General features: G+C 39.9%; 7 protein-coding genes across 18 annotated transcripts; 3 read left to right on the top strand and 4 right to left on the bottom strand.

The window, feature by feature from the left end:
• Positions 1-5911: 5911 nt before the first annotated feature.
• LOC133132361 (phosphatidylinositol-binding clathrin assembly protein-like) lies at positions 5912-54499 on the bottom strand. Of its 7 annotated transcripts, none has more exons than XM_061247746.1 (20): positions 53236-54499; positions 38421-38563; positions 34518-34593; positions 34290-34392; positions 34025-34118; positions 33113-33224; positions 32348-32454; positions 28464-28505; positions 24789-24874; positions 24326-24449; positions 21717-21850; positions 19851-19951; positions 19117-19227; positions 17744-17875; positions 15337-15367; positions 14928-15090; positions 14202-14225; positions 11396-11452; positions 10873-10989; positions 5912-8214 (listed from the first exon to the last, which is right to left on the bottom strand). In XM_061247746.1, the coding sequence occupies exons 1-20, from the start codon at positions 53363-53365 to the stop codon at positions 8200-8202; spliced, it is 1902 nt and encodes a 633-aa protein (XP_061103730.1). In that variant the 5' UTR covers positions 53366-54499; the 3' UTR covers positions 5912-8199. The 7 variants fall into 7 exon arrangements, with proteins under 7 accessions (XP_061103730.1, XP_061103734.1, XP_061103732.1 ...); XM_061247750.1 differs by having other exon boundaries at positions 14928-15063; XM_061247748.1 differs by having other exon boundaries at positions 17744-17860.
• Positions 54500-60135: 5636 nt separating this feature from the next.
• On the bottom strand, positions 60136-64991 carry LOC133132944 (ras-related protein Rab-38-like). Its single transcript, XM_061248788.1, has 3 exons — positions 64256-64991; positions 62961-63241; positions 60136-61504 (listed from the first exon to the last, which is right to left on the bottom strand). The coding sequence occupies exons 1-3, from the start codon at positions 64446-64448 to the stop codon at positions 61337-61339; spliced, it is 642 nt and encodes a 213-aa protein (XP_061104772.1). The 5' UTR covers positions 64449-64991; the 3' UTR covers positions 60136-61336.
• A 637-nt stretch (positions 64992-65628) lies between these two features.
• On the top strand, positions 65629-73478 carry LOC133133995 (ras-related protein Rab-39B-like). The gene is made up of 3 exons (XM_061250342.1): positions 65629-65935; positions 67103-67329; positions 68720-73478. Exons 2-3 carry the CDS (start codon positions 67115-67117, stop codon positions 69144-69146), a joined length of 642 nt encoding a protein of 213 aa, XP_061106326.1. The 5' UTR covers positions 65629-65935; positions 67103-67114; the 3' UTR covers positions 69147-73478.
• Positions 73479-81824: 8346 nt separating this feature from the next.
• eda2r (ectodysplasin A2 receptor) lies at positions 81825-113711 on the bottom strand. Of its 3 annotated transcripts, XM_061250122.1 has the most exons (10): positions 113397-113711; positions 101740-101817; positions 96657-96756; positions 95645-95823; positions 94503-94591; positions 94028-94192; positions 93775-93879; positions 93187-93695; positions 90836-90884; positions 81825-83093 (listed from the first exon to the last, which is right to left on the bottom strand). In XM_061250122.1, the coding sequence occupies exons 1-10, from the start codon at positions 113423-113425 to the stop codon at positions 82801-82803; spliced, it is 1596 nt and encodes a 531-aa protein (XP_061106106.1). In that variant the 5' UTR covers positions 113426-113711; the 3' UTR covers positions 81825-82800. The 3 variants fall into 3 exon arrangements, with proteins under 3 accessions (XP_061106106.1, XP_061106108.1, XP_061106107.1); XM_061250124.1 differs by lacking the exons at positions 101740-101817; positions 113397-113711 and adding an exon at positions 99670-99806; XM_061250123.1 differs by lacking the exons at positions 101740-101817; positions 113397-113711 and adding an exon at positions 99306-99434.
• On the top strand, positions 112215-158207 carry ar (androgen receptor). 2 transcript variants are annotated; one of them, XM_061250121.1, is made up of 8 exons: positions 112215-113628; positions 134186-134337; positions 134836-134952; positions 149873-150148; positions 150796-150940; positions 151978-152108; positions 152700-152851; positions 153196-158207. In XM_061250121.1, the coding sequence occupies exons 1-8, from the start codon at positions 112364-112366 to the stop codon at positions 153352-153354; spliced, it is 2397 nt and encodes a 798-aa protein (XP_061106105.1). In that variant the 5' UTR covers positions 112215-112363; the 3' UTR covers positions 153355-158207. The 2 variants fall into 2 exon arrangements, with proteins under 2 accessions (XP_061106105.1, XP_061106103.1); XM_061250119.1 differs by having other exon boundaries at positions 134186-134343.
• Positions 158208-166486: 8279 nt separating this feature from the next.
• Positions 166487-215845, bottom strand: ophn1 (oligophrenin 1). The gene is made up of 24 exons (XM_061248707.1): positions 215277-215845; positions 207436-207531; positions 205765-205826; positions 203268-203339; positions 198766-198867; positions 198125-198235; positions 197650-197754; positions 197433-197565; positions 197144-197244; positions 196578-196669; positions 195267-195345; positions 193508-193541; positions 193254-193316; positions 191296-191370; positions 190539-190623; positions 189826-189884; positions 187786-187891; positions 185949-186108; positions 183916-184063; positions 181282-181629; positions 180092-180242; positions 175595-175645; positions 168391-168439; positions 166487-168055 (listed from the first exon to the last, which is right to left on the bottom strand). The coding sequence occupies exons 1-22, from the start codon at positions 215428-215430 to the stop codon at positions 175603-175605; spliced, it is 2379 nt and encodes a 792-aa protein (XP_061104691.1). The 5' UTR covers positions 215431-215845; the 3' UTR covers positions 166487-168055; positions 168391-168439; positions 175595-175602.
• An 18348-nt stretch (positions 215846-234193) lies between these two features.
• On the top strand, positions 234194-287374 carry LOC133132811 (stAR-related lipid transfer protein 13-like). Of its 3 annotated transcripts, none has more exons than XM_061248563.1 (15): positions 234194-234293; positions 243111-243144; positions 270523-270594; positions 272142-272223; positions 273715-273778; positions 274352-275601; positions 276152-276325; positions 278248-278407; positions 278908-279106; positions 279647-279857; positions 280451-280565; positions 280932-281153; positions 281748-281965; positions 283045-283221; positions 283776-287374. In XM_061248563.1, exons 5-15 carry the CDS (start codon positions 273746-273748, stop codon positions 283891-283893), a joined length of 2877 nt encoding a protein of 958 aa, XP_061104547.1. In that variant the 5' UTR covers positions 234194-234293; positions 243111-243144; positions 270523-270594; positions 272142-272223; positions 273715-273745; the 3' UTR covers positions 283894-287374. The 3 variants fall into 3 exon arrangements, with proteins under 3 accessions (XP_061104547.1, XP_061104546.1, XP_061104545.1); XM_061248562.1 differs by lacking the exon at positions 234194-234293 and adding an exon at positions 241874-241962; XM_061248561.1 differs by lacking the exons at positions 234194-234293; positions 243111-243144 and adding an exon at positions 247411-247885.
• Positions 287375-288237: the final 863 nt, after the last annotated feature.

Raw genomic sequence — 288237 nt, 5'->3', positions numbered from 1 at the left:
ATTCTTGATCTGTTACCAAACAATTCAAATGTGGTTAAAGTGTCAATTGTCAGCTTTTATAAAATGGTATTTTTTATACATTTTGGTTTCAGAGTGTAGAAATTACAGCACATTTAGTCTATAGTCTCCAACCATTTTCAGGGAGCCCTCAATCGTTTGTGACATTTTAACATTATGTAATTGAACGTAGTCATGTTTTGTACTTTGTTGCGTATCTGTTGCATGCAATGACTGCTTGAAGTCTGACCCAGACATCAGGTGCTGAGTATCTTGTCTGGTAATGCAGTGTGGCCATCTTTAGCCCCTGCTTGTTTTAGGGTTTAGTTGCCTTATGCTGACATTTTATGTCAAGAAATTATTGTACACCTTAAATGTATCCCTTAGAAATTTAGTTAATCTCTTATTTAAAATCATTGGGAAGATTTGTAATCCTGGAGACATGGTCCAGTTTAAGTTGGGGAGTGTGACAAGATGCATTAGTCAATTGCTATTTATAAACAGTAATATGAAGTGCTGTCCTGTTTTTACCTACTTCCACCACATCTCCCAGGCCCCATCTTTGAATATCCATGTAAGAAGATGGGGGTGCAGAGCCTAGCACACCTTCTTACACTTTTCTAGAATTTTCTACAGTCACGATGCAGGTCAGTAGGCTACTGCCGTGATGGAACCAACTTCCCATGGTGATAAGGACACCAGAATCAGTGACTATCTTTCAATAAAATGAAAACCCACCTGCTTCTTGGTTCCCCTCCTATTCAAAGCCCCAAGTATGCCCTGCTTTTGCACAACCTTTTTCAATATTTCAGCCTCTTAATATATTTTGAATGCATTTTAAAGTCATCATAAGCATAATTGCATACACATGAGTGGCACAGATGTACATGTGTATGTATACTCTGAGACATACTCTGGAGCATGTACACACAGATACTCAAAATGCTCTTTCTCATTTCACACTGCTTTGTACAGGCAGACTTCATGGTACATGCTCATTATCAGCATTATAGAAACCGAATCACACTCTGCCCAGCGTGTTTTACACAGCTATAGCCGCTGAGACCTGAGTCAATATATCTCACCACTCCCAGCCTAATGAGGTCCTTAATGAAGCCTGGAGTTACTGCATCGTTCAGTTCTCTCATGAAGCAGTTCAACGCCGAGTTCCTGCAGGCTCCTAATTCAGGCTAGGTATCTGATTTATGGATAAATTATGAAGAGATATACTGTATGTATGTAAGTGAATTAGTACGTCTACTCCACCTCTCTCTCTTTTACACACTATAATCCATATGAACATCACACTCTCAGTCTTGCTGGCATTTAAACAGCCTATAAATGTCATATTGGCCAGAGAGGAATTCTAATCCGTTTGCTTTTTTTATCCTCACTCTTTCTCTTTTGCACTCTGGAACCTCATTAATGACAAACCTACGTACTCTCTTCTCTAAATGTATTTCTTCATATCATTTGCTGGGATTTGCTGAGTTGCTCATTTCTTATACCAGAACTACGTCCAATGTTAAAAGAAACCTGATTACAAGTGAAAAAAAATTTTTTTTGGCTATACATTTTAGGTTATATGTAAGTAATTTACCTTGAAAGATTTGTCACTCATGGAAATAAGCTAGACTGTATTTGTGACTATTGGCTATATGTCACTTCTGGTTTTAGAAAACACGTCACTTCCGGTTTACGAAGATACACCACTTCCTGTTTCCAGAAATACATCACTTCTGGTTTTTATTTTTTTATTTTGTTTATTAAATTTTATTTTTTTGCGTTAAAAAAAAAACATTTGGGGTTTTTTCAAATATAAAAATATGCTGCTGGTCATGGGCGGTTCTAATGAATCTAATCTAATGAATTGGCCACCCCAGTGCCACCCCACAGGTTGTCAGTCTGCTTTTACAAAGAGTCTTTTCCGTTTTGCTGCCACTGTATAAAAGCTTCCAAATGTGCATCAAAAGCCCGCCTGTCAGAAGCGCCAATCTGATTGGCCACCCCATTGGCATGTCATTGGCTGTTTTGCCAGTCAATCTGTTTTTATAAAGGCACAGTTTTTCCCCTTTGCAAGGCTGGAAAAGGTGCTTGTATGGTGATTTAACTTCAAACTTTTATGACTTTCAATGTTTGAATACTTTACCTTGAAAGACTCATGGAAATAAGCTAGACTGTGACTATACATCACTTCCAGTTTCAGAAAAGACGTCACTTCCGATTTTCAGAAACAGGCCACTTACGGAAAAAGGAAAAAAATCACTTCCGGTTAAAGGAAATACGTCACTTCCAGTTTTCTGGAAACACGTCATATCCGGTTTCGGGGAACACGTCACTTCCGGTTTATTAATTTATTTGCTTACTTAATTTTCAACATTTTTTCTTACATTAAAAAAACAAACATAACAATATGCTGCATGGGCGGTTCTAAATCTGATTGGCCAGCCCAGTGCTACCCCACAGGTTGTCAGTCTGCTTTTACAAAGAGTCTTTTCTGTTTTGCTACCACTTTGCTTCCAAATGTACATCAAAAGCCCGCCTGTCAGAAGTGCCAATCTGATTGGCCACCCCATTGGCATGTCATTGGCTGTTTTGCCAGTCAATCTGTTTTTATAAAGGCACCGTTTTTCCCATTTGCAAGGCTGAAAAATGTGCTGCAAAAATTCTGAGAGGACAGCTTGTATGGTGAATTTACTTCTAAGTGAAACTAGCTAAAAGCTAAAGTGAAATTTAGCTTTATCTAAGCTTTTAAGAAGTGTAAATAAAGACAGTGAACAAAAAAGGACCACACTGTCATTTCAGAGTACTCACTTAAAGCTCTTTCGTCGTGTCAAATGTAATATCCTGTGTAGTGGATAGGAAGTGCCTTCTCGGGATCCCATTACAATAGTCTCTCTACATCACCATTATATTAGGTAAGAAAAGTTATTATAATAATAATAATTATTAGTAGTAGTAGTAGGAGTATTTTTAATACTTCGGCAATTTGAAGCCACAGGACAAAGTACTGATATGGTCCACTAGGTGGAACTACAGCAAATATTTTCAAAACATTTCAGCGAAAGCATTTGGCATTTGGATGGACAGATACTACTGCAGGCAATTGGAGTAGTATCTGTGTTAGGCCAAACTGCTTCAAGTGCCACTACAAATCAGAAGGTGTAATGAGAACTGGAAGAAAAGCAGGTGAGGGTCAGGTTAGAGTAAATTGTCAGAGAGAAGTGTCCTTTTATCACACACAGGAGTTGGCACAGGAAACAGGAAGGAGAAGAGTAGTGTACCAGTACACATATATCTAAATTAGAGCAAAGCTCATGGCCAGCCTTTAGCCCAAGTCTAACACTTGAAATTTAAAGAAAGCTTGATGGATCTTCCCGTATGAATCCAGTCGATTGTACTAGGTAGCAGTTAGCTGTTCTACTGACCGACACCAGCATTCCTCCTTTTATTGACTGGAATGGATAGAATACTGTGAATTCCCCAAGAAACAGATGTCATGGCAAACAAAACTAAAGGAATCTTTCAAGCCTAGATATTTAGAAAGTACAGTACTGCTTTAAAGTGTTTAGAAAAGAAAAGTATGCATTGACAACCCATGGTCTGCATAGTAAGGTAGAGGTATGAATGTGCAATTTCAAATGTGCCAAGTCATTCATTACGTAGGAGGAGAGGAGACTTGAACACCAGTGATTACCTTGCCATACCAAAAAAATGTCCCTGCTGCTTTGATTTCAGAAGCTACAAAGGCATAATTCAGCAATGGACAAAAGCAGCGCTGCTGTAGCCAAATAAATATGGACAACATACAGTCTAAGAATGACAAATGACCTTTTTATTCATTTTCCTTAAAAAAAAAAAAACAACCATATGTAACCCAGTATGAAATTATGCATAAAAATAAAAACTTATGTTTATTTCCCAATGCCTTTAATCGCTTTTGTAAGTCTTGGAATCCAGATATTACAAATGATGTTATAAATAAGAAAAGAAAAAGTAACAGGTGTGGGTACTCCCATAGTATTGAGTATCATTTGGCATTTAAACATGACCTGGACAAAGTTGCAGCGTTTCTTTCCCTGGTGTCAAAAACAAATGGATTAAGTGTTTCAATTGTCTCCCTTAAAGAGTATATAAAGCAAATATATATTATATATATCATGTTCAGAAAATTAAAAATGCAAAAAAATAATACATTGCAGAGTATGAATATACAGAGTATTGAGGCAGCAGTTGAAAGTACATATTGAAAAATGTGCATGTTTGGCAATGACAAAAAAAAAAAGTATAATCATCATTTCTACTTGTAGTATTCCCTGATGGTGCCAAGGTAAGGAGGACCCCTGTTTCACTGTGCATTCCAGTGCAGGAGTTGAGATCCAGGCACCACCTGCTCAGAACAACCTAGCTGTACAATACATCAAAGGAAGCTGACAGATGAGCCAGGCAGGCTCTTGCAGTGGATGCTGAGTGTCAACAGAAAGGATCGGAACACCAAGACGTTACAACAGGGGATGGGGACGGTGTAGGAAACTCAGTCACCAACAGAGGGCACTGCAGATGCAAATATAGAGATCCCATATGGATATTTAAAAAATCCATAACGTGACTAGGAACTGCACATCAGCCCAGGTGGAGCAGCAGATGTATATGGCCGATAAATGGGGTGACCTGAATGACGTTGATGTGTACGGTCAGGCTGGCTGAAACCGGCTGGTTCTTTGACGGATATTGACTAGACTGGGCCCTTGTCATTCTTAACTCTCGGACCGGAAAAGGCCTGAGGCTCCAGCCCCCTCCCTCCCACCCCTCCCCCAACTCTTTTCCAAAAGCAGTCATCTGAAAGCCTGATGACAACACCCGCACTTCACAAATTAACCTGACTACATACAATAACATGCACCCCCGGATTAAAAAAATAATACAAATACAACACTAACCATGCACTCAAAGACGGAGGTTTCCTACAGTCTCCATGGCCCTGGTAGCTTTGTGCTTTCTCATCTCCGCCAGCGCTATATACAACCTCCACAACACAGACAGTAGGGAATCCATGCAAAAAAAAAAAGGTGAGAAACTCGTCAAATACCTAAAAGTCAAAAGCTCCCAGATTGACTGACGTGTCGGTTTCCTCCCAAGGGCCTCAAACGTTCTACCTGCTGCCACCAAATCGTTTCTCTGCACGAAAATCTATCGCCTACCCAAGACATTAACATAAGAGGTGGTGTGGTGGCCATGAGGATGAGATGGAACTGGTCGACTTCCTGTCAAGAACAAAGGTCCCAGGAATGGACGCGGGTACAGTTACTGCACCAATGTAAAAAAAAATGGAGGAAAGGACTTGGCTCACAGATTGATGGAACGGGATGGTCCAAAGGCAGACAAGAGACGGCTTGAACATATCGAGAACTACCTACCGGACAGAGGACAGTTCAGACACATAAACAGCACAGTACTACTCACCATTTACTACAACTGGTCATGTGCACACAAGCCAATGACTGACATCTGGCCCTGTGGGACACCGACGCCTCACTGGGGAGGATTACCCTGTTTAAATCTGATTTAAGTTTAAATTCATCGCTTCTTGGCTTTCAATTATCCTTAACTGCATTCAAAAACAGCACAGAATATGCAATTCTGTACTGTGTTTGTGTTTCCCTAAAAATAATCCCCAAGGTGGGGGCAATTCCCCTCACAACATCGCAGCAGCTAGAATTCAGTTTTGTGCAGTTCTGTTCATCTCTCCATTTCTTACTTTCTCTTTTTGTGCTAAACTCTGTACAACAGTGACGCTGGCACATAACGGATCTAGGTTCGACTGACACACATCAACAGCGACAATGACATAAGCACACCCAGCCCTCCCTTACAAGTCTCTCCCCCCACCCCCCCCCCCCCCCCCCACCCTTACTCTCACTAACCCTCCAACTTTATAAGTTGGAAAAATCCACCCGAGTCTGCTCTGACAGACGGTTCATTGAAGGGTACTAATCGGTCTAGACCCAGCGCGAATCCAAACCGGGAGCTCACGTCCGACTCGCATCCGTTTTGGCAGCACAATACGTTGGCCAAGTCTGGTTCAGGTAAACAAGGAAGCGTGCACACCCACTTATTACCCAGAAGCCCCTGCTTTGACCTTACGGCTGTGACTGCAGCGCTCACCGCGGCCGAACTCATGCTTTCTGCCGAGAGCCGAGCGGGGGGGGGGGGGGGGGGGGGTGTTTGCCGACTCGGTGAACTTCTCACAGTGAAACTCCCTCAAATGCTCCCCAAGTCATGGTGGAGCCTTGAGAGGAGATGGCCGCTGCACTGCAGTGGGCCCGCAGACTGAGCAGCTGCCACAGAGACGTGGGGTGTGGTTGTAGTGCCGCTGGACCCGGGGCGACCGGGAAGAAGACATGCGGTTCTGCTACTGCTAACAGCAGGCGGACCCTTCCAGGGCCCGGAAACAAATAAAGCACATTTCGCATCTCAGCTGGGCTTTACCTGAACTTCCAGAATAGCAAAGGGACAAAGTTCAAAAATCTAATCACAACTGGCACCTTCTCCCCCTACCCCTTATACTCACCAATATGGCAGCTTTTTAATGACTCAAAATTGAAGTTAGATTTAACTTTTAGTCATTTCATGAAGTCAGGTGAGCATTTGTACACAAAAATGCACGCAATATTATAATAATAATAATAATAACCGTAGCAAATTATATGAATATTTTATCGTCATCGTATGACTGATGTGGCAAGACCATCCACAGGCTCCACTCCACCAATGCACCATTAGACAGGAGCAGCAGGGCACGTCTCCACACTACAAACACAGGAAAATCATTATTTACAAATTCAAATGGGAAAATACTTTCTCTAACTGAATGATTCAGTTAATAAATGGTCATATTTCAGTACTGGCGTTTGGAGAAACGGAGACATTCTGTGGCGACTGAAAGTGAGGTTTCAGCCAGGTTTCAGCTCACGCACATCGCCCATCTACCATACCGGTAAACACCCCCACGACGCTGACGATAGCTGGCGAGAAACAGCGACAAACTTCAACTCCACTCTGGACACATAAAAATTGACAGCGCAGCGTTGGTAAACTAGTAAACTAGGAGAGCCATCTCAGACAATATCTCAGGCTGATAATTCAATATGGGGGGGGGGGGGGGGCAGTGGGAAATGTAACTGGAATTTGGCAGGCACACTCACATGCATGCACACACAGGGACTAACTGATCAAGGCTGATTCACCACCATGCAGACCACAGCTCCCATTCTGACCAGGCTGAGGGTCAGGACAAGATTCCTTCACTTACACACTAGCATGCGCACGCGCACACAGACTTACTAATAAAGTGCTCAAAGGTACAAAGCACCGATTCAGATAGCAAAACCTTTTCCCTACCTGAATTAAAAAAACAAAAAACAAATGCTTATCTCATCAACACACATGTAATGTGCACAGTAAACTGAAATGTTTGGATTTGAGGCGAGAGGTGTTGGACGAAAACGCTTGGGAGAAAAGTGGCGTGGACGGATCGATTCAAAAGCTCAAGGACAGACGAGACCGACCGGCTGAGAGGCGCAAGATGAACCTCACGGGCCTCGTATGTGGCCAGACCCATCTGTACGATGAACAGAGTCCTTAGCTAGGTTAAATCTTCTTGACAGTGACCAAAAGTGCTCACGAACAATCACAGTAACAGACGCATCCATAGAAACAAGACGGCGTGGAAACGACATTGGGGCCCGAACCTCCGCAACTTCTCAAAAACAGGGGAGGGCGGAGGAAGATAGACTAGAAAAAGTAAAATGCAAAAGAAAAGCTTCAACCAAGTTCTTCAGTGCGTTTTTGCGATGGACCCTCTCTAAATCTCAAGACAACAGCGTACCCATGCAGAGCCCCCCCACGCTAGCCCGAAACGGAGGAAATGTAAATCCAGTTTAGCTGGTGTGAGGGGGGCAGTTGGCCAGCCGTGTCACGGGCAGGGCAGGGGCGCCGTGTTTCACGCATGGATGACAAGCGCTGGAACGGTAATGACACAAACGTATCTTCAGTCCGTGCGCACTTTTCTTTTCCGGTCTCCGTCTCTCTTCTCTCTCCCTGTATTTGGCGTTGGTTTGCTTTGTCTTCTTTGCTCGCTCGTTTTGTTGAGGGGAGGGGGGTGATTTGCCATGACCTTTGGCGCGACGCCCTTCGCCGGTACTACATGAACTGCATCTGTAATGAGAGAGCAAACATGGCCGTTCGTTTAATGGGAGGCTTACAAAGAGGGACGGGCATGTAAAACCCTGACAACAGGTACGGCTGTTGGGATAAAATGAGGGTTCTGAAATGCCACCTGCTGATTTATGGTTTAACTTTCAGACCAAATTCAGACACAAGAAATCACACAAGGCGAATCAAGCTAGGAGTTACGAGCTGATAGACAATGAAGACCACTGAAGCCATTGCCCTCCAGGACCAGGGCTGGGGACCCCTGCCCGAGATGAAAGGAAATTTAAAAGCATGTGCACACCAGCCCTCATAAGTGAAAAAGCACAGCGATTACAAGAGAGCAATTCGACAATAGCGATCTTTACATGTTCTTTAAAAAAATGGTCCAAAATTGGTCCGTGGTTCTGAATGTGTCAATCAGCCCTTGTTGTGGCACACACTGCCCCTTCGCTAACAGCATGAGCAACACTGAGCATTTAAAGGCTAGGTCGACCTGCTAGATTCTGCTGAACAAGTACAGGACCGGCAGAAACATTAAAGTAATAAGTTTTACTTATTAGCACCTGTGAAACTGTTAACCTGGGTCAAATATACCCAGGACGTTAGGTTGAGGTTTTCAGAATCATTGCTATCCTTGGGTTTATGGACCCCCCTCTTCAGTTCAGAAGGCAGGTTTTTGACGGGATTTAAGTAGGAGAAATGGCAAAGGTGCCAATAATTCTGGAACCCACTCTAGACACATGATAATTAAGGCATGAGGGGAACAAATAAAGTGAATATTTTTTTAATACAGTAGATTGATATTCATTGTTTTGAACTGACTATTAGTATGAATCTTTCTTACTATTCAAAGAAACCAAATGGACAATAACACAAAGCAAATACAGAAGACAAACAAAACAAGAACCCATTTTACATTGGGGCTAGTCACTAGTTATGAAATACATTTCGTAACAGTGTCATTCCTCTTCCGTAAGTTTAATGCAAGTTAATGTGACTCAAACCGAACACAAGGGTTAAAAATCTGATTGATTCAGGTAGCTTTGTAACGTAAACTCTACAGTGCATCTGAAAAGTATTCACAGCGCTTCACTTTTCCCACATTTTGTTATGTTACAGCCTTATTCCAAAATGGAATAAATTCATTTTTTTCCTCAAAATTCTACACACAACACCCCATAATGACAACATGAAAGAAGTTTTTTTGAAATTTTTGCAAATTTATTTAAAATAAAAAACTAAGAAATCACATGTACATAAGTATTCACAGACTTTGCCATGAAGCTCAAAATTGAGCTCAGGTGCATCCTGTTTCCACTGATCAACCTTGAGATGTTTCTACAGCTTAATTGGAGTCCACCTGTGGTAAATTCAGTTGATTGGACAAAGGCACACACCTGTCTATATAAGGTCCCACAGTTGACAGTGCATGTCGGAGCACAAACCAAGCATGAAGTCAAAGGAATTGTCTGTAGACCTCCGAGACAGGGTTGTCTCGAGGCACAAATCTGGGGAAGGGTACAGAAAAAGTTCGGAACCACCAGGACTCTTCCTAGAGCTGGCCGCCCGTCTAAACTGAGCAATCGGGGGAGAAGGGCCTTAGTCAGGGAGGTGACCAAGAACCCGATGGTCACTCTGTCAGAGCTCCAGCGTTCCTCTGTGCAGAGAAGAGAACCTTCCAGAAGGACAACCATCTCTGCAGCAATCCACCAATCAGGCCTGCATGGTAGAGTGGCCAGACGGAAGCCACTCCTTAGTAAAAGGCACATGGCAGCCCGCCTGGAGTTTGCCAAAAGGCACCTGAAGGACTCTCAGACCATGAGAAACAAAATTCTCTGGTCTGATGAGACAAAGATTGAACTCTTTGGCGTGAATGCCAGGCGTCAATGTTTGGAGGAAACCAGGCACCGCTCATCACCTGGCCAATACCATCCCTACAGTGAAGCATGGTGGTGGCAGCATCATGCTGTGGGGATGTTTTTCAGCGGCAGGAACTGGGAGACTAGTCAGGATTGAGGGAAAGATGAATGCAGCAATGTACAGAGACATCCTGGATGAAAACCTGCTCCAGAGCGCTCTTGACCTCAGACTGGGGCGATGGTTCATCTTTCAGCAGGACAACGACCCTAAGCACACAGCCAAGATATCAAAGGAGTGACTTCAGGACAACTCTGCGAATGTCCTTGAGTGGCCCAGCCAGAGCCCAGACTTGAATCCGATTGAACATCTCTGGAGAGATCTGAAAATGGCTGTGCACCGACGCTCCCCATCCAACCTGATGGAGCTTGAGAGGTGCAGCAAAGAGGAATGGGCGAAACTGCCCAAAGATAGGTGTGCCAAGCTTGTGGCATCATATACAAAAAGACTTGAGGCTGTAATTGCTGCCAAAGGTGCATCAACAAAGTATTGAGCAAAGGCTGTGAATACTTATGTACATGTGATTTCTTAGTTTTTTATTTTTAATAAATTTACAAAAAAAAAAAAAAAACTTCTTTCCTGTTGTCATTATGGGGTGTTGTGTGTAGAATTCTGAGGAAAAAAATGAAACATAACAAAATGTGGGAAAAGTGAAGCGCTGTGAATACTTTCCGGATGCACTGTATATTCTATTTTTCGGCTTCTTGGGTGTGTGATACCATGGTCACGGGCAGCTGGACTAACCTGGGCTCCAGGAATGGGGGCAAAGGGATTGGTGGGTCTAAGAACAGGCTGGTTGTACATCATGGGCTGAGGCGCCATCACTGGGACTCCGCCCAACTGCCCCATCTGTGGTGGGAGCTGAGAGAGGGAGACAGGGTCAGCTGGGAAGACACCGGGGAGAGATGTCTGATCAAGCGATCGCTCATTTGTCTGGGCCGTCTGGGCCGTTCCAATGTGCAGATTCTCAAGCTGATTAAAGCACCTTTTCCCATCAACATGAAATCTAACAGACAAAAGTCCCGGGTTGTGTCTACAGGCTAGATGGCGGCCGTTACGATCTAATAAATCAGATTTGTTTATTTATTTATTTTAAATCGGCAGGAAAATACAGGTTTTATTTGTTTGCAAATCGGGCAAGCCACTTAGGGAAATTGAGCCAGCGGGTTGAGAACACACACTGGGCAAGGCATCTGAGGGGCTGCTAACACGGACGGGTGAACGGAAGGTAGAGACGGTGTGATAGGGGGGCAGAGTTTAAGCTCACCATTCCATACACAGGCACTTGAGGTGTCGTCATGGGAAAAGCCATCGGAGCCGGGGCCTGGGGTGATGGGGAGGACACTGTTAATACAGCTGCTTTCCAAAAGACCGGCACAATCCTGTACATTACTGTATGCAAAACATATCAAAACAATTCAGAAGCTATTTGGCTCCATCCACGTAGACAAAGGATAGAGCTGAAAACAGCAGAGCTAGGTAGGCCCCATGCTGATACTAGTCTGTGTGACAACTGGTTCACTTCAGGTTGGGTTTTTTACACCAAGGTTATACTTCCAGAGGTTGTACATACACTGCATATCAAAAGTTTTAGTACACCCACAATCTTCAGGTTCTTACTGATATTTAAACAGTTAAATGACCGCAAATCCAAATGCAAATCTAAAATCCAAACCTTTCCAGCAATACCTGCTGAGCATGTCCGTGCCATTCTTTCCACAAAGGAAGTCGAATGTGGTTGTGAAAAGCTAACACTGCTGTACAAGTCATAGATGTGTTGCACTTGTGGGTTGCTTCTCCTTGACCTTTCATTACAATCTGTCCCAAACTAGCTCAACGAGGTTTAAATCTGGAGACCGGGAGGCCATTCCATCCTGTTCTTTTCCCCTTAAGTCACTCTGACACAGCTTCAATGTTATTTTGGGTCATTATCGTGCTGTATGATGAATGGCTGACCAGTTAGTCATAGACCAGATGGCACCGCTTTGTGCCAAAGAATGTAATAGTAATACTGAAGGTTCAGTCACTGTGCAGGTTGCTGACTTTAGCACCAGCAAAACCCCCACACCATTACAGTCCCTCCTCCATGTTTGACCGGCGGTGTGACCCACTAAGAACCAGCTTTAGCAACAGTTCTCTTAATGATACTCGACCTTTCAAAGGCACATCAGGAAGTCTCTTCTTCACAGTTGATACTGGGACTTGTTTACATTGGTTAGAGTTCAGCTGTGCTTGAACTTCAGAAGCCCCTGTGAGAGAAGCTCCAGTCCCTCAGAAACTTGCCCCTGGACTACACTGAGTTTTATATGGAGAATCTCCCTCTATCTGTCTCTATGAAACGGTCCTATTAAACAATTAAACAAACAAAATAACAAACCTGTCTTTTCCATATGTTTTGGAAAATTATTAAACACTTAAAACCACTAAACTTTACTGGACAAATTAAACAATTAAACAAAATGGCACCACAAGCCACAATATCCCAAAATGAGCCACGCAACTTCAATTTCACAACTTCCCCACAGGATTTTCGGTCAGCTTCGGTCTAGGTGTTGACAAACCTTTGCACCCGACAGTATGGAACTGTGTTAGCCAACACCTTGACCAACATTTAGGTCGCTATCCTGTGAAGTAAAAGCTTATTTTGTGCCATGTGGTTATTCACAGAAGTTAAACTGCTGAAAATTTCACGAAAAACACAAATTTGGGAGGTAGTGTATAAACAGATAGCATTTGTTCACAATATTAGTTTTCATAATCTTAAAATACCCCTTACATTGCTCTTTTGTGTTAATGCGCATGTTGCTTGCATACAGTATGTAAAATGCTTTAATCATTAAAAATTATTCACACAACTTACAGTAACACGTTAACAGTTCTCATAAGACAAAACTTCATGCACATGGGAGAATTACTAGGATGCCTTCGTTTAGCACTGACCAAATAATGTAAATGCAATATTCAAGTAACCATGTACAGTATATGGTAATAAGGTTTTGGTTCATCCTTTCATGAATCATGCCATAATCAGAATATGATCATAACCGGGAAATGGATTGTTATTCGGAATATGGTGTTCATGTAAATGTGGTCATTGTAAAGTTGGAAGATCATCAGGAACCCCTAATATCTAACATTCATTGCACCGCACACAAATGTCTGGGCCACTTGAAAACACATAAAAAATTATTTAAAAAATAATTTCATCAAATTCATAAAAAAAAGAAAAGAAAAAGTAATTGATGGGAACTATCCATTCAAGGTATATATTGCGGGTTACTTCAATGTTGCAAGTATTTATACAGTGTGCTGAAGTATAGCCATTAATACTTTTACAATAACAATACAATGTCACTGTTAAAAGCCCTCTTGCATGCAATAAAGTGTAGTACTAACTTCCCCATTTCCAGTTTTAGAAAATGGCTGCTCTGTTACATATAGTAAGCCATTGTGAGATAAGCCATTGGAATGTGTCAGTTTTGTGTGTTATTTAATACCCAATAAGCTTTTATGAATGTGAATATAAAATGTAATAAATAGTTTCATGGCGTTAAAGTGCCACTTCCTCCATTTACTGAAAAATAGCTCCTTTTTTATTCCTGTTGCTAAATACTGCTTTCGCTACGCTATTGCTCCCTAGTGGCCAAAGAACCCGGCTGCCTGTTTCATATCATGAATACAAAAATCCTCTGGAGCTTCCTTTCGTCTCTGTGAATTTCCTGTCGCTTCCTTTTCCCAACCACTTCCCATGAACACACAGCTAAACGATTGACCAAATCCACAGCACTGCACTGGCGGTTTTCGAGTTTGGTGTTATGCTGCTTTGACTTTCATTTAGGACCGTGCTCACACGCTACAAGTCATGCCATTTTGAATTGCAATAATGACGACAGCAGTAACACTATGGAAATAGGGGGCCGGTGTCAAGTGCTCATTGTGAGTTGTGAAACGTTAGTAAAAGCACCAAGCATTTCACCCAATCGACCAAGCAGACTATACTGTGCATCTTTAAAGTGAATTTAAAGTTTTACCACATTACACATACAGGCAGAGGAAATGTTTGGAGTACTTACATAACCAGTATAGATCATTCCATTCTGCCATGTTACAAAAACAAGGAGGAAAAGAGAAGGGGGAGAGATGGAGACAAAGATATAAAGGGAGTGAGTCAGCGAACGCAAGGGAAATGGCAAGAAAAAAATTAAACAGAAGATTTGTGCCAAAATCAAATGGGTAACAAGCAGGTAGAAGCAGTCAGGCATGCACTGATAAGGGCAAAGTCACACTGAGAATAGGTAGTCACAGCACGTCGCTGTTAGGAAGAAATGTAAGAAAAGGTTCTGAAGTGCATCCCATTCCCACTGGTTATAGCAAGAGCAAGAGTTTCAGTTCATTACAGGGAGCGCAAAGACAATGAGGTAAGGGAACAAGCCCCTTCTAGTCAATGTGAATACTAAATAACATTGTTTTTTCAAGACTAGAAACCCTTAGAACCTTAGACATACAGTATTAATGGGCCGTTCTGATAAGACTTCACTAAACTACGGTTTTTATTGGACGCTTACAACCATTAGTTTTTATGTCCAATAAAACCAAAATTTCGTATTTATTACGTAGCTGGAATTCTCAACTCTTTTACATTACAATAATCTTACACGAATGAATAACTGAACTAAAGCAGCAGCATTATATGCCAGAACCATTTCCTGAAACGTGAGAGAACTGAGGGGACCAGTGAAGGTCGCGCAACGGGTGACCGGACGGTTCCGCAGAAGGAAGGCGGCGCGTCTGAACCTCACCATCTGCGGCATGGGCATGGGGGCGGGGCCCATGGGGGCGGGGTTCCAAGCTGTGGTGGTGCTCATGGTTTTTGTCTGCCAGTTCGTGCCGCCAGTCAGCTTCTTCTCTCCCGGCTGCGTCCACTGCATGTCCGGCCTGAACGCAGGCACGCAGAACGGCAAAATGCACCGCGCAAATCCAGAGACCAATTAATTAACGAACCTCAGAGGGTGCAGCTGAGCACCGTTTCACATGAAGGTCTGTGTACTCGGCTGATATATACACGTATACATCCTCAAAACAAATGGTTAATTTATAATAATAATCGATGTAAAAGCACCATTCACACAAAGATAATGTATGGCTTTGTTTTGAGGATGCTTCAGTGGAATATAAAGGCAATACATAAAGATGGAGTCAAATACTTACTTTTTAGCTGGTGTGCCTCCAAACTGCAGGTCTGAGTGGAGAAAAATAAATAAATAAATTCAGCATGACACTTAATGGAGCCTGTCTGAGTTCGTCGTCTTCCTCCTCCTCCTCCTCCTCCTCCTCCTAGTGCTGGCAGGTGTTTGATTAAGCTTTGTGGTCCACCTGTATTCATCTAGACTGAGTGGGCTGTGGGAGGGGTGTGTGGCAGGAGGATGATGATGATGATGATGGTGATGATGGCTGCTATAATCACGCACCTTTTTCCATTTAAGTTTAACAGACACCCTTCTCAAGATAAACCCAAACAGAGGATCTATTTTAGCATGCAATTCAATCTTGCTCCATGAAAGATTCCAATCACTTATTTTTTTCAGAAAGCCTGACGTTATGATCGACAAGAAGCGAGGACATTTAATTTGCCTAATTCATGTTTTTTAGATTTCCCCCGTCTTCCCTTCTTTTTCTTGCCATTTTTCCTAACCTCTCCTGATGGGTGGAGCGAGGAGTAGATAAGAGCAAGAAGGAGAAAAGAGATTAGAAGCATAAGCGATTGGAATGAGCCCACAGCCATCAATTCCTTCAGCAAAAATAAATTGCCCGGTCCAGATGGCTACACAGCTGATTTGTATCAGACATTACAAGAAATAATCGCGCCACAATCACTAGAAGCCTATAAGAATATGGTCAATTGGACAATCATCAACAGCTAATAATCTTTAATATCAATCATAATACAGTGGATAGAAAATGAATACACTCGCCATCAAAGTTTTTACAAGTTGTTGCGTCATGGCCTGTATATTTCATGGATTAAAATGGGACTTAATTTGCACTGACCCAAAATATACAACATATTTAAGCATACACCGCCCGAGTCAATACTTGGTGAAAGCACCTTTGGCAGCAACTCCAGTTACCAGTCTTTTTGGGTAGCTCTGCACAAGGTTAAGCACACCAGGATTTGAAGATCTTACTCCTTTTTGCACAACTGTTCAAGCTGGGAGAGGTTTGCTGGTTTTTGCTGAGGGAGAGCAACCTTCAAATCATTCCACAGATTTTCAACTGGGTTAAAGTCGGGGCTTTAACTTGGCCACTCCAGCACATCTGCCTTGTTCTTTGCAAGCCACTCCATGGCAGCTTTGGCCTTGTGCTTTGGGTCATTGTCCTGCTGGAATATAGCCCCGTATTTGGCTTCATCCATCCTCCCTTCAATTTTGACAAATTCCCCAGTCCCTTTAGATTATATTTTGGTTTCATCTGGCCACAAAACCTTCTGCCAGTTTGTTGCAGGTTCCTCAAGGTGTTTTTTTCCACAAATTTTGGGCCTCCAGATGGATCTTTTTGAGAAACAGCCTGCTACCCTTCCATACAGGCTAGATGTGTGCAATATTTTTGATACAGTGTATTGTGTCCCTCTGTTGGTCATGAAACCCTGTTGATCTTTCAAGGTTGCCATTGGATTTTTTCATAATTCCCTTTTCACTTTGAAATGGCTAGGTATTGTGTGTAAAATATATAGAGTGATTGCATTTAATTCAAATAATCCAAATTTTTTTTATGGGGGGAGTATTCCTTTTCTATCCACTGTATACTGCTCAAAAAAGGCCAATCACACTCATGACCCACCAACCAACTATAAAGTATTAAGATACTTACCCTCCCTCTACCGCAAATATCAAAATGTATACACCAAACAAAACAGGCCTTATGAAAAATTGATTCTCCTCAGGAACAACACCAGGAAACTGTTCATCCATATTCATTTAGCAAAACAGTCACACCTTAATGCAGCAGTAGACTGTACCCTAGACACTGAAAAAGCATTTCTAATGGAATATACCTACTAACAATACTTGCTTCACATGGAATAAGGAACATATGAACAAGAACATTTTATTCTTCATGGCATGTGTAGCTATGCCTGACATAATGAGTGTAAATAATCCCATCAATAGCACATAATTAAGAAAATTTAGCAGCTTGTTAATGTTCTGGGATTGCAGTTGCGGTTGGAACGAAAACCAGCATACACAGTGGGGCCCCAGGACTGAGTGTGAGAACCACTGCTCTAAGAAAATCCAGCAGTCGCATATGGAGAAAACAACGATCAACAGTGGTGTCGGACTGTAACATATCAAACATAATTTTAAAGACAAAGTGTGAACAGATGTGAATTTTTTACTGCTGGTGATATCAACTTCAAAAAATAAAGGGAGCCAAGGTAAGGTAACGATGTGAGTGTGTAAGTGCGAGGCAAGTAGAGAAACATTGTAGAGAAACATTAACAAATGTATAACATTTATACATTTTTATCCACAAAAATAATCCTAAAAAGGAGGAGGTTCGCTGCTGTCTTGATTAGCGTAATATTTTGGCAGACACTTCCACATTCGACGGTACTCACTGCCCACAAGGCTGGCCAGGGAGGAGTCCAGGTCGCTGGCCAGCAGCTTGCCCCCAGGGTGCAGTGACATGGGTGGGGCCTGGTTCTGCATGGGCACTGAGGGCTTCAGGAGGTCCCCTGCCAGGTCCGAACCTGAGCGGGGAGGAAGAGCGCCAGGGTCACACACCCAGACAAGGCAGGGCACTGTACAGCCATGCCTGATGAGCAGGACAGTCAAAAGTACCGTCTAATGCTCTCCAAAGTGAATTGATTAGCCGCAGCAAGAAGATGACTTTTCAACCAGGCAGGTCTTCATCAGGTCTATGTGCGTTTCTGTCTCGGTGAATAAATCGAACTGTGTTTGGGATATTTTTCCTCGTTACAATTTACTTTGGACCTATTTACTTAGCACATATTATGTAGCTTGATAAACCTGCACGCTTAACAGGAAGGGAGAGGAAAAGTCATACTAACAGAGAAGAGTTTCTAAACTCAAAGCCCAGGGCAGCATGAGCGCTGACATGAGGGATTAGCGCCATGCAGTCGGAGGGCTGATCGAATGCACTCACGGGCCTGCCACTTACGGTCAGCGGCCTGATTGCTCTCCTTATAAACCGTAACAGGCAATTGTGCAGAGTAATGCTCTCTGAAAACAGCCCCTGTCAAGATTGATTCGGATAATGATGCACCTTACTATGGTGAGCAGTGTGGTAGCTGTGGTGAAAACCCACCTCTCTCACACACACACAACAAAAAAGTATATAAACTATATTTTCACAAATGGCAGTCTGCTTCAGGGTAGTTTTCTGACGGACTGTATTCACAAACTCTGCCTTCCTTCTCAACAAGCAAAAAACAATGAAAATAAAGAAAACAGGCCCACTCACCAGTTAAGGAGAAACACCAGCAGGAAGTACAGATAACCAAACCAGGGAAAAGGAGAGAGAGAGCGAAAGAGAGAGAGAAATGTATTAGTAAAAGTGTGGCTCATTGGGTCTAGTCCTTGGGGGCTTTAAGGGAAGCCAGTGTCATTGTGAAACAGCAGGAAAGTGTGACACTCTGGTTGGGGAAGCACCGCAATCAACACACCGCAATCAAGGTCTGATTGTGTCACAACAGGCTATTTTTGCAAAAAAAAAAAAAAACATGCTGGATTGTTAACCTGAGAAAATAATGCTTTTTCACTGCGCTCCTGAAAAGCTCTTCAGGATAAAAGCCCACATCAACTGCATCATTAGTGCAGGCAACAACAGCTGCAGTCACGCCAGTGAGAAAAGAGTTAGCAACGGCAGAAGAACATTCTCCAGTTAGAAAAGGGCAAGGCCATTGGAGGTATATTATTTTTTTAACAGAGCGCTTGGTTAAGAGCGGTAGAGTTCTTTGACTCCTTTTACCAGATGTGGGTGCCGCATCGGTATTGGCGACTTTACTCCCAAACACGGCATCAAAATCTACACCCATTGAGGGCGGGGGAGCAGTGGGTGGGACGGGATGGATTTCCAGACCTGGTGGAGGGGGGGAGAGAGCAGTCACGACCAGGGCTCCCCCAAATCCACTTCATTCTGCTTACACCTGGCAACCATCTTCTCTACACACAAGCTGCAAAACTCATTCTCTCCCACAGGGATTCTGTCCACTCTTCCCCTCTGCCTGACCTACAGGGCCAAGGGTTCGAGTAGTACTTTTGGCTAATGAGCCGACATAAAGCCATATAAACATTCAGAAATGCTTGTGTAATTAAACCGATTACAGTTCCTGGGTTCTCCGCGTCTGACTCATCGTTCGTTCTGCCGTTCTCCACAGGAAGCACATCCGCTCAGTGTGTAGTGTTAGATACGGAGCTCTTCTGAAGTGTGACAACAGCGAGCAGCTGTGTTCAGCACAAGTGTTCCTGCACTAACAAGGACGCACAAAGACCCTGACACTACAACATCCCCTCCTAATGAACACAGGTACACAACACAAGTACTTTAGCCACACTAAAGTAAATTACCGATGACAAAAAAGACGTAGCCACACAGACAGACGCAAACACACGGACACAGACAGGCACACGAGCAGACACAAACGGGGAGACATGTAGACAGCCCGTCCATGTGAGGGGGTCCGTCAGGTGGGCAGAACTCACCTCCCCAGGCACTGTTAACGGTGGAGATGGTGGGTGTGCTCTGTACGGTGGGGACGAAGGCAGGCTGGAGGTCAAACAGGTCGCTGGTGAGGTTTGGCATGCTGTGGAGGGAAACACAGTGAGGGCTGTTAGACACGGCAACCTCCATTAGCTATGAAACACCAGCCAATGTGCAGAATGGGCCCTCTCTAGTAGAACACAAGCATTACAATGGGGAGGTAAAGCTAAATTCCTGCTGAATTGCATTTCCCCTACTGCTAAATGCTATGCTTGCGCATTTCAGCACCGACAGCAGCAGTGACAATTTCATATAAGCAAATTAAGCATTAAATTGTTCTGCAATCACAAAATGACAAGGCTCCATATCATTAGAGACCAAGAGCACGGTCAGATTTGTGTACCAAAGGCAACAACAAAGATGATGTTATGTATCCTGGGCAGGCCAGTCTCATGGGACATACCAAAACATTCGTACCCAAGGGTTTTTTTCACCCCAATTGCACTTGACATCAGTTGCAGGTTGCCATCAATAGCCTACTGATTACATGAATGTATCATATTTGTAATCAAGTTTAGAAGTTAAAATCATGTCAAGTAGGAGTTTTAAATCACACAAGTTGGGGTGCTAAATGAATGCATACACCACTGCCAGTGGCATTAGGACAATCACTATGAAAGGGAAAGCATCATGGAGATTGCCTATCTTAGCGATCTAAAAACACTAAACAGGACTTGTACAAATTGAAATACATAGCTATATGCTGAATTTGACGGTATTTAAACCATGAAACACATAGTTTGAACCAAGTCTTCAACGCTATGTAGATCGTTACATATGTAGATCGCTCTTGCCGCTCTATTTCATAGGGAGCAGTATACTGGAGGTATCGTTCCTGAAACATCTGCTTTACCTCCATATACTTCAAACAGGAGATTGCGCTAATGCGAAAAGTGGAGATGCCGCCGGCTGACTGGAGTTCTGTCCAGGGACTGGGTGAAAGGAGAGACTGTGCGGAGAGCTTACTCGACCCGCTGGCGATTCCATCTGGGCCAGAAATGGAGGCCAGGCAAAAAAAAATTTTATCTGCTGAGAGGAACTGGGGAGGCAAAAAAGTTGTTCAGTTTTGCTGAAAGGCAAATACAACAGGTGGAGGATGACCCGGAAATTATTCTCCCAGGAAATATTTTATATTCATGAAATCCGCCTGCTCACCTCTCAAAGTAAGCTAGATATGCTATCCTTTTCAGAAACTTGACTTGATAGTTATGTGACAAATTCAAAAATAGAATTTGGAAACCACAGTTATAAGGAAAGACGAGAATCGGTGTGTTCGTAAGCTTGGAAAATTATATTCCAATCAATCCATTTATGGAAACATGTTGCAGATTCTTCCTTTTTCTCAGCCTCAAAGGCTTCATTGACTGCCATTTGCACAACTCTGGTCCTCAAATGCCAATAACAGACTCCAAAGGCAATCAAAAGCCTAGAATCAAGACTAGATACTTTAAAGCTTTCTTATACTTGCACTACGGAAGCAACTGAATACACCAGACTAATCAGCTGAGAAGCCAACTGTCCAATTACTTTTGGTCCCCTAAAATGAAAGGGCTATGTATAAAAAGGGATGCAATTCATACATGGATCAGCCTATGCGGCTATAAATACCCTCAAATTAAAGGTGTGTCTGCAATTTAACCTTATATTCATCGTTTCATAGAGCCAAAAGAGCAGAAATGATCTCACTGTCCAAATACTTAGACTGCAGTGTATTTTACACTGATCAGAGTGATGTACATTCTCTCTCACTCAAATAGACTCTGACAGACAGACAGACACACAGAGACACACACACACGCTCAGTGTACCTGTTGGTAGAGGGGGGAGGGGCAGGGCTGGTGAAGAGGTCCATGCCAGCAGTGGTACCGTTGGCACTGCCCATTGACTGAGTGCTTGGGGACACCGTGGGTGTTTGCAGGCCAATCTCCTTTAGCCGCTGATCCTGCAGGACAAACACAAACACTTACGTCATTCTTAATGACAACAATGTAATGACAACCGGGAATATTCTAATCCCATAGTTTACGCTAAAATTCAAAACAGTCATTTTGTATATTCCAACAATTATAGTCCCAACAATTGGTTGTATGTTGCCTGGATTTTAATTAAGCTTGGCATTGCATCATTTTGAATAATAGTAATGCTATTTTCTGAGTGGAACTGGCTACAGTGCTAGCATTCATTTTTTTCCACGGCAACACACACGTACCCGTATTTCATACAGATTTTATAAAACATTTCCAAAGGTTAAAAATTGGAATTAATGGTGCATTATGGTGTTGATTTAAGCACAAGGGAGGATTTTGGGCAAACCGAGAATAAATGGCAAGCAAGCCATCAACTGCTGTCAGTCAGGTGTGGCTCCTGCACTAGCAGCTTTAGCCTGTGGAGGGAGTCTGTGAGCATTAGAGCAGCAGGACAGAGGGTCTGCAAAGATCATTTTGCTGGGGTCCAGGACTTTAGAATACAGGAGCCACATAATTTCTCTGCACCCAGTTGAGTATGCAGCTCACCTCACATTTCTGGACTGGTTGATAACACTTGGTAAAATGACTCTATTTCATTTGCTTTTTGCCTTGGATAAGATATGGCCCGGCATTCAAATCTGAAATTGACCTGTACTTGCAAGAAAATGTAACTAAAGTTTCCTTTATTTGTCGTGAATAGCACAAGAGTGCAGCCATCTTGGAACAAGCTAGGTTGTGTTCACTGCTCAATGTATTCCTGTTACTAGCCGACTGACCTTCAATGAGCTCAACAATGAATCTTGAGGGAAAAAAACTAAACTGAGTACCCAAGTAATACCCTTTCTCTATTGCCCCCCGGATGCTCAGAGTGTATTACTGAAATGTTCTTTCTTAATTTTTAAAAACCAGCAAATACAGGCCAATCTCAGACTTGAATGCAGGGCCATGTCTTATATCGGGTAAAAAAAACACAGAAGTGAAACAGAATCATTTTACTGCACGTCCCCTTTAATGCAGATTCTGACGCGGGAGCACGCTGCTCTAATTTACACGGTGGAGCCTGTGGTGTCCTGGGCGGCCGGCAGCGTTGGCACAGATGGGAGTGACGCTTGCGATGGCCCCGCTGCAGGAACCAAACATCGCCCGCTCCTCTCCGTGCCCTCAGGGTCTCGCTGACGGGACAGGGGGAAGGCATGCTTCACTAGCTCCTCTGGGGCACGAGACACGATGTTCCCGTTGCTCAGCGACGCTCTTCTCCGCCATTCTTTTTAAGCACTTTACAAACGCTGGCTCTTTTTCCGCATTACGAACAGCGAGGAGGAAAACTAAATATTCAAATAAGCTTTCAACAACAATGGGAAGGATAAACTGATTGAAATCATATTAAGAGAGAAAACACCCCATGGCATTTATTGCTCTCTGGCCTCTCTCCCTCTCTGCAGTTTACAATTGGACTACTGCCAAGTGTGTGTGTGTGTGTGTGTGTGTGTGTGTGTGTGTGTGTGTGTGTGTGTGCATGCGTGCGTGTGTGCCTGGGCGTTTTCTTTACCAGGAACGTCATGGGGGCCAGATATGAGTTAGAGGGTGGTGTCATTGGGGGGAGTGTGGTCTGGGATGAGGATATGCATCACTGCCAGCAGATCATTGCTCTGTGTACGCGTGTGAACTGGTCCATATGGTTTATGAGGCCAATTTACCAGAATACAGCACCAACACTATGGGGACATAATTCCTCAATTCCGACAGTGTAAAATCACTCATGAATGAAGGAATGAACAAGCGAACGAGACCCAAAACTTTATTGTGCCAAAGGAACACGAACCTGAGCATAAACTCAAAAACAATACAGAAAAACATAAAACAAGACAAAAGTGAAAATTTGTTAAAAAAGAGTATTAAAAAAGAGAGATAAACCGATGATGAGAAGCAAATAATCAACACCATCATAATATATTGAATTCAACAATGCCTCAATCATACCATTTGTTGACGGGTTGTATGGTCTTAGGTAGAAGAGGTCTCTCCTTGAGCTTATTCAGGGCATTTGATAGCTATGACCAGATGGGTGTGTTTGTACTACAAACGCAATTGATGGGAAGGGTCAATATCTGGCCAGTGAGACTCAGAGCACACTGTTCAGATAAGAATTTGATGTGCTGAATTGGGACACCAGAACTCTTGCTACCTACTTTTCTGTCAAGGTTGTTCTTACTTTGTTCCCAGCACTGTATGCGCAAAGTCAGCACGGTATAAGACACGCTTTATCACCTTCAGTTTCTCCATTTTTGCCAAATAGTAAGTGGGGTTTTTTGGGTGTCCTTATGCACCATGAAACCCTGCTTTTGGGTGCATGTACCTATGTGAGTGCATGTGAGGTATGTCTGTGTCGGTGTGTGTGCACGCACATGTGTATGTGTATGTGTGTGTGTGTGTCTACACACACTTCCCACCTTGAGGGACTGCAGCCTGCTCTGCTCCTCCTCCAGGGCCAGGTGCTTCTCCTTCTCGTCCATGCGGCTGAAGGACATGCCGGTGTTGGTGAGGGAAGACACGGCGCTCGACAGGGTGCTGGCTCTGCGGGGCAGACACACACACACACACACACACACACACACAAGCTGAGCCCAGTGTTTTCCCACAGGACCCAATCCCAACTGACAGTCACGACAGAGCAGGGAGTAGTTCACAACCTTCAAAATGGCCGTTCTCACACGTAGGCGCTTTGCCAGGTACATAAAATTCTCAAACCGCCAAATGAGAGGGTTGACTCCACATCTTACAAGCACAGACACCAGCTTGCTATCCAGAGCATTGGAATCTCCAGTGTACAGCGCAATGGCAATTCTGACAGGGCTTCTGAAATACTGTATCGGCCCTGTCTTGCAGGTGGCACCACTTCGGAGTCAACTCTACCTGCTGGCTGCAGAGAACTCCTTGGTTTTCTTCCCCTCCAGAGAAGCCAGGTGCTGCTCCAGCGCTTCCAGCAGACTGCTGGGGGCCTGTGGGGGAAGCAGAGCCCAGGTGAGACAGGTCACAGCCCATGCATATGAAAGGTGTGAGGCATGCATGCCTCAAACAAAGCACTACTCTCTCTATAACCATGGTCACATGCCCTTTGCATTAGCTTATCAAGCTTCCAGGGAAAATGTATAAAGAAAAAGGAAAAGTGGTTTGAGCCCAACATGCACACTTCTCTTCTCATACAAGCATACACACAGGCATGTGAAGTCAAGTTATGCTGCTCTGCTTCCAGCAAATGGGACACTCCCACCTGTACTGTTGACATAATAGGAAGGGCTATTACGCTCAGTACACAGGCCTGTGTATATGCTTTCTTACACAACAAAAGCACATCCACAATATGTTTACATACGATTAGCGTTTGGCTTCCATTTTCTTCCTGGTCTCTTTTCTTCCATTTTCCCCTCGGCGAAAATTACATGACTTGTTTTTGCATTAGGATAAGCATGCCCAGTTGGATGTCTAATTTACGTCACACGTAATTCTTTTGCCACAAAGACTCTGGAGGCCAAACAGCAGAAAGGACAGATTTCTCAGGTACTGGGAAAGAGGAAAGATAACAGATGTCCTCCTACTGAGAAATCTAATGAGCACAGGAAAAACAAATGCTACATGGGAAAACGTCTGCGCTCAAGCAACCGAACTGAGGTGCTATCTTCAAAATTATACTGCGTGTAGATAAAAAGAAAGGCATGGCACTCGCTCACAAGAAAATACAGTGGGCTCCAGAATTATAGGCACAATACTGTAAACTGAAAAATAATACCATTATTGAAATAAACCGAATTTTCCAACAGTGTGTGCTTTATTAATGATACATTGTTTAAACCTCTAAAACTGATTATGATTACTGTGCTTTTCCCCGTATTAGCACGTAATAGTGGGCAACTCCGCCGACAGTTAGCCTATGATTTTCCGTGCCTTTCCTCAGGTAGTGTAGCCTATTGCTGAATGCCTTGTTATTGATGTTTAGAGTTGCCATTTTCATGCAATCACCCTTTGTCAGTGTCAAGCCTTCGAAATTTGGAAATATCACCAGTGATACACTGCTGTAGACATTGCTGTCTTTTGTGCAACAAAGCCAAGTTTTTTCCTGAAAAGATGCTCCTGTTTTGCAGTAACATATCTAATTAATGTGCTTATACTGACTTGTATTGTTTTGGCTGTGATCTAGCCTATTAGAACATGCTTGTACAGCCTATTACAGGAGTTCTAAACATGGATTTTTAATTGGTTAAAATCCTTGCGGTTTAATACTTTGTGCAAACACTCCTGGCAGCCAAGAGTCTTTTTCTATAATTTGTAATAAGGATAAAGAACAGGGCTGCGTTTCCCAAAGCCTTCTTAACGTTACATCATTTGTAAGTTGTACCTGGTTGGAGTCAGCAGATCCCTAGCAGAGACGACCAGATTTTCTGCCAAAATTCCCTAGTACTAGTAAAACGTCTCTAACATCAATGACTTCCTTGTCATCCATGGGGACAATTTGCACTTGCGTCCTCTTCCGGGCAAGTTGCAACCCATTACCAGACTTGTGATGGCCACTTACCATCAGTCTCTCCTGAGCTGACAGTTTTAGGCTTTTGAATGACAAGGGGATTTAGCATGCTTGCTACCGCATTCTTATACTCTAGTGAAACAGGAAGTGATGGAATGACACAATATGGTTCCTTTAGACTGAGATTAACTAAATTAAGTAAAATTGTAATTAACAATTTCAAGTTGTTTGATTTTATTTACAGTAATTGTTGACACCTATATGGTATTCAGAAAAAATTAGATTACTTCATTAAAAATAATTATAAACTTCAGTAAATGTATTGTATATAGACTATTTGCGATGTTAATTGCAGTATATGCAGCCATTTTTCTTAATCTTATCAAGGGTGTCAATAATTCGAGCCCATGGTACGTCTTAAAAGTGTGATGTCTCAGCCAATCAAGACTTCATCGGATCTGATGCCGAAACATCACATTTCCAAAAAGTTTGTATTTTCCTTTGAGGGAATGCCGTAACTTTCTTTTAACCTATAGAGTAAGAAAGTCATTTTTTATTTAAAAAAAAAAAAAACCAAAAAAACAGATAATAAACTAACAAAAGAACAGAAGGGAGAAATGCTGCTCAGAAAGAGAAGTGCTGATCTACCCACAGCTTGGCAGACAAGATTTTGGTAGAATACGATACTAAGATACTAAGATGTGTTTCTGTTTTGTGTGCGAGGTGGTGTGCCTGTACATGTGTGGTTGTGTCAATTTCAGAGAGATAAGAAACTTTAAATAAATAAATTTCCACAACCCTGTAATGTTACATTTACCTGGGACAGTTAATCTGTCAGGAAACAAATACACACAATGGCTCTCATTTATCAAACGTGAGCCAAACAGAATTCACCATAAATCATTTGGAAATGCATTTACACAAAAACATTCATCAAAGTTTTAAGATTTCAGTTTTTTAGTACAATCTGAATGGACTTTGCAAGTGCTGTCAGCTTTTTTATGGTTGTAAAGCTATTTTAATTTTTTATTATTTTACTAAGCCAATTGAATATAATTATTCGTATCATATAAAACACACAACTGGGTAATAGTAATTCATGAATCATTAAGTTGAATATAAATTCCATAAAACACATCTGACAGTGACGATGACGACACTGCAAATAGCATAGTTTTCAATGATGTCTTTATACAGCCGGTTCTGTGGGTCATAGCTACAGCTCTTTATGTTTCTCCACCAGGACCATCAGTTTTTCCTCATCCATTTGTGAACTGAAGAAGCAGCGAATAATAAAGCCAAACAGCTGTTAACTCCTAAATACATATCATGTGTACAATGGATTTTAAAGCAAAGTTCTCAGCCATCTCTTTAAATTGTCTGAAATTGAATTCTGTGCTGCATATAAAGTATTTTAGGGGTGTCAATTTATGCTAATCATATTCCTGTGCACACGCTTTTTCTTAACAATTGATTGATATTTATCAGCATACACATTCGTGAATATGAAAAAAAGCTGTGTCTATGCGTTTAATAAATTTGGCGGAATTTGTTAGTTTGCTTCCAATCACATATACATTTATACAGGGATTTCCAAAAATATTGATAAATGAGGCCCATTGTGCATGTGCAAAGCGTCAGGAAGACACATCCTCAAGAAATCTTACACAAGGTGTGATTGCAGTTTAGTTGGATAAATAAAATTACCCCAAAAGTCTACAGTTGATGTCAACAGAACTGCATCTTTCAATACAGCTACATGTATTTTCCCTGTCGTAGACTACCAAATATTTGCACACGCCTAAATTGCTTTTAAACATTAATCTTATATTGCGGAACAAATGTTGTTTGTTTTTTGGAAAGGACTACAAATCGCATCTCATGAGACACAATGCTGCAGTCTGGAGGGGGGAGGCCCTGACCTGTAGCAAACAGAGAAAGAACCAGAGGAAAGTGTGTGTAAGAAAGGGGGGGGGGGGGGGGAGAGGAAGAAATCTGTAGGGTGAATAGGGAATGGCAGCGTTTTGAATGGATCAACATGGAGAAATTGAGATGAAATGTACACTGACCTGCGTTAGATCTGGGATGTCACCCTGATCAATCCCAACTTGCTGTGTCACAAAAAAGGGAAAAACGAAGAAAAAAACAAAAAAACAACAGAATAAAGGAAGGGGGGAAGTGGGGGAGAAAAGAATATAACAAAAGGATCCATTACTCCATGCAGTGACTGTAAACGAAACAACAGAAAAAAAGGGTCTTTGCATGCTCACACACACAGACACACACACAGACACACAGACAGACACACAGACAGACACACAGACACACACATCTGGAATGAGGTTTTGCACACAGAAATGCCTTGGACTGTTGCAGAACTATGGGCCGGGCACAGACAGATGTGAGATGTGACTGTGGCTTGAGAAACATCCAAAAATAAACATGGAAATAATGGTGACTTGGGGGGGGGGGCACAAGACACACGATGATAGACATTTTTTGAATGTATGAACCCTAAAAGCTAACTCATCTTTGGATTGATCCCGCTGCCCAACAAAGGAAGCAAGCTGGTACAAACAACAGCGTCCAAATGAACATACAAAAAACCAGGGTATAAACAATATTATGTATAGATTCGTCATCTCTTCACTGAGAGAGAAAGAGAGAGCGAGAGAGGGGCGGAGAGACGGAGAGAGAGAGCACGGCAGCGAGTGTGCTCGATTGTCTTTAATTTTGGAGAGGTGGGGGTTGCAGCTGTCAGACGTTTTGAGCATTCTGACGATATGAATATGGCATGGGAGGAGTGGTCCTTGTTCCCGGGAGATAACAAAATCAAGCTAGGTCAGCCCACTATCAAAAATATTAATATTAAATAAACAAATAAAAAGGACAAAAAGATTAAGACGACTGTGCCCACTCAGTCAGTTTACAGCAGTATACTTACAGACATGAAAGCCCTGCCAACCACACCCACACACAGCCAGTCAGGGGATGGTTTCCCTGTCTAATACTGTTGATTCGTGTAAAGAACAATATTTCAAAATATGTTCGGCAGCAAAACCAGTCTAACTATTTTAAAGCTAGCCAACAGAAAATATTGGCTATATGTCCGCTGTCACCCTATGACCAAGACAACACAGCCATAGAAACAGTTGGATCAGTTCAGGGGGGATCAGTTCAGCCAATATGCAAAAAATAAATTCTCATGAAACATTTTACATTTTTCAGTTGAAATCGAATTAATTTTGTAAGTTCACTGAATTGAAAAGGGTAATTGGTCCCAACCCTGTCTACCGTAACCTCACACAACTAGCAAGGGGTTCCAGTACAGTGGGATGGGAGCATTTTCCATTGCATGTAATGGGAGGTTGTCGGGCACCTAACAGTCAATATGAGAACAAGCTTAAGGAAAGGACCCGCTGCGCTCAACAACACTGGTACTCCTGTTTCCCAGCAACCAAGGACTATTATGCATGGGGACAGCAATGCATGTCCCAGGATTCTGGATTTTCCATGACTTTCAAGGATAAATGTATGATTGAATGCAAGGTCAAATGGCGCGTGTGAGAAAAAAATCTTTTTTTTTTTTGTATTTGGGAAATTTCCCATGATTCAAGGACAGCATAATATTTGAGTGCTTCAAAGACTTTCCAAGACTTACAAGGAATTTCAAGGCTGATGTCATATGCAGAATACTCTATACTCACAACTGTCTTGAAATGACTTGAAGTCATACAGGGAGAATGGCTTATTGGTAAGTGACTTGTGAACTATTCATTGTAGCCATGCAAAACATTTTCAGTGAACAGAAATTCACAATTTCCTACGTGATCGAGGTTATGCTTTAACTCTCTCGCTTATGGCACCTATCGCCAATCCAGAGAGGAGGCAAGATCGCGTGTATAATCAGTGTCAGACACGGATCAGTGCAGTGTCTCTTATGATGGCACTGATTCTGTCGTCCGTGACCGTGACGGAGATTCCCCCTTGACCCCCCTCCCGTTGCAATCACGAGCCTCAGGTGACACTAGATTAACAGCATTAGTCATTTTTTTTCCAGTTCCAGTTTTGCATTTCCCTTAATTCCACTGTTGGCACTAAAAATAATAGGCTTTCATTTATCGAGCAGGACTTTAAAGGAGTAACATGGTGGTTGGTCACACTTTCTAGGTTTTTATATGCAATTCACACAAGAGGGCATTGAAGAAACACAATGAAGGTATTAAATATGCTCGTTCTACTTTCGTAAAAGTAAGAGTTTAAAATGTATCATCCTATTTTCAACTTGTTGAGAATGTTCTCCTCATAGTGTCACATGAGGATAACCACTCCCCTTATCCATCCCCTATAACCAGTGACCCATAATTTCAAATATTCACTTAATGCCTTAGTGCCTTTTAAGGTCTATTAGACTATTTCTGGTTATATTCATTTAGTTAGCTAACTAACATTAGCTAGCTAGCTAATTAGTTTGCTTTCATAAGGTGACGTTATCGATAATGTTAGCTAGCTAGTTTTCTTTCATAAGGATGTTATAGTTGTGCTTTTATCTTAACTTGGCTAGCTAGTTAGCAAAAATTATTATTGCATAAGTTAGCATCCTTACCTTAGATATATATTGTTGATAATAAGTCAGCTAGCTCATGAAATTCAGTCTCAGAAGATGAGTGCATATCATAGGAGGTAGCTATGGTAACAAACAACAATGTGTGGAAAGTGGTAGCATAGTCTGTCAATCATAGCTAATTGACAGTTCTCACCTTTATAGTGGGGAATTTAGGCTTAGAAAAATAGTTTTAAAATACATTTTAAATGACTAAATAATGAAAAAATTATCCACATTTGATTTATTGTTGCCTAAAGACAACTGGCAAGTGTCACATTCAACCACCATGTTATTCCTTTAATCTCCAAACTCGTAAAGTTATTTTCCTTACTCTTAAATGGCATTTTTATGAATGACTCTTCCAGAGACGCCGAGCCTTTATACAGTATTGTATTTTTGGGGTGTCAATTGTGATAATCCATCATTTTCACGAATGCGCACTCATTTACAAACGGGTGGGATCAGTTACAGGACTTTGTTGAATCTGACGTGGCACACTTGTACAAGCCCATCATAAAAAAAAAGGTAAGAGAAAGTTAAAGGTACAATAGGTAAGATTTTTATGTTAAAACATTGTTACAAGACCAGTCTAAATCCATTCCTGTCATTGAAAAAGGTTTACTGACATGCTGACTCGCCTTTGTTTATAGTCCTTAAATTCGGGTTTCAAAATATGCAGTTGACAGGCCGGCACTCTGTAGCAAAACATTGTATAGCTGTACAATAACTCAAGCTCATTGGTTGAAAATTGGCTCTAACAGCCAATGGCATTTCAACGTCAGTGCATTCACAGAGACTGGGTGGGATAAACAGTGTTGTGGTTTGAGCATGTTTGTTGCTGCAATTCCTCTCTTGACTGTTAGAAGTCGGAAATTAGGTATTGTACCTTTAAGATAAGAAAAGGAAAATGTCCGTTGTCTTCCTATTAATAAGAACAAGCATGACAGGGACAGACGCATTGTGCCCCGAGGGATATACCCTTTCATATACCCCATCTCAATCTCGACGAGGTGAACGGAGATAAAATATGGGCTATGGACCAGGTTTGTTCAAGGCGTAGGAGAGGCAGCTCATGGAGAATTTGAGAAAAGGTGGATATGTGACCTACTCTAAGCTGTGTGGTTACAGAACCAATTGCAGCTGCCGCTATTGAGGATGTTGGTTTTAGGGGCAAAAATGTGGGCTTAAATAAACCCCCCAAAAAAGAAGAAAGAAAAAAAAGGGGGGGGGGGCCTAAAAAGATAGTGCTGCACCAGCCCGTTCTCACGCTTTACTGTAACAATTTATCCGTCCTTTAAGATGTTATCCATCCTTCCACCTGAACCGAAAAAAGGAATGTCAAATTACCTCAGCAACTTTGAGAAACTCGGACAGCTTTGTCATCCTGTAGAGAAACTTCTTATAGATGTCCAGAGCATCTTTGCATTGGCTCTTCTTCATATCAAAATATTTCTCTTGAAGGTGAAAAGGGAAAGAGATATAGCCATTAAGAATGCAATGAAAGCAAATATGTTCAATACACATTTCCAATGTGCAATTACCTGAAAGCTCCTTCAGATAGAAGAGTACCATAATTACATTCAGCAACATAAGAATACCTTCCATTTCCAAGAAGCCAGTGTTCGGATAATGACAGTCTAAAATACATGTCTGAATCTGAAAGCACTCAACTCATTTGTAATATACAGCTCAGATAGGCATCATTATGTGCTCAGCCACCACACATAATATGTGAATAAAACCTATACATGCTTATTATACATTGACCCTGAGCCTCATTTACTTTAGGCCTTCTGTTGGCATTTAGATTTAAAAGTCATGAGAAAGTAATGTAACCATCCTCTATCACCAGCAGAGTTTCATATACAAAAAGATACATCTTTTTTTAATGCATTGGAATCAAAAACTTATATGCCCGTTTTTATCATATTTTAAGCCATCGTGTTCCATTGAAACCGCTAAGATTCCTCAGTCTTCAGTTTTGCAAATACACTTCATACCAAGCTTTTTAGAATGTCTTAATGTGTAATAATTAAACATTAATTGCACTGCATGGGCCAGGAGCTGTCAAGCACAATGAAAGGTGTAAGGCTGTCCAACTAGGCTCCTTACCCAAGAGGTTGATGACGCCCTCATTGTAGGCCGCAAAGAGGCGGATGGAGTCTTTGAACAGAAGCATGAAGGCAGCATTGATGACCCCGTTGGTCAGCTCATTGGGGTTGGCCTGGGAAAAGTTTAGTTCAGAAATTTGGCACCACAGATAATGGATTCTTACAAGACGAGACAGACAATCTGTGACCGGGCTTCCAGTATAACACAGTCAAATTATTATCAAAGGGTTCACTCAAATGTAATATGTAATATTTTTTTAAATATATTTTTATTTAATATTTATTCGTCTTTATTCTCAGTTTCTTCCTTCTGTCAGTTACTTGATTTTCATACCAAAATAATTTGCCAAACCACACTTGTGTAGAAATGTGTAACAGTATCGCAGTTGCATTCATTTGTACATCCAAAGTTAAGGACACAAGTTGGCTGAACCCAGGCCTTCTTAAAGCAGAAGAGCCGATAGTCTATCTGCTGGCTGAGGCTGAAAGAACAGAAATGTTTTTGTGCGGAGGAAAAATGGCCGCTTTGCGAGGACTACTAAAGCAGTTAAGAAAAGTATTTTGAAGAAGGAAAAAAATAAAACTTTCTACCATTCTTCCTTCAAGGATTTATTTTACCACAGTATTGCAGCAGCTTTGGTCAAAAATTCAGATTTTCTTCTACTTTCAATCCGTCTTCAAAAGAAAAAACTAATCAATAAAGTAATAACAATAAAATCAATTTATATTGCATAACTGTTCTTGCTCTTTTGACAATGTGAAAGATATACTTCCTGCAATCAGCATTTTTGAGAGTTTTAGAGAAACACTAAAACACAAAAAAAAATGCGGGCATCTGTTCCCCTGAAATTTGCAAACTCTCTCAGGCTTGAAACACTCCCATCCATAAATCTCTGACTTCAACGCTTGGTACCTCAAAGTCCAGCAAGGCGTCCAACTGGTTCTGGATGATGGGGAGGGTCTTGATCAGCTTCTCCGTGTTCATAGTGCGCATCACTCCATCAATCCTGACAGACATAAGCAGCTTTTAGAAAGTCTATACATTCTGGAACATTCTCCACAAGATCCAAAAGGAGGGGATCAGGCTCAAATACACTTTGATGCAATGCTGATCAGAACAAAGCTTGCAGGTCTTTCTGTACAGAAACCTGAGAAAACTGAGAATAAGTGACGGTTACCCTCTCTTCATCTTGGTAAAGTCAACCGCCACCAGCCTGTAGGAAAGCGCCTTTTCGTTCAGATATCGGCTGTAACGCCTGATGAAGGTTGACATGTCATATCCTGGAAGAGACAACACATCTTTTCTTGAACCTTATGTAAATCTGGCTTTACACATATTCACTGCATAATGCTAGGCTAGTGCTAGTTCTTCAGTACACTGGCATATTAAAGACACTTTAGCCTACCTTGCAATGCGCCTTTGTCCAAGAAGTTGTTGAGGTTAAAAAGTGTGTTTCTGGAGGCCAGGTACTGGATAAACCGCTGTGAGGCAAGAGCCGAGGAAGAAAGGGGGAAAAAAGGGGGGGAAACTGATGAATCTTTCGGACTGGTGATCAGGATGACACAGTTTAGGGTGGATAAAATGGAAAGCTGAGACCACACGCATTGTTGAATCAACATGGCAGCAAAAGTAAGGGGGGGCATGCTACACAAACAGTATCTGCATTTAACATCACATTCTAGCTTCCGTCAAATATTCCCAACTGCAGGAACAGAAAAGTGTCGCCTCTCCGCTCCACTACTGTGGGTTGGGCCACCAGGGGGGAATTGGGGCCAGGAACGGTATCAGTCATGGGCCAACAGGAACCATAACACTCCACCACCTGCTGAAGTGTGCCATTTGGCAATGGGGTGGAACTCCCGCCAGCCCAACATGGAGTCCACAGCTGGAAATGGAGAGGATTTATGCTAACCACTGTAGCTCTGCAACAAGCTTAAGGGGACAGGCTTGGGTTCAGACACTTTCATTTTCTAACTGCAAAAGCTCCACTTTCCTCAGTCACCACAAGGGAAGGGGAAAGGACAGCAATGTTTTTAGTACTTTGTGACAGGTCCCTTAGCAGAGCAAAATGTGCTCAGCGAATTGGGAGCATTCTTGTAATGGTTTGCCTCTGGCGAAGGAGACAGGGGTCAAAGCGCTTGAGAAACTGCTTCCTATACTGTAATGTGCACCTTTTATTTATTTTTTTACCTCCCAAGGAGAAGGCAGGTAAGTATGGTCACGAGCTATCCTGAGTGGTATTTTCAATCTTCAAGACATCCTTCAAAAACAGTATAATGGTCCTCAGGAGGTCAAAGAGGGCAACTTGGGCCAGGAGACGACAGGCCACATGTTAAACTTCTGCTGGAATCTCAAATCCTTCATGCAGGACATGCGAAAAGGAGCTGCGCCACTTCTGTGGTGAGGGCGAGCCATTGAAAGGGTCAAACAGTGCTCAAATGCACTGCTTAGTCGAATCAACTGTACGTCGCTTTGGATAAAAGCATCAGCTAAATAACATGTAAAAATGCCATCCCTCCAATAGACTTTATGTAATATGGAGCATCACTTGACTGCTCTCTGTTCATCATGCCTTGATCATTTTCCTATGGGCGGGCATCTGGAGGTCTCTCTCCTTACAGCTGTCTGCCCAGTTCTGGCCTCACATGACGGGCTACTGAACACAAATCTTCTTCTCCTGAAGGGTTTCTGGGAATACCCTAAACACCCTGGATCTGCCGTAATCCTCCAAGCAGTCCTGCGTTTAAATTTCCCCTCCCCCTCCCTCCCTCTCCCTCTCCCTCTCCCGCTCCCACGTCCCTCATTGTCATTGTGTCCTCGGCCCTGTTCATTTCTTGCGTGCGGTCTCTGACGCAACTCCACTCCAGCGGCGTCATTCTGCCCATTCTCAAATTGATCTGGGACAGTACAATGACTCAGAAGGAAAATAATCTAATTTCTCACCTCACTCCAAATGTCTCTCACTCACACACACACTACATAATGATCAGCACTTTCTACATCAGCTCCTTATCCGCCTGCAGACTGAACAGAGAACTTAGCCAACTGTACTGCAGAAGTATCAACAACAACAATAAAAACATTGCAACATATGGCAAGCACAAAGACTGAGATGAAAGAAACCCACACAGGCACGGGGAGAACATCCAAGTACCACACAGAAAGACCCCAGTCAGGATTCAAAGCCAGGACCTTCTTGCTGAGAGGCGACAGTGTTATCCACTGCACAACCACCAGGGAATTTATGTCATTCCACGTTGATTTTATTTTAGCTCTATAGCACCACCATGTGTTTTGATTTGGCCAGAAATACAACATTTGAGCCTTTGTGTGCCTGGGCTTCCAATATGGTGGACGCCATGGATCCATGCATATTTGTTCACTTTGAGGAGTTGCTCATATGTACCAAATTGTGTGACACTACATCATATGGGGGAGGAGCTACACACATATATACTTCCAAAATGTGTGCGTTTATGTGGCTGTCATTGTGCCACAACGTGGCCGATTGACACCATATTCAATCCTGAACGTAGGAAGCGGAGCTGTGGTACGAACGGTGGGAGAATGTCATATAGCTGTCCTAAAATGTCATGAAGTGGTCGTAGACGCATTCATGCGTGGCCACGTCAGCCGAACGGAACACTGAAGTCTAAGAGGTGCATGGCCCTGCAGCTGGGTCACAACACCTTGGGAAAAGTACAAATCTTGAGCTTTTCCAACACATGGACAATGAAATTAGCCTTTCATCTCCATAACAGAACCTTGCATCCCATTTATAAAAGGGATTAGGCACAGCACATTGCAGTTTTACTCACAACACCCCTGTGAAACAGATAAGCTAATGTTATTCAAAGAAATTGGGTAAAATAATTGCCTATGGTCATTAGGCTCAGTTGACAGATGTTACAAGTTCCAATGAGCAAACAGGACTAAACAAATGTAAATGAGGAGAGAGATCAAATCATCAGATTGACCTTTCTGCTAGCATACCGTTATTAATTTGCAGTAAGTGCAACCTAATGTCAAGGTTACTACAGGCAATGTGCCTGGTAGGCTTGGCTGGTGATGTCAGTTATTAATCCTGCAGGCATATAGATGGGTGGTTATCTCTATCCTGCTATGACACTGGGGTTTAGTGCAGACAGGGCTCTGCTGTAGAATCCGGACTGTGCCACTGCTGGCCGTGAGCCATGGATAATGGCCATAGCATTGCTAAGGAGAAAGAGTATCAGTCTGCAGTGTTTTCCCCATCTCATTGTGCATGACCGTTCAAGCAGGCAACTACTGCCTACGGGTAATTCCATGTCAGCTCAACACTTTTGGCATGCTGATTCTGCCTTTAAAAACCTGGAACAGAAATCCCATTAGTCTCGGTTTGTTAATCTGGGAGATATGGGCTAACAATGTTTGCACTAATTTTCATTAATCCATGACTTTGACTTGCCCCATCTCCATTACCGGAAGTTGTAGAGAAATGGTTATTTTATCACTTTATATTGGTTCAGTTCCCCTGTCTCTCCCAACTATGGTTCAGAGACAGAAGAAGAGAAAGTAATACTGTGATAAGAATACCGATTTTAGCCTGATTCATGTCGTCTGTGAAGTTCTAAAATGCATAGAAGTTGAGGTCCCCCATGCTTGTTTTGTCACGGTACATCTTCTAAAATAAGGAATCGTTGTTGCTAAAACAATGGTATTGAAAAATAGTTTATACAAATAGAACTGCTAGTTTTATTATTTTCGCTGTTAAAGAGGACTGTATGGAAATAAACTCACTCTAAACGCTCTGTTACTTTTAATTTTAGGGTGAATGTAATAAAGAATAGAGCTGCTGAAGACCGATACAATGATACAAGGACCGTTTCTCCACGATCTGCAGTAATGGAGATGGGGCAAGTCAAAGTCATGGATTCACGAAAATGACTGCAAACTTTGTTAGCCCATACCTCCCAGACAAACAATCCGAGACAAGTGTAATTTCGGTTGCAAGGGTTTCTTCAAAGGCCAAATCAGTATGCTAAAATCACATTAATATATGTGACGATGTGCTTCAAAAGTGTGTTCAATTAACATGGAATTACCTCTACCTAGTAATCATGCCAGATGAGTCACACAAAAAAGATGAATACAATTCTTAACAATCCAAAATGTAATTTATAAATGCGCCTTCAGAGCAATAATATGCTTTTAATTATTGCTTCGATATGTCTGGCTCCAGCAACATAGTGTAAGAATAAGTTCTCAGCCAAACCGGCTTCATAAAGTTTGTGTATAAATAAGTGTTGTGTATAAAACGAGTGCTCACCTCGTTGCCATACATCATGAGGTGATGAGTGGTGATGAGTGCTTTGAAGACCACCACCCAGCTGTTGTTGGCAGTTCTCTCGAACAGCGTGTCCGCCAGCTGAGGAATGCTCACGTTCATCTCGTTGGTGCAGTGGATCAGGTCTGTCGAAGACAAACAAACTCAGTGAACTCTGGCTCTTTCCCCATGTTCCCAAACATGTTCCCACACTGATTAAAGTGATTAAAGGGGACTTTCACCCAAATCTCATGTTACATTTTACTGATTCCTTCACCTGTTAAAAGGTAAAAATAAAAAAAGAAGAAGAAGAAAAATTCAGACGTTGTAATCTTCTTGCATCTAGAATCAAATATTCGAGCAGACCATGTCACTGGGGAATATTATATAAGGATAGGAGACACACTCATTGAGCACCTGTGCACCCCTACTTATTCATGCGATTATCGAATCAGCCAATCATGTGGCAGCAGTGCAATGGATAAAATAATGCAGATACAGGTCAGGAGCTTCAGTTAATGTTCACATCAACCATCAGAATCTGGAAAAAAATGTATCTCAGCGATTTCAACCACAGGCCCTACCCAGTATTAGTATAATAATAATAATAATAATAAAGTGCTCAGTGAGTGCTTTGGTATATTTCCAGGGAACAGATATGATTACCATTATTTCAGGGTGAAGTTCCCCTAAAATTGACATTTTAGCATTTCTAGCTAGTTGCATCAACAATAAAGGGTGGGCCTTTTATACTGAACAAATAAATAATAACTCTCGCTTTTCTCAAAAGACTGAGAGCATCCCATCAGACTTCATATTAGTGGATATAATGCCTGCCTCAAAAACCAACCAATCAACCAGCAAGCTTGGGAAATCTGTACTCCCATTTACAATGGTTGTCAGTGAGTGCAAAAATTGAACATTACCAGATCCTGTCGGTACAACACTACGTATGTACAATGTATGCAGCTATGTTCCTTGGAAGTCTATATAATGTTCCTTTTTCTGGGGTAAGACAGAAAACATATCCCTGATAATACTGGATTCAGACAGGAGAAACCACTCTGACAATCATCAGACAATAATTCCATTACAGTGCCAGCAATGAGTACATTTAGAGCCCTATCTGTAAAAAAGACCTGCCAAATTACATAGCAGTTGAAAAATATTGCTATTCATTTTATCAGTCCTTGTCTTCAAAGATATGCCTGATCGTTATCACTTTTAGCAAGTTGATGGCCTCATAATGTAAAGTTCTGTTGAACAGCTTCTGACTTGCGTAGGCAAGAAGAGCTTGATTCATGCTATAAACGAATAACTGCTGCAAACCAGTGGACTGCTCGTACTCATTCATGCAGCTATATTTTGGGTGCACTGAGTCAACCAAACACAAAGGACCCGGAAACTTTTCACCACAAGTACCGTGCTCTCATGCACATTGCCGTACTCTCTAAACTCTCCACATTGAGAAGAGAAATGCAACAGACCTCCTGTGCCAAGTGGCTGTCTCCTTTGTCTAGGCAACTGTATGAAAGAGGAAGACAGCAGACTCTGGGATAAACAGGAGACACACTATACTGAGCATCAGATGCAGCGATATGAAGAACCCCTTCAGATATGAAGCCACCCTTCCCCCACAAGCACATGCACCAGTGCTCCCCCATTCCCATCCAGGGCAGCACAGACTTGGTAATAAAGGAGGTGATGGCTCATTACACTACTGGGTTGGCTCCATCTTTATGATGGAGGCATCTGCAGGTTCCCGCAGCTACTGCCTTTGAAGGTGAAGTCGGATCAAGCTCACGACAAAATGACCGCCATTTTAAGGGCAACTTATGTCAATGCTCAGGATTTGCCATTTTTCTCTCAAAATCACACAATCCTCCCTCCCAAGTTCTCCTATTATTTTCCTACAGCCAGCACATAGCTGATTGGGCCCTTTGAGACAGAAAAGAGTCTGATTTAATGTGGGGATGTGTTGATTTAAACAGTGGGGGGGTTGGCGCTGGCAGAGGGGGGAAAAATGCAATATGTGGATGCCATCGATCACAGACCGGTTAAAGCCAGTTATTTCAAAGGGAGAGGACTGGAGCCGGGCTGAAATACCAAAAGCTGTTGTGTGGAGAGAATGTGACACATTTATCCTGACAATCTCACAGAGCCCTGACGATGCACGGCTTAACAATCCCCCCTGGTCTGGCTGTCTCGCTGCTGTGCAAATCTACCCACTAAAGATCCTCTCCGCAGCGTCTCACTGCTATTGACACAATTAGAGGTAGGGTTCTTCTCACACTGGGACCTCAGCAGCGGGGTGCAAGTCAAGACCATAGACTGTAGGAAACATATGGACCAAGTGCCTGTATCTTCACCCACTGACTATCCATTGGCTTGTGAAAAGCATTTTGAAACCTCAGAACTCAAGATTACAAGCGCCGCCATGTTGTACAATTTGGAGTCAGAGACTAAGCAATAGGGAAGCAGAGTACGGCTCCTCCACTAAGCAAGTAAGAGAGTGATGTAATCTGTCCCTGAATCATCCACAAAGTATTGCTGTATTGTCCCCATAGCACAATAACTTAAATAAAAATAAATAAAAACAGTTTGCAAATACATTTTCTTGTGGGAAAAATGTACGTCATATTTTGACTGCAATTTCCCTATTGAGTTTACATTGAAAACGGGTCTCTGAATGGCCTAAGCTGGAGTCAAACACAGTGGCGCAAGTGAGCACCGTCTCTCAGCAGGAAATAGTTTTGGCTGCTTGGTGAAGTGTGAGAATAAATAATAAAATAGAGGGACAGTTAAACTGAGCAGGGAAAAGTAGCATAACATGGAGGTAGTGGGCTTGGACAGCATGCAGCTCTTTCCCCATTTTGGGCCCGTTTCACATCGTAGTGTTCGTTGTCACACACAGTAGAGAAAAAGCCTTGGAACTTCATTCAGCCCTGTGGTATTGGTCGGCTCTTGATAGAGTAGCCCGGGACCCTTCTCGACAGTGCTACTGTGGAGCATCCCAAGAGATCATATGTCAATGGTCAGCTCAATAGTCAAACAACATAAACTGCTCTTTGAGGAGACATCAGATAAGTAATATCCACGATACGAAGCAGACAGACATAGCCATTACACGAATGTGGGAAATCTCCCACATGAATGCAATGCCTTCAACAAGCACAGGAATTGCTGAAAACAGAAATAACACTTTTTTTCTTTAGTCACTTCTCAAAATTGGGAAAACAAATGGAGTAGAGGGATTGATTCACAAAAGCTTGAGATTTTTTTCTTTTTGATCAATGTCTGGTACAATCTTCAAGTACTACAGGCACATTTTTACAGAAAACAATTAGAACTGCAACTCCAGAAAACTGTTTGGAACATCTTCATCTGAGGAATATTACTTTAATAGGATTTCCAACACAAATCCAGACCTAAAAGTACTTGTGTTGATCCAATGCAGTATCACCGGCACACAATTGGGCTTACAGTAGGCTGATTCCACAGGGAATAATCATACTTATTTAGACTTAATTCCACAGCAAATGGAATGTCAAGCACATCCTTCAAACACAAGTTTTGAAGCCACAACAGTTACAGACATGGCAGATGTGTGACAGATAGGGAGAGGTGGATCCACAGCTTGATCATTTATACGTCACTTTCCTAAAAAATACTTCCGCAAAGGATGCGTTCATGTTTCCTTCCTCAAAGGAAGGCTTGGGAGCGTTCAAGCTTCTATTTCGATCTCCTAGACAAAACAGTTAACAGATTGGAATGTCCTTAAAGATGGTGAAGCTCAAGTGATTTCCTGGTCAGGCAAAGGAAAATGAGAAAAATAAGTGATTCGAAAGATCCCGTAGACTAGAAGACAATGATCACCACCAAGACCAGGGCCAGAATGAATCCGTTTGGAAAGAATAAGTTATAATGTGTGACTTACAGAAGATTCAGACAAAATAATGCATGTCAAGCATTAAAGGCATACTATACAGCATTTTCACCTTGAAAATATTATAACAGAAACACTTAGAACCTGTGTCCATGTTCACTTCTGCCCAACTTGCTTGCTTGTCTACTTGTATTAGTCATTCTAAAAACTCCTTTAAGCCGCTTTTGGGTGTGGGCCTTTTTTTTTGGCCTGCATCTGAAAAGCATGTGTCCAATACACTGAACTACGTTCTATGATCCAACAGGATGGCAAGTGGAGACGTGTATGGATTGACGAGTACAGTGGTGAGCTGGGTTTGCCAGAGATAAGCCATGATAATTAGTGGCTGGCTAGCATTCAGTAACATTACCGTAGGTCACTGCCGTTATTAGCCAAATAAATTCAGTCAGCTGGCGGGCCATTATAGCTGGGTCCCACTGCACAGTACTGCTGCTTATATTTTCGGGAGATTCTACCAGCTTATTTCTTCTCCTGGGCACAGAGCTTGTGCCTCGACTCCAGTACTTTCAGTGAATTCTAGATGTCTGATAAAAAATAAAAGTGACAATGAATTGATGCATTTGTGTGTATGTGTGTGTATGTTAGAGAATTGGGATTCCTTCCAGACAGGCTAGCAAGAGCAGACTGAAATCCAATGGCGTTAGCAGAGGCTAGTATGACGACTAGCAACATTTAGTTAAATACAAAGACCAGTAACATCAGTTAAAAAGCTAGCTAAATGGCTTATGTGGGAAGCGACTACAAAAAGATGTTTTAATGAATCATATTAGATTATGGTTTTCGTAGCCGATTGACATCACACTAGAGTCTGCAACGGCCAGAATCATCTAGGGGGTGTTACCCGGCAGGGTAGAGAATGGGGGCATAGACGTTTTTGGATATGAAGAAAGGGCTGCATCAAGGCCTAAAATTCAGCATGGCATGTGTTAAAAAGATTCATAAACATACTGTTTTTACAGCAGTGGCTATGGCTATACCCAAAGGTATATTTTGCAAATGCATTTGGGGTGGTTATTGACAGTAATAGGGGATTAGAGGCCAGCAATAGAGGCCAAAAATATACCCTTTCCTACATAATGAAAGACATTTGACCGAAAATGTTAAACTGGAAGGCAAGGCAAAGCCTTGATATCTCTTAAGACTGAGATAATAATGCATTTAAAATAAACATTTCCAAAACACGTAAGGGGCAATACTTTATATATCTGTCATACCCCATATAATAATTCCAAATGAAACTTTTTTTTTTTTACACTGGGAAATGAAGAGCTAAATGTCATCAAAAAAGTGTATTAATGAGTTTAATTAAGGACCCAACAATATGGTTGTCAAATCCAGCGGTTTGCATTCATCTTATCTGCTATGCCAGTTCACTAACAACAACTCATCACATAGAAGAGGAATGGTTGTGTGACAATGACAGAAAAACTTTGGAAGGCACCACTGACTGTTTTCATTAAAGCTCAGACAAACCATCCATTGTTGAGGAAGGTAGGCATCATGGCAAATATTGAGTGTCATCAACTAGCGTATTTCTTCACTGGTGGCTGCAGGGTAGTTAAAATCCACTCCATTCTAAACTCTAGGATGCATGAGATGGGACCTGTGAAAATGTTTGCACTGTGAAAAGAACCGCTGCTCATTCCCTTTGGATATAATGAGGCTTTAGGCATTTCATATGTTAGGTGCAATGAAAGGTCTTCCGAAGGGCAGGGCCTTACAGTTTGGGCTTCAGCCTTGGTTAAGTCAACAGCAGCACTCTGGCTCCATAGGTGTAGTTGGGAGTAGAGGTAAGAGTACAAAACTTAGCACATAAAGCTTGAATTCCAATCACTGCAAGAATTTACTGGATTCCGGTTCCCGGTCTAATATTACATTTTGTCTAAATACCTGAAACCAATGGAAATCAGGAAGGAGGCAAACTTTCACTGTATGCAAAACAGTACACAATGATGAAGAATGTGTCTTTGAATCAACACAGCCCCTTGAAAAACTTTTTCTTTTTTACCTACCTGCAGACAATACTTTGTTCCAGATTTTAAGAAATGTCATCACACAAAACATTAACTTAGCTCTTAGTTATTACTGGCTGTAGCACATTTTAGAGAAGAAAAACACACTTTTGTCCAGGGCACTGTTGTATATAGGCTATAGTCCTTAAAAGGATGGTCAAATACTGCTCTACAAATTACAGGGCCAAGCATAATGCTTACTGAACTATAGTGAGCATTACACTTTGCAAGAGCAATTACCATTAGGAACAGAAGTACACATGTGTAATTAATGTCAGTTTCAAAGGCATCCAAAAGCGAACACAAAGCAGGCAGGAGTGCTAGTTGGAGCTAGAAACTCTGTAAAAGAGAAGGACTGAAGAATGTCTTTGGACTGAAACATTTGCAGCCACTTGAACTCCTCTTGCACTTTTTAACTGATGCAATTGTCAAAAGTAAGAAGAACAGTTTTGTTATCAGCTGTATGCATTCTTTTTAGGGGTGACTACCTCAGATGTGAGATGGGGTCTGAGTTCTGCCTAGTGCAGCAAGTCATACAGAGCTGGAAACTCAAGGTATTGAACCCTCAGATGATTTCTGTCCATTGCATACTGCACTGTGTAGATGGCCCCAGGGCAGCTGCTTGGGGAGAGCTACCATTTTTATTTGTGTTACAGCAGAACAAGCACATCATTTGGCAAGGAAAGTGTAGTATATCAAAGTTCTGATTTTGTTATTTAAAACCAATTTGGTGCTAAAAGTCCTTCAATAAAGCCCATTTCTTGTCAATAAGGTCTTGGTAGCTGGCCAATTCTTTCTTGTGCAACAAAGTTAATATTTTGGCAAGACAACAGAAGCACAAGACATTCTGTCTCTTAAAATCAAGACATGTACCTCTAGTACATGTTCAGAGTTTTCACCATTCATTCACATACGCACACACACCTCCCAGAGGACGCTTAATGGCTTCCTGCTTTGGGGTCTATAAGTATCCCGCGATCTGGATGTGCAGTAGGATGCTGGCAGGATGCAGCTGGTCCATGGCTCTGCTTCCAGGAAGCCAGGTGTTGACATTTGTACCTGGACTGGCTGCAGCCCTCCTAGTTTCTCACAGCTGTTGCCTCTTAAATGGCTATGGACATTGAAGCCAATTTAATAACTCACAGTACAAATGACCAACCATCAGGTCAATTAGGAGCTATTCCACCCACCTGCACTTGGCTGAAATGTTCCTTTAGCAGTCCTGTTATCACCATCTATCAGTGATAGTGAAGCCACTCGTCCACAAAAACATATCCCTAGTCCACAAAACATTAGGGATAGCTTTCCTTAGAAGTACTGACCAGTTGAAAGCAGTGTTTCCCCACACATATGCTTCATCAGAACAGGCAGTCCAGATGTATCTGCAGACCGATTTTAACAACAAAACAAAAGTCAAAAGTTTTTAACTAAAGCCAGCCTCGGCTTCACATTCGGAAAAATCTTTGAATACCAGATGACATTTCTTCCTCATGCGAGGGTTCAACAAGTCAAGTGTTTGCAAACATGTTCTTCTTTCTGTTAGCTTAAGTTCACCATGAAGATTCACCAACCAGTCTGAAAAGGTAGAGCAAACAGATGGAATTTGGTGAAATTTAGATTAAAGTGCACAGATTTTAATAAAGTGCATTTGTATGTGTGTGAAACTGTTTATCCAGTCCCCCAATTTCACGGCACCATACTGTTTGGCACAATGAAAAATGAAAGTAGTCATGTCTAGTATTTTGCTGCATATCCTTTGCATGCAATGACTGCTTTAAATCTGCGATTTATGGACATCACATGATGGTTCTCTTCTTCTGTATGGGTGTCTTCTTTGGTGATGCTCTGCCAGGCCTGTATTCCAGCCATCTTTAGCTCATGCTTGTTACGGGGGCTAAACCCTTATGTTTACTCCTCAGCATATGAAAGGCTTTGAAAAACACCTTTGTTGCATTAGCAATGTTTGGGATCATTATCTTGCTGTGGAATGTACTGCTGACCAATGAGTTTTGAGGCCAGTCACTTGAACTTGAGCAGATAGGATGTGTCTATACATTTCAGAATTAATTTTGCTACTACTATCAGCAGTTATATCATCAATGAAGATAAGTGAGCCAATACCTTTGGCAGCCATACATGCCCAGGCCATCTGTTTCACAGATGAGGTGGCATGCTTTGGATGCTTCTTTCCTTCATACTTTGCTCTTGCACCTTAATCTTCATCTCATCTGTCCACAAAACATTTTTCCAGAACTGTGGCTGCTCTTTTAAATACTTCTTGGCAAAGTAACCTGGCCATTATGTTTCTTATCCATCGGACAGGTGTTTGGGTTTTTTTTTTTTTTTTTATAATTCAGAGAATTCGTCTGTCATCAACTGTGGAGGTCTTCCTTGGCCTGCCAGTTTTTTTTTTTGCGATTAGTAAGCTCACCAGTGTTCTCTTCTTTATTATGTTCAAAACAGTTGATTTTGGTGAGCCTAAGGTTTGCCCAAGGTCTCTAACTGTTATATGCTTTCTTTTTGTTGATAATGGCTGTCATTGGCACATCTTTGGTCCCCATGTTGATAAATGGCAATAATGGTTTCCAAAGGTGATTGAAAAACTAGGTGCTGAGAGATCTACTATTATACCTGCGTTAAGGTGGCAATTAAACACACCTGTGAAGCCATGTGCCCCGAATATTATGGTGCCCTGAAATGGGGGGACTATATATACACCAGTGCAATTTCTACATGATGGAACCAATATATAAAAATACTCTTTAATAAAATCTGAGAGTATGCGCTGCAACCACATGGTAATTGTGTGATTCCGAATCTAAAATTGTGGCAAATCAGAGGCAGATCTAGACATATTGGGTCTTTGGCCCAAACATTATGGAGGGCACAGTATATGGTCTTATGACTGATAACTATATATATTTGAATGCGATCTTGCTGATCATTGCTAATGCTGTAAAACCAGCATGGGGATGTATCCTCACCTTCTATGCATTTCCACAGATAACACAAATCACAGAAATGTCAGTATCCTTATCACACCAAAGTTCCGGCAAAAAAGAACATCCGTAGTAGTTTGTAGTCCCAGAAATGTGCTAAAAACTTGGAGAATATAATGTCCATTGTTTACAGTACCTGCCAATTCTTCAGAGAAATGATAATTGTTACCGGTTTCACCTTTGCACACAAGTATTGTGAATATAGGTAGGAGTGTTGTTATCGCTGGTCCCTACACCCTCTTGAACAAGAGGAGCTCTCCTACAAGATTCTCTGACAAGTACTGGGCAAGCAGACCCTCAGAATAGCAAATGGGATCCGCTGTACTCAAGCAATTGCAGTATAATTTCTGATCAGTATTCAGCTAGCTAGTGCCAAGATATTGTAGTGATGCCTAAATCTAAAAATCTGAAATCACTCGTCAGCAGAGGGCATGTTCAATGAAGGACTGTGCATATCTGTGCACAACTAAAGAGGGCTACTAGGTCGGCTGATCTTCGTTGTTACTCTGACTTAATTAATCAATTAGAGCAGTTTATTACACAGTTAACACACCTCACCTGGTTACCTGGGTCTCAACAGAGTGCTGACTTTCAGGTCAAAACAAAAACCAGCAGACCCAGTGGCTCTCCAGGACCAGGGTTGGAGACCACTGATTTAGAGCAATTGTAGTTGATACTTGGTAACCATTTTAGTTTGTGTATGTAATTTTCAGGTTTGTGTTAAAGTGGGTGCTGCAGAAGGGGTTAACCACATGCAACGTTTTCATTGTGATTCTCAAATTGTACAGAGGCACATAAATGACGGGTCTTTGTCCTAAACATTATGGAGGGCACTGTATGTTGGTAATCGCATTACAGTAACTCGTGCAACATTATGTCCAATAAGAAGGGAGGATCATTTCTCACTGTGAATATAAATTGAACAAATGAAACAATGACACTCTGAACTGAAGCAATTGGAAAGGTGGCAGGCACTTCACTACTGTAATCAATGCATTGGCAGAGATGCACATGTAGAATAAGCATGTTTAAATGGGAAATAAAAGAAAGAATGTGGCAGTATGACAGCGTGAAGGTGTGTGAAATTATACCCCAGTATGCGGTGTTTCTGGTATACCACCCAAGCCTAATGCCCGTCAAATGTAGAAAATCCCTCATTCTATGATGTAAATGTGACATTTTCCCACACACTTTATGGCACAGGTGTCAAAATCCAGTCCTGGAAGGCCGTAGTGTCTGCTGGTTTTTGGTGTGTTCTGGGTTCATTCAAGTCATTGAATGGTTAAAGTATCCACATGCCTTGTTCTCAAGGCCTTAATTGGCCTTAATTGGCAGCTGATTGAAAGGAAACCACAAAAACCTGCAGACACTGCGGCCCCCTGGGGATTCAGTTTGACACCCTTGCTTTATGGCGTGAAGTAAATATATTTGGCAACAATTTAATTGATATTTTGAAAAATATTGGACTAATTTCAATCATTTCTTCAGTCCACGTAACTAGAACTCATTTACCAGACAGGAAGAAAATGTATTTTCTCTTGCTATGAAGATTAATTTTTCAGGCTATGTTCACTCTCCAATGGAATTGCACTTATTTGTTTTTTATACAGTGAAGAATTGTTTAATATAAGGAAAAGAACAGTTGTTCATTTTTGGGTCATCACCCCACAAGTCCATGCATCTATCATGCCATGTCTCAACATTGCAGGCAGGTCCTGGGGGGTACCATGGTGTGAGGTCAGCTTTCATGGAACACATTGGGCCTATAGTGGAGCAATATTTGACTGCCACAGAATAACTGAACATCAATGTCAACTAGGTGCATCCCTTCAAGGCAACAGGGTATCCATGTGAGAATCATTTTGTTTTTCCCAGCAGGATAATGCCCCTTGCCAAAAGGTTCAGTCAGTCCAAATATTACAATTAATTCAGCTTAATGCAGTGGCCTGCCCAATCCAATTATCCAAATATCACAGGGATGAGATGGAATACATTATTTGGAGTAGAGATCCACTACCAGCTAAATCAACACAACTGTGGAAAGCATTGAACTCAGCATGGGCAAGCATCTCTGTGAAATGCTTTCAACACCATTTTGAGACCATTGTGTAATGAATAAGGCAAAATACTTCCCTGTTACTTCACACTGTAACTCATTAGACTTCCTACTAGCTACTTGTTTTTACACACCTTTGCCACAGTAGCTGCTCAATGATACTATTCTATTCATTGAAACCTCAACACATACTGCCATTAAAGTAAAGAAATAGCACCACAGTGCACTCCTTTGGCAGTCTGCTCACACAACTAAACTCCAAATTGCTTGCTTCTCCATCAACCCTTCCAAGCAATTAGTTCCAAGAACACATTTATTTTGAATAAGTATCCCTAAAAACTCAACTCAGCTCAGTAGCACTTACAAATCCAGGGGTAAACAACAAAAGTAACCCCTAGAAAATGATGACTCTTGTATTGAAAACATCAGGGTGGTGACTTTCCAGGACAACCTCCCACACAGCGTTTGAGTGACTCACAGAAGGCTGAAAGAAAATAAGGAGGCAGCATTAATAAAAGAAACTTCCGGAATCACAGCATTTCCACTTGCCTTCCCCTTGAGCAATCCCAGAGTGAATCAATAAGGGACATTGTGTCATTTAATTGTACTTTTCATCTCCCTCATCTTATGGGGGGTGGGGGCAACAACAGGAAATCACCTTGAGGTTTCACTCAATTCTATCATGCTTCCATTAATTCTCAGCTGCAGTAACTGTGTGCTATACAGTTCTATTCTACAGCACCACTACACACTTCTGCTGCACACAGTGACCTGAATACAGCGATGAGGCATCTCAGAAGGTACACAGACCACATGCTAGTCACACCAGCCAAAAGCCTGGCATGGCTAAAAATACACTGAGTGGCATGTCAGGACAACAGCATTCAATGAAAATGCACTGAAAATGCTCCAAGGGACAAATTAGCTGGAGTCCTGGCACAGACCCCTGAATTCTTGAAATCACACATGGACTTAAAAGCTGAGAGTACGTTCCCGTCAAGTGCCGAGGAGAGCCTTGAGTCTTCCTTTCCCAAGATCAGCCCGGGGAGAAGCCGATTCCCCGGTGCATACCATCTGTCCCTGTTCCAGCAATGGTTAAACAAATAGTCTGGCATCGCTCTGCACGTCTGCTTCACTAAAACCGAATTTTCTACACCGAGCCATTCTATGGCTGGAAGACAGGTGAAGCCTCAGAGAGAAAAAAACGTTGAGTCCTTGCTGGCACTCCTACACACTTAACAGCTCTGACTTGGGGAAAACGCACTGGCCAAACAACGCGGTGTTGACCTCCGCCCATTGTCTCCATTGTGCAGCTCTGTTTCCTGGATTGGGACCGTTTCTCAGAAGCAAGTGAGACACTGTGGCCCAAACTGAGGCCTCAGACTGGAGGTTAAATGACTGCGAACGTTACCCAAACAAACACACAGGAACGCACTGTAAGCTAATCGGTATCCTCCTTTCTCCACTGGAACACCAGCACCCCACTGCTCATGGCACCATCGTCATGGAAATGATCAGAGATTGATAATCTCAGTATTTCAGTGCTTGCTGCTCCCATTTCCATGTCACTCAGCCAAAAACGCAGGCAATGGTGACTTCCATTAACAGTAAGAAGTTGCTTTAAGATTACTTACCTAATATGTAGTAAAACACATGATATCCAACAAGCTCTGTATAATTACATTAATAAAAAATGCAATGGCTGATAACCTCTGACATCAATTTAGTGGTTGGATGTGCAAATATTTATTCAAATTACTCAATTGATTAACACCACATGCAACAGCTACATGTGAAAATGGTACAACTCTACTGCTACAGTTACAGCGCGCTGCTCCATGGAAACCATGACAACGCTACGAGGGCTCAGAAATGTTATTGGCATGTAACAGCAGGATGTGTGCAGAAACCATTAGACACCAACTCATAGAATAGGTTTGGACAAAAATGTAGGCTGTATTTCCGTTAAACCCTTTCAGCCCCACTAATGACATACCAACCACTGTTTCATCATAGGTTCCCCAAGGCATGCTCAGATCATAAAGTGAAGCTATCCCATTCTTTTCAATAATCACAAGCCTGCATTGCATATTTCCAAGATTCAAAATCAGCCTCCTACTATCTGGGGTTAGGTAAAAACCTTTATACATGGAGAATTAAAATGGTAGGCACTTATCAGTGTAGTCGGAAATGATCATGGACTCTGGATTTGGAGCTTGTTTTGAGAAGACTCCTAAAGGCTTTGATTCAATAGGAAAGTGCAACCCTCTTCTGACACCAAACAGATCCCCTTCATTGCATGGCTGCAAGATATATTTCAAGGTTTCTTAGGATTCTCATTTTGCCTAAAGCCTCCTATTGAGAGAAGGTACACCACATCCCTGTGGATTGTGTAGGTCCCAAAAGACAGGCAAAGTATTGTGTAAAGCATAAAGTACACAGCCCACCCTTTTCACCCTCAACAATCTTCAAATGTGTAATAAAAAAATGTACAATAGACATATGGCACAGCACACCATGCCCTCAGATTCAGCCCAACCAATATAACAACAATACAACTTAAGGGCCCCTCACAAGAAATCGTGAGAGTGACATAAATATCAAGTCTGAAGGAGGGGGACAGAAATTATGCCGAGAAGTGAATCCATGTAGGTTCTTAATTTCAGAATAAGATTTAACTTGCGCCATTCCAGACGTCACTCAAATTTAGACATGCACATATTTGTGACTGAGTCATAGCGCATGTTCTCAACTCTAACGATAAATGCCATATTTTGTACATTTCCATAAATCTGCACAACATTAAATAGGCTAGTCTAAATTCCAAACAACATAATCAAATGGGTTTTTTTGAACGGAACGGTGAAAATAAACGCATTCAATGTTATTGTGTAATGTCGACATAAAATATACATTTAGGAAATTGACAAGAAAACGGTTAATTTCGTATATCACTATTCATGCTGACGTTCGAAAATACTACGGACATAAAGATACGTGATCTCACCCGACTAGCACCTTAAGATCCACAAGTTCAATTCAGGCAAAGCTTACGTTAACGCTAGCCTCATTTTCGAATGATTGCTGAATGTAGCTAAAATGCTAAAATTACATTTCCACAAGAAAATCTCGGTGATGTGCTTGGTGTTGTTTGTGACCAAAAAATTATAATTGGTGGGCGAAATGCTAGTAGACAGCACAATGGAACGGGGTAATGAGTACAGCTGTCACAGTCAAGGAGGCACTGCACTGCAAGGTGTTAAGACCTACGCTCATCAGCATCGTCGCCATGGTCAATTTGCGATGCAAGGTTATGGCTAAAATGTATTAAAAAATTACAGCAGACGACTTGCATTTAGTTTAAATCCTATGTTATGACACAGTTATCCAAACCATTTAATTAATGCCTATTCTTACTTGATACCCGCACGTATTTTTTGCAGGTAGATTATTCTTTATTTTAATAATAAAATAATAAAATAGACAGGGGGTAGGTAAGTGTAAGAAGAAATGGAAAGCGAAGGGCTGGTCTTGCTCATCTCTTGATGCATGCATAACTGGTGCCCAGATGCTGTGATGCGCCATACACACATTATGTGTGAATAATTCCATCGCTGGCTCACAGCACAGACACACAGAGCTTGGAACGGAGCGTTCTTTCCTTTTTAATTCCAGATCCAAGTAATTGCGAAAAGCAGCTAGGTTGAAATAAGGGTATTTTCCTATGCATTATGTCATAATACAATGGTTGCTGGTTAGTTCATTAACTAGCCGACGTTCACTAGATAGCTAGCTAGCTACTTACAATCAAGGTGTTTCTTTTTCGGTCCGCTGACTTCATGCGTCGTGGCCTTGCAGACGGCTTTGCTGATAGCAGATCCAGTCATGCTGTGCTGAGCCGCTGCGATCCGATCCGTAATGGACTGTCCCGACATTTTAGCTAGTTAGACTATAACCTAACCTAATAATTGGCACACAAACTCTCAATCAAAAAATAAAATCCTTAACTGACAAGAGGGTGTTTTTTTTTTTTTTTCTTCGTCTGATGGCTGTCTGGAAACAAAACCGTAGACCCAGTCGCGCACTAAGTTACACAGGGAAGCATGCGGTAAATCAGACAGCCAGCTAGGTTGCACCCAGCTCGTATTAAGCCCTGGTAAACTAAAATGCAATTTGAGTTCAACTGCAAACACAAAATCGCTTTACTATCACGAGAAAAAAAATCTAAACGATGAAAAAGGATACAAGAATAAGTTCCTACCTATCTAGCATTAATTTATAGCTAGATGGCTAACGTTAGCTATATTCATAGATAACAGTAAGTTAATAGTTACCAACTACCTTAGGTTAGTTAACTTACTGAAACTGGTTTAGACGTAGCAAGCTTGCTAACGTTAGCGTTACAAAAGTGAAAATGAAATTCGTCCTATGATAACGTTTGCTAACTGTCCAATAAGAAAGCAGTAGGCATCACTAACGGTACGTTACAACTGTGGCTAGAAAGACTAACTTACGTTTTCCAGACCGTTAGCTCGCTGTCTACACAGCTAGGAAGCAGCTCCAAATTAGAGGACAGCAAATAACCAAGTTAGCTAGCAAGCCAGCTTGAATTCATTAACGTAAAGCGAAACAGAATCAACATTCATTCATAAACCGCTTAATCTACTGGTTGTCACTGTTAACCTCGTTTGCTGTCTGACAGAATCCCTGGGAAAGAAAACACGTTCCGGAGTTCAGAATGGAACAAGCGGATAAGCAATGATACGGCAACTAGCCAGCTAGTTAACACTAATTGTCTATATCTAACTACCTAGCTATATAGCTAGCTAATATGGAAAACCCTAAATACGATACTGTGGCAAGATAGACAGCCAAGTTAGCTAGCTAACGCTAGTAAGGCTAACGTTATGTAGTCCTTTCTTTAGCCGTTGTGTTCCCGTGTAATTTTTTTTACAAAAATAATCAACCCCTCTCTCCAATATAATCTCAGTCAGTTGTTCATTTTGTACGTATTTCTTCTCATCTTCCCCTCAACAGCTTTTAAGTAACCGCTTCGGTTGATTTCTGAATGTATTGGCTACCAACCACAGACAAAATGGCTGTTTGTGAGTCAGGTGATCTGTGATCTGGGGATGGGTGGATTTAGTAGGAGTCAGGAATATGGGATTAAGGTGGAAACGCAGAATGGTCTGAACACTTCGAGGTACTGGTCTTGGTTTTAAATCATCCGATGCCGTTGGAATTCAATAACCAACATCATTTTAAGCCAACCGGTGAGTTGGATACTTTGAGATAAGTAGCCTCTCACGTAAATATGCGACATTTGTGCATTTGCAATCCCGTTGGTGCTTGAACGCAGTTTAAGGTCGTACTGCCACCGTGTCCTTGATTGACCACAGCAGCCCCCTCATTAATCCAGATTATTGTAGTTTCACTTCGTGTGTGTAGACTACGTGCGCCTGATGAACGGCAAATGAATACGGAGGCATTTCTTCTGCAATAGACGAAGGAGGTTATTATTATTATTATTATTATTATCCATCCATCCATCCATTATCTGAACCCGCTTATCCTGATCAGGGTCGCAGGGGGGCTGGAGCCTATCCCAGCATACATTGGGCGAAAGGCAGGAATACACCCTGGACAGGTCGCCAGTCCATCGCAGGGCACACACACCATTCACTCACACACTCATACACTCATACACTCATACCTACCTACCTAAATTTAGACTCTCCAATCAGCCTAACCTGCATGTCTTTGGACTGTGGGAGGAAACCGGAGTACCCGGAGGAAACCCACGCAGACACGGGGAGAACATGCAAACTCCGCACAGAGAGGCCCCGGCCGACGGGGATTCGAACCCAGGACCTCCTTGCTGTGAGGCAGCAGTGCTACCCACTGCACCATCCGTGCTGCCTTATTATTATTATTATTATTATTATTATTATTATTATTATTATTATTATTATTATTATTATTATTATTATCCATCCATCCATCCATCCATTATCTGAACCCGCTTATCCTGATCAGGGTCGCAGGGGGGGCTAGAGCCTATCCCAGCATACATTGGGCGAAAGGCAGGAATACACCCTGGACAGGTCGCCAGTCCATCGCAGGGCACACACACCATTCACTCACACGCTCATACCTACGGGCAATTTAGACTCAGCCTAACCAGGACCTCCTTGCTGTGAGGCGGCAGTGCTACCCACTGCACCATCCCTGCCTATTATTATTATTATTATTATGATTATTATTACAACATAATAATCGACTAACTAGATATGGTCGATCCATGGTTGATTCGGAGCTCATGTAGGGTTGATACAAATAATGTGGCATAGATATACTGACCATTATATGCCACTTATAATAGTTTCTCCCATTTATTGCATATTCACTTCTCTGTAACAGGCAATTGTCTGTGTCTGAAGACAATTGACACTGATTATAAAAGTAAAGAAGGGGTAGGAGACCATTTAGTTAAAAAAAGCAACCTACACGCAACCTGGTCAGCCCATGGCATCACAGAGTAGGTGTGTGTTATGTAGAAACAGCAGTCAATTACATTATGACGATTTTAAAAAAGTATAATATCTTAACATTGCAAATAGGAAAGGTACAGCGCAGTCCATAAGTATTTGGACAGTGGTGCAATTTCTGTTCTTTTGGCTCTACTCCAACACATTTTATTTGAAACAAGAATAATGAATATGAGATTATAAGTGCAGACTGTCAGCTTTCGTTTGAGGGTATTTACATTGTTATCAGGCGGACCACGTTGGAATTGCATCACTTTTTATACATAGTCCCCCCATTTTAGGGGACCAAAAGTAATTGGACAGTTGGCTTCTCGGCTGTTTATGATTAGTCAAGTGTATTCAATTGCTTCCTTGGTGCAGGTATAAGAAAGCTTTCAGTATCTCGCCTTGATTCTAGGCTTTTCATTGTCTTTGAGTCTGTTATTAGTGTTTGACAACATAAGGACCAGAGTTGTGCCAATAACAGTCAAGGAAGCCATTAAAAAAATAAAAATAAAGTCAGAGAAATAAACAAACAATAGGCTCACCAAAATCAACAGTTTGGAACATCATTTAAAAGAACGTCACTGGTGAGGTTGGCCTAAGGGACTGGTAGGCCAAGGAAGACCTCTCACCAATACAATACTGAAGAATTGTCACCATAGTGAATAAAACCACTAAACACATGTCCAATAATCAGAAACACTTTTCAGGAGGCAGACGTGAACGTATCAGTGACTACTCTCTGCAGGAACATATCTACAGAGGCTACACTGCAAGATGCAAACCACAGCTTCATTGCAAAAACAGAATGGCCAGGTTACAGTTTAAGTAAGTCCATAAAAGAGCCTACAGAGTTCTGGAAAAGGATAGCTGCCACAGGTGCTGGCTCAGTGATAATGTCATTGCATATAGCAGCCGCAGAATGAATTTCTTGAGTGTACAGAAGCATCTTATCTGCTCAAGTTCAACCAAATGCTTGCAAACTCATTGGACAGTGCTTCATCCCACAGCAAGACAATGATCTCAAACATACACAAGTGGTATCTTTCTTTTAATAGATCTTCCAAACAGTTTGTTTTGTTTAACCTATTGTTTGGTCTATGTATCTGACCATTTTTAGTCATTTTTTTTCTCAGCCTTAGAATGGCTTCCTTGACTTTCATTGGCACAACGCTCGTCATAATGTTGACAAATGCCAATAACAGATCCAAAGGCAATCACAAGCCTAGAATCAAAACTAGATACTGAAATAACTTATACCTGCACTAAGGATATACCTAACTAATCCGAAACGAAGCCACCTGTCCAATTACTTTTGGTGATCTTGTAGGGAGTCCTAAACATCAAGAGGCATCTTTTCTCCCTTACATGACTTTCCCTACAATTACACACTGGTGCAGTCTAATTTTAAACCACAGCTGGCCATGATTACGGACCGTTTTGCAACTCTGTTCCCCCACCAGCCTGGGAGGTACAGGTGGGCTGGACAAGACTGGACAGTTGGAAACAGTAGTAAACAAGCTTGGATCACAGTAAACATATATAATGGATCCTCATAGTGTGTTGACCCAGACATTAAAATTATTTCCTTACACCCTAAAATTGGGGTACTGTGTCTAAAAATGGTGTCGGCAATTCCTACAAGGATTACCCAATATTGATACCCTCTAAACCTGCACCTTAGCCTCATATCCATTGTTTAATTTCAAATCCAATGTGCTGGAGTACAAAGCCAAAAGAACAGAAATTGTACCACTGTCCAGATGGAGTGTACATGTTTCTCAGGAAATAGAACTGAATGCATCTAGCCTTTAAAATACATGGTTAGTGACAAAGAGCAGGCAAAACCTCAATGGTAGTGTAAACATGTGGTCTGTACGTTCTGTAGTATACAATTACTCACATTGGATATGCCACAAATGGAATGTTGCAATTGGCTTTTTGCTGCTTCTTTGGCCTTTAATCAGATTCAAAGGATAAACACACACACACACACACACACACACACACACACACACACACACACACACACACACACACACACACACACACACACACACACACACACACACACACACACACACACACACACACACACACACACACACACACACACACACACACACACTTTTTGTTGAATGAATATATAAATGAAAATTCAGGAATGCACAATGATGCTGTGTGCCCATCAGCTATTTAAATGAATTTGTTGTCTGCAGTGTAAAGCCATGAGACCTGTTGGATGAGAAGACAGCCCCATCTACTGGTTAATGTCCTAAACAGTATCCTTACCAGCTAGAGGTGTAGTAGTTATCAAAGTGTGTCCATGGCAACAGAAACTGTGAAAGGACATTGCTCAATGTGAAGATATGGAATTCTATTTCCATAATTGATTGAGACAGGTCCACAGACAGTATTTCTTCTTTAACTTAGCTGTAGTTAATAGATAGTAAGGCAATAAGTACACTGTCACATATGTACAATGAGCTGGCAAGCATCCACACTTCATGAGCAATGACCTATTGGTGTAAAAAAAAAATAAAAATAAAAAAAAATGTATTATGAAAAGGATGATAAACACATTTTAGGCATTGAATATTTTAACAAATATGTATAGGTATCTGCCGCCTGTCATTTACATATTAGTCGTTTAGCAGACACTTTTAATCCAAAGCGATTTACAAGTGCATACGTTTCGCAGAAAGTGAAAAGCATCAAATCCATTAATAGCAAAAGATTCATGTAGAGCAGTAATAAACAACAACTATTAGTCATAGTAAGTACATTTTTGAAGGGTTTGAAGAGGGATACTGGTGCAGTGACACAGCATTAACAGCACTCCTTATTTTTCCTCATTCCTTGGTTTTAGCAGGTCCATTAATTCCACCGTTGACGCTGTTAAAATCATAGTCTTTCCTTTATGGATCTCCGAAAGCAAGACTTCAATCTCTGAACTCGTAACTTGTAACTCGAAAACATAGTTTTACTCTTTGATGCTATTATCATGAACTCCTGACATATGGGGCTGGACGTGTAGGTTTATATTGTATTATTGGGGCGTTAATTATGGTACTTTGAATCGGAATTGGCACACTGGTACGAGCCCACTGTATGGAAAAAATTTAAAGTTCAGATAAGAATACGAAAATGTTCTTGCATGAGGCCCTTTAACTCCAAGCATACGTCAAAGTCCACACATAAATGGTTAAGTAAAAACAACAACCATGTTCTGCAATGGCCATCTCATTCTCCTGTCTTAAATCCCATAAAAAAAACCTGTGGTCTGAACTGAAGAGGGGGGTATCCAAAAAATATCAATGATTCTAGTTTTTAAGCCCAGGCTTGATCCTGGGCTAGATACTATTTAACTTTTAGGAAAATTAAGCAGAAGGTACACTTTAGTGGTAGGAAATGGCGAGCATTGATGGGCTGAATGGCCTGTTCTCACCATTATGTTATGTTATATTAGGTTATGTTAAATTAGCTGGTAAAATAGGCAGTCCAAACAGAGATAATATGCAATTCAGAGGGGCGGGGTGATGTATCTAGACTTTCAGGTTGCGTCATGGTATGGATTTGAAGATGGACACTGCTGGAGTGGTCTGCAAACACGGGGCGGTTTTATGACACTACATGTGTTATCACTGGTTTGGTGCTTTTATAGTTCTTAACAAAGCTTTTACTTTTGTACAGGTGAACATGGATCATGCAACACAAAATGGTAAAACATACACATGTAAATACCATGAAATAAAAGCTACTGGATTTTTGGCTCATATTGATCTCAAATACAAATGTCTTAAAAACATTGCAGACAAAATACAATTTGTAGACACTTTTCACTCCACTGTTCCCATACGTTTGGAGGGTACTGTATGTTTACACACATTTCTGATGTGATCTGAAGGGTTGCATCCCTACAGTGCATTATTGTATCATCCACCATTATTTAAAAGTTATAGGATTAAGTTCACTGCTCTTTATTATGACACAATAAAGTTGACTCACTGAGAATCTCAATTTCTACCACACCAAATTAAATGACATATATTCATAAACTCATAACTCGTGTTTAATTTTATTTCTCCCCCTTAGATAAAAAATGATAAATTTAGGCATTATAAATTATAAAGGCATAGGCATAAAATAAAACATTAATTCATTTGTCTGACCGATTGTGGATGTCATGCTAAAGCATGTTCATGTTTATTGTTTCAGTTTTGACAGCACTATGACACAGGACCATAACAAACGGTTTAGACTTCCATTATTGGCCCCCTATAAATAGATGAAAATGTGACTACTCTACCTCTTTGTACAGGGGGCCAAGCCTTTTACACAAACATCTGTTCCTTCACAAAGCTGACTGCTTGGTTTTCCACTCCTCAGTTTTTAATACACCCATTGAAGCACTCATAAACACTTACAATAAAAACATCTGTATATTTAAAAGGCCTTCTAGATACCATCACAAAACAACTATCGTAGGATCTTTCTTCCCTGGATGAAACTGCAATGACAAGGCAGCAAGGCAAGCAAGGAAGGGAAAAAAAGAAAAAGAAAATTACTGAATATAAAAGCGACAGAGGAATAATAGTCTTCCATCAATTCACACAGGAATCTAGACGTTATCTTCCACGTGAATAGAAATGCAATTAGAGCCAGTATTTGGGGAGAGAGGGGTTTTGTTTCACGTGCTGCAGTAGATGCCTGGAGTCTGAGGTCATGTTGTTCACATTCTTCACAGATCCATGCTTATGAGCAGCTCATCCTCAGCCATTTCAGCTTTTCAGTCACCTTAGCCATAGACAGCTTTAGTGTTTTGACCATTATTCAGCCCAATCTAACATCTTGTTTCCAGGGAGGCAGATTCCTGAGTTTGATCAGCCCACCGTGAAGTGAAACGGCCCAAACCGGTTATAGCTTGGCTTCTGTCAGAATCAACATGCCATTCTTTTGAGGTGGCAAAAAAAAACAAAAAAAAAACATTTTTTGAAGTTTTGATCACGCTCAAGTGATCAAAATATAACATGGAGGTGAAGACCTTGAGGGTCACAAGATGCATTAACAACAGTCAGCCTATATCACTGCGGCAAAAGAAAGCTCTGGACTAATCCATCTTTAGTTGGCCCCCGTATTCATCTTTTAAAATCTCAATGATTGCAATTTGTTTTCAGATTTCACAGAAAATATACAACTATACAGTGTTGAACAAGCTACATAATGCAACCGCAAAACTATCAAGCACACACATATACACTCAAGCATTTGCATTCTTCCCCTCTCATTCTCCCCATCTCAACCTTTCTTTTGCATTCATTTTTCCCCACTGTGAGCCAGTCCACATGTCCGTCCCAAATTGTTCCAGTCCCATGGTTAGAACTTGGAGCAGGCAGCACAGCCAGAGTGGCCTCGGTCTTTGGTGTTGTTGTTCAACCCGGGGAGAACCAGCACATCAGGGTCTGAGTCCACACCTGCACTCTCTTCATTCGCCAAGATGTTTTCCACCAGACACCTGGCTGCGGCATCAATGTTTGTGTTCTCCTGAGAGAGATAGAGGGAAGGTGAGTGGAGAGGAGCAATTGATGTCAGGGAATTGATGTAGGGGCGGCCTGTAGCGTAGTGGTTAAGGTAAATGACTGGGACACGCAAGTTTGGTGGTTCTAATCTCGGTGTAGCCACAATAAGACCTGCAAAGCCGTTGGGCCCTTGAGCAAGGCCGTTAACCCTGCATTGCTCCAGGGGAGGATTGTCTCCTGCTTAGTCTAATCAACTGTACGTCGCTCTGGATAAGAGTGTCTGCCAAAATGCCAATAATGTAATGTAATAATGAACAGACAGGAATGAGTGGCCATGCCTATCAAACCTACAACAATAGCAGTGCTAAAACAGAAAGAGAATTATTTCTGGAAGATTCCATCTTGCTGCAAATATCATTTTCTAGCCCGGAAGACTTTACATTCTGTCAGGGTGCCACCTCTTATATTTAGTCAAATCACATTCCTGCGGTCCCCTCCCCACACATACACAGTCAACTCTCACACCTTCCGGTACATTTCATTAGAGGGGAACTGTGAGTAGGATATTACTCAAGTCTCAGTATAGCAGATCTGACAGCACTCTCTCATATGTGCAGTAGATACAGGTATCAGCACCCAAACATTTCATATTTGTGTGTTAACTTTCCCCTTTCCCCCTTCTGAAAGGCAGCAGAGCACATCCCATGCAGAAACTGCCCTGGGAATAATTTGTAGGCATATAAGCAAAATACAGACAAAAGTTGGCACCAACTCTTCTAAATTCACATCACAAAGCAACCCCAAGGAGAGCAGGTGACAGGAGGCTGGTTCTTAAGTGCAAACCATTTAGGAAGGTAGAGCTATTTAGCAAGGAGATGTGAAAGTCCTGTTTACATTCCACAGATACATTCTATTCAAACCCACAAAAGCACTCATCTCACCCCCCCTACCTTCACACACACAAATTGTACAAACATACACTAGAGCACAGCAGGATTGCATACAGGCTTTAAGAAAGGTCACGCTACCGCCATATCATGTGAAATCTCAGCTCCCAAGAGACTCCAAGTAAAATATCAAGTGGGTTTAGTGGTAGGGAAAGTTTGGAGGCAGCTAAGAATAACCCCCGCCTTCACCCACTGGAGGAAGCAGGGTGACCTCAGGGGAGGGAAACTCTATTACAGTAAAAGTAAGACTTGAAACTCTCACAGGCACACAGAGGCACATAACCACTCAATACCCAAAATTGAAGGTCATAGGCTCTCATGCATTTTTATACTTACATGGCAGGAAGTGCCATGCTTTGTAACATTGCTGTTGTCCACCAATACAAGATCAAGGAGGAGAATTAAGACTTTTCTTGTAATAATCCAATTTCCATTATTGATGATAAAAGCAGTTGTAGATTTCTGATTAAGATACTTCCACTCCTTCCTCTACCAGCCCTTCTCATTATTCTCCATCACTGCCTCTACCCTCACCTTAGCAGAGGTCTCGAACCAGCCAACAAAGCCATTTTCCCTGCAGAATGCATCCAGCCTGGGCAGCTGTGAGCACAGGCCTTCACGTGACTGGTCAGATTTATTGGCCAACAGCACAGCAGGGACAGGTCTGCCATTGCCCAGCGTGACTTTGGTGTCCAGATCATCCTTCCACTTCAGCACTGCCTCAAAGGTGGAGGCACGCGTCACATCAAATACCACAAGTGCACCCACTGCCTCCCGGTAATACACCCGAGTCATGTTTCCATAACGTTCCTGTCCTGGAACAGACAAACAGAGGAAACCATGTAAGGCGGTCAGCTAGGTTAAGTGGCCTTTTGTATTATTCACTCAAACTTCTCTCCTAACTGAAGTGTCAATTTCTGATGCAATTTGTCTGTGAATGCCTGCAGATTTGCGTGAGTGTATGTGTGTGTGCCTGTGTCTGCGTCCTCATGTGAGCATGAGGGAGAGGAGAGAAAGACTCCTGGCACTAAAGCTCTTGCTCATGTGACACTAATATGAGCATGAGACCAGCTGAGATTAACACAAGACACGCATTCCAACAGCTACTGAAGGTACTGAGAAGATAAAAAGAAAAGAAAAACACATACAATGTGAGATGAGAAGAAGGTAAAATAGTGGGGGTAAAGGATACAGTCTTTTACCATGTAACCATAAACTTCCTGACCTGGAATCACATATGTGTGGTGCACACACACACACACACACACACACACATTGGACTATTGCACAAAAAAATACATGACATAACTTCTGTAAGACTGAATACTTAATAATGCAACAAATAATACCAGCACCTTTTAATCTGTCCAAATAGTCAGGAAAGAAAATTTTGATGAACAGTGGGAATGTGGCAGTTTAGTCATTTCTTATCATCACCAAACTGTGAAATAATGAATGGCATATATTGAAGAGCAAGATCATAGTGAAAACTGCATCATCAGTAGCACTTTAGATCATCAAATACTGAATATTTTTGCATTTGGAAACACTCTCAGGGAGTTAAAAAGCACGTATGCAAGATAATAACAGCTCCATTTAAATATTAGAAAATGATTTGGTGCATGTGGACAAAAAAAAAAAAAAACATTATGCTGCCTGTAACATCTAACATTTGAAACATTTCTTGTTCCCATTTATACATTTCAAGAATTCTGCAATGACAACATTGATAAATGGAGGTGTTTTCCCATCCTCAACAAACACAAATAACTATGAGTTGCTTACTCTTTTAAGGAAAATCCTGAAAAAGAAAGCCGAGGTACACATACCAGCGATGTCCCACAGCTGCAGGCGGATGACTGTTTGATGATCCCAGTTTAAGACTTTTAAGGCAAAGTCGACTCCAATAGTAGCACGATAGTGTTGAGAGAAGATTTGGTGAACATAGCGCTTGATTATTGAAGTCTTACCAACGCCGAGGTCCCCGATTACGAGAACTTTGAACAAGTGCTCCTGCTGCATGACTGCAAAATTGCCTAGAAAAATCTGCCTACACAAATATACTCATATACTCCTTTACATTGCTTCGGGACAATCATCTATTGTTTCTTCGATATATTTCTGTTATATGGCCGGCGTTTTACTTTTATTTCATTCTTTTACTTCATTTGGCATCAGCTTTATAGCTGGGCATCTTCTACAACGCGTTATTTCCACACGTGTATCGCCAGTGTTGTGTTGATAGCTATCCTGCATTGTCAAAACATTTTTATTAAGGAATGCTAAAAACGCGAAACGCATCCGTAAACCAAATTTCCCTACAAAACGGATAATTAGACAAAGTTAAAACAATGTATGTATGCTGTTTCTTTCTGTGCTGTTCACTTTTTTAATGCCGTTGTATTGGTTCCAAGTTAACTATTTTGCAAAAAAAATATTTTAAGTTAATATTTTTATTCGCTGCCGCAGCAACAGCCTACAAGTCTTCTGCACCACGTTTCGTGAAAACTGAAAACTGAAGTCTTTGTCCACAAAGACAACTTAAAAAACAGAATCACCAACAAGCGTACTTCGCTCTGGACTTCCTACCGTGTAGCTTCTTGCGGCGAAGTCATGATCACTAGGACCAGGCAGCTGTCATCCACAGGAATTTCACCATCACCACACCCACTTTCCTATGGGAGGTTACTAAATTGCAAGATGGGACTTGGAGTTTTCCCATCCGTTTCCACCCCTCTTCACTCCAGTAAAACAGCCTAGTCCAGCATGTATCCCAGTGCACACCGTAATACATGGAAATTACCCGCCCTCGTTAACTCTCAATTAAACGGTGACATTTATCTTATAAAAGCTTCATATTGTTGAAATATAGTCTTCTAACGTTCTCCTAAGCAAGCACTTTTGAAATGTATATTGGTTTGTATCTTGGTTTCATTCATTCGCTTTAGCCCAGAAGTTCATTTGAAGCTAATTGTATGGCAGGGATCGTTTAAAAGATAGCCTACTCTAAAGCCGAAAATATAAGCGCTGCTAATATATGTTTTACGGTAATGGTCCTGATGTGGGATGAGTCAGGCGATATGATGCTGTTGCTGCTGCCATTTCATCAGCAGATTTCCGAAACATTTCTCCATCTTTCAGTGATTGAATAAAATGGTAGGGATTTATTTTTAAGTCAGTGCTAGCCGTGGAATATTTTATCACCACGTAGGCTATATTTTATCTCCTAGACATAATCTGCAACAATCATTTAGCCTATTAGGACTAGGATTTGTATCTAAATATACCAGGATGTACAGGCAAAACGGTAGGATTTGTGCTTTCCAGTCTTCGCAATAAAGAATAGTAGTACGCTATCAGTAGCAATTTCCATTGAAATGGTATTTGAATGATAGTGCATCGGCTACTTGTGCGGGAATCACTAGATCCGTGTGCATTTTCGTGGGAAAAGATTCTTCAGAACAATGGTATTTGTGGTTTCCAAGCTCTGAGAGGCTTATTCAAAAACGGTAATTGCTAAATCTATTTTTCAAGACGAATTATGAGTGTTTTGTAATGTGGTTTGTATTGTATATGTGGTCTGTTAATATTTGTCTACCAATAGGCCTCTATACTATGTCCCGATGTTTGTGTCCACGGCGTTCCTGAAAAACTACAAATTAATTAGGCCTATCTTTAAAGTGTTGATATTTAGCTACACAACATAGTTCTGGCTTATTGTAATTGATTAAACGTAAAAGCATTTCTCTCTGTAATTAAACTTTTGTATCTTTTCGTCCTTGTTAGGAACACTTATTGATGGAACTTACAGTAGCCTATAAATGCAATATTTGTTAATGTTAAAAACCAATAATTAATTCCAGCGCTAGAAACAAGATTATTTAGCTGTTTGCAAAATGGTGGGCAACTGACCTTGGGAGCTTATGTGATACAAGGGGGAAATGATTTATGAACGCGTATTTTATTTTTACAGAATACACAGCAGCAACACAGACAGTGTGGCTGCCTAGTTCGCCGCTATAATGAGACAATGGACAAGAATCAATATTAATTTGGGAGCCGAATAGGCTATTTGTTCGCATAGTCGAGCAGCATGCTCAAGTTGGAGGGAGAGGGGGTGGACTAACAAGGCATTGGAAAATATAGTAACACAACACTAAGTTCAATAATTAACTTAAATGATTCATTGTAGAATGGTGCACGCGCACACCCTCTTTCACCCAAGATTTTATTTATAGTGAATCTGTCAGCCTGCGCTAGAGTGCATTTCGGAAATATAATTGTATTTGAATGTTAATGGGATCTATACTACAGAGCGGCATTTGAATGTTAATGGGATCTATACTACGGAGCGGCATTACAATTTTATTGCTAAAACATATATATTTTTATCTGGGTCCGTATGAAAATGCGACACCTTAAATAAAAACAGAACCATTGTGTATTGGAGAAATAAGTTAGCACTACCTCTGGCGTCTCATTCCTTGGGGAGGCATTCATAGTTAGAGACCACGTTTATCCTTTCTCTTCTGTTTCCAGCGAATCTTCAATTCAGACGCACCATTCTCAGATCCAAAAAACAAAAAACAAAAAATGCAGCAGGGAGAAAGGAGTGTGAAATTGTCTTAATCCAGGTGCGGTTTGGTCTTCATCACACTTTATATGTGTTTTGTCAGACACCGGGAGGCATGGAAGCGATATGGCTGTACCAGTTCCGATTGATCGTTATTGGCGACTCGACAGTGGGGAAATCATGCTTGATCCGGCGATTCACAGAGGGACGCTTTGCACAGGTGTCTGACCCCACAGTGGGGGTTGATTTCTTTTCGCGCCTGGTGGAAATAGAGCCCGGAAAGCGAATCAAACTTCAGATCTGGGACACTGCTGGGCAGGAGCGCTTCAGGTACTGTGTGATGTGTATTTGATTGAGGAGACCTGGATGACTTGATTAACCTATTCCTGCAGAAGCCACAATACAGAACAATTACACTGCTCAAAAAAATTAAGGGAACACTTAATCATCACAGTGTAACACCAAGTCAGTTAAACTTCAGGGATATAAATCTGTCCATTTACCTGCTTTGGTGCAAATGAAAGTGACAACAGGTGCAATGGAGATGCAAAAGCAAGACAATCCCCAAAAAAGTAATGGTTTTGCATGTGGTGGCCACAGACAATTGCTCTCTGCTTTTCCTTCCTGACTGATTCTTCTCTAGTTTTGTGTTCTGCTAGTGTCCTTGTCACTACTGGTGGCATTAGGCGGTTCCTGCAACCCAATCAGGTTGCGCAGGTAGTCCAGCTCTTATGCGGCATAATAAAGGGTCTGGAGACACCGTGGTGAACATTATGCTCACACAGACCTCCATGTCATAGCCAGCGGTACCCTGACTGCTGTTAGGTACCGGGGTGAGATGCGCAGACTGATTGTCAGACCTTATGCTGGTGCCGTGGGCCCTGGGTTCCTCCTGGTGCAGGATAATGCCCAGCCTCATGTGGCCAGAGTGTGTAGGCAGTTCCAGGATGAGGAAGGCATTGATGCCATTGACTGGCCCTCACGTTCCCCTGACCTAAATCCAATTGAGCACCTATGGGACGTTATGAATCGGTGCATCTGACACCGCCAAGTACTGCCACAGACTGTCCAGGAGCTCACTGATGCCCTGATCCAGGTCTGGGAGGAGATCCCCCAGGACACCATCCGCCAACTCATCAGGAGCATGCCCAGACATTGTTGGGAGTGCGTACAGGCATGCGGGGACCATACACACTACTGAGTAACATTATGAGTAACATAATAAAATTCACACAAGTTGGGATTTTGAATCTAGCCCTCAATTGGTTTCCTTCATTTTGATCTCAACAAATTATACAATGTACATCAGTAAAGATTTTCAACTTGAATAAATCATTCATCAAGATCTGATGTGTCCCTTAAGTGTTCCCTTAATTTTTTTGTTCAGTGTACTACACTACACTGCTTTTTAAAAAGATTGTGTCCCACCATTCAAGTGCCTGTTTCCATTTGTGTTTTGAGGGGTGGGGGTCATGCACCTGTAAAATATGAACTACAGGCACATAAGCATTGGGCACATGTGCATTTGCGTAGAGTAACACAAGATAGAAGGTATAGGCTTGGAAGGGAAAAGGCAATATTAATGACAGTAATGAGAGTTTTCAGTACGATAGTTATTGTTTCTCCTGCTTAACACTATTCATCTCTACTGCTTAACACTATTCATCCCCTTTCTCTCTCTCCTTTTACCTCTTCCTTCCATCTGGCCTCGACTTCCCAGGTCTATCACCAGAGCCTATTACCGTAATTCAGTGGGCGGGCTGCTGCTGTTCGACATCACTAACCGCCGCTCCTTCCAGAACGTTCACGAGTGGCTGGAGGAGGCGCGTAGCCACGTGCAGCCGCACAGCATCGTCTTCCTGTTGGTGGGCCACAAGTGCGACCTGGAGGCCCAGCGGCAGGTCAGCCAGCAGGAAGCAGAGAAGCTGGCGGGGGCCTACGGCATGCGTTACGTGGAGACTTCGGCCCGAGACGCCATCAACGTGGAAAAGGCCTTTACGGACCTGACGCGGGACATCTTTGAGTTGGTCAAGTCCGGTGAAATCACCATCCAAGAGGGCTGGGAGGGGGTGAAGAGCGGCTTCATCCCCAATGTGGTGCACTCCTCGGAGGAGGTCACCAAGAGTGACCGCCGGTGCCTCTGCTGAGTCGCCCAGTGAAACTGTTGACCTACCCTATGTCTCCAGCCCTCTACCTCACCCTACCTCATTTCCCTTCACTTGCCCAAATCCCAGCCCTGTTTGCTGCTGCCCTGCCTCTGCCAGTCCTCCTGGGTCCCAGTTTAGCCATGACCACCCTTGTCTCCAGTCCATTGGACTTCTCTTGTCAACCTTCTCTGTCCATATCATTCGGAGGAGTTGAAGAATTTGTTACCTAATCCTCTCACGTCTCATCTCAGTTTTCCCCTTCCTTGATTGTATCCCTATACTCCATTCAAGCCTGCATCTATAAATCATAAATGCGAGAGTTCACCCGGACAGAAACTGGTCTGGATCAGTTCTTTGAATTCTTTTGTGTATAGATTTGCAGGGAAATGCATCATATGGATACTGACAAAACACAATTGGTAGCGTAACCTTTTCTTGTAAGGTACAATTATATCCACAAACCAGGAAAATGCACAGTATGAAATCAAGTGAACTGCTTCTCCTCATGACCACCCTGATAGGGAAGACAGGAAGAAGAATGCACTGTGAAAATGTATTACTCACACATATAGGACATCTCAAACTGATTTGAGGCATTTATCTATATTAGTGATATAAAGGTAATGAGCTTTATCAGCACTAATATAAAAGAGCAGGTGGGATGGTATCATAAAGCATTGCCTTCCTGACAAATCACTGGAGACATTCTTTTTTTCTGAGAATGTGTTGAAAATTTCCATATTTTTGAAGTTTTTAAATGTTTTTTAACATTTAAAGTGTATGTGCCATTTATTTTTTGGATGGTTTCTTTTCATCTCATCTCAATATTACCACCCTGTGCTACAGAGATGCAATGACGTACCTTTAAAGTAGAAACTCTTATGTTATGTTGTGTTGCTTGCTAAGGGAACACCTTTTGAAGTCACATATACCTAAACTAATTTATTTTACTTAATTAATCTTATTCTTTAGTGGCACATCTCTGCTCGGAATTGTCTATGACCTGTACCTCAGCGTATCTGCTTTGCACATGTTCCTGTGCCTAATCCACTTATTTACAGATCAGAAATGTATTGCTTCCAGCTTTTGAATGCTCAGCAGCCCAATCCGATCTTAGATTTTTCAGATCCCCTTGCAGTATTACAAGGGTTTTTACTTTTCTTGAAAATGACTTTCAGCCATTAGGAAATTGGCCATGTCCGTAACAGCTTTCTAACTACTGTGTCCACAAAATATGTACTGTCTACATAGTTATAGTAGCATGCAACATGCTTCTGAATTGTGTCTTAATAATATACTTATTTCAGGAAGTAAACCACAGAAGGTCACACAGAGAGGAGGAGCCAATGCCATCTTCGGGTCGAATCACAGTCCAATAAATCATAGAGGAAGAAGCAGGGACTTTTTATTACTAGCGTGAGCGTTTTGCAACATTTCTTTTGCCATACCTTTGGAAAATAGCTTGGGGAATATGTCACACAGTCTGCAGAATATTTAGTAGACTACATATTTTGAGGACACCGTAGTTTTGGGGACGACCACACTCAGCGGAACCCTGGAAATATGTCTCCCATCAATACTACATTTAGAGAAACCTTTTGCCGACTTAACAACTTTCTTATCCAGTGTACTCAATTCATGTATGCAATAGTAAACAAGTAAGCTGTTCCGGACACAGCCGTGGCCTCAGAAAGCAACTGAGTGTTTAGGACAGTAGTCTCAAATCCATCTGGTTCTGGAGATCCTCCACTTAAATTGTGTCCCGTATGGACCTAAATCATCTCTGTAGCCATGAAACCTGTTAACCACTGACAATTAAACCTGTTACCTGTTTATGAGAATGTCGTGGTTGATATTTCAGTGGTGTTATTTGATTTTATAAATAATGTGTTGCTTTTCTGTTTGCATGCAATGGATTTTCTGTCAGGTTTAAATGTGTGACAAGCAGTGGGCTTGAAATATTGGGAGGCTAAAATGTATATTTAAATGGGTAATTGTCTTAAAATGGTTTTGGATGGTTTTCATTTAACTGCAATCGAAATAAGCACCACCTATTAGCAGTTCACTACAGTTTCCTACAGTTTCTTACTTCTAATCAACATTAATTGATTTAAACTATTTGCTTAAAAGGAACACCCTGTAATGCAGTAGTAACCAACTGTGTTCCTGGCAATTATTATCATCCTGTGATTTTTAATTTCAACTTTAAATTGGCACACCTGACTACTAATTAGCAGCTCAATGGCAATACTGAATGATGTGCGGTTGGTTCGGGTCTATTATCCTGTTGAAAACCAGCAGGATAGTAGATCTTGAGGAATAGGGTTGGTTACCACTGCTGTAAAATTATGTTTTTTTTTATACGTTGAGAAATGCATCTCAAGCGTTTAGCAAATTTAGCTTGATAGCAATGTCTCATGAAAACAATATAATTTAAGAAGTTAAATGATGTGGCTGTAACTACACATACAGCCTCTGAATGACTACTTTTGGTGACTGGCATTTATTGGATCTTCATCATTCATAGATTTTTTTTTTTTTTATGTGGCCTTGTGGATCATTTTTGATGGACTAATAATTTTATGGACTAATCAAAATATACAGTGGGCTCCAGAATTATTGGCTCCCCTTACTGGCAATGCACAAAAAATACTTTAAAAAGAAACAATATAATTATAACTAAAAAATGCCAACCTGTGAAAAATACTGTACTTTATTACTGTTTCAATGGAACCAACCAAAATTAAACAGTTATTTAATAAAAAATAGATTTCACCAAACTCAAGGTTCCATAATTATTACCTCTGTTTTAGTGCTTGGGGCATCTACCTCTGGCAAGGATTACAGCATGGAGTCTTTTCCTGTATAATGCTTGACCAGGTTAAGGAACACGTTTGGAGGGATTTTGGACCATTCCTCTATGCAGATCCATGCAAGATCCTTAATATTTTTGGGATTGCGCTTATCAACCACCCTCTTCAGTTCAGCCTGCAGGTTTTTGATTGGATTGAGATCCAGAGCCTGAGATGGCCATTGCAGAACATTGCTTTTTTTTGTCACAGAACCATTTCTGTGTGGATTTTGAGGTATGCTTTGGGTCATTGTTTTGCTTTCATTGTCCCACTTTTGACAATTTTCCACTTCTTGGCCATCATCTGTCAGTGGACAGGGTAGCATGCTTGGTAATTGAGCACTCCTGAGATTAATTAAGCAACAAGTACAACTTCCTAAAGGACCTGCTTGAGTGCCCCAATGTGGTTTGGATGAAAATCTGGAATTAAGAGTTGAGTACAGACAGGATTGCTGTCAATTAAGACAATTATGACTAGTAGTTTGAATGCAACCTTCCAGCTAATGCTTAATATTTTTATTCTGACTAAAACTAAGCTTAAACTACTTTTAAAGGCCAGTCCTCATCCCTCACCCCAAGTCTGGTGATAAATATCCCAATTAACATTTTAGTGAAATTCATACCTTTCATATCATTTGCAAACCTCCCATGGACAACAATGGGTTAAACTACTGGAACTTCCCTGCTAAAAGTATTTGAAATTACCTCATAAAATTTTAAAATCCTTAAAATCAGCACTTGTTTCAAATATATTTTATAAAACATGGCCTTGCGGATCAAATAAATCTACAATACAATATTTCAGAATAAAAATGATATGTACATGTATTCCTCATAAATAATGTAAATAAATGTAAACTTTTTTGAATAGCCATGAAATATTTGAAATGATTCCTTGATCCTGGTTCCATCTGACATCTAGCCTCAACACAACTCGAGGTCTGAATGAAATAAACTGCCTTTTTCTGTTCTTTCGCCCAAATGCAGTATCACTGAGCCTGGTTAGCACCATCTCGCTCCGTTGTACAGCACTGTTGAAATGTGAATATACTTCCTATAACACCTCCCCTTGGATAAAGACATTTTAAAAGACCATTTGTGAACATTGGCTTCTTGGCAATTCCTTTGCATTATCCCTCTATTGTATTTTCTATGCCAGTCTCTGCAAGTGGTACTGTAAGTGCTGAAATATGAACCTTCATTCTCAGAGCTGTACAGTGTCATGTAGCTGTATGGGTATCAGAACCTCTCTAGCAAAATGTACTAAATGTACTAAAATGTAAATGTGATCTGTAAACATATCTGCTTTCTCTTGTTAAAACAATGAACAAGTATTTGTTTTTATTGTAGAGAATCTGTGTTTTCTTTTTCAATGAAACCCTTGCCCAGATGTCTGAAAACCTGGTCTTGGAGAGCCATTGGGTCAGGTTTATGTGGTTACCCAGTGTTTAGTTGATAAATTAAAACAATTGTTTAGTTAATTCATTCACGTGGATACTTGTCTGTACAGCAGACCCTACAGTTTGCCAAGATCAGGGCTGGGTTTGACTCCACTTTAATGTCTACTTAGCTATTTCCCAATAAAATTTGGGACATGCAACAAGCAAACTTAACAGGATCTCTGCAAGGGAGATTAGACAATAAACAAACCAAAACGGAACTAAACCACAAAGGTTCATGAATAATTCATAACAACCATGGTGAATTCACAACTTTTGTTAGATAATGAATACACGCCAGCCAGCTCTAATTAAGCACTTTCTAAACCTCAGTCAAAAACACACACACAAAAAAACATACATGCTAAAATATCGATTAATTTCTCAGTTCTTAATTCCCCCTCCCATTTGTCAACATGCACTCATGGATTATTGTCGAACCTCCCAAACTCCCACAAAATAATATTACCTCTTCTGTTTGAAAGTGCACTGATTCACTCCCCTCCCATTATTGGATTTCCCTTCTTGCTGGAAGCTTGAATATTATATACTTGGCAGGAGGGAGGAAAAAGGAGGGAGCAAGAGGGGATTCCTCCATCCCCTTGCGTAATTCGGATCAGAACCCCATTTGGCCTGGCCTCCATATTTCATCCTGGCATTGTGGGGATTCCCCCCTTGAAGCAAGGGAAGGAAACATGAGGAAGAAAGCATACATTTTGGAATTGAACCCAACCTAACCCAGTTCAACTACGAGGAAGTAAAGGGGGTACGTTCTATGACCGAGCTGGCGAGTGCTCAGCTAAACGACATGCAGGCCCATGCTCGGGATCAGCGTGGGTTAACCTCTTTGGTGGGGCATCGTGTGGATATGGGTGGGGTGGCACCCATTAAACAGCACCCACATCGTTTTCCCCCTCCAAGGGGGAGAAGGTGCAGCTATTTGCTGGAGATTGAACTATAGAACCAGGGTCTGGGGAATGGAGTACTTCATGGCTGTGTATTGACTATTGCAAGGTGAATGCTGTGACAAGGAACAATGCCTCAGATTGAGGACTGCATTGACCAGATTGGCCAGGTCCGGTTTGTGTGAAAAGTAGATCTGCTAAAAGGGTAACCCATAATTCATTTTATAGATGTTTTATAGATTTCATCCCACACCTTTGGGATGAAAAATGCTCCTGTTACCTTTCAGAGGTTAATGAATGAGGTGACTAGTAGCCTGAATAACGTGTTTACCTTGACGATGTGGTCGTCTACAGTGAGAGCTGACTTGAGTCATCCTGAACACCTGAGAAGGAGGTTTTAACCCTAGTCCTGGCAGTACAACATTTTGAAGTGTATGTGTTCAGTACAGGTAGTCCCTCTGTAGTCCAGCACATTGGACTTGGGTTAAAGGCTAAAGTTCTAGCCATTGATGGTATTTACATTACATTACCTTATTGGCATTTGGCAGATGCTCTTATCCAGAGCGACGTACAGTTGATTAGACTAAGCAGGAGACAATCCTCCCCTGGGGCAATGCAGGGTTAAGGGCCTTGCTCAAGGGCCCAACGGCTGTGCGGATCTTATTGTGGCTACACTGGGATTCGAACCACCAACTTTGCATCTCCCAGTCATTTATCTACAGGCCGCCCCCTATTTACATCCATATCGGGTGTATGTATGAATTAATCGTTTTTATATATACCATTTTTTTGGAGTAGAATAGGTTACTGTGGAGAGACTGGGAACCATGATACAGGAAGCATTTGGAAAATAAGAAGGAAAACAAAATAGGTATGAAATGCAAAAGTTAACAGGAAAGTGGATTAATACACTTCATTCTACCAATGCCTGGCAAAATGATAATAAGGGGATTCAAGAGGGGGACTTAATTTCATTTGATTGCTTAGATAATAGCTTTGATATGGTTAATCAAATTTCTGGAAGCAAGACAAAGAGACAAAGGTGGACAATTAGTGTAATTCTACATTTAAACCACAAGTATGGTACAGCTGTGCATATGATGATATTTGTTATCTTCTGTTTCAATGTTCAATAGATCCATTATAACCAATATTTTAAGGTCATGCATCTCAGTCTCTGCCTAACCTTTTCTTTCGCTGCTCATTTCAGCTGATGAAATACTAATATCTGGTGATGTCATCTTACGAACTTGTTGACAGAATGGTAAAAAAATGAAAAAAAAAACACTAAAAACTTCTCCCTTAAATGCCTCCATTTCAAACACAGGAAACTACACTTTAAATCGTCAATGTCTCTGGTGAGTTATTCCAGTGCCAGCCACAAGAGACTGCTATTCATACATGAATAAATGTCTCCATTATAAAATATGTTTTGCATTATAATTTTTGGACTTGGATTTAGGTCTCGGCGAAAATAATGTTCTTTTTTTAAGATGTGTGGAGCAACTGAAGGCAAAGCCCTTCTAATAGCCAGGGTTTGATCCCCTGCCATGGCTCTTTCTCAGTGTGTGGACCTCCCTGTTTTTTACCTCTCTAAATAAAATACAGAACAAATACAGAACACATTGGGAATGGTCGTTCGAAAATAATCGGAAATCTGAAAGTAATGTTGAAATACAGTTTTAAGAAATCATTCAGTGGGGCCAAATTCTGAGACCACTTGTGAAAATGGTTATATTTTGCGTTCTTAAATTATATTATCAGCATAACAATTTCAGTGAAAAGTTGAATCATGAGTACATGAATTTCAGAATTTGTATTTGGTATGTCCCCCTTTTGATTTAATGGCAACATGCACTTGAGCTGGCATGGACTCCACAGATTTGTGCAAAACCTCATGATTCATGTTATCTCAGCATTATTGGACAATGTTCCAAAGAGCATCCTGTGATCATATTGAATGCTTGGCTTTTGTCAGTCTTCAAGTGTCCCCATAAATATTAAATGAGGTTGAGGCCAGGTGATTGTGGATTATACAGCACTCCTTCCTTTCTTTGGTCTTCAAGTAGTTCTTGCAAAGCTTTGAAGTAACTTTCATTTGTTTTAAAATGTTCAAAAACTTTTCAGGATTACATGGGGAAAAAAGCCTTGATTTTCAACTTGGTTTTAGACTTTTGGACCCCGCTGTATATGTATCTCAGTTCAGTTTCAGCTGGCCAACACTGTGACACATCATCTGTCTTTTACATCAGCTGGCTCTTTGGATTATTAAATGTCACACTGATGTTGACCCAACAGTACACATTTTATTGCTGTCACATTGTGCAATAAGATCAAAAGATTTCTATAATGACAGCAGAGATTCCATCCTACAGTTACAGTAGCCTAGTAGACATCTCACATCCACACACAGAATTTGAGGATGGTGGAGTGGAGCTGTTGGTGGAGTCTAATCTTGGCAATTGTTTGCCAAGAAAAAACGAAATTCTAAACATGTTTTCTTTCCTCCGGTTCCTCAACTTTAAGGCTGTTTATTTGGGATGAGAAACAGTTGAGAGCGGGAGCAAAAGCGATACCATTACCCCAAAACCAAGGTGGGTTAATTAGGCTGCTTTACCATATGTAAGTAATTACATTACATTACATTATTGGCATTTGGCAGGCGCTCTTATCCAGAGCGACGTACAACAAAGTGCATACCCATAACCAGGGCTAAGTGCGCTGAAAGACCCTAGAGGGAAGTACAATTTCAATTTCAATTTCAAAAAGGGGACACTTCAAATAGTGACTAGCCTTGTAGGCTACTCTTTAGCAACAGTCGTGAAGCTCACTCCCTTGTCTAATTTTGATATAATTTCAAGTTTGATATAATCTCAATGAATCATGTTACTCTTCTGCATTTGAGTTGTCATTTTGTATTAATGTTATACTTACAGATTCTTTCCCTGTTCGGTTGACTGGACATTTTTTTAAGTTTCGAATTTCGAAGGTTCAAATCTATGTTTATATATTTTTTATTTGTAGCCTATATTTTAACATAGGCTATGTTGAAATAATATATATTTTTAAATGCCACATCAAGCACAGACAAATGGCTGTGGTAAAGGAGCAGAAACTTGGATAGATGGAAGTTGATTATTTTAAAATCACTTTATTCAGCATGCAAAAAAACAAAATAAAGAGAAGATGGTGTGTTCTTCCACTCAATCAGAGAAAACCGGATGTAGCCACCTCTGTGATATTCTAGACCATCTCCACATTGGCGTTGGTGTGCAAACATCTAAGCTTGTTCGGCCAGCAGGGATGTGCATACCGCGGTGGCCAAAGTTCAACACAGAGCTTTGTTATCTCCCCAAATGCGTAATTCTAAATCATTTAGTTCATACAAATTAGCAGAGGTTTTCACAGCAATGCATCCAGCTTTTGCCTAAATCATATGAAGGCAGCCAGCATACGCTCTGTGTTTGGGGAGTCAGCAGCATCGCGGAGTGGTAGGGTATGTGACTGGCAACTGTAGAGTTGCTGCTTCAAGTCCCTGGTTGGCATATAGCTGATGTCGAACTGCATCTTTAGAGATTAATTTGGGTGCTTCCCTAAAATGAAAAAGAACCCTGCCGTTAACCCAAAAATAGTTCCAGGTGCTTTACCCCTGTTCTCTTTCTCGCCCCAATTGCAACTGTTCCCTCTGGCATTTCTTCCAGTCATCTGGCATTCCCCCTTTCTTGCAAGAGAGAACATGCTCTCAATGGATTTCCCCTGGTTACATAAAGGACTAGAATTAACTAGGCCTACTGGAAACCCCAGACATAACTTTAACAGAAATAACCATTATAAATCTGGGTTATCACTATTTTCTGATATTTAAATAAAATACTTTTTGGGGAAAAAACACAGAGTTGTACTGGGCGTGTTGTTTTCCAAAATGGTGGATGAGTCAAGGTCACATTACAAATAAGCATAGGCCTACAAAGTTTTCAATGAACACCAAATAAGCATAGAAGCCTAATATACTTTTCTGTGTATTTATTAAGTGTTCACAGACTTTTCAATGTTGTGATTATGTGCACTTGGATGGTTCTATTAATGAAAGGATTCCATTTGAGTTTTTCAGAAACATTTGTGGATTTGCATAGTGCTAGATATGGTACACTGGATGACAACCAATGATTCAGCATTAAGCCATGTTCTTAAATCATCATTATGAATGTGTTGGATTGTTGCACGGACATGTCAAGCAAGTCTTCTTCACTCTCCTCTGAAACACATGCTGCTGACCATTGCTTTTTTTGTCACATTGCATTCCAAATGTTGCATGGTCTTTGCTTCAAAGCAGGGGTGTAGGAGGCAAGGGGGCATTATTAGCAGTAAGCAAATTGCCCCCTTAAAATAGTTTTTTTGTAAACATATATATATATGTATAAATTATTTATTGTATGAAAATGTATGAGCAACTACAGTAGGCTCCAGAATTATTGGCACCTTAATAGATATTCAGAAAAAGTGGCAATTGCAGAACCCTTTACTTAACCATTTCTGTATGGATTTTGATGTATAGTATGCTTGGAGTCAAGGTCCTGCCGGACAATCTACCTATGACCAAGACTCAGCTACCTAGCAGAGGCAACCAGATTTTCTGGTATTTATTGAATTCATTGTGCCATCTTAAATAGTGCCCCTGGACCACTGACAGCAAAATATCTCCAAAACATCAATGACCCACCGCTGTATTTCACAGTAGGTATGAGGTGCTTCTCCTTTTTTTCAACCAAACATGTTGATGGTGTGGACCAATTTTTGCCTCATCTGACCAAATCACTCTCTTCCAGTTATAATTCCAATGAGGTTTGGCAAACTCAAGATGCTTGGTTTTGTTTATTGTGCTCAGTAAGGGCTGTCTTCGTGCCACCCTTCTAAAAATGTTGCTGCTATGGAGGCGCCATTTTATGTTTTTTTTTTTTTTTTTACTTGGAGATCCCAAGACACAACCAATCTCTGCAATTCTTAAACTGCTGTACTTGGGTTACTTATGGCCTCCCTCCTAATCTTCCTTGCCGTCTGTTGGGATAAAATACACTTGTATCCTCTTCCTGGCAAGTTTGCAACCATTCCATATATGCCTCTTTATTATTGCCCTGTTTAACCGTTTATGTATTTTTTTTGTACCCATTACCTGACTTGTGATAGTCAATTACCATCTGTGTTTTCTGAATTGACAGTTCTTTGGCTTTGGTTGAGAAAGGGATTTTGCATTCTTGTTACCTAATTTATATACTCCAGTGAAACAGAAAATGATGGAATGACACAATATAGTTTATTTAGACTGAGATTAACTAAAGTAAAGTAAAATTGTATTGTCATTTTCATTTTGTTTGAATTTACTTAACAATAATTGCTAAGGATGGTTTTTAGAAAAAAAACTGATTACTCAATAAAAAAACAGCAGCCTTTTTTCTCCATTCTTATTAGCTTATAACTCTGGAGCCCACTGTACATGAAAACAACACAAGAGGGCACTATTTTTTCAAAATGTGAAACTGCAACTCTTCATTATTTTTGTAGTCTGGTGCCCTCCCCTTTTAAAGTCTTATTTAACAGTATTACAGAATATAGTTGCTTTGCATAATTAATTCATGATAACATTACATTATTATTCACTTATACTGTATGTTCAAGGCTTGCATGGTATTTTCTTAATCATATATTATCTTATTAAATACAATGCAGTCCATAAGTATTTGGACAGCGGCACAATTTAGATACTTTTGGCTCTGTACTCTGTAGTTCGTAGTTTGAAATGAAACAATTAAGATAAGGTTAAACCATAAATAGTTATGTTTAATTTGAGGGTATTTACATCCATATTAGGTAATCGAAAAATGAATTACATTCCTTTTTATTTTGCATAGCCTCCCCATTTTAGGGGACCAAAACTAATTGGACAGTTGGCTTCTCAGCTGTTCCTGATTAGTCAGGTGTATTCAATCACTTCCGTAGTGCAGGTATAAGAAAGCTCTCAGTATCTAGTCTTGATTCTAGGCATTCGATTGCATTTGGAGTCTGTTATTGGCATTTCTCAACATGAAGACAGTTGTGCCAATGAATGTTAAGGAAGCCATTAAAGCTGAGACATACAAAAAAACAAAAACAGTAAGAGACATAGATCAAACAATAAGCTTACCGAAGGAAACAGATCAGAACATCATTAAATAGAAAGAGAGCACTGGTGTATGTTTGGGATCATTGCCTTGCTGTGAGATGAAGCACCATCCAATGAGCTTGCAGCCATTTGATTTAACATGAGCAGATAAGATGCTTTTGCATATTTTCAGCCTGCACACTTTGCTCTTGCCATCACTCTGATTCAAGTGAATCTTGGTCTTATCTGTTCCCAAGATATTTTTTCCAGGACTCTTCAGGCTCGTTTTGGCACTACTTACAGTAGCGAACTGTAACCTGCATATCCTGTTTTTGCAGCTAACTAGTGGTTTGCATCTTCAGGGTAGCCCCTGTAGATCTGTTTGTGAAGTCTTCTGTGGAGAGTAGTTATTAACACATCCACACCTGCCTGCCGAAGAGTGTTTCTGACCTATTAGTCGGGTATTTTTTTTTTTTTTCTCAATTATGGTGACAATTAATTGGTCATCAACTGTAGAGGTCTTCCTTGGCCTACCAGCACGTTTGCAATTACTGAGCTCTCTTTATTCTTAATGATGTGCCAAATAGTATATTTTGATAAGCCTATTGATTCTATTTCTTTCTTATTTAGCCTTCCTTCCTTGACTGTCATTTTCACAACTCTGGTCCTCATGTTGACAAACGCCAATAACAAACTCAAAGGCAATCAAAGAAAAGCAGAAGGGGTACTTTTGAAGTCAACTCTCAAGTGCAAAGGTGATATACATACCTTTCAAGAACATGCTGAAATACTTTCTTTTTCAATAGTAGCCCTTGCTGTAGGCGACAAACCCATAAATAAAAGATGAGAAAGGTATATGCAACGTATAGTGCATAATAACAAAATAGATTAAGAAGCACTGTCAGTGAATTAGACATCATGGTAAAAGTGGAATTATATTTTCTAGATTTATTCTGCACCGAAAAGACTAAACAAATACCAATTTTGTATTAGTGAAATTCTGTTTATTAAAGTTTCAAAATGTCAAAGTATGTTTCAAAATGTCATTTAATATTTAACATTTCAGTTGTCTTCTGTGTAATTAATTTTACCCTGGCCAGGAATTACAAGAATCATTGACTATTTCAAATTAAATGCATATGGTTTTGAACACATCCAACATAAGAAATATGCCAAATGTAGTATGTTTCTAGACTTTAACCTTCTAGACTTTAAGACAAGTATGCCTAATTTAGTATGAAGTAAACATAACACCCAGAAAACTTCATATGTAAGCATTTGGTTTATCTGAAAAATTGTGTTCAGTTTCTCCATCTTATGATACTTCATGAAATTCAAGTGGGACTATTCTTTGAGAACATTATCATTTATTGACAGAAAAATACATTTTTGAGGATACAGAACTTGGATTCTCAAAACAAAATCCATAAAATACAATCAGACCATTTCTAATTAATTACCACATTCACCGGCAATTATTCCCGACCTGCATAGCTTCTTCATTCTTGTCTCAAAAGAATTCTACAACAGAATTTCACTGGTTAACAAGACCAGAATGGACCACAATTGTGATGCCATGGCAGGTGACGTGATGCACAACTGAAAGGCTGCTTCACACGTTTTGGTCTTTATATCCTCAGAAAAGAGCCCTCAATGTAGATGGCAGCATACAGTACCCTCTGTAATGTTTTGGACAAAGACCCATCATTTAATTGCCTCTGTACTCCAAAATTTGAGATTTGTAACAAAAAATAACATGTCAAATAAATTATAGGGCTTTGTCCCAAGCATTATAGAGGGCAGTGTAAATGTTCCAAAGACTTTCCCATTATCAAAAACATTGCCACTGTTAGTTAAAATACAAAATAAACCTAATGTTAGAGTTCACAGTAGCCTAACAAAATAATTCCACTAACAAACATATTAATTATTGCCAAATTAAGAAGAGAGTTCAGAGAAATGTGAAAGAGTGTTATGAAACACCTGTGTGTACAAGATAAACAATATTTACTTATTGTTAACATCGCACATACTGTCAAGTAAGAACATACTCCTTTTTCCACCATTATTTTCCACTTTATATCCATACTAGGATCATATAAAACAAGTACTTATATCCATACTAGGATCATATAAAACAAGTACAAAAATAGTTTTAACTCGAAGAATGGAATGAGAAATGACAGTAAAAATACATACAGTATCTGTTGTCCCTGAAATTCTCAAGTTGAATGCCGTAGCTTCAAGTTTGCCTTCCTTTATATCTAATCAGTTACAAACACCACTTTTGTAGGCAGGAGGTTTACATTGCCACTGTTGGCAGTTAGTGTGGGCAAGCTGTGGGCTGGCTCTTGGTGGCATATTCACAGAGCAGAAGCACCGCATCCAACCTCTGCAGGTGGTGGAAGGTGTTGAGAAGGTCAGGCACCGTGTGCAGGGTGCAGGAGGAGAGGTACTGGAAGACATGCTCAAACCCTTGCAGGTTCTGCAGCACCTCCAGAGGGACACCCAACTCCAGTGCTACCTGCTGGTAGTTCCTAACTCCAGGAAATGCCGGGTTCAGTTTCAAGGCCAGAGACTCAACGAGAACCTGAGGCAGCCTTCCAAGATGAATGCCTGGAACAAACCGAAATTAGTTTAATCGGTTAATCGGCTTACAGTTATGGGCAAGGCACTTTTGGAGCAGACTGAAGCAAACCTTTAGACAAGTAACAAGGGATAATTGTTGTAGAACTGTAATTGTAACTATGTTGAGATAAAATTTGAGTCTTGTAGAGAGGAGTCAGTGGATATAATGATATTTAATATCGTATGTTCTGACTATTATTCTGACTGTTATTTGAGCATACACATAGGGCCAGTTTTGTAGACTGCAGATTCTCCATATAGAAGTCAATTTATTCCAGAACTAAGCTTAATCTGCATCTGGCCCAGCCCACAATGTACAAAAATGTACTAAAAAGAATTATTCAGTGAAAATACTGCTTAGCAAATAAGGACCACATAATCAGAGGTGATATGGTAAATGGTTGGCATTTATATAGCTCCTTTATCCAAAGCGATTGTTCTCATTCACCCATTCATACACCAACGGTGATTGGCTACCATGCAAAGCACCAACCAGCTCATCAGGAGCAATTGGGGGGTAGGTGTTTTGCTCAGTGACACTCGACACACCCAGGGTGGGATCGAACCGGCAACTCTCCGACTGCTAGACGACTGCTTTTGCCTCCTGAGCCAGTGTTGCTCCCTTAATACATTGGCCCAAAGACATTATACTGAACAGCCAGCGAATCAGTCCAAAAAAACTAACCACCAGTCTGTATCGCTCCAAGTTAATATAGACAAATGTCCTTACCCAAACATTTACTGAAGCCCATTTAGCATTTCTTGTTTTTTGAAGGGGGGAATTTGTTTCAGATTATTTCCCAATTTGTTTGACAATTGCCCTGTTCATTTCAATTGCCCATGTTAGTTGAGGAAATACCGCTACGACCCCGTCCCCTGGCAGTCGGAAAGAGATAGACATGGCTTCTTCAAGCTGCATTGTCTCGAGCCCCGGCCCATGATTCCGAGGCGACCAGGGCGCTTTTGTATGCGGCAAATCTCCCTGCCGATTCCCTCCCCCCACCCGCGGAGCTGAAGTCCGTACTCGCCGTTCTCTCGTGCGCTGGCCGCACTCGGCTTTTTGGCAGGACCGGGGCATGAACACCGGTCCTCAGTGTGCCACTGCCTCAAACTGATGCCTGAATCACGGTCTTAGCCGGGTGCCACCACGCCACTCTATTTCGCATTTCTTACTGGTTTCATAACCATTAATATCGCTGCTGCTCAGAGCATTTTACTCTTCTACATCAGATTTCAGAGCTGATGAAACTACCTTTCATATGAAAAATTCAAGCAATGAAATTCCCCTTCACTTCACATGGTCCAATATCCCATTGTACACAGTGCAGAACTTATATGAAAGAAGATCTGAAGCATCAGTTATTTTTGGTCTCTCCAGTAACTGAATGCAGGAACCATTTGAAAGGAGTCAGTGATAGTGTCAATGAACATAATGGTGTAAGTCAATTTGTATAAGCAGGTCAGCTTAGTGTGAACTAAGACTGATAGACATAAAACTAGTTAAACATGCAATACCATATGTTTTTCTACAAATGAAATTATTTGTAATTAGTACATTTTATGATTATTAAACTGTGCTCAGAGAAAAATTATCACTTGTTTACCTTAATGATGAGCATATACACTCACTGAGCACTTGTTCATGCAATGATCTAATCAGCCAATTGTGTGGCGGCATTGCAATGCGTACAGTCATGCAGATACGGGTCAGGGGCTTCAGATCATTCTCACAGATTGGGATAAAAATGTGATCCAAGTGACTGTGACCGTGGAATGATAGTTGGTGCCAGACAGGGTGGTTTGAGTATCTCATAAACTGCTGATCTCCTGGAATTTTCACACACAACAGTCTCTACAGAGAATGGTGTGAAAAACAACAAAAACATCCAGTGAGCAGCAGTTCTGAGGGCAGAAACACCTTGTCAATGAGAGAGGTCAGAAGAAATGGCCAGACTGGTCAAAGCTGACAGGAAAGTGACAGTGACGCAAATAACCACACATTACAACATTAGCGTGCAGAAGAGCATCTCTGAACACACAATGCTTCAAACCTCAAAGTTGATAGGTTACATTGAGAAAGAATTGTACTACTATAAGTATAAGCCAACACAAAACACTGTGGCATTTTATTTTTTTGCAAACCGCTGACCTTTGAAATGCATTTATAATACGTTTACTATGCAGGGGAGTTTTTCATAAACAGCAGGGGCCGCCTTTTAAGAGCATCATCAAACAGAATTAGGCTGATTAAAACTGTACTGCTTACAATTATGCCATTTGCTGTTGCAGAGTGGTTGTTTCATCCTCACTGTAGCCTGTGGAACAGTGACATGCAAAAGGCTGCTGGACTATACTTCTGGCCAAGATAAAGAACATTCTTATGAGACAGCAGTGCAGAATGGAAAACCTCTGTTTTTGTACATTCAAGGTGAAGCTGTAAGCCCTGCTTTTTAAACGTCTTACTGTGAACATAAGTAGAACAGCAGATTGACTGAAACACAGCAAATAGCAATGAAGAACCAATTACTTAATATTTTGTTTAGTCTGAAAAGGTATCCATACAACATGGAGTCATCGGGAACTTTTTGTTTTAAATTGTAGGGAAAAATTATGTAAGGGATAACGCCCTTCAAACGAGTCAGTTCGAGTGTACCACCCTGAAGGGTAATTATTTCCTCATAACTAATTTGCTAAAGTAATGTAGTTATGGAAAAAATATTTTTAGTTTAGAAACAAAAATGTATTCATAGAAGTGCAATGGGAACAGGAGAAAAACATTGTCCCTGTTGCTGAGGAAAAAAAATCTTTACACAGCGTAAAATTGCCTGCTGCAACTAAAAGCCAACTGCATCATCGGCGAAGAAAATTTCACTAGCTCATCATCGCCGAAAGGAAATAAAAAGTTAGGCTGTAAACTAATGTTAGCTTGCAAAATAATAGTAAGCAATTTATAGATATTTGATGCTGTATTCCAGACTGCAATCAGCTGGCATGTCTCGTTTTTGCAGCCAGTCCCGCAAAACAACATATTCAAATAATTAAATTAGACTTCAAGCCACGATGTAGTTTACAGAGAATATCAGTGTACTGAATATATTTTAGCCTCTCTGGGCATTCTGTGTCCATGTTCCTCTACACCTGCGGCACTTTCTGTTGCTTTACAGAGTGAATTACAAACTGTAAATGTTTGATCAGTGTGTAAGTTGTGTTATTATTACTGCATTATATAAGTTGAAATGCTCGGTTACATTATGTTTGAAACATCTCCCATGGTTCTCTTTCCGACAATGCAAAGTGTAGCCTAACTCAATGCAATGTAGCCTAAAGCAATTTTTGTCACCAGATTGGCTAAAACCAGACTACTTGCATAAATTCAACACATTGCATCTTATATGTTGTTTGCATTGATATTTGTTGGATATTTTAGCCGTGAATAATTTCTGCGCACCTGTTTGATCTGTTCTGGTTAGCAAGATTATATGAAGACGTGTCACATCTCAGCCAATCAGAATGCCATATTTGCCCTCAATGGTCGGATGTTTTTCAGTGCCGTGGTATAACTTACAATAATGTAAAAGGTTAATAAGAGTAAATAACATATAACAGTTTCTTTTTGAAGTGTCTTTCTATAAAATGAAGTGCCCCATAATATTGTCTCTAGTTTGGCCTAAAATATAGCTGCATAATTTCAATATAATTGCAAGTTAGTTGTATAACTGCAAGCAATTGAAAATGATGTTGGTGATTCAAATTCATAATAATGATTATCACAGATGGGCCAAGCATTAAAGTGTTTTTCCATGGTCGACCAGTCCTGCATGCTTATAGATTTAAAAAGCATGGCAATGATCTGCAATTAAGTTTTATATGGAATGAAAATGTGACATTCAAGAGGTATTTAAGTGATAATGCTAAATGGCAGGGACAAACAACCATAAATCAGTTCAATAAACAACAAATCTAAAACATGAGAACAGATACAAACAGTTGAAAACAAAATTAAAAGGCGCCTGAGAATTTAGAGCACCTGGTACTGCACTAAATGAATGTACATCTTCACAGCTAATTTAACAGTGGGGGATTTTGAAATTAGGCAGATAAAAATACGTATCTCTAAATACATTTTGCCACTTTATTGAAGCTAGTTGATGAGGCACAAAGTTAAAGTTGGCTGATGATGAATGAAACGAATAGGAGTTGTTAAATAAAATTTATGTTACGTAATGTTTATGTCAACATCACAGTAGATTACCATTTCATTACAGTAGATTACCATTTCCTTCTGAAGTTGGCAGCACATGAGCAGAAACAATTGGATTTGCATCACATAAAGAGTGTTTTTTTTCTGCTTACGAAATGCATATGTTTATAATTATGAGATGACTCTTACAAGCCCCTTAGGGTTTCTTTCCTCTTATTTTGCATCTTACGTTTGATGTCATCCTTTTATTTTCTTGTATGCTTTTAAAAAAATGTACTGCAGTGTACAGCGTATTTCAATATTCAGTATCTGTTATATTTAAATATAGAGATATTCCATTCATCACATACATAGGTGTATGTATCCCTGGACCTTGGAAGTCATCTGTGATTTATTTTGTTTATTGTAATGAGTGCAAACTTGGAACTGTAGAAAAATCAGCTTATAAATTTTTGGGGATTGCGATTGTTGTTGGAACCCCCCCCAGGACCCCTGGTCTATGATGATCATAGGCAATTGTTAAGTCCATTAAATTGGCCATCAATCCACATAAAATGGATGATTACTGGTAATTGAGTGCATCTGCGAACCATGCTGTCACACTGTACTGTAAAAATGTGTTCTACTTCGCTAACAGGCCTCCAGAAAATGTGTCTTTTTGTTTTGTAAGGTATACAGACTGGGTACAACGTACACTATTTAGAAGAAACATCAGCCGGTCTAAACACATAAATCACAGAGCACTATGCAGTAGCGGACCGTGCACTTCAGACCTCTGCTGTCTAAGTGTCCATCCATCCATCCATCCATTATCTTAACCCGCTTATCCTGAACCGGGTCGCAGGGGAGCTGGAGCCTATCCCAGCATACATTGGGCGAAAGGCAGAAATACACCCTGGACAGGTCGCCAGTCCATTGCAGGGCACACACCATTCACTCACACACTCATACCTATGGGCAACTTAAAGAGATATTTTTTTTAGGCCTTTTTCAGCTTTATTGGACAGCATATAGTATAGAGAGACAGGAAGAATGGGAGTGAGAGAGAGGGGAAGACATGCGACAAATGTCGGACGGTCGGATTCGAACCGCCGACGTCACGGCTCGCAATGAGCATGCGGTCAGTGCTCTACAGGCTGCGCCACCGAGACACCCCACCTATGGGCAATTTAGACTCTCCAATCAGCCTAACCTGCATGTCTTTGGACTGTGGGAGGAAACCAGAGTACCCGGAGGAAACCCACGCAAACATGGGGAGAACATGGACCGTCGAACCCAGGACCTCCTTGCTGTGAGGCGGCAGTGCTACCCACTGCACCATCCGTGCCGCCTGTCTGAGTGTCTCCGCCTCAAAATCTCACAACCACATCACCATATTATACTGCCTATAGCCAACTATGCGAACCCCTCAGCCAACCAGTAAGTACACAAAAAAGTTATTTGCCTGCTTTCGACACCATGCGTCCAATTCAAGCAATAGCAACCAGCATCATCCCCTGTCTTTACTTTACTGTTTATTTTCTATTAAAAATATTAATAATAATGACATGAGCATGTCCCAGCTGGGCCTATTTATCAGATGTTCTTTAAACAAAAAGCAATAAAATAAGCAGCAAGCAAGCTGATTCATCCTCATGTTCCTTCTTCATGACATGGCCACACAGAATATCCTCTGACCCCCGTTCATTTTGATAGCAGAGGGATTTAATCTGGATTCTGAAGGCCTTCAAGGAGGAGTCTAGATTTAATTTTCCACACAAAAAAAGCTGCTCTGAATATAATGACAGATAATAAAAGATTGACCAGACGCAAAAACATATTATTATATGAATAATTAATACATGTTTTCACTGAAGGCCTTTGACTCCACTGACACTGAGAAGCAAGTCTGGTATGATAAATACAACAAACAAAGCCACTTTAGAGGAAAGAAAACATAAATGCTAAAGTAATACCCTATTCCAGACAATTTTCTTCACAGACATTAAAATGCATTCAGGTCAAAATCAATAAACATCCATTTCGAAGGGATGATCAGAAATGAGCTCCACTGCTGTAAGATTAATCTTCACTCCCCTACCACTTGGCACCCCATTACACTGCATGCGGTTTAGAAAAGTGCCAATTTCCTGCTGTGTTCCAAGGCACAGACCAAGGTGCACCTCTCATTTCCGTAATTGCGCTACATACTCCAGGTTCTGACCTTTCTCACCCCTCCCCGCTCATTTCAATATATTTCAATTTCGCAAAAATATTTAGCAACATCAGAGCAACTGAGTGGTTCCCTAGGGAGAGATGTAATTTGAGCAGAACAGGGCATGTTCTGCCAACTTCATCATGGCCACTTGGCTGTATTTAAGCCTCTGAGCGCCACGCTCAGGTGAACATGATCCTCTCTGTCCACGACGCTCAAAGCTTTACTGGCTTGTATTTTGGCCTTCAACGTGCAGACACAGGCAATCGCATCACTTTGATTTCACAGTGCATGGAGAAAATCACTTCAGCTTTTTGAATTCGTATCACTCAAATGTTTCAAATGAGCAATTTCATAGCAATGGCTATCTGTTGCAAACGCTGCCAGCAGACAAGTGAAGCAGTGACTGGATTTTCTCTGGGTGAAAATCTCAACTCTTTTACAGCAGGAAGTAATTCTTTGCATTGGTTGATTAATGGCTGGATGCCTTATGTTATTGAATTTTTAATTTTTGTAATTTTTAAGTGGTGCACTTGGGAAAACTGAATTACATGACATTACATTGCAGCATATTTGACCTCCAGACCTGGTTTTATCACTTTCAAAAAAAATTCCATCTGTGAGAGTGGTTAGCTCACCACTATAAAGACACATTTGCAAGTGTAGCAACGTTAAATGGAAAATGACGTATAGTTGTCAAGAATTGCATTGAAATGTAATCTGGTAATAAAGACAGCCCATGGTTAAGATTTTTTTGTCTTCAATCAGGACTGAGTTATGTCTTTTCTGTATGTGTCATTCTGACTGTTTGATATGTGTTTTTTCTAGTGTTATTGTGATAATTGTGAAATGTATTTTATTTTTCAAAAAACAGTCTGGATTCAGTCAACAGAATGTACTTTTTTTTTCTTGTCAGTGATTATCAGAATTCATGAAAAAACTTTCTTGCTTCAAAGAATCCAAATATTTAGCAGATTGGGTTATTACATGTCATCTGAATTAAAATTATAATACTTATTCTGAACATAAATCTTGGTCAAAGGCATTTTCTAAAATCTTAAAGCCAAAATGGAACTGAACATCTAATAGCTTATCAGTTAGTTTCACAGTTGGCTCACATACTGGTTAATTGGTGATTGAGTGCCTAAGGAGACAATTACTTTTTCACATGGGTGATATGGGTGTTTGATAACTTTTTCACTAAATAATATTTTTTTAATGTGTTTTGTGTTCACTCAGTTTCCCTTTGTATCATATTATTTTTTGTCTAAAGATATGAAACCATTCAGTGCGACAAATATGAAATAGAGAAAACCAGAAAGGTCAGAAGCATACCTTGCATTATCCTACAACTCTTCTTCACCAGACTCTGGACACTGGAAAACTGAGAACACAAAGGCAAACACTTCAGCCCTCAAACAGAAATAAACATTTCAAACCTTTTGGCCACCTACAAGCCAAAGAAACTCCAGCACTGTGCCTCTCCCTCTCTTTTCAGAAATATTTGAGGTGCACTCAATTTCCTGTTGTAATCACGCAAAGGCAACATTATATTTTGTACCACATACTCCAGATATACAGTACCCTACATAATGTTTGGGACAAAGACCCATCATTTATTTAGTTGCCTCCACAATTCACACGTGGTTAAAGCGCACATTGTCGGATTTTATGTCATTGCAGCAGTGTTTATACTTAGTCCCCCAATTTCAGGGCACCATAATGTTTGGGACACAGCAATGTTATATTCTTTGCATGCAATGACTGTTTGAAGTCTCTGATTCATGGTCATGACCAGTTGCTGGGTGTCTTCTCTGGTGATGCTCTGCCAGGCTTGTATTGCAGCCATCTTTAGCTCATGCTTGTTTCTGGGGCCAGTCCCCTTAACCTTTCTCTTCAGCATTTGAAAGGCATAGTAAGTTGGGTTCAGATCGGGTGATTTACTTGGTCACTCCAGAATTTTCTAGCTTTAAAAAACTCCTTTGTTGCTTCAGCAGTATGTTTGGGATCATTGTCTTACTGAAGAATGAGGCCAATGAGTTTTGGGGCAATTGCTTGAACAGATAGGATGCCTCTATACACTTCAGAATGAATTTTGCTACTACCATCAGCAGTTATATCATCACCAAAGGTCATTGAGCCAGTACCTTTAGCAGCCATACATTCACAGGCCATAACACCCCCACCAGCATGTTTCACAGATGAGGTGGTATGCTTCGGATCTTGGGCACCTCCTTCTCACCTCCAAACTTTGCTCTAGTTAATCTTCATCTCATATGTCCACAAGACCTTATTCCTGATCTGTGGTTGCTCTTTTTAAGTACTGTAACCTGGCCATCATGATTTTGCAGCTATTGTTCATGAAGTCTTCAATGGTCATTGACAAATCCACACCTGACTCCTGAAGAGTGATCTGATCTGTTGGACAGGTTTTGGGGGGATTTTTCTTTATTATGGAGATAATTTTCTGTCATCATCTGTGGAGGTCATCCTTGGCCTGACAGTCAATTAGTACTCTCAGTGCTCTCTTTCTTCCAAACAGTTGATACTGGCTAAGCCTAAGGTTTGGCCAAGGTCTCTAACAATTTTATTCTTGTTTCTCAGTTTCATAATGGCGTCTTTGAGTTTCATTGGCACAACTTTAGTCCTCATGTTGATAAATAGCAATAACAGTTTCAAAAGGTGATCGAAGAGGAAAGACTAGGTGTTCTCTTATACCTGAGCAATTACACCTGAACACCAGGGTGTCCCAAACATTATGGTGCCCTGAAATGGGAGGACTCTGTATATACACTGCTGTAATTTCTACAACCAAAATACCCTTGAATAAAATCTGAGAATGTGCACTTTAACCACATGTTAATTTTGGAACTCCAAATCTAAAATTGTGGCAAATCAGAGGCAAATTAAGACACCAACATTATGGAGAGCACTGTACATACAATGATTCCACTTCAATACACAAAATTATGTATTTGTTAATGAAATATTCTGGTTTTATATTTACTATAACATGTAATAATCAATATGTATTTGTTTAAAATCCTTCAGTTCAAGTTACCAACCCTTAGAGGTGTACTCACATTGTCAATATGGTAACACTTGAATATTTAAGTGTAATGTTTCTGAGCATTAAAATGCACTGGGACCTGGGTATTCACCTCAGTGTGTCAAATGTAACGTGTGGGGTTATGCAGTAGACAGTGTGGGAGTCCTGCTCTCTTCAAGCAACTGTACCAATGACAATAAAGTGAGCACTTCATGTTCTTTACATCACCCACAACAGGCAATGGATCCATAATTAAATTCATGAAATTATACTTTCAGCCTTTACAGAACAGATGATATGAGAGAAAATTCTAGTCATAGTTTCCAGATGTCCTGATTTGGATTCAAAGTTATATTTGCAAGATAAACAATGAATGTAAAAATGTAACAGTGGAATAAACAGTGACCTTTCATGACCGTCAAAAATGGAGGTCTTAGTTTTAACATCTGCTAGGAGAATCTTAATCCTGTTGAGAACCTGAAATGTATACTCTGTTTTTCCATTCCAAATTGTGCATCACAACTAGGTCACTGCAGATATTTGATTCAACACTCAATGAACGGACACCATTTTGAAAGCAACAGGTGACACAAAATGGCTGATTTGTTTCCAGCCTCGAAAAGAGCGGTCTTATTACCGTATTGCTGCATCTGCTGCTGCAGAATTGTTTATAGCCATTCAAGCAGCTGTTGGTGGAGCAGTCAGATGGACTGTTCAGTTGCTCCACTGACAAAATCTGGTTGGAGTCTTCAGACACCTCCGTTGACGCTTTAATCTCAACAGCAGCTTTGCCATCAAGAAATAAAGAGCTGTGAAAGTCTAGCTCTGTGCACTCGACCGGCGTATGCAGATGCCTCTCTTTCTGGTCAGAGGCACAGTAAATGTTGGCCTCGTCAAATGGGATTGGAGATGGCCCCACAAGGTATTCTCCACTGTTTGCAGAGCTGGATGACCTCTGGGAGACGCACCCCAAGAAGCAGTTGGAACAGGTGGAACATCTCATCAGAGGCTGGGTCTCAGATAAGCTACTGAGGTAGCAGAGTTGGAGGTCAGAGGTTGTCGCCATGGATCCCAGAAAGGTATTAGCCTTGAGAAAGGTCTTGAGGCTGGTGGGCGAATCCACAGCACTCAAGCCTTCACTAGGACCTGTGAGACAAAGCATTTGTGTCAAATAAAATTAAATGAAAAGATGATTGCAAAGCTTAGCGAGGTAGAGGTTACCTACTTGCGACCTGTACTTCCTTCTCCAGGTTGAGGATCACAGTTTCCCCAGTCCCAGCTGTAACTGCATCACATTCACTGGGGATGGATTTTCTTGACCCAGCACATGCTGTCAGACATATCATCATTAAACAAAATGAAAGTACACTTTTCACTTTTAAGACCGAGTCCGTGACATAATGTAAGATTTTCCATCAAGCGCAGAAACAGAGGATACAATCATTTCAGAAAATTTCACTGAGGAAAGAGAAGAGTACCTTCAAATATTTTTCTCAGTGAAGCACGTCTGTAGTATACGAACAAGAAGACAGAAATGACAAGCGCCGCAGCGACCAGAGCGGCACCGGTGATGCCGGCTGAAGCGCTCCCCTGCGGTGGAGCTTTTGTGCTCCAGACTTTCGGCACTCCCTCTCCTCTGCTTCCTGAAAAACAGTTTTGTTAACGTCTACTCTGAGAGCTTCCCTTGGAACCGGCCAGAAAACATGATCATACAATGATTAAATATAACATATGAAACATAATATACATGCAGAATGTCTAAGTCTGTAAGTAGTTCAAATTTGGTGTTAAGTGGTCCGATGAGATCCTGTTTTGACAGACTCCAAAAGGCTCTGTATTTCAAACTCCCAGATAATTACCTTCCTATTCAGAGAAGGAACCATGTGAGCTGCTTGGAATTCTTCTATTTGATTTGGTACACAAAGTGGTAGGGCTGGTTTTCCTACAACTTACGGATGCATTGGTGCTCACTGGCTGATGATGGTCCGCAGGGCATGCATTCGAAATCATGCAAACCATCTATCCTAGTCTTGCTGTAAAACCTGTAATTAGATGAAAAAAGGAAGAGAAAGGACTGATTAGCAATATTTCATTTTTTTCAGGTTTCCATTTTCAGCTTTTCAATATTCATTCTTTCATCTGTCACTAACCTGCCTTGCCAATGAAAGCTGCCACAATTATCACTTAAATCACAGTCCTATGCTGTACAATAATTTACCAAAAACACATATTAATGGGACCGTGATGGACTGGCGACCTGTCCAGGTTGTATTCCTGCCTTTCGCCCAATGTATGCTGGGATAGGCTCCAGCCCCCCTGCGACCCTGTTCAGGATAAGCGGGTTCAGATAATCGATGGATGGATGGACATATTAATGGGACATCACTCCCATGATGTACTTTATTTTTATGGAAGCTTTATAAAACCAGATTTGACTTTTGCAAGAGAGACCAGGCAAGACATGCAGTGGAAATTTTAAACACTCACCGAGCACTTTATTGGGAACATTTTTACTTTATTACACCTACTTATTCATGTGATTATCTGTTCAGGCAATTGTGTGGCAGCAATGCAATGCATATTCATGTAGATATGGGTCAGGACTTTCAGTTAATGTTCACATCAACCATCAGATTAGGGAAAAAATGTGATCTAAGTGACTTTGACCATAGTCTCTAGAGTTTGCAAAGAATTGTGCAAAAAAATAAATAAAAAATAAATAAAAAATAAATAAAAAATAAATAAAAAATAAATAAAAAAATAAATAAAAAATAAATAAAAAATAAATAAAAAATAAATAAATAAAAATAAAATAATAATAATAAATCCAGTGAGCAGCAGTTCTGCAGACAGAAATGCCTTGTTAATGAGACACATCAGGGGAGAATGGCCAGACTTATCAAAGCTGACAGGAAGGTGACAGTAACGCAAATAACCACACATTACAACAGTGGTATGCAGAAGAGCATCTCTGAACACACAATGCATCATAACTGTAAGTGGATAGGCTACAGCAGTAGAAGCCTAAAAATAAGTAATAAATATCTAATAAAGTGCTCGGTGACTGTATAATTACGTTATCCATGAAGACATACCCTGGTAAACACTCTCCACAGGCTGCATTGCTCTTGGTGGTACAGGGAAACTTCTCATGCCTGTTAACCCTTTTGCAGGATTGGCAGAGCCTGCAGCTGTGATGACCCCAGTCCTCTTTAAATGACTTTGCATTGCATGAGGTGCAGTAGGCATCCCTTCCACTTCCGTATCCACACTCCTGGGAAGAGACAGGCAAAGGCAACAGACAAATGTGAGGTCATAACTCTATTTTCAGAATTTTCAGAATTTTATTTTACTATTTTCTATTTTACATCTACTGCCATTTGCAGATAAAATGCCCTCTGTCATTTTTAAAGATACAGTTCAGAGCAGAGATCAGGCCGAGCAAGTGCTGGAGGATTGTATTTTCAACTGTCGATGCTTGCAGGGTGAAAATGCATTCCGGGGTTATTTCAGGTCACGGGTTAACTTCCTTTGGCAGGAAGGTCTCAATTCCAGCCAATGCAAAGTTCCACAGCACATCTGCCAAGTCTGCTTGTGTGAACTTGGAACAACTATTTTAGCCCACAGAATGTTTAATGAATGAGCTAGCCACAGTCAAAACAAACTCTGTTCCATTATACAGCAATCAGGAATCCTTCTCTTCACAGCTGTTCTCCAAGAAAAAGCTCTCTCATAGCAAACCTGTGCTTAGAGTATTACTGGTTACTAGTTTAGGGCTGCCTGTAGTGTAGTGGTTAAGGTAAATGACTGGGACAGGCAAGATTGGTGGTTCAAATCCCAGTGTAGCCACAATAAGATCCACACAGCCATTGGGCCCTTGAGCAAGACCCTTAACCCTGCATTGCTCCAGGGGAGGATTGTCTCCTGCTTAGTCTAATCAACTGCACGTCGCTCTGGATAAGAGCGTCTGCCAAAATGCCAATAATGTAATGTAATATAGTTTGTTCTGGACAACCTCTTCATAGATACTTAACTACTTGTTGTTTAATGTAGGGAGAATTAGTTGGAATGGGTCATTTTCAATGTGTTTTCCAAAATAAAACTTACCTCAGACAATTCCTGCCCAGGTCCACATTGCTGACATTGGTGGCACTCGCCTTTGTAGTAATACTGGTTCTCTGAGCAATCCATGGCAATAATTAAGAGCCTGTCAAAGAGGACCATGTCCAGAATTATTCAACTTTAACTCTGTAACTAACACCGCTTCTGATTTGGATTGCTTTTCTGGATCATGGTAACTACTTACATTAACTTAAGATCCAATTTAATATGCAGACATATTCCTTTACTGGAACATCCACTTCCAGTCAAATGGAAATCGATACCAGGGGTTCCATCTAATCACAATTAAACAGATCTGCATACCTACTTATTATGGTAGTGAACGAGAAGCAGATTCAGCAGGGGCTGGGTGCAAGCCTGGTCTAGCATAAGAAAATTGAGCCATTGTTTTATCCTTCTGGCCTATTTTACATCTTGCTGCCTTAACAGTTTTAGTATCACATGTAAAATAACCTGAACATAATCATATAAATAAAATCAGTCTTCACATAATAATCAATGAATAGGTTGATGTTGATAGGTCACAGACATCATGATCCCATGGCATGCAAAGGATAGCTATGCAACCAAATACAAAACATGACTCTTTCTTTTGACATTATGTTAATTTGTACCAACATTGAAATGGGACTACATAGAAAAAGTGCTGTAATTACTACATGGTGAAACCAAAATATAGAAATGCCCCTACATAAACACTCTGAGCCTGCGCTTTGACCATGTGTGAATGGTCTGATTACAGAGAAAATAAAATATTAAATCAGAAAAAAAGGCAAGGTGATTCCAAACTTTTGAGCAGGGGTCTATGCATATACACTAAATAGTGAGCTCTGTTTGGGACAAAGACTTATTTATCTTAAGACTCACTTATCCAGAGTTATTGGCACCCCTGTCTGGCAGTCTTGATAACTCAACATCCAATAATTCTGGAGTCCACTGTATTTCTTCTCGATTTGGTTTATTCTGGATTTATGCATTTTGGTTTCTCAATGTATAATTTACAGAACTTTGTATACGTAAACCCCCATTTCAGGGCACCATAGTGTTTGTGACATAATAGTCTTATGTAAAAGAAAGCAGTCATGTTTAGCATGTCATAACATATCCTTTGCATACAATGACTGCTTGTCTGTGACCCATAGACATCACCATGTGCTTTGCATCTTCTCTGGTAACACTCTGCCATCTTCAGCTCCTGCCTGTTTTGGGGTTAGTTGCCTCGAGTTTTCTCTTCAGCATATGAAACACATTTTATACAGGGCAAACCCAAAATGTATAAAAATACCCTTTAATAATTGCACTTTGAGTACAGTACAGAGCCAATTCTAGAGAATGAAAAATTATGGAGCGCATGTAGTGATTACAATTACTAAATATTAACCGTCTAGCCACTGCATTTCAGATTCCAAGGTCTGCCAATTGCCACAAAACTAAGCTTGTAGAGTTTCTTCTATATGCAGTTTACACATTTCACAATGCATGTGATGCCACTCCAGGGCTATAAGACTTAAGACTTTTCCTAAAACAATGCAAAAATTCACAGATTCAAAATTTTTGTTCTTCTAATTTGTCTAAGGCATATGAACATGGTATTGGATTCTTGTTCTTGTGACCTCCGGAGATGGAGACTACACTCTTCATAGTAAGAGAATGCAAAAAAACAGCCCTAATTACAAGCTATGACAACCGCAGTGCAAAACATACATGCACATAAAAGCTAATTATAATATTCTGTATTTCTAAGTATACTCAGATGCATGTCTGAACTGAATGTAGATCATATCTCACTTCTACTACATTTTCACTGGACAATGAATACTGACATTTCTGTTCACCTAATATGTACTGACTAGTATTTAAAAGGAAAGATGATACAGACTTACTATAAGCCTACTTTTTGCATGCATCCCTTTCATGTTGTTAAGCTATCGGCCTTTACAAAATGTAAGTTCATGTATTTGCCTATTTTTGGTAGCTTCTTTTATTTTCAATCACTACCAACATATCAAACATATTTGAGGCATAATTCACAAATTAGAAGGGCTATGCAAAGGGAATCTCAGATGTCAATCAACAGACTTCTAGGCCTTAGCATGTCACTGTTCCTTCCACATGGTAGGCAGAAGGGTAAATTATACTGCAAACTCTGAAAGGCTTGATGCTCAAAAATACTTATTCTAAATTGTCTTGTCATTATGTCACCTTCATAAAAATGTATTGTAACATTAGTTGATAAATCAAATAGTAAAGAAATTAAATTATAATCATCATCATCACTATTTTGTCATCAGAATGATCATCAACTACAACAAATAAAACAATAACAATCCAACAACAATTATGGCAGAAACGTAAAGTTTTAAATTGCTTTACAATTCTGATATTGATTTGCAAATATAATCAACATCCACAAAAGTAGAAATCTTAAACCTGACTGACTATCAAAGTATGATCATACAAAAAATAAAACAGAGCATCACAGGACCTACAATTATGCGGTCCTCTTAGACGCATGCCCTCCCTCACAGAACCGAGCGAATGAGTAATCATAACTACAGAAGTCGCCACCCACTCCTGTCAACTATATTCACTTATTGAATAATATGTTGCGTTAAACGCAGTACAGTAGCCTACCTTGAGCGATATGCTCGACGATTAATAAAAGTTTTTTGTGTCGTTATAATCGAGAGCCACTTCTGCGTATTGCAACACAGACTCAGTCGTATGCACTGTTTCATGCATGCCCAGACATGCCTTTACCAGGCTTGGACTAAAGGCAGAGACCATCACCAGTCCACGCTACGCTCCAGAACGAAATGATGCGCGATACTATAGCCTACTTACCGACGAGTATTCACTATTATGTTTGAGATTGGTTCAGCGAGCGATAATTTCAAATAACCACTCTGGGCAATCTAACTATTTCTAACATTCAAGTATTAAAGTAACATAACATGTTCAAACTATGCTGAATGTAACGAGAAAACGTTTATTTTACCTCTACTATCGGTCCGTCTCAGATATCAGCTTTTGTCAGTAATAGGCTATATGAGGTATTATTTGTAAACGTAAAAAGGATAGGTGCCGTAGCCAGAACTTAAGCAGGAACACATTGATGCAACACAGTGCAATAACAGTGCAATCCTATCCACGTAGATCGTTAGGATCTCGTTTCAAGTGCGCATGTCAACCCAAGGTAACCCGTGCAGGGTTCTGTGTTAAAAAATATAATTACGATGTGACATAGTTTAATCAATATTCCGATTTTAATAGACTTAACTTAAACTGCTCATTGTGCACCACAGTTTTCAAATAGAAAAAATGTATATTTTCGCGAATTTATCCGAAGCGCAGCTCCGTACAGGGTGGAACAATCTACTTAAAGCTTGAGGGATTCGTGGATTTTTTATTCCTGAGAAATATCCCTATATTGGTCAAAAAATGTACAAGAATGAAAAAAGAATCAATTTTATAAAGTATATGAGTTCAAAGAAATGACACTATTCTCAATTTAGTTTATAACTATAGCAAATTATGGTAGGCTAGTGGAACTATTTGTTTTATGAGGGGAGACTGCCTGTTTCAAGAAAGTGTTACAGATGGTGGTACTTGGTTATTGATGATTTCAGCAAAATTACAGGCTCTTGACAAAAAAATGACAACACAATGTTGTTAAATGAATAAATACAGTGGCTTCAGAAAGTATTCAGACCCCTTCACTTTTTTTTGTTATAGATTTCATTTTAAAATTGATAAAATTGCCATTCTTGCCCATCAATCTACACTCAATAACCCAAAATGACAAAGTGAAAACAAGTTTAGAAATTCACAGATGTATGAAATCAAAAACTGAAATCTCTCATTTATATAAGTATTCAGACCCTAAATCCGGTACTTTGTAGAAGCCCCTTTCGCAGAAGTTACAGCTTTGAGTCTTCTTGGGTAAGTCTCAATGAGCTTTGCACACCTGGATTTGGGCATTTTATCCCATTTGTTCTGGCAGAAGCTTTTCCCAAAGGCACTCCAGCATTGTCTTGGCTGTATGCTTTGAGGCATTGTCTTGCTGAAAGGCAAACCATCGCCCCAGTCTGAGGTGGCATGCATTCTGGAGCAGGTTCTTGAAGGTCCTCCCTATATTTGGCTGCATTCAACTTTCCCTCACCACCATGCTTCACTGTAGGGATGGTGTTAGCTAGGTGATGAGCAGTACTTGGTGTTTGCCAGACATAGCGCTTGGAGTTCTGCCCAGTGAGTTCAATTGTCTCAGACCAGAATCTTTCCCTGATGCTCTCAATCTTTTAAATGGCATTTGGCAAACTCCAAGTGGTCGCTTATATGCCTTTTATTCCTTTCAGCAGGTTCTCCCATCTCTAGAGGATTCTTGTTGGGTTCTTGGACACCTCCCAGACCAAGGCCCGGTTACATAGTAAGGAATCCTGGTGGTTCCAAACTTCTTCCATTTCACAATTATTGAGGCTACCATGCTGCTGGGAATGCTCAAAGCTTTAGAAATGGTTTTTTTCCCTGACCTATTGCTATTGCTATTGCTATTGCTATTGCTATTGCTATTGCTATTGCTATTGCTATTGCTATTGCTATTGCTATTGCAGTAGCCTACAGCAACTTGGTTTTTGTCCTGAGATGCAGTGCAATTGTAGGACCTTATATGCACAGGTGCGTGCCTTTCTAAACTATTTCCAATCAATTTAATTTGCCACAAGTGGACTCCAATCAAGTTCCAGATAGATCTCACGGATAATTAAAGCAAACAGGATGCACCTGATCACAATTTGGAGTGCCACAGCAGTGTATGAATACTTATGTAAATGAGAGATTTCTAAAAACATGTTTTCACATCATTGTGTGTTATTGAGTGTAGATTGGTGGTTGATATGAATTTAAAATTAAACCTACAACACAATAGTGTGGAAAGGGTGAAGTGGTCTGAATACTTGTTGTTTCAAGGAAATCAAAGTAACAATTGGGATCAATTCAGTGGTTGGAATAGGGATAAGCTAATGAAGCTGTATGTAGCGATCAACTGAAAAAAATACCCAGTGAATTCTACCTGATCTCGATGCATGTGAACATGGCTGACTTCTGTTGGGCTCCTGCCAGTCTTGTGTCTGATGAATCCAGAGCTGAGCTGTGGAGTAATTGCAACTGTCAGCAATTCCACAGCTATTTTCCTCTTCCTGAATGTGCTGTAGGCTCACTACAAAGGTGGGTCAATTACACTGATCCAACTAGTTTGCCAGTAGGGGTATGTAGGAGCATTCAAAGGCTGGAAAATTATTAGGACATTGTGCCTAGAGTGTTTCTTGCAACTACCTGTGTTGCAACTGCTAGATGGCAACTTGATTAAAAAGTAATGACTGAAGTAAAGCTTCTCTATAAACCACAGCAGGACAAAGTACAGGACTTCTTGGATTGTAGTGATTTGAAACGGTTTGTTTACTGTACTGTTCTGAACAAAATTGCACAAGTACTTTGAATATTCATCCAGGAAGACTTGATTGGTAAATACCTGGTAAAAATGGGTAAACATGCCATCTAGCACTGATGTAGGTGTCATGTCAGGGCATCCATTCATGCTCTTATTGGGGGGCCACCACTTTATACCCCATCTCTGAAGCCTTTACCAACATGTTCATGGATAAGATGTAGAGGATAACAAAGATGGTACAGCCAGTTATGCTGTCTTTCTCAAGCCAGTGCCACTCTAATAGCGTCTCTCTATTGGGGACTCTAAGATGCAAGCTGTTGTAGTAAAGGGTGAGATCTCTGATCCTGCCTCAGACATAGTGCTGTTTTAGAGCTCTCTGCACTAGCTTGTGGGGTATCAACCCATAAGCATTTGCAAGATCAAGCCAAAGCACCAGCAAGTCTCCATAGTCTTCCAGAGCCTCTCAAATAACCTGTTGCTATACTTGTCCCTAAGGAGATACTCTGTCAGGAAATACTCTGATGAATACCCTTCCCTCCACACTTAGCAGTGAGATTATTCAAAACTGCTCAATGGCTTGTGAATTATTCGCATGGATTGAAAACTCCCTTAGCACATCTCCACTGGTGTGGTGTACCACCTGCCTCAGATTGTCCTCAGGATCTTCCAGAGCCAGTGGGGAAGACTTGGACTCTTGTAGACCTTATAGGGCACTCGCTTGGTCTAAAGGTCAAGCTGTTCTGACGACCCCCTGAATTCTCTTCCAACACTGTTTGTTGTCATTGAACTCAGTGGTGGAGCTTGATGGAGTATGACGCTACAATGCCCAAGGTTCCGCTACCTCTCTGGCTATGGCTATGGCTATGACTCTGCCGAAGCAGCTTTTTTGTGAGCCCTAAGGTGTTAGTGACATGCTTTGGACATGCCTTCATTCATTTCTATGGCACTGATGCTGAAAGGATGTGCAAATATTGAAATCGACAATCATATTTTATTAAATCACCAATTATATTTCATATTGATTTCATAATTTCCCCCTATTAATGATAGTTATTATGATGCATAATTTGCTAAATATATGTGTCAATTAAGATGACACATTTCCTTTCCCTTTCTGAAGAAAAAAGTGGTCTAGCTTCTTTCAACAAGCATTTGCAAATCTGAGGTAACCATGGAAACTAGGGACTAAAGAAATCACTCTGGTTTTCAATAAAGGATCTCTCATTGTTGTAAATGCAGTTTTTTTTTTTTTTTTGCCTAATTCAACAGTTAACATAGTATTTTTCAACGAATGTGGAACTCTGCTTTACATTCAGTATTTGGCCTACTTTTAGCATGCACAAACTAATTTGGTGAATTCTTAGTTTGTCCACAGTAAAACATATACTGTAGCAACCTATGGTTTTAACTCACTCACATCTTTACATTTTTAGTTGATCCCACAATCAACTACAAGAACTAATGGAAATTGTTTAGACACATTTAATTTCCCCTTGAAAAGATATCATAATCCAGCTTTATCTAAGGCAGCTAAGGTAACCATGGAAACCTTTGGCTCTCTAAACAACTCAAAAACCACTTTACAACTTTAGAGCTATTATTATTGCTGTATTTATGCAGGACAGTAATTACAGTCAATTGTTCTTTTTCAGTTCTCATACTACTACTAACATGATCTGTTAAAAATGCATGAAAATCTTCAGATCTACATTCCATCTTAGACATTTGCCCTTATAGGTATCTTTCTATTTGATATTTGCCTTATATTAAAACAATAACATAACAACTATAGCTAATATTCAATTAGATTAAATGAATGTAGACATTGGTAGGTTTGCCTAAGAGATGGGTAGTAAGTGATATATGTATGTTTATAATCTTAAATGTGAGCTCACAGCTATGAATGATCCATAGTGTGTATCTTGTTATGGGAAAGTTGGGAAATTCTTGTATCTTTCCAGCTTTAATTGTTTTATTCCCTTCTGTGTTACTCTGTGAAGCGTCTTTGTGACAGTCTTCTATAAAAGGTGATAAAAAAAAAATTATTGAATTGAACTGAATTAAGCATCTTTCAATGGTTGAACAGAAAATTAATAATCACTTTGGTAACACTATACAATAAGGTAATAATTCTTATAATAATTCTTATTATTTTCATGGTGCAATTTCCGATCACTATGGTAACAGGATAACCTTCTCTGCATTTTAGAAAGCCATATAATACACAAAATATGGTCTTTTTCATGGCAAGCGTCCAATGAACCAACTACATAATGCAATTCTAAAACCTGAAAACTAGGAGAAATATTGATAGAATGTCCATTGTTTACTTAGAATTTCTCTGGAGGAATTATCATTGTTTTTGATTTGCCATTGCATACTTCTACAAAAGTACATAGGAATGCGATTCTCTACGTTTTATATGGGCTCTCTCGAACAGGATGAGGCCACACACAATCTTAATGATAAATTGCAAATCAATAAAAGGTTGACATTTTACACCAAAAATGTATTTTGCGATGCCTACGTCTAAATGGAGGACTTCCCATGGAGGACTTCCAAGGAATCTTTCGTCTGACAAAAAGAGGGAGACATAGGGGGAGGGTGACAGGTGGGATGAAGTGGCATAATATAATTTCATTTCCTTTTGGAGTCTCCAAATGTCCTTTTTTGATAACTGCATAGAAAAAACAATGCAGAATGCTAATTTGTGGAGATATTGCCATCAAACTTTAAAGGAAATGTGTCCATTGTATTTTTAAGCATGCCAGGCACCGCCATATTAATCTGTATACACTGAAAATTTGAAGATTTCTTGAGTGAGAAAAAAATCTTCCACTTGTTTGAGCACAGCTGTCATTTACTTTAATGGGCATGCTTGCTTCACGACTGGTTGATCTGTGGAAGATTATAACTACATTCAATCAAACAAGCAAACGGGTCTTGACTGGCACTTCGAGGCACTTTGTCTTCATACAGTGATGCAATCTGGATCACATGGGAAATGTATAATCAACCATAATATTGCCCAAGGAAAGGTTTAGTCGGCAACACTTTTCATAACTCTTCATAGAACAGTGACAGCTGTGATTAATCGCATGCCTGCAGTCAACGTGCAACAACTGTGACATTTACATAATAATAGTAATACTTATATTTGTATCTGCTCAGCAGGTGGACTGCAGAGTGAAGAGAGGAACTGACTCTGTACACATTGGATGATACTGCAGTTTTTCTTCATTTTATTGCCACCTTTTTTTGAAGTACCAGAAACCTTAGTGCTTTGGGGCTGTCTGATACAGAAACCTGAGCATTAAAGCACTTGCAGTGACCAAAGCAAGATGTCCACAAACACTGTGCATGCTCCTGAACTTTTATACTTTTACATTAGATGGATAAACTGTGGTAAGGGGTACATCTGATACTAATTCTGCCTTCAGAATACACATTAAAGAGATACATACCATCTGGGCCATAAGATGTTTTTATATCTACAGAGACAGAAAATGAAATGTCACATTTTTTGTCAGTCCTACATCCTAAAATGAAACTGTACATGCTTCAACAAAAATAATCATTTTAAAGAATGCAGCGTAGCTGGTAAGACACTTTTCTTTTGAGAACATTGTTGTCTTTCCTCTGGGTTACATGGATGATTGCTTAAGACATCTCTTATAAGCCTACTGGATATTGTTTGTCTAAAGTTATTTCTCATAGTTTTTCTCATAAATATGACCACCTCAACATAGACCTCATGACCCTTGAAATGTTATTTTCAGTCTGGTGCTTGGATTTTATTTCTGCAATTTTCAAAGATTATCTTTTCCATCCAATGAGCAGGCACATTTTAAAAAGATAGCATATCCTTGTAAATTAATTATCCATTCACTGCATGAAAATGGCAAACAATTCCTCACTTCTTAAAAGTTGAACAGATAAACACAAGTAAATAAAGTGACAAGCTGCATGCTTCCCAATTCATCTGTAAACCCAATGAATGCTGGAACTGCTCAGAAGGAAATCCTTCAGAAAGTATTGGCAGAAAGACAGGAAGTGGCCAATGGTCTTTCATCCAGACAATTGCTTTTTTCTTCTTCTTTGTTTCAGTTGGAGCTGCTCTGTTGAAGGCCATGACAGCTCCCCAAATGTTGTTGGCAGATCCTGCGTTGCTTTAGATAAGAGTGGGACAGACGAAAGGTGCAAAGTGAAAATTTTATGTCAATTTCAGTGCATTTCTTACCTCAATGACCCAGAAAACTATTTGGTAGTAAACATCCTGATAGATTGTTGCTTCACACCAGAAACTGTATCTGGAAGAAGATAGAGGCCCAGGCATGTGTATTACTGGTGGTGCAGACCTACGCACTTTATCTGACAATTAATGAACAGTCCATTTGACTTTTATTTTTCTATAGCCTATACTAGTCACATGTCACAAGCATGTCATAATTAAAATGCAAGTAGAAACCATCAAAGCTGTAGCCTACTTCCACGGTACAAGGCTGACATCATGAAAATCCATTGTAATGTATTTAGCTTGTTTGTATTGTCAAATTAAAATGAAATGCATTTGCATAATATTTTATAAATATGACCGGATCAGTAGCCTATTCCATACCTATTGATGTTGGTGCACAGATTGTAAAACAAACTTCAGCAAGTATTTTTTTCTTAGGGTGAGTGGAAGGTTCATGAATAAGCAACCTTACCCAAGCTTATCTTGAGTAATAAAGATCGTCTCATAAAAAATACTATTGCTGGTGCTTTTAGGGATATTGCATAGGTTAAGGATCTAACAAGTTAAATGATCAATTCATGATCCCCTTCCATCCCTCCATCATCCAGCCATTGGCTCATTGTTGTAAACCACGCCCCTTTTATGTGAACGAGTCGATAGCTTCAGGCTTAGTTCCAGGATTGGCATGTATATGGGTGTTCCATTTGATACATTTTGCAAAGAAAGATGCAACGGTAAGCCATACTGCTGTTATCTTTTCTAGTATGCAGTTTTCCAGTATGCAAATTGCGATAAGGAGAGAAGGTGAATATGCAATGCCAAACCTTATGTTTTATTATATTTGTTCTTCTGCAACATCGGAGATGAATAAATGAGCAGTGAGGTCAATGACAGATCCCCTGTGTCAGACCATCCTTCGGGCTGGAATAGCGTGCGAGACATGCTCCGGCTACACAAGGAACTTTATTTGCTAGAGGCTAGCAGTTGTGAGTTTGCAAGCAGCATGTTCCTTTCTGTAGTCCTTTGGAAAATGTCAGAAAGTTAAACAAGGATGGCTACCATTTGCAAAACCACTTTAATGAGCATTTCTCAAAATATTAGTCCCACATATATTTTTGTCTCTCTAATTCCTAGTAGCTGTGTGGAATAGTCTTTCTTTGTAAATAACATTTTAATTAAGCGTCATTCTATAGCAATCAATGCGGAACATACACCGTCAGTTCAATAACACAATAAGAAAACAGGCATTCGGTGGCAATTCAAGAGAGGAGAACATATATTGTCCTGCCACCTGTAGTTTTCTCAACCGATTTATCCCAACACTTGATGTGGGGTAGAGGGCACAAAGAATGTAATAGCTCAAGAGAGTTTGTATTAAAATCAGCTTTCCAGCATAGTGTGGTACACTTCCCTGCTGGTGTTGTAATGAGCTCAGCCCTCAAAAGTATTTGATAGGAAACTGGGAGATCCGAAGAGGGCTGTGGTCACAGAGTAAAAAAGGGATGAGATGAGTCCAGCATAGAAGGAAGAATAAACTCTTCTTACAGACTTGCTCTTCCTCATGCCCTCTGGATCCCTCTGAAGTTCTACAATGAAAATGCATGTCAATCTGTCATTTTTAGCCACATTCCATGATATAAACAGCAGCTGATCTATGTTCTGATCTTGTAGCATTTTATTGTGGTCTAATTTATGAGTGAATGGGTCATAGTGCATATGGCTCATTAGTTGATTGAGCCAGGGTAACTGGTGGCAGCAAAATCCTGCATACACACCGACCTTCCAGGACTGGAGTTGCCCATCCCTGCCATAAAGCTTGGTAGGCATACTTTTTATATGTATATTACTTATTGTCATTCATATAAATTTATTTATATGTAGGCCTCAATGAGTGAATGTATACTACTGCGTATCAGCAATTCCAGCATTATGGATATTATCTTATTATTATTCATCATCTTCATCTTCTTCTTCTGGCCAGGGTGTCTATGGCAGCCCCTAGAACCGTAAGGTAAAACGTTTTGAAATTTGAAACAAATTACTTTTGGGATTTCTTGGATCAAGCAGTCTGAGTGGATGTTCAACGCACCCATTAACATCAATTTTCACCATATTGAATTTTCCACCATATTAGGGACACTTTTTACTGTCCCTCATCTGTCCACAGAATTTGGGAAGATGGCTTATCATTTTTATGCTCCACGGTCCTGTAATCAGCTCCTGAAGGATATTAAGCTGGATCACGTCAGTACAGCCAATCGAGCTGCGAAGCCGGCAAACAAGAAGTGAGGGCATATCTCAGCAATGCTTTGATGTGTTGATACAAAACTTGGTGTATGGACTCAGGACTGCTTCCTAAGAACATGGAAAGAAATTGGTGTCATGGTGACCCTGCACCACTGGACTGCTTGGCCCCCTTCAACCCTGCTTGCAGGTTTAATTATTATTATTATTATTCCATAGCATAGGACTTGAACAAATGAGCACAAAAAGAACTTTAACGCAAATACAAATAGTGGTATTATATAAACTCCTGTACCCACTCATGTGATGTTTGGCCTATCACAGCACATAGGCTATATTTGTGCTTACTGAATGCATTGAGCTATGAGGGTAGTCAATAAATAATAAATGAATAAACGTAACATCTGTTGATAAATTAGTCTTATGTAGGCTATTATTTTATATTTATTGTTTTTTATCTTTGTAATTGACAGGTGCATCTTCATCATCACCACCTTAATCAGCACCATAGCATCTCAAAAATAAACAGCAAGTTAAATATATGAAGCTACTCTCATTATTTATTTATTTTGACCTATTCACTTTTCATATGTGATTAGTCTTTGTCATCATCATGCAAAGATACTAGGCTAAAAAATTTTTTTTTAAAACAGTAGGCTATTGGTAGCAATATCAAAATAATAAGGTTGGTATGATATGGGCCATGATATGGGCCGGGTGGGATGCTGATTATTAAATAAAGCTGTATTTGTCACGGTAAATTGGGTAAATTCGTAGTTTTGAATGAACTTCAATGGGAAAATGACATTTTTGGCACCGGAGGCTTACAAAATTGCAATACCCCAAGTAACCACTGGGGCTTGCAAGCTTCTCAGAGAATTGCAATCCCTAACCGCCTGATTCCACCAGCCATCCTCTCCAGGGGGAGACAACAATCTTCAATCTAAAATGCATAACACCTTGGGTTAAGAGACGACAGGCTGACCTGCTTGAATGGAAGTCAAATTTCGAAAGAATTTTGATTCTAGACGACACGGTTCAGCTATGAGGCAAAATGTAAATGGTTGTATTACATCACCACCACCTGGCCACTAGGCATCTTTGCAATAAACTGAGTAGCTTCACTTCTTGGATCCCCAACAATGTAAATTTTATGAGTGCTGTTACCTTTTTTTATGAGAGATGACACAAAACTGCAGGAGAAAAACAAACCCAAAAAAAGGAAGCACAAAATGCACCTTCGTTTTTTGAAATGACATAATGCTAAACCCCCAAAAGAAATTCCTGCTGAAAAATCTGTCAAGCAAATTTCATATTTGCTTTTCTACTGAATGCATCCATTCTGGGTTCTCCACCTGAGAATTTCATACACAGAAATGTTCCTCTGTAGAGTGCATGAAAATGTGTAATTTAGTAGAAGCATGAGCTTAAACTTCTTAAAAGCACTGAGTTGGATCCCTGGCGGAGCCAACTTGTGATCTAACATTGAAAACATGCCTGGACTGTACGGGGAATGCAACATCAGCAAAGATCATGTCTGTGAGATTCTGCCTGATTTTAATAGTCAAGCCCTGGTTTCATTTGTGCAGTGGGCAATGGGAACAGTCCTGAGAAAGAATAATAACAATACCAAGGAAAAGGTGCCTGTGAAAATCAGTGAAGAAGGAAATTGGGTTCTGTTGAGGAACTGACTGAATCCTTCAAAGATCAACTCAGTAATTTCAAAGGGCATCTGTTAAATATAGAGACATTTGAACAAATGCCCATATTCCTCTCTCTCTCTCTCACTCTCTCTCTATCTCTCACCACACACACACACTCACACATGCATGCACACAAGCACCCACACACATGCATGCATAGTTGCATTGTTATTATACTCCTTTGGAGTAAAACATGTTGGTTCTTGTTGCTGTATTTAGCATGTATGTTGCTGTGATATTACAACCAGTCTGTCGTGTAAACATAATATACAGTTTAAATGTCTCGTTGGTGTAAAAGTTTAGCAGTGCAGAAACTTTAAAGCAATGTTTTATACTTGTGTGTGTGTAAATCCCAGGAGATCAGCAGTTCCTGAGATACTCAAACCACACTGTCTGCCACCAACAATCATTCCACGGTCAAAGTCACTTAGATCAAACTTTTACCCATTCTGATGGTTGATGTAAACATTACCTGAAGCTCCTAATCTACATGATTGCATGCATTGCACTGCTGCCACACAATTGGCTGATTAGATAATCACATGAAAAATTAGGTGTAATAAAATAAAAATGTTCCTAATAAAGTGCTCGGTGAGTGTATATATATACACTTTATATACACTCACCGAGGTGTAATACAATTAAAATGTTCCTAATAAAGAGCTCGGTGAGTGTATATAAAGTGTATATAATACTTTATTATGTATTTATTAGACTTATTAACTAAGAGGTTTGATGCATTGTGTGTTCAGAGATGCTCTTCTGCATACCAATGTTGTAATGTGTGGTTATTGCATTACTGTCACCTTCCTGTCAGCTTTGACCACTCTTCTCCTCTCCCATTAACAATGTGTTGGCCAATTTAGACTCTCCAATCAGCCTAACCTGCATGTCTTTGGACTGTGGGAGGAAACCGGAGTACCTGAAGGAAACCCACGCAGACACGGGGAGAACATGCAAACTCCGCACAGAGAGGCCCCGGCCGACGGGGATTCGAACCCAGGACCTCCTTGCTGTGAGGCGGCAGTGCTACCCACTGCACCATCCGTGCCACCTATATATCTATATATATACATACATACACACTCACTCACACACACACACACACACACACACACACACACACACACACACACACACACACACACACACACACACACACACACACACACACACACACACACACACACTCATTCCACAGTCACTTAGATCACATTAATTCTCCATTTTGACATTTGTTCTGAATAACAGCTGAACCTATCAACCACATCTGCATGCTTTTAAGCATTTATGGCTGTTGCTGGCACATGATTGGCTGATTAAATATTTGCATTTACAAGCTGCCGTATAGGTTTACTTAATAAATTGCCCACTAGATGTATATACTATATGAAATATTATTTTTCAAATGGGTGAACAATTCAAAATTAACACTTGATAAAATAACACAAAGCTTTTCAGAAATGTTGGCTATTTTAATACCTGGAATTCAGTTATTCAGGTTTGAAATATCACACCTTTTGTCAGTAGCATAGGCTGCTTAACGAATTAATCAGTCGAAACCTGTTTTTCAAAATAAATATCTAAAATCATTACCGCTTGAGCTTTGCTGATAGTAAATAGGCTAGCCTATATTAGGCCTACACTGTATAGATGCCTTGGAAGAATATTCATTTTTCTTTCATGTACAAATTCCAAATGTAGTCTACTCCAGTTATATAATCACTGAGCTGGATACTTTAGCTTGCCAAATAAAAAAAATAATAAAAAAACACACACGCGCACGATCATCAATGGATTTATAGAGCTGCAGTTCTATTGAACGACCTCTAAAGTCTGCCTTTCTAAAGTGTGGCAAATGGACGTTATAACTTTTGACTGTGAAGACTCTGGTTGGATTAGGAGGAGTTTGTGACTCCCCAAACACGGCTTTTCGTGGACCATATCAAAACGTTTTTCATAACGTGCGAGTTGCATTTGAGAGGAACAGCGCTGACCCCGTGAGCTTGGACTTTCCAAGTTCAAAGTACAGTTTTTTTTACAGGATATACACTCCTGGGAAATGAGCCAAACGAACAGACAGATACTCCGTAAAGGACAATTTCACGGGACGTCTTGTAATTTGGATACCGAACTGAAGGAAGCTGACAGTGCTAATTTTCCGATGCAGCCTGAGGCTGAAGCCGGACGTATCCATTTTTCAAAAAGCTCATTGGATAGCATAGGCGACTCTTCTACGCTTGAGCCAGACAATGCACAAGAGAATACGTATGGCCCCTTTCTTTCTGACCAGCACGGCTGTTACACAGAACAAAAATCCTTGCTACCAACTGCGCCCCGTAATAGACGGGAGATAAATCCTCACAGTGACGCCTGTGTTTCGAACAGTTGCTCCGAGTCTGCCTGCACCACCATCTCAGAAACAGCACGAGAGCTGTGCAAAGCTGTCTCCGTCTCACTTGGCTTGAACATGGACTCAAATGAGATGAACGAACCGGGACATAATCTCACCACCTCTCTCGCAAGTGACCTACATAAAAACTATATGTTTGAAGTGCCTTTTTTGGGAAGTCCTGGAACCCAAGAAAGTGTCCCGCAGGCAGAAGACAAATGCTCCAGGGTACACAATGGCCAACTGTTACAAAACGATGAACTTTCTGGAATGTTTAAAAGTACACATGTTCAAGGCTTGACGAATGAAGTTGCATCTTCACATCTCAGCTCTACATATTCAAACTGGGACACGCAAGAGACAAGATTGAATGCGCAGACTGAAAAAACAGCTTCTAAAGAGCATGGGAGTTGCATGACCATGGATGAAGCGCGTTCTGGTTTCTGTCCGTTTGACCAACTGTTACCAACAAGCCTGGTACAATACAGTCAGACAGATCCATTGTCAACGGGTCGGAGCAACTTTAGGTCCCAAGTCTTTTACAAAACTTTGGCTCTTGCCAACGATGCCGTCGAACACGTAGACGGGAGATATGCCGACATTTCGGCACAATGTAGTGCCAAGATCAAGACCGAGAATTTACAGAATCAATCTACAGGCACCTGGGATCACCATTACAGATACAATGAAAATTGTCACTCACCATATGGACCCCCAAGACACGGTGTCCATCCATACTGTATGGAGACAAATAATCAATTTGTTGTTGAGCCGTTTGATTACCAAAGACCAGGCGGTCTGCTCCCGAGGGATAGATCTGCTTCGGAGTCGTGGTTCCCGGGTGGGATGCTGAGCAAGATGCCCTCCGCAAATCCTCCTTGCCTGAAAACTGAAGTTACGGATTGGCTGGAAGTACCTTACTCTGACAGAACACTGTGAGTCCCTGTCGTTACCAATGTATATTGAAATAATGATAAAAGATTGGCATGTGCTTATTTGCTTTACTAAAGCACCACCTACTGCGACTACTCCAGGAACGTGCACTGCTGCAGTAAGTTTGTTTTAATTTCAAGTGTAGATCGAACTATGCTATTGGTATTATTATTATAATTTAATTTTTTTTGTAAACTGTAAACTTCAAAATTGTTACCTGGTTTATATAATAATAATAGTAACAATAATAATAATAATAATAATAATAATAATAATAATAATAATTGGTAATAGTTGTAATAATAGTAGTAGCAGCTGCAGTAGTAAAATAAGTAGTTGCCATTGAAGGCAGTACTTTTCAGAGAAATTAATTTACTCAGATTTAAAAATTGAACTGAAATTCCTTGCAAAAAGGGTATGAGACCATGGTCTCACTTGGGATTTGATCCCAGGACCTTGCTGTCATGAGTCCATTGCTCAAATTAGGGCACCAGAGGCTGCCTGAAATACAAACAAGTATAGTGGGCCAGACGCTGTGATACAATGTAATTATAAGTATCTGGAGTTATCTTTTTTTGCTTATTCAAGAGCTGTTAAGGATGTAAGTTATTTTCACTTTCGAGTTTTCATGTTACCGAAATCGACCTGTGAATTTAAAACATTTGAAAGATACTGAAACACTGTTGCTGTTTGCCTTGCATTCAATAAGAACCTTGATAAATTATACAGCTCATTAAATAGCCCTTGCAAGGTTGATTATACTTCCATGAGGCTGTTAAAATGCACTGATATACTGCAGCTTCTGAAAGGTGCCGCAAAATTGTTTTTAAATCTAAAAGGGGAACTGAAGCCATGGGTTTTCCTATCATGGCATATTTAAAAAAAAAAAAAAACATGGCAAAAAAAAAAAGGCAAAACATGTGCTTGAAACTCTTATAACTGAAGTGAAAATTAAATTTGTAATCCCCAGAGGACATACACTGTTTCAGGTCACCTGCACCCACACATCCTCCTGTTTACTGGTGGGCCCACCAGGGAACCTATGCTCCCAGGGAATTTGCAGCCAAGACAACATTGATTATTAGTTTGAGTTATTAACAAACACTAGCTGGTTAGAGTGCAATGAGGTGTTTTACGAGACAATACTATTTTAAAGACTAACAGAGATCATGAATAACTGTCTGTTTAAAACAATATCTCTTTAACATGTAAACAGTGGATTTAATTATTCAGTAGGAAATCTGTGAACCCCATATACGCCCACTTATAAGAGGGGACACTTCTGGGAAGATTTTACTTTTAACAAAAATTTTGTCATAATGAATCCAAACACAATTTAATCTTGGTGAGAGGCGAGAGGGATCTTAACTGAAATATTTTGGCATTGAAGTGTAAAGAATATTCAGGGGGAAATTATTTTCAGTTAAAAAAAAATTTTCTCAGTGGAAAATAATCTGTTATTTGCATATCTCCTTTGCAAAGCATACTGTTTGGGTTTGTGTATGGTGATTGAAACAGCCTCTTTCGTAGTCTCTTTTTCTAAATGTTTTGTTGCATGCACAACCTAAAAGCATATTGTAATTCATGAATAATGAGATTACATTAGTTATTACACTAATAAATCAACAGTATTGAAATGCATTGTATGGTTGTCCATCTCGTAAGATCATGTATTTGGTACTTACTGTACAATGTACAATGATGAGTAATATACAGTAATAGGCACATTGCTTTGTATGACTTTCAATTTGTACTATATTCAAATATTTGACATGTCAGTTGCAATTTTAGTTGCAGTGGTTTGTTCGCTGACTAATGTTATTACCTTCCTTCATTTTGCCTGTGCTTACCCTGTGAGTCACACCCGTGTGACTAAAATATGTTTTTGAATGAATTGTGACCAGTTATCAATGTGATGACTGTGGTTGGATTTGTTTTTCCAAGCAAAGCAACAATAGACAAGATATTTACTAAAGCCAGTTTAGCTGCCAGCGTTAAGGGGAAAAGAGAACAGTCAAGGCTAACATCACGTTCCAGTCCGCACGAGACAGCTGGCAGCTGGATTTTTTCTTTCTCGTAAAAAAAGGACTGCAAACTTAAACTGATGAAGAAAAGCAATACAACTCAATATTCAGGAAGCTACGTACATGTTTTAACACAGCCACAGCAGAACCTAAAATTCAAATGCAGTAAAATATAAAAATCCAAACAACCTCCAAAAAAGAGAACAAATTGAAATATAGTAGTAATTTTATACTGACCCATAAAATCCTATTCTAAGGTATATTTTATTTCACTTTTTGAATATTTACAAAATGTATTGTTCACAATTTATTCATAATTAATTTCCGTGTTCTGTGTGATTGAATCATTCTAATTCTGGCCTTTTACTGAATTACAATTGAAATTCTGTCTGTCTGTCTATTTTATTTAAAACGCAGAACCTCAACATTCATTATATTAAGGTGACAGTGATTCTATGTTAGAAAAAGAGGAAAATATGCTGTTTGCATAAGTATTCAATCACTGAGAGAGAGAATTTGAGAGAGAATTGTATGGAAGTTAGAAATAAAGTACCATAAATGCATAAATTAGTAAAAGTGTACAAATAATATCCAAGGATATCCCAGTGAGGATCACTAATCAGGAAGTTGAAGCTCTATCATGCCACCCAGGCACTGTCTAGCTGTCAGTCAAAACTAAGCATTTGAGAAAGAAGACTTGTGAGGAAAGGTACAGATAGGCCAACACTAGGGGTGCTTTTTAACATGGAATATAAAACTGTCCGACTACTATAGATCAATATCCATATTTGGAAAAACACAATAGCATATTTCATCTGAATGAAATAGCATGAATATGTACAGTGCTGAAAGGAATTTGACACTGCTGTGTGATAGGCTGGATGCAACTAAGGTCCCTCCCATGAGCCACCCTCTATAAATACCATTACTCGTATTTCAAAACTTGCAACTTGCCAGTTCTCACAGCCTGCAGTACACCATGTCTCGTCATGTACTCAGAAGAGTGTTATCAGTTGCATTATGATTCTAGTACATTCACCATTGATTTTATTGCTTTGTTTTCTTTTGCATCTTTACTTTGGCTAGCTTGTATGTTTATTTACTCGCTTCGATTGCAGCAAATTATGCAGTTGCATGGGGGGTAGCTTAATTTATTTAACTTGTTGGTGTGGAACATTTGCTAGCCATTGCTAGCAGGCTGCAGCTTTCTTTTTTATATAGCCTAGGCCAGGGGTTGGCAACCCTGGTCCCGGAGAGCCGCAGGGTGTGCTGGCTTTCGTCTCCACCTTAAAATAAGCAACCGATTCAGACCCAAGAAACCAGGTGAGGTGAGTTAACTGTGTAATCAACGGCATTGATCAATTAATGCCAAGTAACAACGAAAGCCAGCACACCCTGTGGCTCTCCAGGACCAGGGTTGCCAAACCCTGGCCTAGGCTATACACTCACCGTGCACTTTATTAGGAACACCTACTTATTAATCAGCCAATCATGTGGCAGCAGTGCAATACATAAAATCTTGATAGTTGATGTGAGCTTTAGTTAATGTTCACATCAGCCATCAGAATGGGGAAAAAATGTGATCATAGTGATTTCAACCATGTCATGAGTGTTGGTGCCAGATGAGCTGGTTTGAGTATTTATGTAACTGCTGTTCTCCTGGGATTTTCACGCACAGCAGACTCTAGGGTTTGCAGTGAAAGCTGACAGGAAGGTGACAGTAATGCAAATAACCACACATTATAACATTGGTATGCAGAAGAGCTTCTCTGAACACACAATGCGTTAAACCTCTAAGTGGATAGGCTACAACAGCAGAAGACTGTTGCATCTTTTCTTGGTATAGCTTGTGTATTTATTTAATCGCCTCCATTGCAGCAAAGTTAGGCAGTGGCACGCAAAGTTAGCTTTCACTTACTAACCACATATTGGTGCAGTGAAGCAACAACTTGTCTGTCTGCTTCCTGTTTAACTAAGCTCACAGAATGGTGAATTCATTTTTGACATGTGCATCTTCATAACGATTCTCATGCACCAATGCATCAGAAACAGAGCAGCATTTACATTTTTTTCCTTCCGACTAAGTCTTTTGAAGCTTGGCTTCCGGATACAGATGCAACTACGACAATTAACATTGCCCGTGCCTCAATAAGCACTGTCCCTACATTGAAGTATGGTGGTGGCTGCATCATGCTATGGCGATTTTTTTAATCAACAGGGACTATCAACAATCTATCATCTAGGAGTGTTGTTCTGATACCAATGTTTACTTGGATACTGCTGTGGTACCCCAATACCAAATCAATATCATGGCAAAATAACTGATAACCAAATATCTAATGAAATAAAAAATGTAAACAAAAATATCTTTAAAAATTATTTTGTAAAAAAATCTGGTTTGAGCTCTTTGTGAACAACAGGGCTGCACTTGACTTGTTTGTGCAGGCCCCATTGTAGTGTAGATGTTTTGGCCTGCTGGCATGTACACTTTGCAACCATCAGAAATGCACCATGTGTGTATGATACTGGACATGAAGAGATTTTGTGTTTTGTTGAGTGGTATATGAGGATTATAACAGGAATGTGGAGAGCACTTTATTAGGTATTTATTCACCTTATTCTATATGAATGATCAGAAAAGCTTATTTCTCAATTAAAACAGATTCATGCAGGGAAAATACAAGATTAATACAAAAGGTAAAGAAAATTGACCTTTTATTCACATACCCTCAGTGAGCACTTTATTAGGTACTTAATAGTCTCTTTTTTGACTTAAGTCTTCTGCTGCTGTAGCCTATCCACCTTTTGACGTGTTGTGTGTTTATTGATGCTCTTCCGGCGAGCTCAAGTTTGTAAGCTGTAATAGTGGTGAGGAGGAGGCTGGGGTTTCATTACCCTGTTTTGCAAATAAGAGGCTGATAAGCACCTAAGCTTTTTTTGCCTTTTTGCGGTTTTATTACGTTACAATTTTTTGTATTCTATACATATGAAAGCAACAATAATTTGAGATGTCGACGACTCGACCACAAGGAGGGCAAAGTGGTTAGGGTTAACAAGGAAGTGAAATATGTAGATTGTGTATTGATTTTTTTGCTAACAAGCATTTCTCAATACTGAGTTGACTTTTCAAAAACTCTTCCTAGAACTCTCTACACCAACACACAGCTTGGCGCAACTACCAATACTCTGCAAATGTGTCTCAAAATGTATTTATTCACCAAAACACCAGCACTGAGTTTATATCAGGATGCAGATTTCAATCTGCTATTGAGCCTGCTTTGTTACTGCAATATTCTGTAACACAAGCATATACATTCACAAAAAATTTTTTTTTTACAATATATTTTTTTTCATCTTCACTCGATATAGCTTGTGTATTTATTTAATCGCCTCGATTGCGGCAAAGTTAGGCAGTGGCACGCAAAGTTAGCTTTCACTTACTAACCACATATTGGTGCAAGGAAGCAACATCTTGTCTGTCTGCTTCCTGTTTAACTCCCTGTGGTGTGCCTGAGCTTACAGAATGGTGAATTCATTGTTGACATGTGCATCTTCACAACGATACTCATGCACCAATTTATTTAGTCGCCCCGATTGCGGCAAAGTTAGGCGGTGGCACTCAAAGTTAGCTTTCCCTTACTAACCACATATTGGTGCAATGAAGCAACACCTTGTCTGTCTGCTTCCTGTTTAACTCCCTGTGGTGCGCCTGAGCTTACAGAATGGTGAATTCATTGTTGACATGTGCATCTTCACAACGATACTCATGCACCAATTTACAATAAAAGAACAGCAAACAACAAGCATCAGAAACAGAGCAGCATTTTTTTTTTTTTCCTTCCGACTACTGGCTTGCGGATGCAGATGCGACTACAACAATTAACATTGCCCATGCCTCAAGAAGCACTGTCCCTACATTGAAGTATGGTGGTGGCTGCATCATACTGTGGTGATTTTTTTAATCAACAGGAACTGGTTAATCTATCATCTAGGAGTGTTGCTCAGATACCAAAATGTTTACTTGGATACTGATACCCACTGTACCAAATCAAATCAATGAGCACTTTATTAGGTACTCAGGCGAGCTCAGGTTTGTAATAGTGGCGAGGGGGAGGCTGGGGTTTCATTGCCCTGCTTTGCAAATAAGAGGCTGATAAGCATCTAAGTTTTTTTTTTTGCCTTTTTGCAGTTTTATTACGTTATATATTTAAAAAATATAAATATGAAAGCAACAATAATTTGAGACATCAATGACTCAACCACAAGGGGGGCAAAGTGGATAGGGTTAACAAGGAAGTTAAAAATGTAGACCATGCGTGGATTAATTGGTTTTGAATTATATTTTTTAGTTTTTTTGCTAACAAGCATTTTTCAATACTGAGTTAACTTTTCAAAAACTCTTCAATTTTTTGTATTCTATACATATGAAAGCAACAATAATTTGAGATGTCGATGACTCGACCACAAGGAGGGCAAAGTGGTTAGGGTTAACAAGGAAGTGAAATATGTAGATTGTGTATTGATTTTTTTGCTAACAAGCATTTCTCAATACTGAGTTGACTTTTCAAAAACTCTTCCTAGAACTCTCTACACCAACACACAGCTTGGCGCAACAGTTAATTTCCTGCTACTCAAAATGCACCAAAACTACCAAAACTCTGCAAACGTGTCGCAAAATGTATGTATTCACCAAAACACCAGCACTAGTCTTCCGACAAGAATACATTGTCAATCATAGCACAGTGAGCTAGAAAACACTAACAACTGGTGGCATTACAGTCGCATGCGACCTCAGACTGGGGCAATGGCACTATTTTTGGAAATTTTTGAATTAGTATATAATTTTGTGCTCTCTAGTTTATTTTCTTTTTGTAATTAGAATTAAATGAATTTAATGTATTTTATTTATAGTGTAGCAATGTTTTTTTTTTTTTTTTTTACTTACAGTAGGGAATTTACTACAGTATATGCAACAGGAAAAAGTCATAGAAATAAGGCAGTAAAAGTTGTATTGGCACACATGGATGTACAGTAGTCCAAGTATTGGAAGTCACAGGTATCAGTTTTGAAATAGTGTGTGCCAACATTTGTAAATTGAGCTGTAGGAATTTTTTGGTGGTTGAGCCTGCCTAAGAAATTAATTCAGGATTTTTGTAAACTGAGTCCATTGAATGCATTTTTTGTCAAAGCAATGAAAAAATGATTTACAGTTTCGTCCACATAGAGTGGTGTTGTGCTAAACTTTGTATTAAAAAATGCTTGTTAACAATTGTAAAAAAAAAAAACTGTAAGATGTAATCTACTAGGATATTTATCCATTGAGTAATTGAGACTTTCCCAGCTTTCCAGTTGAGTAATATAACGTTCTTGGCGATAGTTAGAGAGACTACCCAGATAGGAAGTCACTTCGGACCGGATCTGTGCTATACTGACTTTGGGCCAGAATCGGGCCAGATCTAACCCAGAGTTGCTTGCTGTCTGGGTAGAATATTGTTGGGTTGCTTAGGATGGGGTTTGAAGAGGGACAAGTCACCTAGTAATAGTTCACCTGGCTGATTCTGTATGACTTCCATCCAGTATTTTGTGATTGGGGGACATTGCCAAAGAGTGTGAAAAAAGTCATCAGGGGTATGAAGAGTGCAGTGTGGACATGTGTCTGAGTTTGTGAATCCCATCTTGAACATTTGGCGTTGTGTGATGTGTTCTGTGTAGGGTTTTGTATTGGATCGGCTGTAGTATTGGAGCTCATAGTGAAAATATTAGTGCATATACAGTGGCTTCAGAAAGTATTCACTTTTTGCACTCTTGAAGTTTTCATTTTAAATGGATAAAATTGGCATTCTTAAGTCCTCTGTTGAGATCCTGCCGGAAGGACAACCATCTCAGCAGCACTCCATAAGTCAGGCTTTTATAGTAGAGTGGCTTGATGGAAGTAAAAGGGGTATGACACTTGGAGTTTGCCAAACGGCATTCAAAGGCCACTGAGAGCATGAGGAAAAAGATTGTCTGGTCTGATGAACTCTTTGGGCAGAACTCCAAGCACGATGTCTGGTAAAAAAACAGGCATTGCTCATCTCCTGGCAAATACTATCATGAAGCATGGTGGTGCTTGTTTTCTGCAGCAGGGGACGAATGCAGCCAAATACAGAGAGGTCTTTGAAAAGAACCTGCTCCAGAGTGCATGCGACCTCAATGGGGCAATGGTTCACCTTTCAGCACGACAATGTCCCAAAGCATACAGCCAAAACAATGCTGGAGTGGCTTCGGGACAAGTCTCTGACTGCCCCAGACATAAACCCCATTGAACATCTGTGGAAAGACCTGAAGATGGCAGTTTACAGATGCTTCCCATGCAATCTGACGGAGCTTGAGAGGATCTGCCAGATAAACTGCCCAAATCCAGGTGTGCAAAGCTTGTGGGGACTTACCCAAGAAGACTCAAAGCAGCAATTACACAAAGGACACAATAATATGCTTATTATGGAAAAAATAGCATTATTCACTTTTGGATAGGCTTGCATAGGTTTTTGGTCCCCTGTATATACAACCTCCATTTCTTTGGAAAAAGATGGAAGTTCCGTAATGTTATGGATGGAAGCATGTTTTCTATGATCTGATGAAAAGATATCTGATGAAAGAAATTGATTATATCAGAATTTATTGTAATGCATATTTTATAATTTTTTGATACCATGGGTTCCATATTTTTCCGGCTGGTGCCTGCCGTGTTTGCGTGCTGACATGCTGTTGATTTAGCATTTTCTGGACGATCCAGATACCTCGGGACTCCGGCACACTGAAGTAGGAGGAGAGCCGCTGCTCAGTCAGTGTCAGTCAAGAGTGAGAATTGCCAATTTGGTGTAGCTTATCGGGAGGTAAAGAACGTGCATGGATCACCACGCTCAACCAACAGAATATGAAAGGACACACGTGTGTTCTGCGGTTAAAGTTCCAACTGTCAAACTTCTCCGAAAAACAATGTCTCGCGTTTTTGATATTTTTTCCCGCACATATACTTAAAATACCTTGTGTAAATAGGACAGCTTTGGAGTTGCTGGAATGAGTATTTCTTCACTTTGAGGAGGTAGGCTACTGACCCTATAGGCTTCAAGTCTTTATGCTAAGCTAACACATTATGCTAGTATGGAAACCAAGCTAGTGAATGCACAAAAATGAAAATGAAATCAAACATCTCGTCCAAGTCTTGGTAAGTCAGAAAATAAGTTATATTTTGTTATATAGTTGGTGTATTTGCATGCCACATTGGTGCAGTCAGCTGGCAAGGAGCATGGTGTACTGGGTGTGTCCCTTGCTTGGTAAGATTGCAAGATTCAGTAGCCACACCCAGTATGCCATGTACAGTACTGTGCAGAAGTCTTTGGCACCCTAGACTTTATTATTTATATGTTTATTTTTTTGTGTGTGTTGGTATAAAGAACACATTTGAGATTTCCAAATAATCACTTTTCAAAAGATTTTATTTTACAGAGACATTTTTGTATTTAATTTAAAAAGTAACATATTATTGTAAGCAATTTACTACTTTTTACATTAATACTTGATCAAGGCTCTCTGAGATCAGAAGCAAAGAGACAACCAAAGTCTGCAGAAGAACTGTGGCAAGTTCTCCAACAGGCTTGGAACCACCTCCCTGTCTTAGCCAACACTGTCCTGCAGTTCTATATCTCAGAGAAGTGGTGCAGTTTTAACGCCGAAGGGTGGTCACAAAAAATATTGATTTGATCCAGTTTTTAACTATTCTGCCAAATTACTAAAATGTCATGTAAAATGTATAGTATGTTTATTTAGGACCTTTCATTGAATTATTTTTGAAAGAATCTTATCTGTACAGAATGTTATACAGGTGCCTAAGGCTTTCGCACAATACTGTATCTCACCAGGTGACTGCGCCGTGCAAAGTTGATTCTGGAAAAGGGATGCCAGGATACACTATTTACAAATTGCCTCATAGAACCTCTATACTTTTACATACTGTATCACTCCAAAATTCTGTACCAATATGGAAAGGTGGTGTGTGAACCTGGAAATGTAAAGTATGACCTGCTTTACATGTTAGACTTTCAGAGGTGCACTGTAAAGTAAGAATTAGAACATTGGTTTTACAATTTCCAGCCCATAATTTATATAAAGATTATGAAAGGTACAGGTGGTACAGGGGTCTTCTTCAATGTAAGGCATTCATGCGGTGTGCCTGATGTGCACATTTGGTGTTATAAAGCCTTAAACAGAACAGTGCAAAATAGTTTGTTTCTATACAGCCTATGTTACAAGCAAAATGCTTATCAGACATTTTTAGGACTTTAGAAATCCAACCTTGATGGATATTTTTAGTCCCAAAAAGAGGAACTCTCCAGGATAAAGAGGATGTCTGTCTGGTCAACCTAGACCTGTTACCTTGTCTTGGTGAGACAAACTTTTAAGCATTTTTTGCAACTGGGTGCTGGAGGCAAAATTGAGGCAAAATGCTACCACTATTCACTTGTACTGCTTTTGAAGTTAGGGATGGTCTTCTGCCGCTATTATATCTAGGGCCACCAGTTTGTCTCCCATTGTTTTCTGGCATGGTACTCTTCCAGCTAGTGGTAGAGATAGCCTCTCAATTATCCCATTTGCACCACTTAATTAATTTGATTAAGTAATTACAACTAATTAAGCACAGGCAGTGATTGACAGCGGTTTACAAGCAACATTTACATGTTCATTTAAAAATTCAGTTTGATTACTTACTACCCTGCACATGATGTAGTATTTGTAAATTATTTACAGGGGCATCATAGGGTTTGTTAGAAGCAGTGGGATATTCTGAAAGATTGGATACCCCTGCTTTATATGGATGCATTTTTCTTTTCACTGCAGTGATACTCAGTCCTGATTCCGGAGAGCTGCTGAGTCTACTGGTTTTAGTTTTTTTTCTGAGTAATGAACTGCTTTAACTGATCAATTGTTCTGCAAGTGCTGAGTAACAATGAAAGCCAGTATGAGTATATTTAACTCTGCCCTTTTTCCTTGCCATCACATTTCCTATTTTGTCACAGCAAATAACTGTAAAAGCAGAAATAACTTAAAGCTCATGATCTGACTCTAGTGTTATTTTGAGCTCAGGAGGCACAGGTAGATGCGTACACATCAGTAGTAGATTTCATCCTGAAAAAAAGAGTGTATTGTATGCTTCATTAAACCAGAAAAGGAAAAGCAATCTTATCATCTCAGACTGGCAGGGGCACTATCCCTGCATTCTCCATCAAATGTGAAATGTTCTTTTATTTGCATAGTCAAAATGCTAAAACCAAAGAAAGCACACAAATATGAACAGAATAACTGCTCAGGTGGAGGGAATGAGGAAACAGGGAACACAAACTTCTGACAGCAACCAAAGAAGAGTAGCAGCCCTCTCAACTTCTCTCTCCACCATTCCCAGTATCACATACTCTCCCACACATGAGTCTGGCAAAGCTTGTCCTGACTGGAGATCAGTGGTCATTAGTCCCTTGAGCCATGTTGGGGAGACACCTTCTGAATGACCCAAGTGGATAGGAGAGAGGGACTGCTCATAAGTATAATAGGGTGATGAGTGTCAATTCCAGTAAAGCAGGCCATCATTTCAGAGTCATAACCAGAACATCAGGTGTGTCAAAACTGTACATTGTTAAGAAGCACTGAGCAATGGCAAGAACACTCAGGATGTAGGTGTAGATGTACGAAAAACGACCATCAAGAGAATACTACAACTTGTCCGCTAAAAATGTAAAAAAGCTAGAAATCTGCTCTTTAACTACATAATGATTGTTTTATTTCAACTGTTTGTTTGCTGGAGTACAGAGTGACAAAATTTTTTGAGTAATTATGTGTATCTTAAATTGTTGAATATATTTTACCAAATATATTGTCCAGGTAAATGTCAATTAACAGCTTGTTTCACTGTAGATTCACTCCTTTTGGGAAAATCTGACAAATTATTTTTGGTACGCACCTTAAGGTCCAAGATTTTGGCTTATTAGCGCCTGAAGGAATAGCTGAACTCAGGATGAGTTACTCATATATATATAAAAAAAAGAAATTAAAAAAAAGAATGAATAACCTATTCAGGACCCTGTTACTTTCCACCTGATAAATACTTTTTATCCGATATTTTGGAAACTGTAAGGAAAATATAACACCATTTTATCATAGGTTTTAAAAAAAAGTGTTTTCGTGATTACTAAAAACAATCTATATGACTGAATGTAACCTTATTCCGTCATATTATGGGAGTAACATTAGCTCTGGAGATAAAAACAGTCATGTAGTAGTCTTAGGGTTGCCCATTTGATCTTCATCCTGTTGACGTGACCCTGAGCAAGACAACTAACCCCCTAATGAGCTGGCTGGTGCCTTGCCAGCCTGTCGCCGTTGGTGTGCGTGAATGGGGAAGTGAGAGGCGTTAATTATAAAAGCGCTAGATAAATGCCGTCTATTTACTATTTACAATCATTGTCAGGTGATGCAATGAGAATAGAAGACCAAAGCCTATATAAAGTGTTTAAAGTGTTTAAAGCACATTTTTAGGTGCTTTTTTCTTGGTGTGCCAGTTTAAGGGTTAAAGATTTTGTACTCTCATGAGGTGTTCTACTGTACCCCCCCACCCTCGCAATGTCCCAGCTGAACCTAGAATTTTTATCAGGCGCCCTCCCCACTGGGATACAAGTGATCTTATTAAGATCCCTCTTGTCTTAATTGTGTCTCTTCTTTTACCTCATGGCTCATTATTGCATTGTTTTTTTGGAAAGCACACCACACGCCATGCTTTGTGTTTTTATGTATCGTTGCTGTTTTTAATTGTGTATGCCATAATTGGAACGGGTGAAAAGATTTTCCCTGCTTTTATTTTGAGAAATGCTCAGGCATTTTTAATTGTGTGTTTTGTAATTAATTCCCTGTTGTTGCTTTAATTGTTTACTTGTTTTGGTATTCATTCTGAGATTCAATGGGTGGTAGGTTGGGCTATGGTGGTGAAACCATGGTGTTGGGGCCATAATTTGTCTGGCTTATTGGCTACCTGACTGGAGCATTTGTTTTGCCAGCCCCCAGGATGTACCCAATGCCACTTATTGCAGGCTGCTACCAAATAAACAGAATTTAATAGAGTATGTTCCTTAAAGTGTCAATTTGCAAGAGTAAACATGTCTGCATTACAATACATGGAATGGTTTGAAAAAAATACCATAAAGTGGCGCCTCCATACCAAAAAAATATTTGGAAGCACAAGTTAAATCCTTCCTTGTTTTCATTGAGACCTTCACATCACAAGTAATGGCTAATGGGTCACTGAGGCTCAGGTATGTATAAAGCAGCTAGTCACAGTGTTCCCTTGGTGGTTCTCAGAAGCCTTGTATCAGCGGCAGTCTTTCCCATAGTTCTCCATAGCTTTCACTGCACCTTCTTTTGACTCTAGAAGTACATTGAAAAATAAAGGAACAATGAGCTGGTGCCAGCTCATCAGTTGCAACCGACCATACCCACTAACATAATTTAAGCAGAAGTAGTAAAGATAATCCAACAACTTAATGTTTGGAGCCATAGTAGGTGCAAGAAGGAGAATGTAGTGCTTCAAGTACTGTAGCTTGTGATGAGTTTTATGTTAGTGGCTATTGTCGGTTGTGATCCTCGTGACTTGGCACCAGTGGGCAAAGATAGGTAGATAGAATAGATATTACATAATTTTCGAAATATTTGGAAGGTTGTTTCCTGTCACTTCAGAAAGTAATTCAGGCCTGTATTGTATATTGTATTTTGTGGTGGGTTTAATATACTTTTAAGGTACTGTGAATTCCTTCTCCCCAAAAATCCCTGCAAGAGCTTTTCTTTGTTAGGATATGATATACTCATACAGGTAATAGCACTCATCACTCAGCTTCTGAAGCAGAAACCTAGTTGTAACATTGTTAATGTAGAAATGTAGTGAACATAAATAACATAAATAAATTCTTTCCCATTTTGTTAAATGTCCCACTGATGTTAAATGAACAAATATGCATGTAAAGTAAAGGATTGGTTTTACACTTCAGTAAATTGTCCTATGCAAAACCTGCTTGTAAGTTTCAGATAAACTACAACACTTATAAAACTGTCTAGCAGTCGGAGGGTTGCTGGTTCGATTGGTTCCAGCCACCCTGGGTGTTTCAAAGTGTCCCTGAGCAAGACACCTAACTCGCAATTTCTTCCAACGAGCTGATTGGTACCTTGCATTTTACCGCTGGCATGTGAGTATGTGTGAATGGGTGAATGAGAACACAGGAATTAATTTTTATTTAACCGTCGGGGAAGCAGAAAGCAATAAAATAAAAATACCAGATGTTGTATTTACTTTTCTACGAACAAATCCCATAAATATATTTATTTTATTTTTATGTGCAAACATGCGTACCCAACACATTAAATCCAAACACAACATGGGGCCTGCCTGTTACTCCTATAACAACGAGCTATGAAGGAAGGGAAGTGGATCTTTTATAAACATTTAAATTTTATTCCATAAAATACTGCTTACTACCTTTTAATAAGTTTTATATTACAGTATATCATTGTTTGTACTGTTTGTAGGTTGAAGGATACAGTCATAGGGTGTATGGTACAACAAGGTGTTCTGTGATAATCCGTATGTTGCAAATATGAAATAAATAGAATGTAGGTTAAATATTTGCTCCCTTGAAGAGGTGTGCCAATGCTGGTGAATGGCTATCCATTAATCTGTTCTAAAAAGAACATTTGAAGCATCTGTGTTTCTTCATTCTAGCATGCAATGTGATACCCCCACTCATTGGGAAACAAAAGTGCAGCCAGATTAGAGTATCGGGCTTGAGGACATTTTGAGTATTTTGTCGGCCGTGGTGAATCGATTTGGGCATGTGATGCATACAGCATTTTCAGTGGATCTTTTAGCCTGGCCATGGTAAGCTGAAAGGACAGGGCACACAACTTGACTTGTGCCACATCTTGTGCAACTGCTGTGGTCTTGCGGCCCGTAGCGTAGTGGTTAAGGTACATGACTGGGACCCGCAAGGTCGGTGGTTTGATCCCCGGTGTAGGCACTATAAGATCCACACAGCTGTTGGGCTCTTGAGCAAGGCCCTTAACCCTACATTGCTCCAGGGGAGGATTGTCTCCTGCTTAGTCTAATCAACTGTACGTCGCTCTGGGTAAGAGTGTCTGCCAAATGCCATTAATGTAATATATATAACCATATTGACAGAATGAGTTGTTGCTCCCTATGCAAAATCAAACTTTTAACAGGTCCCCTTGTAGTATAACAGTAAGGCAACTGGGTTTATAGCTACAAAAGTTGTAGGTTCAATTCTGTGGATTGCTGTGATTGTATCCTTGGGCACGATACTTAACCTGATCTGCTTCAGTAACTGTCCAGGTGAGCTTATGTAATGAGCTTATGAGAATAGAATATGAAATGTAATGTTTCTCTGAATAAGACTGACCATGTGCAAAACACATCCATCTTAACTGACCACATCTTGAAAAAATGTTGTAAAACCAGAATTACTGTGAAACCCCTATTTCAGGGATACAATTAAAGATAAATAAGAAATACCACATTTTTCTTGGTGCACAGTTTATGTGGACAGAAATGTGATCAGAAAGAGAACTAAGCTGGAATATACAGTATATACCAGTTTATTGATTTGCTTATTTTAAAATATCGGAATTCGATTTTTGCCATTAATTCCACACTGAAACAGTATGAAATTAAACAAGCACCATTTTGTGCTGACTAAAGTCTGGGCTATGTCATTTGCATGATCACAGCATCAGTACAGGATGGGCTTCTGTCTCCCACTCATCCTTCATTTTCGTTGCAGGAAAATGAGTTTTCAGGTTGCAGGCTATTGTCAGTGAGGGGCGTGCCTCTCTGGTCTGTACGTGCTTCAACTGCAGAATGTGAGTGTGGGTGGTGAGGCGGTAACATGAGAGTGGCACATTTGGTGAATAAAAAATGGGATGCAAATTAAATGTAACAAGCACAAATGCCTTTCATTACTTCATGACATTTGGCGTTCACCCGCTCACGTGTGGTGGCTGCCCTGTTTTATAATTTTCATAGGAAACCAAGAGGCACTGCCAGCCTGGGAGTTGTTTTTCAACTGCGCTTGCCTCGAGTGATCCATTGCCCAGATGCAAGCAAATTTAGGTTTATGGTTTTGGAAGCTGTTGCCAAAATCGAGGCTAAAAAACAAGTTATTTACAAATGGCCTGAACATGAATGGCTGAACTCCTACCTGTCCAAAGCAATCACAGTCAAAACACAAAATGAACTAGTAAAGAGATTGTTTTTTTTACAAACCAATAAACATTTTACAGTGGTGACTTATGCTTTGACCATGGTGACTTATGCTGCAGAGCTAAACTGCTCTGGAGCAGTTTTTGTTCAGGCTATGCTCAACTCCATATACACTTACCACTTTATTGGGTGAATGTGAATGCACTGTAGTAGCCAGACTTTCTTTAATTAGTCGATTACTTTTGGACAAATATTAATGATTATGTATAGGCCCATATATAGTCCCCTGCAAAAGCATTGGAACAGCAAGGCCTTTCTTTTTTTTTTTGCAATACACTGAATACATTTGAGGTTGAGATTAAAAGATGAACACAAGATTAGAGTTCAGAAGTTCATCTTTTATTTTGTGGTATTTACTCCTACATGTGTACCTCTGGTATCAGACCACCCAATCTTTAAGTCAGTAAATGTATTGGAACAGAGAGTATTTAAGTAAATTAAAGTAAATAACACTTAATATTTTGCAGCATATCCCTTGCTTGCAATATCTGCATCAAGCCTGCAACCAAACTGTGGCATTCTTCTTTTGTGATACTTTTACTGCAGCCTCTTTCAGTTGTTGTTTGTATTGGGGTTTTTTCCCCTTCAGTCTCTTCTTCAGGAGGTGAAATGCATCCTCAATTGGGTTAAGGTCTGGTGATTGACTTGGCCTGTAAAAAACCTTCCAGTAATGAAGCCTTTGTTGTGTTGGCAGTGTGTTTTGGGTCATTGTCTTGCTGCATGATGAAGTTTCTCCCAATTAGTTTGGACACATTTCTCCTTAAGTTGGCAGACAGAATGTTTTTGTAGACTTCTGAATTCATCCTGCTGTTACTATCATCAATAAAGATCTGTGAGCCTACTCCAGAAGCAGCAGACACTCACAGATGAGCTTGTATGTTTTGGATCATGAGTAGATCAATTATTTCTCCAAACTTTGGCCTTACTGATTCTTACTTCTGATGAGTGGTTTTTATCTAGCCTCTATATTACTGCGCTCTAATTCGTCTTTGAACAGTTGATTTAGATACCTTCACCCCTGCCCTGTGGAGATTGTTTGCGATGTTACTGACTGATATTTTGGGGTTTTTCTTCACAGCTCTTACAATGTTTCTGTCATCAACTGCTGTTGTGTTCCTTGGTCGATCTGTTTGATGTCTGTTACTCAGTAAACTAGCGCTTTTATTCTTTTTCAGTATATTCCAAGTCTTTATACAAGCTATCCCCAATGCTTGTGCAAAGGTTTTCATGTTGATTTATTTTTTCTAACACAAATGCAGTCTTCACAGGAAAAAGCCAAGGCTAAAATGAAGAGTAGACATTCAGAACTATTTCTTGTTTAACCAATCAATCTGACAGGACACATCTCGGAAACAAGAAACATCTGTCATTCATATGTTCCACTACTAAAAATAGGGGGGTCATTAATAAATTGTTCTAAGTTCTTTAGCAAAAAAAAACCCCAGGAAATAAAAGCTGAAATTCTCATGTACATATTTTGACCTCAAACTCAATTGTCTTCAGTGTATAGCAAAAATAAAAGGAATTAACCTTGCTGTTCCAATACTTTTGGAGGGGACTGTATGTACTTACTGTGGGCTAGATATCTGCTTCTACACTATAATCCAGAATGACATACAGTTGGCCTATATGAATGAGCAATATACACATAGCATAGAGATATACACTCTGTACTCTACAACATAATGTACACTTTAATGCAGGATCTTTAAATTAATCACACTAGTTACAGTTTGTGGGCATCCTACATGGAAAGAGTGATACATGTCAGAAATAAATCATGCTTTCGAAAATTGCTAAATAATATATTGCCTCTAACTTTAATATGCAAATTTTCCAATACACTTTACAGTGCAGTACTGTAAGATTGTTTAAGATTCAAACCTCTCAAAGGATCACAGTCTGTCCACTGGTGAGCACATGTTGTTTGACATAGAGTAGGCATTATAAATGGCTGTAGCATGTTGTTAGAGATCTGTGCTGATATCTTGATCAATCAATTTCATTTCCTGTCTTTTGAGGCTTTCAGCAAATGCAACCATTTCACATCAAACTTACTGTTTTGTCATGAATAAACTGTAAGAATTAATGATAGTGTAGATTTGTAAGGTAAATATGGTGGGGGGAAAAATGTCATAGAAGTGCCTTGGCTGTGGAATGATTGTTGGTGGCAGACAGCGTGGTTTGAGTATCTCAGAAATTACTGATCTCCTGGGATTTTCACGCACACTAGTCCCTATAGTTAAGAATGGTGCAAAAAAAGAAAAATTAAAGCCAGTAAGCAGCAGTTCTGCAGACAGAAACGCCTTGTTAATGAGAGACGTCAGAGGAGAATGGCCAGACTGGTCAAAGCTGACAGGAAGGAGACAGTAATGCAAATAACCACACATTACCGGTATGCAGAAGAGCATCTCTGAACACACAATGCATCATAGCTCTAAGTGGATAGGCTACAGCTGTAGAAGTCTAATCAATACCTAATAAAGTACATATATTTATATATACAGTGGATAGAAAATGAATACACCCCCTGAACATTTTTTCAGATTTACTTGACATGTAACTGTAATTAAAGTGCAATTAATCTATGTGTTTTTTCTACAAATCTACATACAGTACTTAGCCTTTTCAAAGTGATAAACCAATTAAAAAATTGTTTTAACATTAATTAAAAATGAACAATTGCAATAAATTGGTTTGATAAGTATCCACCCCCTTTATTGAATCATCCCATAAACTACCTCAGGAAATGGCAAATTGCCTTCAAGTCCAAAAAATAGCTAATTGCCCCACACCTGTGTGAAATCACAGCAATTAACTTGATGACATGAATAAAAACAGCTGTTTACCATGGTCCCTTAGTATGCAAGAGCAGTCTCACTGAAAGGCAGAAGCATGGGCTCCAAAGAGCTCGCAAAATAAGTCTGTGACAAAGTTGTGGAAAGGTACACATCAGGTGAGGGATATAAGAAGATTTCTAAGGCTTTGAAGATACCTTGGAGCACTGTTAAGACCATAATTAAGAAATGGAAAGTGCACTGAGCACCACTCAGTCTGCCAAAATCAGGGCGTCCGTCTAAACTGGATGACCAGGAGAGAAGACGACTGGTCAGAGAGGCTACCAAGAGTCCAATGGCAACATTGAAAGAGCTCCAGGATTTTATGGCCAACAGAGGGAAACGTGTGCATCATACATCTATATCAAAGATATTGCACACATCTGGCCTCAAAAAGGTCCACCAGGAGGCCCGCTTGAAATTTGCAAAAGAACACCTTGGGGAACCTGCAACAAACTGGCAGAATGTTTTGTGGTCTTATGAAACCAAAATAGAACTTTTTGGCATGAATGTTTGGCGAAAACCCAACACCGCTCATCACCAAAAAAACACCATCCCAACTGTGAAGCATGGTGGTGGCAGCATAATGTTATGGGGATGTTTCTCATCTAAAGGGACTGGGGAACTTGTCAACATTGAAGGGAGGATGGATGGGGCCAAATACAGGGATATTCTGGAGAAGAACCTGAAGAAGTCTGCAAGGAGACTGAGAATGGGTCCAAAATTCATATTCCAGCACGACAATGACCCAAAGCACAAGGCCAAAGCTACCACTGAGTGGCTTGTAAAGAACAAGGTGGATGTGCTGGAATGGCCAAGCCAAAGCCCTGACCTAAATCCAATTGAAAACTTGTGGAATGACTTTGCTGTCCATCAGTGCAAAACCAACAAACCTCTCCCAGCTTGAACAGTTCTGCAAAGAGGAGTGGGATAAGATCTCCAAGTCCAGGTGCGCCAACCTTGTGCAGAGCTACTCAAAAAGACTGGTAGCTGTAATTGCTGCCAAAGGCGCTTCCACCAAGTATTGACTCAGGGGGGTGTATACTTGAAAAATTTGGAAATTAAGAATTAGTTTTGTCCATTAAATGCACTCTTTTTTTCAAATTAAAATAATTTCACTGCATTCATATGGTATGTTGTGTTCTTTGGGTCAGGGAAAAACAAGTCCCATTTTAATTAATTTTAAATTTACATTCCGTGACACAACAAGACGCTACTGAATTTTGTTGTACGTACAGCAGGTGGCTTATGTGGGATGCAGTGTTATGCAGGAGTTGAAAAAAATAAATTGTTGCTATGGCAGATTTATTTGCTTGCTTCCTGTCAGCAGCCTGTGTTTTTGTGGTTTAAGGCTTGAGGGTGGCCGGGAGCATGTGTTTCCCATGGAGTTCTTCTTCCCGCCCCAGAGGACCTGCCTCATTTGCGCAGACGAGGCATCGGGGTGCCACTACGGGGCGCTCACCTGTGGCAGCTGCAAGGTCTTCTTCAAGAGAGCCGCTGAAGGTGAGAGTACGTACCCCCAGCAAATTTCCTAAACCTTCGCTCACAATTTAATGAGTCTTCACAAGTACAGTTTTGCGAGTTGACCAATCACTGACACTTGCATTAAATTATAAGTAAATGTTTAAGGTACAATAGGTAGGATTTATGTGTTAAAACATTGTTTGTTCATAGAGTTACCTTGCAATGCGAGACAGTTACAGTAGACAGTACAGTAAGCAATAGAATTCTGTAAACAACGTGGATTGATCCCAGACCATGATGAGGTCGGAGTGATGTTGCACTGTGTATCAGAACTCATGGAATGCCTCTTGTCCAATCAAATTACTTGACTGGAACTAACTGTTGTATGAAATGACATACAACATGGGAGCAAAGTAAACAGGTCCTCGTCCAGGATTCCTATTTTGTTCTTGCATGTTTTAATACTGTAACCAGGAATGTTCTGGTGTCTATTTGTGCCACCACCCAAAACACTCTTTATTCCGGTTTTGCTCATAGGAAAACAGAGGTATCTTTGCGCAAGCAGGAATGATTGCACCATTGACAAGCTGAGAAGGAAAAACTGTCCAAGTTGCCGTCTGAAGAAGTGCTTTGAGGCTGGAATGACGCTTGGAGGTAGGAATAAAATGTTAATTCAACTCTAATGGAGTACATATAAGTCCAATGGATCATTCTTGATCACGTGACTCTGCTCACTGGTTAGTTATATCACTGAGAACGCATTGAAAGTAAGCTTACCAGTGACAAAGTGATCCGAACAAACGCATATATTCATTTTCTCTGGTGTAAGCTCTTTCCTAATTAAATTGCAAATCCACTGTGATCTTCTTTCTGTTGACAACCTTTAATTTTCTTATCACCAGTGGTAAAAATCTTTGGCAAACAAAGACTACTTTTCTCTCTCCCGATCAGCTCGATTTGAGCAACCATGAATTGCGCAGAAACTAACCATAATGAGTCTATGTTATTGCTGTATTTCTATCCTTTTTCATTGACTTGAGATTGAAAAGAGTATTTTTTTGGTGGAAAGATACATTGAGTTGAATACTTTGAGAAGGTTGTCCTCCATGGGTCAAGGTCACATGGCTTGTGATGTGTATTAAGAACGATCCATCGGGACCATCGGAGTACATATAAATCCAATAGGGACCAAGAACATTTTACTGAGTTAAATTCTACATACCCTTCTGTTATTTATTTTAGTTACTTCAGTCTCTTTTTCAATTTCTTCCCTATCTGAAACATTTAGACATATAGTATCTATGTAGTTTTTTCTGTAGCACACCTTGTAAGAACTTTTCAAAACTTGAGAGAGAAATTGTGTTTTGGTTCTTTACTGCAGCTCATTGGATTTGAAATGCAACAATAAATGAGGTGAAATTCAGATTTGATTTGTGTGCATTTACTATACATCACAAATTACAACCCAGTTTATACAAAGCTCCCCCGTTTTAGAGGAACAAAAGGGCAGTTAAATGTAGTCGCACTAAATGTAGTGACACAATTTTTTGTAATTTTGCCTGAACTGAACTAAACAATGGATATGAGGTGAAGTGCAGACTGTCAGCTTTAAGCCTCTCATATTTGAAGGCATTTCCATCCACATCAGGTGAACTGCAACTTGCTTTATACATAGATCCCATTTAAGGGAGCAAATGTAACTAGACAATTGGTGACTCCAATGTTTCTAGGCCAGCTTTGTGCCTTTTCTTCATTACTTCATACTTAAGACAATAGGTCTACGATTGATTCTACATGTGGAATTTGCATTAGAAGTCTGTTCCCGTCTCTTGACATGAGGACCAAGCCATCCTGACCATAGACACAGATGTCCCAACAGTTTCATATATTGTCCCTGCTCTTTCTGGGCCTCTCTAATCTCCACCGCAGTCTGCACATTCTCTGTATAAAGTCATGCAAAGTGTCCTCTGTGAGGTCGATGTCACATCCATGGTGTATGGCTATGTCGTGTAGAACACAGCCGCCACAATGCACTGACTTTCTGAGGGATGTATTTTAGCGTACCACCCAACCAGTCCAAAGATCTGATATACATTACATTACATTAGTAATTTAGCAGACGCTCTTATCCAGAGCGATGTACAATGTACATATATTATACATTTTTACAATGCAATATACATTTTTACTATTTTAATCTTCTCAATCATTGACCTAGCCCTGCCAGATGCATGACTCAAAACAAGCTGGCGATATGATTTGAGCTCAATGTATGGAGTAAGTATCATGAATTTAATGGCCACCCATCCAGGGGAGCATCCACTTCAGATGCTTCCAGAATGACGGGTGTAGAGCCGTTCCCCCCACCTGTCATGCAAGTCGCTTACACTGATTAACTCCATTGTATTGCCTAAATAGGCAAGATTGGACTGTGTAATTGAAGACGGCTTGCATTTCGAATAGTCGAATAGTCAATCTGTATTATGTCTTCAGTGCATTCATATGTGCGCATTTATAACAGCAGGTTGGTTTAAATACAGGCAGATTATTCAACACCAAACTTGCACAGTGCCAAATGTTTCTATTGGCACACCGCCTATTGCTCGGCCCAACCCATGTTGGCACAAACAGGTTTATTGCAGGATACTACTAAACTTGGCACAGGCGAAAACATTATTTTTGTGCAAGTCAACGCTTGTAATTCCACTGGCACTCAGGCACTTACGCACTTGCATTGTCACAATAGGGCCCCTTATCAGCTCAGATCCAATGAAATGCCTCAAAAGTCATTGGGCCTCACTTATCAAACGTGAGGCAAACAAAATTGCCCTGACCTCTTCATGTCTTGCACATCGGTTGGTTTGATTTGGTCCCAAAACAGTTGCGTGTCCAAGGACACAGAGACACCACGGGGAAATAATGAATATAAAAATATAGATAGGCTATTCTTGATCCGATATCTAGCCAAAATTATTCACACTGGTTAAACATGAAGCCTATCTGTTGTTTTTTGTTAGCTAATTGACGTAGCTGGAGGCTGTGCAGAGGCGAATCTGTGCAAATGTAGAGTAATGATTTTGTTAACTTGAACGGTTGCTAAACAGAAGCCATTTCTTTTGCTGTATTCATGTGACTTATAGTATGTAGGTTTTACCGACAGGTCGGAGATATCGGAGCCGTCTGAAAGTACCCATATGTCCTACTTTCCAACTTACTTTCCTTCCCTCAGTGCAGCCAGGAACACAGCAGCTTGTAGAACTAGTAAACTAATAGCGATGGGTTTAGCAAACTAGTTAGCTCAGTTACATAGATACAGATACATTAAAGTAGCTGCCTGCAAAGTAAAATGTACACATAATCTGCCTTCCAGGCTTCAGAGCATCACCAGGCAAGATACCCAGCTTGGTGATACCCATAACCTGATGTCTATATGTCTATAGTTACTTTGTTGAAGATTATGTTCATTTGTCCAATTACTTTTGGTCCCCTAAAATGAGGGATCTGAATAAACAGGGCTATAATTTCAATACTGATTACCTGATTTGGAAGTTTAGAATCCACTGTTTTGGAGCACAGAGACAAAAATTGTGCCATTATCAATCTATTTGTGGACTGCACTGTAGATTCTAGATTTGAAAGTTACATATTTTATTGCGCATACCACAACTCACTATGGACATGTGTGTATATTAACACGCTGATGTATTTTGGAGATGAGGGGGTTGATTTTTGGTTGCACAAGGCAAGTTAATGTTTAAAGATTGAACTTGGAAGAAACTTCATGGGTGGGGCAGGGGATTTTTCCATTGACACACAAGGTAAGGTTTAAAGGTTGAGCTTTATTTGGAAGAAATTTCAAGAGAAATTGGCTCCTTCAGCCACAGGGCTCATTCTGTGTGAATGTCCCATTCCCATCTTCTGCACTTCTGGATCTGTGCTCCTTCAATTTCAGCTGCACAATGGCCAGGAGGCAGCTAATCAAGCCTCCGACTGTGCTCCGGGATAATTTAGACCTATCCTTTCGTCCTTCTCAGAATCACCCCCCGAGTGGCTTGTCATATTAGGGCCCCCTCAGAATGGCGTGTGGCGGCCTAATTTTAGCACACCATTCAATTTTCATGTGCCTCAAATTTCTCGTTCGGGCTAATGGTGAAAATTGTGCGGAACAGCTCAAAGGTGACACGAGACTGGGGAATTAAAGGAGCCAAAATGCAACATAATGTAGTGATTGTCGCTATAAGGCACCTCACCTCCCTTTCTGCTAGTGATGAAAATGACTGGGGAGTGACAGGACTCTTTGAATGTGAGCCTTGCTTCTTTTTGTCACGTTATTGGAGGCCGTTTGGGACTGATGTTGTGATGGGGGCTGCAGGTACTGCGTTTGACTCTGTTTGTGGCCAGGGCACTGCCTGCTATATCTCACTTTTACAGGATGTCACAAATCATGTTTTATTTGCATTTAATCATTAGAGGAGAGATCTTCACTTTTCAGGTTTAAAATTCACACAGTTTGACTAATTGATTAACCCCTTACGTATCACCCCTTTTCTTTAGGCAAGCTTGAAAATGACATACCCAAAATAAAAGGCCTACTATTATTGAAGCCTTTTGACTACTGGCATGATCCTGGTCTACTGAAAGGTAACCCTTTGGGGTTTGTTTTGCAAGAGTTAGAATTACTCTTAAGTATTACTAAATCAAAGTTACAGAAGTTCAAACATAGTGGAAGTAGAAGATCTTTTTCTCACTGAAAATATTTTCTGTTTTTGAGTGGATACAGATTATTGTGACAGTGCCTGGCATGCTACACTGGACAAATCCTTTTTCAAACTTTTTCAAACAGTATCACCAAAAATAAGCATTCTACATGTCTAGGCAGTTTTCCAAAAAGGACATTTGGAGACTCCAAAAGGACACATGGAAACTAAATCATGTTATGGGTCTTATGACATGTAAAATACTGTAGTTTGCTTGCGAAAGAAAACAACTTTTTATTCTAAAAAAAAAAAAAGATCCCCCCGTCAGTCTCCCTCTACCTCCCTCTCTCCTTATGCTCTCCTCAGATAGCAAAATGTTGAGATAAAAGATATACAGTCAGGTCCATAAATATTGGGACAATTCTCATCTTTTTGGCTCTATACACCACCACAATGGATTTGAAATGAAACGAACAAGATGTGCTTTAACTGCAGACTTTCAGCTTTAATTTGAGGGTATTTACATCCAATTCTATATGTGCCTCCCACTTTTTAAGGGACCAAAAGTAATGGGACAAACTAACAACCATAAATCAGACTTTCACTTTTTAATACTTGGTTGCAAATCCTTTGCAGTCAATTACAGCCTGAAGTCTGGAACGCATAGACATCACCAGACACTGGGTTTCATCCCTGGTGATGCTCTGCCAGGCCTCTACTGCAACTGTCTTCAGTTCCTGCTTGTTCTTGGGGCATCCCTTCAGTTTTGTCTTCAGCAAGTGAAATGCATGTTCAATCGGATTCAGGTCAGGTGATTGACTTGACCATTGCATAACATTCCACTTCTTTGCCTTAAAAAACTCTTTGGTTGCTTTCGCAGTATGCTTCGGGTCATTGTCCATCTGCACTGTGAAGCACCGTCAATGAGTTCTGAAGCATTTGGCTGAATATGAGCAGATAATATTGCCCGAAACACTTCAGAATTCATCCTGCTGCTTTTGTCAGCAGTCACATCATCAATAAATACAAGGGAACCAGTTCCATTGGCAGCCATACATGCCCACGCCATGACACTACCACCACCATGCTTCACTGATGAGGTGGTATGTTTTGGATTATGAGCAGTTCCTTTCCTTCTCCATACTCTTCTCTTCCCATCATTCTGGTACAAGTTGATCTTTGTCTCATCTGTCCATAGGATGTTGTTCCAGAACTGTAAAGGCTTTTTTAGATGTTGTTTGGCAAACTCTAATCTGGTCTTCCTGTTTTTGAGGCTCACCAATGGTTTACATCTTGTGGTTAACCCTCTGTATTCACTCTGGTGAAGTCTTCTCTTGATTGTTGACTTTGACACACATACACCTACCTCCTGGAGAGTGTTCTTGATCTGGCCAACTGTTGTGAAGGGGTTTTTCTTCACCAGGGAAAGAATTCTTCTGTCATCCACCACAGTTGTTTTCCGTGGTTTTCCGGGTCTTTTGGTGTTGCTGAGCTCACCGGTGCGTTCTTTCTTTTTAAGAATGTTCCAAACAGTTGATTTGGCCACACCTAATGTTTTTGCTATCTCTCTAATGTTTTGATTTTTCAGCCTAATGATGGCTTGCTTCAGTTGACAGCAACAGATTCCAAATGCAAATAGCACACTTGAAATGAACTCTAGATCTTTTATCTGCTGCTTGTAAATGAGATAATGAGGGAATAACACACACCTGGCCATGGAACAGCTGAGCAGCCAATTGTCCCATTACTTTTGATCCCTTAAAAAGTGGGAGGCACATATAGGAACTGTTGTAATTCCTACACCGTTCACCTGATTTGGATGTAAATACCCTCAAATTAAAGCTGAAAGTCTGCAGTTAAAGCATATCTTGTTTGTTTCATTTCAAATTGTGATGGTGTATAGAGCCAAAAATAGGAGAATTGTGTCGATGTCCCAATATTTATGGACCTGACTGTATGTAAGATATAGGTACAATAATCACAATAGTAACATCTTGTATTCTAATACATTCATTGAGGTCCATTGGGGAATACTCAACCCCCATCAACAAGTCAAACACATTCCCCAATTTCACATGCTAATTATAATTCAAAAGCAGACCTGCTCCTTATTTATAAGCATGCTGAATAATAATACAAATATTTAGAGAATGTATTTAGATGATCACTGAAAATAGCGTCATGATGATGAAAATTCCAAGCCAAAAAATGTTGTACTGTCTTCCTGAGGAATATTCACTCGAATACACAAGAGGCTCTAGACATGAAAGATTTTGGGAAAGTCCCCCAAAGGAAGTCCTCTATTTAGACATAAATTTGATTTAAAACGTCAACCTTCTTGGCCCTAAAATCTGAAGAACCGTTTTTTGCCTAAGCTTCCCCGATGCACCCACCGAACTGTATCAGCGTGCATATTGGGGATCATGCATTTACTGTGCAACAGCATTACCGATACTGGTTGGAGAAGTTCATACGTGGGCTCTTCTTGTTTCAGAGAGCCTATACAAAACATAGGTAATAGCATTCATATGTACAAGTCCTTTTGTAGGAGTATGCAGCGGTGAAACGAATAACAATGATAATTCCTCCAGAGAAATTCTAAGTAAGATTTCATCTTATCTTTTCTCCGTTTTTGGAATTGGATTATTATGCATTTGATTTGCTGGACCCTTGCTGTGAAAAGGACACTGACATTACCTTATTTTGTGTAGTATATGGATTTCCGAAATGCAGGCAAGGTCCCCCCGCACTTGTTCTGCCTCCCACATGTTACAAAATAAGGAACTATAGTCATTAAACCAATGGCATCTTAAATAAAGGTTTTAACACTTTCAGGTATATCCTGTTACCGTAGTGATTGAAATTGCACTGTTAAAAATGTAATCAATTCAAATAAAAACACACTGGCCCAGCCCTGGGGGTCATTTCACCTGGAAGCTAGATTTAATATTCCTCCTTTTTTAAAAAGGTCAATGTTGACATTGAGCCAGGACACAAACAGCTCAGCAAAATGACCATCGGCATAGCTTATGACTAAGACTTGAATCTTAATTGTAACTATGACTACAGAGCTTCATGTTGCTTAGTAGTCATAGTTATGGAGAATGTTATGCAATACACACATTCATATGTTCTATCTTGTTCTTGATACTTTGTGTTGCAATTCCCTCTTGGCTGGCCTCCCAGCGTCCGCCATCAGACCCCTCCAACTTATCCAGAATACAGCAGCTCGTCTGGTCTTCAACCTTCCCAAATACTCACATGTCACTGCTTACTTCCCTCCACTGGCTGCCTGTCATGGCTTGCATCAAATTCAAAACATTGGTGCTAGCCTTCCAAGCAGTTAAGGGGTCTTCCCCAGCTTACCTACAAAAAATCATCAGACCCTACACCCCTGCCAGACCTCTTCGTTCAGCCTCCACAGGCCGCTTGGCACCTCCCCCTCTCCGAACTTCCACCTCATGCTCATGACTACTGCCTGTTCTCAAGTGCAAACTGAAGACGCACCTCTTCAAGCAGCACCTCTCCCCGTCCCTCCCTACCTCCCTGTGAACCTTAATTGTTGTCTTTCTGTGATTTACTTTTGTGTATCAGTATTTTTAGTTTGGTTAGGTAAGCAATGTTTGGCTAGTTAAGGGGTTTGGTCATACTTTTGAGTTGTTTGTTTAAAAAAATAATAATAATCAAATAGGCTCTGGTCCTTATCTTTGTTGTGCAGGTAGCAGTTGAAATTGTACTTCCCTTTCAGCGCACTTATCCCTGGTTATGGGTATGCACTTTGTTGTACGTCGCTCTGGATAAGAGTGTCTGCCAATTGCCATTAATGTAATGTAATGTAATGTAATGTAATGTAATGTGTTGAGTTATCAGTCTAACCTTCAGTAAATGCCATCTTCCTTTCTTGACCTGTGGTGCTCAGGAAAAAAAAGACACAAATGAATATTATGCAGTGACAGGATAAATTTCTACATTGACGATACCCAGTAATCAATGTGTGAATTAAGTGTGATGTGTCAGAAAGGCTAGGGAATAGTTGAGAGTAATTATACCATCTTAAGAAAAACATTCTCTCTCTCTCTGTTGAGATGTTGCTAATTAAGGTGATAAAACGACTGCTTGGGACATGGCAGTGATTATACCCATTTGCTATTTAACAAGCAGCAGGGTTGATGCAACTCTTCCAAGCTGTATCTCTTTGATACCATTTGTTTGACCAGTTACAATAATGTTATTTTATTACTGAAGACTTTGAAATTGGGCATGTGATGTGTGTTTTACCAACTATTAGAAAGCTCCATCTGATGAGTGGCTCTGTACACACATGAAAATTAAAATTCATTTGAAATGCATCATGTGTATCCAATGTTATAAAATACTTATTATGCATGACACATTAACCAGGTCCCTACAAACTTGTGCTGGTTGTACTATTTGTGCAAAGTTAGTGATTCCAGTTTCATCAACTGTAAAAGCATTCAATAAACACCATGGGCTACCTCATCTTTATCAAGTGAGGAGAAGCTGATACACGTGCTGAAATGGCATATAGCCTCTGCAATGCTAACCTTTAATTAATATAAAACACCCATCTCTCAAATACATCCCTCGCCTCATTTTTATACTTATGTTGTGTAGTGCAGTGGTTAAAGGTTGGCTAATATTCCTCATATTTCTCAGTTCTATTTGGCTACGTTGGAGGAAGAGTGACGTGAAAGCTTGGACGAATTAGAATATTTGTCCTGGCACCAGCTCAACAGAGTGTGTGAGGAGGGCAGAGCGGCCTGACCTCTACTATGGGTTGTGCAAAGATTGTTGCCAAGATTATATATTTGCACACTGTTCATTACAGGATTTCAGACAAAAGTTTTGCATCTTGGAATTTAAGTCTTTTCGAAAGCTACTCTCTCAGCTTATATTTTAACATACAGTTTATTTATACAACTGAATATTTACTGAAGTGAAGTTAAGTACCTTGCAGAAGGGTACAGTACAGCACTCCATTTGCAACTCAAACCGTACAGTTGATTATATCATGATTATTAATCAATCATGATGCCCACCCAGGATGGAAGACATACAGGAGACCCCAATGACATGTTTTTCTTATATATTAAAATGGATTTACGACACCTTGACTGAATACTAAATTCTGATTGGCTGGGAGGGGTGCATTATTTACATAAACGTACGTCTGGCTATCGCTGACAAAAGCTTAATCACGGTTAATGCACATGAGCGGGTTGACTTGATAAAGTAAATGTGGACAATGATTATTTGTTACAATATTATATTTGCAACAGTGTCCAGCCAGGACAAGACTGTAGAGAGCAGTCTATGGTAGAGAGTACTATAGATGTCTAGCTTGATAAAGGTTTGACACCCTTTCCATAAAATACTGAATTATTATGTAATTGGAAAGTAAAAGACACGTTCTCTATTTCTCTAACTCATACGGGACATGTTTGGTTCTGTATCTTTTCCAGACTGATTAGGTTTATATTTTAGCCTCTGTGTTGAATATAATTCAGTAGTTGGCTATAGCTAATTATCCATCATAAAACATGGTGTGAAACCATAATGCTAGCTAGCTGTCGTGAGTGGTGGTGAATGTAGCAGAAAGCTAGGCCACGTTCAGCCCCGACAAAAATGTAGCAAAATGTTTATCTGAACAGAAACATTGAACATTGCGCATTGAACATCCTGTTGCAAACCGTGGGACTAACCTTGTGGTTTGCTCCTATGGTGTCTGAGAAGGTGTTCCCCAGCCTTCGGGCTACAGCCCCGACACACCTACAAAACAGGAACAAACATACCTCATAGCCTGTTGCAAAACGTTGCACACGGTCGGGAGAAAACATGTAGTGTGAAACCGTAGCAAAACTTGGCAAAATATTTTCAGATTGAACATCTGTTTATCTAACCCAGTTGAGACTGAGTCCTATGGGGACTGAGAGCAGTTGCTCTCAAGCCACCTGCCAATAGATTTTGGGTGAATATTGACTGTTGGAATGTTATATAAAAACTGCATTATTTGTAGTCATGCAAATCGAAGGTTTATTAAGTTGGTTGCACAGTCAAGTTGCTAGTTTGCTATAATTACCAAAGATGCGCTACCACGCTACTGTACATTTCCCAGTGATTATATACCATTGTGGATGTTGCATACATTGAGTAATAATGTTACATACAATGTTACATTGTGTAATAACCTAGCAGAGATAGCGACATCACTGGTGGGACTAAATATTTTTTAAATAAATTATTCATGGGCAGACTTGTGAGCTTTTTAGTGGCACTTGTCTTGAAAATGTCTCTAAAGTGTCTGAAATGGCAAATTGGCATATGTTTCTCAAAGTGCAGAGGAAATTGCACTGTCTGTATAAATTCAGCATTTTTGGCTTCATCTGTTTGTAAAAGTGTGAGTCCTTCAGCCACAGATTTACACTCAATGGTCACTTTATAAGGTATTTATTCAACTTATTTTTTAGACTCATTGGTTTCTACTGCTGTAGCCCATCCACTTCAAGACTTGTGTTATTGTGTGTTCAGAGATGCTCTTCTGTATACCGCTGTTGTGACACTTAGTTATATCAGTTACTGTCACCTTCCTGTCAGTTGAACCAGTCTGGCCATTCTCCAACATCATTAAGAAGCCGTTTTTCACCCACAGAACTTTCCCCAGATGTTTTTTGTTTTTCTGAGATACTCAAACCACCCTGTCTTGCACCAACAATCAATACCGGATCAAAGTCACTTTGATCACATTTCTTACCTATTCTGATGTTTGAACAACAACTGAAGCTCTTGACCATGCCTGAATGCATTCATGCATTGACTTGCTGCCACAAGGTTGGCTAATTAGATATTTGCATTAGCGAGCGAGTGTACCGAATAAAGTGTTAATCAATTTGTGCTCTGCAGGGATGTGAGTGGAGCAGCAGCGATCAGCACCTGTATTACAATGTGTCCTACAGCCAAAGCCACTGAGAGACTTTAATCCATGTGTAGCCCTTGAAGATTTGATGTAGATAATCTCCATGCCGAAGGGACTAGTGATGACCAGAATCAGATGGTGCCCATACTAAAACATGATCATTAGTCAAAGTGCTGTGCTCAGTAACTTATGATGCAACATTTGAGGGGGGAATCAAACTTAAATGTAAAACTTTTCTTCCGCACAGACGTTCAGTCATAACCTTTGGAGACTGTACTTTCCCTGTTCAGAAACACATACAGCTCAGTTCAAGTCAAAAACAACCAGCGGAAATTTTTTTCTTTTCCTTTCAGAATGAATGTCCTTTTTGAGTCTTTTAAAATCTTTCTATTAAAATAATTTGTTCAAATGTCATGTAATTCAGAATACCCCAAATACTAAAATAATAATACATAAATGCAATTATAACCTATAGGTAGGGAAGGAAAGCAGCCTGAAGAAGTGAGTCTGCTCTTGAAAGTGATGTTTGATTTCATTTTCATTTTTGTGCATTCACTGGCTCGGTTTCCATGGTCGAAGTCGGTATATAAAAAGGTAGATTTTTCCCCATATGTTGGTGTATTCCTTTAATTGTGTGATTCCAAATCTAAATTTGTGGCAAATCAGAGGCAAATCAAGACATAATGGGTCTTTGTCCCAAACATTATGGAGGGCACTGTAATTTGGGTCCTTTACTGGTCTTGTTGTATTTTTTAAATATCAGTTATGAAATGTAAAACAAATGTGCCCAAATCAAGGCAGGATGAGCTGCACGAAGGCATTTTGTTTGCATACAGTACGTCTTCCACTGCTTGTCAGCATGAAGCACAACCAGCACAGATCACTAATTCAGTGCATATTAGGAATAGTTGGATTGAAGATGTGTGAAGGTGTTTTAGGTGACTGACTGTAGTTATAGGGTGATTTGGGCACAAACTGTCTTTGCAGTATATGGCAGCTGTTCAAAGAGCGTATAATTACTTGACTCAAGCTTATTAGCACAAGAGACCATCGTGTCTGGAGGCAACAGTTCAGTGACAAGGAATTTACATAGTTGTACATGTAAGTGGTGGGTGTCAAAGCCATGCAACTATCAGCAGCCGAAAAATAAAGACTTTCTCTTTGGATGGTGAATCAACTGCTTCCTTGCTTTCAGGACTGAGAAAGGGAAGAAAACTATGTAGTAACCTTTTAATATTGCAGCCAAAAGTTCACGACGTGAATGCAAGGGGGAATGCTGAATCATTCTGCTTCTCCTTTCATCAGTTCATTGTTTGTGTTACAGCAGCTTGCCAAAAGCTGGTAACTGTCAAATTCTCTCAATGTCTATCAGTGACCCTCTCTGATTCTCTCAGATTATGTCCAGACAAAAAAAAAAGTCTGTTTTTCTCAGTCAGTGCTGAAAAATAAAAAATAAAAACAGACTACAGGAAATGGATGAGTTATGCTTTCATCCAGGGCTTTCCACATTTCCATCGCTTGCTCATGCCAGACTGCGTGTGGATAATGTGATGTGTTCAATGCTCTCAACCTCGTATTCAAAGAGAATTTACTTAATCCAGTTCCTCCTTTGGAAATACAGAGAAGTCTGAGGGTCATGTACTGTAGATCAGTTGGGCAGGGAATGCATGTCAATATCACAAGCAATTGTGTGGCGATTGGGTTGCAAAATGCAAAATAGAATAGAAAAATCACACAAATGCACACACATACAAACACACACATGCCTACAACACATACATATGCACACATTTTAATACTTTCATTCATGTCCACAAACTAAAGTGCATCCAAGTACCACTGGTAGTTACAATGGGAGTATACTGTGTGCGTGGATCTTAAAAAAAGGTGATGGTTGTTACAATACAATACTCCGGTGTTTCTGCTGGCAGCCGCCTGCGACTATGACACACGCACGCATGGACGTACGCACACACACACACACACACACACACACACACACACACACACACAAACAAAAGGCAAAAGTAAAACAAAGCAGGGCTTGTCCCCTTCCCCAAGAGATTAAAAGGAAGGATGTCTTCTCAGTTTTGCTCTTTTTTTAGTACATTTGCAAAATGTTAGCTGTCATTATTTATTTGACCTGGATCTTGAATTTGTAATGCTAGATATTCCTACAGTAGGAAATACTCCATAACAAGGAGTTGAAATCTCTGACCCTTGAAGTTTAACCTTCTGTTCTTTTTGTAATAGAGTTTTTCTAGTGCTACTTCATAGCATTTATGGAAAAATAATACACATCTCCCAGCCAATCAGAATGGAGTATTCAGCCCAGGTATCATAGCCTATAATCTTGCATATCTGACCCAGTTGGGACTGCAGGAGTGTTAGATAATATGAAGGTAGTGGTTGGTATAGAAGCAGCATTGGTTGTTCCAACATAAAATTGAACTATACTGTAAATGTTAAAATTGAGAAACTTATTTTAATACTCAAAAAGCAAAATTTGCAGTTTGAGTTACGTGTGGAGTAATTGTATTTTAATACTAATTTTACCATCTTAGTAACAGTCTTGATTGGATGCCAAATGCCCTTGTTTTTACTGTAGATCCAATATATTGCCATTCTTACTTTGTCTTTTTGCAGCAATGGAGGGCTGCCCTGATAATATTTAACCAAATTAAAAAAAACATTCAGACAGAATGAATAGTGATGTATTTTAGAAAGTTGTTTGTATTGCTTTCATCTCATTGGGATAATTTGAATAACCTATAATAACCTTACTATTTTGAAAAGTGCTTCCATATACTCAAATCTAGTTTTCAATGTGTTACAGCATATTTGCCAATAAATGGCCAGTTGCAATTGCTATATGAGGGAGAGCACACTGCTTGTGTTTTACAGGCTGGTCCGATGTAAGCCTTGCTTTTCTCAGCTGCGGATGAGTTGATCTGAAATGGAAATATCATTACAGCATTACAGCTTTCACAGGCCTGTGTTTTTGCTCTTGCTGCCAGCTAATGGGTAGATAATTATCCTGCATAGGTTGCTGTGAGCTGTAGCTAATATTGTGGATGGGTGTCTCGCAGTGTGTTGTCTGGGTCTGTGATTAGATTTAATAGGTCTTAATAGCTTCATATAATGACACTGGAATGCCAGGAAACATTTAATAAAATGGCTGAGTTCATAATGATCTCGTGTTAGACCAAATTATAGGTCTCTCATGCAAGCCCCCTAGTGGCCATTGCAATAAACAAGATTTCTTTTGTGTAATTATGCCATGTCATTCTACTACCTGCCAGTAAATCTGGAATAAATATACTATTTTACCATTGGGTTTACAGATAGAGATGTCCGTTTCAAGATTCAGTGTTTGTTTACTGTTGTGAACAATACATTTTTGAAACAAACATCCAAATATTAAGCGGGGATAGGCATTTACATTGGCCATGCACAGCACCCAGTTGCTAGTTAAGGCATGGTAAAATCTTTTAGTTTACTCTGTTTTATTGAGTATAAGTTCCTAGTCACTTCCCAATGGTGTATGGCGTGTAGAATTGCCAAATTAGAGCTGAGGGCTGGTTATAGGAGAATTACTTCGTTTTTCATTTAGAAGATTTTTTAGTATTTGTGGCACATTATTCATGCCTCAACTAACAGTTTAGTTATAATTGTAAATGGTACATGTATCTTGTTGGTTTCATTTAAGCCCTTTTCCAACTTTCTGTGATAAAACGTTATAAAACCTCAAGTCGAACACTGCATAAATTGGCAAGGGTTGCAAGATTTTTCATCTGTGCGAAGGGCTTAAGTAATACCAAAATGATTTTAAAATCCAACTTATAAAACTCAGAAAAAGGAGTGTACTGTACCTATGGAGATGGCCTCACTGACACTTATTGCTGTTTTCTTTCGGTTTGTTTTTTCCTGCTTCTTGGCGAAGCTCGGAAGCTGAAGAAAATCGGACAGTTGAAGCCCATGGAAGATCTTCCGATCCAGGGCCCGACTGATGCCATCCAGTGCATCTCTCCAAAATCTGGCCTCAGCTTCCCCTCCCAGTTGGTTTTCCTGAACATCCTGGAGGCCATCGAGCCAGAGGTTGTCAACGCTGGCCATGACTACGGCCAGAACGACTCGGCTGCCACCCTCCTGACGAGCCTGAACGAACTGGGCGAGCGACAGCTTTTCAAAGTCGTCAAATGGGCCAAGGGCTTGCCAGGTACATTCAACTGGAACACTGAAGGGATGGGTCATTTTCCAACACCTTTAAAGTGAAAATACTGCCTGCCTAGGGTGAATTGCATTGTTGTGAATATTCTGCAGAAAGATCGAAATTGGTCTTTACAGCGTGATATAGTAAATGTTTATTTTATAAGCTTTCAAAAAAAAAAAACACTTGACATGAATTTGAGATTGAAAAATAACTGCTCTATGCAGTTATTTAGGGAATAGTTTCTTAAAAATATGTTACCGAAAGCTATTATTAGAGTTTTCACTGTGGCATGGAAAGACTTCGGAAAGAAATAGGATATGGTTTCTGGGTTGGCACAGAATTAACTACTGGGGTCATGAGATTGAATCTTTCTTTGTACATACCATGCCTCTGCCCAGTGCTGTTTTCTGTAAAATGTTTGGTTCAGCAAAATAGCATCTGTTTTGTGTTTGCTTCGTGGACAGAAAGCTGGTACTGAGGAATTCCTTCAAGGCCTTTAATCAATCAAAGCAATAGGAATTACAGAAAAACATTCAGCAGCAGATATAATTGTACTGTCCTCACACATATTTTTTCATAAGGTGATAAGGGAGCAATTCTTCATTTGTTTCTTGCATGTCCCAGGATTTAAAAATATGTATGTACGTCTGCAGGTTTCCGAAATATGCATGTAGACGACCAAATGACTGTCATTCAGCATGCCTGGATGGGAGTTATGGTGTTTGCCTTAGGATGGAGGTCCTACAAAAACGTGAATGCCAGAATGCTGTACTTTGCTCCTGACCTTGTATTCAATGAGTAAGTACTTCTGTGAAATGTTCCAATGTTTCTAAAATTAATGAACCATATTTGTATCTTAATCCTCTCGAAGTTCAGAATGTTGTTTTGATGTCATTTTTCTGTATATACTTCAGTTAGCAAACTGCTATATTTCAGTTTAACAACACACTCATGTCTCCATGTGTGGCTTGTTTTTAGTACTCCATATTTGGTCTTGCTCTTAGAATTTTTGTTTCTTTTACCATGTGCTATTAATTTACAATTTGTTATTCATTTTATGCATCAGTTTTGTAATCTTACAGGCTGGGTTCAGTGTAATTGAATTGCTTTAAGAATTCAAAGGCTTGTGTTTCAGTCCTGGAAGAAAAACAGTGATTTGTTCAGATTTGATTATTATTGTTATTCTGGAAGCGTGTCAGAGAAGCATTGTTAACATGGTGCAGGGTAATACTAGTAAAGTAATCCTGTAGTGATAAACGGATTCATTGTATAGATCAAATAATCAGATATTACTTGTATATTAAAAAAAAACTATTAGAGCTGCAATTATAATTTTCAGGTGGAGGAGGGAGCTGAAAATAATTACTGTCAACAATTTCACTAAATTACTGAATTTTGTATTCAGATTTTAATAATTTAAGCATTTATTTTTGATCACAAATAAATAATGTATTAAATAGTTTCTCAAGTGTAGAAAAATCCAAACTAACATTTAACATTGAACAGTATCAAGTGAACTGGAATACACAAGCAAATACAACGACAGCTACGGATATACATTGAAGCTCTTCTCGTGCAGAACCGTTTCGTGGCAGCATTGTAATTCTGTGGGAAGGGAACGGCGAACGAAGGCTGAATCTCAGAGCAGCGGTGGAGGGGGCACAGCCTCGCTGCGTGGGGCGCATACTCATGGCCGGTTTCTGCCGGCCGGACTGTTTGCTATCCCGAGACAGATGTGAAGATTGAGCGGCAAAACGCGCGCTGCGATAATGGAGACTGTGATTGAGAGCTGCGCTCCTGACCCCCGGTGTCTCTCCCTTTGATTCCCCCTCCAGCCGGCGGATGCGCATTTCCACCATGTACGAGCACTGCATCAGGATGAGGCACATGTCCCAGGAGTTCGTGCTGCTGCAGGTCACTCACCAGGAGTTCCTCTGCATGAAAGCGCTGCTCCTCTTCAGCATCAGTGAGTAGAGACAGTTTAAGAGTACACGCTTAAGGGCAAGCAGCCCGGAGGAATGTTCTAGACCAGGGGTTCCCAAGCTGCGGGTCAGGCCCCCCCCCCCCTCCGCCACTACATGTTTAACATTACAACAACCCAATTATTATAAAGCAATGAGGTAGGAGAGGTTGTGGTATATTTCTGGTATAGTCATGGCACAAGTGTGTGTGGATGGGGTGTTGCGGTCGTGTAAGTTTATGAACATTCATTTGGGGGTCACATCAGAAAAATGTTTGGGAACCCCAGCTGTAGATAGTCAAGTAATACCCCAGTTTTATTCATTTACCAATTTCTTTCAGTATTTTAACGGTTTAGTCCAACTTGTTTCTGTTGCTGTTGCTGCTGCATTATTCATGAAGAGAATAATGAAAAGAATGGCTTGTACGGTCTTGTACGGTGGTGAGTGTGGCTCCTGCATGATTCCAAGACAAGCACAGCCAAAAATAAAAAATTAGGAATGACACTGAATATAACATAGCAAAACTACGTGTTTTCATTTGTCGATGTTGGAACTTTACATTGAAGTCTTACTTGCTCTTTTTTTTTTTTACGCAGTCCCAGTGGAAGGTCTCAAAAATCAGAAGTACTTTGACGATTTGCGGAATACCTACATAAACGAGCTAGACCGCCTCATTAACTGCAGCAGAAAGACCAACTGCTCACAAAGATTTATCCAGCTCACCCGACTCATGGACTCCCTGCAACCAGTGAGTATTGAAGTGCATAAAAATCACTATAAAACAACTGAATATGGGCAATATTTCTGTTTCAAAATGTGTCCCTCCTTCAACAAGTGTATCTGCAATAAAAAAACGTTTAAAAGAATATTTCATGATAATCCAAATAGTATGCATCATGCAAAAGAGTAATGCCTTTTTAATATAATCCTCGGTTAAAACTATTTGAAGCACCGCACTCCGGAGCGGTTGAAACTTTACTTAAACTGGACATTTAGATTGCTGGGATTTAAATCGCTGAAATCGTGTCTTATTTGCCAAAATGGCTTCAATCATGTTTGATATTTCTTCCTCTCTTCCTCTCCCCCGCGCAGATCGTGAAGAAGCTTCACCAGTTTACATTCGACCTTTTTGTCCAAGCGCAGTCCCTTCCCACGAAGGTCAGCTTTCCGGAAATGATCTCCGAGATAATCTCAGTGCATGTCCCGAGAATCCTGGCAGGCATGGCTAAACCAATCCTGTTCCACAACTAGCAGGATTCCTTATGATCCCGAGTTAGCTACCCATGTCCTGGCAGTTCTACAGATAACAAGCAAAGCTCTCCAGTGTATCTTTCAGTTTTTCTTCCTAATAGCTCGATGTACCATTCAGAACCATTACAGCACCTTAGCTGCATGTCAAACGTAATTGAGATCATTTCCTGAAACAGGCATGGTTTTAGCATCAATCTTAAAGGTTAGAAGGTGTCACCTGGCGAACAGCACTTCTGCATTCCTAAGATTCTTACCCCTACTTTTTACAAGAATGGATGCTATGAAGTCAGTGGGTAAAATAAGATCTAAATAACACAGGAGTACAAAAGTTACATTACAGTAACAAAGGTTTACAAGATCAATGGCAGGTATACATGTCTATGCATATATTTAGGTCTGAAGCTGTGCTAAACATTTATCTATGGAGTGGATATTTTTCAGTTTTCCTAATTTCCTTAACAGTCTGACATTTATATATATATGAGCTACTATACAACTGTAACAAACTGTGCATTCAGGACATACAGGTAGATATTTCTGAATATACACTCAGCCATCACTTTATTAGGTACACCAATGTACACCAGCTTGTTAATACAAATATTTAATCAGACAATCATGTGGCAGCAACAAAGTGCATAAAAGCAAGCATGCAGATGTGGTCAAGAGGTCAGACCAAATGTCAGAACAGGGAAGAAATGTGATCTAAGTGACTTTGACCGTAGAATGATTGTTGGTACCAGGCAGGGTGGTTGAGTATCTCAGAAACTGCTGATCTCCTGGGATTTTCTCACATAACAATCTCTAGTGTTTGCAGAGAATAGTGCGAATAACAAAAAACATCCAGTGAGCAGAAGTTCTGCAGGCAGAAACACGTTTTTGATGAGAGAGGTAAGAGGAGAAGGGCCAGACTGGTCAAAGCTGACAGGAAGGTGACAGAAACGCAAATAACTACACGTTACTACAGTGGTATGCAGGAGAGCATCTATGAACACACAACACGTGAAATCTCTTGGATAGGCTGCAGCAGCAAACGTCTAATCAGTGTAAACAATAAGTCTAATAAATACCTAATGAAGTGCTCACTGAGTGTATATGCTGTACATACACATATATTAAAGTCTTTGGTAACTTTTGTCAGTAGTGACTATAACAGTATAACAACAACCGGTACCGAAAACAACTTGAAATGGTCCTGAATAATTTTTTGAAAGTTTTCTAAAAAAATAAAATTACAGGAGGTTCAGTTTTCATTTTTACAGTAAAAAGGTACAGACACAGTTTAACTAGTCTTTTTATGGCAAAAGTATTTTTGCATGTACAACATTTTAATATGGAGGAAAAAAAAATGACATCCTGACCGGGTCCATCTGAAATATTTGCAAAATGAGAATCACAATCAAATAATCATAAGGGTTTTTTTTCTCCTGTATTTTAAAGAATGGCAGCTATGAAAATAATGAAAGCTGCCTGGTTAATTCTGTACTTAATCTTCACAAGTCCATTGTCAGGAGGTCTATTTAAATACGGTGTGAGGCAGGAATTGAAATAGCTGCATGTTTTTTTGCGATCAAGTGTGAATATTCGTTTTTGGATGTTTTACCATTTGTATGTCTTATAGTGTTTTAGTATGGCCTTATGTGTAGTAATGCATGAAAATAATGTGTGTGAAATCTTGGGAAATTTGATGTCTTACTCAGCCATACTGAACATGCCACCATCTCTTGAGAATACTGCTACAGTATGACTCCACAAGTAATATTTATGCCTTCTTTTGAATTGGACATATTTTCATACAAACATTTACATATGCGTAAACAAAGTGTATGGTATTTTGTAGGTATTTCAACATGTCCTTTAAAACTTTGCATGCAAAATTTCTCAGTGTAGAAAACGTTCTAATAAATGAAGTGTATTGAAGTGTAGCACCCTCAGACGACCTTTAGTTTCTTATTCATGTGGTCATACACAAATTGAATACAATTGGCAATCTATCATAAGTGGAATTTAAAATCCCTTTTTTGTAAATAAAATTCAAACAGCTTTTTTATCAGACTCTTTTTAAATTGTGTGCTTTTGGGAATAAGATATTTCAGATGTCTACCAAAGGTAGTGTACATGCTGTAGGTGTGCAATTCTTACACATTCTATGAGATGCATTACATTTTTTTCTGCAGAAAAAAAACCATTCATAATTTGCATTAAAAAAAGTGCCAAACAGGCACGTCTTTCTCTGCACCAGCAATAAAGGCTTTAGTTACCACGTGCTTATACAGGCAAAGCTTAAAAGCTGTTTAGTAACATGGTCTGTGTACTGCTTTTGAATAATAAAAAAGTTTGCTTGGGAATTTAAATGCATAAAGTACGGTGGGTTCAGTGTTGTTGATTAGTCCGTTTATAAAGCTTGCTTGATTTTTGCAAACAATCAAACCTTTTTATATGGAATATACACAATTTCCATTATACTGGAGTTTTATAAATACCGCATATACAAAGGAAAACAGCTGTGCACATTGCAACAGATATTGTCTAGTTATTGATTCAATGATTTCTTCTTTTATATGTTACTTAGCAGACAGCTGTATCTATATCTCATCATATTTAGTGCATTCTGTATCTCTAGATAGTTCGGCTTTTAAGCCCCGTTTGTTTATTATTTTCAGAAAGCCCTTATTAAAAAGCGGAAGATTTAGAATGAATAAAAGAGCAAAACAGTTTGAAATAGCAAAAGAAAAGCAACCTGACACTCTAAATAGGCCATTGTAAGAATAGGTTGTCAGAATACACTTTTGCGGTTGACATTCATGAGCACTGTGCAATTATTTGCAGGTGTTTTCCCTTTTATAACAACACCAAATACACATAATTAGAATATGTATGACTTCAGAGTGAAAATGGCTTATATTACATATATTTTACAGACAAAAACATCAAGTTGCTGACAGATTTTTCTATCATTACATCCAGCATGATAATGTGAGGACCCCATTATTTAAAGTGTGAGATGAATTGATATGAAAGAAAAGTGTTGCTAAAAGACTTAAGTGCAGAAAAGGGAACAAATATTAATGAGGAATACATCACTGTTGCATTGCATTTGCCAATGTATTTGGATCATATGATAAACAACATTAAGTAACATTAAATGCTAAACTTACACAATGTTGTGCATCTGAAGATTGTGTCTAAAAGTCAATAGACAAAACTCATGTTATGGCTTTGATCAGTTTCTGCTCCTGTGAAATATAAACATTTGTATTGCAGCATTAGTCATTTATTGTATGCAAAGTAAGGGGGCACAGAATGACTTTAAAAGATACATTATCTGATACATTAGATACATGAACACTTTCATGAGAAAATAGCAAAAATCATCTGACCTTAGGTAAAAAGAAAATGACTCTCAGGCCTATTCTCAATGGAAACCTTTCCACTATTACCCTTTCCTTGGTTACACTTGTCATTTAACATAGTTCTCACCTTTGATTCAGAAGTAGAAAGAAAATCATCCTGATTCATTGGCCTTCTATGTGATACAAGATGATTATCTCCCAGGTTTTTTGTTTAGAGAAGATGCTGGTGTCTTCAAATTTGGAAAACACTTTTGTGTCGGAGAGGGAAAACTATCTGCCCTTAGAATTTTGTTTCTGAGTCAGCTCACAAATTTTCACAAGCAATGGTGGGTCCCATCCAAATAGTTACATTATTTAAATTGAAGAGGAAATTGGAAGAGGAAACTGAAGTCTACAAAATCCTTAACAGGTGCATATCATACAGGGTAGAATTCACACTCAAGGTAGCCCAACATTTGAGATATGCCCCAATTCTCATGCTTTATGTGAAAGACTTTTTGTATGCAGAAAGCTTAAAACGGGTAAAGATATTAATATTGATCAATTTATAAAAATTCTGAAAATAGGTGTGTTTTCAGGTCACATACAATTTGGGAACATAGTCCAATGTTCAAACAACCTCCATTCCAGATGCATTCGTACCTCTGAGCTTTTAATGTATATGAACTGATTCTTAGCTGATGAAGATACACAGCTAAAAGTGAAATCTGACAAATGGTCACTTCAATTTAACAGCGAAGCAAAAACTTGTTACTGACATAATCATATGATGCTATGATATTTACATTTTTCTTAGCATCAGCAAATTTCCATTTACTACAGAAAATAAGCTATACAGCTACACTTACAAAAGGAAAGACTACTTTACAAGGCAGAGTAACATTTTTACTTTACTTTTGTGGAATCGAATTAAATATGCTAAAATATGTTTTAAATTGACATGTTCAATGATATTTGGATAGGGGGAAATGCTGTTATTGAAGCTCGATATACAACTTCATCATTTTAATAATATCTATAAAGGTGTTTGTGTGTTTTAATAAAACTCACCTGTCTGTGTAAATATAATGACTTTGTAACTGACATACCCACTTTTTTTATTTCTGTTCTTGAAGACAACTGAGTGAAACCGATTTGGACTCATACAAAAATGAATAGGCTATGTATCTTACTGTCTAGTGTACTTGAATATTTTGTGACAATTGTTTACCAGTTTTTACAGTTGCCAGGTCTGGGATTGCTTTTCAATGTATAAAAGGAAATTCTGGCTACCTGATGGAAACAACCTACATACATTTATGGGTTCTCTTTTTACAAGATGTTTTCATGTGAGTGTCCTTTGTGCAAATTGTTTATAATTTAAAACTGGCCCTGTTTCAAACCTGAAAATGAATGATCCAACTTTGGCTTGCATGGTCTGATTATTTGTATACTGATTAGTCAGTTTATACTATTGGCTTTGTTTGTGTCCTTTGTATTCTATTAAACATTGTCAAACTATTTCCAGCAATGGGTACGATTTGTCAAGGGAAGGTTGTGACTAAAGTCCACTCGTTAACTATTTAAAGATCAAATCAGAAGGGAGACACTTGATGTACTGAGTAATACACAACACATCTCTCAGTTGTGGTGGAGAGGGAATTATGTCTGAAGTTATGTCTCTCTCTCTCTCTCTCTCTCTCTCTCTCTCTCTCTCTCTCAGGGAAACACTCACACAGAAAGAAAAACCTACAACATAACTTTAAACAATTTAAAGGTAACAGTAGCTAAACCAGCGACATGTAACTTTTTAATCAGTGTGAAGACATTAGGTAGCTACCTATCTATGCTATGCATATGATAACTGTGACAGTCATTCTGAATTTGCGTAACATTTTGTAAGCTAAATGGTGGGTAGTTAGCGTTAGCTAATGATCACTATCAATATGTCATTGTATATACACCACTGCCACCAATCCTGCCCAGAATCTCGGTTGTTATTAGTGGCAGTGGAATAGCCATTATATGTCAAGTTGGCAATTGATACAAACAGTGAAAAAGTTAATAAATTAATAATTTGCTAATAAAGTTAGTAATTTTAATAAATGAGTTGTTCCACACATGCCCCTGGAATATTCCAGAAATTCATACAATCATACCTGCATTCTTGCCAACAACTTCTATTTTTGTGCTGAAGGCTGAACTATTTGGAGCATTCCTGATATAGAAAAACAGCAAGACTTGTTTTCCATAGAAAACATCTGGAACAGGCATACATTTTCAGATATGAACAAATTGCAGAATTTAAACTGTAGGCTGTAATTTTACTCCTTTATACATAATCTACCTTTTAGACATCTCTATCCTTGTAATATTTGTAAATTGTTTTGTAAAGTCAATGTTCTATATGGTTTTTGAATGTGATCATGAGTTAGCTTCAATAGTCCTGTCACATTTGCAACAGAAATGGTATTCAGCTCTGCTTTAACACAACAATCCCACATTAAGCTCTCAACTTCGCAACCTCTGTGACTTCAGCCTCTTCTTACTTTGCTGTCAAGAACACTGACATCTTGAAATAATCTTTTATCCTACTATAAAAGCTCCTGAGATTTTTGAGGTGCATACCTACGTACATTATCTGAGGTGCATACATACATCACATTTGTAACATTTCGTAACATAACTGCACATTGAAGTTACACACAATTGTCAAGATGAGAATTGGGAAGCAATAATTAAATAGTAAACACACTATCCCAAGAAAATATAAGATGGGGTTATAACAGAGATTGTAATGTACAGCTTTGTGTTGCAGTTCTCTGGTACTGAACATTGGGTGTTCATGTTGTAAACCAACAGTCAGTCACAAACAGTCATTTTCAGAAACTATCCTCAAGTTTCATAAGATAATTGCAGGCAATGTCATGTCATGGCTTTTTTCTGTGATATTTTATGTGTTTCTAGTGGCGATAAGGCTTTTTTTTTTTTTTTTTAAACTGGTCAGTTAATACAATTGATTGCACAGTTACCTGAGGTGACTTTGTTTTTTGAGTCTGAACTGGTCAGTGATCTAAGAAAAAAAACAAAAAACTCTGAGACTGTTCTCCTGGACCAGGACTGAGTATCACTGCAGTAGTAAAATGAAAAAGCATTCACATAAAGCAGGGGGGTCTGACCTTGGGCCAGTGTGGGACAGTGTGGCTGCAGGTTTTTGTTTGAACCTATCAACCCAATTTTATTGAAAGTCTTTTTTGAAGACCACAATTAGATAATTTGTTGAATCAGAAATATATTTTTTCTGTGAAAGTTATATGTTATATACAGTGGGGTGCAAATAGTCTGGGCACTCCTGGTTTAAATGTCTATTAGAATGAATCTGTATGTGATCAAAAGCAAAACAAGCAAATGGTACAGGGTTAAACATGAGTCCTTTCTGCAAAATGTAAAGCTTTTCTTCTTCATTTTTTCTGTTATTATTATTTGTTGGGGAACCCTTTAAGATTATTCATTCATTCATCCATTCATTATCCTAACCTGCTTATCCTGAACAGGGTCGCAGGGGGGCTGGAGCCTATCCCAGCATACATTGGGCGAAAGGCAGGAATACACCCTGGACAGGTCGCCAGTCCATCGCAGGGCACACACACCATTCACTCACACACTCATACCTACGGGCAATTTTTTAGACTCACAATTTTCCCCACAGGACATGTGATAACCACTAATATAATCTAAGGGAACCACTAGAGGAGAAAGGGAAAACAGGACGGAAAACTTCCCACAAAGCGCAAACTAAAACAGTACTGAAAACCTGGGAGAAAAGAGATTATTTGGACTTAAGAGGTACTCCTGAACACGGAAGAGTATCTACAGAATCACTGGAGCAGGGTTCTTCCAGTTGACTGAAGATAACCCCAAGTAAATATCTAAATCTAGCTCCTTACAAAGCGGGTGAGAGTATTCAAGAAAACTGATACGGCTACCCGAATACAGGGCAACACACCTTTAAAAAAAAAAAAGAAATTCAGTATTTTAGGCGACCTCTAACTGGTTTGGTGTCTCAAGCTAAATGCAACACTCAAGCACAGAACAGAGGGACAATGAGCCTTAAATAGAGTAGAGCCCACCTACCAATAATGGATAATTGGTTTGGTAATTAGACTGCACCTGGATACCAATTAACCAAGGCAGCAATCTGCACGTGAGCCAAAAACAAAGGTACTGCCTGGAAAATGAGTTGAGAAACCCTGATACCAGGTGAATGTTTTATTCTGAAGTTACTCCATGCCTTCTAAAGTATCCAACTGCACTGCCTGTTCCAGAAAATCCAAAGCATACCTTACGTACAAGACAGATGAAGGTTTTGGAATGGCCACCATAGTCTCCAGGCTTGAATATTATTGAAAATTTGTGGAGAGATCTCAAACAAGCCATAGATGCAAGGAGGCAGAAGAATATTTCTGAGCTAGAGGTGTTCTGCCAGGTACAATGGGGAAAAATTCCAAAAGCAACAATTGAAAGACTCTTAGCTGTGTACAGGAAGCATTTCCAAGCTGTCATAGTTGCCCAAGCATGAGTTACAAAGTACTAACTGACAGGGTTTCCAACCTTTGGATTGTTTAACGTTGTGCCATTTAGAGATCAGGTTTACTTCTGTTCACTTAGATATTCATATGTAAAAGGCTTTTTGGCGAGGTGTGCCAAGGTTTTTGCACACTACTGTAACTGTTCTCATTTTTCTTATGGGGATTTCCCACTGCTTCGAACACAACTTGCAGTATCATGCCCATTTAAAAATACTCCATGTCCACAGTAGTAAGCAATCAAACTGAGGGTGCATTCAGTTACTTTTTACTCCTCATCTCTTTTCCTCTACTCCCCCTCTAGCACTCTGCCCCTACCCATAAGTATGTGGAGAAAACAAGGGGAGGAGATGAGTGAACACGGTACCTTATCTGCTTCTCTGTCATCAGAGTTTCATGGTAACTATTCATGAAATAGTTCTATCACAAGCATTATTTTCTGCTGAGCCTACAAATACTCCTTTAGCCAGTCACAGATTTTAAACGTGATCAACCCATTTCAGTAAATTAGCCTGCTTCCCTGTCTTAAATTGCACAAAAACTAACTGACATTGTAGGCAATCTAACTTTTGGGTCAGATGTCTGCTATGTGTTATAACCTACTGAACCACACAGTATTATTGCATAATTGGGGAAATTCAAGTTCTCTGCTATCTTTCTAAAGTTTGGATCATGTCAGATTCAGTGGGATGGTCTTACAATCTCTGTGGGCGTGAGCACGATGATGTGTCCCAGAAATGTGAAAAGACGTTTCACTCATCACCTCCAATATTAGGGGTGCATCCCAATACAAAAATGTATCCTCCTTTCCTACATTTGTCTCCTCCTCCTATACGGAAGTTCTATTGGGTTCAGGTCAGGCCACTCCAAAACTTGAATTCTGTTTATTTTCAGTCATTCAGATGGACTTTTGGATCTTGCTGCATAACCCAGTGCACTTCAGCTCACTTACAGATGATCAAACATTCTCATTAAGACTCTTCTGCTACAGAGTTCCTTCAATAATGGTAAGTTATCCAGTTCCCAAGGCAGCAAAGCATCCCCACACTATGACACTAGGCTAGGGAGGCCTGCAGTTCATTAGATGTTCTTCTGGGATTGTTTGTGACTTCCTCGATGAGTTGTCACCACGCCCTTGGATACATTTTGGCAGGCTGGCCATGGAAGCTTCACCACTGTTCCAAGTGTTCTCCATTTGGAGATACTTTCCCTTTTCCCATTTGGGCTAATTTCCCTTGATCATGGCATAGTGTACTTGTAGAAACTTTGTGGTGACTATTTCACTCTGATGGTTAGGCTCAATATTAGGCACTCCGATAGTTAAACTGGTTTTGTTCATTCAGCTGAATGTGATTTGATAGATTTTTGGTTGCTTAGTTGATTCAGTAACTAAGGGGGCGATTCTTTTTTCACACAGATGATATGGATGTTTGATAACTTTTTTTCATGAAATAAATGTAATACATGTGTTTTGTTTTTATTCAGTTTACCTTTGTCTAATATTCCATTTTGTCTAAAGATCTGAAACCAGCGTGACAACTATTTGCACTACTAGAGGAAGGGGGGAAATCCTTTTTAATGGCACAGTACAATGTGAGAAATCAAAGAGAGACAAACAGGTGACCCTTCTCATCACATATCAGTGGCCTCCTTGTTTACCTGTATAGGCTACACTTGAAGTGTGCTCCTCTGTCAATTTCTGTGCAAGCTTATCCGGTGGATTGTAGGGTTAAACAAGCAGCAGCTTTGCCAATGCATTGTTCAGAAGACAGGCCATGTTTGTGCTCTCCCAAACTGACACAGGTGGATAATGAGCATTTGCACACAAATTGGCTACTCCAATGGGGTTAAGATTAAGAAATCATTAACAACAACAATTAAATGCCAGTGTGCCGGAAATGCTTTAGTACTTCTCCGATAAGTAATCCCTGGAGGATGGAAGGGGCACTTCAACAGTAGAATTAAAACAGTTTTTAATAAGGTTATAGCACTTTTATTTTTTCAGATACACAGGGATAAAATGAATATCATAGATTAATCTACTATTTATATACTTTCAAATAGTTTACTTTTCATTATTAGTGTCTCATTCTTGAAAGACACAAGTTTGTAAAGGAGTAAAAGAAAACATTTTTCTAATATAACTCTACCTGTTCTCATTATTGTGCTCAGTTCTGGTAGGATTTATTTGATGCAAAGTAATAACTGTTTTATATTGAACTCTAAAATTACCTCACCAAATAAGCTTGAAATGTCAGCAAACGGAATAATTGATAATGAACTACAGTGTGAAAGGTTCCTCAATAAACCACAGGATTATGGCGCTTCAAAATTGGGATTCACACTCCAGCTACAAAAAGATATGGTATATATTCAACCATAATCGACAAACTGTTTTAATTTGTTATGACTACTCCAACTTAAAGTTCTGCATGCATTTCAGAGTTGAATATTAATGGCCATTGTTTATAATGAGTTTAATGTTTTGGACCGCTCAAGCCTTTTCAATTTTGGCTTTTTGAAAACAAAATTAGATTCACATGAGATTTGTACTTCAACAGTGGATAATGTCACAGGGAGAGTGGTCAGAAGAGAATGGTCAGACTGGTTCAAGCTGAAAAGAAGGCGACAGTAATTCAAATAACCACGTTACAACAGTGGCATGCAGAAAAGCATCTCTGACCACACAACACATCAAACCTTGAAGTGGATGGATAACAGCAGAAGACCACACCAGGTTCCACTCCTGGTGGCAGGGAATGTTTTACATTTTGTTGTAAATTCTCACAAAAAATAAGAGTTGCTCCAATCTCCATAATTTTAGATTTGTGATAAATCACAAATGGTTAACTTCCTGGAAAATCTAATAAGAAAAGTGCTGCAATGCTGCAATTTTTGGTTTCACAATGTAGAAAAAAAAGCTGCACTTTTTTTCATAGTCCCCCCATTTTAGGGTACAAATGGCTTCACAGGTGTTTGTGATCAGTCAATAATCATGTTCATTAATAGTGCTTCCTGCCCTCTCAGCTGCCCTGGCACTCAGGCTAGATGCCACGGAGGTGTTTGACTGCCTGGAGGGGTACCAGGGGTTGGTCTTGGAGGCTATGGGCCTTGGGACCAGCTTATATGCATGGTCATGATGTTGAATGCAAACCTAACAGCAATGGTGATGATGGGTAAGATTTGCTACCCCTTATTTAACACAGGCAAGGGCCCCTTAAGTCCACTTATCTTTGTACTATCCCTGGAGCCTCTGAAAAAACATCTAGGTAGTGAGATGTTTTCATCTCTGCAGACTATTGCTAAAACTGACTAAAATCACCCGTGACCTTGATAGTTGTGCTGTGATGCCGATCCTCAGATCTTAGTTATCTTAGATCATGCAATTGAACGTGCTTCCACAGATCACTTTTGTCAGTTTGATGTTGTTCTTACCACCTTGCCTTATTACTGGGCCTTCACATTGCATAATCTGTCTAGTTGATGTAATAACACAGTTCAGGTTGCATGCCATGCATTAGAGAAGAATTTAGTATTTCCATTAAAGCTGGACAAGGCGTTGTTCTCCTGTACCCATTTCAGCCAATGTAAACATCGCTTTAGTCCAATTGTGTCTCGGCTGATTGCCGTATGGAAAGGATTATCAGGAAGTGTGTGGTGTATCATCTAACTAGAATCATAACATGTTCTCCAATCTTTCTAATAATGGGTTGTTGATTGGCAGGCAGGCCATTAAATTTGGTCAATGTCAGCAGTGGTACGATGGGGATCCACACATACTTGGAGACAATGGTCTGCATTATTTTGAGGATTTGTCTATTCAGTTTCATTTACAGCATTTCACTTCAAAGTTCATTTGCAATTAAGGACAGTCGTGAAGCATGTTGACATGTTCTGATTAAAATGCATCCACTGCTCAGAATATTATGCAATGTTGGGGCACAAGAGGGCTGGTCACCAAACCCTATAGTTACTGTACACCTTTGAGGAAACATATTTCCAACTGCCGTGAACTCGGATTGGTGGATATCCCTGATCTGGACCAGAATTTTCACTGGGAGGTGGTTTGGGACACTGTAATGCAGTACCCCAGAAACCCTGACCAACAGATCAATTTAAATTCAATCCACAGGGCATACTGTTTATAATTCTGTGGAAGCTCTGGGGGTGTGATTCATACCTTTTAGAACATGATTTGGGAATACCCTGGGATGGCCACGTTCTGGAAGTTGGTAGCAGATAAGCTCTCCACCATGTTGCAGATGACTGTGTCTCTGGCCTCATTTGTGCTGGTCTTAAATGAGCTCTCTCAACTTCACTTACAAAAATCTCAAGAGCGTGTGGGTTTTGCTCAGTCTGACTGCTGCTGGGAAGATGGTTGCAACCAGATGGAGATCTCCACATGAACTGCAACAGTGCTTACAGTGATTTACATAGGCATAGTTTATCTCAAGCTGTCTATGGTGCACATCTATGGGGCAAAAGAGGGAGCCATGAGGCTTTGGGCTGAAGGGTGGAGGATCTTTGAACTGAGTGCAATGGATTTCCTTTTTGTCCTGGGGAAGGGTGGATGTAGTTTTTCGGTTTTGTTTTATTTTTTGGTTGCGTTTCTTCAGTTTCTTGGTTTTTGATGGTTCTGGTAGAGGCAGACATTTTTCAGCATACTGCAACGGATTAATTCAGTGTGTCAGTGCTAATTGCTAGTTTTAGAACTGAAAAGATTGGTTATTATTTTGAAAGCTTTACTTATTTACTCAATAGGAGTCTCCTCTCCTCAATTTAAAAAATGTACTCTTTGAGATACATTAAGTTTTGCCACATTAGCATGTGGCTGGTTATAACCATTAGATTATATAGATAAGACAGACAAACAAGAAATGTAAAACTGCACTTCAGTTACTTGTGTTGCACCAGGCCCTGGTTTGTGCCATGCTGCATTTGCTTTTGGTGTACACTACCTGAGATAAGTTTAGTCTACCTCATCCATATGTTACATTTTCATATCTAGTGAAACAAGTAGTTTGCATCAGGCACGCATTATCTTACTTTTAGTAGCTTTGAATAACATATTTTAAATAGAGGGATATAAATAGAATGTTGATCTGGATAATTAAAACTAATGGACACACGAGAGAGTCTGACTGAGTAATAACAGATGAGCTGGGGTTTTAAAAGCGGGTCAGGAAAATGGTCACCAGAAATAAAACCATTCCATCATGTGAGAAGCCCAGTTCATTGGAATTGCTTCAGGAAACTGCTTCAGACAAAACAACAGCACAAGCATTCTGCAGCATTACAGATGTCTCAGAATAACAGTGAAGTATTTTGCGTTTTTCTTACAAATGTTATGCTGGATACAGTGACATATAAACATGTGTACATCTAATGCAGAAATCATATTATTTTCCAAATGGAAAGCACTGCGAGGACAGACCTGAATTGCTTTCCAAGCTGGGCCTTTGTTGTTAAGAACCCTTACAACAGTATTGCCACCTACATATTGCACACTGGTATTTCACACATTAAAAAAACAGACAATAAATGCACTTATGCGGTTTGAAAATGCATTATATTAGAAGCTAATACAGAAAAAAGTTGGAGTTTACATTTAGAATTAGAAAGGACATACATATACATACACAGGATATAAATGGCTATGTTGTTTCCAGAAAACATAGTGAATCTGATGTAGTGTGGACTGAGGGAACATCAGAGGGTAACATGGGGTCAACACTGGCCAGGCTGATTGAGTTCTGAATATAATTAAGATATCTTAATTCACTGATGATGCCATTAAATAGTTATTTAAAACTATTCAAAGAAATTAATGACAGCAACAGTAAAAAAATAAATAAAATGTTCCCATATTTTTTTTCAGGAATGAAGAAAACCTTTTTATCTGTATCTCCCAAAAATGATGAATTAAACTAACCACAGAATTGTTTTTTTTTCACATTTCTTATTCACATTTAATAAACGAGTGAAAACATTCAACCATGAACACAAAATCTCTACACAGGTTATACATTCAAGTCCAGTGACTACATTTAAAAAACTGTCTGCAATGTTAGACAACTCAATGCTTAGTAAACATGTAAAAAGCTGCAAAGCTAACATTTTCTGGAAGAGAAAGGTATGGAACCCATGTTTGATGTCATTGCTTTACTGGGTTCAGATTAACACTGCAATTTTGTGGCTACATATAACACCATAGCACATCAGGAGGAAAACATACAGACTGCAAGTGAGGCTGCTCCCACACTGCACAAAATCCTGAACCCCTTTGCAAAGGCAAAACACGCCACCCATCAAATTTGAGTAATAATTAATGTACAGCATTCATGTTTTATCATTTGCTGTGGGCCTTTATTCCATATGTACAAAACTTACAGACACGTTGAATATGGTCTTATTTTGAAAAAGGATTGACCTAAAGACTCTTATTAGGGAAGAACGGAGCCCATAGGTGTCAAACCTCAGTTCTGGAAGGCAGCAGTTCCTTCAGGTATGTATGGTTCCTTTCAGGAATATGCCAGGAATATGCCAGTTAATGCCTCCAGAACATTTGGAGCTGAAATACAGCAAAGAGACTGCGTTCATCCAGGACTGGATTCTGACACTAATGCTTTTGACCACATGCCTTTTTGAACATAAATTCATATGAACATTTTACTTTTTGCATAGCTGCATTCCCAATTATACTCGTTTCCTTTCCTGGTTTTCAGATATCAGTAACAGGTACAGCGGTGACCAGGGCAGGTGTAGGGTTCCTCGGTTTAACATCTGAAAGGACAGGAAAAGATCATTTGTTTTCATTGACAACACACAAGAGACTAAATGCTCAGTATACTAGAACTTTGGCTTGGCAACAGTTGAACTCTAGTGCACCAAGGTGTGTCAGAATTTTTGCATATTATGATTAAATGCTGTATATAGTATATTATTATTAGTATATTATGTTTTATGAAGACTCAGATGTGCATGTATTTCAACAAGTACACAAGTCATTCTCAAACCAAAGCACAAACATTAGTACAAGCAACAAGCAACATATAGAATGCCTTATGGGCTGTGAAAAAAAGACACAATTATTAAGTCAAAGTAAAAGCACCACATACCTTTTCTTTTGCATTTAGTGAAGCAGATGCTGAAGGTGTAGTCAATTAACTGCAAAAGGAAAACAGCCTTGAATTAACATGCTCTAAGTGACTTACAGTTGATTAGACTAAGCAGGGGACAATCCCCCTGGAGCAATGCAGGGTTAATGGCCTTGCTCAAGGGCCCAACAGCTGTGCAAATCTTATCGTATTATGATGTAATTAAGCGTATCTGTAATTTTGTGCTGTTTTTCTTGGCCAGATCTCTCTTGGAAAAGAGATTTCTTAATCTCAATGAGACCGACCTGGTTAAATAAAGGTTCAAGAAAATAAAAAATGAAATTGTAGCTACACCGGTGCTTGAACCACCAACATTCTGGGTCCCAGTCATGTGCCTTAGCCATTAGGCTACCCGCTGCCCGGGTGCCGCCCGTCACACTGCCAACTTATGAAGCACGTGAAAAAAGGATCATCCAAATTGAGGAGTGGCAATATAGATTTGCAATTATAAAACACTAAACAATGTTTGTTAATGTTAATGTTGACTAATTTGACATGTCCAACACTCATGTCATGTGGTATACAGTAGCTTCAGAAAATATTCAGACCCCTTCACTTTTTGCACACTTTATTGTGTCGTAGATTTATTTTAAATGGATAGAATTGCTATTTTTGCCCATCAATTTACACTCAATAAGGACAAAGAGCATGCAAAGTTATAAAGCTGCAGTACCGGTTTTGAGTTCTATAAAGCTTATTCAGTGTTGATTTCCCCTCGACTGCTTGATGTTTTTAACAAATCATTTAATGCCAATACCCCCAACCTTTTACCGGGCCTGCATCTCTCTTTTGCTTAAGCAGGATAAAGACCTTTGCAATGTATACACTAAATTATTAGCTAAATCACTGGCCACCCATCTATAAAAACTGGCTTCATTAAGAATAGACTTATATTTTCAAACCTTTGCAGAATTATCAATATTATTTACTCTCTTAATCCAAACCCCCAATGCCAAGATGCTGAAAAAGCGTTTGACCAGGTTGAGTGGGATTTTCTTTCTTTCTGCCTTGGAGAGGTTCAGGTTTGGTGGGAAACTCATTTCTTGGATCGGTCTCCTTTACACCTTGGGCTTCTGTTCAGACCAATGTCTTTAGGTCAAGATATTTCTCTCTACAGCGGCACAAGACAAGGGTGCCCCCTCTCTCCTCTGCTATTTGCACTTTCCATCGAGTCCCTGGCCATTGCCCTAACCCACTCAGGGTTATTTAGATGAAAGAGGAAGCACAAAGTCTCTTTATATGCAGACAACCTACTTTTATATGTGAGAGATCCAACTGAATCAATTCCAAGTATCATGTCTGTGCTGAGGATATTTGATAGGGTTTCTGGGTAAAAGCTTAACTTATCTAAGAGTGGACTGTTCCCCATCAACAAAGTAGCCCAGAATCTATCGTACGCCCAATTTCCATTCAAGCTGGTTGACAAGACCTTCAGACACTTGGGCATGGTCGTGACTAGGTCTATCTTTGACTCGTTTAAGTTGAACTTAAAACCTCTATTTGAACGCGTAATCACTGATTTTGTTCGGTACTCCAATCTCCCTTTATCCCAGGTAGGGACAGTTAATGCTGTAAAAATTTATATTCTCTCGAAATATGTATTTTGTTTTCAATGCCCATCCCCATTGTCATTAATCAGTCTTTTTTTAGACAACTAGATAGAGAAATCATCCGCTTTATTTGGAATAAGAAACCCCCTAGAATTGGTGGAAGGGCCATTTTACAAAGTCCAAAACAGATCGGAGGTATGAGACTGCCTGGTTGCAAATTGAGCAGGCCTCATGTCATCCTACCTCCCCTGAACTGTTACACTGTTATTCTCTTCCCTTACTATGCCATCGGAATTTGCTAAAACTAATCCTATTGTAAAACAGTCCCTTAAAATATGGACTACAATAAGACAGCATTTTGCCATGGGAATTATCTCCTTGCTCCTCTGTGTGCAAACCATCATTTTCAACCATCTCTACTAGATATCTCCTTTCAATTATGTACTCGTCATGGCATTATAAATGGTAAATGGTTGGCTTTATATAGCGCCTGGGGGTTAGGTGTCTTGCCCAGGGACACTTTGACACAGCCTTCGACTGCCAGACGACTGCTCTTACTGCCTGAGCCATGTCGCCCCTATGAAAGAATGGAAAAAATGTTTTTAATTACTACTTATTAAGTAGTTTCCAATAAAACTACCTTTCCTAGTGCACCTAATAGCACCCAGATGGAATCTTTGTGTTCTGTTGATCCCTCGTCTAGGCGGGTAATATCATATGTCTATGAAAATAAGTCTGGTTTCAAACATATTCCATTTCACAATTAGTGAGGCCACTGTGCCCCTGGGAGCAAAGGCTTTACAAATGGTTTCATAACCTTGCCCTGATCTATGCCTTGCCACAATTTTATTTCAGAGGTCTACAGAGTTCTTTGGACTTCATGGCTTGGTTTTTGTCCTGACAAGCAGTATGAAGTTTGGGGCCTTATACACCCAGGTGTGAGTGCCTTTCTAAACTATGTCCAATCAATTCAATTTGTCACAGGTGGACTCCAATCAAGTACTATACACATCTGAACGATAATTAAATAAAACAGAATGCACCAGACCACAATTTGGAGTACCACAGCAAAGGGTCTGAATACTTATGTAAATGAGAGATTTCAGTTTTTAAAACAAGTTTTCACTTTATGCATTGAGTTGCTGCCACATGAATGGATAATTTGATATTTGCGTTAATGTATTTGCTGCTGTATAATACAGGGGACACTATACAGTATACTCTACTGTATACTGTACATCAGAGACCCATTTAGTACTTAATATAATATAATGGGACATTTTTGTGTACAGCAATTGATGAAGCCATTTTGTGAGAAAGATTTTTTCAAATAAAATGGAGAAAAACAACTTAAATGTAGAAGTTTCTCAATAAAGTTCTGCCAATAAGGCAGGAGTGTTGCCAATGCAGTTTAAATATTTACAATGGTAGGTCAGTATGTTCACAAGAGTGTAAGAGTACTCTCAGGTTGTATCACTTTTTAAAAACAATGATTTGATTTGGCGTAGCCATGCGTTTAAAAGTCAGCAATAAGTGCTGATCTCCTGTCTGTTTTGAATTAAGTGAAGTCACCATAGGGACATGGGAAATATGTTCCTTCTAAAGTAAGAAAATAACTTGCTGTTACTAAAAAATAATCTGCAAAGAACGCAAGATAAATTTAGTGTCATTTATTTAGTCGCACATCTCACACTCTCACGAGTCCTAATCACTGGCACAGTGCCCCTAATTATCACAACCATCTGCTCCTAAACACCAATCCCTATTTATGTTCCTTCATTTTCTGTAGCTAGCATTTCACCCTAACATCACCCTGACATCATATAAACTCATGGTCTACCATATAATTATTTTTATCTTATGCACTGTGAATACAAAAGGGAAGGGACTTCACAAACCAAATCGCAATATTGGTCTGAAAAATCCCAGCTGATGGACGGTTGCATACTTATTGGTCTGGGCATTTACAACAAAATGGCTTGGATAACAGCTGCTTGAGTTTGAAAACAAAGCTCAGAAAACATCAGTAGAGCTGTACCACCAGCTGACCTTTCAATGATTATTAATCACTCAGCTCCATGTTGTGAACTTAGGTGTTTGTTGTTCATTGGCACATTTCACCCCCCATATATTATAAGGCAAAGTGCAAGACTTGTGGCTGAAACGGAGGGACTGTTGACTTTGAGGATTCAGGATCCAACTCAGCACTCTATACCTTTAGAGTTAAGGTTTAAACTGGGCAAGTTATGATGTATGCAGTATTTATAGATGATTACATGATGTTACATATTGGGTACGGTAGTTTCAATAAAAAGAGACGCACATCAGAGCTGAACAGGGCATGTATTGTAATAAAAATGTAAATACACCTCCTTTTATAGCGGAAATGAAACTAAAACAAAGGTATCTACTCATGTACAACAAAAGTGTATTTGACACATTTACAGATAAATGTAACATTTATGAACAGCAATAGCAGTATTTAAGCTGAGGAGAACCTCCTACTCATCAATATTATATATTGTTTTGACTTTCAAGTTTGCAAACATTTCAGAGTGCTAAATGACCCCTATTCAAGAAGTTAAAAGGCTATCTCTCTAAGGTTCTATCATATATATATATATATATATATACTGTATGACATTGAGTTCTGAGTGAAAAATTCTGAAAGCCTCAAAGGACAGGAAATGAAATGGCCCTAACAGTAACATCAGCCTGCTCTCCATCCAGGTATCTGAATAGATCTCTGACAACTGTTACAGTCATTATAACAGTTAGCTAACGTTAGAGCTAGTGGTTACATTGAGCAGGAGCTACAGTTCATTTATTATTCAACAGACAAACCTGTTATTAGCTGACTAGCTAGTTAGCTAACGTTAGCTAACGTTGCACTGTTCCGTTTACGTACGTTGACCTACCTGGTCTCTTTTGAACGCCCTCACTTACTGTATCAAATTATTTACTGTATTCCATTTTCAGAAATTGAGTGCTTACTTGCAACTTTAGACAGTCCCGTAGACTAGCTGCTGAACATGATTCTCATGTCTATTCAATGAGAGAACTTTAAATTAGCATTGTGTCTCCCCATGTTAAGTATACGGACTAAATCGTCTAAATTGTCTAAATTGTCTAAATCTAGAATTTTGAGGTCTAATTCAAATGTAATAAAATATGCAGTCATAAATTCATGTGTATTTCTGAATTACCTACAGAATGACTGGTCTTGTGTTTACATGGAGTTATTTTTGTGCAAAAAAGTCTTAATGTTTTATGCAATTTTAACAGTTCTTTTCCTTGGAATGTAACCTGCTCATGACAACCCAACCCCCAATTCACATGTACCAAAATAATTATGCTTAAATAATTTAGTTTAAGGTATCTTAGTTCAGGACCAAAATAGACAGGGCATATCCAAGTATTTCACAATATCTGTACTCCAATGAGCTAAAATCCCAGTCTGGAACCCATTTTTGAGCCAAGATAACATTGAAAAGGCAGGTTCCTTTGCAGCTGTTAAAATTTACAGAAATATACCGATGGATCGAAAAAGTTGTTTAACGTGTTGTTTAATCTATGTGTTGGTAACCTAATCTCCAGCTTTACAATTTGTAAATCAGAGCATATGCTCAGAATTCTAAATAATGTATCAGAATGTGTCAGATATTGTCAACATTCTAATCTCTGAAGCAGTGCAATAAGACCTTACCTTTTTTAGTAGTAGTAGCAGCCTAAAATCCACCTAGATCCACTAACAGGTGGCACTATGGAATATGACACAACTTTACGCACATGGAAAAAAAACCTAATTCAAGCACTGACAGGGTCAGGAAAGGGTATCAGGAGCTCAAAATAAGAAACAAAATCATAAAGCTTCCACTGCTCATTAAAACAGTTTCTTTTTTTTAACCTCACTTTGTTCACTGTCTACACTATCATTTGTCTTCCTCACCTCAGTAATGAGTCGCCACATCTTTCTCGAGAGCAGGCAATGATTTTCACAAAAACACAATGGTTAATATTCAGTGACTGCACTATACAGATAGGACCACAGACCACAGAAAAGAAAGCAGATCACAGAAATCGGAGTATCCTAGTGAATGTAAGGATTTGTGGTAGCTGAAGCCTCATATTCTGAAGTGATGCTTGTGATTTCTGTAATCATGTGAATTTCCATGCGTGTCTCTGGGATTTTTTTCAGCAGCTAGATTTTTACATGACAATGCGTTTGGTAAATTGATCCCACTCACCCAACCCTGACATACAGTAGTCTACCCACATTTGGCAGGTGGTTGGGTGCTCATTTTAGACATCATGATGTCTGGCATCTGATTGAAATCCAATCGAGCATGCATTTCACTTGCTGAAGACTGAAGCCAGAACATCTCCCAGCCTCCCAAAATAAAGATCAACTGAAAGTGGTGACAGTGAAGGCGTGAAAAGGCATTTTCAAAGAATATGCAAAACCTTTGGCGATGTCAACGCGTCATAGACTTTATGCAGTTATTTAATTTAAGATGCAACCAAATATTAGACTATAACTTTAATTTACTTTTAAGTTCATCCTTTAACTTAATTTTGCCCAGCTGTAAAATGGTAAAATTGTCAAACATATTCGCATGTACAGTACATTAATGAAATAAAAGCATATTGTCTGTACTTTGATCTCATTTTTATCATTTTGTCTCAAATCCAAAAGCTTTAAGTACATAGCAAAAATAACAAATTCCACTCCACCATCACCATACTTTTGGGGAGCACTGTACATTCCTTCACTATATTAAATTCCTGAACATGAAGTGTCACCTGTAACAATAGATAATAATTACTTCACTGATATACCACATACACCACATCTGTCATCTATTTTAAAACCACTCTGTAGTGAAGGTGGCATGAAGCGTGTCTTCTCCTGACCTTTAATTTGCTTTGGCAGGAGTCCAAGTTCATGAAAGCTGTAATCATGTTTCATTTTTCTCCAAACACTAATGAAGTACAGACTGAAAAAAAAACAGCTAAGTAGGAGCTAAGTCCTTATGATTTCATGTACAAAAAGAAAATTCCTAAGCCACGTTGTCCTCAAGAAACATCATAAGCCATCTATGCATCCATCACAGAGCAACAGGAAAAGGTCTCTGGCTTTAGTAGTGGCCTCAAGTTAGAGACATGTGCACTGCTTCACAAGGACAGGGGGGAAAACTTTTTTTTTTCAATGCCATTCTAGAGATCTATCTCAGATTGCGCTGGTCCACATCTGCACTTCTTTCTAGGAAATAACCGACAAGACAGGCAACCCACTACAGATAGGCCTCTCTCTTCCATGGTCCTGAGTTCAGCTTGGAAATCAAATTACAAGAAAAATGTATGCCTCCCACCTGCTGCAGGGCATTCAGTGCATCAGCTGCTGTGTTTACATATCAGTAGCAATGATTTCAATTCGTTCCGCATTACTTTGTTACAGTACAAATACCAATAACAGAATTCTCCCCATTTAAGGACCGGCATTTTTTCTTCTGTAGCCACGTAAGCCCATCGTTTAGTATTTAGTTTTGCAACTCTCCATATTTACCAGCCCTTATGATTTGGTGCGGTTTCAAAAATGAGAAAACATATCTTACCTTCCGATTTACCTCGAAGCATTCTCGAAAAACTTTGCTTTGGAAGCGACACTGTGGACACAGAAAATATGAAAGTTCTTCAGACCATAGGTGATACCAGAGGTTTACTTCTAGCCAAACTCTGTTGTAATAGTTTTTGGTCCTACAATAACCAATTACATGGCTTCAGACAAAGTATAGGTTACCTTGGATTTATTGGCCTACCTCAGAGTTCAGTTTGTCCAGTTGACTCCCCCAGCATGGAGGGAGAACATTTAATGAAGTGACTGTAAATTTAACATAAAACTTTCTGTAGAGCACTCTGTTCAGGGGAAAATGCACTTGATGTTCCCCCCATAATCTGCAGAAAGACAGTTCTGGCAGGACAGATACAATCTGTGTGTATCTGGAGCTGACTGAAAGGTAATATGAGAGTTTCCTTACTGTAGAGTAGTTTAGATGAAAGAAGTGCTCTTTGAGTGTGGCCATTACCTCATCTTATTTGCTTTCTTATGTGGCTCATCCAACACAAAACTTATTTTTCTTGTTTCAGAAGAAATAGAATGGAGCACTAATGAGGAAATTTTCATCCATTCTTACATTTTCTTCTTCAGCAGAACTGTCAATTTACTACGGCAAACAGTTTACGTTGATTACAGTACAGTTTATTGAAGTACTGTGGTTTCAGCATTTCTGATACAACAATAGCAGTTTGTTTTGCTAATTTATACTGAGGTAATGAACATGGCAACAATAACCTCATTAACATCTTTTGAAATATCCAGTACCAGTCATAAAAATGTATCTTTTTTTTCTCATGCTACCTGTCCACCAAACACCAAAAAAAAAAAAAAAAAAAAACCATGCTAGTTTTGGGCCAGTTGTCAAATTTCACTGGGACAGTGTGAGCTCACAAGTGCTGCTTGTTCAGTAAAATGATACACATTTAAAGCTGTGAAAAAAACAAAGCCTTCATTGTGGCAACCGAGGTTGAGAATTATTGTCCTTAGAGTGGGGCCGTATTACAAAAATATCTAACCTGACAGAACGCAAGGTCAACCACCTACTTCAAACACAATTAGATGGGATGATGACAAGGGACAAATCCAACATGTGCTGCGATGGACAGAGGCCAGGGGACTAAAAGTAGCCTGAAAAACCCAAAACAAAAACACTCTACAGGTGTGCATACAGTGGGCTCCACAATTATTGGCACCTTTAATAAAAATGAAGACTGCATATAATAATCCAGACAGATAATGATCTATACGGTATTTTATGTTGGGTTATGTGGGAAAACTATATACATTTATTTCAATGCATTTCATAACATGTTTTAATATTTCTATCGAGTAACCTATGGTTTTTTTCTGAAAACCACAGTCAAAACACTGGACAAATCACCTTTGATGACAATATCTCCAAAAATTAGCATGTTGCATTGTTCTTTCTACACTATGTCTGGGCACTTTTTCAAAAAGCACATTTGGAGACTCCAAAAGGACACATTATATTACAGTTCTTATGATGTAAAAAATACTGTACTTTGCGGACTAGAGTATACAACACTTTTTATCCAGAAAAAAAGTGTTCGCACTTCGCCCCACCTGTCACCCTCAGCCAACCTCTCCTTCTCCTTGTGCTTTCCTCAGACTGCAACAGGTCAAGAGGATTGCATTAAGTACAATTATCACAATAATAATAACATATTGCATACGAATATGTTGATTGAGGTCCATTGACTGAAGTTTTTCTCAAATATGAAACCTCCATGAACAAGTCAAAAACATTCCACAATTTCATATGCCATTTATTACTCAAAAGCAGGCTTGTTCCTTATTTACAAGCATACCGAATAATAAGAAAATATTTTGAGAATATATTTTGATGCTCACTGATAAAAAATGGGCTCACGTGAATGAGAATGCCCTCTAAATTGGAGGCAAAGGTGTTTTCATGGTCTTCCTCAGAAATATTCACTCGAGAATACTCGAGAGGTTAGAGAGATGAGAGATTCCTTGGAGAAGTCCTCTAAAGGAAGCCCTCTATTTAGACATAGGCATCAGAAAATAAATTTGTTGTGAAATGTCAACCTTTTTGCCCATAAAACCTCAAGAACTGTTTGCCAAAGCGTAACAGTCTCAGCATCTGGATTGAAAATGCTACGGTTTCGTTATGTATGCAAAAAAAGGTCTGCAAGCCTCACAACCTCTTCGCACTTATACTTGTTTGATTTGCACTTCGTTGTACGTCGCTCTGGATAAGAGCATCTCCTAAATGCCATGTAATGTAATGTAATGTAACAACCTATAGATTGTTGGAAAAGTAATGTCATTAGCTAAAATGCGTCTCATTTGTTACTTCAATGCCGTACCACTAGCCTGTTCTAGGCGGAGCTGAAGTTATCCTGTATTTTTTGCTCATGGATGGGGATCATGCCTTTACTGTGGAACTGGATTACCAATACTGGTCAGATAAGCTCGTACTTGGGCTCATCCTAGAATTCTTTTGAATTAGAAACTATTATGCATTTGGTGCGCTGGATTTTGGTGTGAAAAGGACACTGACATTACAGTGGGGCAAAAATCCCAGAACCTCACGGGGGGACCTAGTGAATGACCTGCAGAGAGCTGGGACCAAAGTGACAAAGGCTACCATCAGTAACACACTATGCCACCAGGGACTCAAATCCTGCAGTGCCAGACGTGTCCCTCTGCTTAAGCCAGTACATGTCCAGGCCCATCTGAATTTTGCTAGAGAGCATTTGGATGATCCAGAAGAGGATTGGGAGAATGTCATATGGTCAGATGAAACCAAAATAGAACTTTTTGGTAAAAACTCAACTTGTCGTGTTTGGAGGAGAAAGAATGCTGAGTTGCATCCAAAGAACACCATACCTACTGTGAAGCATGGGGGTGGAAACATCATGCTTTGGGGATGTTTTTCTGCAAAGGGACCAGGAGGACTGATCCGTGTAAAGGAAAGAATGAATGGGGCCATGTATCGTGAGATTTTGAGTGAAAACCTCCTTCCATCAGCAAGGGTATTGAAGATGAAACGTGGCTGGGTCTTTCAGCATGACAATGATCCCAAACACACCTCCCGGGCCACGAAGGAGTGGCTTTGTAAGAAGCATTTCAAGGTCCTGGAGTGGCCTAGCCAGTCTCCAGATCTCAACCCCATAGAAAGTCTTTGGAGGGAGTTGAAAGTCCGTGTTGCCCAGCGACAGCCCCAAAACATCACTGCTCTAGAGGAGATCTGCATGGAGGAATGGGCCAAAATACCAGCAACAGTGTGTGAAAACCTTGTGAAGACTTACAGAAAACGTTTGACCTCTGTCATTGCCAACAAAGGGTATATAACAAAGTATTGAGATGAACTTTTGTTATTGACCAAATACTTATTTTCCACCATAATTTGCAAATAAATTCTTTAAAAATCAGACAATGTGATTTTCTGGATTTTTTTTTTTTTTTCTCATTTTGTCTCTCATAGTTGAGGTATACCTATGATTACAGGCCTCTCATCTTTTTAAGTGGGAGAACTTGCACAATTGGTGGCTGACTAAATATTTTTTTGCCCTACTGTACCTTATTTTGTATGGTATATGGATATTCAATACGCAGAGAAGGCAAGGTCCCCCCGCGCTTGTTTTACAAAATAACAAACTGTTGTCGCTAAAGCAATGGCATCTTAGAATAGGTTATACAGATAGAACCGTGAGTTAACGCTTTCAATTGTTACATCCTGTTACCAATTGCACCATAAAAAGGAATTAATGCAAAAAAACACAGGACCATCCCAATCATTTTGGCTTGAAATGTCCACATCAAAGTGCTTTAAATATGTATAATTGGCTAGCTCATCTCTCCGTCTATCTCTCTTTTTTCTTATCCCTTACAATCACACACCCAAACACACATGCAGCCAAAAGATTCACCTTGGCTCAAGGTTTCTCTGGCTATCTCTGCAACAAAGACAAAGTACTATTAATGGAACATCTTCTGATTTCCTTGGCCTAGTGAGCTCCCAGGAGGCTAAATCATAGAGCAAGTCCAGACAGGAAGTAATAGACATTCCAACAAGCCATTTCCATTAGCTCAAGGTACCTGTGCTTGATTTTAAAAAGATCTAATGTACATTAAATGGATTGGAAATATTTCAAGAGACAAATCATGAAGGTTTTACCTGTCAAAAGAAATATTTCTGTGTATATCTGTGATTGAAATACAAGCACTTTCATGCCCAATTGATACTAACACAATGTTCAGGCAAAAGCATCTACGGTACATCCTAATACAGAAAAAAACAGATTGTTGACTAAACCATACTACACATCCTTGTCCAGGTTCTCAAATGTAGCATGGTGCAATTCAGTTTTAAATCATGACAGCCTTGTCTAAGGATAATAAAACAAAGCAAGTGTGGATACTGAAACAACTAAAGTCATGGCAAAGAGCATTATTTGGTCGTTTGGCCAATTGTGATGTTGTGATGTTTTCCTATGGGTTTACTCACTATGAGGCTCGGTTCTCCTCCACACCGGCGGCATTTGTGGGTTTGATGGGCATTGGGCTCCGGGTTGGGGGGTCAGGGGGTCTCACTGGCGGCCTGCAGATGGCATGTTTCTCCACAGGGGACTTCATTTTGATCGCGCCTTCAGTGTCTCCTGCATCGCAAGGAAATCAATGACTCCATCGGAAGCTAATGAAACCCTGACTGTAGCTTTATCAGAGGTGCTGAAAGTAACACACAAAGTCTAAAAACAAAACTAGAAAAGTCTTTCAATGAGTTACAAAACAAATCTCCCATTGGCACTTTCATAACTGTATTTTAAAATGGTGCTAATTTAAAGTGCATTTGATAATTCAGGCACTGCATGGAGTAAGAGTTGTAGGCAGTAATTCAAGTGAAAAATGCTACATTGTTCTATAGCAGCTCTAGCTGAAAGCATAACAAGGTAATTGTCTGTTGTTAAGAGATGATTTGAATAAAGAAGAAATATGACAAGTCATAATGGACTTGATGCAAATTATCTTTTTAACTGAATATTTTAAATAACAGAATTATGGTATTGGACTGGAAGAAACAATGGCATCTAAAGTGCTTTATTGAATTAACAAAGTTTAATAACAAAACATAATTCAATGAATTCTAGTGAATACCCTTACACTATATTAGTAATTAAATTAAATTAGTTATGCAAAAAATATTTAATTGAAATCATGAATAACATTAAGAGGGACAGGAACATAGGAACTTTGTAGGGAAAGGACATGGATTTTTGTGTCGTTTCATGGAATTCTGTGAAATGAACAATCAGTAAATTAAACTGAGATGATTAATGTGTTGTATGCGATTTGTATTTTGGAAAAGAACATTATTAATGATTGCTAAATAGATGGTTTTGACAGACTAGAGCAGCCTCCTGCTGTCAGAGGATTCAGTCACAGGTTCTAAAATCTAGTCATTGAAAAACACAGGCCAAATCAGTGATATTTGCATACAATATTTTATACTACATATACACTATGTTTAAAGGTGTTAGCTACAAACATATTTTCAAAATCATACAGGAAATGGGTATTAAGGTAGATATATAATACATTTCTGTATTGCATTAATTGACAGCATTTATATGATTCTGTTAGAATGTCAACCTCAATCACACACAAAGCCAGACAGTGACACACAGGGGTCTTAGTTACCATCTTTGACAACAACAAAGCCACGAGGAGGAGGTTTCCTGCTCTGGAAGGATGAAGCTCTGTTCACGCTGACACTCGTATCTCCATTGGTTGCGGAGGTGTCTGCCCTCTGGCCACCATCCAGTAACCGAGCAACCAGTTTGGCGACATCGGAGTCTGAGTGTCTCTCCAGCCGGCTGGATGGCTTTGGCATCAGCGCCTGCTTCGGAGCAGTATCCCTGGCAGAGAGCCGCGGGCCGTAATTGGTTAGCTTGGTCCGTTGTAGTGGAACAGGGCTGGTTTGCGGCGCACTCTCCGATTCCATTCCCTCAGACTTGCTACCGTTCAGAGCCTCGTCGCTATGGTCAACTGTAAAGCAACAACCCCACATAAACACATTCTGCTGCATTTAGATGATGCATGGCTTAATATTATTTTATATATTTAAGATTTGTGATAACATATTGCAATATGGAATGTTACTGTGAATTACCTGAAGGTACTGTACAGCTTTACAGATTTAAAGGGACATTTTTTGTAAAGATATCTATGTATACTACTCAAGAGCATTTCTCTCGTCTGTGGCTTACAATATAATATACTATGCAGTGAATCCTCTATAGTAGGTGTCCTTAAGCCAGAATGGAAAATACACATTTGATTAATAACTATTCTAGCTAAATATAAATATATTTTAACACAACTAGTTGGCTGAATAATCAACCTCTTTATTCACTGTATTATTTCTGGCAATATCTTGGACCTACGTTTCAAAGGAAACTGAATCTAACTTCAAATATTATTCCTTTTTTTTAAATGTTCATTCCATCTCAGTTTTTATTTGATTAGACTGTAATGCATGCTACTGTTTGCAATGCTTGGCTTAATTTGGGAAAAAATACAACAATTGTGCTAACATCTGACCTATTTTGTTTGCATAATAAAACTATTTTATTGTCCCAGCTCAGCTGCATTGATTTGTGAACTGGCTAAACCACTCTATGTTAGGTACAATGCTTTAGCATACTAATAGCATGATAGGTCTGTACATAAAAATGTAGCCAAAGCCAACAAAATCTATTACAGCAAAATTGATTCTGCCTTGGCCAAATTCACAACCTGAATGTTTTATAGACAAATAACATATTCCAAATTAAGTGGTTAAGTAAATATGTCCTCCACTGCCTAAACCGATTCACAGTAAGTGATCTTGGGCAGGAAAGCCACCGTGCATCAGGTGGGTGTTTAACGACTTTAGGACTGAGAAATACTTCAGGTAAATGCAGTACTATTATCTTTTGAAAATCAAAAAATGAAATACAGTATTTAAATGCAGGCCAAAGCACACCTTAATTGTTTATTTATAGTGTTTGATATAAAAATTCCCATACATACTGTACCATTCAGCTCCAACTATTCAGCTTGACACTCTCATACGTCTCACCGTCTCAATAGTTGAGCTGAGCTTCAGCCAGAACACTGGATTAAATCCCAGACTCTAAAAAAAAGTTGGCTGTACTATTTGCAAGCAAAAGTAATACATGACAGACCAGCACAAAAGTATGTCAAAAGCATGAAGTCTCAGCAGGTATAGTACCAATAGTAAATGGTACAGCAGGTAAAAAAGAATGACGTTTTCTGGGGTGTGTGTAAATGTTTCTCTTGGGTTATGCAATCAGGAAATGGCTCGTTACTGGCAAGGTCCTCACCATGTACTTTTCTTGCGGTAAAAAAAAAGAAAGAATTGATGAATATACAAATGTCAACCTGTTATCTCTGCCATTTTTCCTAGACTGACATGCATACCTCATTGCACTTTAAATAGCCTTTCATTTAATTTGATGTGCTTTTAGACTTATCAGACACCTAAAATGTGTACTTATGCAAAGTGCACAGAGCTGTACAGGTAAAATATGTATAAAAGAAAAATTATCACACCGTCAGCTACGCTATGCTGTCATTGCTCAGTATGCAGACAAACAGCGTCAAATGAGTTTTGTCATTGCAATTCTGCCAGCTATAAAATAGTGAGAGTATATAACTTTTTACTTTTTTTATAAAGGTCCTGTTTAGTAATGGTGACACAAACTAATGGTGACAATTTGCTTCAAATTAAAGAAAATTAGTTGAAATTAGTTGAAAGTTGAAAAATTGAGCTATGTAGTTATGTAGCACCTTTTATACACTACACACGTTTCCACATATAGGCTGCAAGTCCACATATTATGTTCTTGCACAAATTTATATCCTTGTATTTTGATTAAATTATCAATTACATTTCAGCTGCCGGGTGGCATATCCTATCAAGGCACTGTTGCATCATGAATAGACCCCATGGTCTGGCATCAACCCCAGTCTGTGCCACTGCTGTGGCCAGAGTCCCCAGAGGCTGACACATTATTGGCCACCAAGGGATGGCAGAGTCTCAGTTGGCTGGACTAATGTTTCTTTTATGCGCACCAATGAGTCACATCTGTGCACATGGTTGTCTGCGCTCTCTCGAAATGATGGTGTAGGTTACAGCAATGAATGATTAAAAAAAGTGGGAAATATGGGGGGGAAAGGCAGGAAACACTTGAAAGAGCAAAGACAATAAAAGGTGTGCCTTTTGGGAGTCCATAGCAGGTGTAAATAAGGGAATACCAGGAAACCCACCGTCAGGAATCTCAAATGGGCCATGAGTGATGGCTGGGCGGGGCCTGGGGGGGCGCTTCGAGATGGTGATTGGCTGCCGTGTCCTTGGGTTGACACGGGGAGGGGGGAGGGGAGGGGCGGAGCTTTCCTCTGGTGCGGCACTAAATATCTGTAACCAAACCACTGCTGCATGGGTGTCATGTACAAATTCAAGCCTTTCTATTAACAGTATACACAATAAGCTACAGTAAAAGGCTTCAAACAGCATTCTGTCTTTCTTTTTGCATTTCAGTGCTGTCCAGACTCTGCAAAGAAACCGCTAAGTCAGGGTCCAGTCTTCATTTCAAGCAAAACAGTACAGCTGTGTGTTCAGGAGGCTGCAGAATAAATGGACATATTCATTACACTGCCTATTTTTGGATGTGTTGGAAAACCGGCCCATGGAAACCAGACAAGCTAGCGGTTTCAGAAAAGAAATAAGAACTGAAACATAAAAGAGGTTTTCATCATCCCAAAATATGTATCGTGTCCTTTGTTTAGTGCTTTAAGCACTATAAAGTGATAAAATTGTGGTAGAATGCAGTTGGCTGCCATCTTAAGCAATGGGTCACTAGCCAATATATAAACAATTTTTTATGACACTGGATCTACAGACCCCTCCAAATGTATTGGAACATCAAAGTCAATTCCTTTGTTTTTGCTATACACTGAAGACAATTGAGTTTGAGGTCAAAAGATGTGCATGAGTATTTCCTGGTATTTTTATCTAGATTGGTTAAACAACTTGGAAAAAAATCACATTTTCTATCAGACCACCCAATTTTTAGGTGAGAAAAAGTATTGGAACATACTAACAGGTGTTTCTTGTTGCCCAGATGTGTCCTGTTAGATTGATTGGTTAAACAATCTTTGGGAGAAAAGCAAGCCATTTTGAAGCTTCGAAAAGAGGAGAAATTGATGAGCCATTGCACAAGCATTGACATTCCATAGGTTGGAATGTCCTGAAAAAAAAGAAATCGCTGGCATACTGAGAACAGGTCGACCAAGGAAAACAACAGCAGTTGATGTCAGAAACATCATGAGAGCTGTGAAGAAAAACACCAAAACATCAGTCAGTGACATCACAAACAATTTCCACGTGGCAGGGGTGAAGATTTCTCAATCAACCTTTCAAAGAAGACTTAGAGAGCCGCAATATAGAGGCTATACCACAAGATGTAAACCACTCATCAGTAGTGAGAATCGGAAGGCGAGATTACAATTTGCAAAGAAGTACAGAGATGAGCCACAAAGTTTTATGGACTGAAGAGACCAAGATGAACCTCTACCAAAGTAATGAAAAGTCCAAAGTGTGGAGAAAGAAGGGATCTCCTCATGATCCAAAACATAAAAGCTTATCTGTCAAATTTGGTGGAGGAAGTGTCATGGCTTGCATGGCTGCTTCTGGAGTAGTCTCACTAATCTTTATTGATTATATAACTCATGATGGAGAACTGTGTACAAACTAATTGGGAGAAACTTCATCATGCACTGAGACAATGACCAAGAACACACTGCCAACACAACAAAGGACTTCATTAGGGAGAAAAGGTGGAAGGTTTTAGAGTGGCCAAGTCAATCACCAGACCTTAACCCAATTGAGCATGCATTTCACCTCCTGAAGAGGAGATTAAAGGGGAAAATACCCTGAAAAAAACAACAACAGTTTGGTGATTTGGTGATGGTCAATAAGTCACAGGCATGATGCAGTTATTGCAAGCAAGGGATATACTACCAAATATGAATGTGTTATTTACTTTCGTTTACTTAAATACTCTGTTCAATACTTTGACTCACCTAAAAATTGGGTGTTCTGATAACCAAAGGTGCTATGTGCTGTGTTCATCTTTTTTCCTCAACCCCAAATGTATTCAGTGTATTGCAAAAACAAAGAAATTGGCCTTGCTGTTCCAATAGTTTTGCATTGGAACTGAATATGTTTGTCATTACAGGGAAACATGACTTGCACAAGTTTTCATTGTTTCATCGCTATGAATCTTTCGTAATGGACTGACCTTTTTGTAGTCCTCAATGAGGATCTCCACCACAATGTTCTGGAACTTGATGTCCAGCATGGCGGCCACCGTCACGTCCTCCGCCCTCATCAGCGTGGGTCCGAAGATGACTCCCATGTTAGATGGGGTCATGAGGTTATGCTCACTCTGACTGCAGACACTGTGAACACAAGTGGCGACATTGAATATCCAGAGCGGGTCAGGAATGCTAAAGACAGTCCTGTAGACAGCACTGTAAAATCTCACAAGGGTCTGGAATGAAAAGCACCCAGAGAGGCAGGCAAGGGTCTAGGGCCATACCAAGGATGTAGGGCTATGCAAGCTGATCATGCATCTCTAGAGCTATGAAACACAATATCTGATTGTAAGTGATGCCTGGGTCTGTTTTCATAGTACTGGGAAGCTAATATCATGAGGGCTACAGTAATTTTTACTTAAACTATTATTAATGTGAAAGCTTTTTGTTCTAAACAAAAAGTGTTTTTGAAAGAACATAAAACTTTGAAATTGCAATTCTCTTGAAATGCAGTATGTTACAGTACTGGATGGAATATTCATTAAAAGTTTAAATGTACAGCAAGTTCATAGAGAGGAATATGTTTGAATACCTAGAACAGTCCAAATAAAAAAATATAGAAAATACATATTTAAAAACAAAGCAAATAATACTGTTATATAGAAACAGATATTCGTTTGACATGGAACATTAAGCATACAATGTAGAATAAACAGCTTAAACAGCAAAAAAAAAAAGAAAAAAAAATACAATGTACTATTTCAACAATATAACTGCATACTTGGCTGTAAAAGTGGCTGTAAAATCTTATAATATATTCTGCACTCTTTGACATACGTATTGTTCTTAGGATGTTCTAAACTAATAAGGTCACAAGGCCCAATATACCAAGATTGATAAAGCATTTCTGCGAACTTAAAACAGTTCAGTACAACACCAATTTACTTAAAAAGTTGAAGCGAATGTTATTCATCCGATCATGCGGGAGCTTATGTTCATATCAGTTTATGTGCTTCATTCAGATCGGTGAAATGTGTGCATCAATAATGTTCGACAGGTGCTCTGTCAAGTGACACACAAAAAAATTAAGCAAACCTGCTCACCACTGTTATGCTGCTATATGGCTTAATTTGTTGTAACACGATAATGCCACGACCAAAACCTGTCACTTTGTTCCTGTTTTTAACTGTACTTTTTTGGGACATATGCGCAAACCTGGTTGCGGTACTTTCATATCAGCAAAGAGTTGTTGTTTTTTGCTACATCAAAATGGAAGCGGCTCATATGTAGGTTCCTCTTTCATGATTAGTCAACCACATTTATTTCTTTGTCATGCACTCACAGTAATCCTTAACAAAATTAGTTAATAATATGAACAAAAACCATTAAGCCTAACTGAATGCATTACTCCTAATTAAGAACAAAGAAGGTTCCGGAGGTCCTTCCTGCCTACCACACTCAATTAATTCCTGGAATAACCCCCCAGCCACCCACCAGTAACAGAACAATTGCACATACATAACACTTTACACACTTACACACTATGCACTTTGGACATTTGCACACGTGCTACCTACTAAGCTATATATTTACTATAACTCTTCAATCTCTATTATTATCATTACTAATACTACTATACCTTACCTTAGTTAGATGAACTATTCTGCTTTTAACAAGGGTAATTATTATGATTGCCTTTTACTGTAATAATTGTTCATATTATTGCTGTTGTTATGGTAATTACCTGTACAGCTATGGCAACAAATTTCCCCCTCGAGGATAAATAAAGTACCTATCCAAATGTAACAAGTTTCAGCTTACTTGACCAGATGTTGGATAAGCAAGTCCAGCATTTCCTTGTTCTTATCCGGCAGTTTATGGATGAGTGAGTGGATGGCTCCCAGTCGGTAGTCTAGATTCTCAGATTCTGAGGGAGAAGAGGGGTCAGTGCCTTTAATGCCATCAGTCACAACTACCATCCCTTCAGTTCTCCCTTCCTGCCTTTTGATCTCAGCATACTTCCATAAGGATCAACTTAAAAATGTAGTATAAGGGTACCATGTGATGTTTCAGATGGGCAAACCAAGTCTGGAATTCCACGTTAGGTATGATCCGTTTTGTACAGTATATACTTCAACAAGAAAATGCCCGGTCAGAGAAAGGGCGCTCAGCAGAGAAGTTTTGTAAAACAGTTCAGACAAAGAAAAGGCAGCAAACACAGCATGACTGCATATTTAGTGTTTGGTTCTGATTCTTTATCGTTTGATTTTGTGTTTAGCACTGTTGAATCAAAGCTATATTCAACATAATAACTAAGTGTGACATTTACAAAAAGGTGCTTATGCACGACCTTCCATTTTATATTAATAAACAGCCTGAAAAGGCATGATTACATATTCTACTTCTGCGTACCATATACCCTTTCAGTTGTAGTCAGTTCAGCAGACCTGAGTTTTACAGCTCAATCTCAGCATTTATGTCTTTAATATTGCTTGAGTGGAATTGAAGTGCAACTGAAAATGACTACACTTCAAATACAAGTGCAGCTTCAAGCTAACTATGGAGAGAAGTAATCAGGGACTGACTCCATTTTGGTGATGGCCTTACGATGACAATCTTTTGCCCTGCTTAAGCGGTTGGATTGTGCTGAAGATCAAGCACTCGTGCTCGACAGTAACATAATACCATTGTGCACATGGGGGTACGATCAAAAGGTAACCCTTGATCTCATCCTTAATCCAGAAATTCCAGTTGTCACACCTGCCGGTGGTACTACCTTCTGACAAAATGTGAAAACAACACATTATGAAGCCTAACAATAGGACCCCGAGAAGTGTGTGCTTACTGTGGTCGAGGGGGGATGTTTCGGCTGTGTAATAAACTGTTGTAATTACATGTTATCGTGTAATCACAAGGCGCTGGAACATAATACGGAGTCTAGCAACACTCCACTCGCAATTAAGATTCCGTTGGTGGAAAGCATCCAGGAGTAAGTACAAAGAAATGAGGCACCCCAGGAAACGGAGAGAGAGACCTTATACTGTAAGTCCACTGAGAGGCTTGGCCAATTCGTGTTGGGGGGGCCATTAAAAGCATAAAAATATACGGCTAGATGGTATTAAGATAAGTCCTTTCAGCCGCACAGATGCTGAGTGTAGTAATCCACAGAACGCCGCGAACCTTGTTTTTCAAACAAACTGCTTGGATGTGAAACAATGGAGGCCTCTTGTGTTACACATACTGTAACCCACCCAGGATGGAGGCTTTTTACAACTGCCTCTCAAAAATCGCCAACGTTGAGCTGGAATCCCCTCTCAAAGGTTATACAAATTCAGGTTGAATGGTGTTACCGGACTGCGGATTAGCGTAATGTGGGACCAGGTGCAGATGTAGCCACCTGTTCAACAGTCCACACGCGTGACCAGTGAAAGAAAGTACATCCAGGATAACCACAGACAAACCCTAATGCTTATCAAATAAAAGGGCTGGAAAAGGTGAGGAAATTGGTAACACCATTTGCTCAACCACACAAGTTGGTCAACAGTCAAAGCCATTACACAGATTGCTGGTTGTCAGCTTTTTCACCTTCGAATCAGTAGGTAGTGACTAGCAGGTTACAGTATATGACATAAAACGCAATATGCTTGACATTTGTGAAGCATGTAAGCAGGTCTTAAAACCACGATAAAATGTCCATTCATGTGGTATTTTGCAAACAGAAGATTGCAAATGTGTGATCAAAGAGGAACAGAACAAGAATAATATTCTATTGTTGGGGCAACCAATCACATGTATATCTTAAAAGTAATGGTACCATTTTATTCAATTATTATTACTATTAAAGCACAAAAAGAATCTTACTTGCAGCTAAGATGAGTTCCCTGTGGAGTTTATAGGTCATCAGAGGTTCAGAGAGACTCCTGCAAATGCATATGTAGAATCATGTAAACAAGCAACACTCACTGAAGACCCCAGGCCCGTGTAAATTATACAAGTTTCCTGGACCGTGTACATATTTTCAGTTGGTCTCAGAACACTCAGTAATTCACTGAACTAGTCTGCATCTAAAACGCACTTTTACTTCAACCTTGTCAAGCACTAGGTCAGCACAGATCCATTGCCGTTTCAAATCATTTCAGAGGGAGCCATTTTGTTTTTGCTTGTAAACATTCAAAGTGCACTTAAGCTTTCAAAGTGTTTTTGACCTTAATTCCATTAAGATCAGATTTTTTTTTCTCTTCAGAAAATCAGAATTCCGATTGCCAACTGAGCCAAACGCTAGACTTCAGGGGGCTTCATGCTCTAGCTAAATTTAATCATTGAGATAAGATCTGGCCTTGAATAAGACAGCCCCACCACAGACACCATTCTCATATGATGAACTGGGGCTGGGCCACAGGCCAGATTTGGCATTTTCATTGAAAACTATCCAGGCAGACAAGGGCGGTGTGGGAGGGCAATTGTTTCCAAAAAAACACCAATTTTCAGAGAAAGCGCTATTATTAATACCGTATTTTACAGTATAAAATTAAGGGGTAGAGCATTATTTCCCAGTGCAGCACAGTCTCTCTCACCTGAGGTAGAATTTCATGGAGCTTGTGATGGTATTAATTTCCCAGTCACCGGTGTGGTAGTCCACATCCCCTGGGCAGTTGGGGTCTGTGGAGAAAGAATGGACAAGATAAAAAGCAGCCATAATAAGAAAACAAAAATCTAATCCAAGGTCATTCACACACTTGTCTGGCCGGCATCTGTTTTTAACCCTACTTCCAATCTTAAATTAATTTTGGACTATTCATGAATGGTGTTTATTTGAGTACATGTAAAAACAGTTTTGTCTGCACTTCAGGGAACTGTCATCTTGAAACAATAATTAATTCTGAATTCTGTCACTGAATGAATTCTGTCAATGAGTTTCACATAGTTATTTTGGTTTAAAAGGGAGTATTTTCTCTCAAAGGAAGTGCAATTCCAGGTTTTATGCAATGTGACCTTCACTATTATTTCACAATTATAATTATTTATTATGAAGCATCGATCACTCAGCAAATAGAAGCTATAATGGCTGACAAAAGTAAGCTGTGTTGTTGACAAATATTTTATGCTGAGATATTACGTCGGTCCTCCAAACTCTTTAAAAATCTCTATTTTTAAGTTGAAATGTGCTAGACCAAACAGTAACATGTACACTGCAGAATACATTCCCACTGTGGTATCATGCTAAGATTGTTCATCATATGCAATTTATTTTCTAGCTATATGCTGCTGTGTTGTTCTCAAGGAATGGCCCTAACAGTGCGATGACTGGTGTGGGTTGAGTAATTTCCTCACCAAAGAAGGCGTTTAAAAGCTTTTGTACTTGAATGTTGCTGCCAACAGCTCTGTACACTCCCTCTTGCATGACGCCTAGAAACAGACAGAAGGGCGGGGGGGGGGGGGCGGAGTGAGGGGGGGGGGTTGGAGTGAGGGTGGGAGGGAGAAAGTAAGTTTCCTCTAGTTACAAATTCCAAGCAGGATATGTACAGCCCTGGTGCCGACTGCGATGTTGAAGAGAGGAAGCGGCAAAGGAGCACAGCCTTTTAACCATCTGTTCATAAAAGAAAATGCTTAACACTACCCTGTACCAGAGAAAAGAGATGGTGCCTAAACAGTTTGACTTAATCATAAACAGAGAGACAAAGGACATCTGAAGTAGACTGATTCACAGGTTCATGGTAATCAATGTCCAAACACTTAAAGTTTTATATGAGACAGAGTAATCCTCTTCAAGCAGAGAAGTTTTTTTTTTTTTATACATATCTAAATGTGTTTCGTAAAAAAACTGTTGTTCATAGTGTCAAGGTTCAAAAATGTGAAATGCACTGAAGAGGAATGCGTAAGCAAATGTTGGACCTCTCAGAGGAAACTAGCATGTTTTTATTTACTTCTGGCATCTGGTCAGAAGGCATATTCAAAGGAAATTTTAAATCCTAATCTGCACTGCCCTCTGCAGGATGGAGAAAGAACACACCCTTTTTGATTTAAAAGTTTATAAAATGACGAGAAAATCTTTAATGTGTACAAAAGCACAAACAAAACTGCCCACATTAACACAGTATTTGTTTACCCATATAGAGAAATTGTTTGAGCTGTGTAGGCTCACTCACTGTGTAGGGAAAATGCAGAGGTACAACACTTTTGACACAATAACCAGTATGAAGTCACACATAGGAACACAGGAGGTTAGTCACCTATACCAAAGAAAATGGAAGTAGCGGGAGTACGAGGCGCAGCAGTGGGATATAGATGTAGAGGTGTGCGAAGGTGAGGTGGGAGAGCTGGATGTAACTACATACATAGCAAATGAAGTAAGGCCAACAATTGTTGATAATGTCATTCAGGACGCAGGCATGAGGATGCAACCAAAATCTGAGCAGACAGATGGTTTCATCAATTATACAAATCTTCAAATGCTTGGCATTTATTTATTAATCTTCAAGATGGAAAGTAACCACAAAGCAATGAACTAATTACAGTTTACTGTCCTACATACATCAAAAGCTGTACATACAGCTTGCTTTGACATTGTGTTGCGTTATGTACTACAACTACGATGGTAAATATTTTTTACTGAGCATTATACTGTAGGTTTGAGAAATGACCATATGCTGGTGGCAGACATGCAAAATTTGCAGCTGAATAGGGGACTGCTATTATAAATATGGTTCTCTAAAACAATGCCCTCTGCCTGAAAGATATAAATTACGAAAACATTCAAGACAATGTTGTCTTTCAAAATATCATCACTGTCAGTTTGGCCACTATTGAGCGAGTTCTGATGAAGCTCATTGGCTCAGGAGGTAAGACCAGTCGTCTGGCAGGGTTGCTGGTTCGATCCCGCCCTGAGTGTGTCGAAGTGGCTGAGCAAGACACCTAACCCCCAAATGCTCCTGACGAGCTTGTTGGTGCCTTGCATGGCAGCCAATGGTGTGTGAGGGCGTGTATGAATGGGTGAATGAGAAGCATCAATTGTACAGCGCTTTGGATAAAGGCGCTATATAAATGCCAACCATTTACCATTTATGGACTGTATTGTATGAAATTACATAGTAAACTTCTGGAGTGAGAGTACAAAAATCCAAGGCCTAATTCAAATGACAGGCAAGACATGGAATAGTAAACACCTATAACCTTCTGTAATAAGGAAGACAGTGAGCTTATATCCATGAGTTTTAGAGGGTAGTGACCATACTAAAAATGTATATAAAATACAATGAAATACATGTAACTTCTATTGTGAATTATCTTACCTTTTGTTTCAACATAATTCATGCATTTGCGGACAAACTTGAATCCTACTTCATTCAGCTCCACTGTGGAAATAAATGAGCATGAATTAAAATACATTTTACAAGCGAGGAATGTGTACATACAGAAACTGTAATTTCTATATACAATATGGTATTTTGAATGGAAAGGAAAATTGAATGGAAAAGATATAGTTGTGATCAAACAAATAAAAATATAACTTCCATATATGTTATAAAGAGGCACTGATACGTACTCTCAGCTTGCTTTTGAATTGGGGAATGATATATCTGAAATGAAAACAATGTGTAAGACAAAATTTGGTTATGAAAATGACACATTCAAGAACAATAAAAATCTGATGCCATTTGAAACCTGCTTTAGCTCCCGTAATACTGAACTCCCCATCTATGTTACATCTAAAATTACATCCTCAACCCTATTTGCTACTTGAAGCACTACATTCTCAATCTCCCTTTTGCACTTACGGGACTATGGCACATAACTTTATGGTGCACAGTATTGTAAAGAAGAGAAGATTCTTTAAAAAATTATGAAATGAAAAGTTTCAAAATATCAAAAAAATTACCGCAAAGAACAGTAAACATTTAAAAACTAAATCCAATCAATATTTGTTGTGACTATCCTTTGCCTTTAAAACGGCATCAGTTCTCTTTGGTACAATGTCCTGCAGTTTTATACAAAAATCGGCTGCAAGGTTGTTCCAAACATATTGGAGAACTTTCCACAGTTCTTCTGCAGACTTTGGCTGTCTTGCTTGCTTCTGGCTTTCCAAGTAATCCAAGACAGCCATGATCAGGTTTCTTTATTATTATTACTTCACTTTATTTCACAAAATACAAAAATTTGTCTATAAAATGAAATTTTTTGGAAAAAAGATATTTGGAAATCTATTTATAGATCATACAAATGTATAGACCAAAATATAGACCAAATTTATATTATAAAAAAATCTACAGTGCCTAAGACTATTGCACAGTACTGTATGTTTATGTATTTACTACTTCTAAGTAAAATATGTATAACTGCTACAGTTGTAGCAGTTGGATTTGACAATGATTTTGTAGCCTAAACCTTTTTTTACACTATGGTAAATGGTTGGCATTTATATAGTGCCTTTATCCAAAGCGCTGTACAATTGATGCTTCTCATTCACCTATTCATACACACACTCACACACCAACGGCGATTGGCTGCCATGCAAGGCGCCAACCAGCTCATCAGGAGCATTTTGGAGTTAGGTGTCTTGCTCAGGGACACTTCGACAAAGCCCGGGCGGGGGATCGAACCGGCAACCCTCCGACTGCCAGACGACTGCTCTTACTGCCTGAGTCATGTCGCCCTATGCACATCGATAACAATGAAGAGCCGCTGCTAAATGCCTCCATGTAAATGCGCACAACCGTAACAAGTGTGTTTTGCTAATATTTTCTCTTGCCTTCCCTTCTTTTTCTCCCAGCTTTAAAAGTGAAATTACAGTTCAAGGCCTTTCCCACTGCCACTGAGCTCATTGTATAACTGAGGAGAGCATGCACCTTCACCAAGCAGCTGGCAGTTCTGTACGGAAGGAAGAAAGAAAAGCTAGGCAGTCTCTGTGTTCGAGTGCAATGCCGCTGCCACAGGCAGAAGGCAGGGGTCTGATCAAGAGGAGTAGCTCTTGTGCAGTGAGGTGGGGAAACCCTAATGACTGAAATTACGCTTCTTTGGGCAATGCTTTTGTATGACCAATTGCTCCATTATATGTCCAAAGGACCCCAAAAGTATGACAAATACATATATCTCTGTGTCACGGGTTTCAGTCAGGTTTTATGGATTTGGATAATTTCTCATTTTCAGTATATGAAGAGGGATGGAAAAACAGCCACACATCACTGTTGGAAATGCAAGCTGAGTTTGGAGGAACAATACATTCACAGTGAAATGTGTTTCACAGAAATGTAATCCGGGCAAGATGTAGAAGTAGCATGTTATGAAAAGAAGCTGGGAAAACATACCGGTTCCTTCCCATCCATTGCTTCCATCCACAGCTTCCTGCTAGTCTCAGAGATGGCCTGGAGAGTAACAGGTGCACATCTAGACATAATTCAAAGAAACACTGCTGTTACTGGAAAAACAATGGAATCCCCTGCCCCCCAGACCCCAGGTCCCATGGGTTACTTCCTGCAGCAGAGAGTGTGTGTGTTTTGGGAGTCATTATTATTTTCTTGGGACAGTTCTCTACAAAATCCCAACACATCCAGAAGATTCCAGTAGACTTCATGACAAGCTTGCTTGTGTGAGATAACTGCTGTGAAGATACCTGTATGTGGGCAGACCAGGGTCAAATACGTAATTGTTTTGGAGTCAAATATTTTGCTGTGCTTGACTGGTCTTGCCTGGCGCAACTGAGCGAACCAACAGGACTAGAAGGCAGGGTCAGCCTTTTTTGATACTATTTCAATAGGTTCACCAGAGAACCTCAGTAAATGGTAAATGGCAGGCATTTATTTGGCGCCTTTATCCAAAGCGCTGTACAATTGATGCTTCTCCATTCACCCATTCATACACACACTCACACACTGACGGCGATTGGCTGCCATGCAAGGCCCCAACCAGCTCGTCAGGAGCATTTAGGGGTTAGGTGTCTTGCTCAGTGACACTTCGACAAAGCCCGGGCGGGGGATCGAACCGGCAACCCTCCGACTGCCAGACGACTGCTCTTACTGCCTGAGCCATGTCGCCCCATGTAAAGGGTAGAAAGTGTAGAAATGATTTTAATCCAAAATAATTATGTACTGTATTTGACCCAGGTCTGTATGTGAGTGTACTTACACTCTTACACTCTCACAATAGTAAGGAATGGACACGGAGCTGTAATTCTGATTGCACCAAGCAATCAGCATTTCAATTTAGCTGAGCACAAAAGTGGCCACAAAGTCACTGCTTGCGTCGTCTCGACCCCAAATTCTAAATTCTGGAAAGGGAAGTAATAGTTTGTGAGACTGGTGTCTTGCAATCTGGTTCTATCCATTCATACCAGCCTTATGGTTCATGTCAGTGCTTGAAAACTCAAGATCACTACTTAGAAGAAATGACCACTGGTTAATTCACAAAGCACAAACATGGAAGTTGCGTGGACTCCTTTCATATCAGTGTCAACCTTGACAGGCTTGTGGTACCATAAGATTATGCATCTAACAAATGAAGGCAATAAGCAATATTTGGGTTTGGGCCCACTGCTGATGTCCTTGTAACAGCTCTGCCAGCCTGTTGATTGGGCAAATCTAATGCCATAGATGTTGTTGTGAAATAGAACGTACTCTCACCTTTCGATTGTTTCTATTTCAAAACAGAAGCGCTTGTCTATTGACTCGCTCTTCCGTCGAATGCAAGTCTTCAGTTTCAGCTCTGTTGGGCACTGGAAGAAAAGCAAAATATTCCTGTCGTAACCATAATCATATATTACAACAGCTCATGCCTGGAAAGTTGTAGGCTGTCATAAACTAAAATTAATGTTTATACCTGCTTATGTTACACAGTATGATGCTGATTATTTTAAGTCCTGACATCCATAAGATGGTTGTTGTCGTTTTAAGTTCCAAAAACTATCTCTATCCAGTTTTACAGTTTACAGTTTTCAGTTCTCCAGCGAGTCTCATGAGTTTTACCAAGAACAGGCAGTTTTCGTGATTGTGTCTTTAAGGTTCATATCAATTAACCTACAGTATGTTCTCATTGGCTGGCTAGCTCCACAATAAACTGAAGAGTCTGTTCAACAATATGGGACCTTTTAACTGATTAGGAAGTAACATAAGATTATGGACACTCGAAAACACTCAAACCTTACCAAAGATTATCTCACACTCATCTTCTCTATGTAATGATCGCCTACCTGCTTGCCTGCAGGTTTTTGCTCAAAAGGGATCATGAAGAAAGTCCTGTCTCCTTTGTAATATTTGCAGTAATACTTCACCCATGACACACCTAATGCCCCTAAGAGGTAAGGGACAGCAACAAAATTAAACACTCAGTTTTGAACAGGTCTTTAGATAAACTGCTAATTTCTGAGATACGGTACTTTGAAGTAATACAGCATAAAGAACAATTAATAGATATAATAGTTTATTTGTTGGCTTTGTGGCAAGACATGAGTTTAATAGCTGTGGGATCATATTGCTTACACTTCTCCTGTGAGTAAAGATAACCCTCAATAGTCGGCTGACCGGGAACTTTAGTCGGCAGACCGGGAGATTCTTTCATCGTGTTCATTAGCTCCTTCATCTCGTCACGTGTACTTAGAAAGTGGTTCCTGGTCTGGGTGGAGATAAAAAAAATGAATTACACTCAGGGCAAAGAGTCCTTTTGATCACCGTGTCCCCACAGAAAATAAGCACTCACATTTTGGAGGCTCAACTGCAGCTGCTGTTTATACGGCATGAAGTCCTGCGTCATCTCAAACGTGAGGTTGTTGAGGGTCAGAATGCTATGAAGAAAGGCCAGCACCTGCAGCCAAAGACAAAAGCACAGTGAAATCTCAAACTTGAGCATTTCTCAATATGTATTTGCTTCAATACATACCATAAATGCATCACCTGGTGAAAGACACTCACAGCAAGTTCTCCTAAGGCCCTTTGGCTTTGAAACAATTTTATTTTATGTCCTAGTCCTATGTACGTAATAAGGAGACATCACCGGGCATCAAGATTGTCACATGTGGTCGTTTCTCTCACACTGATTGTGTCTCTACCAATCCCTCCCACCCCTTCACCCAACAAGGAGAGCTTACATACTGGGGAAGTGCAGGGAACACAGTTTGGGGGGGGGTGGCAGCAGTGTAAACAGGATATTGGATAGACTAGAGGAAGGCACTTACGGGCTCCACAACATCAAACTTCTTCCTGTCCTGCACCTGCTGGATTTGATAGACATATTCCACAGAGGACACGTAGAAATTTTCCCTCTCCTTATCCAGCTGCTCATCCGCCTGTAGCCATACAAACGGGAAGGGATATGAGGGATAGGTTGTGTATCATCAACATTACCAACTCTTGTTGCTACATCCAAGCAGAGGTTTAAAAATCACCATAACGTCACGCGGCAAATATATCTGCACTTCAGTGAAATTCAGCATTGTATCATAGCTGCAGCTGGTGATCGAGCAGTGAAACTTGACTGTACCCTAGAGGGTGGTGTGACTTACTAGCTGCAGCTCTGTGACCTTTGAGGTCATGTACAGTGCCGTGTTCTTTGCCCCCAACCCGATTTCCTATAATTACGTATTAGCCAAATATTATTTTGAAATAATTTTAAAATATGTTTTGCGCTTACTTGGGTTCCTTTTGTATAATATTACATTTTGTCTAAAGATCTGAAACCATCCACTGTGACAAATAATAGAGCAATAATAGAGTAAATAATGGAATTGGGCAAATACTTTTCCACAGCACTGTATGATACATTCTTAAGAAATAGTATTCTTAAGAAATACTCAGCTGGCCCAATGTTCCTGCTTACCTCTTGCAGCTGGGTTTCCTTCTTCTTGGATGACAAGTTTAAGTGTTTTTCCAGCTGAGAGTAATATTTTTCACTCTCCTTTTCAAACTTCTTTCTTTTGTCCTGAAAGCCACATGCGTTTCCATTACTTATAATGGGAACTCTCATTAATGTGAGCACATGATATGAATACATGCAAAACAGGCTGATACCAAAATTTTAATTATTACACTTTTAAACTTTAATTAAATGAGAGATCAGAGGAGGATGGCCAGACTGGTTCAAGCTGAGAAGAAGGTGAAGTAGATGTACTACAGTAACAGAAGACCAATAAGTCGAAAAATTCTAATAAATACCTAGGGCCAGATATACTAAGCCTTTTGCAATGATTTTCAGGCGCACATATGACGCATTCTGCCCAGGAAACATGCACTGTATGTATCAAACTGGCGTACGGGTCTGGATGCGTGGTACCTCGGTGAGTCATCACAGGGTGTGCTTTTCTCCTTAATGCATAAGTGTGTTTGATTATGCATTCCGTTGAATATATTAAAGTTCACACGCTTAAAGACGGTTGATTGTGCATGTAATTTCTCCGCCCCTGAAGAGCAGGTGTAAACTGAGGCGCAAGCAAAACGCAGGCTCCAAATCCATCCATCCATCCATCCATCCATCCATTATCTTAACCCGCTTATCCTGAACAGGGTTGCAGGGGGGCTGGAGGCTATCCCAGCATACATTGAGCGGAAGGCAGGAATACACCCTGGACAGGTCACCAGTCCACACAGGGCACACACACCATTCACTCATACACTCATACCTATGGGCAATTTAGACTCTCCAATCAGCCTAACCTGCATGTCTTTGGACTGTGGGAGGAAACCCACATGACACAGGGAGGCAAACTCCACACAGAGAGGCCCCGGTCGACCGGGATTCAAACCCAGGACCTCCTTGCTGTGAGGCGGCAGTGCTACCCACTGCACCATTTGCAACAAAACTCACACTATGTCTACTACAAGAAATCATCAAACACATTATTAATATTAAATATTAATTAGCCAAGCAATAATGAAGGCTTGGTGTTTGTCACAGAAAATATTAATAAAATAATTTATAAAATTTACCAAATTTACCGCGAATTCTTGTAATACATTGTCATTCTAATTCTGCAATGCACATTGTTTATCAAATTGTATTAATTTAAACCTGCATCCTCTTGACTTGCACCACTGCACACTTAGCAGTTTAGAGTCCGAACAGACATAGACAAGCTAGGATACCTGCACCCCGTAGTCACTTGCCTATACACCAGTGCCATCACAAGATACATACTAAGTGTTTCATTGTAGGCTATACAGGCCACAGGCACGTCCGCCTCCACATAGATAGATAGCGATCGTATAGAGCCACACTATTGGCGGACATTTGCAGTTCATTTTGTTGAACTGTTAGAACAAAGAAGCAGTTGAACTTATCTTTTGGAGTCAGATAAACGAGAACAAAATTCAATTAACCCTGTTCCAGTAGCATTGGTCAGACGCGTTTCCTTCACCTTTCAGATACTTCCACCTTTTGGTGTATTTGGGGGGTTCTTGCATAATAAAAACACAGTTGTGTGTTTGTTTTGATGAGTTATCCTCCTAAACAACCACAGAAAAGGAACGGAGAAATACTTCTGTGACAAACAACCAGCCATGCAATTAATTGCGCTTCTGGGAGTGACATGGGAACGACAATAGCCATCACCGCTGGAATATGTACACATTCTGACATATGTAGATGCTTTAACTGGGCTGTTTAAGATCAATATGTGGTTAGTATGCAGTCTCATTTGCAGATTGCGTTGTCGGGGAACTAATTCCTTCTTCACCATTAGGCCATATGGAACTTCAAAAGATATCATGTACTCTCAAATCCATTTGCTAGTTCAAGCACTATATCATCACTCTGCACCTACCAAGGCACTGTTTTCGGTTTACAACTTCTACAACTGACTGTGAAACTGATGACTAACAGCTCTGCTCGTTGCCCATTCTTTTAGCACTCACTTTTTTGGAAGTCACTCGGGATAAGAGCGTCAGTTAAACTCATAAATGTATGTGAAAATAGAGGCACATCCTTCAGAGATGAGGGACAAGAGGATGTGGTCTTGTTGGTATGTGTTTGAGTGCGTGCTTGTCTTCCATTTCATGGTCAGAGCCCCCAAAGCCAGGATCGGCCTGCCAGGAAGGTTGGCTGGCCCCTTGTCGACTGTTCCAAGGATTCGGAAGAGAGCCCTGCAGTTGATTAGCACTGCACAGAATTTGCCCCTGGCCACAGAGCCAACACAGGCACGGGGGCAGGGCGGGGGTGTGGCGAGGAGAGGCGTTAGGCAAATCAGGCGAGCGAGATTCCCTTCCCCTCTCATTCTGTGACCTATTTATTTTCATAACCAGGGAAATTTTCTTTCCAGTGGGCAGTTAGCTTTAAAAAGACACGTAAATAGTGTGAAATAATCATATTTAGAAATACTGTTCACAATGCCTCACTTTTGTTTATCATGGTCATGGAGAAAATATATTTTCCTGGCTGTGTGTGTGTGTGTGTGTGTGTGTGTGTGTGTGTATACTGAAGTTTGATGTGTGCGTTTGTTTGCCTATGCTTATTTTTTTCCAACATCCTCGACCCAGGAAACACCTGCATGTTCTTCTTCCTGGACGTATCATTAAGAGAGAAGCCCCTGCCCTCCAAAGATTATCGATAACATCTTTGTCTCATTATAATAGTGTACAGTCAACTGAAATAACTAAATACAATTGCTTATGGCATACCAAGCATTGTTAACCTCAGGTACCTGAATCAGGGAGAACAATTTAAATCTACACTGAACAAAACAGTTAAATGCATTGAATATCCCATCTGGAGTCATACAACAATCTTATCTGACTGGATTCCAGACAAAAGTAAACAAGAGTGTCTGGCCAGCTGAGGTCTAGAACATGTCCAATCTTTCCCATAGTGTACTTCAGCTGTTTTTTCTGTTAGGGTTAGATGGGCGGAATGTGTGTGTGTGTGTGTGTGTAGTTTTAGCCGAAAATAAATCACAGTATTGGTGGAACTGATTTAGTAATCGTGTGGTTGGGTTGAGATTAGGAGAGTTCTCTTCTTTGCCATTCCACTGACTAAGGAGCAGAATATGCACCCTTTGCTAGTGGAGGGTGGGTGCTGATGTCATGGGTGCACAGGTTTTACATTGGATTGCATTGCAGGAATTACTATACTGTATTAATATAAGACAATACTGCTTTAATTAAAGCAAAAGGCAGTGTACTTTTGTTATGCCAAGTCATTTTCAGTCCAAGCATCCACTGTCAAAGCTTTTAAAACTATACTTCTCCTGACTGGTTACTGTCTTTTTGACTCATTTACGGAGTTTGTGTTGTGTTATGCACTACCTGGGAGTGGTCCTTCAACTGAGGACAAGTGCTTGACCAAGGTAAAGAAAACAGAACAAATTACTCACAGCAATACAGGAACTGTGAAGTTCCCTGAATTATATTTTCGATTACCAGTGGTTCCGAGTTCTATTTCAGCTGTCTTCTGAGACTACATTGGTTAAAGAATGCTTAGGCAATTCCCTAAAACGTTGTTCGGTTTCATTTAATCTTCACAAAAACAACCATGAGATATAAAATTTAAAATATGTAATTGTGAATGTAGTTGTTCTGCAAATGTTTCATAATATGAAAAGGTTCTTTCAAATCCAAGCACAGCAAATTGCTTGGATATTGTTTGGAACTATGCCCATTCAACAAGTTTGCAACATCATCCAGTTAATCCAATGATACCTCCCCATGTTTTTCTGTTGATTGTACACACCTGACTACAGAATAGTTTGGCAGGAATTATGTTTCTTACACCAAGTGGAAATAGACACAGAGATTACATCGCAATGACTAGAAATAAAGTGACAGTGACATATTCATATTACATATTCTGTTTTGACAGAGAAACACAGAGGACATCCGGCAATGCCACCACTGCCAAGCAATCCATCTTCACATTGCAGGGCTTTTGCAGTCAAAAAGTGTTCCGTCACACAGTTAGATAAATAGTGTCATATGCAGCTTTGGCAAAACTACACAAGGAAACGCAATGAAACCATGCACACAGAAAAGCACCTGAATTAAATCAGTCGGCTCATTGTACAGGTTTTACCAGTTATACGCTTTCACACTAGACTGTAAATTAAAGAGCTATTTGAGTCGTGCCCATGTGCTTACCAGTGTGCAGTCCAAGAATAGCAGAAGCCATGTGTACAGTAAGTGCACATAAGAGTGCAAGCTAAGGTTAAGCTGTTCTGACTGACTGAATGAATCTGTAAACCATTTTAAAGAATGAGGTATACGTGTTCCAACTTATTGTGGTGGGAGTGCAAAGAGAATTTTGCAGGAGGTGGATGTTTTCCCTCAGCGTCTCATTGCGAGACACGTCGCACACAGGAGCCAAAATGGCTGTGGCCCGTTGCCCGCGGCACTCACTTTCGTGACGTTGATTTGATCCTTGCGGAATCTCTCCAGCGGCTTGATCAGCAGGTCGCACGCGTTTTGAACCTGTATCCAAAGACGAGACACAACAGCACAAATGTCACACGGCAAAAAATCTTCTTTTTTAAACTTGTTTTAAGTTACTGTTTGCTTGACAAGTGAATACTTCTCACCCCATTGGCAAATCTTGAAATGAGTCAAACTTTCTCACCTCATTGGCACTTTTTTTTGTGTCATTTAGTAAATAGTAATAGAAATATGATTTTAAGTGTAAATATAAGAGGAAGATACTTGTTAAGACTGACTTATTTTTGTATTCCCAATTCCTCACCCCAGGAGCCCCAGGCAGAGCACATTTGCCTTCCAAACCCTCCAACTCCAAACCCCACCTCCCCACTCCAAATCGAGCAGACTGCTCAGGATTTTGACAGGTGTTTGGGGGAAGGCCAGGAAAGAAATCGTCCATCTGAGGGTAGCCAACAAAAGTGTGTGTGTGAAACCAAGAACTAGGGGATTCTCAAGCAGTTGCCTCGGAAACCGGTATGGGTTGCAGACGTCGAGCTCAGATTTGCCAGCAGGGGGCGGCCACTTTCCCATCCGTTGGCAATTTTTTCACATCCTTAAGAAGGCCACCGGTCGCACAGGACCTGTTTCTTTTGGTGCCAATCAGGCCACCTCTACAGCGACTCAAGGAAGGGAGCGTTCTCTACTGCTCACTGCTCTTTGTTTACTGTGCTGTCAGTGAGGGGAGGCCACACCCTATTATAAACAATACGGCTGAGTCATCCATCATGGCCGCCAGCCCAGTGTGACAGAGGTGTCAGTGTGGGGATAAGACATCCGAGCTCAGCTGCTGGTAGCAGGCTGAATTACAGAGCACAGCAGTTTCCATGGCCCCTTTTACTTCCTTTTATGATAGCGAGGCAACTGTAAAACCCATCAGCTGGCAGCTGGGAAGATACGTTTCCTGCAATAAAGCACATGAGAATACACAGAGCTGCCTACACATTCACAGCGGAAATGTCTCCAGAATATATAAGGAAAATATATTCCGAAAGAAACTCATCAGACAAGACTCGGCCCAGCGTGCCCTGGGGCAAAATAAGTGTTTGTTTGAAATACCCAACAGTGGTGACACTGCCTTAAAAAGGTCAAGATGCATAGATGGCATTCAATCCGGTTAAAATTTTATGTAACAGTGTAGGGAGAAAACTAGCATGGGATATGCTAGTTCATTCACACTCATTCAGGTCACATGCTGAGAACTGAGCACTGTAACCTGTAAACAGGTTTCCTTGCGGCTGTTCTAACAACCAGAAACACACCAATAGTGACTGTGCAAAAGAGATTGCATTATAACAGGTTGTTCCTGCATTGAAATGTTCTGGGCAGCTCGCCCAAATGTTTTGAAGTTTAAATCACACAAAACAATAAACAAACATTCCAAAAGTAATACACTTACAAGTGGTTCCACCCTGCATTTGTTGGTGAAATTTGGTTGTGAATGATATTGCATTAAAAGTTTTTTTTTTAGGTTTTGGCTGTGCATGCGTTTAATGTGCATCCTTAGACACTCTAAATCAACTACAGTAGAATCCGCTTAATTTAACATAAAAGAATCAGACAGACAGGTGGCATTGAGGCGTCCACTATCGCTGTGATTTTCAATGGCTACCTTTGTAAATTTTGGCAGTTTTGTGTCTTTATTGGGAACTGTCGGTTTATTTACGCCACATCGGCCAATGTATATCCATAGACAATTATGTGTTGAAATAGTTCCATGAAAATATTCGAAAATGCGCAATCTCTTTACAATGGAATAAATGCAAAAAGGTACAAGATTTTACATTTCTATGCAAATACCAGAATTATGCAATAATCCTTTATGCAATTACAGTAAGTGGATTCTACCGTATTATCATGAACCTACAATGTTCTGCCCATCTGTGAAAAATTTTATTCTGAATAGCATTTAATGTTGTTTAAGGTAAGACCAGTGACGTACAGGTACAAGCATTATTATTAGTATTATGAATGTATAAAAGTCATATAAACAGAATGACCATGTTGAATGACAATGTGTAAATCCTTAAACAGCTATAGGCTATATCCAACCTGCCCCTCCCCCCTCAATTCTGCCACACAAAGTCACCACCTCAGCCTTATTTTGAGACAGGAAAAATTCAAAAAACAAGTTACTCTTGCAAATTGAGTTTTTCAGTACAATATTAAATCTTGCCATCTAACCCAACCTCATGGCATTAACTAGTGACAAGTGTAACTGACCAGACTGGTGCCCTTTCTGTTACTGGCCGTTTTTATGCCAGCATGAAAGAGTCCACCAGTCGGTGGGCACCAAATCAGCAGTGCGATGTTGTTGTGGTATGGGCGCGGTATAATTGTGGTTGTTATTAATGTATTTGTCAAAGTGCACTTTATCTACAGAGACATGTGATGGTTGACAGGGAAAAGAAGAAAAAATATTTTTTACCAGCCTCATCCTGTCGTCTTCCACTTCCTGAAGCAGACCAGCAAATTCCTGGAAAGACTCCGCTGGGAACAAAACAAACACCGTATCTACTATAAGCAGATGACCTCCGTTGCTTGATTAAAAACTCAACACAAGGGTGACAAGTTCTAACACAATAAATAAAAATACTTATAGTTTGTAGGCGGCTTACTTCAGTGCTCCAAGGACACAAATTGGAGCATAGGGTATTTAAGGTTTTCATGAAATTGTGGTGCCTTTTATCTTCCTAGTAACTGCTGCTAAAAGCCAATTCATCTTAAAGCTGACTATTATGTTGTATGCATGTTTTCTGCATATAGTAACCCAATCCCTGCTACTTTTCAAAATGTATATACATCCACAATAATTCTGGAAGGAATACATTGTAGGGCATCTATATGAAAATGGTCTCAGACTTTCCTAACAAGTGCATGGAATTGTCACATCAGATTCATTTAAAGAGATACTGTAGGAATTCAAACTCAATGAACTCAGTTGAATAATTTCCGGAGTTGGACGTGATGAATACAGACCAATGGATAAATAAATAATTAATACATGCATGGAAGGTCCAGTTCTGCACACTCACTGGATTTTTTTTCCAAGAGAGCCCAGGATGAAAGATACCATTACCCTCTAGCTGAATGCACAATGCACTGAGGCAGCAGGCTACAGCAACCTCTACTGAAAAGGTCTTAACATTCGGAGAACTCACATAATATCAGACTGCATAAAAATACGGTGTGTAGCATTTACTTTGCTGAGATTTTTTTGAATCTCCCAAATTCTAAATGAAATTCAAGCTGCCAAAAGATGCCAGAAGTACAGTTTGTCCTTTCGTTTACCAAAACGCAGTACAGGATATTAGGAACTGTACAAAGAAGAAGCACAGACACAACAATATTTCACAGCATTTGCCCTACAAAGTCAGCATAGGCCCTATAAATCCCTATAAATACAAATACTGCATTACTTGTTTTCAACTCAAAACAGCAATAGAGATCACGTTATTTTTTAGACATTGTTTACACATGATAAAAATCACTAAGAGCTAAGAGGATTACCATGACAAATATATTTCAAACCAGTGTTATTTCCATAACATTATTGCATTATATGCCTATGGGCCTTTTCTCAAACAAGAACAAGGGCACCAGAGCAGAGTGTGTGTGCCTTTAGTCAGATGCCTTTAGTCTTATCACCCCATTCACACTATATAAACTTCTGTGTTTTTTATTTATTTATGGTCTATTTATATGGCCCACTGCTGATGACAGTGGGCTAATGTTGAACATAGGACAGTTTACAAAAGACTGGTTTGATGCAAGAAGTAATTCAGTGGTGGTCGTCATAATACAAGTGTTCTTTTCAGTACTGCACCCAATACACATATTTCTTGACATGAATTTCTCCTACTCAGGTCTAAATAATGACCAACATGTGTGACTTTTATAGGTTGAGCTGGTAAACAAAGCATATCAAGACTAACAAGAGATACTAGGATTGAAGAAACCGCAAATGAAGATTTATTTGAGACACTGGGGTTCACATATTTCACAAGCTGTTTTGAGGACATAGTGTGAAGAGTGTACTGAGACTTGAAGTCTATTATAATGTAATTTATGTAAGTTATAACTTGGTATTTGGGCTTACCAATGTTCATCTCATCATCAGTCAAGGAATCACCAATGAAGTCAAACTGGAAAGCATGGAGAGTCTGGGAGAACTTCTGGACTGCCAAAGAGTAGTCTATGGAAAAACAAACACAATACAATCCATTTACAACTTCATTTACACAACTGTAACAGTCAACTGTCTATCTGTGGCAATTGAGAATTTATGAACTTTCATAAGAAAACATACTACTTAACCAGTTTATATGTATTTTGGCACAAAGCTCCTGAGAAACAGATAGATTAATGCCTGATAGACTAATTTTCACACTGAGAAAAACAATACCATCACCAAGCCTAGAGGCTAATAAAAAGATAACATTTCTGAACATTCAGTAGTTCTATAAAACAGAACTTTATTATAGAAATATCCCAATATTAGAAATGGCTACATGTACATGCATATTTCTGCACAGTGAAATGGAGTACTTTTTACTCTGATAGTGTCAATTTGTATCCCTTATATGAACACTGTTAATATTATATTAATACTGTAGGTTGTCTTAATTTCATATTATATTACATTGGTCCCACAAATATGAAAGTACAGTGCAGGATTTTGCATACCAACTTGTTGCACGAAGAGTAAGCAATTAATGAAGCATTGCTTAATAAGAATACAAGCATGGGAAATGCAGACCCTGACAGAACCAAGGCCTTGCACACAGAGAGTCTGCAGTGGGTTTGGAATGCAGGCGGTCTGCAGCCGGGTTTCTAAGACTGGTCTGTTACTGCACTCCAGCAGCCTTTTGAATATCTAATTACATTTCCATTGTTCCCTCATTCCCAGAGAAGTGGCCCGTGCCAAGGTCACTATTTCAAACTTGTGACAATAATCAGCCCTTTTCCCTGGAAAGAGCTATACAGTTACTCCACATACTGGGTCATAACACATATTTTCATTCAGCTTTTACTAATGCACGTTTAGGAAACTACACTAAGAAATCTGAAGAAAATGTACATTTTCCCCCATCCAACCTTTGCATCTGGGCCTATGTGGGCGTTTTTCTCTGAAAACAGCAGCTGTAATTTTTTAGGCTATGCTGTAGCTTGAGAAGAAACATATTTGTTTGACATCTTGGATTGCATTTTACAGGTAATATAGTCTATATGGTATGAGAAGCTGTTTTATTTGCATATTCTGTTGTGTGGGGGTCAAAGTTCTTAATTGACAAGAATACATTAGATGACTATCGGGAGAATCTACGTCTCTTAGCAGTGGTAATACAGTTCACAATAACTGGGTTAACCTCTCACACTGCACTATAACATTTCATTACATTACTATAAGCCTCCCCAATCCAAACAAATTGAGTAAACTGACAAGAAGGGCCTTGGTCAGACAGGGAGGTGCCCAAGAACCCAAAGGTCACTCTAACAGAGCTTTGAAAGTCCTCTGCAGAGATGGGAGAACCTGCCGGAAGGATGACCATGTCAGGAGCAGTCCATCAATCAAGTCTTAGGAGAACAGATAATTGGAAGCCATTGTTCAGTAAAAGGCATATGATAGCCCGGTTGGAGTTTGCCAAACTGAGAACATGAGGAAAAATATTCTGTGGTCTGATGAGACAAAAATGTAATTATTTTGGCAGCATTATGTCAGCATTACACCAGGCACTGTTCACCACCTGGCTGATACCATCCCGACAGTGTCACTGTATATCTGGTCATTGCTGTCATTTTGTTATTTAGCATTTTCTCTCCCTTATCTTCCAAGAATATTTTGCAACAATATTTTTGCGTGTTAAATGAATGCATGGATGTTCTTAGTTCTGCATGCAGCCATGAAAAGGTAGTCGCATCTTCCTGTTTCTCATAATGTTGCATGAGTTTCAGTTCTGATAATAATGAGCCTGATAAAAAAAAAAGTTTCATTACCATTTGGTTAACTGATCATCTCTAAGATACATGGAACAATCCTCTACTTGAATGTCCTTAATTTAGTAGCATATCTAAGCACTCAGAGTGAAATGTGAAGCAAACCAGCTTTTCTCCGTTGTTCAGCTTGCATCATGCAAACACTAACACAGACAATCCATTACTTCAGCACAACCTTATCAAACACACCAACAACTAAAGCTAATCTTCAAGCTCCTTGAGGAAATTAATGACATGCAAGTAAGCTAATATATGACATATCCCCACTGTATGTTTCCCTGACAACGACAGCCTTGTTTCCAGGATAACTGCTTGACAAGGGGAAAAAATGCATTATGGAATGGAATCCCGACATCACCATGTCTAACAATGGCAATACTGTTCAATTATCTCCTGCTTACAGCAAAAGAGGAAGCAAGTTCACTGAGAATAGCCCAGGCCAATCGTTTGAAAATACCGTACCACGATTTCAGGAGTCAAATAACCTGATGGGCAGGGCATTAGAGCGAGTATCCATAAGGAATTCTGCGCTCGACCGTCCTCAGGTCAGATGATCATTTCTCTCTGGAGGATTTTGCAATGTTCCAGGAAGTTGTATAGCTAGTATTTGCCACATGAGATTGCTGGAAAAAAAGTGTGGAAACGAAACCATGGGACACCACACTTAATATTTCATAGATTTCATAACTCTAAGAAATTACATTTCAAATTTTTATCTTCATGGACAGGAAGTATAATTTTTATAATTTTAAAATGATATGATGTTACTGTTTGATATGTGGCTTCAAAGTACTGCAATAACGTAAGGAGTATTAAAAGGAGTCTATTACAATATATATATATTTTTACATGAATAAAAAATTACTTGATTCGTGAATATTAGGAAAGCTAAAGCTGGGGCTTCAAGAATGAGCAACTGCAAAAAGACAGTTCTCCCGCTTCCAGACATGGATGAAATATAGGCTAGTTTGGCAGTACTGTACGCCACCTTCAATAAATTACAGTGGTTTCACAGCTACACAGCTTTGAAGTAGTAGCCCTGGAAACATAATATACACTCAGTGAGCACTTTATTAGGTATTTAGGACTTATTTTTAGACTTATTGGACTTATGCCGCTGTAGACAATCCACTTAGAGGTCTGACACACTGGGTGTTCAAAGATGCTCTTCTGCATACCACGGTTGTAATGTGTGGTTATTTGCGTCACAGTCACCTTCCTTTCAAATTCAACCAGTCTGGCCCTTCTCCTCTGACCTCTCTCATTTTTGCCCACAGAACTGCTGCTCATTGGATGTTTTTTTGTTTTTCGTACCATTCTCTGCAAACTCTAGAGACTGTTGTGCACAAAAAGCACAGGAGATCAGCAGTTTCTGAGATACTCAAACCACCCTGTCTGGCACCAACAATCATTCCACAGTCAAAGTCACTTAGATCACGTTTCTTCCCCATTCTGACATTTGGGCTGAAAAACACGTCTGCATGCTTTTATGCATTTAGTTGCTGCCACATGATTGGCTGATTAAATATATGGTGTACAGGTCTATCTAAAATTGCTCACTGAATGTATATATGTATGTATAGAACATATCATGTGCTAGTATTCCAGGAGTAGGCATATAGTCAATATTAGACTGTTAAAAAATCATCACGGTCAACAGTTATTGTAAATGTCTGTAAGTCACGAAAGCACTTATAACAAAGCATTATTGAAGTTAAGAAACCTACAGTAATGTTAAGTTACAGAACAGACTGATCATGTGACTGTATGTGCCACAGTATTACAAAGAACAGATGATAGGCAGATGACAGCTCGATAGGCTAAATGTTAAAATAGGCTAGATGTTAAAAGTACAATATGTAATTTTTGTGTTCAAAAATTGTTACAAAACCATTGTAAATCTCTTCCTATCATTGAAAAAGGCTCACTGACATGTTGCCTTGTGGTTATAGTCCTTAAATTCTGCTTTCAAAATATACAATTGATAGACAGACACTCTGTACCAAAACAACATCAGCATGTTCACAGAGCAGGGGGAGGGAAAAACAGTGTTGTGGAGTTTGTTGCTGCAATTCCTCTCTTGACCCCTCTTCCTCCAAAATTACCTACTGTACCTAAAACCTGAACATTGAGTAAACAGTTTCCAGGGCCTGTGCATTACTGAAGGCTTGGGTTATAGGAGAGGCTGGCCTGAAAGAATATAAGGGATCCCCTGCTCTGCTCTACAGTGACGTGCGGCACATCTGCTTTAAATATAATGTGAACATACATATGCAGCAGCAATCTGCTTGAAAGCATGTCAGTGCTTTCAGATCCAGGTCTACTCCCACTAAATTCCTTCTCTTTTCAAGGCAGGAGCCCATTAGCTCAAGAAATTGCTTAATGTGCAGGCCCCATATATACTTCAAAGGGATCATGGTTAACTGTAGGCTATCATCCCTGTGAAAAGCCATGGACATGCTTACTACATGGCATGTACCCATTATAAAGGAGGTAAAACATGAAACTACAGTCTAGTCTATTGTCATTAATAACCTTTCATATATTTAGCCTATTCCTGCCTTTCTACAGATGTGATCATTAGATCATTCAGAATGGCCTGAAGTGTACGTTTAAGCTACTGTTTAGCCCTGGGTATGCCTCACTATTGATGCAGCAATTCTCCAGTGTAAATTGTTCTATTGGTTGCACAACACAATAGAGAGAAAATAACTAGTCCTAGCATATCGGTTTTCACTCTTGAAGTTTCACCTCACTTCACTGAGGTTCATGTTAATTGCGCAATCACCAACTAAACCCAAAACATAACCGCACCTTGAAAATGATCTAACCCTACTTTGGTGTGTTGCACACAATATTTGTGGGAAACTTTTCGTACGACTAGAAATGGCGCCTTTGTCTTAACTTCCAAGCATGTTTCCATCAGAAACAATGTGGATCATTGACACCAATGTCCACCTTTGAAAGTGTTATATTGCATTTTCAACGTTTAGATTAGTGGCAAATCCATTTTTACTGGGCCCTGTGAACTCAAGACAGAAAGCTTGCAAAATATGCCAAAGGAATGCTGATTTGCAAAATACAACCTCTGTTCCTTTTACAATTGCATGGCAGTGGAAATAAAATGCTTAGCAAAATAAAAAAAAACAGGAAGAGGTGCAATCAAGATGTTTGCTTGGCAGTCACAGTGAAATTATTTTTTTTATCCAAATTACACATAATAATGCATGTTAAGTGTTCTAGATAGATACACATGTGCATCTTGAACACACTCAAATCCACTAGCCAGAAAAGTGCCAGTCTTGAAATCCAGATATTTCTAATTTTACTAAACCTTTATTTTACCAGGAAATAAATTGAGAATTATTTTTTTTTTTCCCAAAAAGATCTGATCACGATGCCGCATGATATATGAAAACTGGATATTTAAGTGTAGAAAAGTGTTAAGGGGACATTTTCTTTCCATTGGGCTAAGGGCAAAAGGATATGGTAAAAGCTGCTCTAGCTTGTCTTCAGTCTAAAAGCATGTTTTACTATTACAATAATTGTTTGAAATGCGATTTCTAGTCAGAGAAAACAATCATAAATTGATTTAGCTATATTAAATGCTCAAAACCCACACTCCCATTACATAAATACAATTGCTCAGGGAAAGATTTTGATTTTTTCCAAACCTTTGAAAGAAGTTTCCCTATACGCCTTCTTTCCCTAACTTTCCCTACCCACTTTGCTCTGATACGGTTAGAAGCACAGTAGTTCTGGAAGTGGAATGTGTCATAGGCCTAAGTGGATTCCAACAGCAAATGAATTTGACTGTACAGTTTGGCATAGAGGTGTTGCTGATAGGTAAACAAAAGTATCTTGGCTAACACCCACTGAATAAAGCATGCACAATGTCAATGCCTTCTGAAAGGAATGAGGATAGTTCAGCAGTGTCATACACACCCTTAATGGTGGATTGAAAATGTAAAACTGTCTGAATGGCAATATAAGTCCTTAAACATTTCATACATAATGGTACACCAGCCATGAAAAGGAGTCACACAGCTACTTGGAACTGTAACCAGTTCATCTCATTATCCCTCATAAGAACTTTATGAACTGAAGCGTCACTCTGGGACAGAAGTTCATAATAATGGCTCAGTTTTCTGTTTATAATTTGAATAAAGGATGCGGTCCTATGTTGTGCATGTATCAGTGTGTATAACCATACCTTTACAAATGAGCCACATATACAGTGCAGTCCGTAAGTGACTGTATTTGGATAGTGATATACAATTTATATTCTTTTGGTTCTTTTGTACTCCAGCACGTTTGTAATGAAACAATGAATATGAGGTTAAAGTGCAAACTGTCACCATTAATATGAAGGGATTAAAATCCATATTTGGAGATCAGAGATCATTTTTTAAATTTATTTCAGGGGAAAAAGTACAGCTGGCTTCTCAGCCATGTCTGATTGTACACAATTGCTTCCTTAGTGCAGGCAGGCTTTCAGCATCTAGTCTTGATTCTAGGCATTTGAATGTCTTTGTTATTGGCGTTTTTCAACATGAGGACCAAAGTTGTGCCAATGGCAGTCAAGGAAGCCATTATCCTCAACTTTGGGTATGTTGAAGATTCACTCAAGATCACTCAAAAGTTTCATGCTGTTTTGATAGGTTTGGTTACTATGGCAGCTTCAAAAACCCAACCTGTACCAAACAAGAGAAAAACACAATTTTAAATAACATTCCAAAAGAACTTTTGAAAAATCTTTTAAGACCATGTTCTAAATCAAAATCAAAATATTGTATGTTTTATAGGAGAAAGGTCTCTCATAAGACAACACAAATGTGTTTACTTTTTAAGATATGATACTTTGAAAATGGTTTCTTGAGAAGAAATATCACTTTTAAGGCCCAATACCTTCTAAATGAAAAGAGATGAGTGTTGTTTGACAACAAATTTTAATTATACATATCAAGTACACCTGAGATATTTTGGCAGTTTGCTTGTAGAATTATAGCCATTTCAAAATTGGAGGCATCTTTTGGACATTACAATTTATAAAAATGGAGCAGCGTATGAATCTCACATTTTCAGAATTTATATTTGTAATTTCCTACCGCCACACGAAAAAAATTAAGAAACTGAAGAGATGCTGTGGTGCACTTCATTTGAGTTAACAGGGAATGACCCAATGCAATAGAATGTGTAAAAACATTAAACGGAAGAGATTATGTTGCAACTGCAGCCTGTATCCAAGACAGATTTCTCTGTCATCATCTACTCATGCACGTGATGTCTGTGAACAAATAAACATCTATGTTGTAATAAAACTGCAAGTTAAAATGCATTTTTCAGGAAGTTAGAACCACAGCCCGTTGCCCAAGAGCAAATTATCTTCCGTTCTCAAATTACCCTTATTTACTCCTTAGTAAATAATCTGAATTATTTCTGCTAGCACATTCAACGATTTCTAATTCAGTGCATTGCACTCATGAAAATGGTTATGCCAAATCAATTCTGCTCATGAAAATATTCATGCCAAATTAATCAAGGATCAAATGCTAGAGGACAATCTACGGCTCCCCTTATATCACTGGCTTGAAACATCACATCATTTAGAAGTCGAATATTCGAACATAAACAAAGGATGCTCTCCATCTGCTGTTGACGTTATGCCCGACATTATTTGGGATTTTCGATTTGTTGTATTGTGCTAAATCCTCCAAAATAATTATTTCTTAAATTAATGTATAGGCCTAAATCAACAATGAAGCAAATCGACAATTGCCATTTCCTGCAAAATAGCCTACGCAACGATCAACTGATACGTCCAGCTAGAAAAAATCACTTGATTTTACAGAGTAAGGCCGCAACATTTGTGCAACTCTAGCATTTTGCGGTTGACAGACCTGCTAATCAGCTATAAAGCATAAAATCACCGCCTATACTTACTCTTGATTGTACTGATTACATTATGTCCATCTTTGACCACCTCTTTAAGAAACTTGCTGGTTCTTTCCAGTTCTTGTTCGTAGCACTTCAATCTCTCCCTAAAATCTGGACTGTCAAAATAGCAGTCACTAAACTCCAAAGGAGGATGCCCCATGTCTTTTTGAAAAGATACGCTTTCAAAGCGCCACGGTGGACTGATTGAAGTACTGTGTTATCAAGTGAATACAATTGGGCTATTTCCAAATATTATTTGGAAATATATAGAACTCAGGTTAATTTTCCAGGGATACTTTCAGCAAGCAATTAGGTTTTATACATCATCAACGGTGGGATGCATTGTGCAGGAGCAGAACGTAGCATTGGACTCGCTTCCCAAAATGAATCCAGTAATTTTCCTTGCTCTGTAGCTAGCTTGCTCCCATCGTGGCCCGCTTCTTTGAATCAATCCAGCAACGCGAAATTCTTAGATCCACATAGAATTTCACTGATGTTTGTGTTCCTTTTCAAAGTCTGGGACGCTTATATATATTATCTTCACTCAATTGTCTTGCTGTTCCTTGTAAAATACAGTAGGCTAGAGTAAATTCAGAAAATAAAGGCTGGGCAAGGCAACGATCCCTCCCACTACAACGTAGCTTTGTCTTAAAGTGACATGGTGCAATTTGTGGACCTCAGACATCAGGGACTGTATCTGCAAAATGAAGACTGGGCTACTGTCCCACTCCTTCCTGCAAACCTAGGCCTAGGAGGGTAATACCATTTTTTGAAAACATTGTCACATCCCATGACAATTTGACCTCGTCACTCCAGCAGTAGACTAGTGCACTTAGGCTTTGCTCTTACACAATTATTGCTGCGTGTTCTGTACATGAAGCAGGGGATAGCTAACAATTATCTGTGATTTTCAATCATATTTTATATATAGGCCTAGGCTATTTGAAATATTTCAAACAAAACTTTCACGAAGAACATTACTGCCAATGATGCCATTTTGGGCAATGATTAAACATCATCATCCCACTTCACTTGATAAGCAGGCTAGCAAAGTTTCCACTCAGGCACTTAATTAATAGTAGCATAATGAGACTGCTGCACCGACCATACCGTCCATTAATTGATTGTCAATCACAATGATACCAATTTATCTATTCATAACTTTGATCCAGTATCCAGTGTGATTAAAACTGTAAAGTTACAAGATGAATAGAAGCCTACATAATTTGCAATGTTCATTTTGTGAAAAGAATAAATAATGCACATTTTAGGCCAAACCAAACAATTCATTAATTCAAACAATTACATTATCTTTTAATATTATATCAAATATATACAACATAGCCTAAGTATAATCGTTAATAAAAAAAATAATCCTGTAGGCTAGGTCTAATTATTTATCCATTCATTTTTGGCCTATCAGGTTCTCAGGTCCGCTCCTTTTCATACAGCCGGGGCACCTCCCGGCAAGAAAGCGATGACGAGGGCGAGGGAGGAGCATATCTACAAATGGAGGAGGAAACATTTGCAAGCAGCTGGAGACTGCAACATAAACAAAAACCATGGCGAAACTGTCAGAGCGCAGAAAATCCATAATACACGCCGCTTTCGCTGATTAAACTGAGCGGGGCATCCAGCGGATCCGCCGGTTTACATATTTTAAATTGTGTGCAGACACCGCAGGGGTACGACGGCGTGCAAATGGAACGGACCCACAGAGAATACAGCACGTCAGCAGAAAACGTGCTCAGTCGCTTTTTGATGGCGTTTTCGATCGTTTTTTTTTTTTTTTTTTTTTTTTTCTGATAAGAAAGTCTTATAATGTAAATTCTTTGAAACAGTGCCTGTAAGGAGACGTTGATATATGTATTTTTTGACCAATTTAATGCTACAATGGTGAATAAACACATAAACACAAACATATGTCAATAAGTCCTTTTGAATGGTAGTGTATTTGCTGAAGATGTAAAGTGTGAATAATGACCATCAGAATCACAAATGGGTGTAGCAATTATTTTGTTCATTTTGAAAATACAATAATTACAATCATTGGCTTTGGAACAACAGTGTGGAGCCATCAGCCATCAAGTTGTGTTGTGTACTTGACTAATATTACACTTTTTCTTGTAAGCTTCTATACCGCCTCCATATTTGTAATTGCTCTATATGGTTCTGTAGTATAAATGGTAAATGGTTGGCATTTATATAGCACCTTTATCCAAATCACTGTACAATTGATGCTTCTCATTCACCCATTCATACACACACACCCACCAATGGCAATTGGCTGCCATGCAAGGCACCAACCAGCTCATCAGGAGCATTTTGAGGTTAGGAGTCTTGCTCAGGGACACTTCGACACAGCCTGGGCGGGGGATTGAACCGGCAACCCTCCAACTGCCAGACGACTGCTCTTACTGCCTGAGCCATTTTTGAGCTATTCATATTCATATCATCCTGGAGCGTTTAATTTCTGTTTCATACTAATCCAAGTAAAACAACTGCAATTTTCCCAAGCTGTTTGTAAAATGATTTCCCACGTGGCATATATTTCTCATAATGAATTCATGATGTTGCTAAAACCTACGTGACTGCTCTTTGCGAATATTTTGTGGGCGTTTTAGATCCTAAAACCAGGAAGAGAACGCCGATACGTGTGGGCCTTTAATAGAGTTTATCTATCCTTTCAGGATGACATACTTTTTTAATGATCTGTACAACAACAGTCACAGTGTTTATGTTATATGTTTGTACACACAACTGAATTCTTTTTTTACAAAATGAAGATCAATGTTATTTCATTTTAAATACAGATATGAGCTCTTTCAATTTTAGCAGCTTTGCTTTCAATATTCAATGTGGGAAAAAGTAGTCTGACTAGCTCTGTGTCTGGTCTAAAGTTTAAACTCTGAACACAAACTTCCTCAATTTTGCTTGCCTGTGAAGTTAGTTTCATTACATTATTGGCATTTGGCAGACGTTCTTATCCGGAGCAATGTACAGCTGATTAGAATAAGCAGGAGACAGTCCTCCCCTGGAGCAATGCAGGGTTAAGGGCCTTGCTCAAGGGCCCAACGGCTGTGCGGATCTTATTGTGGCTACACCGGGAAGAACGATGGACTAAGTTGAAGAACGATGGACTAAGCCTCTGTGCATGTGCATTTCCATGCATTCACGCAAGTCCTTGAGAGTTTGTTTTATTGAAATGACATAACATCAGAAATAAATAATGCTGCTGGAGACATGAATAGTGACTGTAGGTGAAGATAATGCAAAACAAATGCAATTTCCTGGAGAAAAATTTCACAACAAAATGTATGTTCTTGTTTTTTGTTGTGTTTGCTTTGAATGTAACAGTCAATGTTGTGCACAAATTGTTAAGGGGCATATTCCCTAACCTGATCACTCTATTCCAGATGTGTTTTGAAAGTATAGAAGAGGATCATAGGTGGCCTTACATATAATATCACCAAGCCTTGTTTATTAATGCTAGAGAACCCAACTGATTTATGACCAGAAGCATTAACCTCTTTAATGATTATCACCATGAATGGTTGCATTTTCCAAATTATTTGTCATACTTCTGTTTGCGGTTTTGTATGTAAAGGTCAAACATTGGTATCAGAATGTACACATCTTGCCACAGCAGGGATAAAGTATTTAATACTGTCATGTGTATTGACGTCTCATAAAAAGCAACTTAATTTGCTGAAAAAGGTGTAGTATTAGGTTCAAGGAAAAAATAAAAACTTTCTATTATGAATTGCAGTCTTCATTATCATCTCCAGCAGTGCAGTCTTATTTAAACCACATATGTTTTTCCACTATTTCACTTTGACATCATTGTTTACAAAAAATAAAAAATGAAATACTCTATAAGGCTGGTTACATCTGAAGTTCAGCAATAGTGACACCATGTGATCATTAGTTGTGTTGCATTAGAATATTCCAGCAGATGCCCCTCTCCAGAGCAGCTTACATCACTGTCTCAGGAATAGAGAAGTCCGATATTACAATGAAGGCACAGAAGTCCCAATTACAGTGCAGTCCATAAGTATTTGGACAGCGGTACAACATACAACCCCTGGCAAAAATGATGGAATTAGCACTCTTAGAGGATGTTCATCTAGACCAGTGGTTCTTAATCTGGGTTCGATCAAACCCCAGGGGGTTCGATAAAAGCATAGGGATATATTTTATTTTTCAATAAAATATATACCTATGTTTTGAAGAAATCATATTTTATTTTTCCAATTACGAAGGGTTCAGTGAATGCTGCAGGGTTCAGTACCACTGATCTAGACTTTTTACTTCATAGCAAATAAACAAATCACAGATCTGACTCAAAACTAATTTTGTTCAACAGCTGAACTTTAAATTACCAAGTGAGACCAAAATTGTGGTTTTTGTGATCATCTGATTTGCATCTGTCATCATTACAACTCAACTCTAAACTCCTGCGGTGCAACATGTAAGCTATTACAGGAGATGAGCTGTATTCCTGCCAGTCATATTGCTCAGTGAACATATGATCAATGACAAAATCAGGACTCACACATCCCCCTACCCCTCCTGCTTGAATGGGTTCCTGCTAGTTCCCTGTTTGGCTGCACTTGACGTTCTGTTCTCTGCATGCCTAACTTGAGAAGTGGTGGTTGAAATTACATTATCTTGTCTGTGCTCTCCTATATTGCTAGCAAAAGTTATGATTAGTTGCCAGTTTAAGCCTGGTTGGATATTCCAAAATGGAGAGAAAAGGGCAAGATGCGTTAAAAAATGGATAAGCTGCCTAAAGTACGTTGTTAAAGCAGAAATGTAAAAGTCTAATTGGTCCCAGTGGTGGGAAATGAGAAACCTTTTCATCAAAGTCCTTTCTCCCAAACTCCCTAGCAGGCTTACTCATTATTTATGACACAATTGATTAGTTCCAGCCAAAATCTCTGAGCTTAGCTGAGCCAATGCCCCTCAAAGTGCAGTTAAAGGCCTTCCATTGTGCAAAGGCCTTTCTCTTGTTTATTTAATAAGTATTTACAACATTGATGCAAACACGAAAGGCAGTGTGATACCTGAAGGCTGTGTTATTGCAAAACATCAAAACCAAAAGCAGTGTTCATAAATCTTACTGGACTGGTGTTTTGTTTTTGGCAGACCCGTGGGGCCACGCAAGAATCGTCTTTCCAATTATCGAGTGAATGACTTGCCTTGTTAAAAGGCGCATGCGCGAGATGGCTCACGCAGTATGTAAGAGGATAGAAAGCTGTAGCAAGATGGCAGAGCAAACTACTATGGTGAGTCAGTTTACACTTCTAGTCCTTGCTAGCTTGGAGAAAGCAAGCAATTGAACGGTGGAGACTGCAGTAAAAAATATCAGCACCTCAATTAAAATTACATAGTGGTCTTATAATTAATTTGAACACTGCAAGTACTATACAATGCTTCTTGTTATGAAAAGCTGGCATTTTTTCCAGTAGCCCACATGTAGCATAGTTAACCCTTAAGGGTCAAAAATGACCCACCACTATGTTTAACAGCAGAGAAAACCCCTTAAATTATCTTTTTTCAACTTGAAATTTGATTACAAAGTTTGTGATGAGTGACCGGTTGCTTATCTACCTCTGCACGTCAAAAAAAAGAAAATAAATAAATACTGTTGTTGTCCTGATAAATAGTACGTGCATTTATATTGAATACTAGAGCTGATAGTCAGAAATTTACAACCAGGTGCAGGTTCCAATCGCTAGGTAAGATAAGATTTTTTTAAATCTATAGAGTTCAGTGAATTCATCTAATATACAAGAACACCGACACCTGAAATGTGAAAGTTTGGACCCTATGGAAGATGAGTTATCACAGACACCTATGGAAAGGCTGGTGTTCTGCCTAGCAGTAGCCTGCTAATTAATTAATTCTGCTTCTGGGAAATTTCAATCGACTTAGAAACTGAGATTTAGAAAGTTCAGAACACGGTAGCTAATGCCTAGCCAAATTCTGAGGTAACTCCTAATAACAACAACACTAATAAAATGTCCATTCATTCCGCTGCGTTGGAGAGTCTGTGTGTACTCGGATGCTGCATCTTTCCACTGGCTGCAGTCATGATTATTTGCAGACTAGTACAGCTGAGGGAATCAGGAAAGATTAGTTTTGTCGTCCAACTTGTCGTGGTGGCCATCTCCTTCAGCTGGTCAACGTTTGGTTAATCCCTTACTGTCATCTAGCAGTCAGAGTAGTCATTGCACTCACCAAAAACTGAACCCTTGGTGATTGTGATCGTAGAAGCTGGTGTCAAGGAATGTATCCAGTAGGCTGGGCTGTTGAAGGGAGTGGGAAATGTGGACTCTGGAGTCCAGAATTCTAACTGACATCACTCAGAATATGTGAACTGAATGGTCAACAGTTGGAACTCCCTCTGAGTATTTTAAATGGAAAAATTCAACAGTAAGTCTATAGGTTTGGTCATTCATGCATTCTCTGTATTAAATGCATCCTTAAATAAAGGTTTCATGCTCACATCACCCTTTGTATTATTTTACACTTATACAGGTACTTCTTAGAGGATATTTGACAAATCAAAACCTCCTGGATAACTATGGCAGTTCAGGTTAGGTAACATGATATAAAAAAAAACAAGATTTATCATTTTAAACTAGCCAAGTTCCCTCATCATTCCTCTACATGTGCACCTTTAATAGCATATCCTGAGTGTTGCCAATCAAGACAGAATTAAAGGTCCCATATTCTGGAAATCCCAACACTGAACGGCTTTCAGTTCACTGTGGAGCTAGCCGGCCAATCAGAACATAGATTAATTGATATTAATGAGCATTAAAGTCACTAAGACAGCTTGTTCTCGATAAAGCTCATATAAGGTGCTGGGGAATGGACATGTACACATTACATTACATTACATTATTGGCATTTGGCAGACGCTCTTATCCAGAGCGACGTACAACAAAGTGCATACCTATAACCAGGGATAAGTTCGCTGAAAGACCCTAGAGGGAAGTACAATTTCAACTGCACACGCTGGTCGGCCTGTAGTGGTTAAGGTAAATGACTGGGACACACAAGGTCGGCGGTTTTAATCCCGCACTGCCTTTGGGCCGTTGGGCCTTTCAGCAAGGCCCATAACCCTGCATTGCTCCAGGGGAGGATTGTCTCCTGCTTAGTCTAATCAACTGTATGTTGCTCTGGATAAGAGTGTCTGCCCAATGCCAATAATGTAATGTAATGTACAATGATGTGTTCTCATTTTTTCATTTTCATATATGACTACTACCACCAGCACCTGATATTAAATGAAGGTGTTCCTTTATTCCTTTCTTTATTTATGTGCAGACAACCCCCATCACCCAGTAAATACTACTTAAGCAAAGGGAGTTTTGAAGGATGTGTGTTGTATCATGTGGGGCAATTACATTTACTTTAAAGTCATTCCTTGATGGTCAATACCAAATTTCACCAGCAGATGGAGTAATGAAACTGAGCAAGGGTCACACTAATTTTCTGCTGTGTCCTTCAGAAAATAAGGGGTTGATGAAGTCCAAATATAATTTTTTTAAATGTCATATAGCCTTTTTACAGCCATAATATATTTTGAAAGAATATTTTTGAATACTTCCTGTCCTTTTCTCCTGTATTTCCACCTTCAGCCTCCACTGCCGTCCTGGCTGATAGCCTGCCTATCTTTTTTTATTTTGTCATGAGCTGGATAATCCTCACCTTTCCACCTTTTTCATAACGGAACCCCTAAAGCTTGATTTCTGCTCCTCCAGAGACCAGGGGAAAGATCTGTCGATGTTGTCACGAACAAACAATGACTCACACAGCATCCTGGGAAAGCAAAGGATGGAAGGGAAGGTGGCGTAATCAGGGGAAGGCGGGTTGCGTCAGTGACAGAAACATTTGTCACTCGCCGCTATCCATCATCTCCGCCATTTACGATTGATTGAAGTTCCATCACGTGCACAGTGGATCTGATTACAGTCCGTCTGCAGTTACACCATGCTTCCCGTTCAATCTGTCATAGTGTTCTTTTCCCTTTTGGAGTGATTTGCATTGTCATGCATTTTATCACTTGCCCCTTTTCTATATTTTCTATATTTTCAGATACAGTTATGATGTATTCGTCAATGCCAAAGTCACACTGAAGCATCCAAGTCAGGGCACATTAGTGGCCTTAATATTGACAGAATACGTGTTTGGTGGTTTAATTCTGAAGTGTTAAATGCACAAGTTTCCCACTTTCAATAACATTGGACAGCTGAGGTGTATATTTTGTTGACTTGTTTATCACTTTAATTTGAAAACGTTTTGTCGCTTTTGCCTTTATGTCTTGGTTAACATTCAACATTTAATTGAATGTTGAATACTGGAGGGGGATTTTATTTATTAGATTTTTCTTTGAAGAAGGTATGTTTGGAGCAAAAAGGGTAAAGCCTTTGTAGAGAAGAACACCTTGCCAACTGTGAAGCATGAAGTTGGATCCATTATTCTTGGAGGTTGTATGGTAGCTGGTGGCACAGGAACTATTGTGCCAGTGGAAGGAAGGATTTCACCAAATATGATATAGGCTAATGTTCAAAGGTCAGTCCAGGCACTGAAGTTGAAGAGAGGTTAGGTATTCCAGCAAGACAATGATCCAAAGCATACCTCAAAATCAACCATGAAGTTCTCCAGGAAAGATGGATTAAGGTTTTGGAATGGCCACCACAGTCAAAAATTCCAAAAGCGAGAACTGGAAAAACTCTTAGCTGGCTACAGGAAGCGTTTACAAGCTGATATAGTTGCCCAAGCAAGAGTTATAAAGGACTAACTGGCAGGAGTCCCAAACTTTTTCTCTTTTTCTTTTTCAGAATTTTGAAACCGTAAAGAATTTGGGAATTATCTCTGAAGAGCAGTGCCTACAATTAAGTGGTGTATAACAAGACAGGGACATAAGCTTTCCAGGATTTGTAATGAAGGATTATTAAGGAGAATGTGATCCTTTTATTTTCAGATGGCATTGTTCATGAGGGCATTGAACAAGTATACATAACAGTGACCATCTTAATTACTCATTTCACTTCTCATCAGCTGAACAAAACGGGCAGCGGGTGGTCTTTTGTATTGGAAAAAATGCTGCTCTGCTACAGCTGCTATTAACCATAGCAGGTAGCAGTGGTGCTGCATTGCTGTTATTAACCATAGATGTAGCTTATTTGGTGGCGCTGGTGTTGCATAGCTGCTATTGACCATGGATGCATCTCGTTTGGTCGCGGCACTTGGTTCAATGGCATTAACATCATTCAAGGTCTTTTCATTGAGATGAATGTCTTTTAGCTGCTGTTTGTCAGTGCAACAGTGCATGAAGTGTGTTCCTTTATCACCATGACAACACACTTCCGTTAAGAGTAGATGGTGAGAGATGGCTGTACACACATCAGAGAAGAACGCATGGTGGTATGCACATGTGGTACTGAATCACAAAAGAAATTATTTGTCTGTACTATGCCTCTGTATGATATTTAGAGGCCTGAGCACTCCTATCCTTCAGTGTCAAGCGTAGGCTTGTGCTGCTTGTACATGTTTAATGAATGAAAGCATTTTAGTACTCAAGGCTGGACCAAATAGTGCACATTTGCTCATTTCTGCCAGGGCTTACAGAAACAGCATGTATGTATGTATGTATGTTTGCTGCCCTGACAGCCAGCAGAGATGAAATTCCACTGAAGCAAGAATGTATGACAGCTCGGAAGCGGGATACAGTATATGTCATTGTGTGTGTTTAATACAAATACCCTTTTAATTAATCTGGGGTGTGTTTCCCGAAGCCTTCTTAACACTCGTTCGTAGTTTGTACCTTAAGCTCTACCTTAACGTTTCAGCGTGTTTCCCGAAACGTTCTTAGCTAAGTATACCTTCTGTACGTCGTACTTTCATAAGGTTGGTCTGGACCACTCTTAGCGATGGTGTCAGCTCACTCCACTAGTGGCCACCACTGCTATGTCCGCAAGCCTATGAAATCAGCTCTTAGTTACATCTCAATCTGTTAAGCAATATGTACACTAATAATTCTACAGTTGTAGTTGGCTAATAATATTACAAAAATACCACATTAATGGCACTGTTTTCATGCTGGAAATTATAACTGGAAATTATAAAGGATGCATGTTGCACTTTATTGAACATAAACTGATGATTTCCCGCTCTCTCTGTGTGTGCGATGTTTAACCATAGTTTTCTCTTGGTTTTGTTGGACATTTCTTTATTCAGCGCCACGTCTAACAATATGTCCATTTTGTTTGCTGTGAAGCTGTGGGACCGATTATTTTTAAGTTTTTTTCCTCCATATCTTATGTAAAAAAATAAAAATTAAATTAAAATGTTGCTTTCGTGTTTTATTATATAATTTGGCAAAAATGATATATACGGTTGGATAATTTTGTTTGTACGTTTTTTATTCTGCTAATAAGTTCCCACCAGTCCTGATAAATGCAACATTTTAAAGTATTTCCAGCAGTGTTTTATTCATGAATAACACTACTTTCTCGCAGTCAAACAGTCGCTGCATGGAGTGCATAATCGATCTTAGAGCGAGTCGATGGGCCTAGTAACGTCACACGTAGAAGCAACCGCCTAACCCGGGGTGTCAAACTGAATCCCTAAGGGGCCGCAGAACCTGCTGGTTTTTGAGGTTTCCTTTCAATCAGCTGTCAATTAAGGCCTCCAGAACAAGGAGTGTTGATTCTTTAGCCAATCAATGACTTAAATGCACCACAGGTTCTGAGAACAACCCGAAAACCAACAGACACTGCGGCCCTCCAGGACTGGAGTTTGACACCTGTGGCCTAAGTGATAGTTCGGGGAACACATGTAGAAAAGTGTCATGGTGGGAGGTATGACCCAGTGTGACCACCAGAGGGCTGGGGCTCATTGTTTGCACCTGGGCTTCATTAGCGCCAGGGGAATTCTCCCATGGAAGAGTATTTAAGGCTGGTACTGACAGTCTTTCAATGCTTTTGTGTCCAACTGTTCGCTCTTGCGCAAAGCCGGTAAAAGCACGCGGTAAACTCTGTTCGCTTACGAGTCAGGTACTGTGATGGTGTGTTATTCCAAATTGTTGAAAAGATTAAAAAAGGTAAGAAAGGTAAGTTCAGCTGGCTAGTGTTGCGATTTTCTGACGCCTTCCTCAAGGGTCTTAGTTTTCTTTTTATTTTGGGCTTGTGTCAGCCGGTGGTAGAGGGACGTTGTCCCCGGTAATGTATTTTGGTTTGTGTTTTTTCCTGAGCTGCGTCTCAAGGGTTTTATTTTTCGTGCCTAGTATTTTTTCTCTAGGTTGTATTTTCATTTGATTCTCTGTCTGCAACCGTTAGTGCTCACCTTTTAAGCATTAAGTTTGGTTTGGTGTTTCGCCCTGTTTTCTAAGGGTTGTTTTATGTTCTACAGCCGTTTTGGCTTTATTTCTGTTTCATTCAAAATCACCTTCGGGTTAGTTTCTGTTCCTCCCCTGTTTCGGGAGAAGGTCTTGTTTTCTGTTTCTGTGTATCGCTGTCGCTTGGAAGGGTTTTGCCCTTAGTCGCATCTGGCTCTCCGCCCAGCCCCGACCTCACAGAAAAGTAAACAACTTTCATAACTTTAGTTACCTTAGAGAGTCTTCGTAAAGTGCTAAGGGACACCGTTATTGGGAAACGCCCTGACCTTTTAATTAAGCTTAATTTATCATTAAAGCATCTCTATGTTAAGCTGCACCTGTGAATCGAAGCTCTGTTGAACTAGGAGACAAGATAACCATCTAAGCAAATCAATAGTCTTCATAAAAAATGTGTACTTTAAAAGTACATTTGGACATAATATGTGAGGGCAACAAAAACTTCATCTGTAATAATAGTGTCTTACTGAAGAGGGGTTCTGTTTGCACAATTTACAATGGTCAATGTGACTCTTTCTTCCTGAGTCTCCTGCACAGATGGTATATAACCCAGTCTGAGTAGGCTATTAATATAACTAGTGTTCTTTTGACAATGACCTCTGTGATCCAGTTAAAAGAATCTCTGGTATGATCTTAATCTGTGTTTTAAACTTAATTCTAAGTTTCAGCATTCATGTGGGGCAGCACGGATGGTGCAGTGGGTAGCACTGCTGCCTCACAGCAAGGAGGTCCTGAGTTTGAATCCCTGTCGGCCGGGGCCTCTCTGTGCGGAATTTACAAGTTCTCCCCGTGTCTGCATGGGTTTCCTCCGGGTACTCCGGTTTCCTCCCACAGTACAAAGACATGCCGGTTAGGCTGATTGGAGAGTCTAAATTGCCCGTAGGTATGAGTGTGTGAGTAAATGGTGTGTGTGCCCTGCGATGGACTGGCGACCTGTCCAGGGTGTATTCCTGCCTTTCACCTAATGTATGCTGGGATAGGCTCCAGCGACCCTGTTCAGGATAAGCGGGTTCAGATAATGGATGGATGGATGGAGCATTATGGTTAATGTGGTTAATTTTGCTTCCATTAATGTTAAAAACTCCAGACAGTGAGCTAGGATTTAAGTTATAATGCACATAGCAGCTGGTTCATTGTTATGCAATGAAATACCTTTAAATAAGACAGTTATGTAACACAGAATTTCTTCAGGAAATTGTACAAACAAGTCTAAGATATGTAGGCCTATATGTCAGCAAAAACTGCCATTTGTCCTCTGGTGAATTTTTGACTCTGTAAAAACATGTAATGCAGGTCTCACACACCTGCCTTGGGGGAAGAAAATGGTATGGTACTTTTGCACAGATCTGCATGGAAAAATAGAGTGCCTGTCTACTCACTATAGGCACTAAAGATGCCATGTTAACATTTGTTAACATAAACAAATACTTTAAATCCTTAGATGCATAAGTATGCTGGTCAAAAATGACCCGGTTGTGTGTGGGGTTTTTTTTCCTCTCAAAATACGAAAATAGTAGTTTTGTTTCAGCTTTCTTACAGTTTCAGTACAGATCAGTTATTCATTAGTACCCAAAGTTTACATAGGATGGGTCTTTTTTTGACCTGGTATTTGATGTATCATACTGAAACAAGTGTTGGTTTTCACTGTATTTCTCAGTATATATAATAAATTAGCCTATATATTGTGTATGATGTAATAATTATTTTCAACAATGTACCTACTTTTGGTAATAAGTTTGGATTCTTACATGAGTTACCCATTGCAATAAATTGTCAGAAAGATCCAGCTTGTATAAGAATGTCAGGATTTGTGGGACCGAAGAACCAAGTGCAGACTCGGGAAGTCAGAGAAATTGCAGGCTTTAATAGTAATAAACAGATCAAAGCAGGGAGGGAACAGCAAAACCGATATGACAAGGAGCATCAGGTGATTAACGTAAAACAGGCAGAGGCTAAAGACGGGTAGGCAGTCCACATAGAGAGCAATGGTATAAAAAACGCATTCGAGGAAACAGAGTCCAAAACAGGCAGAGTAATCCAAAAAACTAAACAGAAAACAGGTAACTAGGAAGCAGAGGCAGTGACAAATATTTTGTCAAATATTGATTCATGTGATTCATGTAATATCAGTTGATATTGATGTTCCAAAAAATTGATTAATATGATGTTGATGCTCCAAATTAAGTTAAAATAATACATTAAACAGTAATTTAACCCAGGGCAGGGCCAGTGAGGGTTTTTTTGTATTCATTCCTTTTTTTAGGGTGCAATTTTTAATCACTATGGTAGCAGTATATACCATGTGAAAGTATTAAAACTCACGGTTCTATCTGTATAACCAATTTTAAGGTGCCATTGCTTTAGCGAAAACATCCTTATTTTGTAACATGTGGGTGGTAAAACAAGTTGTGTGAGGACCTCACCGTCTCTGCATTTTTGAAATGCACATACTACAAGAAATACGGCAATGTCAGTGTCCCTTTCACAACAAGGGTCCAAAAGGACAAAATGCATAATAGTTTCTCATTCTAAAACTCAGAGAAATGTAAATATAATTGTCCACTGTTTACTTACTTAATTATCATTGTTGTCCTTTTCGCCGTTGTATATGTCTACAAAAATACTTGTACATATAAATGCTATTATCTATGCTTTCTGTAGACTCTCTTGAACATGCTGAGCCCAAATACGAGTGTCTTTGACCAGTATTGGTAATGTAGTTATGGAGAAAATGCATTACCCCTATCCAATGCAAAATCAACAGCAAGCCCGCGGGCAACACGGCAGACGTTAGCCAGAAAATATGGCCCTTAATGTCAGGAGTAAATGTTCAAAATAAAACGTATTTATACATAAAATGACATGCAACAGCCGCATGCAACTCTGGCATCAAGACTTTGAAGCCATTTTTCTCAAAAACATGGTTTGGTTGCACTCAAAATGAAATGCAACTCAACTATATAGAATAGAGAGATAACTTTGGTGTGGAAAAAACTAAAACTTAAATTACGCTTTGGGGTCAAGACAACTGATTCTTATAGACACTCATTTCTGACCTGTTCTATTTAATGAAAGGGATTTAGTTTGTACATGTTAAAACACTGCCAAGTTATTTGTAATGATAAAAAATCATATTAATATATACATATCCTACTGATAAGATGAGTGATAAAAGCATATAGAATCCTGACAGGCTAATGTCTGAACATTTGCTGAATTATTAACTCTACGTGTGTCTATAATGATTGGCCTTGCTGTTGTCTGTGCAGTTGCACTGCTATAATATATTGCAAAGTTGCTATATATAAATATATTATTCATACTTTACATTATTGGCATTTGGCAGATGCTCTTATCCAGAGCGACGTACAGTTGATTAGACTACGCAGGAGACAATCCTCCCCTGGAGCAATGCAGGGTTAAGGGCCTTGCCCAAGGGCCCAACGGCTGTGCGGATCTTCCTGTGGCTACACCGGGATTAGAACCACTGACCTTGGGTGTCCCAGTCATTTACCGTAACCACTACGCTACAGGCTGCCTGATGTACGACTGATCTCTTAACATTTTGGATGCAACAATAACCAGCTTCCCATTACAGTGCTGTGCAAATACCGTACACAAACACAAAGATTTTTAGAGAACCTGGCAACCACTTTCAAGGACAAAGTTTCCTTCGAAAGCAACTTGCAAGGTGATGTCAGGCTTTGGGTTGGGATTGCAATTCTCCCTTGTAGACACTAGATGGGCACACTAAATGATGTATTGCAGCTTTAAAGTACAGTAAGTGTTGTGTATGCTCCAGCGGACCAGGGATTGTCATTCTCCCAGAAGCTTTTACCTGAGGCATTGCAGCTTATTGAGACCCTGTTGCCAAAAAGCAAATTTCCCCATTCAAGTACATTCAAAACTAAAACTTAACTGTGACAAAATAATATATCGGACAAAACTTTTAAATCATTTGCACCAAACTCATTAGGATTTTTAAAATTCCTATTTAAAACATCCCATCCCATGTAGGTACCGAGTGTGCATGTTCTGCCACAAAGCCACATAGTCAAACATGGCAGCCTCCATGAATTCATAGATCTCAATGCTATGCTCACATAAATAATATAATAATAAGCTCACCGCTGTTTTTAAAAGGATGAGGATAACAACTACACCTTTGAGATGGCAGCAACAACAGTGCAATGCTTCCCTAGTTCACCACATGCTTCATGCAACATTAATTAAAGCTGTTTAACATGTGCAAATTTATTTAAAAAATGATCCACAATATTCTTATTTTAAACTCTCATTTGTAACGATATGCCAACCCATGTTTTACCTTTCCTAATCCAAATGCAGATGACATGTAACACTTGAGATTTTCGGAAATACTGGACATAAAAATGTAAGTGCCTGTCAATTAAAAACTGACGAATTAGCAATGCTGTAAAGATACCATGTTGCAGACACCATGGGTGCACTTCAATTACCCAGCCATAAATTACCCTGAATGACAGACTGCACCTCAAGGCCACAACTAAAATGAAGGTGAGCACACATGAAAGAGATATACAAGTATGGCTTTCCCTGAGAATTCCCCTCTGGAGACATGAATGTCAGAGAACAACTGTCTGCACAAGGGAAAGGTAAGGAAATGAAGCTTAAAAGTGTTAAGGAAGCAATTTTCTGGACACGGATGAGTGCAATGGGAGGAAAGTGGCCATTGTCCAGACCAAACTAAAATTGTTGCATCACTTTAAAAAGGTGAGCGTGTGAGTGATGTCATTCGTTCTGCTTACCCGGGTAATGGTTGTGTGCCAGATGTTCCTTCTGTTTGGCTGCAGGAAAGAACAACTTGGATCTGAGCCGCGAGGGAAGCTGGCCTTTGAACATGTGTCCTGACTTGGGCGTTCCCTTGAGTGGATACAGAGTGTTCTTCAAAGCCAGGTGCAGTTGTTCACTTCTGTTAAAGACATTTAGGTTAAAGAAGAAGCTTGGTGCAGAAAACGTCCTTTGAACAAAAGGTACGTTTACCCACCCCTGTTCCTTTGAGTAGCAGTGTTTTTTTAAGTGTTTATTTTGTATATCTGTATTTTTCCGCAGGTGAATATGCAGATATACATGCTAAACTAAACAATAAACTGATAATAATTGTAAAGCATATATTCAGAGCAGTTTAGTTAGACTGCAAAATGTTTTTTTTAATGTTTTTTTGGCCGTCATGGGCCATTTGAAATATGTCCCTGGGTGTATGCTTTACATACATAATTGTCTAATTGTCATAGCTAAAGGAGTTAGCTAAAGGAGTGTGTGTTTTATAAATATCATTACCCTATGTGTGATATGATTCCAGAATTCTGTTTAAAGTTAACATTGCATTAATCATTTGATAGAACAGCAATTTCAATTAAAACAAATATCTTTCTTTGTGGAAGGGATGGCATGAGCTACACATATCCATTTTCCACTGGCACCGGTAATGAAATATAGGTTAAAAACAATATGTTGTGTACCAGTGGCAGTGTATGTCAATCAAATCTCTGTAAATTTTCCGTTGGCTTCCAATCAATATCCTTTACACACAGGGGCCCGCATCCTCATTTGACTTCCTCCTCCGCATTTGACGTCAGATTACCCGCCCTTCAAATATTCCCACAAAAGATCCATTTATGCGTCATTTCGCGGAAACTAGTGCCGCTCTTCTGTTTCAGCTTGTCTTTAAAGAATTTTGAAAACATGTTACAGATGGTACTACTATTATGGTTTCCTGGTCAAAACATTTGATAGGATAAGAGAACTGCAATATTTTACAAGTCATTGTTTGATGGCATGTGGGTTGTCTGAAAGTCATTACAAAAATAATTTAAACAAATTCCCTGATTTGTAGGTATGAAGGTATGCAAATGTTCAGTCAGATTGTCAAAGTATTGCTGCATGAAGTTCCTGTTTACATTCTGCCAGTTCTTAGGTGTGAATGGCTCATACACTACACTGTATTTACAGATGGATTTAATAGGTGATCTCTATTCAGAGGGCTGTCATAACTAGAAAACAGTTGTAAATGTACACCTTTATTCCAAAGGACTGAATCATCCGTTGGCTCGCCAAAGCTCCAAGCCAAATTAATTCGCTGGCAATTTCCAGGATTATGTTTTGAATCACTCACCAGTATTGATTACCTGAAGTTGAATGTCTCTTTATTTTGTTTCAGTAAGTTCATATGATTATGTAATTCACAATGAAAATGTGTGAAAGTGTTAAGCTGTTATGTGACATAAAGTATTGTGATTGCATGGATTTGCAGTTAATCTAAAACCCAACAATCAATCATTCTTCTGAAGACTGTATACAATTAAACATGTCATCACTATATTTCTCTATATATACAGTGGCTTCAGAAAGAATTCAGAATGGATAATATTGCCATTTTTGCCCATCAATCTGCACTCAATAACCAATAATGACAAAATGAAAACATATATTAACAAAAAGCGGAAGTCTCTCATAAACATTCAGACCCTTTGTTGCTGTTCCCTCCGAGGAACTCTCTAAAAAGACTCAAAGCTGAAAGTTGTAATTACATTATTGGCATTTGGCAGATGCTCTTATCCAGAGCAACATACTGTTGATTAGACTATGCAGGAGACAATTCTCCCCTGGAGCAATGCAGGGTTAAGGGCCTTGCTCAAGGGCCCAACAGCTGTGCGGATCTTATTGTGGCTACACCGGGGCTCAAACCACCGACCTTGCGTGTCCTAGTCATTTACCTTAACCACTACACTACAGGCCGGCCCTGTAATTGCTGCCAAATGGGCATCTACAAAGGTCTGAATAAAATAGTTTTTCCATTTTGGGTTATTGAGTATGGTGATTTCATCCATTTAAAATTAAATCTACAACACAATCATACTGTCTGGATACTTTCTGAAGCCACTGTATATGCAAGTGTTCCTGATGGGAAATGCAATTGAGTTTTAATAAATAATCTGAAATGTTCTATTGTTTCCGTTCTGGACCTTGTAGGTTCTTGTAGGGAATGTAGGGAATTCAAGAGAAATGGGCCAGGGCTCCATCTGCATCATGGAGGAATGGTAATTACACTACAGCTGGAGAGGTCAAGGCCAAAGCCCAGTTGTAGCTTCTAAGCTGAAATGGCTACAGAACAGATGGCTCCAATGGTGGCTGACGTAGAAGATAACAATTATGACATTCTTTATGAGTCTGAATTGATCCAAGAGGTGGAGGGTCAATCCATCCATTTGGGATGGCATCTCCCTCATGCCCTGGAGCAGAAACCTATCACTGGAGGAGAGATGACTCTGTCCACAAAATGCCTTCGAGTCATAAAGCACAAGCCAAGTGTTATCGTCTTCTCCAAGGAGAGCGAGTGGGTTGTGAGTGCAGAAATCATGGCCAGAAAACTTTTTGTCCCCCGAGAGTCCAGTTTCAGGTCCAGCTCCTTTCTTGGACCCAGTGGACTGAGTGAACACAAAGCTGGGAGTTTACTGGAGTTCCCGTCTCAGACAGGGAGCCATTTGGTGTCAAGCAATCGCCAGTGTGCGCAAGAACTCTCAGAGTGCCACGACCTTCATGTCAGTGTATGCCACGCAAGCCCACGCTGTTTGGTAAGTTGACTAAGTTCTACAAGTCCTTTCCAAGGAGTGAAGGTTCAAAAGAAGGTGTAAGTGTTTTACAACAAGTTGAACAATGAACAACTAATAGAACATAATAAAATAAAATATAAGATGGAGCAGACATCAAACACAATACTGTAAACACAGGGTGTCATTGATTTAGAAAAATATATAAAAATAAGTATTTTAAAAGATAACACTGATATTTGCCAGAGTAATGTCCTCAGGTAGGCCTTCATTATGCCTTCATTAAGTAAGTCTGATGGAAAAAGCCTGTCACCCTTTGCCGCTAATCTAGGCTGTGGAAATGTCAGTAGTGCTCAAGTGAATCGGTAAAAAAGGAGAAGCAAGCCAAACCCGATCATGTGACTGTCTAGTCATCTGAAAAGCTGTTTGTCTATTATGGATGGATTATGATCTAAAGGTGCAGATAGGTATGATAATGAAATGGATAGAGAGGTAACTTCACAGGTGGGAATAGAAACAAGACAAACACTGGATGTCTTCAGTCCTCCTGTTTGGGGAAATTGTTATACAAGTACTGTATGGTAATTTGTCCCAACATGAAATCCAGCCATACTATGAAAATATGCATGAACCTAATACATGTTAATTTGCCAGTATTTCACTAAAGACGAAATTAGTACGTTAAGAAAATGACCGCAAACCGACTAATGACTAACTTATTACTAGGCCCAGACGGAATCTGCAGACTTTTGGGGTTTTCTGCCATGTTTCCAGAGGAAAATCTGCGGTGTGAATTTTCACTCTAGAACTGTACTGCAGTCATTCACTACATTAATCAATGTGTTCTAAGCAAATTTGGCCACAGAAAATGTTTTAATTCAAGCTGAGAGGACCACAGTGTTACAGGAAGTAAAATAAATAAAAATCGATGTAATCAGAATTCAACATTTTTATTTCAGTTACCAAGAATTGCAAAAGTGGGAACATTTCAAATATTGGGACAGACTTGTACATAAAACTATGACTGAAAACTGACTGAAGAAATGCACATGAAGTTCATAGATCAGCCATCAACATTTTAAGAATAAATGTTTACATTGCTCAAGAGCTGGCAGTTACAAACGGCTGGCAGATTAACACGAGAAAGGCCATCGGGCGTTTTTGACTTCTGAAATCAAAATTAATTTTTTCCTCAATTTAGTCAATTCTTCATGACCATACGAACATGTCTTTGGTTTTTTATATATTCCAAAAACATTATAACATTTTAATACTTGTGTATTTTCACACCAACGTTTTTTTCCATCGACTTCCTGGAAAACAAGATTTGACAAGATTTGGTGTCATTGTGTACCAGCGGACGTGTACTCCCCACCCTCAAAACATTTCCCCCGAAAGAGCCGTTTCACTCACGTATACGGCACATCGCGGAAGCTAGTGCTGCTCTAACTTCTGTTCAGTGTGTCTTTAATATTAAAATTACTCCAATACAGTAAATGCTCCTCTTTCCATGACTCTTCCTAAAATCTGTATGGAATTGGGCTGCTGTGGGTGCAGAAATCATGGCTGTAATGCTGGAGGTAGTAAAGAGATAGTAAAGGTAGTAAAAAAGCGCCTTTCTACTACTACATGTTTGTGTTTCTGTTTGGAAGAAGAACCTTACTTCATGATTCAGCCCAGAAGATAGAATTAACATAATATAAGCACAATTATTCAGTCAGTCCAAATTCCCATTACAATTTGGTGCACGATTTTTGACAATGTGATCTTGCCTATTGCACAATATGGGTGTGAAGCATAGAGTCCACTCAGTAAACTCGAGTACACTATATGGGATAAACAACCAATAATTAATTCTGTAGAAATATCCTATATTGAAAATCCCCAACAAATTCAAGAGGGGCAGAATTAGGCTCACTGCACAACTTGCAACAGACTCCTCTGTCAGCTGGTTCTGAAATTACCCAACCTTCAGGTTGAGACAGAGAGACCCCAGCCGACCGGGATTCAAGCCCATGACCTCCTTGCTGTGAGGCGACAGTGCTACCCACTGCACTATCCATGCCACCTAAAAACAGTCAGATAAAATTATTTTGAGAAATTTGAGACTACATACCCTAATCCAGTGGTTCCCACTCACGATCCTTAGTATGACGATTTTCATTCCAGGCACAGGATTTTTATTATTTATTTTCTTAATGCTTCTTTTTAAAATATTCTTATAATATCTTAATTTGAAGCTTTTCATGCCTAGAGGGTTTATTAACCCTGAGCCAAATCCGCATTGTTTTAATAGGTTTAAGGAAAAATGTGATCAGACTGAAACAAATGTTGAACAACTTAATTAGGAGCCTATTCATTCTCCTAATTTGATCAGTTCATTGTGTTACCCTTCTTCAATATTGCACAATAAGCACAGCATAGGATGCATATTCTTCATGCCACGCATGGCTATTTCTGACATATGTCTTAAACGGGTAAATAATTCCTCTAGACATGAAAAGCACATAAAGTAACACTAACAGCCTTTTAAAATTCAGGGATACTAGCATAAACCGGACCATGGTTGAGAACCACTGCCCTAATCTACCCCAAACACACACTATAAGGTTCTATTTACTTATTTTCTTTAATTTTGATCATTTTGTTTTATTAATATTATTTTCTGAATTCCTTTCACATGTCACATTTTTACTTAATCACACCTAATGTGATTATCTAATCAGCCAATTTTGTGGCAGCAGTACAATGCATACAATCATTTACTCCACCTCTCTCTCTTTTACACACTATAATCCATATGAATATCAGACTCTCAGTCTTGCTGGCATTTAAACAGCCTGTAATTAATGACAAACCTACCAGATCCTTTAAGTCCTGTAAGCTGTGAGGTGGAGCTGCTGTGGATCGGACTTGTTCCAGCAAATCCCACAGATGCGTGATCGGATCGAGATCTGGGGAATTTGAAGGCCAGGGCAACACCTTGAACTCTTTGTCATGTTCCTCAAACCATTCCCGAACAATTTGTGCAGTGGCCACCTTGACTGGTCTGGGGCTTCCCAGCCCCATATGCACCTTGTGTCGTGACACGTTCCTCCTATAACCATCATTAAAATGTTCTGCGACTTGTGCCACAGTAGCCCCTCTGTCGGTTCAGACCAGGCAGGATAGCCTTTGTTGCCCTTGTGCATCGATGAGCCTTGGGCGCCCAACACCTTGTCACCAGTTTGTGTTTTGTCCCTCCTCGGACCACTATTGGCAGGTACTCACCACTGCTGACTGGGAGCACCCTACAAGCCTTACTGTTTCAGAGATGCTCCGGCCAGTCCTCTGGGCATAATGATTTGGTCCTTGTCAAAGTCGCGGTTGTTCATTGTTGTTCTCCATTGCTTACTGTATGATCTTTGGTGCGATATGGCTCAGGCAGTAAGAGCAGTTGTCTAGCAGTCAGAGGGTTCCCGGTTCGATCCCCCGCCCAGGCTGTGTCGAAGTGTCCCTGAGCAAGACACCTAACCCCTAAATGCTCCTGATGAGCTGGTCGGTGCCTTACATGGCAGCCAATCGCTGTTGGTGTGTGAATGGGTGAATGAGAAGCATCAATTGTACAGTGCTTTGGATAAAGATGCTATATAAATGCCAACCATTTACCATTTACCATCTTTGGGGGGAAGTCAGTGGAACAATAGTGATATTGTGCAAATGCACAAGTATCCTAGCTAGTAATTCGGCTTGTCATGGCGTTTCTGTTTCAGACCGATGTTACTTCCCTCGAAAACACTGTCAATTAGCAGTATCAAACTTTAAATTGACCTTTGGTCTCAACTAATTATCATTAGGCAAATTTTGCTTGACTAGCAAGTGTGCCAACAATTGTATTTTATATTAATCTATGTTGATGTGCATTTGATAAAATAGTTGTACTTAAGTATATTACATTTGTATGAGCTACTGTAGAGTCTTCTACTTAACACAACTTTCTTTGCAACATGAATTATTGTTAAGTCCTTGAATTTGAGGGTCATAGGAAGGCAAGGTCCATGTCAATCACTACTTAATGGTAAAGGCATTTATTTACCGCAAAGATGGGTTTCTTTCAAGATACCACTACCAGACTATTCAGACAATTATTATTCATAGCAAAGGTCTCAAGTATTTCCATTTAGAAAGTGCTCATTCCCTGGATACTTTGAATGAAATAGTGTGTGGAGTTGCATGTTCCCCCCATGTCTGTGTGATTTTCCTCCCACAGTCCAAAGACAGGCAGCTTAGGTTAATTGGAGTCTAAATTGCCCCTTGTTGTACTCCTGCCGTTGCCCTTGATCGAGGCACTGGCCTCAGAACTGGAGTTGGTCCCCGGGTGCCATACTCTCACTGCCCATTGCTCCTAAGGAACTTGGATGGGTCAAATGCAGAGGATGCATTTCATTGCCTTAGAAGGCAATGGCAATAAAGTTCAATCTAATCTAATCAAAATGATTTAAAATCAACCTGGTCTCTGTTAATAGTTTGGCGACTGACTGCAGTGATATTAAAGGATTAAAGTTGTGTGTTATCTGTCAAATCTTTTTCATCTTCTCTTTCACATGTGACGTTTTAGTGCTAGTTAGGATATAACATTTGAAACGGACCATGTTTCTCTTTGATGTTTATCACTGGAATATATGGTATTTATCTTTTTTCTAGAATAACCCATATCATCAGGAGGCCATGGACATACACTTATCATGCAGCTGCCATTCCACATTAATCTAAGGTAGATGGTATTTTTTACTTAACGGAAATAGGTGCCGTGTGTAGTTTTGTCAAGGGGAAAAGAATATAATTAATCACCAAGGCACTGTTGAGTAGACACGCTAGTAGTGGTATCAAGGATCTGCTGAGCAGCATATCCTGTCAATTTCTGGTGACTGAATGAGGTTTCAAAATTAAATGTGGATTGTGTCAGTGGCGACAGTAGCAGGCAGACCTACATTGCACAGTCGGCTCTGGTGTTTAGTCTAGGCCAGGGCAACATTGGCTCAGGAGGTGAGAGCAGTCGTCTGGCAGTCGGAGGGTTGCCGGAGTGTCACTGAGCAAGGCACCTAACCCAATTGCTCTTGAGGAGCTGGTTGGTGCCAATCACCGTTAGTGTGTGTGTGAAAGGGTGAATGAGAAGCTTCAATTGTACAGCGCTTTGGATAAAGGCAGACATTTACCATTTTAGTGTTTCCCAAGGATGGGAGGAATTCAGTGTCCTGTCACACTAGCAACCTCCACTTTTTGATAAAACAATATGTTGATATTTGGGATGACAGCACAGGATTACAGTGGATACCAGCACTAGACATGACGTGTGTTCCAAATGTAGTGTTTTGCCATTATAGTACTGTTATCATGATTTTATTCTTATACCTAAAATAATTCATCTATTTTATTTTGAAGATAAATAATGTATTTCTTCCTTTGAAGACAGGCTTGCGAAAATACTATTATGGTGCTTTCAGTTGTTTTCAGTTGTTGTTGTTTTTTCAGTTGTCTTTAAGCATTTTGTATGTACTTTTTGTCAGATTGTGCTGAATTTAAGGTTGAATTCCCTGCTTGGTTGTGGATACAATTTTGCATGGATTTTATTTTCTCCTACACAACTCTGAAAACAAAAAACTCGCCTCTTGATGGAATTTATAAATGAATGCGATCATTGTGGCGTGCCCATGGGATAGTGCATACAGGGTTTGTGGAATGTACGCCATACCACGCACAAAAATATATGGCAATGTTTCATAAACTCTTCATTCATGATTTCTTAAAGAGTTTTTGTTCAACAGTTTCTGGAATATTCTTTGTTGAATGGTTTTACTGATAGACATACTCCATACCTTCATTTTGGGGAAATTTTTTTTTTTTTCATTAACCCGTTGGCAAAACATATGCTCTTTGATCATGGCAAGAAAGAAAATAAATATACTTTATAAATAAATATACTATATTTATTTTGACAGGTTATGTTTCAGAAATGGCATCAACATAAAAAAGTGTTATTAACATCTGGTTAAAATTGGGCCTTATTGTATTTCTCGTATTAATAATATTGGAACATCTTTTGACTCAATGAATATGAAAAAGAAATGTATTCTGAAAATGAAAGTTTCTTATAAAGCACTGAAATTCTGAGCAGGAAAAATATTTAAATTAGTACTTATTTTCATTTTGACATTTCCTGTGTATTGCTCCTATTTTGCAGTTGTATTCTGCCTGTTTTTGATAATTCTTTCTTTTAACCAAATTTTCTGCTTGGTCAATTCAACTGCCACATGGGGAGGATACAAATTTGCAGAATACTAATACAGAAGGAATTCATTATTTTAGAAAAATAGTATGATTGTACTTCTCATTTGTGTTTCTTTTTAAACATTACCTGCCTAGTTTCATGTTTATTTTCTTAAATCTAATAATGAAGAAAATGCATGCATGTATTTCTAGTTTTGTCAGTGATAATATGCTAGTGGACTATGGTAAGATAATTAGTATAAGAACAGTGAAATCCACATTGCCATACTGTGGTTTGCCAACAGTTTTTGAGCAGTTGCTTCAGAAGAGATTTCTTAGTGTAAAATAGTATTTTAATCGAAGTGTCATCTGTTTTTGTTTTTCTTCTATTTGGATGTTGTGGTTTGTTTCCCAAATTGTATTGAATGTTACAATGTGTTCCAAAGTCACCCAGGCTGAAAGCAGAACAGCTTCAGGCTTTGTTCTAATGTTCAGCATTCCACATCAAGTGGGCTTTTCTCCACTGAACATTTTGATAACTTACAGCAAGTTTTATTATTTGGCTTTAGAAATCTCAGCCTTGTGTTCATTCACTCAGAAGGGCAAGTCGATTAGCATTCATAAACATGAACTGTAAAACCACAGGATAAACATCTTGGAATATTTTAGTGCAAAACAAATATATACTGCAAAATCTGTGCCCATATGTTAGTCACATGTGACATTTAGACATAGCTGGAAAGCTTCCCTATGAGCCTCTAAACATGAGTATAGATCTGTAAAATCTGGGTGAATTTAAAATGAATAATGTGGCACGGTTCGGTAAGCCTCAGCATAACTATATTCGGCGGTGAACAAAAATGAATACTAATCTCCCTTCACAGTGCTAAACTCAACTCTGTCATACTGACGGAGGCACCGCTTTTAAATTGAGTTTTTAAAAAATCCTGATTCAGTGCTCACGCCCGTAATCGCGCTGAGCCAAAAACAAACCGCTCAGCGGAAAAAAAGAAAGAAAGAAAGAAAAAAGATTTAAACTTTCAGTCTTGCTCACTGGCTTTCGATAGTTCCGTCGATGGAGGGCTGCGTCAGTCATTGGCTGGTCCCCGTCCAGCTCCCGGCAGCCAACTCTCCGGAGGCCCTGTAAGCTGAGAACGGCATTGCTATGCTTGGAGCATCCTGGGCTCTTGCCCTGTGCTCTGATTTACAGGCCACCGGGCCCCACCCCCCCTCCCCGTCCCTCTGTCCCGTTGCATGCACTCTCCAGCATTGGGCTGTGGACACCATATGAGAGTGCAGGATTGCTAAAGGGTGAAAGGATATGCCACCTTTAGCCCCCAAACCCCCCTCCCCTATATCCGTGACCTAAGGACCCTGGAACACACATCAGGCCAGTTCAGTCATGGCCTTCTTCAATTGTCTGTGCACGCTGTTTAGGAGGGCGAAAGTAAGTAGCAGCATGCCTTTATACACGTGAAATTGCGATACCATTGAAAAAGCTTTGCAGACGATGTGGTTTTCCCTAAATTGTAAGCACGTACATCGCGTACATTTTGTCCCAGTATTTCTAAAGCGCACAAAATGTGTAACTGAAAAGAAAATAGATTACTAAAGCTGTGTTGTGAAAATCGATTAAGTCTGTAGTTGGTGTATTTTGGAAAAAATAGCTTCAATAGTTAATTTGAAGGCTTTTCAAATGCAAATTATATACTGTACATGATTTTCAGTTTCGTATTTTGAGAGAGGAAGAGAGTAAAAAAAAAGGGTCCTTTTTAAACTGGCTGCTATTTTCAAACTTGAAGTCTGTGCAACATGTGACTTCCAAAAGTAACGGACATTCCAGGCTGTGTGAAGAGGGCGTTGGAATGGAATGAATGCCAGTTTGTTTCCAGACAGCATGCTCACACATGGGTGTTAGTTAGCCCGCAGTTGCTGCAGCAACCAGATTCAAAAGTGACTTTGCTTTCACATTGTGGTATTCATACGAGAATGTGAAAGCAATTAATGATAGAATGACTGTATTTCTTTCTCAGACATGAAAGAGATTATGAGAAGGGCAATACTCCTTATGAGATTCTATTTACAGACATTGATTATAATATAACATATATTATATGATATAACTGTCACAATACTTTATAGACGTTCATGGAAAACATTTTTGTGGATAAAAACCCTTAGGACTCTCAAATGTAGACTGAAGTCACTGATTGTCAACATGTCAGAATGCATAACCTAGAATTTCACAAGTGCCATTAAGTTTCAAACGAAAAAATAAACCTTGTTGTGCCTGGTTTCAAACAACGAGTTAATGAAGTTCTACATGTTAGGGCAAACAAGAGAATAAAGTTAACCTCACTTTTGCAAATACCAATGAAAAACATTGTTTGCACAGTGCATTCCAGGGTGATAAAGGTCTTATTTGAACTAAAAAGGTATACTCCTGTCCTGATTAATAGATCAATGTTGGAAGCACTCTTCCTACATTCTTTTTAATCTACAATTTTAATCATATGAAGTGCAAAGATCTTAACAATGTGACATTTAGGTACCACTTCTCTTCAAGTGAAAATAATTGGGCTTTCTTCCTGTCAGGGGCTGCCCTTGCCATGGGATCATAAAGACGCAGGTAAGAAAGGACAAACTTTTGCTTTCAGTTGTTTTGACAAGCTGCTCTGCTTTTTTAACAACGGAACTATGTTGGTAATTATAGACGCTCTCAACGGTGGTCATTTATACGTCTTGGCTAAAACTGCGTTGAAAAATGTTCCGGGACACATCAGGTTTGAACATGTTTACTGCCAGTTCTTCTGGAAAGATGAGCTTGCAGAGGTGAGATTATACTACAGCAGGAGAAGAGTCAGTGGAAAGCTAAACACCATTTGGGCAATTCCACGGTGACTGACATTACAACTGCTGGATATGTGGTGAAGCCCAATACAGCTACATAATAGAGTCTGATAAGAGTTATTGATGCCTGAGGGTTATAAAAGCATATGTCAGTCTCTTGTATCTGTATGGGGCTTTACCACCCAAATATCCAGCAGTTGTAATGTCAGTCATCATGGAATTGCCCATTTGCTGTCTTACACTACAGTCCCTTTAGGGATTACTGACCTTGTAAATCCAAGGTACAACCAAGATTTGATTCCCCAGTGAGGTAATCTTGCTCTACCCTTGAGCTAAGAAGATAACCTGAATTGTATGAATGCTTTTGCAGTTATTTGAACTGTGATGACTAGCTAGCAACCCACGGTATGTATAGTGACGTGGTTTACCTTACCCCTTTTGAAACAGACCGTTGCCACAGAATTGATTAGAATATTAGATTTAATTTGTCTGAACAGAAGACAATTATTATATTCGCTATCAGTGTGATTAACTGAATTATCTTTTAATTGAATGTGATTAATCTTTGATACAAAAAAGCACCATATTCAACTTCAACGATTGCATTGGTTGGAAAAATATATACAATGGGCTCCAGAATTATGGGCACCATGTTAAATATGCACAGAAAGTGCTGTAAACTAAATAAATAATACAGTTATTGATATGAGCTTTATTTCACAAAATGCGTAAAGTAGTGCACTTTATTAATGATTCATTGGAAATAAAAAATGAATTTTCCCAGAAAACAAGTTCCACAATTATTGGCACCCCTGGTTTAATATGTTTGCACCCCTGCAAAGATGACAGCAACTCTTGCTATCACTCTGATACAAGTTAATCTTCGTCCACAAGACCTTTTTCCAGAGCTGTCGTTGTTCTTTGAAATACTTCTAGGCAAACCGTGACCTGGCCATGCTGTTTTTGTGGCTAACCAGTGGTTTACATCTTGCAGTGTAGCCTCTATTTCTGTTCATGAAGCCTTCTGCGGACAGTGATCATTGACAAATCCACAGTTGACTCCTGAAGTTTCTGATCTGTTGGACAAGTGGGGATTTTTCTTTATTATGGAGAGAATTCTTCTGTCATCAGCTGTGGAGGTATTCAAAGGAGTCAATTAGTAAGCTCACCAGTGCTCTCTTTCTTCTTAATTATGTTTGAAACTGATTCATTTTGATCCTTGAGTACATTCTGAAGGCTCTTTTGCATGATTTCAACTCAGTGAGCACTATATTAATTTTTATTTTATATTAGGTATTTTAGACTTTTTTTTTTTACTTCTACTGCTGTAACCAATCCACTTAGAGTTATGATGCATTGTGTGTTCAGAGATGCTCTTCTGCATACCACTGTTGTAATGTGTGGTTATTTGCATTATATTGGATATGAATTTATGTGGTCTTTGAACAAAGAGGGGGAATAACAGCCCAAGCCAAACATCCAGTTTGCTTGTGTGTAGTAGGGGATTCACTAAGCAAACACAGCTTTTTTTATCACAGGGTGCATGAGGCAACAATTATTCACAGTGCAATACTGACCTAAAGTAATGGTTTAGTGCAAACGCAGGTTTCAGGGAAGCATGGTACTTTGGATGTGCAAACAATATTGCTCTGCAATATTCCTGTATAAGATGCAATTAAATATTTGCCTTTTATAGTTAATTCATCAGCTCATGTTCGGCCCTAGTCTATTGAGTAGCCGGTCTATCTGGATCTGTTTGCTTCCTCTTCGAATGAAATTGTTTTCAATGTAGGACAGAAAGCAGAATGTGAACATGGGATGCTTCTTCTACAGGATATAGCATGAAAACAATTTCTATGTGGCATAAGCGGGTAAATAATCCCTCTAATGAAAAGCACATAAATAAGAAACAACTACTGTAGAACAACTACAGAACAGAACGATAATTCACATAAAGTATCGGTTGTCTACAGCCATGAACATCGTCTATTTCATGTGGTAAATATAGGCCAAGTATGGCATGTCAAACTAGAAGCATGGCATGATACAATAGATGGGGTAAACAAATATAGTACCAAGATGGATACAAATGGAATGTGACAGTCCTACATGAAAATACAAAACAACAAGTAAAACAAGAGAGGGCTATCGGATTAAAACTCAAATGATAATGGATGTACAGTGAGAGCTGGTCAAGGTACTGCTTGAAGCGATATGTCTTCAGACAGTGTGTTTGATGGGGTTCAGACTTCAGTTTCTTTTTGAGCAAGTGAAAAGCATGTGCAATGAGGTTTAAATCTGGTGCCAGGACAGTGAAATAAATGGTGTATTTAAGAGAATTGATGCAGTTTTAAAGACGGTCACAGCAAAAACTGATTTGATTTTAACTATTTAACTATAGTTTAACTATTCGCTAGTCTTTATTGTAAATTTCTCAATATTTAAAACTGTTGATTTCATTATTTTATTATAGAAATTCCAATCTCAACTTTCTGTTCTTGCTGTTCATGAGAGATTTACATCTGGAAGTATATTCTCTGTAATTTCTCTCTCTCAGCCTTTTGTGCAGTTTCCTACAATACCTATAGTACACCCCTAGTGTATGGAGAAAATTAGCAATCACTCAAGTTGACAATTTAGGATTTTTTCATGCGTCATCACTTTCTGATGTCTTGAATGGTCTGAACCCTGGTGATTCCCCCAGTTGTGAGTTTCTTTAGGACATTCCACACTGTTGCCTTCAGAATACACAAACATTCTGCAATCGCTCTAATTGATTTTTTTCCTTTCCTTTCATCCTCAAAATAGTTTTCTTTGTTGTTATATTGAGTTCTCTGGCCCTTATCTCCTCTCATGTGGTGTAGCTTACAAAACTCTATAAATGCTTCCAAAGGATAAATCCCATGCATGACACTCACAGCTTTTCATTTATAAATTATTACAGTAATATGGTAGCCCTGTGAAGTTTGAAACAACTGACAGTCATTTGTCTCAATACTTAAGTTGGAATATAGGGGGGATGTAATATAGCTCAATGTCTTATAATGTCTTTATAAACACAGGAAGTATTTGAAAATACAAATAATTATCATTTTCTTTTTTTTAAATACCAGTTACAAAGCACAACAATATTTGAGCACAAATAATGTGTTTCCCAACCGTTAAAACAATGTCTCTAATTGTAAAGTTACAGATCCCCAGTTTGGGGAACATAGCCTCAAGAAATGAGTATTTGGAAAGTACCAAAAAACCTGTGTTTGGTTGTCAGATCATTTTAGACACGTTCTTGTACTTTACACTATTGACAGGGGAGACGGAAATGAGTGGGTTCTTGTGGTGAGGGCTACTGGTGGGTGTACACATACACACAGTGGCCCACCCAAACGGGTTGTTTGCCCAGCCTGGAGAGACCTGCGAGTGGGTAGAAGTCTCCTACACATCGGCTATCTGCACCACTATTAGAACTGAAATTTAGAAATGTGCAACAGTACCGACAACCACAACCGAGCAGCACCCCCCAGACCCCCCTGCTCACATAACGAGCAGCACCCTCCACCCCCTGTCTGCCCACTCTTTATACCCAAATGCCAACCCCAGCATGACATTCTGGTAATTCCACTGTCTTGTGCAGAAGAGCTACAGAAGAGCACACAAAGTGGTTGGCAGGGCTGGGATGGATCAGTATGCTGCCTGCTGTTGAGGGAGTAAAATACCATGATCAAGGTTTTTAAATGGACATGGCTGACTGATTAGCCTGTTAAATTGAGGGACACAAAAGGTCAGGAATCATAAGTAATTGCTTTATATTTACCAGGAATGGAACAGAATATATTTTGTTTGCCTTCTAAATGTAAGAAACGTTATCACCTCTCCGTGCATAACCTTGTATTGGCACTTGTTTTTGAAGTTAAATTATCATTATAGTATCTGCTAATTGATCCATCCAGTAGGCAATTTAGAATATACCGTTGAAAATTGATTATTGCTTATTGTATATTCACTCTAGTTAATGGATTAAAAAAACTTAAATTCCAATTATAGCTCTTTCGTATCATAGTTTACCGGTCTACACATATAGGTGTCATATTTGACATTCGTAGCCCTATTGTTAAAAAAGACCAAACTTGCATATTATTCAAGCAAACGAAAGAACTTGAAATCCCAGAATACATTGCGAATCTCAATCGAAGAGCTGACTGCTCCGCAACGCGGAAAGTTTCTGTGAAGAGGAAAAAGTACTGTATGCACTCCGAATACCGGTGGAATAAGTATGGATTATCAACAACAAAAAGAAAGATTGTTTAGATATAAGAACACGTCGGCAGTGGCCGATTAGCCGAGAAATTTGGAGCCTCTACACAAGAAGCAGGAGAAAGTTTGACAGACGAGTAAAATCTGGAGAATGGAGCGTAAAACATGGACAAGACTCCGACCAAGATCACTAACTCTGCAATTCAGAGACTCGACTTACAAAGCCTTAACTTTGTTGCGGAGAAAAGCCAATCAGCGACACCTTGAAGGTAAATAGCCTAATAACTGCTGCTATGCTGCTTTGTGAGGTTCCATTAATTCTAATAGGATTATTCCCTAGCTGCTTGGGAAATTGAGCTCTACAGCCAAATGAAGTAACTTAGTTACGATACGAGGAATGATGTATGCTAGCACAGAGTTGGACTAATTTACTCACTGTTTAATTTCACATCAGTTACAGACTCATCTGGACTGTTATCTGCAGTGGACTCCACTTTCTTAGTTTTTATATATATAATGGGTATTCACACCGTTGTTATAGTTTAAACTATTTATCAGGCAAAGTTGTCATTTTAGGTAATAATTTTTTGGGGAAAAAACGGGTTTTGTCAATTGCGGACAATTCAATTATAGTGTAAGTTTTTAAATGCATGCCTAAAAAGTATTGAATCACGAGAGCTTTTGCACTTTCCACCCAATACCTTCAGAATAGAATAGACTAGCATAATTCAAAGCTAGGTCAGTTGAATATCTATTCAAAACGAAAAAAAACCATTCTGATTTAATTAAGTGTCTCGTGAATTATAAAGCACTTTTTCAGTACTCTAGTGTGCGAAACATCATTTTAATCTTAATCATTTTTTGTTCGGTTTTACAAACAACGTGGTGGTTCTGTCACCGCAGAATGTCATGGTATCATGTTACTACAGCAGAGCAGAAATTCAATGGGGAACATTGACAGATTAAAAATTAATTGTATGGTTGATTGATTTCTAAGATATTTATATATATTTATATTTATATATATTTAGTAAAATAAATAAATACATAGGAGGCTTTATTAACATCCAGTTCAGCTACAGGAGCCAAAGGTTATTCCACTCATCCTGGCTAGCAGATGAGAGCCCCCAGTGTGCTGTTTGAGGCTGCTGGCTGCTCTGGCTCTGTCCACTCCCCTGCTCTGCACACTGCCCTCCTTGTTATTTGGCAGTGTATGTTTCACATTCACGGACTGGCTGTCATTCCCAAGTAATTTGTTATGAACTATTAATACTCACTGATGTGTGGCCTGTCTCAATGAGCCCCATTGATGATGGACAGCTCAAACAGGATGATTGATGCAACTCTATGACCAGGCTGACCACAGCCCTTGTAATTACACAACAAAATGTTCTGCTCAGTGCAGTAAAACCTCCCATTGCTATTACTTGAGGAGTAAGGACGATTCTCAAAAAGTAAAGATTTGGAAAATAGTTTTCAAAGGAGGGTTCAGGTTATCCGCTTTTATTCTGTATTGTTTGTACTATTGACAGTGTCATAGTGTCATCTAATTACCTGCTTTGTTTCCTGATCACTGTTTTGGTGAAAGGTTGTCTTCATTTCCATGTCTCTGCTTTCCTATGTGCTCAAATGCACAGCTCATGTCTGTTTGCAGTTTTTTCTTTTTAAGAATATATGTGAGTGCTGTTAGCGAGAAGTAGAAAACCTGCCACAAGCAGCTCACTTCACTCCTGACTTTTGAAAAGCGGTCTTTATCCCTTACCTGGCGTGTGGCTTTAGCCACATGGACTAACATGCTTTATAGGAATTGGTGTGCAGGGAGATTTCAGTTAATTATCTTTCTCGTAAAAAAGCATTGTGGTATATGCTACTGAGCTCCTCTTGTCAATTTTCAACTGTAGTAAAGGGCACAAGCAGAATGATTTCTGAGCCCCGTGATTGAGCTTCCTCTTTTGAAAGGTCTCATGCACGCATTGCATCACCAGCTATAGAATTGGTGGCTCTCAGAAGGGGAAGCGCACTCTTAACCAATCACCACAACTCATGTTACAGCAGTCATAGCTGTGAATGCCTAGGCACAGACACAGGCAGAGAGAGGGCACAGTGGTCTACAGGCATGGGGGCTTGCAGTCACATTACACACTCAGTCACACTCACTGACACTCACACTCTTTCGCACTCTCACAGTCTCACACTCTCTCTCTCTCTCACACACACACACACAGTCTTTCTCCTCGTCTAACATGTTCTCGCTCCCTTCCTTTCTAAATGCAAGTAATGTTTTGGGTCCGGCAGCTCTTGTATGATGGTCGTCTGGCTCGTTTAGAATCCACCATCCACCACTCCACTGCTGGAGCCGGGTTCAACTGCTGCAGGGGAGGGCCCTCCAGGCTGATTCTCATTGGATCTTCAGTGGAGGAGATGTGGTGGCTGCTTCTGGTTGAATTTCTTATTGTATTCTGAGCGGAGAAGCCTCCTTCACAATGAGCAAGGGATATGGGGAGCGCCATCATAATCTGCACCAGTTGAAGTATGTTCTAGGAAAACAAAACAAAATCTTTGAATGTCATTCTTAACCAATCACTTGTCAAAACATCCATACCAGGCAGCACTACTGGTCTACAGTATAGTCCTTCTTGTAGGGGTCCTTGGTGAGCATGGTCTGCCACAGGCCTGTGTCATTTTCACTGATCTGAACCGTTATCCACAGCCACTCATCCTGAACTGCTGCAGTGTTGCACCCTGATCTAAATGATGAACAGAACTGGTCAGGGGAGATTTAAAATATCATGCACATTGGCTCATTTGGCAATATATGCATAGATACATTCTTACCTCTTAAGATTAGGTCTGCCACACTACCACTATGCCACTGTGTACTACAATCAGATGACAGGAAGGCCATGAGTCATGATCGAAAACCATGATCGAAAACCTATGATTGAAATAAAGAATCCCATCGTTCCTTCAGCTCAACAAGACTGATGTCTATGGCAGCCACTATGTGATGTTGAGGCTGGGTGAGGGTCATGTTTCCCTTCAGTGTTATTCCCACACAGAGAGAAAAAATCTAAGGCTGAAATTGTTATGTCTCTATATATATTACATTTTACTAAAACTTTGCCAATGTTGCTTATCCCAAACATACACTTTTATCCTAACACACCTGGAACTTTATTTCATATGACCCCTGCTGCTGAGGAGGCAGTTCTGGATCTTCTCAACATATCCCCTGCCTAGTCATAAAGTCCTCCAGCCTGGCAACTGGCTTTCTAAGCTTACTTGAAGCTTGGGGAAGGATGAGGTCATTCCTCTGGAGATTGAGGCTAAGACTAGGTAGCTAGAATAGTGCGTCATCCATTTCCCCCTTCATCTACGAGTAGTACAATTATAAAATGTAGCTGGAATGCAAATATTATGTAAGACATCATGTAATATAATATGCTTATGGTGTTAATAGATGCTCACACACAACATATGAGCCTAATAATCAAATGCAGGTTTTACTTGGAGATAATCAATGGATATCTCACCTTCTTTGCCCGTTCTTTAAGTATTTTATAGTTGCTGCAGCTAGGTATTCCATGTGCTGGTGGACTACAGAGTATTGTCCATTGTCTTTGGCTGAGCCCTCCATTTTTTTTCCTTTTATGCAGGAACACCTTTAGTGCTCTGTAGACGTGGGGGATTCAGCTTCACATATCTACACATAGCTCTTTATCCAGGGCATACAGTTTTTACTTGGACTTTCTTGGACGGATTTCTTCATGCATTCCTCTTCCTCACCTTGGAGTACTCCCCAAAAGTAGCTTTTGTGGTATCCAACACACCTTGAATTAAGTAAAATAAAATTATAGTTTGTGGGATTTATGTTGAAACTATTCTTCTTGTGGAGCAAAATCATTGGGGCAACGTCACTCAAGTAAAGCAGGTGCAGTACGTTGCATGCAGGGAGTCGTAGTTTTTAGACATATACTTATTGTCTTTATTGCGAGTTTTTATCAGAACGTAAGTTAATTAGTGTAAAACATTTTGAAATGTCCTGCCTTCCAAAGGCACAGCATTCCATGGGCTAGAAGTGTGACCACGGTTTACTCTTTCATTCTGTCTTTGCTTGCATGACACAATCAGTTTCCCGTTCCACCATACATGCCCACTATGAACGAGTTCTGCTTTAGCCGAGCACATTTTAGTAGAAATTTTTAATGAAGTAAAGGTCATTGAAAATTTCAAAAGCGTCACCTGGATAATTGACCGGTTTCATCATTTGGGCCTGTAATTAGAAAAAGAAAGGGTCGCAAGACCCCATTTTTCCGCAGAATTACTGGCACCATGGAGACTGACCGTACATTGGAGTTGCACGGTTCGGGTGGTCAAATTGACAGTCATTAATGGTGGCCGGCTGTCGGTGGACGTTCGCATGCCGGTTTAAGGAACTTCCCCTGCTGCTCATTGCTGGCACCAGTACAGCCCTCGGTGAAGGAGACAAATGATGAAGGACAGAAGGAGCCCTTGTGCTTGGCCATTAAACGAGGGCACACTCTCTCTTTATTAGATTTAGTGTGGCACTACCAGAATAATTCGGATTAGAGTCTAATTCATTTAGCTTTTATCTCAAGTTCTTTGGAGTGTTTAACATACGCAAACAAAGACTGCTTATGAATGGCTGAGATACCTAGTCACCATACAGCCATTTCATACTTGTGTCATGTTGCTTCAACCATAGTGATATAGGCATATTGTCTGGGCCTGTATCCTAATGTATACTCCATAGCCATCATTACATTAGTTAGCAGATGCTCTTTTCCAGAACAACTTACATTGTCGGCCATAAAATCCATGACCAGGCACGAGAAAGGGTTATAGTGAACAACATTTGGAGAAAAGGGCTGGATTGACATAGTTTCACCCCTGCTACCCAGAGCAGAGCTGAGGAAGGAGATGGATATGGTCACCACAAACCTACAGAGTACTGTTGGTGATACCCTCAATGAATGTTCTTGATACTGCTGTGGGAGTAATCAAGGCAGCGCCAGACAATGGAACCTCCTGAGTTGCATTGGAAAGTGCGCCACCTGCAGGACCTTTCTACCAATTGTCAAAATCTCTGTTGATTCTGCAAAGTTTGAATGATCCCATTGCAAAATGCAAGGTGATGTACCTTTGCAAACTCATATGAACTTTATTAGTACCACAGGACCTCATCATTTCATGTCTTAATGTTGGGCGGCATGGATGGTGCAGTGGTTAGCACTGCCGCCTCACAGCAAAGAGGTCCTGGGTTCGGATCCCCGTCAGAGTCTGAGATGCTGGGATAGGCTCCAGCCCCCCTGCGACCCTGTTCAGGATAAGCAGGTTAAGATAATGGATGGATGGATGTGTCATGTTGCCTGGCTTCTGCTTTTGTTCTCCACTGACGTCTATTGTAGGCTGTCAGTAATTAGAAATTGTGTTATTTATATTAATTTGTCAAGCCTGCCAATGAAACATACCACTTGTGTGAATTTAATAGAGTTTCAGCTACCACAAGCACTGTACATTTACCCATAATAAATGGGAAAGCATGACATTCCCTGTCCCAGAGATTTCTTTTCAGAAGTCTACAAATTGACTCTATTGGGACTTTGCACATTTAGGCTATTGGCTAACATTTACTATACATTTATTACAGTTCAATGTGAAATTGTTCCAGGAAGAGAGCAAGTCGCATACATTTTGGAGCATCAAATAATTTAAAGCAAAAACATTGATGGGTTGAGAAATGGGGGAGGATCCCAGCAATGTCAAGGATCAAAGCAAACAGTCAATTCCCCTCCATTGTACTTTCTGTACTATGATCCCATCTCTATCTGTAACCCTATCTGCTGTCTTTATCTCAATAAAGTGAAGTGTATCTATTTCGGGGATTGGCTGCTTTTGAGAGTTTAAGACAACAATCCATAAATAAGTTAATGTAAATAGCATGGTTTAATGCTTCAGTTCAAATAAGCCACATGGTTTCCAATCCCTGGAGTGCAGCCTTGGCCGGTCAGGAAAATAATTTCACAGCACAAGCATTTAACTGCAAATTTGAATGGATATTCTGTATAAGAGTTACTTTACCGAGAGATATGTGGAGAGTCAATATTGTGTCGTTCCACGATTAAATAATGTTTAACTATTAAAGTAAACCAAACACAACCTTTTAGGTAATGTAATAATTTAAATTTAAATTAAAAACGTTGATGAATTTTGATGCAGGCAACATTACGGTTTGCCAAACCCCTCCCTCTTGGCAAGTAACAACTTGTGCTACTGGGCATTTCTGATTTTGCCAAAAAAAACAAATATAGTGGAGTAAATTTAGTTCATGAGAAGCTCTTCCTGGGCTGCATACCTCACAATAAACATTCAGACATTTTGATAGTGGGGAAGTCCTATTGGCTCTTCCATGAGAAAAAAGAAAATGGGGATGGAGTCTCAAGTGAAGCGATGGGGTCACACACACACACACACACACACACACACACACACACACACACACACACACACACACACACACACACACACACACACACACACACATTGTCCTGGAGGCCCCGTCACTGGTGTGTATCAAAACTGTGATGCACTCTGGTAAAATGTTTTAATCTATCTGGGCGACATGGCTCAGGCAGTAAGAGCAGTCGTCTGGCAGTCAGAGGGTTGCCAGTTCAATCCCCCGCCCAGGCTGTGTCGAAGTATTCCTGAGCAAGACACCTAACCCCTAAATGGTCCTGATGAGCTGGTCGGTGCCTTGCATGGCAGCCAATCGCTGTTGGTGTGACTGTGTGTATGAATGGGTGAAGGAGAAGCATCAATTGTACAGCACTTTGGATAAAGGCGCTATATAAATGCCAACCATTTACCATTTACTATTTATTTATTTTTTGTTATTACTTTGTCTTAATTATGTGCTTTTCCTGTTTAGAGGGATTATTAAATTATTTATTTATCTAGCAACTAATAAGCAATGAACTGTTCCTTCTCTCCGAGGTTGGGGACATTATACACTTTGTGTTGCATTCTTTTTCTTTTACTTTGGCTGATTGAATCACATGATATACTATAGCAGGCAGTTATGCAAGTTCAAATGCTAACATGCTAATCTGTGAGACGGCTGACTGTTTTTCATTTGAGGGAAACGCTGCTGAGAGACCTGCTGCTGTAATTCAGAGTGAGGGTCTCTGAGCATGCACCTTCCTCACCGTTGACCATGATTCCAGCTGGCCCTCTGCAAAGAGAGTGGGGGAATTGTGTGCCGCCTTCATTCACTGCAGGCAGACTCAATCCTGACACGCGGGGCTCGTCTGCCGGCGTGTCCTGCTATTCTTTCCCTCCGGGGCTGTGTCATGGCATGTGACAAGTTGTTTGTGGGATAAATTCATGGAGAGTTGAACAGAAACAGTTTTGGTATTTTCATCGTATTGAAGATAATGGAAAAATGAAAATTCCTGACGCTATTATCTATTAAATCTGAGTGAATGGATTGAAAGTGCAACTGATCTGACTGGCCTGAAATGTTTATTCGCTCTGTGATTTTGGGAGCTGGTTGTCATTATATTCTGGATATGAGTGGTTGCTTTGGGTGTTGTGCGAGTCCAGAGATTTTGAAACTTGTGTTCAATGTGTCCCTGGCCATGTGTCCCTGACCATGATTTTAACAATGATCTGACATTCAAATTAAGGTGCTCTGTCTACTGTATGTGAAAGGGAATAACTGGGGGCAGAGCTGAAGCGACCATATTTATAAATGTAATGTAGATACTGTCATATTAATAGGAGTGTAGGGCCTCCGGGTGGCTCAGGCTATAAAGAGGCTCGCTCTCAGGAAAGAGAGTGAGTCATTTGAGTCCCGGTCATGCCGTTGCCATTGGCGAGGCAACAGTTTGAGAGGCCACTGCCCGTTGTCCCCCACGGGCTGAAGGCACATCTCTTCAGACTGTGCCTCAACTAGCTCTAACACTACTCCACTGCAGGATTACCCCAGGATAATGTAGTATCACTGTCTTCATCTTCCAACCTGTCCATGTTGTCTTTGTATCTTCAAATAGCACTTTCACTTTGCACTTGTGTCTCCATCTTTATATTGTAGTTGTTTACCAGAATTCTTGTTGTCATGCCTAGCTTCTAGTTGCCATAACTTTAGCCTGTATTTACCATGTGAACTAGACTTGATGTTCATGGCTATGGATAACTAATGCTTTGTGAATTGTACCTTATCTAACCTGTGTTCCGTAGCTGTTTAATGCCCTTTGGTATGTACTTATACGCTGTTTTGGATAAAATGCCAAATAAGTGTAATGCAATGTAATCTAACAATTGGCTCAGCCTTGCTGGGGAATGACAGGGGGTAATTTCTCTTGGTGTCACTTTATAGTGGCCACTCCTGGTCAGATCAGGAGCCTGCAGATGCAGAAACCAAAAATACACTGACCTCATTCTCCTTTAGTCACATGGGCAGTGTGATTGGTGGTACACCTGCGGTGTGACAAATGTAATGCGAGAATAGGAGTCACGTAAGTCTCATGTCTGCCATCTTCTCATGACGTGAGCAGAAATGACTGCTTGCGGGAGATCAACAAGTTTGGTAGAGTTCGAGGTTTGGAAAAAATGGGGAAAAATCAGGGAATAAAATATATATATTTAAAATAGGCATGTAGAAATATTACATTGTAATAATAAAATGTTGGTTATTTTATTCAGGGGTTCTGTCTAATCATTTATGAACAGTATGTGCAATGAATTATTTGAATTTCTGGATTTTTCTGGAACAATACTTCTTATTTGATAAGTTATTTAGCAATAGCTACTTAATGAATACCTATCAATAACCTGTCTCAAAAGGGTTGTCTGAACTGTGTATACCCACAGTGAAAGTGAAAGACTGAAGGCTGTACAGCAGGGGTGCACAGCAAGGGCCGATCTGCTTCAGGATTTTGTGCCAACTTCTGCTCTTAATTATTTAATTAGCTAAATATTGTCTTGATCAGAAATTTGTATATGTACCAGCTACAGTTTATCCTAAAGCTTGTACTGTGCTTAAGTACAGCAGTGAACCAACTTCATTTATAGAGTGGTAAGAACAATAAATTAAAAGGTAATTGGTTGGGGGGAAAAAACCAGCACACAGACGGCCCTCAAGGACAGGAGTTGTGTATTTTGTCTTTTAGCGGCTTCTGCTTCAAACTGATGGTACTTGAGGTGATGATTAAGAAGGCCTGCCAGTCTGTGTTGAACATGCTGATGCAGCATACTGTCAGCGGTTATGTCTATTTAAAAGGAACTTGAGGCACTGTTATCTTGAATGTCTGGCAGGAGACCCTCTTTGGCCTCTGTCTCCGTGAGACGCATGACTTTGACCTTAGTGAACTCTTCCCACGAGTGGATATTTCTCACACTGGAAAACAGCCATTGTTGGACACGTTATATGCTGGTAAGGAACTCAGTGACCCGTCATATGTCACGTATATACATAAACAGGAAAAACATTGTTTTTCCCCTCAAATGTGTATTTTTAGAAAGGCAGGAAGCTTGGAATCACTGCAGTGTAGGTCTGAAGAAACAAGAAAATGAAATAAAACATGGATATTAATGTCTTGAACAATTTTAAAGGCTACTGTTGGAAGTAAACTGGGTCAGCCAAAGTATTCACATTCACATTTTCATATACACCATTTTTATAAAGATTGGGAAAACCCCAGAAAATTTAACCTATTATCACATGACCAGAGTTTTTACCACGTTTACAAAGCTCAGGTTCTTTGAGCTCTCAAAATCACAGTGAATAAACATTTGACCTGACCTGACCTGACTGCCCTAAAATGTTTATTAGCTCTAAGACTTTGGGAGCTGGTTGTCATTATATTCTGAAAATTACTGTTGCTATGGATGTTGTGAACTAGATTTGATCTTTGTGGCTATGGATAACTGATGCTTTGTGAATATACTTGAATACGAACATATTTATACTTTTCTCACAATAGCTGATTTTCTGGACTGATGAAGAAGCAGTCAGTATATTAGTGGATACCAAACTCTCTTGTTGACAGACTGCTTTGTAGTAACATTAGCTTTCACTCAAAATCTAAGTTGAGCCTGGATCACAGATTTGTATAGCCAAAAATTGAATTGTGCATCAGGGTAATAAAAATGTAATTTTTTCAATAGTTGTGACCGGGCCCTTAATTTCTTGCTGAACAAAAGTCAACTCAGAATTTTGAATTTAAGTTCTGTACGGAATTTTGAATTAACTGCACAAGTATGAAAGCAAGGCTGTTTGTTGTTTTGTTTGCAGATTTCTTGACTTTCAACACATACGGTTTATAAAAATCAAATTTCTTTTTTTACTTTAAATGTCTAAACAGGCATTTCAAAATGCAGTTTAATCCATCAACAACCCCTCAAGCCTTCATTAACAGTCATTAAAGCCGCATAGCAGCCAGTTCTGTTGCAATCCCGTCTCGGGCATGTGGTGATGTGTGTAGCTTGCGATCATATCATGTTTTATGTAAATTGCCGCTGATGAGCATGAGTACCGGGCGGCCGCCAATGCGCATTGCACTTCATTTCTCCAGGGTGTTATGTGAGCACTCAGTCATGCCTGTACAAGCTCTTTCAACACCGGGTTTAAAAATCTTTTCTTCGTGCCAAGCTTGTACTTTTAAGAATCGTCTATTACTTGAACCAGATTCATAAACATTCTTTCATTCCTAAAATTTTGACCTTTAATTTCAGCTCCTAAATGTGTTTCTTTCCAAAAATGTAATCGAAAGATCACTGCCTCCTGCCCCCGGTCATGTTCGCCTTCCAACCTGGAGCACAGTGTAACTAGTGTAGGCTAGATAATGCAGATCGGTGGCCATTACTAACTACTGGCTGTTCACATACTGTATGTATGTCAGGTTCAAGTTTAAAGGATGGGGTTTGCCTGAGGGCAGTTCTGTACCGTTCCTGCGGTGCTTGGGGGTGTTTTGTTCTCCCTCCCCCTCCCCTTATTGGAGGCCATGTTAGAGGAATGTGCCAGCTAGAGGCCCTGTTTGGCACTCTGGAAGGGGACAAGGGTGACAGGGTTTGCTGACTGAGAGACTCCTTGAATACCTTATCCCCAAGATATTTGCTTATTTATTAATAAAAATATCAATATAAAGATCCTATAAAAGCAGATCAATTGACAATATTTATGATTGTGCAAAATAGAAAGAATCTCTTTTTTCCTTGGATGCCTTCAGCAACCCCAATATTCAGACACCACGTAGCAATGACTTTGTTGGCCGAACTGCATTTGCTGCTTTTGCATTTACAAGTAAAACTGCCACAGCTGTACAGCATGTAGCCAGCTTCTCACTTTACCTTTTATTTTCCCCTTTTTATCCTACTTCTCAAGCTTCTTTGATGGTTGTATGTCCATGATAATTGTGTTATTATGCAAATTGTATTTCTTCTGGGATGGAAGATAACCGTGCATGTTTGACTGTGTCTAGTACAGCTAGCATGAGTCCAGGTCCTCTCCTGCTGAGGGATGAATGGGTGTGGTTCTTATCACATTCCCAGACCTAAGATTAGGAATGGGCCTGTAGATGGCTTGTTTGAGTTATCTACAGCACAGACGGGGATTAGCAAGGTACTCCTAGTGTGCAGTCCCGCCATGGGGCTGAGCCAGAAAAATATGCTTTCATTTCATGAAGACCGGTTGTCTTCTTGGTGTGCAGCTTGATTCCCCACTCATTCACTTGAAAGAATGAACTAGATTTCAGTTGTGTTCTGCTGTGGTTTGTGGATAGGCTTGTTACATGAGTGCCATTAAGTGACCTATGATGAAGGCCTAAACTACGAAATTGTGTTAAGGGATTTTCCAAATAAATTGCAGAAGGAAATAGCCATTCTGGTTCAACAAAGAATAAATTAGTCATGCAAGCCTTGGAAATACCCTTTCCCCCTATTTATATCTTCATATAATAAAAATGGTGGTATAAATATAGGTTCACACATTATACTTTATATAGACACCTGGAATTCTGACATTAACATGTGTTTCGTATCCAGATTGTGTATGACAGGGATCATCAAATCACTGTCTTCAAGGTCCGAGAACTGCTGGTTTTCCACCCTCCCTTTACCTGGGAGTCAGGTCTGGCCAGGTACTGGCCAATCAGTTGCAATTACCTTGGAGAAAACTAAATCAGGTCCAGATTTGGTTTTGAGGTCCAGATTTGATGATGGCTAGTATGTGATTTAGCTGGATTACACCTAGCATCAATATGCAGCTCCCCTGTCACATTGAGATCCTATGTCACTTCCACCTCAAACAATCACCCATGTGACGTCCTTCTGGGGGGACCATGAGCCCCTTGAAATATATTGTAACTGACTTGCTGTAGGCTAGCTAATGTTACAGTGTTAAAAAAGGGTCCCTTGAAAAATAGTGGCAGCTGTCTGAGAAGCTACACAAACAGGTTTCTTTCTGATTAAGTATTTGTTGCATGTGAATTAAAATGCATTTGCATTTACACTTATGTTCAATGTGGTCACAATGTGTTCCTAACCACCTCTGGATCACAATCCGTCCTCAGTGTGTCTTCAGTGCATTTCTGCCTGTATTTCTATGTGGTCAGGTGCTGTCCGGTCGCAATCCGATCACTAGAGATGCAGGTTAATGGCCAGTGGAAAGCGGGTCATCAATGTATGGAAGAGCCATCACTCAGGAAACACCTATCCTTCCCTTCACCCTGATTCCCATTCCCCTCTTCCACATCTTATCCTTCTATCCTATATCCCCCTCTCTGATTTACGAGTTTAGGCCTATTTCATTTCCACTCATTGTACAATAATTTGCTCTGGATAAAAGTGTCTATTAAATGCCTAAAATGTAATGTAATGTATAAATGCCACTCTGTGTGTGTGCTCCTGCATGCATACATACATGTGCACACGTGTGTATGTGTGTCTATGTGTGCTACTATCAGATATATGCTGCTACGATCATAATCAGTATTTTTGCTGTCTACTGCATGTTCAGCATATAACTACAGTTCAGTAAACGGTACAGCATTATTGGAGAGACAAAAACCAGTAGGCTATGGAAGAGGTTTTCAGGTTGTCTTTCAGCACAAATTATTTGGTTGTTGATTGAAAGGAAAGGGCAAAAAATCCAAGACTGGATTTTGACACCCCCGCTCTAGGTGAAGTGGTACAGCCTTGTGGGTGGGGGGTGTGTCCATGGTGGGACATTTGTTCACAAGGAACCAGATGGTCTTCAGTATGAACGGGGTCAGAAGGGGCAGGTTTTATTGCGCTGCTACAGTATCCCTTGCCAAGGAGGGCAACTATAGCCCCTCACATAGTTCTGTTCAGGAAATCCCTTTCTCTCTGGGAAATGTTCCAGTCAGACCTGAGGACTTTTCCTTTGGACTTTTGTTGGCTATGTCCCACCTTGGGATCTGTGAGGCTCTTGGACTCTACCAGGGTGGCCTTTCTGTTGACTTGGGCTTCAATGCCTCGTTATCAATGAGCAGTCAGGATAATTTTGAGATGCTGCTTGGCAGAAATGGTAAGTCTGTGCTGCACAAGATCACTTTTTATTGAGTTTACAAATAACTCCTTTGCTTTTTCAAAAATAATGCATTTTCAGGTGCTTACTCAATACTTCTCGTGCAGACCTGTTTTTGTATTTGCAAACTGTCATATGAGAACGTTGAGAACCTTTTTACCCCAGCCATACACGGTGAATTGGATACATTTCCGGCACTTAGAGTAATTGTTCAATATTACTTGTAATCCATCAGTATAATTATTTATAAATGCATTTATCAAATGAGTTAAACTAATGATTGTAAATATATCATTGTGTTTTTGGATATGCTATTGCCTAAATTCTAAGATGAATACATCTTCTAGTTTATATTTTAATGTATTGTGTTTATTTATTTTCAAAGAATAATTTAACTCAATTTAAGTATTGAGTACGTTCATGCCTTTTTTTTCTGAGAATCCAGTCAATTAGAAGTGCACATTCAGCTAATTATTGGTGCACAATTAAAACAAAATGGAAAAAATCTCTCTTACTGACTTGCATGAATTTGGTCAGTTGTGAAAGATAAAATCGGGAAATTGAGTGATTATGCTGTACTTGCACTGCTTGACAGTTTGAATGGGTGGAACACTTTCATGCTTTAGTACACTGAAGATAAATTTAATTGCGGTAACCTTCTCTACCTTGTTAATGACTGGTTCTCTGCTGCATGCCTTGGTGTGAGGAATTTGGTGCCATTTAGTGCTCTCCCCGTGACACCAGAGCATTGGCCAGCTTGTGACACAGAGCTCTAGCTAAAGCCATCAGCTGTACCAAGAACAGGTAACCTTTGACCCGTGCCGGCTGCCTAGCTCTCCGGTATGACAGCACAGGCACGGTATTGCATGGGTTTTGATTGAACAATAATGTACAGTAGAACCGTGGGGGTGGGGTTTTGAACTTACGCACGTCAATGGTCCATATTATAGCAGGGCCAGAATCCCATTGGTCAGCCGGTGTGAGACAATGGCACCCATACAGCCAACATGAACAAAACACTTTATTCACTGTGGGGTGGAAAGAGCAATGGGAGGCCAGGGTTTTGCTCTTGGGGGCAAGGTGTTGGGTTAAATTTGCTCCCCCATATAGAGTTGCCTAATTCTGCCCAGTTACTCATATAGTGTTCTTTTCTTATAGTTTAGCATGAGCATATGAGATTTTTCCATGTCGCCTGTTGCTTAGAAGGGAAACTTCGGGAGTCTATTTTTAACTCGGGTGAAGATGTGGAAAGAGCTAAAGTGGAATGCAGGATAGAATAATGCTCTGTAGAGACCGAGAATCTCCGAACCACGGCTCAAAATTGGGGTGGAAAAAACACTCTCCAACTGCCAAGAAACCTTTTGAAATTTTAAAGCAAGGAACACTCAAGCCACACTCATCTTTTCCATGAACCGCAGGCCAACCTTTCTGAAATGACAGGCTGTAGAGTGTGGGGCTTCTGTGGGCCTCTGCACTGGAGAGGGGGATCCAAATGAAGCAGAGCCACAAATAGAGCGCTCGTCCCACACCGCAAGAAGGGAACACTCAAAATGTTGCTCTCCCTGATGGGAACTTTGTAATGGAAATAGGCAAAACATGCGGTCGTAAAAAATGCGGAACCCAACAGGAAGCGCCGTCTTATAAACATCTCCCTTAGTGTCAACAGTCCCCCCTGGTGTTTGGGCTTTCCTGTACGGCATTAACGCGCACCCCCTTACCCGTTCCAGCCCGGCTCTGGCCGACCATCTGTTTGTCAGCTGGGGAGTTCAAACGCACCCCCTTCCCATAGCCACACCCTCAAAAACATGGCCGCATTTACATACAGACACAACAGTGATAAAATAAACAGACCTCGCCATACATATAGTGCCGGGGGGCGGGGGGGGGGGGTCAGAGGGGGAACTTTACATATATACTCATTGTTACCGACTTCCTCAAACTGGTAATCCTTGGGCCGGGTTTTACTGTGGTGAAAATGTACAGAGCTAATGGAAATATTGACTGAGGCCCAGTGTCCCCAGACACACACTTAACTCAGCAATTACCTGGACTGTATGTCTGTATGTACTGTAATTGTGTTACACGATTCCTTCGCTTATTGTTCAATCTTGAAATCCATTTCTCATCAAAAGGAAATGCATTGCTCTTCTGCTGTGAGTAATATGATTTGCCCTGATTCTTCTGGTTGATGGTTCTACGCTGAATCCTGAGCCACCCTTCTCTTTCCCTGCTAGCTTGAGCAGTGATTTGCTCTTGGACACTATGACGGGTTAGCTTTTCTGGCCGAGGTCTAACTCCCAGCTGATGGTACGGGGGCAGCAGTGCCTGGTTGGGGTCTAACCCACTGAGCTGTCCTGCTGGCTGTAGGCGGCTGGGGTTCACCAAGGCTTTAAATACCCAGCTCATGGGACGGAGAGATAACCGACAGCAGCTGCCCCAAGAGAGGGAAAGCCAGCTGGTGGCCCTGCACCAGCTCCAAAGCCAGTGACTAGACAAGCGGCCATACTGCATGCCAAAGGGTCAAGTAAAGGTGGCTAAATCTTAGAAGGGAACAGGATTAGATTTATTTCCTTGATGATGATGATGATGACGGTCATGATGTTGTTATTGTATTCCATTCTGTACTGATATAATCAACTCCTAGCATTTGATTTTGGAGTATACGAAAAGCTTGAGAAGTAAAATAGATAATGTGCATATTTTTTTGTGTATTTTTTTCCCCATCTGAATATATAATGTTCAATTCACAAGCTATGTACAAGATTGCTCAAATATAACCAAACCGACGGATAGACATCATTGTATAACCTTGCGTCTTCCATGTTGCCCCTTCTCAATTTTAAGCGACAAAATAAGGTAATTTAATAATAATAATAATTATTATTATTATTTGTTATTTAGCTGACTCTTTCATCCAAAGTGACTTACAGTTAATTAAATTAAGCGGGGCACAATCCCCCTGGAGCAATTTGGGGTTAAAGGCCTTGGTCAAGGGCCCAACAGCTGTGCCAATCATAATGTGGCTACACCCAGGCTTGAACCACCAACCTTCCAGGTCCAAACTTTTACCTACAGGCTTCCCCAATACACAAATTTTGCTGCTCACATCCAGAATCACTTGCATTGTAGGATAACATGAGCATTATGGTCTACGTGAAGTCTAATTCCAAAATGTATGTTGGAACATGAATAGCAATGCAGATAGTGTTAAATTATTTTGCGTTATTGTCTAATTCTGCAGCTTTGCTTATCTGTAATTACTGTTCTGATAGGGATAATGTAAACAAATTAATTTCAATTTAGGCTGTTTATGGATTATTTAGACAAGGTTTTAAGAGGTATTGTTGATGTTATCACCTTAGAATACTGGTGTCTTATTAATTGAATTAATTCAGTTTAGGTTTTGAATGCTTGGACTGTAATCCTCTATGGTCCACACAGTAACTAGACTTCGCTGTCTGGGTCATGGATTGACCTTGATTGTGCTAGTGGCAAAGTCTGCTTTGACTGTTTCACATTTGAACATGGAATGCAATGCAATGTGTTTATTTTTATTTATTTATATATATAAAGGGGCACTTTGTAGCTGCATTTTAAATAGCCAAAAAGTGACGTGGTCATTTAAATGCAAACTAAAAATAAAGCTGCAAGATGTATTTCATGATATATTTCACAGATTCAAGTGCGAGAAGGGGAAGGATTTGGAGTATTTTGATCACTAGCAAAAACTAAATGAAGAAGAGCTGATGCTTTTGTAGTTGCAGTGCATACCCCAGAGTACACACAATATTCACCTTCCTTCATACTTATATAATAACCGTAACATTTAATCCCACATGTCTAATCGTTGTTTGGCGTGTGTGTGCCACAGTGGTTTGTGTATAAAAAGACCTCCCGGGAGCCAGTTTGTCGCTGGGCATGGCGAAGGGGGTAAAGAGATATGTGTGGGTGTGGGGCAAGACGGAAATCCCCCCACCCCCATGCCCGGAAATAGCAGTCATAACTCCACCACATTTAAATATGCAGCGCTCACAAAGGACGAAAATAGAGGACAGTCAATTTCCCACCTCCATGTGACAGAAACCCATGCCTGCTCTGACAACAAACACATGCCACTTTCCGAGTTCAGCCAACTGAGACCAGCCTGCTCCGTTTTATTTGTAGTTTTGAGAATGTTAGGATTGGCAGGCAGCTCAAAGTTCCTCCCGAGCACACTGTCCTTTTTTCTGCTGAGAAAGAATAAGCAGTTTTGCTGGCTTAAAATATGGTGTTGAAGTCGCAGTTTAGCCATTTTGTATTCCATGCTGCTCCTTTGCGTGTACTCCAACCAAACCTGAAAGTGTACATTTAATCTAAGCCTCAGTTACTGACTGCATTCTACTGGTATGAAAACAGTCTGATGCAACTTTCACTGCAAAACATTTTGTTAACTTTTGTGTGGTGTCTTTTATTTAGCCTGCTGTCTGAATGATGTGAGTTACCAGTGTGAGTCTTCTTCACAAAAAGGTCCTGTCCATGAGGGATTCAGCTCTTGGTTTACAGTTCCCATACACGCTGTGGCCTTCTGCTTCTTGTAGGTTGGCCATCTTTGTCAGCTGACTTGAATTTCCTTCGCCCTTCATTTCTAACAGCTCATTTGATCAATTCTACCATTTCCACCTTAAGTCACTCATTTAAACAAGACAGCAGTGTTTCCTGGCACATAAATACAATGAAGTTATCTTTCCAGTCTACTGCATTTACTGAGCTTTGGAGAGACACTCTGGTTTGCTCTGCATTGGACTGGGTATAGTTACAGGGCTCAGGAGAATCTTGGGAAGATCCCTTACCTCTCATCAGGACTTCTTGGTAAGCATTGTGGAATTTAAAAAGACAGGGGGGAGATGCTAGAAGGAAAAAGGGAAACCAGCAAATTGGCCATCAGGGATGAAAAGGTCTATTATGGTGCAAACGTTTGATGCAACTCCTACATGGATCACCCAATACGCATGTGAATACTCTCAAAGCTGACTGTGGGCACTTTAACCTCACATTCATGGTTTTGTTTCATATCCACTGTGCTGAACTGCAGAGCCAAAAGAGGAGTTGTACCACTGTCCAAATACTTATGGACTGCACTGTGTGTTTGTTTGCTTTGTGAAAAGCCATGCAGGAAGACAGAGAATTGGCTTTGAGTATTCAGTTCCTTTATTTTTGAACTTTTATTCAGAATTTTCACATTGGGTGAGGGTACTGCATTGAACTGTGATCAGTTCTCAAGATGTGCCATTTAATAACAGTAGAGCCTATTATCCGTAGGGCTGAAGCAAACAATCTGGTTGGGTAATCTACTTAATTGCTTACTAAAACAGTTGATTTGAATTTTAATGCAATAGTTATTGGTATAATAATTTAAGATCCTAATCATTTCCCTGAGGTGTCTTTCAATGAATCAGCATTGCTGATCAGTTTTTGGGAAATAAAAAACACGGCTGTTGCAGATAAATTTGTTCTCTTCTCGGAAACAGTTTGCAAGACTGTAATAGAGTATTGTTCAGAACTTTCGTTGCGTCAGTAAACAGTTATTTGAAGAGTATTTTATAGATTACTCTTTATTTTAAGTCATTGGTAGAGTAACTGGTGGTAAAATAATCAGTATCTGCAGCCCTAACGATGCACTCCAATGGCAGTGTCCTCTGCAGATTCCCTGACCCACTTTTAGTCACCAGCTCTTGTCTTTCACATGCTTTAGCTGCAGGACAGGAAACTCACTGTAAATAAACTGAGCTGGGCCTAGGTTTATAATGACTTTATGTACTCTTGTAACACCTTTGCACATGTTGCTTTTAAACTTTTTTTTCTGTACAAATTAATAAAATGAAATGAAATGAAAACATGTATTCAAATAAACACCAGTCCTTATTAAATTCCAGGCAGCTCCTTGACTTTCTCTTTCTGTAGTGCATAATGCCATGGAAATGTATAGCCTACTTACTGACTCTACTTATTGACTGTACTTACAGGCATCAATGTAATGGGATTTGTGTGATTATCATGTAAGATAACATTTGTTTGGCCAAATGGTGCCTGACTATTAGCAAAGTAATTTCTACATGTGTCATTTCACACAGAGTAGGAACAACTCAGTAGCAGACAAAGCGCAAAGCTCTGCATGATGAGGGGTGTGCTGCTGACATTGCCCTAAAATGGAGCATCATTTTCTCCATGTTACTGTGCATGTGAGACCTTCAGTGCTCCAGTTGATACAGTGGAATACTCTTACCCACAGAAAGTGAGCCTGGTAAAGAAAGGTTTTCTGTGGCTTAGGGGGGCGGAAGGGAGTGGTGTGAACACGTCTGACATTTCAGCACGTGTTTGCTCACGTGCGTTGCCCACACTCATTGCAGATAACCTCGTAATTTCCAATCTCACCTTGTTCTAGTTGTGGTGCCATGCACTGAAGATCCGCACAGATCTTGCCCTTGAGCAAGGCCCTTAACCCTGCATTGCTCCAGGGGAGGTTTGTCTCCTGCTTAGTCTAATCAACTGTATGTCGCTTTGTATAAAAGCGTCAGCTAAATGACATGTAAATTACATGTTATGTAAAAAATGTAACCCCCCTGGCACAGGTCTCTTCCCATTGGCTGTGATATACAATGGGAGCAATAATTATTTGATCCCTTGCTGATTTTGTAGGTTTGCCCACTTACAAAGAATGGAACTGTGTAGAATTTTAAACATAGGTACATTTTAACATTGAGAGACAGAATATCACAAAATAATCCACAATAACAACATCATATGAATGTTATAAATTTATTATCGTATTTTTGCATGAAATAAGTATTTGATCCCCTACCAATCAGCAATAATTCTGGCTCCCACAGACCAGTTAGTTTTCCATTAAGAAGCACTCCTAATCTCAACTCATTACCCAAAATATAGCTGTATAAAAGACACCTGTCCACACAATCAATCACATTCCAACGTTTCCACCATGGGCAAGATAAAGGAGCTGTCTAAGGACATCAGGGACAAAATTGTAGACCTGCACAAGGCTGGGATGGGCTACAAGAAAATAAGCAAGCAGCTTGGTGAGAACTTAACAACTGTTGGAGCAATTATCAGAAAATGGAAGAAACACAAAGTCACCACCAATCTCCCTCGGTCTGGGGCTCCACGCAAGATCTCGCCTCGTGGGATATCAATGATCATGAGAAAGGTCAGGGATCAGCCCAGTACTACACAGGAGGAGCTTGTTAATGACCTGAAGGCAGTTGGGACCACAGTCACAAAGAGAACCATCAGTAACACACTACACCGTGAAGGATTAAAATCCTGCTGAGCGTGCAAGGTTCCTCTGCTGACGAAGGCACATGTACAGGCCCGTCTGAAGTTTGCCAAAGAACACCTGGATGATCCAGAGGAGGCTTGGGAGAAGGTGATGTGGTCAGATGAGACCAAAATAGAGCTATTTGGCATCAACTCGACTCGCTGTGTTTGGAGGAAGAGAAATGCTGAGTACAACCCCAAGAACACCATCCCCACTGTGAAGCATAGAGGTGGAAACCTTATGCTTTGGGGGTGTTTCTCAGCTAAGGGGACAGGACGACTTCACCGTATCGAGGGGAGGATGAATGGGGCCATGTACCAGGACATTTTGGGCGACAACCTCCTTCCCTCAGTGAGAGCACTGAATATGGGTTGTGGATGACAATGACCCAAAACATACGGCCAAGGCAACAAAGGAGTGGCTCAAAAAGAAGCATATTAAGGTCCTGGAGTGGCCTAGCCAGTCTCCAGACCTAAATCCCATTGAAAATCTGTGGAGGGAGCTGAAGCTTCGAGTTGCCAAGCGACAGCCTCGGAACCTTAAGGATTTGGAGAGGATCTGCAAAGAGGAGTGGACCAAAATCCCTCCCAAGATCTGTGCAAACCTGGTGAAAAACTACAACAAACGTCTGACCTCTGTGCTTGCCAACAAAGGTTTCTCCACCAAGTATTAAGTCGTATTGTTCTATGGATCAAATACTTATTTAATGTGAAAAAATTATATTAAATTAATCAAATTTATATGATGTTGTTATTGTGGATTATTTTGTGATATTCTGTCTCTCAATGTTAAAATGTACCTATGATTAAAATTCTACACAGTTCCATTCTTTGTAAGTGGGCAAACCTACAAAATCAGCAAGGGATCAAGTAATTATTGCTCCCACGGTATCTGTGGATATCTGGATTTTTTTATTTTACTTGTAACAATGTAACCGTTAAAATACAAAAACATTTTCTCCTCCCTCCCTCAATTTGGCCGTCTGTGCAGATCTTTTGTAGCTCTCTGGACATCACTCATGCCTCGCCTGCCAGATTATTGTCCTCCGAGTTTGTTAGGACAGCACCATCAATCACATGTTGTTTTATTTCCTTGTGGAGCAATAACCTGCAATGTTATTTCCTGGCGGAGTAAGGATGGGTAGTGCAGTTATTGAATCACTACACCTGTGAGGAAATACCTATTCTGCTACAATTTTTACCGCAATCCACTGTGCTCAGTTCTCAGGATGTGTCATTTAATAACAGATACAGTAAATTGTCAGAATGATGTCTACCCTGGCTGTGCTTCTGGGGACAATGGTTAGGAGGGCTGCAACAAACAGTCCAGATAATCTAGTTAATTGATCACAAAAAAAACAGATTTAAATTATGATGCAGTGGTTATTGGTATAATAATTTAAGATCCTAATCGTTTCCCTGTTGCCTCTGCCAGTGAATCAGCGGTACTGATCAGTTCTGGGGAAACAAGCAGAATAGCACGGCTGTTGCAGATAAATTTGTTCCGTTCTCTGGAGTTGTTTGCGAGACTGGAATGAAGCATTGTTCAGAACTTTCATTGTGTCTATGTTCTGTTATTCGAAAAAGTGTTTTTATAGTTTTTCCTTATTTGAAGTAATCGGTAGAGTAACTGGTGATAAAATAGTCATTGACATTCTCTTTCTGTGATGCACGGTAGAGACGGGCAGGGGACTGGCAATTTCATACAGCCTGTTTAAAATGCTGTTCTTCAAGCCAGAGAATGAATAGGCTACACATTTTTCTGAGGAACATAAACTTTAATATGGTATTAAAGATGTCAGCATTGAAATTCCTGAAGAGTCACCTTATGACTCCAATCTCATGCTCATCTCTTAGACTGTTTGAGGGTGAATAGAAACCACATACAAAAGCTGTACCATACAATTCGGTTGAAATGACCAGTTGTGGGTAATGTTTCAAAATCCTTGACTACAGTTTTAAAAATGAGCCCATAATGATGTAAGGAAGGCTAGCTGTTTATGACATATGATGTGATTTTGTTTTCAGAACTTGAAGCTAAAGAAGCGTGTAACTGGCTACGGGCGGCTGGCTTTCCACAATATGCACAGCTTTACGAAGGTAATGATACAGTTTTGGTGTCACTTTCAATATTAGTCAGCTTGCTGCTGAAGAAATACAATTATGAATAGGAAATAAGTAACATTGAACGGTAATGCTTCCATTACATTACATTACATTATTGGCATTTGTCAGATGCTCTTATCCAGAGCGACGTACAGTTGATTAGACTAAGCAGGAGACAATCCTCCCCTGGAGCAATGCAGGGTTAAGGGCCTTGCTCAAGGGCCCAACGGCTGTGCGGATCTTATTGTGGCTACACCGGGATTAGAACCACCGACCTTGCATGTCCCAGTCATTTATCTTAACCACTAGGCTACAGGCCGCTTCCATTTTTAAAGACATGAAGAGATGTCAGTGATGGCTTTTGATTAATTGTTACAAAGACGGACCAAAAGTTATTCCTATGTTATTGTGTTGTTAACGCCACACAGTGTGTATGGTTCCCCTTAATTCTATATCTTCACCTTCCCTTGAGGTTTGTGTTGATTCATATTAGAACTGAATAAAACTGTGTCAAACACGTTCATTTTCCTGAGCGTACTGTGTGACTAATGTTCCTTCTTTGTAATGCTGTTAATTAGCAGACTTTTATAGTACGAGGTTTCATTGAGCCACTTGTTCCCACCGTTAAGATGATGGTGGGTGAAGCCAAATAAACGGGCACGAGTTGCTAATGATTGCAGGCTTGAAAATGGAAGTAATTTGAGAATCCGTTTGTGATTTGCAGCTTAATAATGAGCATTTCCAGGATGATAATGAACCTGCTACCCCTTTTTCTGAAGGCTAATGTTCTTTGAAAAAGTGAAAAGCATCTAGCCTAATTGCATTTTTATTATGCGCTTCAGTGTCACATGCACCCAATTTGCTTCAATAATAAAGACCGTGAAGACAATGGATTGGTAAGTTGCGTGCTATGCTCATGTGCACTGGCTTTAGCCCTTGAAATGAGACTGTGTGCAGGAGTGATGAAGTCCAGCTCAAAAGATAGCCAACAAACCCAACTAATCAATGGAATGGTTTCATTATACCTCCATTAAGTCATACAACCATAAATGTTCTAGGCATTGTTCAGAAATTTTATCTCTTTTGTTTCTGAAAAAATCAGATTGTCTGATCTCATCCCTCGCAGAACTTTTTCTGTGATTGGATATCTTCAGGTCAAAATCAGTGGCAGTAGGAACCATTTGCACGCAAGCTAACATTAAACTTGGTCAAAATGCCAAATGCGAAACAGTAAAGTATGACGTATAATTTAAAAACAATTAAATTGTCATTTATTGTAATTTTTGCCATTGCAATAAAAGTATAAAAGCTTCATTTTGGCATCGGCAAAATCTAAACAATACCTGTCCCTGCTCATAGGAATGTGTGAAACCAGAATAGGCGTGTCTAAAACTAATTCAAAATGGTTCCCCTAAATTCCTCTTGTTTTAAATCCCACTATCTAGCTGTTGATCTGTATTGAACATTCGACTCTTACACATTGAATTATAATCCCAAATAATGCCCCTCCATCATAACACTTGCATGTTTTTGTTTCACAGATGCTCTGTTTCCTATTGATATACCCTCTGTGAAAAAAGACCATGACTTTCTGGACAGGGACTCACTGAAATCACTTTGCAGGTAAGATTTGATCAGGAGCCTTGAAGTGCATTAAGCAATCCAACACAAGCCCCAACACAAAGAGTGGAATTCTTAGATATATTCTCAGTCTCTTTGAATTGCTTGAACTGAAGCTCAATGAACCTGTTAATCATTTTTGAATGTTCCACAGAATAGAGATATCTCCCAGCTGAATGAGTTTTAAAATGTAAATATGGCTTTATGACTTAATAATCCGTTTGAAATGAGGTCCTGATTATGATCCATAGTTGTCCTCATATGGGTATAGTCAGGGGTCGGGTCAGTTTTATTTGTACAGCACTTGTTTGTATGATACAGAAAACTATCACAAATATGCTTTACAGAGTAATATAAGGGCAAAAAAGGCACATAACCCCCAAATAGCAAGCACAACCTCCTCTGTGGGGGTGAAACCCCCTCAATTGGTGGGGAGGAGGGCAGCCTGTTGTGACTAAGATTCCAGTAATATATAAGCTTAGAGGTGGCAGCTGATATCCCCTGATAGTCAGGGGAGACTACACATTTGCATTCTTGCAAATAGATAACGGAGGCTATGTCTAAATAATTGAGGAGAAAACTTTTACTGTGGAGAAAACTTTTAATGTATTTTTTCTTTTCAGAAGCTCCATCAAAACTTTACACCTTTTAAAATGAACATGTTCCTTGCCAACCTGCTAATGGCAAGGAACTGCTGCTCTTCTGTTGCTCCTACGCAAATAGGCTTTCATCTTCCATTACTTTTGTTCGCAAGCTAACAACTTATTTCAGCGCCCACAAAATACGCCCCCACATATTTGATCCTAACTGAACCATCTGAACTGAATGAAGGTCTCTGAACACACTGATTGGGTTGTATAAAAGTAAAGGGGGAAAAATGTGAATGGCATACACCACATTTAGTTAAATATTGTCCCTTTGATATAGTAGGGAATGTACGGAATTTGGGCTTTTATGATGTGTGAGTGACGCAGGCTTCACAGAAAGCCTACTGTATCTGCGCACTGTCACTGTGGACCTTTTATCTTTGATGAGGACCATGTTCGGCCTCTTTGTAATTATGGGAATTCCCTTTGGTGAGACCAGGCTTCAGCGATTCCAATTGTTCCCATGCGCTTCTCATGCATGGATATGCCTGAGTTAACTGCGCAAAAAATAGAGCCATGTGAATGATGATTATGACAGAAATTCCAACAGTCTTTGTAGTTTTCTTAGCCAATGATGGAGAGGAGGCATGTAACTGAGTATTCATTGCATGTAGATATCCTTTCACTGTGACTTCAGAAACATACGTTAGATCCGAACATGGACGAGAGCTTCTAGTACTTCCCGTGGCTGTCGCTTTAGAAGGCTTTTTACAGCTCATACTTCTTGCTGGGAGATTGAAGTTTGAAGTTTTAACTATGCTGGGCACACCTTCATCAGACAGGGTGATGTATCTGCATGTTCAGGGTTAGACCTAAACCTGTTCTAACTCACAATTTTTTCTCACAGGAGGCTGACTACTCTTAACAAGTGTGCCTCGATGAAGCTAGAAGTTCATTTTCAGCGCAAACAGGTGGGTGGAAGCTTCCAAGGCATTAATCTCAGGGAACTGTTGACTATTCCTTCTTTGTGTGATATTATTTTCATTATTTTTATTGGATGTAGGTCTACATAACAACTCCAACAACATTAGTGCATTCTGTAATCGACTCCCCCAGTTGCTACTCCCTCAATCGCTATTTGCACATTCGTGTCTAGATCCTTTGAGTTATGTTCACGACAGTGTGTTTTGTAAAATATTGTAATTATATCTCTGTATGTATATTTTATGTAGGTCTACATAACGGCTCCAATCAGTAGCGTATGCATTCTGTAATTGACTCCCCCAATTGCTACTCCCCCAATTGCTATTGGCACATTCATGCCTAAATCCTTTGGAGTTATGTTCACTATAATGTTGTTTTGTGAAAATATTAATTATATCTCTATCTCTGCATATGTTTTTTATGGTATTTGGTGGTTATGTATTTCTTATAAAAAATTTTACTCCCTTTTTATATATCCTATTATTATTATTAGTATTATTATTGAAAATGACAATAATGCTAAAATATATCACACAAAATTGTGTCCCTCACTGACGCAGAGTGAAGATTCAGAGGAAGATGACCTCTGCGCCATCAGTGACCGGTGGGCGTTCCAGCGGGACAGCAAGCGATGGTCCAGACTTCGCACCCTCGCCCCACCCTACACGGACGGCCTCTCGTCCTCTGTGCGGACCTCAGCCAGCAGCGAGAGTGTCCTGAGTGACTTCAGCGACCTGGAGGTCTCCTCCGTCCGCAGCGGCAGCAGTCTGAGCGCGGGCAGCACCGGGGGCCCCTCGTCCAGCGATGCCACAGTGGCCGAGCCCGATGCCCCCTCCGGGCCCCTCGACGCCCTCGCCCCGAGCGGGGAAGAGGCCCCCGGGGCCCGGCCCTGCCTCCGAAAAAAGGTCAAGAGGACCTCCAGGGGCTTCCTCAGGCGGATGGAATCGTTCCGGCGAAAGGACAAAGAGAAAGAAGCGCCCGATGCAGGGGAGGATGCTGGCGGACTGTCGCAGCCGCAGGCCAGCTTACACTGCACGCTAAATGAGAGTCTCCCTGGCCTGAAAGAGAGCGACTTGTTTTTCAGCAGGAGGGCCCATACCATTTGCCGGACTAGAGCGGGCCGTTCCGACGACGGAGGGTTAGGAAGAACAAAACGCAACGCCCGCTACTTGGAGGATTACGATATAGGCGCAAGAATGACTGGCTGGAGTGAGCAGGTCGCCGGACTCGCGAGCGGGCAAGAGAGCTGCCTCGTCCACCTCCCGGCGGATCACAAACCTGGCACGTTCCCGAGGGCTCTCTCCATCGAGAGCATGCGTCCCCCTGCCGTCGACAACCTGAGAAGGTGGAGGGCGGGCGAGCTGGATCTCTCAGTGGCCAGCAGCGGCGACTCCCAGTTCGAAGGGTTCCGCCAGAGGAGGAACTCAAGTAGCTCGGTGGGGAGTGTTTACGACAACGTGCCGGGGACCTACGACAGCTCGGAGGAGCTCTTCGGCCCGGAGGGGGAGAAGGTCTTCCGGCACCTGAACGACGTCCTCCAGCACGTCAACGACGTTCAGCAGAACGTTGACCTGTGGTCGAAGAGAGTCTGTCTGGAGCTGGGGGACGGGGACAATGAGGAAGACTCCGAAGAAAAGGGCAAAACGTCCTATCCCGCCGGCCTTCGTTTCGAGGAGCAGTCCGTGTCTGACCTCGGCACGGCGGTGAGCGACTACGACAGCATGGGGAACTCGCTGAACGAGGCGGAGGAGATGGAAATGAGGGAGAGACGAGACTCTGGAGTAGGCGCCTCCCTAACCAGGCCCAGCAGGTCAGATTCTACAACTAAACAATCTTAATGCAACTGCTTTACATTACCTTACATAATGTAAATGTAAATCCTTTAAGCAGCTCTTATCCTGAGTATCTTACACGACTAAGAACTTAAAGGTACAATAGGTAATTTCGGACTTGCAGCAACAACACTGTTTATGCCACCCCTTCTCTATGAACAGGCTGAAGTTGAAACGCCATTGGCTGTTGCAACTAGAACCAATTTTTAACCAATGATCTTGAATTATCATACAGGTATACCGCTGTACCGGCCCGTCAACTGCATATTTTTAAACCCAAATTTAAGGACTTTAAACACAGTTAGAGGGTGAGTCAACATGCCAGTGAGCCTTTTTCAATGATAGGAAGGGATTTACAATGGTCTTGTAACAATGTTTTTACATAGAAATCTTACCTATTGTACCTTTAAATGCACTCAAATAGGTCCGTAATAGAAGTAGTACTACAGAAAATGATTATTATAGGTGCCATAGTAATCATGTCCACCAATTTAAGAGCATCACTGAGATGGAATTATTTTCTTTCAGAAAACTGAGGTGGCACAGCTTCCAGAACTCACACAGGCCTAGCTTGACCTCCGCATCGCTGGAAATAAACAGGCAGTCGGCCGCTCAGCTCAATCTGCTGCAGAAATTCTCCCTGTTAAGACTAACGGCCATCATGGAAAAGTACTGCATATCCAGCAAGCATGGTTGGAGCTGGTGAGTGATGTTTACAGAGCAAGAAATACAGTGAATGTCAGTATCCTTCCCCTCTAACACACATACACATGTGCATGCACACACACACACACACATGCATATTCAAACACATACACGCTCATATGAACACACGCACACAGACATTTGGACTAGCATTGCCAAATGATAAAAATATACACTACACACCATGCTCTGTTCCACCATGGAAGCTACCTGTACCTGATGCCTCCATTCTTGGACCTTTTTTGTACTATTCAGCCATAAGCATCCCACTGCATTCCCTTGCAGTGGAACATTAAGTGCATGTAATGAAATATTGGAATAGCTCCGTCTCCTACTTAAGTGGTTTGTCTGATTTATAGGGACAGTTAATTTAATTTGAGAAAGCGACAGCGATTTATCCTCTTAGAAGATTTAAAATCAATGTCTTTTTTATTCACTAATTTTACCATTCATATTCCATTTGCTATGTATATTATTATTTGCATGTTTAATATTTATGCATAAATGCTGTTATTTAATGTGATAGGTGGGACTGCTGACGAGAACTGACAGCTATGTTTACATATCTATGTAATTTAGCGTTGAAGTCTCCCCAATGGGGAATATAAAACTTTTAAGTACATAGCCATTATTCATTATGCGTAAATTCAGTGCTCCTTCCTAAGTCATAGTATTTGACAGAACTAGGTTTTAACACGTGGTTCTTTCTTGTTTCAAATGTCAAAAGTACCCTTCCGCTCAAGGAAATCACCAATTTGCTGTTGAAAATCTCACACGCCTCAAGCAGCTTGAATCTCCTGCATCTTCATTTCCTTCCCCCCTGACACCCAAATCACCACACAGATCTCTGCCTGCTTGGCTGATATCTCTGCATGGATGACTTCCCATCACCTGAAGCTCAACCTTGCCAAAACTGAGCTTCTCTACATCCCTGCTAAGTCCTCTCCGTCAATCGACCTCTCACTGACTGTGGAGGACTTTGTAGTTTCCTCCTCCCGTACGGCAAAGAATCTTGGGGTGACTCTTGATAACTGCCTCTCCCTGGCTCCACAAGTATCCTCCACTGCCAGAACCTGCAGGTTCTTTCTGTTTAATATACGCCGCATCCGTCATCTCCTGACGGAGAAAGCCACCCAGCTCCTAGTCCAGGCGCTCGTTATTTCCCGCCTGGATTACTGCAACTCCCTCCTAGCCGGTCTCCCAGCGTGCGCCATCAAGCCCCTCCAGCTGGTCCAGAATGCTGCAGCCCGCTTGATCACCAGTCAGCCCAGGTCGGCTCATGTCACCCCGCTTCTCATTGGCCTCCACTGGCTTCCTATTGCCGCACGCATCCGATTCAAGGCCCTAGTGTTGGCATTTCAGGCTGCTAAGGGGACTGCCCCACATTACATACAATCCCTGATCACTCCCTACTCCCCAGCTAGACCACTCCGGTCTGCCAGCTCTGGTCGCCTTACGATTCCCTCTCTACGGGCACCTGGCGGTCGAGCTGCACGTTCACGCCTGTTTTCCGTTCTGGTTCCTCAGTGGTGGAATGACTTGCCTACCACTGTCAGGACAGCAGAATCCCTCCCCCTATTTCGACGCAGACTCAAAACACACCTGTTCAAACTCTACCTTAGTCCCCCCTCCTGATTTACCCCGCCCCCCCCTTCTGATACCCCTATCCCTGTCTAACCCCCCCCCCCCCCCCCAAAAAAAAAAAAAAAAAATAAAAAATAAAAAATTGCACTTATGATGACGACTATATGTTTAGAACAGCAGTCCAGGTGTATTTTTCTAGTTCTGGATGTGATGCTTTGACTTGTGGTAGAACCTATGCACTTGTAAGTCGCTTTGGATTAAAAGCGTCTGCCAAATGACTAAAATGTAAATGTAAATGTAAATGTAATTCTCGCTGCTTTTCACGTCTTCCTCAGGACGGTGCCCAAGTTCATGAAGCGGAGCAAGGTCCCCGATTACCGGGACCGGAACGTCTTCAGCGTCCCGCCGATCATCAATGTGCAGAGGAGCGGACAGCCACTGCCCCAGAGCATTCAGCAGGCCATGCGATACATTCGCAGCCAGTGCCTCGACCAGGTGCGGCTCTTTACCGTCCACGTGTAGGGCTCAGTGGTTTTTCATTTGAAACAATAGCAGCTGTTTAAAATTGAAGTAGGGTCAACAGGGATAGCATTATTTCAGGACTGTAAGCTACCATCTGAAAGATCCACCGGAGACTGAGAAGGACTGGATACGAATGCAGTTGTGGAAATATTCATCGTATTGACTTACACAAATTAGATTCCACCACGAAAACCTTCTGTAAATAATATAGCTGGTAATCATACACACAAAGAGCTGCTTGTTCAGAGGTGCTGTATACATTACAGTTGCACAGCACAGATTGACTTGACAGTTGATTTGAATAGGCCTTTAATTTAGCAGTCTACGGGGGTTATCTTCTGTACCAGTATAAGAACATAAGAATATACATATTGTCCGCAGGCCATTCAGCCCATCTTGATGCCCCTTCATTTAGTATTTGTGTAAAAGGAGACCTTTTCCATATTTGCTTAGTCGGGCATTTCTCTGCGTAGGTTGGTATATTCCGTAAGTCTGGGGTGAAGTCCAGGATCCAGGCTCTGAGACAGCTGAACGAGAACTCCCCGGATCACGTGAGCTATGATGGCCAGTCTGCGTACGATGTGGCTGACATGCTGAAGCAGTACTTCAGGGACCTCCCCGAACCGGTCTTCACCAGCAAGCTCACGGACACCTTTCTGCAGATTTACCAGTGTGAGTCTCACTGTGAGAGGGAATACTGATCTATTGGCTGCTCACCTGATGCATAGAGGCAACCTGAGCTAGGAAGGTGCAGAGATAGTAGTCTCTAGTAGTAGTAGTAGCAATAATAATAATTATAATTGACACAGTTAGCTATTAATTATTATTATATAATAATAATAATATTTGAACAGCACCTTTTCATGGACGTAGAAGAATGGATAAGTTAAATAAATAGAGGAACTAAGAGAAATGAATCCAAGTAAATTAAATAAAAGAATGAAAGGTACCGTAAATAGAAAAGTGGAATATACAAAAAAGAACATAAAACCTTAGACATACCATTGCATACCATTCATACGAATGATTATCAATGGTATGCACAAAGTACAAGCAGGCCAGGTTGGGAGGGAAGATGGCGGCAGGACTTGAGTCTGCATTGGATGATGGGAATAAAAGGTGAAAGCTACCAGCTCTGGATCCTTCCCCTCTCATGAGCTGATGTCCCCCTGGGCTCTGGTGTCCCTGGGCCCCCCCCCCTCTCTTCTCCAGGTGTCCCTAAGGACCAGTGTCTGCAGGCGGCTCAGGCCGCTGTCATCCTGCTCCCGGATGAGAACCGTGAGGTGCTGCAGACCCTGCTGTACTTCCTCAGTGACATCGCCTCTGCCCAGGGCAACCAGATGACCGCCGGAAACCTGGCCGTGTGCCTCGCCCCCTCCGTCTTCCACCTCAACGTCTCCAAGAAGGAGGGCACCTCTCCCAGGTACACAGCGTGTGTGTGTGTGTGTGTGTGTGTTTCTTCCTGTGTCAACCAGCCAAAGGGTTTCCACTGCTATTTCATATTGATTAAGCTCTTCCAAATCCCTTCAAAGGCTCTGCTGAGCCAGATGATAATGGTGGTATCTTCCTGATTTCTCTGCATTGGGTTTTGAATGAAAACATTATAGCTCTTAATGGTTACATTTGAGCCATTCTGTTTTCTCTACTATACTAAGAGTTCATTTGAAGGCTGTAGCATGTTTCCACTTTATAAAAGGGATGCCACTTGTTCTAATCTTCTGCAACACTTCTTCTGGATCATACACCGTTTGTTCATTTGAACATTTTGTTTGGTTGATATAACTGTATATGCTTTTTAAAGTCCTCTCCAGCTATTACATGGAACAAAAAAATCAGAAAAACACAATGTTTGCTTGAATGCAGATGAACAACAGTTGTCCTAAACTTTGACCAACAAATAAAGGAAACTGATTTCGTCTTTACACAGCTTAACTGTCAGCCGTTTGAGACTAATCTGTTTGCCAGCACCTATTCTAAACAGTGCACTGTCTTAAATGCTCATTTCCCCTGTGGTAGATTAATCCCTAGACGGGGAGCTGCAGGTAAACCAGACCAGAAGGATCTGAATGAGAACATGGCTGCCACACAGGGCCTCAGTCACATGATTGTGGAATGCAAGAAGCTTTTCCAGGTAAGACTTTCTATGTTTCTGATTTGTTTATTTATGTATTTGTTTATTTTTACGAAGTATTTAAGTATCAGCAAGAACTATTTTGATGTTAAAGGGTGACTGATGAGATTCATTTTGATACAGCTAGACCGTTTTCTTGCTTTTTGTTGGTGTTGCTCCACTTGATAGTGTTTGTATAGTTACACCCACCAATTAAACAATTTTCCTCCTTTTCCATGATTAACTTGAATAACTGGCCAAAAAATATATATCTCATTGTTATTGTTTGTTTGCAAATGAAGTTTCTGAACAACGATATACTACCACATATATCTGAGTGTTAATTTAGTTGTGCTTAATGCCTTGTGCTTTGTTTTGGCCGGGCAGATCCCCCACGATATGATGCTGCAGTCCAGGAACTCCTACATCGCTGCAGATGCTCAGCCGCTTCCCCTCCACGGCCTGGGCTGCAGTCTGAAAGGGGAACCGGTGGACTACCAGGCCCACCTGGAGGAGAGCGTCCAGTGCCTGTTACGAGACTCCACGGAGCGAAGCAAGGGGTGGCATGGTGCCCCAGGGCCAGAGAACACCGAGCTATCTTACAAGAAGGTAATGGAACCAGGTCCAATTATCAATCTTAATGAGGCCATCTCATGCATCTAAGGCAAAACTAATCCGCTTTTAAGTACCACTGGATTTTGCTCGATTAGATTGCATTAGAGTTTATTTATTAATTTTAGATTGGACAGCGCCACAAGGAATCTTCAATTACATCAATTCCAAATGCAGGCACCCGTAATTAAAACAGTTTACCCTGCCTTCATTTAGTGTCCTGCCTCAACTTTTTTGATTACTTTAATTCAGGGTTCATTGCTGATGTTTTCTCAAATTTTTACTTCACTAAAATTTATTAGCAAGTGTGCATCATGGAGAATGAATTCTGAACTCCCAGAAATTATTGTGAGTCAGGGGAAATTTCTGTTTAATTCAGATCTAGGAATCATGGCTGGGGAACCCAACCATTACAAATTATTACAATTTATAAATTTGTATGATGTGTGAATTATGCAAAACATACTTCGTTTTTTGGTAAGACATAGACTGTGTCACATCCCATTATATTATAGAATGAATCTTTTACAAAGCTGAATTGGCAACTTTAGTGATGGTTTAACCATTGCATGTGCCGTTCATCATCTGAAGGTAGGAGATGGACATCCCATTCGCCTGTGGAAGGTCTCCACGGAGATAGAAGCCCCTCCCGCCGCCGTGCTTCACCGAATACTACGAGAGCGCCACCTATGGGACGACGACCTGCTGCACAGCCGGGTCATCGAGTCTCTGGAGAGTGACACGGAAGTGTATCAATTTGTGACGGACAGCATGGCGCCACACCCCCGGAGGGATTTCGTCGTGTTGAGGTACATTTGCGCCTTATTTGAAACGTTTTTAAAATGTTCTCCCAGAATATCCCCCAGCTTTTTTGGTTTTAAAGAATGCTGTCGTCATCAGGAAATTAATTTGCGGAGGAACAGGAAGCACAAACTGTTTGATTACTTGTGTTTGTGTCTTCTATGTCGGTCTGTATGATTCTTTTTATTGTGTAAGAGCTAAACGAAATTCTGTTTAAATATGTTTAATTATTATTGGTTTAATTATGGTTCTCTGTCAGTTAGGTTGACCATAGACAAGAATTCTTTCCCGAAACCTGTACCGTTTAAGCAGCTATTGAAGGCATATTGCGGAGTTATGTTCAACCAGACAAGTATTTCTTGTGTGCCAAGTCAACCCCCAGGTACCCTGCCAACTGAATTCTGATTTGATTTAATTCCAGACTGTTTTTTTTTATTTTATTATTATTTTTTTATCTTGACAACCTATAACCTCCATAATGTTTCTGCTACAGCAAGGATAAACTCCTAAACCAATTTGCTGTGCATGAAATACAAAGTTTGTTGCGGAGTACGTCCCTATGTACTCTTAGGTGTAAAGCACAGCTTAGGACATGTAGGCTATGGGGTTTTTAACTTGTAGGCTATGGGTTTTATGGGTAGGTGGGTCTGGTTACGGCTTGGCAGGGGGTGTGACAAGGCTTGTGTTTAGTTTGTCTAGTTAGTAACCGAATACGCCTCATGGCCTGCCTGCACTGTTAGCTGTACAGCACATTACATTACATTCACGGCATTTGACATACGCTCTTATCCAGAGCTATGTACAGTTGATTAGACTAAGCAGGAGACAGTCCTCCTGGAGCAATGCAGGGTTAAGGGCTGTGCTCAAGGGCCCAACAGCTTTGCGGATCTTATTGTGGCTACACCGGGGATCAAACCACCGACCTTGCGTATCCCAGACATGTACCTTACCCACTACGCTACAGCACAGGTTAGAAAGTGTGGGGAAGTTGGCTGTGGGTCTTTAATCATCACGTGCGTATGCGTGTCTGGCCACCGTGGGCAGGGGGTGTGACGAGGTTTGTGTTCTCCCCCTTCTCCAACCACAGGAGGTGGGACAGTAAGCTGCCACGCGGGGGCGCGCTCCTGGTGTCCTCCTCCGTGGAACACGACAAGGTGTTCCTGCAGGCGGGGCTGAGGGCAGTGCTCCTCACATCCCGCTGTCTGATTGAGCCGTGTGGCGCGGGGAGGTCGTGTCTGACCCACTACTGCAGAGCTGACCTCCGGTGAGTAGTGCCGTCTGCCAATCTCTCTCTCTCTTTGACTCTCTCAAAATGTGTTGAATTGCTATTGTTAAAAAAACATGATTGACTTCTGTATGCTTTGAAAATTGTATTGTTAGAAAGCTTACATTCCCCTAGTAGTTTATAAAACTCAAAATACGTTTTGGGATCAGTACCACTGAATTTGATAGAACCGGTCACATTTGAAATAATATCACATCCTTGTAGTGCCGCACACCCTTCCTTGGATTTATGGCTAAATTTGCAGCGCTAGCAGAACCTGTGGAATACTAACATTTCAGTGTAAATATTTCACTTGACATTGAATGCATAGACTGCTAAATCTGTAAGCATAGTTGCTGTGTTACTGCTTCCTTTATATAATCCCCTGCTGCTCACCTGCTGAGATCTTGTTTGATCAAAGTGGAGAGGATTTGTGACCCTTAGCTCATTCTTAAGGCTTTTTCTGGTCTAACAGAAGCATGTGAGGATGAAGGATTAATGGATCTGGATGTTGAGATATGCTGAGATATTTTCTGCTGTTGTGATATTTACAGAGGCCGTTCTCCTGAGTGGTACAACAAAGTGTTCGGTCATCTCTGCGCTGTGGAGGTTGCTAGGATACGAGATTCCTTCCCGGTCTTGGCAGCTCAGGGACTTCAGACAAAACTGTGAAACCAGGGTGGGAGGGGGGGCTGTTTCTCACAAAGCTTCAAATGGGACCTCAGGTGAGATTGCTATGATTCCCTGGAATTATTGGCTCCTGAAACCATCAAAAGGGCAATTTTGAGTTGTGTTTATTCTCCTCAGGGAAGTATAACAATGTCCTGTTAGCAATGAAATCTACCCATGAGTGAAATCTACACATCCAGTATTAAAGTAAGGACATTTGTGAAATGTTACATTGGCCAAAATGGAGGAGAACAAGATTATCCACTGATTTTAATGCTGGAAGTTTGAAAATAACTCCCTCGTCCCCAACACATAAATTTTAAAGAATTAAATCACCCCAAGTGAATAGAAGTAGCAGCTACAGTGGTGTGCAAACATTTGGGCACCCCTGGTCAAGAAGGATTTTACAATTAATAACTTAGTGAACAGAAGTGGCAACCTGACCTCTACATGGTACAACATGAAACATGATACATTTCTTCACATTTTAACGCAAGATGAATTTTTATTAAAAAATGTAACACTTAATAATAATAAAAAGGCCCTGTGCAAAGGTTTGGGAATCTTGTCAGTTAGTACTTTGTAACCCCTTCTCTGGCAACAATAACAGCTTCCTGTAGCCAGCTAAGAGTCTTTCAGTCCTCGCTTTTGGAATTTTTCCCCATTCTTCCTGGCAGAACACCTCTAGCTCATAAATATTCTTTGGCCCTCTTGCATGTATGGCAAGTTTGAGATCTCTCCACAGATTTTTATAATATTCAAGTCTGCAGTGAAAGGTGCTGTCTGCAGATTCGTCTTGGGCCATTCTATCTGAAATGCTTCTTGCCTTGACTTCAACTGTTCCATTTATCTTCTATTTTGTTATGTTTCTGATAGTGGAAATAGGTAGTTTGAAACATTCAGAGTTTTTTTTGTAGCCTTCTCCTTCTTGGTGGAAATTAACCATCTTCATTCTGAAATCCTTGGACAACTGTTTAGAGGAACACCAGACAGAACAGCCAATGCAGTTGGATACTTGAGAAGGCATGGAGTTAGTTCAGAATAAGAAGTTCAGCCCTGGAATTATACTCACTGAAGCCCTGAAGTAAATCACCTGGGTCTGAACCTTAGTAATCATCTTTTTGAAAAGTAACAAAGAATAATTCAAAAGGACACCCAAACGTTTGCACAGGCCCCTTTTTTTGTCAAAAATAAAAATCTAAAAATGTGCAGAAAAGTCTCATGTTTAACTCCATTTAGAGTTCAGGTTTTCTTTCACTCACATATAGATTAATTGTAAGACATTAAAACCAGGGGTGTCCAAAGTTTTGCACCCCACTGTATATTTGAGGATTTAAAAGCCATATCTCCCATTTTAATACAGTGGCACTATTATATCCTGAAAATGTGTTTACAGACTGCAAAGAAATGTAATTATTATAAATAAACCAATTTCAGATTAACAGGAATGCCATTTTTTTGCATAACATACCTCTTCTGTGCTGCTATATATTGTAATAATGATGTCTAGAAATGTACATAGTGGGCTCCAGAATTATTGCCACGTTTAAGAAAAATGGAGAATAAAGGCTGCATATAATAAGCAACATTAATAATGATCTAAATTTCAAGTTCAAATATACAGGAAAACGATATACTTTTATTTCAACACATTTACTCTCATGTTTCAATGTTTTTTTTTATTCAGTAAACCACAGGAAATTATTGGCACACCAAACAAGGTTAAATTGCCAATACTTTCATTCTGTTCATTTCAGTCTATAGGAACTATTTTGTGTCATTCCATCACTTCCTGTTTTACTAGAGTATAAAAATGAGGTAACAAGCATGTGAAATCCCTTTGTCAACTGTCAGCATGGGAAAAGCCAAAGAACTGTCAATTCAGAAGACACTGATGGTAATTGACCATCACAAGTTGGGTAATGGGTACATAAATGGTTAAACATACCACTTAGCACTGTAAGGGCAAATAAAAACTCTCATTGTGCGTATTCATCAAGGGTGACAATAATTGCGGAGTCCACTGTATGTAGCCACAAAAACATAACGAGTGGCGAATAGTGAATATCTTGAATGTTGATACTATTTTAACAACTCAGGAGAGGTCTTTAAATTAGCTACTGTCACCAATAATCTTTATTTGTTTCCTTGCTAGTTGATCAAATTGAAATCTTTTATTTTAAACTGCACTATACAAACAATGATAATATATTTTTGCATTGTAAATAAGATTGTGTAATAGTTGGTGCAGGATTAAGTGGTCCCACAGTTAGAAAAGTCAATTTAACTGGCATACCAGTCATGGAAAGAAGGAAAAGTGAATTACTTTAGCTTTATAGTTTTACTTCTTTAACGATGTGCAAACAGAACCATAGCTTGTGCTTTACGTTTGCATGGATCTCATATTAGTACCTATTTCTCCTTTAACATGGCAATATCTTTCAATTTCACCCCAGGAACGTCTTTAAAATGAGGGGGTTTTTTTGTTTGTATTCTTAATCTTAAAAAGGAGATGTGATGGTTAATTATTGTTACAGCCGACATTGTGAGGTTTCTGAAAGTTTTTTGAGCATCCATTACTTTATTGGGAATTGTATTTTGGGTTTTGAGCTTAACCCAAACATTGATAAATCAGAGGGCAATGGCTGTGGGGATCATGATCCCCAGCAGGAAGAGATTCAATTATATAATTCTTTGTAGTTGTATGTTTTAATAGCTGGTTGTGTGTGTGGGTGTCCGCATTTGCGTGCATGTGTTGTTTTGTACGTATGCATTTTATTTATATCTGTGTTTCTGTCAGTCTTTACATGTGGCCATATTGTTCCCTTTATAGGGTGTTATGCATTGCAGTCATATTGTAGCATTAATTTGTCCACATCACAATCCTTGTGTTGTTCTCCTCAGTTCTTTAATATGTAAAATTAGCAATCAAAATTATACTGAATCCCATGAAAGTGTGCATCCAATACTAAACTGACCAATAAAGATGGTGAGGACCTTTATTCATGTGTGTTGGTGTTGTGCATATAGAAAGATATCATTGATATTCAAGAAGACATTGGGCAATAGGTTTTTTGTCTATATTTGTATAAACAACCTCGCATCATTCGTTTTCTTTTTGCTTTTTTGCTGTCAAAACTCTCTTTGAATCTTTGAAGCAACATAATAAATCGGTATCATAGAAGCAGCCAAATAAATGTGTAACTGTGCAACCAAACAATCAATTGACATTCAAAAGGCTGAATGTATTACCATTGTTATGAAAACTGAAAGATGACAGATTGTGGTTTAGCATTACCTAATGGGATCAATATCCAACCAATTTCAGTTTTAAAAAACACCAACTGTTCACAGTGTAGTTCATACACACTTCCATCTGTTTATTTGTACCCTAGCTATTTAAGTCCTGTATTATTTCTCTATTTAACTACCATTGTATATTTTACTTTTTTGAGAAAATGAACAATAAAATTATTTGAAAATTTTTGTTTTGGGGTTCATTCTGTGACTGTCACTGAGCTACTCTGCCATAATTACAGAGAAATTTCATCAATGCAGATTAATATCAGACACATTCCATATAGACATGTCAGATACTTTATTTGAAATTCTTTAACACTGTAGACACAATTTAAATTCCAGCCGATACCAAAAATGTTAAAATTAATTTCAGTTTTGACCAAATTCAGAACAAATTTATTTGGCATTTTAGTGAGTAACGTGCTATGTTTCATTATCACACATTTCTGGGAGTGTGTGCAAATTCCACTGGTGTAAAGAGTTTTCCGATACATGATTGACCCGGGCATGGTGCTCTTGCATGGGATAAAAAAAATGATAAACCTAATCCTTTTATCAACTCCTACCTCCTCCTCTCAATTTTCTGTTACTATAACACCCATACAGACTGAAACCAGATACAGGTCCTGAATTCAGTCAATAAAAAAATTAAGTAATTTTTCCTTGGACCTGGTGATTGGAATCAGGCTTTAGTTCACAATGAAGTATAAACAGGCCCAACTGAGGATCAGTATTGAATTTCTAACAATGTAAGCATTCTGTTTCATTACTCGTTAAGGTGGCAATTCAACTGCATCAATTTAGAATGTGAGTAATGTTAGAATTCAATAATTCTTTTTTTTTTTTTTTACTCAATTAAACATGGCACTTCTTGAAAATAAATGGGCTGAGAACTTAAAAGTTCATGTATCGTTTTAATTATCTTTGTTCCACTATAGTGAGTGCATCCCTTTCCCCCGTTATATTTGTACATTCAAATGAGATTTCATGATGCAGACTCGTTTCCTCAAGATAATCGAATCGTTGTGACGTCAGAGATTTACAACT

The sequence above is a fragment of the Conger conger genome, chromosome 7 (assembly GCF_963514075.1).
Source record: "Conger conger chromosome 7, fConCon1.1, whole genome shotgun sequence".
Classification (NCBI taxonomy): domain Eukaryota; kingdom Metazoa; phylum Chordata; class Actinopteri; order Anguilliformes; family Congridae; genus Conger; species Conger conger.
This window is presented reverse-complemented; position numbering and strand designations above follow the sequence as displayed.

Coding starts and splice junctions, on each gene's coding strand:
- LOC133132361 (XM_061247746.1), bottom strand. CDS start 53,365: ATGTCGGGACAGTCCATTACGGATCGGATCGCAGCGGCTCAGCACAGC. Junction 38,564..53,235: donor GAAAAAGAAACACCTTGATT/GTAAGTAGCTAG, acceptor TGTCTTCGACAG/ACCTGATCCACTGCACCAAC. Junction 10,990..11,395: donor AAGTGCCTGTGTATGGAATG/GTGAGCTTAAAC, acceptor TCCCTCTCTCAG/CTCCCACCACAGATGGGGCA.
- LOC133132944 (XM_061248788.1), bottom strand. CDS start 64,448: ATGCAGCAGGAGCACTTGTTCAAAGTTCTCGTAATCGGGGACCTCGGC. Junction 63,242..64,255: donor GCAGCTGTGGGACATCGCTG/GTATGTGTACCT, acceptor TGTCTGTTCCAG/GACAGGAACGTTATGGAAAC. Junction 61,505..62,960: donor GGTTCGAGACCTCTGCTAAG/GTGAGGGTAGAG, acceptor TATCTCTCTCAG/GAGAACACAAACATTGATGC.
- LOC133133995 (XM_061250342.1), top strand. CDS start 67,115: ATGGAAGCGATATGGCTGTACCAGTTCCGATTGATCGTTATTGGCGAC. Junction 67,330..68,719: donor GCTGGGCAGGAGCGCTTCAG/GTACTGTGTGAT, acceptor TCGACTTCCCAG/GTCTATCACCAGAGCCTATT.
- ar (XM_061250119.1), top strand. CDS start 112,364: ATGAGCCAAACGAACAGACAGATACTCCGTAAAGGACAATTTCACGGG. Junction 113,629..134,185: donor CCTTACTCTGACAGAACACT/GTGAGTCCCTGT, acceptor TTGTGGTTTAAG/GCTTGAGGGTGGCCGGGAGC. Junction 134,953..149,872: donor GGCTGGAATGACGCTTGGAG/GTAGGAATAAAA, acceptor TTCTTGGCGAAG/CTCGGAAGCTGAAGAAAATC.
- eda2r (XM_061250122.1), bottom strand. CDS start 113,425: ATGGACACCGTGTCTTGGGGGTCCATATG. Junction 94,592..95,644: donor TGTGGAGAGTGTTTACCAGG/GTATGTCTTCAT, acceptor ATCTAATTACAG/GTTTTACAGCAAGACTAGGA. Junction 90,885..93,186: donor GCAGCAGATGCAGCAATACG/GTAATAAGACCG, acceptor TTGTGTTCTCAG/TTTTCCAGTGTCCAGAGTCT.
- ophn1 (XM_061248707.1), bottom strand. CDS start 215,430: ATGGGGCATCCTCCTTTGGAGTTTAGTGACTGCTATTTTGACAGTCCA. Junction 203,340..205,764: donor AAGACGACAGGATGAGGCTG/GTAAAAAATATT, acceptor CTTTGGATACAG/GTTCAAAACGCGTGCGACCT. Junction 175,646..180,091: donor GAGGAGAACCGAGCCTCATA/GTGAGTAAACCC, acceptor CTGTGTCCACAG/TGTCGCTTCCAAAGCAAAGT.
- LOC133132811 (XM_061248561.1), top strand. CDS start 247,768: ATGGAGCGTAAAACATGGACAAGACTCCGACCAAGATCACTAACTCTG. Junction 278,408..278,907: donor GCAGCCAGTGCCTCGACCAG/GTGCGGCTCTTT, acceptor TTCTCTGCGTAG/GTTGGTATATTCCGTAAGTC. Junction 280,566..280,931: donor AATGCAAGAAGCTTTTCCAG/GTAAGACTTTCT, acceptor TTGGCCGGGCAG/ATCCCCCACGATATGATGCT.